The 284,172-nt window shown below is 43.4% G+C and overlaps 11 protein-coding genes, 1 long non-coding RNA gene and 1 other non-coding gene across 27 annotated transcripts; 8 read left to right on the top strand and 5 right to left on the bottom strand.

The window, feature by feature from the left end:
- Positions 1-14,128: 14,128 nt before the first annotated feature.
- Positions 14,129-23,149, bottom strand: SOD2 (superoxide dismutase 2). Its single transcript, XM_056342683.1, has 5 exons — positions 23,007-23,149; positions 21,674-21,876; positions 17,814-17,930; positions 15,914-16,093; positions 14,129-14,649 (listed from the first exon to the last, which is right to left on the bottom strand). Exons 1-5 carry the CDS (start codon positions 23,033-23,035, stop codon positions 14,504-14,506), a joined length of 675 nt encoding a protein of 224 aa, XP_056198658.1. The 5' UTR covers positions 23,036-23,149; the 3' UTR covers positions 14,129-14,503.
- Positions 23,150-26,167: 3,018 nt separating this feature from the next.
- WTAP (WT1 associated protein) lies at positions 26,168-54,610 on the bottom strand. 2 transcript variants are annotated; one of them, XM_056342680.1, is made up of 8 exons: positions 54,385-54,605; positions 50,548-50,585; positions 50,398-50,453; positions 42,621-42,679; positions 40,770-40,897; positions 34,201-34,379; positions 29,248-29,402; positions 26,168-27,390 (listed from the first exon to the last, which is right to left on the bottom strand). In XM_056342680.1, exons 2-8 carry the CDS (start codon positions 50,575-50,577, stop codon positions 26,807-26,809), a joined length of 1,191 nt encoding a protein of 396 aa, XP_056198655.1. In that variant the 5' UTR covers positions 50,578-50,585; positions 54,385-54,605; the 3' UTR covers positions 26,168-26,806. The 2 variants fall into 2 exon arrangements, with proteins under 2 accessions (XP_056198655.1, XP_056198656.1); XM_056342681.1 differs by lacking the exons at positions 26,168-27,390; positions 29,248-29,402 and adding an exon at positions 29,826-33,988 and having other exon boundaries at positions 54,385-54,610.
- Positions 54,611-63,127: 8,517 nt separating this feature from the next.
- Positions 63,128-71,561, top strand: ACAT2 (acetyl-CoA acetyltransferase 2). The gene is made up of 9 exons (XM_056342682.1): positions 63,128-63,278; positions 63,403-63,537; positions 64,675-64,856; positions 65,703-65,820; positions 66,587-66,730; positions 67,778-67,900; positions 68,607-68,761; positions 70,656-70,766; positions 71,320-71,561. The coding sequence occupies exons 1-9, from the start codon at positions 63,230-63,232 to the stop codon at positions 71,485-71,487; spliced, it is 1,185 nt and encodes a 394-aa protein (XP_056198657.1). The 5' UTR covers positions 63,128-63,229; the 3' UTR covers positions 71,488-71,561.
- Positions 71,562-71,725: 164 nt separating this feature from the next.
- TCP1 (t-complex 1) lies at positions 71,726-81,077 on the bottom strand. Its single transcript, XM_056342669.1, has 12 exons — positions 80,913-81,077; positions 79,311-79,396; positions 78,410-78,538; positions 77,729-77,826; positions 77,277-77,387; positions 76,496-76,677; positions 75,279-75,405; positions 74,767-74,942; positions 73,915-74,038; positions 72,724-72,916; positions 72,253-72,416; positions 71,726-72,021 (listed from the first exon to the last, which is right to left on the bottom strand). The coding sequence occupies exons 1-12, from the start codon at positions 80,983-80,985 to the stop codon at positions 71,808-71,810; spliced, it is 1,677 nt and encodes a 558-aa protein (XP_056198644.1). The 5' UTR covers positions 80,986-81,077; the 3' UTR covers positions 71,726-71,807.
- On the bottom strand, positions 79,926-80,061 carry LOC130152008 (small nucleolar RNA SNORA29). Its single transcript, XR_008822849.1, has one exon. It is a non-coding gene; the product is annotated as a small nucleolar RNA SNORA29 (small nucleolar RNA).
- Positions 81,078-81,329: 252 nt separating the features above from the next.
- MRPL18 (mitochondrial ribosomal protein L18) lies at positions 81,330-84,615 on the top strand. Its single transcript, XM_056342684.1, has 4 exons — positions 81,330-82,002; positions 82,756-82,912; positions 83,919-84,153; positions 84,415-84,615. The coding sequence occupies exons 1-4, from the start codon at positions 81,939-81,941 to the stop codon at positions 84,484-84,486; spliced, it is 528 nt and encodes a 175-aa protein (XP_056198659.1). The 5' UTR covers positions 81,330-81,938; the 3' UTR covers positions 84,487-84,615.
- Positions 84,616-84,763: 148 nt separating this feature from the next.
- On the top strand, positions 84,764-97,848 carry PNLDC1 (PARN like ribonuclease domain containing exonuclease 1). Of its 10 annotated transcripts, none has more exons than XM_056342673.1 (19): positions 84,764-85,594; positions 85,987-86,044; positions 86,163-86,236; positions 87,215-87,248; positions 87,372-87,495; positions 88,772-88,860; positions 89,156-89,244; positions 90,589-90,668; positions 91,678-91,815; positions 92,760-92,829; positions 93,068-93,153; positions 93,371-93,426; positions 94,385-94,452; positions 95,225-95,278; positions 95,494-95,536; positions 96,107-96,206; positions 96,654-96,829; positions 97,004-97,102; positions 97,671-97,848. In XM_056342673.1, exons 1-19 carry the CDS (start codon positions 85,519-85,521, stop codon positions 97,741-97,743), a joined length of 1,587 nt encoding a protein of 528 aa, XP_056198648.1. In that variant the 5' UTR covers positions 84,764-85,518; the 3' UTR covers positions 97,744-97,848. The 10 variants fall into 10 exon arrangements, 9 of the variants coding, with proteins under 9 accessions (XP_056198648.1, XP_056198646.1, XP_056198645.1 ...); XM_056342671.1 differs by having other exon boundaries at positions 89,144-89,244; positions 94,388-94,452; XM_056342670.1 differs by having other exon boundaries at positions 89,144-89,244.
- A 24,378-nt stretch (positions 97,849-122,226) lies between these two features.
- MAS1 (MAS1 proto-oncogene, G protein-coupled receptor) lies at positions 122,227-123,270 on the top strand. The gene has a single exon (XM_056344427.1). The coding sequence runs from the start codon at positions 122,243-122,245 to the stop codon at positions 123,230-123,232; it is 990 nt and encodes a 329-aa protein (XP_056200402.1). The 5' UTR covers positions 122,227-122,242; the 3' UTR covers positions 123,233-123,270.
- Positions 123,271-137,220: 13,950 nt separating this feature from the next.
- Positions 137,221-198,128, top strand: IGF2R (insulin like growth factor 2 receptor). Its single transcript, XM_056342556.1, has 48 exons — positions 137,221-137,449; positions 145,270-145,403; positions 151,358-151,482; positions 153,203-153,301; positions 153,705-153,834; positions 154,942-155,062; positions 156,898-157,012; positions 158,540-158,702; positions 158,855-159,035; positions 159,963-160,066; positions 160,528-160,692; positions 161,002-161,142; positions 161,483-161,629; positions 162,539-162,670; positions 164,175-164,322; positions 165,489-165,666; positions 166,245-166,360; positions 166,775-166,937; positions 168,465-168,644; positions 169,667-169,768; positions 170,495-170,596; positions 171,249-171,423; positions 172,776-172,943; positions 173,500-173,643; positions 174,355-174,533; positions 174,895-174,982; positions 176,462-176,668; positions 177,055-177,185; positions 177,857-177,954; positions 178,804-178,940; positions 179,568-179,758; positions 180,417-180,543; positions 180,914-181,036; positions 182,012-182,274; positions 183,955-184,167; positions 185,082-185,231; positions 186,326-186,487; positions 186,972-187,179; positions 187,578-187,724; positions 188,202-188,436; positions 189,421-189,557; positions 190,575-190,689; positions 191,614-191,760; positions 193,210-193,394; positions 193,894-194,080; positions 195,167-195,331; positions 195,927-195,996; positions 196,423-198,128. Exons 1-48 carry the CDS (start codon positions 137,298-137,300, stop codon positions 196,822-196,824), a joined length of 7,452 nt encoding a protein of 2,483 aa, XP_056198531.1. The 5' UTR covers positions 137,221-137,297; the 3' UTR covers positions 196,825-198,128.
- Positions 198,129-200,193: 2,065 nt separating this feature from the next.
- Positions 200,194-217,271, top strand: LOC130151019 (solute carrier family 22 member 2-like). Of its 4 annotated transcripts, XM_056342559.1 has the most exons (12): positions 200,194-200,511; positions 201,029-201,336; positions 203,185-203,288; positions 204,360-204,514; positions 206,403-206,571; positions 207,508-207,622; positions 207,735-207,841; positions 207,947-208,161; positions 208,596-208,704; positions 209,082-209,194; positions 210,260-210,359; positions 210,858-211,006. In XM_056342559.1, coding segments are annotated over exons 1-12 (1,563 nt in total). In that variant the 5' UTR covers positions 200,194-200,510; the 3' UTR covers positions 210,925-211,006. The 4 variants fall into 4 exon arrangements, with proteins under 4 accessions (XP_056198534.1, XP_056198533.1, XP_056198532.1 ...); XM_056342558.1 differs by lacking the exon at positions 210,858-211,006 and adding an exon at positions 215,617-217,271 and having other exon boundaries at positions 200,194-201,336; XM_056342557.1 differs by having other exon boundaries at positions 200,194-201,336.
- Positions 211,022-228,599, bottom strand: SLC22A2 (solute carrier family 22 member 2). Its single transcript, XM_056342561.1, has 11 exons — positions 228,189-228,599; positions 226,567-226,670; positions 223,110-223,264; positions 222,124-222,292; positions 221,176-221,290; positions 220,531-220,637; positions 220,157-220,371; positions 218,124-218,232; positions 217,266-217,378; positions 216,189-216,288; positions 211,022-214,788 (listed from the first exon to the last, which is right to left on the bottom strand). The coding sequence occupies exons 1-11, from the start codon at positions 228,597-228,599 to the stop codon at positions 214,722-214,724; spliced, it is 1,665 nt and encodes a 554-aa protein (XP_056198536.1). The 3' UTR covers positions 211,022-214,721.
- On the top strand, positions 220,220-223,115 carry LOC130151021 (uncharacterized). Its single transcript, XR_008822473.1, has 3 exons — positions 220,220-220,304; positions 221,929-222,242; positions 222,926-223,115. It is a non-coding gene; the product is annotated as an uncharacterized LOC130151021 (long non-coding RNA).
- A 21,890-nt stretch (positions 228,600-250,489) lies between the features above and the next one.
- On the top strand, positions 250,490-281,281 carry SLC22A3 (solute carrier family 22 member 3). 2 transcript variants are annotated; one of them, XM_056344738.1, is made up of 11 exons: positions 250,490-251,202; positions 263,573-263,676; positions 265,660-265,814; positions 267,252-267,417; positions 268,454-268,571; positions 274,670-274,767; positions 274,905-275,119; positions 278,235-278,343; positions 278,588-278,700; positions 280,180-280,279; positions 281,034-281,281. In XM_056344738.1, exons 1-11 carry the CDS (start codon positions 250,789-250,791, stop codon positions 281,089-281,091), a joined length of 1,650 nt encoding a protein of 549 aa, XP_056200713.1. In that variant the 5' UTR covers positions 250,490-250,788; the 3' UTR covers positions 281,092-281,281. The 2 variants fall into 2 exon arrangements, with proteins under 2 accessions (XP_056200713.1, XP_056200712.1); XM_056344737.1 differs by lacking the exon at positions 281,034-281,281 and having other exon boundaries at positions 280,180-281,027.
- Positions 281,282-284,172: the final 2,891 nt, after the last annotated feature.

The following is a 284,172-nucleotide window of genomic DNA, read 5'->3' as shown; positions in this document are numbered from 1 at the left end:
TAAGGGATTTAAATGCAACTGCATCCCAGAAAAGATGCCCCTGTGCTCCCCTGCCTCCCGGCAAGGGTCAGGGTTCTGAAGCAGCAATGGCAGCCTGGGGCTATGAACGCATGGGCACCTCGGGAGGATCCAACCAGTATCCCAGAGCCTGCCCTGCACCCAGGCAGGACACACGACCAAGGCAACATGTATGTCCTCCTGGGCTGCCAGACCTTGGCTGTCCTCAGAGTCAGCGGAGAGAGGCAGCCACGACTCCGGAGCAAGGCAGCTGTTGTAAGGCTTCTGAGCACAAGCCACAGTGCTAATTACAGCTGATCACCAGCACAGCAGAAACTGGGGGAGAAGGTAGCCTGAAAGGCTGTGGAATAAGTTGCATGGCCACATTTACGAGTGCTGATTTGATCCAGGAACGAAGGCAGTTCCTAGAACTGGGAATCTGAACTCCAGAACTGGGGATCTGCTGCAATAAAATTCTCCCAGGTCCCAGAAGGACCCACTCAGGACGGATCCTGCCTTTCACATCAGCCAGCACACTTCCCTGCTATGGACTCCTACGCAGTCATCAGCTGAAACAGCAGTGTCTGCAGCTTCCCCAACAGCCCAAAGAAAAGGCCTAGTTTAAAAATCCATCAAACACATGAGAAGGCTCCATCCTGAGTTCTTGTACAGCAGGCTAGTGCAAGTGAACACCCAGCACCATGCCCTGCAGTGGAAGGAGGGCAGTGTTCTGGTGCGATACGCTTCCCTTCCCAGCGTACTAGAGAAGAAACTCCGCGCTAGAGGGGAAAGAACATCTGCCAGGCCAGCCATCCTTCTGCAGCAGTGGAGCTTTTTCCTAGGCAATATGGTTGTTGCTTTATAGGGTCCACATTGGGGCTTTTCATGTCAACCATCACTGAAGTTACATCCTGATCCCAAAAAACTACTTTTGTACTCTTTCTAGTATATATGTTTCATAGGTAACAACATATCCTGCCTCAGCTTCTCTTAGCTTTACTTCATTTCTCTAAAAAAAACACAGCCTGAGATTCTCCACAGAGTTAATGGGATGCTGTGGTAAGGAAACAGGGATTAAGTATCACTCCCAGGTGCTTTTGCTCTCTGCACACAGTACTGGTGAAGGCAGGACAAGGAGAGCTAGAAGTATCAGGCTGATAACCATGCATATAAAGGGATGCTGGAAAAATGAAGCAGGTTCATAGATCAGCTACAAGAAAAATCTCATCTCATCTTGCAATTGATGACAGACCATATGGGAGATGCCTTTTGGCAGCTCAGTTAAATAAGGAAAGCATGGGAACGTGGAACTGGCTCGTGAACATCTTAATTTTTACTCTACAGAAAAATCCATCGCTCGCCACATACAATCTATCTTCTGATAGGCAGCCTGAGTCTTCTGCCTACATTAGTACTACAGGTCCTTAGTTTTCTGATGAGAGTTTCTATCCAAACTCCTCACTCGACTGGAAAAATATAAATTATATGTCAGTGTGATTCAGAGGAGGATTAGTTATTGCTTATTAGTTATCTCTCTAAAACAGAGACCATTTTTCTTTTTGAGGGTCTCTTGTATCATATGGGACTGGATGGCCTTGGAAAACCCGGTTGTTCCACACACTTTAGTGAAGAGGCTCAGACTAGCCACAGGCATCCTACTAATCTACAGAGCTACACACATTAGTAAGAGGGAGTGCAAGGATTTGATCGAAGCTCTCAACTTCTCATCAGGGAGAAAGACAGGAAGAGTAAAGCAAATGATGTGGAAATTGAAAAAGGAAAGAAAAATATATTACATTTACTGGCATTAAAAGACAAAGAGACACTGTGATCATCCATTTCATATAAATTCCTGCATAAGCCAGGCCATGACATGATTGATTACCTCCAAACAAATACATGGTTAGTTCCTCTACAGCTGTAATTAGAGGTATCTTCAGAAAAAAAGAGCATTTACTTGTACGCCAATATAGCAGTATTTTACCAGCATCACCCATGCACCTTTTGGGAACATATATGGACGTGAATTCTTGTGCAAAAATACTTTGGACATGGCCAATACATTCACTAGGGGACCTCAGAAGAATACGGGATGTCCCAGACCTCCTTATTAAAGACTGCTATTCAAACTTACTATAAGTCAACACCCCTCAGAGGAGGAACTGTCTCAGATTTTTCTACAAGCTCTCATTACCACAGTGATATTTATGGCTGTGCCTTAGGGGAGCAAGCAGGCAGCCTAGTCCACCCCATGCACAGCCAGTTGTCCCAGAGACCTATGTATTCAGAGGGTTCTTTTAATACAAATTTAATCTCAGGCCAAGGGATCAAGCAATGATCTTCTAGACACCACCACAGCCCCAGCAGTAATTGCTTGGACAGATTTTTATGCCACATTACATTTTGTAACCTTGATCTGTTAAATGGTACTGAAAGAACCTACAGCCCATTTGCTCGTAGCTGTTCTAATCCAGCATTATCAATCAGAGATTCGCAGACTGTCATCATGCTGGACAGGGTCCCCAAGGACTCTTTCAGCTCCCAAGAAAAAACACAAAAGACTTCTCCAGGTATTCAAGCTTTCTCCAAATACATACAAATCTGATGTGTTTTCAGAAAGCACCAGGAGCAGCAATATTTTTCCAGTCTCCGTTGCTTGTGTCCCTTCTGAAGGATATCAATGTCGTATCTCTTAAGGAAATTGCAGCTGAGATTTCCCAGAAGACTTGTAAAGAATGAAAACTTTATGTGCTGGGGAGGCAGGACAAGACCAGCAGTCAAGACCTCATGGACTTCTGCAGCTTTAGAGAAGTGTTGAGACTTGCTTGATATAGACTTCACTGAAACGCAGCCGATTTCTTACTCCGTGACATTGCTGGATATTAATACCACATGTGAACACTTTAACATAAATTGGAGATAATTGTATTTGTTCAGAATTTAGATGTCTGCATACTCACATCCCAAATTCACCTGTTTCCTGAACTCATTTTTTATCAAAGGTTTCGCCAGCATCAGGAAATTTTCACCTGAATCTGGGCCAGTTTAAGTTTTTAATTGCAATGCCTTGCTTGGATTAGTTCCAAACCAAATTAAGTTTATTAATCACTCATTGTAAATGGGATCCACACAAAGCTTGAAATTCAAAACCAAGTTCAGACAATAAAGGTGACATGCCAAGTCTGAAGAAAAAAATTCACCTGGCTCTCAGCAAAGAAAAATATTTTGAAAAGGAAAGATAACATACAAATCAATTATTTTAAAAGCAGAATATATATTTCAGGGCAATTTTCTCATTGTTTTCTATATAATGCCATTTTCCCAAAAGTACCACAATTATCTGCCAGCTGTATCAAATGCCACTTCCACTCTGCACTATGTTGCGATACTTCATCCTACTAGGAAGAACACAAGAAACTTCTACAGTCAGTTTTGTTTGCACTTTTGGCCACCTTGAATAATGGATGAAGGACAGTATTGTGAAATGCCTACGTGTCCCAGTAAACCAGAGCATCTCTTTGGTTAATGGAAAAGATTAATTTGATTTTTATGTGGTCACACTAAAAAGCACAATCCCAGTTAAAAGCGTATGACACAGGACAGAAAATAACCCACAGAAAGGTTAGAGGAGAGGGGTAGATCTGCCTAAGTTCCTACCAGAGGAATGCAAGGCTGGACTCCAACACGAATTAAAGAAGGTCACTTCAGTGTGACAGCTCTTGCTTTTTCCATGTATTTGAGCTGATAGCGTACCATGAACAACAGTAGGGAGTTCCTGGGGAAAAAGATGAAAAAGACTTTTTGTTTGAAACCTAATTTTTTAATTTGCATGATCTGCACGGTTTTAGAGGGCACAAGAAGCAGCCAGGGGTTACCGTTGTCTGTTCCCTTCTCTCTTTTGCCACATGGCAAAGAAAGTGACATAAAATGGATTATTTTGTTCCTACGGAAATAAATACCATCTCCTACTGGAAGTGCTCTTCCCTGCCTATGCGGATCATGTCTTAACAGACAGCTGTCTGCTAGATTCACCCAGCTGCCTGCTCTGCCCGAGTCATGGTGACTGTGCAGCTGCTATCAGGAAAGGTGGATATTTGAGTCTGGACTGTCTATACATCAGCCAATAAACCTCACAAACAGCTACAGGCTCTTCTGGGAGCATTTTCTTTGGTGAGAAGGAGCAACTCCTCTAGGACAGCAGAGGGTCTGTACATAAGTTAAAGCTGCTTAGTTTCATGTTAGTTCAAGTCGAGAGTGAAGGTTATTGTAGCAATAAGATATTGTTTGGTCTAGGTGGGACACGGCTTTTATTGGATGTATTTTTCTTAAAGATTAATGTTGGCAAGGCTGGGGCATTCTCAGTAATACTGGACTGCAAGCTGAGAACTTGACAGGTGAGGTCAATGGACATGACAGGTTGTTTTGGGTGGACGGTGGTGATACTACCTCCTGTGGGCAGCTTTTAATCTTCACAAAAAAATACTGTAACAGATGAACAACTGGCTTTCTACAAGCACAGGATTTTGGGGGTTGTTCTTTTTTCCAGCTACATCCTTTTTCTGATTCCTTGTTTTTTTCAGAAGAGTTTTACAAGTTTCTCACCATTGTCAAGAACAGCAAATGAGTACAAAAGACAAAACAGAGGCATGCTCTCCTCTCTCTACCCCTTCCACTGCATTTGTTTTTCTGCTCAAAATGAAGAATAAAACCTGATCATTGCTCCAAGAGAAGCTGAGGCTGCACTGCTTCAAAAAAGAATGTGATTATCCCAATTTTCAGCCTATAGTCTTTTTTTTTTTTTTTTTTTTTTTTGCTTTTTGCTAAGCAAACAAACAAAAAAATTAAAAACTGGTGCTGTAATTTTTCCCTTTTGATCTGTAGCCTTACAGGTAGTTTCTTCTTTTTCACTTATTTTTCATGATGCTAATTCCTACTTATTATATTTAATTTTGCCCTCTATTTAATTTTGTACTGTATTTAATTTTGTACTCATTAACATAACCCAAATGTCACTGCCAGCTGCCACCAAGACAGTCATTCTGACTTGAGATGAACAAATTCATTGCGAATTCCTTTAAAAAAAAAACACTCCACAGCCTAAATATCCATAGAAAATGAAGCCTAAATTTGACTGTGATGAAAAATCAGTAAATCAGAGTTCTTGTTTAGCTGCCGTTACATGTTCTCTGACTCAGTCTGCAAATTTATTTCATTCCTGTTCCCCTTTCAAGCCAACAGAAAATACTTTCATGGAGTTGGAAAATGCTTTGGGCAAGACTAGGGGAAGCAAATAACTTATTTACTGAATACAGAGTGTTGACTGATTCAAAATGTCTTGCCAATTAATCCAAAGTCACCAAAAGCTTGGAGCCAGAAAGAGGATGTGGGGCTCAGTTAGTGGAACAAGACCACGGCAAGGGCAGATGGCTCCCCTTGAGCAGTTGGGATGCAGCCTGCAGCATTTTTCAGAAATCCAGAGTCCCCCTTTTAGGTGAGCATCTCAGGCACTGGACGGGAGGGGCTCACCTCTGCCTGACCACCCCAGCTAATGAGCATTGCAGTAATTTTGGCTGCAGGAACTCAAAATTCATCACCTCCAAAATGCCCCTGGTACGGCAGACAGGGCACTCTGGTGTGAGATAACACATTCGGGTCCACTTCAGCAAAGGAAGAATTCAATGCTGCTCTCCTGCATGTTGGAGGAGTGTCCAAATTGCCCACCCAGAGAGCAGAGGCAAAGCTGCAGCGCGCGCCTCCTCCCTCTTTGCATGAACAGTGCTGTCATCCCACCCTTTTTCATTCATCCAGAAATAAATCAAGGGGGTAAGACACAAGGTCTCATTTCCTTGGCGGTGTGCATGTGTGTGCACATGAGGAGGAACAGACAGACACCAAAACATATTTTTGCTGAATTTCAGTTCAGAGGCTAACAGGAAGCCTTCATTTTTTATTACACAGTGCAGAACTAGCATTTTACCTTTATGATACACCTGGGTAACTGCAAGAGCAGTTCCAGCTTTTTAAGGGGAAGGCTTTAACAATGAAGCAACATGAGAACCATACACATACACCGCCACTTGGATTAACCGGCTACAGTTCCATGTAAACAAGGTCTAATGGTGGACACTTTCTATCCTTACAACACATCGTCAGCTTATACCCTGCCATGAAGGGCGAGTTCCTCTCCAGCGCTCAGTCGTAGCGGGGAATCAAAGCATGGAAACCACAGGAGCAGAGATTACACAGCCTCTCAAGTCTGGCAGCCAGATGTTGATTTGCAAGAGTGAGCGTAACCAGATGGTTTTTCTTCCATTTTTTCCTCTGAACACCCAGAAGTTAATAGAACGACACACACAGAGATAAACTCACTATCACATTTGCATATTTAGACACGTACACCTATTAGCCCCTTCAAAACTGTAATCTTTAAGGCTCCATAATGGGACAGCATGGTTAGTATTTCCAGGTATCAGGTCCAGCTCAGACTGTGCAAGAAGCTCCAAGCGAGGAACAGCCAGACGAGGACTTCTGCATACTGCTGCCTTGATGCCAGGACCAGCCTGGGGATGCAGTCCGCAGAAGCCCTCTGCAGCTGACTCCAAGCACACTCCTGGGTGCAGCACATGGCGACAGGTTCTCAGCTGGCCATGGAGAGCCTTGCTCTTTTCTACCCACGCAAAACCACCTGACAGTGAACTCTGGGATTTGGTGTAACAAAAGCAGCAGAAAGATCATTGCACTGTTGTGATGCACTGGCTGCTGATGCAAAGGGCTCAGGCAAAGGAAAGAGGGCTTTGATGGGATAGTCCTACACCTCAGCATGAGCTAGCTCCCTGGGTACTTCTCTGAGGCCACAGAAATGCGCTCCTTTCTAATGAAGCTGACATCACAGCTTACTGGAGAGAAATAAGCACAGGTCAGCCCAGAACCAGTAGATGCAGATGTTACTTTCAAGGACCAGTTTCAGGGCAGAACCCTCACCCACCAGCCCACACCTGTATCTGTCCCACAGTGTCTGTGCCAGACAGCCACATCTGGAACTAAAACATTTAGTTCCATTTAATATCCTGTGCTTTCTCCTATACAAAACATGGATTTGACATTCACACACACAATATGCATTACACAGTCCCACACCAGCTGGAGAGAATGCATTTAGGACAGCAATGTATATCAGCAGATAGACAACCACCACCACTTAACTGCTACGACTTATGTTTAAGATAAAACAAAATCCAGGAATAACTCCAGTTCCCAGCTAGATAATAGAGAAAAGCAGCAGTTCTGGCTCTGAACTGCTTTTAACTGACCTGGATCTCATGAAGGCAAAGGAAAAACTCCCAGTGGAGCTTTCAACCCTCAGACACGCCAATTCCAATTGATTGTTCCCATTTTATTTAGTTATACAAACAAGCACCAAGCCCTACACTTAAGCTCTCATAAATACATTCTTCCATCCCTAAAAAATCTAGGTGAGAGTTCTAGTTTTGTGATCTTATTCTTTCATAAGAAAAATAAATAAGCAGAAACTGATGAGCATTTCTTCCCTGTAAATACCAGTACAGCTTATTGTAATTAAACCCAAAGTCTTCTGAAATGGCCTGAAAGTCTTTAGAGGTGAGGGAGCCCAGATGGAAGAGAAGGGTAAACTCATTCTGACGCAAGTTTCCCTCAGCCTCTTGGGAAAGGAACTCAAACACTGAAATGACCCAAGAGTCAAGCTCTTCCTCTGGCAAGCTGGCCAGGTTTGTGTGCATCTTTTATGGGAGGAAGAAGTCAAAGACTGTCCAACGATGCTTCCTTTGAAAGTCTGCATTTCCCCTCCTCCCCACAGCCTCCTAACACAATCCTGCTTGAGGACTAACAGTGGCTGGAAATATCCCAGTGAAGCCTTTAGTCAGAAGACAGATGCATAGATACACAGAGAGACAGAGAGGGAGAGCTTCCTTAAATGCTGTGTTGGTGAGCCCAAAACGCTTTATTTGAAAAAGCTCTGTCTGAACGACCTTTGGAGAAGCCTGAGGCCTGAAGCCCATGACAGCTGCCCCAACAGACAAGAACATCAGCCTTCCCCAGCAGCTGTAGGGCCTTGGGAGCTTCTAGATTCCTGGAAATACTGAGAAGTTTTCAATTGTGGACAGTTTTGGCAACAGCCAATTTCAAAATTACTGCAAACTAGAAGCCCTTGCTTTTAGTTACCTCAGGACTGAATTTCTAGAGGCATAACTGGGGTTGCAGTATCACCCATTCCTGCCAAGTCCAAACACTAAAATAGTATTAATTGTAACAATTAGTAACAGTTCTCAGAATTGTGAGATTACCTTCAAATCACCACTTAAATTAACAGATGCTCTTTCTCCTTACCTTCTGGTTTGCAGATGTCTGATGTGCCGGTGATAATTTTTGTAATAATGGTGTAAAAACTTTTAACCCTGTCTTAAAAAACAAAGAAAAATTAAAATTTATATGCAGTAGTCTTCTGATAACTGCCAGTGTTGCAAAATTCATGGAATAAAATAGCTGAATTACCATGCTACTTGCTTCTAGATCTGACTTTTGAGAGCTACAGTTCTATGGCCAGCAGCATAAAGGACAAGCCCTTAAGATGCAGGCACTAGGGAGCAGCCATGGGAAGGAACACAGCTACAAGGAACACAAGAACCGCAGAGCTCGCTCTGAAGGAGGTGGCTCTCAATAAGGGACCTCACCAGAGGTAGGGAGAAGCCAAGGAAATAGAGACTTGGTTCCTCCCCAGAAAGACGGTGGCAAAAATAAGAAAGGACTAAGGGACTGTAGCCCAACTGAAGACACGTTTGGACTTTTCAAAGTTTTTACCTTCCCTAGCAGGGCAAAACTCTACCAGAGGAAGTCAGATCCTGGAAGCCCCCAACCTGTCTGCAAATACTTAGTGCAGTAACCAGCAACATTTACATGTTTCCCCAGAGTTTTGGAGAAATTAATACTTTCAGAAAACTCTCATTTTTTCTGCAAGTTTATGTGCAGCAGGAGCCCACAACTATGGGACTGCCAGTCATTTCACATAGCCCTAACACCAAGACTTCCCAAGTGCTGTACTGTAGGGAGTTCTCTGCATTCCAGGGATTTGCCATCAATCCAGACAGATCCTTAAAAACACCACAGTGGGACACATCCTTCAGAGAGCTGCTTCAGTCGTGTCACAAGGCTATGTGGGCCCACCACCAGCTCCTGCAGGTCCAGACAGCAGGTCTGCTGACTTGCCTCTGTGCTAATTTGTCTATCCAAATCTTCAGGTGGGAGGATCCAGTGAAAAGCTGGAGTTTCTTTGGAGCAGCGATAGCCCTATGAAGCAGCACAGGTGTAACTGTAAACATCCACCCCTCAGGTAGCCCGCTGCGTACTCTGCAGTCTTGGCTTAATAATAGCAGTAAGACAGACTTCATTCCCTGTGGTTAAATCTCCGGGCTCAAAAGACCGTTCAGGATGTCATGGACATCGTGCGCCCCTACCCAGATAATAGTTAGAGCCTGATGAGGCAGTGAGGTGGGAGCCCCAGAAGCATCTTCATTTTAATAAGCAGTACCTTCCTCTAGCCTCTGTCTGCCTGGCTCTAATTATACTAAGACCTGTATTTGATTGTACGTACTAAAATAAACGGTCTTCTCCACAGCAGCAGCATTACCTTCTCCACACATACTGCTCCCTGAGAAGTAGCTTCATTGACAGGGGTTACAGTGATGATTTAGAAAGCGGAAGCCCCAGCAGTTCCCCTTCTGTGCAGTGAGAACATACAAGCTGCTTCTTAACTTGCTTCTTGAAAATTCAGCTCGGAAGCCCTACTGACTACGGAGTAAAGTAGGTACACACTCCCACCTAGTGGGAAGGAAACACAGGGCTCTGGTTTTCTGGGGTGGCTTCAGCTCTGCAGTCAAACATACAGCCTACCACCGACCCCCAGAGCAGCCTGCCTTTTTGAATCAAAGGGGCAGCAGTAACAGCTGTGATGAAATCTGGGGGCATTACTTTTAATCATTAAGCAGAAAGCACTAAGGGAAAGGCAGGTTAAGCCTACTAAGTTACCAGTATTTTACCCGCTCAGTGTTAGACACGACTGCAAACACAACTCTTGCTTTACATTAGTGTAATGATTAACTTCCACAAGGTCAATGCAAGAGGCATGGAAAACGTTAGCAGAATGGCATAGCAACATTTTAAACTTATTTTGCTACACTAAAAATAATTAAATTATTGAATGCAGAACAAAGACAAGTCAGTGTCCTGTAGATAATGAGGTTTTAATACGTCTAGAAGAGCCTACCAGCTCACAAGCTGAGTCACTGACAGTATATTCTGGAGACAGTTTGAGGTTTACTGCTTTCTTAACACATGCTTTAGATAAAGGTGAAGTAAGTAATTTTGAGGTGGAAAGCAGAAGCTGGAGGGAAAAAAGCATCTTTGACCCCTTTCCATTTGACTGCTCAGTTAAGACATCAACCGACCACTCCTGTTTCAGCAGCAAAACAAAAGCACTGCCTGCTGGGCTTGCTGGGACCGGCCACAGCATCAGCCCCACGACCCACCACAGAGGGAGAGCAGAAATACTGCAAGAGCTCTGTTTGGCTGGCCTTAAATTAATCTTTTCTAGTACACAATGAGACACACATACTTTGCAATTCATATTATTCATATGCCTTTTCACAGGTCAGAAACGTGCACTTGCATTTCACAGCAGCATATTGCCCTTTGAGACAAGATTGCATCTGCTTCTGAAAAGTTCTGCCACTGAAATCTATTTGCGGTCTGCAAACCGAAGTCTCTTACATGCAGCAGCTTTGCCAGTTCTAAGTATTGCTTATGGGGTCACCCTGATGCACTTTGTTCTTCCAACCCATAATACATAGTTATTTCCAAGAGGATTTGGGTTGGGTACTGCACTTTATTCCTCTTTTGAAAATGATTCCAAGTTCTTGTTTTAACATAGCATGGCCTGCACACAAATTAACCGTGTATACATACACTGCAGCTTCACAAGCAACGCTGCTAAGCAAGCACTGACAAAAACTAGGCTCCAGGGGGCTGCCAGGATGCAATTCTGCAGCTCTTCTGCCTGGCCCAGGTCAAAGACTGATTCAGCTAGCACTTAAGTTAGAAAAATCATTGTTCCTGTCACACACAGCAAATCTGCAAGAAATTTCATGCTCATTGAGGAGAGACACTGCACAGCTCAGGTTGGAGACGTCTCACACACAGCTACTATTTTTACCATTAAGGTCAGGAAGCTCTAGGTAGAACAAACTGTGTTAGTAGCTCAGTTTTGAGTAACAGGTCTTAGACTTGTCTGTTCAAACAGGGCATTTGGGATGGGCTGTAACGATTTACCTTCCTGTTTCACAATTCATGGAGAGAGAGACCCACCTGCCCACTTCCACAGCAACTTCTGTAATGCAGTGTTACTAACAGAGATTAGCGAGAGGTTAAGCACTTTCACTGCCCAGAGCCGACAGCTTTGAGACCAGAGTTGTTAAATTACAGGCACGTACTCCAGCTCCTAGCGTTGGAAGACCCACTAGGACTTTTTCCAAATTTCACAGAAGTTTGGAGCTAAGACAGTTTAACCAAGCCCTTCCTTCAAATGAACCACACAACCAACCTTTGTCCTTTATAACTGTCCACCAGAACAAGCATTAAGTCATTTTAATTGCTTCAATGTTCCCACTATTTGCCTTCAACATGTAGTAAACTTCCACCTTCCTGTTCCACAGACATTCCTGTCTGCATACAGCTTTGGACCTTCTGTACTCAGACTTAAAAGACGGAACACGAGGCAGCAGGACCAGCTCACCAGCTGACTGTAAGCAGATGAGCAGAGCCGCCTCTTAACTTTGGTGCGCAGCAGAAACTGAGCCTTAACAGCATGTGCTGGGTGTCTCACTACTAGCTTTAAAGCCTCCGTACGTGGTGGTCCTGCTGGAGGAGCTCTCCATGGCTACCTCCTCACTGCCTGGAGTTAACTCAGGCTTCCTCCATAGCTTAAGCACTCCCTTCCAGAGCACCAGTGTATGGGCACATTTCCCTCTCCATTCTTTAAGAGGATGCAGCACCAAGAAGATGCCTGACATCAGCATTACAGCACTCACCAACAAAGCCCTGCCTCAGCATTCACTCATCATGAGGAGCACTCCACTAGGGTCTCCTGCTCTATGCTATATGGTACTTCATCGTATCATATAGTCTTGAATAAGGAAATGGGGAGGGCGTGGGGGGGGAGACTCCACCATTTCCTTCATCTTCAGGCAGACATCATGGTAAACACAACATGACGCCTCTGTACTTTGAAGGTACTTCCGGAAAGTAAGAAACAAAGGATTCTCTTAATACCCAAAGTGCCTGTTCCTCCTCTTAAAAAATGCCACTGCTTCACCCCTGCTCAATCCACCCTATCTGCAGGATTTCAGTCAGCTGAAGTCTGACAACTAAAACCTAATATTGGCCTTTAAGGCCAGATACTAACCCAACTTGCTTAAATTAAGCCTTATATCTACAGCTAGCTACACATGATTTACTAGTTATGGCAAATATTATTCCTTTCTCTCCTTAATAACTTTCAACAATAGTAATCAACTCTGTAACTAATATTAAGTCCTTAAGAAGGATTTGCCTCAATTATCTTGCAACAGGAATCTTGTGGGCTACATGATGTATTTTGCATTAATTTCAGCAATCTGAAGCGCTTAAAAGGAAACACACAAGGACAGAGGCTGGGAAGTTAGGAAGATGTGTTTCAAAATAGACTGATCACCCCTGTAAATTGAGTTGCCACCTAGGAAGTATAATTCTTTCTGCCAGAAGCTTCTATTACGGAAAAATCTATGTAATGCTAGAGTTTACTCATGGAGATCCCCGCTTCCTCTAGGAGGAAATGCTGAGCAAAGTTTGTGACACAGATCTCAGTCACCAGCTCTCCAGACTTACAGAGGATTTTGCAGACGGTAAGCTTTCTATTTTTTTAAATTTCAAAGCTGCCAGACTGATTACCAATACACTTATTTTAATTCATCACTGCTCTCGCACCCTCAGAGGCAAACGAAGGATATGAGCGATGATGATACAAGTCTTAAACAAGATTATGAAGCAATCCAGACTTAAGAAGAAGCTCAAAAGCTGCATATCCAAGATGAAAACTAGGCCTAGAGAAAAAGTATTACATAGTAAAAAAATAAGCACTTTAAATGTGAAATATGCCCCGTTTGCACAATTCACTTTCATTCACAACAGAGGTATCTCACCAGTCACAGCATTGGTTAATGACTAAAGACTGTTGTTGCGGTGGTGACAGTTTCTCTCCCTGCATCTGCTAATGAAAGGCATTTCTTTCTTTATAAACACTTCTCCCCTTAATCTTACTCAATACTTCAAAACAGCAGCCTAGCAGTACGGTAATGTAAGCCTATTCCTTGTTTCCCTGAGAATCCATCCTGAACTTAAAGGGGCATACAGAGTATTGCATTTAACCAGGGCGTGGAGAAAGCTCGAAGAAAACTTAAGCACAAGGTACAATGTATGTTCAGTAGCATCCTGAAACACTTGCAACAAAAACAGCAAAAACACCGAAGCACACCAACAATTTCTTGTATTTTTCAAGACCTTTTGGGCATGCTCCTTTATAGCAGACAGTACTTCGTTCCTGCCTCAAGCATTAAGTTTAATTTGTTAGAACTGCTTCAGGAACACAGCTATGCAGAGACATCTTATACCTGGCATATGCATATAATGTCTCTTAAAGGATTTTTTAGCATATATACTTCAACAGCTAGTATGAAACAAGTATCACATGCTGTCATTCGGTTCCTAATTTAGCCTGAGCCAGTGCTGTAACCTCTTGCCCGAGGTAACACTTCAAAAGCTAGTGCATCAGGCACTACAACTGAAGAAGATCTCACGTGAGAGATCCAGGAATGGGTAGGGATGACTGAAGACAGTCAATTCAGGCAGTCACAGCGACACCTATTTCCCCCCTTGCACCCATCTCTTTAATCTGTAAGAACCTCCATAGCCTGTAATACAACAAATTAAAAGAGGCATTTTTAAATCTTGACTTTTAAACCAACTAACTGGACCAGCTACTACAAAAAAATTAGTCTCCTGTACACAGTTATAGAAGATTCTTCTTTTGAGTTTTATTTGTTTATAGCAACGTTAGTACATGTTTCCACTTAGGTATTTTAGTGCAACAAGGAAAACCATGACCTCATTAAGTTTCAGCAAGGTGATCTATGTTTCTATATGCAATGGAAAAGATTAAAGTGCCTCTCCTCTGTTGCACAAGTTTAAAGCTTCAAAAATCTCAGTAAATACCTGTCACTGAACTAAACAAGCAGACACTTTGCTTGATTATGAAATACTTTTGTTGGATGAGCTATCTGTTTTCTGCAGTAGAGCAATTCATTTGTAAGCCACAGGCACTACTACAAGAGTGGTATCAGAGTACAACTGGTGACATTTTCATAGTCTGTGCAAGAATTTCACTCTATTTTTTGCAAGTTGCATATCTTGAAGATACATTCTCCCAGTTGATCACATTCCAGATGGCTTTCAAATAATCAGGTCGAACATTTTTATACTGAAGATAATAAGCATGTTCCCATACGTCAATTCCTAGCAAAGGAATGAGACCTGTAAAAATAAATACATAAATAAATAAATAAATTTTGTGAATCTATGAAAACATGCTTTACATGTATTGTACCCAATTTCTGAGTCTTTATCTACAGAAAGACAAAGAGCTCTCCAGCACATAGGTGCTTATTACAACATATTACAGAACTGTTTGCTCTCTCACACACATACATATATTGCATAAACTGAAAGAGCTAATTAACACCTATGAATATTCTAGAACTGCCTTGATGACATAACTGAAACCAGACAGCTGTTTTTGAAAGGTTTATATCACTTGCACAGCTCTGCAAGCATACACCATGAAGGAGTCTCTTGCAATGCCAGTTTGCTTCCAATATTTAATTAAAAGTTATTCATTAAGTGTCTAATTACCTTCCTTGCTTTTGTGCTAAAACATTCTTCTCACTGAATTATTAATGGCAAGTTTTCATGGGGTGGAGGGGTGAAATTTACCCCATTATGCTGCATGTCCCTATACTAAAATGATTCTTTTTCTTTCCGTACTCATAAGCAATACACAGGCTGCTGACAATACACAAAATTCCTTGCCATACTCTGAATTCTACAGAACATGTATCTGCCATGGGATCTGAACAAACATCCAGTGCAGGCAGGATTCTCATTGGCCATAACCTCTTTCCTCTGTGGAGGGCATGCAGCCTGCCATCATCACTTCCATGTCTCTCTAAGCAAGTGAAAGTATCTTCAAAAGCGATCACTGCCAGAATTACGCTGTTTGTCTAGCTGTAAGATTTACCCATATCCAAGACTGATTTAATTGACACTCATTACTCTTTACCAATACTAAGGAAGGAGGTTACAAGCCTTCCATTTTAAACCCCACACCTTCCCCTCTCCTGTTGCCTAGCCTACACTGACACAGAAAATCTAAAGGCAAGAGGCTTAATCTTCCTTGATACAGGGAGATGCTCCAGCTACTCAAAAATAATCCAAAGGAGACTAAGCTGAAACTACTGTCTAGAGACAGCGCTTTCACAATATGCCCCATCTATTTCCCCTTGGACTAGACAGACTTTAAACCCTACTGCTCTTCATAGATTTTAAGTCCTGCTTTAAAAATGTTGTTTTAAAAGCTGCAACTGTTTTTCACTTTTGCTAGTAGTGACATTCAGTTTTCCAGCTGTATTTATCCAGCAATTTCTTCTCAGCATTTGTCCACAAACCCCTTTTCAGATCTCACACGCTTGCTTATGAAATCTATGAAGAGAGAAGCAGAGGGGAAGGAAAGAAGCCTGACCTGTTGTTCCTTGCAAAGGGTCTTGATTTGCACAAGCTGCTATTTGTAGGCGCCCCTGCTCTTTGTTATAGCCAAGCCACCCCCAGCCTGATCCTTGAACACCAACTGATACAGCTGTCAGCTTCTCCTTGAAGTTTGCAAAGGAACCAAAGTCACGCTTGATGGCTTCCATCAATTCTCCTTTAAAAAAAGCAAAGATCACAGAACATCAGGTATTTAACATCTTTCAGTTTCCAGATATCACCTGGAAACAGAAGGAAAGAAAAGCAAAAACATTTAGGCTCTGTGGGAAAGAAGTGTCTAGACAAACAGCAGCTGCAACATGAATTAACAGTTCTGTCCCAACCTGCTTAAGAGGGCAAACAGACTGGAAAGAAATTAGCCCAGCAGTCAAACATGCTGTCCCCAAAGACACAGTCAAGGTGTTATCAACTGGACATCAGGACCTGTCATTCTTGCCTAAAGGGAACACCACAAAGGACGAGGAAAGAAGGTAAGGAGCTAATATGCGTATCTCAAAGGACAACACTAAGTGGCTGTGATTTCTTTGTCTTAGTACAAAGAAATACTTGGACATCTTTGATAGCAGTACAATGAACCTATACATAGTAAGAGGTATTTAATTACTTCCCTCAGATTTTAGATTTGTATCTACCACTACAGTTAGTCTATTTGATATGGATAAAGAGGTTCCGTGATTAGATTCCTTCTTTATTATTATATGTGCATGCTGTGGCAAAGGGAACAGAAACTAGAATTTTTTAGTGTAACAACGAATTGTCAAACTACTTCCTCTCCCCTACCCTAGCACACTTGTGCTTTTCCGGTATTTAAGAATTTGCTCAAAACCTGAAGGTGTTTACACTCCTTTCAAATTAGGTTCCTAATTAGCACATGTAAGAACACTTCATACAGTGCAATGATGGAGAATTCTTCATTCCTTCCACCTTCAGAGAGGGGGTCTTGAAAATGTCTTGGCAATAGCTCCAAGTGCATCTTAAGACAGGCTTTAGCAGGCTTCCTAGAGAAGCCCTGAACCATTCAGTTGAAACTGAAAGATGATGGTTTAGGTTTACTGACTTTCACAGAAACTGGGAAACAGAAGTCAAGGCTTTAAAGTGTCTTTTCTGAGAATGTCATCTGAAAACAAGTTCTATCAGAAATGTACTTATTTTAGAACTGCTTGTTGAAATTTCAGCTTTGAAGCTTCAAAACTTCATACTCTAGTCTTAACTAGATCATCTTCAGGCATCTTTGTACTTCCATGGTAGAGTTAAAAGTCACAAGCAGATGTCACCTATGAAGGCTGGAGTACAAAGCACCTGAAGCCCACCAATTTACAGCCAGACATATAAACCCCATTCAAAACCCCCCAAGTTTATCACAACAGCTTTTGTGAGATGTGTATTATAGGCCCTTTACCCTTAATTGCAGGTCACTTGCAGATAATCACTACTCTATCTTTCCAAAGGAAATTTCTTCCTTTAGGCTTTAACTGCTAAACTATCCCTACTCAAACTGGAGCATAAATCCAGCCACTAGGTTGGGCAGTCTGCAGCACATTTCCTCCCTTTCTGTGAACCATAAGCCAACTTAATTAGTAGAGCTTTGTACAACTATTTTCTCTTTTGAAGATGGAAAGGACAATATACAGCAACAGCCAAGTATTGTGCAGTGTACACATAATCAGCTTTAGAAATTAAGAATACTTAAACACAGGGCTAGCTTTTTATATTCTTGGCTTGCATTCAAAAACCCCTGAATTCCTCAGAATTGTCATACAGAAATGCAAATTAACAGTGGAAAAAATATTCTTTAGACTCTTTCAAAGGCAGAAACAATCATCAGTTCTACTGGTCAAGTAAAAGTGATGCAATAAAGTATTCTAACAAGCACCAACCTTTAGGCTCTCCTCCTCCGTTAGGAGAAAGGTTTGTCCAGAAGATGGTATGATTGATATGACCGCCTCCATTGAATTTCAGTGCAGGCTGAAGTGACACCTGAGCTGTGACATCACCTAAGGATGCCGAACATAAAAATGCGTAAATAAATAAAAACATCATCATCACCACAGCAGTTCCTAAGATGCCACTAGGCCTCCGTCAATCTCCAAAATCTTTCAAGTCTTACTAGCCTATAACATGTCTATGGAAAACATAAGGTTTGTGACTGTTATCCATATTTTAGACAATCATTGACAAACTACATTAAAGGTTTCTTTATCTTTGACCTTTTCTTACGCTGTAATGATATGTGATTTGCCAGCATCGTAACTATCATGGAAGCCACGCTACACATGTAAGATCTACTGCCATTCTGCAGCAGAATAATGCAACTAGTACAGCCAGAACACTGTAAGGACCCAACACTTGTAAATCGCTCAGTATCACCAACACAAGACAAGAACATCATTCATCCATTAGCTCACTGATTTGCAAACTAAGAATTTTTAAAACAACCCAATTTCCAGGGCAAACGGGTTGTGCTTGAGAGAAAGTTGATGAGTACAGTAAGCACATATGCAAACAAAATGTTCTTCTCCCTCCTGCTTTTTGTTTCATTTTGGGTTTTTTTGGAGGGAGATACTTACAGGAAGAGATAGCGACCCAGATCATTCTACCCCACGTGACAGAATCCTGCATCTGAACTAAAGATGAAACAGCCCTGTACTTCCCTCTCCACAAAATGTCATGTTCTTTATAGAATTCACTGGTGCCTTGCATCTCTAAATGGTGTTGCACCACTTCAACACAAGTGTTTTGAATGCTATTTTGGTTTTTAAAAGAATTGAAACATTTTGAAGGTTTTAAAATCTTTTTTTATCACTCCAGTAAGAAAATTAGTGGGGGCAGCTGTTTCCTCCACTCTCTCAGGAATGAGTGGTAGAAATCTTCCTATAGCAATAAACAAGTCATCTTAACACAGATGCAAAGGCAAGTCACAAAGCAGTAGCACACCTGTTAACTAAGGTTTTACTACAGGATTCCATCTTCTCAGCATCTCCTCGTACCTCTCACAAACTACAGATGGGTACAGGACTGGAAGAAAGCATCCAACGCAGTTAGTAAAACCACTATTTGCTGAATTCAGATATCAAGTTAAGGATGAGACACATCTCATACCCACTCAAATGGCATCTTTGGGACATTTTCCTTGAATTCTGCATGCCTTAATGACACTTTTAAGTTCATCCAGAGCATACAGCATATCACAAGTCAGAAATCCAAAAATAACCCAGACGTCTTTAACATCTTCATCCCTCTTTACTCCACCATTCCTTAGAGGAACCTATTCCACAGGACTACGAGGAACCAGAGACTGCATTTGACTACTGTCCTTAAAACACAGTATTTGTGGTGCTGTCTGATCACTCCAGCTCAACTCTGCACTCAAAAGACAAAGGTAACTTGCCCTTAAGTTACAGTGAATGTATCTTGGAATCTGTTTGTATACATAGCCCCTGGCCTTTGCTTCAGCTTACCACGCTCCTCAACACAGCCAGAGGACAGTTCAGTAAAGTAAAACTGGCAACTCAGAGGTGCTCAAAAGACTAGTCAGCTCAGTTTCTCAGTCTACTGAGAGTTATTTGTTTCTCTGTAAGAGCACTTTTCCTTTTTTTTTTTTAAGTAAAGCACCACAGGGCACATGACAGACAGAAAAGAGCAGGGAAAACTGTAGGCACAAGTTTTCACTGAAAGTAAGTTTCAAGCTTGTATGCTTCCATTAGCAAATCTTGCACATTTTGATGGACCAGTAACCAGAACCAGCTTATGCAGAAACAAAAGTCCTGTGCTGCACCCTATCACAAAGTACACACTTGTTTTCAAGTGAGCTGACAACGTAAGCCAACAGGACTCAACTGCAGACAGCTTTTGAGTTTTCTAAGCAGATACAGATAGGTGAAGAACTTGTTAAATATAATCTAAAGAGAAAAAGAAAACTTTACTTTCTATTGCTGAACAAAAGCTACTGACAAGGATCTGTTACCCAGAAGAGATACTAGACAGTCATCAGATGTGCTATGTAACACAACACTGGAATGCAGCACAGAAAGATTTCTGACCATGCTCAGTTTTAAGTATGGAAAAAGAACTACAACACTGCAAGAACGAAGTAGCATGCGTTCAGACTTTGCCCTTTCCTAAAGCCTGGTCTTAGAAGTTTTTCTAGTGAGGGTCAAAATACTACACAATAAACTGGGATACCAATTTGGGGGAAAAGAAAAAAAAAACACAACCAAAACCACAACCTGAAAAACAAACCAAATCAAAAGACACAAGTATCTCAAGTACGTGTTTGCTTTGGTGTGCATAACCACCACCAATACCTTACCCATTTGCAAAACAATGCCTGAAAATTCCTTAAGGAAAGATTTTTACAAACGGCAAGCAAAGAGATGGTATCAAAGGATAGTATGTTAAAAACATACCTCGAAGGATCCACAACACTTCAGATGTTTCTGCTTATCAGAAATGCTGCCTCCCTAGGGGCTGAAGCCTCGGTCATTAAACAGCATTAGTAACAGCAGCCACAGATACACTGTTTTCTTATAGTTCGGGTTCCCTCCTCAGTTGTGCTTGCACTAACCAAACTCCGGAATACAACTTTCCTGGATTCACCACTGGCAGGACAAAGCAGCCAATCCCAATTGCCTGATTCTTAATCAAACCTCATTAGTTCATTAATTTAGACTGCACAAGTTATTTTTAGGCTTACTCAGGCACTTGAAAATCTCTAAACTTGCATAAGTAACCAACAGTCTCTATTCAAGCACACAGGCAATTATCAAGGGATACAAGGTTCAAGTTAACCCAGATCTTGACAATTCTCACTCTCATCCAAGCCCAAGCAGTTAAATTACACTGTGAAGCAACCTGGCAAGACACAGAAGTGAGTCTATACAATAACCGTTTCTCAGAGGTAAAATGGCACTCTTTAGAAAAAGATCACCACAACAGAAAAAAAACCTCAAAAATATTCCATCTTAAAAAAAATATACACACTATTTCACACATTTTCATCAGTTGAACTGAAAGAAGACTTGAAAAGAAACATTTTATGAGTTTCGGTGTAGCCCTGCTCCAACAATTGTAAAGTTTTCCTGTAAGTCAGCACATCTCAAGATTCAATTTGAGATCTTAACAAAAAATTCCACGATGGCTTGCTGCATATTTTAGTATCTCACACTGGCACGAGACCTATGTGACCCCTTAAAATGACGCAGCGGTGTAACTGACACCCAAATTCAGATCTCTTCACTGGGTGTTGTACAGGTTAACTGCACATTTGTCCTGCTTCCATTTGTAGGTGACTAAGATTATTTCACAAATATCAGCTGAGTATCTGATGGTGCACAAATTTTACTTATGTTTGTTAGTAAACTTTCATTACAAAGTATTTGTGTAGTAAAATGACTGCAATTTCCTATTAACTCAGTCTTTGGTTCAAGTAAATATGGACTAAATCCACAGCAATCAATTAATTTTCTTCTAGTCTTACAGTATTACAGAGAACAGAATTCATGCTTTTTAGTTACATCTAGTTTCCAATTATCAGCACCACTGAAGCTTACAATAAAAGCTTGTTCCTAATAACATTTCACTTCATAAAAAAAGAAAAAGAAAAAAGAAAACAAGAAAGCTTGAATTACATAATCCAAAACTTATTTCCCCTGGAAAGAAGGGATTTTTTTTTTTCTTTTTCCTGTATCATCTATGTCAACAAGCTTTCATCTCACCTGTTGACTGCAGATATACAAACCTTTTGCCAGTGCTTCTTTGTATTTCTCCTCCGTAACATTCAGGTTGTTCACGTAGGTGGCATGATGTTTGCTGTGATGCAGCTGCATGATCTCCGCATTAATATGAGGTTCCAGAGCACCATAGTCATACGGCAAGTCAGGAAGAGTATGCTTTTGCCTAGAGACTAAGCATCCTAATGGTGCTATCAACTTGGCACTACTTCTAGAAGAGAAAAACAGGAGAAAGTAGTCTTATGTAGTACTTGGGCTTTACCACTGAAGCAGACAAACCATGACCGTTATGATCGGTTCTTTTAAGTGCACAGGGTAATAGCTTAGGTAAACAAGGCAAGCTTCCGTTTTTCTGGAGCTTAAAGCAAACACAGTCTGTAGCTTCACTGCAAAGATGAATTCACGTAAAGGTCACAGACACAGGGCTTTGCAAGGTAAAGCTGCCACTTCTCAAACCGACCCCCTCAAGCCGCTGCAGCCACACCCTTCCAAGCGTGCAGGTAAGGCAAAGATAGGAATTGAAACCCAGCAGTAACACGCTGACACGCAACGCTTCACCTGATCTTTATTAATTAAAAAGAGAAGCCAAGAAGCCCCTGAAGCATCCTTTCCTCACTGTCCACAAGGTCCCTATACTGGGAAATAACCGCAAAACCCCACACAGCCCCCGGGTTCCCAGGCCCGGCTCTCTCCAGCGCTAACAGCAGCACACCTGCTTCCCGGTCCCTACGGCGGGGGCAGGAAAACCGCGCGCTGCGTGGGGAGCGGGCAGCCACCACCTCCCACGCACAAAGACACACAGGCCGTCACCCTTCCCCGTTCGGACACCTCACGCTTGTCACGAGACATAACCACCACGATGAAAGGCGAACCGCTAGGCCAGGAGGGAGGTCGGCTCCCGAGGCCCCTTGTACAGTTCACTGGTGACCTTGGCACAAACCAGGGACAAACCAAGAGCAAAACCCTCGGGGCGCCGAAAAGCAGCCGTGCGGCGACCTTAGCCAGCAAAGAGGAGATCTGGCAGCACCTCGCCAGGCGACGAGAGCCCCTCGGCGCAGGCCGCCAGCAGCAGCCGGGCGGGTGTGCGGACAACGGCCAGCAGCCGCCCGGCCGCGCCGCTGCCCAGCTCCGCGGAGCAGCCGGCAGGAGCGCGACCTCCCTCCTCCCGAAATGGCGGGGCGCCCATGAGGTGTGCGGAGGGGACGACCCCACCACCATCACCTCCTTCTCCCCTCCCGCCCACCGCTCGGCGGCGGAGGGCGAGGGCGGTCCGGCCGCCGCCTCACGCTGCGGGGCTGCGACCGGCGCTACGCTCCCCCACCCCGGCGGCGCGGCGCTCACCTGCCCGCCGAGGCCAGGCGGCACAACATGGCGGCTGTCTCGCGGCCGGCTGCTATACCGACGGCGCAACCGCGTCTTCGCCCGCCCCCGGCAGCGCCCGCCCCAGCGGAGCCGGGGGCGGTGGCAGTGCGGGCGGCGCCGGGGGCGGGCACCTGAGGGGGCTGGCCTTCGCCGTGTGGCGGTTGACACAAGGCTGTAGTCACCCTATTTCTTTAAATTGAGAAAAACACCGTTTCTTTATCAGTCCGCGTAGCGCAGCATTATAAACCGAAGCCGTTATCCCAAAGCTCGGGCCCTCAGTGCCGCCGGGCGAGGCGAGGCAGCCGCCGCCGAGCGGCAAAGCGCCGGCCGGGAGCTGCGGCCTCTGGCGCGGCCGTGGGGCAGCGGAGGGGACACAGCGGCACGGAACGGCCCTTCGAAGGCCTGAAAACCTGCCCGACAGACAGGTGCCTGTCCGTGTTCAGCAGTGCTTACAAATACCTTTCAGCCATTTTCTCCGCTTTGTTTGTTCATCTGTGTTCCTTGCCTCAGTTCTGGGCACCTCTTGCTGCCCAACATCCGGTTCCCTCCCGGCAGCAATTCAGCAGCCCTTAGTGCTGCTGACAGTCCTTCATTCGGGCACCTCACCGATTATTTTAGCAGACGGGGTTACAGTTACTGCAAATGAGTTCAAAGACCTATTAAAAACCGGTTCTCCAGAAAGGTCAGTGAGGATAACTCTTCCCTCAGAGTTAGGAGGCACTCTGCAGACAAGACAAACATTAGGTAAAATTTTAGTTCTATGGAAATCATCTCTGCCCCCACAAAACCCACAGTCTTTTGGGTTTAGTCCCATTAAATAAACACATTCTAAGATCTTACAGAACCCACGTTTATCAGAATACAAAAACACAAGTTACAAAAATTCAGTGCAGGTTAGGTCTGAACAACCTTGCTGAAAATAAATTACCTTATCTTGGAAATTGCCAGAATATCCAACTGGAGAGATCCAGGCAGGGAATCTCAGCCCACCATGAGGCACAGGACAGCGGCATGTGTCCCTCCATCCCCCCGCTCCTTGACAGATCTGAGAAAGCCATGCTTCACCTACCAGCCACCAGCACCCTGGAAGTCTGAGCAGTGAAAGTAACTGCTTTATCAACAGATACGATAACAGGCGAGTTGTCTGAAATCAACAGGAGGTTTGGAAACAGAGTTCCCTGTGAATGCTGAAAATATGTACAGCAAGATTTAGACAGCATCTAATTTTAAGGAGTATATCAGTGATCAATAAAATGTCCTATTTTGTTAAAATGAACTAACTACTTTTGGCATTACTAAGTGTCGTAACAGCCACTGACAGCCAGGCAAGAACATCAGTATGTTTTAGCATTCCTGTATTCTTATACTGCAATTCACTAATGCTTTTTTTCCAGTAAGCATTGAAGCAAGTCATTATATGATGCACTTTTAACTGATGTGGTTGCTGGGTTGCTTTCATTAAAGAAAAAAAAAATCAACAACTACAGCTTGCTTATTTAGAAGATACCCTGTAAGCAGAGAATGACAACGGGAACAGCTTATCTTCCCTTACAATTATTTTCCTTCAACAAGTTAAGCTAATTTCTAAGTCTCAGGGTATAATTTGTATTTCTGGGTTTTTTTAGCTCTTTAGCTAAGCCTTAATGTTTTACTAATTTAAAAGTTAAGTACCACCTACTTAAGAAAATTAAAATTCATGTAAAGAATGGTTTTAAGGCATGAATGTCCTACAGTAACTAACAGTGTAAGTAGTAAGCTGTCACCACCCGAAAGCTATGCATTTTTTTAACCTTCACACAATTAACAGCAATTACTGTAACTCCAAAGATATTTTTCATCCTTCTAACTCATTACACTAGGTGAAAAGATGTCTACCGTTTTCTTGCCATGAGTTGGTTTCAGATTGAGATTCAAACCTCAATCACACATTTCCCCACAAGGTTTTTTACCTTCTATACTATCACATAAAGCCTTGTGATCTATTATCAACATTTTAAACTTCTTACAAATATATTCTACCATGTACAGGATCCAAGATGTCTATAGTGCTTATGTATGTACAATCAAGCCACATGATACTAAGACCAAAAATAAATCACCAGCACCTACAGATCTAGATCACCATCAGGGATTTTTGTAAACCAAATTACTTTGGGTGCCAGATGCTGGTACTGTTTTTTATAGATACTTGTCACTTCCTTTCCATGCATTCAAGTAATAACTGCTATTTTTCAGGCAATGCAAGCTGAAATAATATTAAGAACAACCAGGTATTGCCAATAGAATACGCACTTCCAGTGACAACTAAGTGGGTTTAATACATTTAAGTGAACCGCATGAAGCTGAAATAGCAGCCGCACATGGACTAGCACATCTCTACACAGATGACAGCAGCCAGTAGTATTTTAGTTACATCCATTTGTCTTGGACAATACTACTGCAGATGCTAATGCTCATATAATATGCCACTTAAAAGGTACCACAGAAACCCTTCTATAATCTAGGAATTTATTGTAACTGTGTAAATTTGAAACAAATTCAAAAGCTTCCCTTTGAACAGTGCTTAAAAGCAAGTGCTTTTTCATCTCCTTATGTTACCATCACTAAACACCTAGATAGAAAATAACCACCAGAAATTCAGGTTCCAAGAAATTCTTAACTCATCACTACTGAACAAAAAAGGTACACCTAAAGATAATTTTTTCATTCTCTGCACCTGTTTAGTCAGTTCCCTCAGGCAGGCATTTAAAAACAACAGAAGTAGTATCTGGTTTAAGAGGCTGAATTACTAACACCTTGATTTTTTTGTAGTTTAATTTGTATATCTACCTGCTGGATATGTCTAGAATTTTGGAGGTTTTAAAATCTTTATAAAAGCCAGTTTCCAACACTAACATCTACTTTTATTCCCAGCCCCACCAACCCCCACCCCCTTATCTGCCAATAAGGGCAAAACCTGTAGGATAAGCACTATTAGGCTGTCCTGAAATTAGTATGAGTACACACCTGTAACTTCAGGCATTTGGCATAAGCTGTATCATATACCATTGACACAGGAACAAATTCAATAAAAAACACAAGTACTGTAAATACACTGCATACAAATAAGCCATGTAAGCCAATGCAGAACAATGAGGAAATTACATTATTAAAAGTTTTTATTTAGGTTTGGTCAGTACAGGTAAGATAATATTGGAGTCACAGAGCAATATGCATAAACAGGATACAACAGTTCTTAAAAACTGAGTAACTATGCACACAATTCAAACATTCGGTCACCTAAGGAGAAAAATGCACAGATGTATGGTGGGAAAAACTGTAATTAACACTGAAACTACTACAGGACTTGTTCAGTAAGTCCATCTTTTAGTGATATAACTACTGTACTGGGCAAACTTGGCAGTCATAAACCCACGGCTATTATGACAAATCTTGAAGGTGGTGTAAGTATAACAGTATGAGTAAGAATGCCCTTACACAGCACAGGTTCTAGATATACACAGATTTGTACAGACATCATTTATGTTATACTTTATGGAAATAATTTCCATTTCAACTTCACATTAACTCATATAAAAATAACTTGAGCTACACAAACGTCCTTTTAGCAACATTCAACGTAATTAACTGTTAAAATTTCCAAAGTGGCAGAGGTATTGAAGCAAAAAGAAACCCACAAAAAGGCAAAATCGTGACAAGTATGCACTAATTTAAACAGCTTCTGGACAGTATCCTCTCCCAATTTAAATGACACTGTATAAAAATGTTGCAGAAAAATGTTACAAAACTGAACCCTGCACATTTACACTGGAGTCCAAACCATTCTGGACATGACGAGAACCCACAGTTCTGTTACCTTTCATGCTCACTGTTTTCTCCTCTTGAGGATCATGATTGGAGTCTGTGTCATTTGAGTGGTGAGTGAGAGAGTTTTCACTGCCAGTGGGAGAGTCTACACTTTCATACCCAGTACTGAGTTGATTTATGTAGCTACCACTTCCTCTACCAGTTCTATCTTCAGAGTGGTTGGACAGCTTATTACCATTCCCTGGAGAAGCCGGGAAGTCATCTTCCGTGCCGCTACCCTCCCTATAAAATCCAGGCCCAGACGTCCGCTGATGGGAGGAACTACCATTGCTTGGTCCGTTTGCCAGGCGGCTGCAGTCTTTACCCACAGCCTCTCCCTGGTCTGTAGGCTCTGAAGATGGAGTCCTGCTGGTACCCGGGTTGGAGGCCTGGGACTGCTGCTGCTGGTACTGCGCCAACTGCTGGCGAGTCTCCTTCAACTGCTGCTGAAGAACTAGAATGGTACTCTGCATACCCTCTACCTCCTCATCAAGCTGGATGATGAAGTCATTCAATTCTATATAAAGAAAACACATTTGTTGCAAATACTTAATAGCCCATATATAGCTTCAATCTCAGACAAAAAAGTTAAAATCCTGTAACAACATTTAATGCTGAATTTTGAAAGAGTTTTTCAGCCATCAGGTATGCAATGGTTTTGATACTCTGCCTCTGAAAGAGGAAATGCTTAACTGTCATCTATACACTTTTCATACTGCTACTCAAAAATACATGAGAAGAAATTAATTTCTGGGCAACAACGGAGGATATCTGGAAAACAGCTCAACTCCAGCAACTAGTATTTTGCAAGTACATCCTCATGTATCTACTTTTACTCAAGTATAAAACCTTTGCTGAAATACTGTAAGAGTGACCAAGAACCACATCTGTATATAACAGATCTGAATAATTATAAAAGACTGTACAGCAACAAAAAAAAAAATTTAGTCCTATCTCAAGTAAGATACTGTTCTTAATCCTGCATAACAACAGGACACTGAAAGACTTTTTATAAAAAAACCCTGTTAACTAATTCCACAGGGTATGTTAATACTTATGTACCAAGAAAAACAATGTTACAATTTAGACTGCATTTTGGAGCAAACCAAATCTGAACCAGGAACTGTGAAAGAAACAGACTCCCTTAGTTTTCAATTTAACTGCACACCATTGATATGGTGGACCAAACAAAATGCAAACTGCTTATTACTGTAAAAATTTGTAAAATTGAACTGTGTCTGCTGCTGTGTAAAAAAAACATCAGAAAACTGCTACTGCAGTATTATCATCTTTGTTCATACAGGGAAGCAGCAATAGGAGTTAAAGAACACATCTCAGTTCTGGAGCTTTCTTCACTATACTGCACTCAATAGCAGACATCTTTAAAGAATGTCCACGCTCGCTTCAGTCTAAATTTATCAAGTTCATAATTAAGTGCATTATCTTAAACAGTAGTTAAGAAGCAAAAGGGTAACTATTTCAACATGTCATTGCAGAAAATCTAATATTAAAGATTCCAGCTATTTCATACTGCTGTGTTCTCAAAAATATGACTGGGGGGGATCTATTCTTCAAAATACAGGGTATGTCAAGACTTAGATAATGCCAAATGAAATCTATGCTATCTTACAGACTTCACATGTAAAACAAAAACACATCCAGGTTTATGTAGTGTCTAAATAGCTCATGTCCCAAAACTTACTGTAATTATGAGATAACCTACTCTTAACATTAGAGTATAAATACCTACTGACTATGTAGGTCTCTCAACTGAAGATTTTTTAAATTTGCATTTTCCCCTCCACTTAAATTATGCAAGAGGTCAGAGTTTATAGGTAATCTCAATTTAGGTTTACAATGCTGTAAAATTTGGATTGTAAATACAATGATGACATTTTAGTTTATTCAAATTACCGAAGGGGGGAAAAAAAATATCTATTTTTCTGAAGCATTGTTAAAAAGTTGGTATTTTTAAAAATAATTCCAAAAGGAGTCAGTTAATAAGAAGCATTCTGCTCTCAGTGCGTGCTTAGCTTCATGCAACGTTAACAGCTTTCGTGTTACCAATTCTCCAATAACATGTGCAAACTAAACATTCTCTATTAAATAGCATGGCCTACCATACAAAGTCTGGCAATTTCACATTCAAACACTGCATTACTGGAACTGCAAATCCCACCAGTCCCCCAAAGATAAGGGTGGGTTTGTCTGTTTTAAGTTAAGACTACCAGTGATGGCTTACAATTGTCATATTTCACTCTGTATTGCCTTTTCTTTCATTCTGGCAAAGATGGTTTTACAGTATGTGTATTATCAGGAAATTAAACTAGCAGAAGTGCAAGGCAACTTCCATTTTCTTAAAAAAATCCCTTACCATCCTGACTGCTTTTAAGTTCCTCACTATATTTCTTCTGTAAAGCCAACTCTGCCTCAAGCTGTGCAATACGTCCTTGGGACAGCTGCCTTCCAAGCTCTTGATTCTCCTGGATAAGCATTCGACACTTCGCCATTAACTTTTTGCCTGTTTGGCTGCAAAGGAAAGAGCCATCTATCACAAAATGAATACAAAACCTTCAGTAATCTTCCTCAATCACAATTACAGACAAAAAGGAGATGCAATTTCTGCATGTCACAATTCACGAAACATTATGCCTCAACATAATTGTCATAGCAGAAAGTCTCCCTATAGTTACCACGTGCTGTTCCAATGTCAGTTGATCTTCTGTCGCTGTCCCATAAAGTGGAAGGAGGCAAGTTTTATTACTGCAAACACGAATAAGCATATTGTTCTTTTTCAGTACCAACATCTGGATTATCAGTATGCACAATCTTGCATGTGCTAATTCTCAGTGGAGTTAAGTATCTGATTAAAGATGTGCCCTGTAATTCAAAACATCAGGTACTGCATAAAAGTTACATGTGTAAACTAAATTATAAATAAAAACTTTCTTCATTTATTGTACTAGTAAAATTAATAATTTTTTGTTTGTTTTTTTGAAGAAGGAAGTTGCTTGGGGTAAGTATTAAATCCCATGTTCATTTTCATAGTGACATCCATTTTTAAGAGGCTTAGACATTCTTTTGAATGCTGTCCAGGTACTATTATTTAAAAAAAAATCAGATGTCTATTTTTCAACCCAATTTATGTATTGACAGTAACGTACAGTCTGTTTCACAATTCCTATGGTCAGCTTTCCTAAGCACATCTTGCATGGTGAGGAGAAAGTAAAAAGTAGTTAAAAATTGGCAGGAACTTAAAGAAGGAGTCTATTAATACACTTCCTTTAGAATTTCAAATCATGAGTAATGATCATTACGATGCCCAGTTTCTGAAAGAAATGGGAAACTGGCATGAAAAACTATTTTGAACTGACAAGATTTTCTTTACTAAATGAGTAGTATCACACATCTTTAATCTTCATGATAAATGTTGCATTGTAAATAAAGCATTATAGGAAGTAGTATGCAAATTAATATATAGGCAATACAGCTGACTCCATAAAAGAGAAAAATTAAAGTCCTTTAAGACCTTGGTCTGCCAAAGTCAGGATAGCAATAACAAAGTTCTCCTTTTAATAGGCTCAGCAACATAATGAAGCTGTCCTCTTTTCTACATAAGTGCAAACTATGCCAAAAAAAACCCAACTCAACAAACCCAAAAAACCCAACCCCAACTTGAACAGGTTTATTGTTAATTCAATGGCAGGACTTGCATTACTTCAAGACCAAGAAGGTCATTTAATTTTTTGTTTGCTTTTAAACAAGTGACAGACTGAAAGAAATTTTGAGGATTAAAAAAGTAGAACAGGAAATTTCTGCTTCATTTCACAGCCACAGTTCTCTCCTGCAACCAAAATACCCAACCAAAAGAATTTAAAATAGTAATTTTCTTATCAACTACCTTTTAAGCATTCAGGCCTTAGACAACTTTTATGTTCTGCCAATTCTGCCCCATTAAACATTTTCCGACTGACTTTCCCAACTCTTTCAGATGGGCTGCTCCAGAAGGAATCTGGCTGTGTAAAGTCCTGGGAGCCTGAAACTCTGCTAAAGGCAGCAACCCGTTTTCTTTCTTGATGTGATGTCCAATGCCAAGTCCTTGAAGTTTAAATTGTGCTGACCTAATACAGTCCAAGTCGCACACTTTAAGATGCAAGTTTCCTTAGAGATGTTCATTCTGTGTAAAGCAGGACCACTTTGGAGATAACCAATGTGACACATCCCAAAAGTTATTAGGCAGACATGCAATGATTTTTAGCCGTTTGCAAATTCCTGTTACTGTATTCATCACCACTACAAGTTGAAGAAGTTCACAAGAAGTGCTTAAGTCATTTAATGCTTTTCTCTTCACAAAACAACGTCAACTGTAGAGTTAGCCAGTACCAGTTACCTTGGAATTGGGACAATTTTAGAATCCCATTAATTTCTTCATGTCAATTCCTGCCAAAATGTAAAATACTTATTACCTGTATAGAAATTTGCATAGTTACCTATAATGCTGTTTCTTCCCATCAAATTTTTTTCCAGATGTTCTTAACTAGTATGGCACCAAGTAACCTCCCCTTGCAATTTACAAAAAAAAGACAAGACATGCAAGAATATAAAACTCAGTACTACTAAAATAACTCCTATTAGCTGTAAAACTAAGTTTGGCATCATTTTTTCAAATTTGCTTGAACATACCATGCAACAAAACCTGTAAGAATATAAGTGGTTAAGTTTCAGTGGACTAATGGTGTACTAGGCTTACTGCAAGTGAAATTTCTAATAGTTTCTAATGCAAGTGTATACTCCATGTTTAATGACTGTTGAAATGGCTTTGCATAGCCATTCTTTTGATTACATGCCCTTTTATTTCTCCCTCCAGGCGTCAGCAATGATTGTGCTGTACACCCTTACCTATGGTTAAGGCCCAGAGCTAAGATCACTTAGGGTTGCAGTTAACATGTTACCTTAAGAACACTAGTTAGGGACCTGAATAGGAGCATCATCTCTTTCAAAAACTAGGTCAGATGCTGTGAAATGAAAGTAGTTGCATACAAGGATGGACAATTAATACAATTAAGGGGGGAATGCAAAGAGAAGGAAAAATCCTATAAATACATGAATCATCATTTCTTTACCTTTCCAGAAAGGGAAGTCAATAAAATCTTATCCCAGTTAATGAAGACAGCCTCAATTATTTACCAGGAAGTTAACTCTAATTTTCTGTATTTCAGCTACTGCATGTATGAATTATAGTTTTAAGTTAGTGGTGTGAATGTGCATATGAAATACAGAAATCCCACAGCTACAGAAATAACAAAAGTTTCTTTCGATACTTTTTCTTGAAAGAAAGTGGTGAGTTACTTGTCTCTCCTCAGTTGTATACACCCATTTAGAGCCTGAGGACCAATCTGTATCTAAATGTATTAAATCACTTTCTGAACTCCAAGTTAAACAAGCAATCTGCATGGCATGCCTCTATCCGCATATTATAGTGAGCTTTACAAATAACTTGGTAACACATTAACAATTTATTAATGCAAGTCTTACCTCTGTTGTGATGCTAGATCATTAAAATCTTAAGATACTGCTATAGCAAAATCAAGCATTCCAGATGTATCACATTTAAATAGGTAAAGTTTTTCCTGTAGGTTTTTCTTTTGCTGTTAAGTCATTACTCATTAAAAAAAACAAACCTGCATAAGTACACTACTCTTCAATCCCATATTAATCATCTGAAGCACAAACAGTTAAGATACTTATTTAACTTGGAAGTAATGCCATCTTAATAGAAGTCATCAAAACAGTTAGAATACATCACCTTCTGTGATAGCTGGATGTCTTTTTTTTTAATTTAAAACTGAATTTTCTAGGATCAGACTGAGCCATAAAATGTTGCCCAACTGTTTTGAAAATCAAAACCTCAAATTACTAAATAGAACTCAATTCACTAAGGAAAAAAAACAAACACACAAACACTATACCAAATCTGCATTTCACTTTACACACCTCAGACATGCACTCCCAACTGTCCCGAATTGCTACTTTTACAAGTAACTTGGGACAACAAAACAGAGGCATCAATAGAGTAGCAAAGGCTCCTTTCACTGATTCCACCAAGGAAAATGCATGCATTTAAGGTTTTTTTGGTTTGTTAAAATACTGACTTTGTTTTCAGAGAACGAGACAATGCAGAAATAACAACCTGTTGAATTCTCGTTCATCCCAGGAGTTTCACAATACAACAGTATAACCAGTAGTGTTCCTTGAACTATATATTACAACTATTTCAAGGCACATTTTATATAGAAGTGCAATACAAAAAAAAACCCAGCTGTACAAAAGGAATAAAAACACCCCACCAACACTCAAAACAGTTGCCATCGTGTGCCTTCTGTATTAAGCATTTGAGATCAGTTCTTAGTATAAAAGATAAAAAAATTCTCATTTCTGCATGAAAACATGCAGTGAAATACTATCACAACCAGTTTTTCTTATACATGCTAGTTGTGATCAAATATATATTGCTTCCAACAGTTTTAAACCTGCAATTAGGTAGAACGTACATTTTCGTACAGCCCTAATTTTGAGGCATCCACAGTTATTACCAACCATCCAGAAAACAGTTCATTATTTAGCAACATTGACTTAAGGCTCCGTCAAAGTGCTATAGAGCCCACAGGCTAAACAGTCAAATGTGTACACTACCACTGTTGTGATATCAAATAGCACTCTCACGGCTATTCAAAACTGGTTAGCAAGTAAACTCTTTAACGCAAAATTCACCTCATCGAGTTTTGACCCAGGAGTTCAGTGAACAAGCAGGAAGTCCACAGTCTTATTGGCAAAACTGACTTACAGTCTCTAAGTCACTAGGCTCAAGGTTAAGAGCGAAGCATATTCCACTTCTACATTTTACGGGAATTTTACATGTTCAATTCATGATTTATAATCTCTAGGTTCTCTCTCCTCCAAACTGTCTGTAGACACAGTGTGCCACAGACTTAAGACTTCTGTTTCTCCCTCTATTTTCTTCAAATAGAACAATTTTGCAAGTGTCTACATGTTCTAGAAAAGATTTTTTTTCGAAGATGGCCATTTCTTCAGAATAGTCCGACGCTGTCAGGCCTCTGAAGCAAAGGGGGAGAAAAAAAGCTGAAACACAAGGTTCATCTGATAAGTTTTACATTAAGCATTACAAGCTGGACAGTATAAGAATGTGGCTTTTGCCTCAAAACGTCTGAGTCTTGGTGTGGAAACGAGTACTTGGCTGTCCCACCATAGCATTCTCGTAGTGGGACTGTCAGGGAAGTCTTGACTGGGGAGTATTTGTTTTGTTTACCTATCAGGCGTAAATTTCCAGGCACTCAGTTCATTTTGGGCTTGTTCCAGTTTGTCTTTAGTCTGTTCCAGTTCACCTTTCATTTTTAGGAAAAACAAGTTGATGGCTGGGTCCACCATTGTCGATCGCAGTTGGGCAACACTAGGCTGCTGGACTTGCTTGAGGTACTGAATCTGATTCTGCATAAAGTAAAAAAAAAAAAGACTGTTATTCCTACAACATAAAATTAAATTTTAAAGTCATTTAGATGAAAGTTATTCCAAAGATAACATCAAGGAAGTTTGCCTTATTTCAGTGTAACTTGAAAGAGGCAGGATAAAAAAATTATATCGCTTTTGCCCATCTGAACCCCATGAATGTGCATGTTCACCTAATCTCCGACCCCGCCACCCACCAAGCTTAAGCTTTCAAAGCCAGTTTTTTCCTCCCTTCTTTCTGCTTCAAATAATTCTCTATATGCGAGTTTACATTTGCTAAAGCAGTGACTGGAACATTAGAATGCTTCCTTTCTTTTTTACCTGCCTGCACTCTTTTGGAAAAAAAAAGTATATACAAAGTTATCTCCTTAAAACAGCCAATTCCCACATAACTTCAGTGAAAGTTATTATGAACATTACAGCTAATATTGACCAATAATATTTTTAAGCAGCTACTAGAAAGGTTTATTACAGACTTCTAAGGTTTTTTTGCAAACACAACAGTTATTTATGAGCAAAGTTGGCATACTTATTTTTTAAACAAAATAATTTAGAAATAGTAACATCCAAAAGATTTTGGTTCGATTTGATTCTTTTGAAGTAATTAAAACTCAAAAGATTTACAATTTTGTAATTTACTACCCAGAGGATTTACAATTCAGTTAAACTTTCAGGAGTAACTGAGAAGATTTCTTTTACATACAGCATTCATTAGTCAAAACTTGTACATATTTAAATAGGATTAACTTCTTTAAAGTTTCATGTATTTTTAACTCTTCACGACAATCTTAAAATGCACTAAACAGTACATGTTTAGAATCCAGCTAATCACTAGAAGCACATCAGCCCATTGTTATGCTCCCTGTATCATACACATTTCTTCATCAGCAAGAGGTGAACAAAATTACATGAGATGAAAAAAAGAAATATTAATTGAAAGTCAGTGGGTTTGCCTCCTGCTGCACACAGAATGTTACAACCAGACTTGATAGCAACAGTTTTACTAATGAATACTACAAGGCATCACCAGTAAAATGGAGGGAAAGAGAATCTCCCTCCACACTTGGGACAAGCAGCACAGTCAAAAGCACTGTCAGTTTAAAAAAAATTTGCTTTATATACAGTTATTGTGTTATGGGATCCTTACACAGCAATGGTGAAGAGAAAGTTTAAGTACAAACAATCTATTTACCTTAATGTGCAGTAGTGACTTCAGTCACTTCTTGACTGAGGACAACATGTTTTGATTTATGTATTGTTAAATAGCAACCACTCTTGGATTTTTATTTCAAGTAAGTGATTTCAAAGGTATTGAAATAACTGATATATTGCCACTGACTTCACATTAACTTGATACTGTCAAAATAAAAATATTTAGCTACTTAACGGAAATAACCATCACAGTAAGTTTTAAATAGATCAACTTGTGTCCAAAAGAAATCTAAAGGGAGTGAAGGACTGCATAAAAATATTTTCAAGAAATAACTCAAGAACCCACCAATAAACTTTACTTGGAAACAGAAAGTTCAAATTAAGATTATCTTAGTGTTTCTTGGATGGCACTTTACCCTCCCAGGTCCTTTGCCTCACTGAATGCACAAAATGTTGCTCTCACTGAGTAAGGATCTATTTAATTTATTGTTATTGATATACCTTTTCCATCCACTCAATTTTCTGACACTTGCACTACTGGAAGTATTTCAACAAGCTGTCGATTCTTTGTGAGGGCTAGTGCTAGTAGAGGGCAAAACAGCTAGTTTAACAGATGTCTGCAAACATACAGACACTCCAGCTGGCAACATATTCCAGAAATAATAATATGCTACAGCTACATGGTTCCCAACCTATTTTTAGACAGGCATCACTGAGGGGAAAAAAAGACCATGTTCCTTGTCTTACCTAGACCCAGCTCCCTCCTCCTCCTACTGCCAGCCTAAGAACTGTAAGATTCCTTGCTTCAGTAGCACAAAGAATTGCTGCCACCTGCTCCTTACTCATGCCAGAAATGCACTAAAACACTGAAGAGGACTCAGCTGATTCCGTCCGATGTCAATTATTTAAGTTTCATTTGGGTTATCTCTAGCTCACACTCTTAGACCAAGCAGAGAGCACTTGCATAGGCTCCATTCACTGACACCTCAACTGTCATTCCTAAAACAGTAGTGTAGAAAGAATTTACTTACGCTGAACAAACCTTGATCCTTCCCTCCCCAAACTTAAGACCATTTATTCCTCTGGTTTTTCCAACTCAAATTTTCTCCATCCCTCCACAAGTGATTTTTCCAGCTGCAACTCCAGAGTTTTCATCTGTCAGTCTTTTCATCCACCCAGACCTAGCAGCCTCCCCCACTATGACCCACTCACAAAGCAGGCAGAAGGGTTGAAAGGTATGAGCTTACTTCCTTATCCTATTAATCTTCCTGCTTAGCCAGTCCAAGTCTCCCATCCTTGCTCCCTCCCTCTGATAACACCCTGGTAAGTGTCTCCCTCTCATTGATATTCCAGGTGGCAAGGGGTGGGGAGCAGAAGAGTTTGCCTGTATACTCAGCTCTAGCCTCAAGTTGGTCTTGACTGAGAGCATAGTCAAGTCATGTCCATTGCCAGACCCCAGGACATGCCTGCTCTTAACACCTGAAATGCCTACTGGCTGTTCATATTCCCAGACACGAAAGCACACACTAGTTGGTATTTTTCAAAAGCCCCAGTGGACAAATAGGGATGAATTTTCACAAACAAAATAAAAACCATTGTATCAGCTTTCTCTCTGCTCTAACCCAAGGCAGGAAAACACTGAATACAGCATATCAGGCTGTGCAGGGTTTTGTTTGGGTGGATTTTTTTTTTCCTCAGACAATAACATTTTCAACCCCTCTGCTTCTCACATTCTCAGAAAGAGTTGTATTCTATCAGCTGAAGCTGTCCAAAGATACCCACAAAAAGTAGACTCCCTGATATGAATTTAACAAAACAGAACACAAGTACTAAACAGAAAATATAAGCAGTCTAAATAAGTACAACACATATCCTTCTTATAAGGAAGAAGGAGGAAGAAACTGCATAATGAAGAATAAACACTGCACCCTAAACCACAAGTTAAGAGCAATAACTACATAGGTACTACAGTACAACTGCACCCACAGGAGGCTTCCACTTTTTGTTATCTGGTCCACAGAAAACCTACTTGAATAGCAATTATTTCCAAATGCCTGTCTTTTATTGACCTATAGTAGCTGTGCAGTAGCTTGGAAGGGGGTTAGGGCCTTTCGCTAAAATAGCGGCAACTTCATCACCCCCTCTGCCAGAAATAAGGCTTTATGTAGCAACAGCAGCCAATACGTTATCTGCACTTCCCTAACAGCAGCAACATCCTTTAGGGGTTGTTCACGCTAGGGGGAAGGTACTTCTCGGCTGTCTGCTGACAACAGGGCACCTGAGGTATTGAACACGTAAACTTCCATCTAGCTATTTAGTTAGCCACCCTTAACTATGCAGAGTAAGTTTGCAACACCAACCACACTCTCAGTAAGCTGCTACCTCAAAGGAAACCCACATACTCTACCGCTAGACTCAGCACAGAGCATGACAGAAAATGGAGCTATGCACTACCACCTTGTTTCTTAAAATTGGTACTGAAATAGGATCAGGATACAGATTCTGCTACTGCTACTCTGACACACACACCTATATTTTCAAGACAGTGACTGGTGAGGTTTAGAAGCTGAAATAGTTTTGTTGTGGTTTATCTTTTAAAAAGAAGGGTACAAATTAAAACAGCAACTAAGATGAAGTCTATTGTGCCTTATTTTAAAATAGAGCTAGTATATTTCAGTGCGCAAGTCATTTTACACATTAGTAATCAGAAAACTCACTTTGTCAACTACTACCATTTGAACATGGTACAGTCTCTTTCATTTTTAATCCATTTAAAATTTGAATGTGACCTGAATATGATGGTAAGTATAAAACATACACGTCCCAAAAATACAGTAAGAGTAATATGAGCAGTAAGTGTTATAGGTAAATTTTCACCTGCAGTTGTCAAGAAACTTGGTATCATAGATGCTCAGCCTTTCTAAGATGTGACAGGAAACATTAAAGGCTTATATATAAAGTAGCTGTCACTGGTGTATTTTACATGTAAATATGGGTTATAAAAAACTACACTAAAAATAGTTATTGTATGGACTAAAAATTAGACACGTCAAATAACATACAGTGATTAGTTTTTGTTCATTTGTGAAACTACTTCACAACCTACAGCTTGGCTTTGCACCTTACCTAGCATGATTTATTTTGCTACTGTTATTTTACTAGAAGAAATGCTATCTAATAATACAAAGTCAATTAGTTCTTCAGAGCTTCTTGACACTATGTGCATTTAAACTTAAAAACACCTTAAGGTGCTAGTATCTCCATTACAGCTTTTAACCCCCTTCTTAAAGGATTCATCTTGCTACATCCACGCACTATGGAGGAGACTACATCCTTGATGTTATTCATGTGTCAATACCTGGAAAAATACAAGCCACCTGGGGCAGGGGGCTGTGGTGGCAGTATTTAGGTTTTGATTCTTGTTGGCAGGTTGTCTCCTCCTGTCACCCACCCACCCCCCACCCCCTTGAGGTACACTGAAATTAATAAAAGCTGTTCAAAAGCAATAAAAGATGTTCTGGAAAGCCTATGCATCACAACTATGAACATCTGTAACAAAGTGCAGCCAAAAATCCTGTAGCCTCCATGATCTTGTCAAAAAATTCATAGGCTTAAATACTTGGAAGTTTTTGTCTAACTCCCCATTTTAGAAATAGGAAGAAAGGTGACAATAGTACAAAAATTTGGTTTTGATGAACAACTTTTTTTAGTATTTGTTTCAGCTATATGTTCAGAAGTTCAAAAGGAAAAATAACCTCTTACTACTGCTGTTCCTCATAGCAGGATTTATCAGTAAAACTATCAAAGGCAGCAGGACCAATATAGTAATCTTACTACTAGGGAAGTGTTGTGGTATGGTAGGTACCAGAACAGATCTTCATTAGCACCCCAAGCTGCATTAGGAAGAGTGGCGCCAAAAGGTCAAAGGAGGTGATCCTTCACCTCCACTCAGCACTGGTGCAACCTCTGAAGTACTGGGCCCAGTTCTGGGCTTCCCAGTACAAGAGAGGCATGAACATATACTAGGGTGAGGCCAACTATGGGCCATGGAGATGATTAAGAGACTGGAGCATCTAACGTACAAGCAGGGGCTGAGCACGCTAGGGCTGTTCAGCCCAGAAAAGAGCAGGCTCAAGGGGATCTGATCAACGCACATGTACACCTGATGGGGGAAGTAAAGGTGGCAGAGCCCTTCTAAACTCAGCTTTCCTGTGATTCATTTTTTGCCACTGCAAAGTAAGCTTTACCCCCTCTTTTCTTCTCTTCCTGTTAGTGTTTAGTATGAACTAAAGTAATCTTATAGTCTTAAGAGCAGTGGAAATACTGCATGCAGATTTAAGTGTCACACTACTGTACCTGACAGCTCTGAAAACCTATAGGAAAAAAAGAAAGGAAAGCTTAAAGTGAGAGGAAAAGCTGCAATACTAGTTATTAGTTTTTCACAGAGCTTGTATTTTTTAATAAGATAAACTCTCAGGAGTATATTACAGAAACTAGCAATAAGAAGCTTTTTACAATCTTCTCTCAGGAACTGCCACATTAAAGCAGTAGGTGAAAGTTATGCTAAGAGGGTAATTCAAGAAAGATCAAAAGTCCAAAAGTGGTAAGACATAGCTTCGAGAAAGCAAAACTAAGCACAGAAAACCCACAGGAATGAAGGAGAGAAACAGCAACAAAAGAGGTATTCAGAACCAAGAACATGAGAAACCCTGAGAAGCAGATTTGCCAAATTTCAAAAGAACCTCCTCCAAAAGTCACTAGCTCTTTCCCTACCTAGCTAAATGGGTGCAGAAACTTACGAATACCTTGTTATCCAAATCCAATCTAAGTACCAGCCTACAACCTCCTAAATGAAACCCAGTAAACTCAGTCTTATCCTTTTTCAATTTGTTTCTGCATCCAATGACAGAAGTAACATTTTTTTGTAAATATGATGTCAATAAATACTATAAGCGAGCAATGGTTCATGCAAGAATTAGCTTGGTTCTGAAGCAATGTTCTTCCAAGCACAGTTGTTGCTGAAAATCAACTGAAATAACCAATACTAAAAAGGCAAGTAAGTAGTAAACTTTCACTGACTTTGTAAAAATCAAGTGCCCTGCCACCTCTTTATGCACAGAAAATGTGATGCTACACATATACAAAAAACACAGAACAAGAGTACTGGCTCAAAAGCCAATATTCCTTTAACAGTCTGAAAACACTTATCTAAATACTTACAGTACACTCTTGCATCTCCTGTTCCTTAGTTGCCAGCCTCATCACCAGAATGTTTTCTCTTCGGGCAGACTCTTGCTGTTGCTGTTTCAACTTCTCTTCAGATTCTCTCAATCCCGTCACATCATTAGCTAATACAAGTAGTAACACACAAGAAGCACATGTTTTACAGCATCTTCTCATGAAGATTTTTAAAAACAGCTAAAAGAATCTAAACCCCAAATTCATACACAGCAAGAGTCATAAATGAACATGACTATAACCATAAATATGAAAAATCAAAATACCTTTTAAGTATCAGAAAAGCTTGACAACAGTTGGTTTTAAATATATCTTTCTTTCTGATCCTTTCTCGAAGCTTACTAAACTTTTGAAAATGTTTCCATGTCCATATAGGAAGTAACTTTAAAATTGCTTGCTTAACTGCTATTACAACTTGCAGTCTGAAACTTGGGAAGTTGGAACTGTCCAAGGTGGGGGAAGAGGGAAGCCTACACTGGACTAGAAGTGATCCTCAGTCTGTAGAACAGTACTATTTGTGGTCAATCCTCAAACTGGTCTCAACACTCCATGAGTAAACAGCAAGACATTCAAGAACATCAGAAATAGTGGTTCAGCCTTAACTAGAATTTTTCTGACCTATGAACATTTAATGAAGTTTATATATATGAAAGATGAGAGAAGGCAGCACATCACATTTCTAAATTATTCACAGGAACACGTGCCGTCTGATACAAACAGTATCCATTCACTCTACTTGTCATGTACAAAAATACGGGAAGTTGGATTAAGATTTCTACTTCTTTTATTAATTACTTGAGAACAACTGGCTGTGAATGTAAGCTGAGAACATCACAAATTGCTTCAGAACAATTACTTTAAATAATTCTTTGCAGATAATTCAGTAACACTGATTACTACAGCCTGTTACTAGTTGCCAAAATTGAAAAACTGAGAATGTTGAAACAACTTGCTTCTTTATCTATGACAGGACAATTTGAAATTATAATGAAATCCAATGCTTACATTTGCTAATTTTAGTCTCTCCAAAACTCAAACTTTATGGGGTGGCTGTAGAAAAGGTGCATAACAAGAGAAAACAGAGGACATCCACTTGGACCAACAGAAGAACACCCCTTCAAACTCAGTGGTACTGAGTCTTTAAGAATTTAGATTGAAAAGGTAAGTGGAAAACAGGAAATAGTCCGTCTCTAGCTGCTAACACAATTTTTAAGAGTGACTTAGAATTAGCAATTTCACTTCCAGAATGTATTCAGCTTTTTCCATTTAAAAGTAGGATGGTTTTCTCATTCTCTTTTGAAAGACTGGAGTACAGACCAGGTTTTAAAGACCAAGACTGACAATCAAATAATTAATTTGCCTAATCAGATCAAACATTACTTGGGGACTCATTTTAGATCTTCATCTCTACAAACTACTCCGCTTCCTATGTGGTTTCCAATCCTGTGAGACTACTGAAGGCACATTTATGGAATATTTTGGTTAAGGATAACATTTCCTTTCTAATGGAAAAGTCCAGAAAATACACCTGTTTGTGGCATGACTTTTTAAGACTTCTTTTCCCCTAGCAGTCTGGGTATAGATGGTCCTACAGGTACAAAAATACACTTTTTAGATGCTGTGTTAGATCTGCAAGGGAAAAATCGGGGGCTAAGAAACTGGGAAAGGCTGAAAATTTACACTAGAAAAATCAGGGACGTTTTCTGACAACTAACTGATATACATATTATTAGCTCTTTATTTCTAATGGTTTTAGAAAGCAGACATTATTTGAACACTGCTTTATGTAAGCATTCAGGTAACTCGTACCATTTTGAAACTTGGTTAACTTACAATTAAGGTCTGTGTACTTGCCCTCCAGAGCTTGCACATATGCTTCATACTGTTTCCACCTATTGCAGAGAGGAAGAGAAAAACATTTTCTGAAGCTCAGTTTGTTACATCAGGTCACCTCATTCCTAGCTTTGACAGTATACTATCACACGATAATCAAGAAATGTCAAGAGGGAATTACACAACTGCATAAAAGCCAATTCCAGTTTTCAAAAAGGGGCTTTTAATCATGGAAATAAATACACTTTGCACCAAAAAAGGATAAAAAGGTAGCCATCTGTTAAAACACTTAAGATTGACATCTGAAAACTTACTGTAATATTTTGGACAAACAGTAGGATCAAACACTTATTACTTAGTTATTTGTGTAAAGTACCCAAGATATATCTCATTCTCAAAGCAGAACAATTAAAACAAAATTCTGCAACAGAAACCATGATACAAAGACAACATTAAGTCTGTTACCAAGTGAACAAGACAAGCAGGAATGCATTACAATACACTAGAATTGGCAGTCCAGGTTAAGTAGTTACACCAGCTCATTCAAATCAAGACTATACTCTGATTATATTCATCAATCAGAAGCCAACCAGTTTAATAACTCTTAGAAGGCATGTTATTTAGCTGCTCATCCACAGTCAGAAAACATCACACAAAAACAGCAATGCATTTGATACAAACCATCAAATCAGTAGCAAAGTCTGCAGTAAATATTAGCACCACATGCCTTATCAACAAAGTTCACTGGATGTTTTTGGTTTTTGTTTGGGTTTTGGTTGTTTTTTTGTTTTGGGTTTTTTTTTTTTTTGGGGGGGGGGGGGGGGGGGGGGGGTAGGTGGTGGTGTGTTTGTTTTTGAAGTAGTAATTTGCTCCTAACCACGTGTCTTCCCAATGGTGTAATTCTACATGAGACAAATTCATCTAACACCTTACCACTACGGAAGGGGAAGGTTTCTTTTCCCTCCTTCCAACTACCCCTTCTCCCTATCACTTGTTTAATTCTCCCTGTCACCTGTTTAAAGCCACTCAGCATAACTGCTATTTTAACTCCAACCTACACCACTATTCTCAAAACTATAAAATCTAGCTATAGATAATTTTTGACCATTTAGTGAATTCAATCAGCTTGTTAAAAGGTCTAAAAAGCATCAGATATGTAACAGCAAGTGAGATCGCATCACTGAGAAAAGCAAAACTAAGCACAAGATTTCTAGCAGCAACAAAATTTTGCATCTCTTCAGCTGAATGTGAAAACAGCGTGAGTTAACTCCCTTAAGCTCTGCAGAAGAGCCCAGTGTGTTGCTATTTTATGCTTAAACTTACCTCTCTGCTTAAAAAAGAATACTGTTAGAAACAAAAGTTTCACCTTTGACCACTAAAGTTCTGTAAATTCACGAGATTTCAATCCCACAAAACTGAAACAGTCTACTAAATAGCAAACCTGGAAATAACCTAATTTTTTTACATGAAATAATTATATGACATGAAAGAATTGGCCCTCAAATACAGCTGCAGAATTGACTGACTCCCAAGTTAAATCTCGCAGCCTGAAAACAGTCATTCTGTCAAAATCATGACCTATCCTCACCTACAACAACAGGAGCTATACAAAGAGCGAGTGAAACAAAGACCTGAAACACAAGTCGATGTGACAGACCACGGGGGGAGGGGGGGACCAAAAAAAAACAAACCATAGCCCATTGTCATCAAGAACATCAGAGAATACCTCTAAGTCACCTCTCGACAACTATGAATATTTAAGCAAGAACTGAATTTCTGGAAGAGAAAAGCCAAAGCACACTATACCATACCTTGGATTTTTCAAGTCACATGCCTGACAACTCTAGCAGAAACATGACTGTTCGGACATAATGTTTTGTCAAAATCCTGGTGAAGACTGTTGCTGTTCCATCTTCAAGCAAGTTATATTGGGTCTGGCTGAAATGGAGTTAATTTTCGCCACAGCAGCCCTTGTAGTGCTGTGCTTTGTATTTGTAGCACTGTGCTTTGTATTTGTAGCTAGAAAGGTGTTGCCAATACACCATTGTTCTGACTACTGCTGAGCAGTGGGGACATAGCATAAAGGCTGCCTCCCCAGTGTTCCCCCCTTTACCAGCAGGTTGGAAGTGGGCAAGATCTTAGGAAGGGATATAGCCAGGACAGCTGACCCAAAGCTATCAAAGAGACATTCCAATACCATATGATGCCATGCTCAGCAATAAAAGCTAGAAGGGCGGGGGGGGAGGCATTTGTTGCTGTGACATCTGTATTTCAGAGCAACCACTATACACACTGAAGCCTTACTTCCTGGGAAGTAGCTGGACATCACCTGCTGATGTAAAGTAGAGAATAAAACTTTTGTTTTCCTTCTGTTTCTGTGCAAGGCCTTTGCTTTATTAAACAGCCTTTACCTTGACCCACAAGGTTTTTTTCAATCTTATTTTCTCCCCTCCCCATTCTGCTGAGGAAGGGAGTGATAGAGCAGCTTGGTGGGCATCTAGCACCCAGCCAAGGTCAACCCACCACACAAGTTTACAAAATGGTACAGAATAAACTTGTGATCGTGACACTGACATCGTCAGAACTCTTCAACAATCAAGCCATCAGTTTTAAAACTTAAGTTAATGTGGTAGAAAAAGTTTTACTTTCACACACATGCACTGTCTCAATTTTGCTACAACTACAGATCTCAGAAGCAATTTTCTCTTCTAGCAATTGACCTGGTTTTCAGCTCACTTGAGACAAACCAGAAAGCTAGTAACAGAGAAAAAAACCAGTAGCAGCTTAGTTGAAGCAATTAGATTAAAAAAAATGATGGTTAAAACAACAGTCAAATAACCTAAAAGCATCAAAACAAGAAGTGAAATAATGAAGGCTTAGAATCATTCACATTAATGAAGCAGACCATTCTTATACATTACTTCGGCTCAGGAAAATCATCAAGTATACAGGCAGGCCCTCACTGAAAGGGGACTGGCTCCTTTTCAATCAAACTTGCAGTTGTGATTCTTCATCTGACCTGTACACATTTTTGTAGTGATCTCACTAATCCTGAGGACTAACATGTCAAAATATTTACCAAATATAACAATAAAGTTTCACAAGAACATTCATGAAACCAAGTTAAAGAAAAAAACCCTAAGATTTTTCTTTTTTATATATATACACACACACACTTGGACTAGTTTTAGGTATTTTAAGAAGTCTTGTGATGGCCCCGATAATATAGTTTTCGCTTCCGCATCTACTAACTGACTTGACTTTAAACACCTTTTACGATTTCGAAGTTCTTAGGTCTGCTAACTCTTCTTGTTCAGTGCCTTTAATAACGTATTCCTAAACACTCTTTCCAGCTTGCTTCACTATGATCATTTCCCCTTGTTTACAGTAGTAGCACAGGTCATTAACAGAGGGAATTCTATCTTTGAAAAGCTGAAGTTACAAGCTGTAGCTTCTGAAGTTACGCCAAAAGAAAAAGAAAATAAGGAACCACAACAGAATAAAGCATTTAAAAAAAAAACCAAAGACACTGAAGACCATTGACAGGGTGGGGTTTTTTTTAGTACTTCAACTCCAGACAATGTTAATTCTTACCTGTTTATTCCTTCTTCTCCATTTACTATACCTATACTGGTAGACAAGACCAGATGATACTATGAACATACAGCACAGGTGTAAAATTCTATTTCTAGGTCTCAAATGACTACATGAATGGTGCATGAGTCTGTAACACCATTCTCTAAATGAACAATTCTCACAGAAAATCTCGATTTACCTGTACAATTAAAGGGCAGTACTTCTAGATGCAGGACTTTGGTCTGAATCTCCATGCACAACAGTTCTGCTTCTATGCTTTTTCAGTAATATGGACTCTCTCCCAGATGCTGACACGCAAGGCTGAGGTAAGCCTGCACTGCCATTACATGAATCTCACATGCTAAGTTCTCACACAGAGCTTGAAAGAGGTGACAAGGACAGCAGGTTTGGGGAGTGTTGTAATGATGCCTTTGCTCAGTGATGAAATCTCAGCCATGCTATGTTGAAACTATACAGCAGAAGCTGAAGCTAATCTAGCAGTGGATGTAGTATCACCTAGAAATGCCAGCTACCAAGCACAACCCCAGTACAATCCAAGGATTCAGAGCTGCAAGTTAATGAAAAAAAGCAAGTATGATCTGAAGCCTTCATTAGGCCCTACTGCTATGAGGAAACTGTTAGAAAAAGTCAACTCACAGATGTCACTATATGCCACAGAGCAGGTCTTTATTTCCGATCCAGTTAGAAACTTTAACGAAAACTGTATCCAGAAATATTGTAATGCTCTGCATAAAAACACATAACTTCCCAAAAGACATCAGAACGTATTAAAGATCTCTGATAAATTATTAAAGTTTCCATATAAATAGCATTCCTAAAAATTATATGCTTCAAATACTTTCCAGCTAGCTAACTTTACAGGTTCTTCAGGGAAAAGATTTTTGCCCTTACACACATTCTAAAGTTCAATAAAAGAAACATGTTCTAGAAAACCAGTAGTGATGCAATCTCCAGATTCTAATTCTGACAATTTATTTTTTAAAAATATTTGTTACTAGCACATCTTCAACTACAGGAGGAAAGCATTCCCCTCTGGGAAACTTTTTTGCCTTGAAGATGATATATCCCTTCTACAGGGTTTCAATTACACATAATACCTGCATTAAACTCTTTTTCAACATGCATACATAAAACAACACTTACACTGATGTAGAAACCCAGTTTTCAGTTAAACTATTTAAGAATTTGCACATACTTCTTTAAATAAACCAATGATTTCTAGGAACTCACTGGCCAGACATTGTCTGAAGCCTTTCTTCCCAAGATCCAAGAAAGAGTTCGTCTCTTCCCACATGCAATGTTAAGAGATGCATTGGTTTAAGCAAATATGAGAGCTGCCTTGACCTCCTTGTCCCATATTGCCCCTTCCAGTACATCTGTAGCAGACTCCAGCAGCTCATCAGTGAACTTGAGTGAAAAAAAAAGACAAAGGGTAAAAGCCAGGTTTTTTTCTCTAGTAAGTTTGGTTTCCACTCAATATTGGCTTCTTGATCTGTTTAGTAGTTCACGACAGTAATCTGATGGCTAAACACTGAAAATCTGAAGAGCTTTACAAAAGTGTTACTTGGAAAGGCACTAAAGAACAGAGCTGTACACAGAACTAGGAAGACAGTCCTGAATCACAATTACATTCAACGGGTTCCTTACAGTCTCACAAGAACTGGAAGGTAAGCGAGATCATTATGTAAGTCAGTTAATTCCCTTCGTTCTCTGAAAATACTAAGCAGACTTCAAGACTCCATGGCTTCAAAATACCTCTATACATACCACTATTTTTCTTGGACCACTCATTTTTTATGCTAAGCTTTGGGGTTCACTTTTTCCAAGAATAAATAAGCACTTAAGAGAGTAGGGCACACACGGCATTGCACCTAAGCCATTCCAAAAGCAACTGAGGGTAAGTCCATGTAGTTTGAAGTCCAGCAACAGCAGTGTATTTCCTCAGAACTGCTTGTGCCAATCGAGGTGCTTCAGTTTTACAGACTAACCATTAGGCTAAATGATCAGGCAGCACTGATCAGATTTTTAGCTATGATCCACAGAACGCTTTGTTATCATGTTCCTGGCTCTTTCTTCACAGAAGCTCCTACACAGTCAAGCTAAGTAGCTACTGCATTAAAGTAAGGAGGGAAAAGATGAAGGAAATGAGTCCACAGCAACCTGTAATGACACAAGCAGAAATTCCCAAAAGGCTGGACTGCAAGGCTTCTTGTTGATCCTGCTCACATTTACTTAACAGAAATTAAAAGTAAGCAAACTTAAATTAGGTACTTCATGGAAAAGAACAGTGAAATTGGGACTCATGGCACAGGAACTGACAAGAAAGAATTAGTATTTTCTACAGATGTATTTTATCCATGCAATTGTACAGTGATGATTATGTATTACTTAAAACATCAAACGCAGATGACACGCTCCTATCTTAAGAAGAATTTGCCTCACCAATGCATGAACCAAAAAAAAATATGCATTCCAAATCTTAAGACAACCTGGCAGCAGTGAACACATGCTTTTCTATGGCTGGAAGTAATACAGATGTTTTTGATTCAAGTATGATACACATACAATAGTGTTATATTTTATTCCAACCTACAAATGAACCAGCTGTTAGTATAGTAATTGCTAGTTTTACATGAAATCACAATTAAAGGTGGACTTACTATAAATTCATTAAATATGCACCCCATTCAAACAAAAAAGTGTTTGTAAGGCTGCACACAAATAAAGTGGACATAGCCAAATCGTCATTTAACTTTCCACTTCTGGGTATAACGGACAGTTACTCTCCTTCAATCCATTCAAGTGGCCTCTGAGAGCAGAAGTTGCTTTGTCTACATTAAAAAGATGATTCAACAGCAACACAGCTGTCATTAGCAAATTCCCTCCTTTATCTTCATTAACACAATTTAGCTGCTGACACACTTTACCTCCTTGGGTGTATTCTATCACATTTTCACTTGAATATATGCTAAAAACTTATCTCTTCTATGGTAGCAACTGATCACAGTTGGAAGCCATTTTTTGTTCCAAGTGGCACAAAAATCTATGTTTTAGTACTTTGACAGGAATTTTATAGCTGGAAGTAAGGGCATAGCTTTACAGACTTAGTAGTTTACTCCTCCCAGGCATAAACTTCAGTATGGAAACTTCTATAAAAAGCTTCACAAGGCCTAAACCACTTAACACCAAAAACTTATTTTTTCCTCTGTTTAAATACATTCTCCTTTACTACCCAAAAGACTAGATACTCAGAGGAAGCCAGAAACCAGTTTTAAACATGGAACCAAACTATGTTGACTGCCCAGAAAGAACTGTCACACCAGGAGTACCTGGCAGGATAGTCTGCCCAGAAGAGGGAGCAGCTGATCATATATGTTAAGTGCTGCACTTTCATCCTGATGTTACCACACAATTTAGTCTTGGTTCTATTAAAAAGCAGTGTCTGACTTGACAGACCCTAATAATACGCATAACTTACAGCATACAAAAATTCAGGAGTTAAAGTTTACCAAAATGCAAACACTAGCAGCAGATAAACACAAGACCCACAGATACTTAGTTAGCCTCTTGTTTACAAATCAGGATTTTCAGGTATACAGAGACAAGCGGCTTAGGTCAGTTTCTTTAAGCAGGTGGTCTGCGCAACAGGATTGCAAGACTGCCTATTGTCTGTTCCATGGTGACACTTAGCTTGCTAAGAAGTGAAAAACATGGCCAGGCTCTTTTTTATGCAAGTTTCAGGTGATGAAAACTTCATTATAACATTTTACTGTTAATACCTCAATGCACTGAGAAAACAACTGTGCAGACTAAGAAAACCTATAACTTATTGTAGGAGTAAGGAGTTTACTTTTTTCTGATGCTTAAAAATAACATGCTACCTAGCAAGGAATGTAAGCAACCGTATCTTCTGAAGTTACAAGTGAAGAAAAAACACTCCTGCTCATGTATTACAAAACACTGTTCACAGTTTTGTCTCTTTGGAAAACCTGTTTCCCCCCAAACTATATGTAAAAATATTTGAGACAAGATGAGAGCTTTATAGAAAAGATGCATCACAAAAAAAGTAAAATACTTTTTCAGAGCAAGGACGCTCAAAACAATGGAAGAGGGAGGTCATGCATCTTCCACTGGAAGTTCACTAAAACACTGAGATGGAAAAACAGCTTTTTTACTTTACCTTAGGATAAGCTCGTCCCTAGGTAAAACCTTAAAATCTGCTTCACTAAGGCGAACCTATGGAGCAAAAGGAAAAGCACAACTTACCAAGCTGTCATGACTACTTGGTCGGGGGAGGGGGTGGTAAAGTTACAAGTAGTTTTAAACATACCTTCTTTGGGAGAGGTTCTTCATTCGTCATTGTGAACTCTGAAGAGGGAGGAAAAAAAAGAACAGGAGTTTTATTTAGTGCATCTACTAGTGTACAGGAAATACTGGACAATTCAGAAGCTTGTACTTCAAGTCTTTTTTATTTGCAATATTGGACCAAAATACTGGTTCCACACAGTGCAGAGCCAGAGTACAAAACAACATATGACAAGTTTACTGCTGTAATCTACATACAAAGGCAGATTATTTTTTCCTGAAAGTTAACCAAAACTTTTAGATGTCTAAAAAGCCTGTCAGTAATCTATTCTTCCTATTTAACTAAGCAAAACCACACAACTTTGTCCATTTATGTTTAGATCAAACTGACGTTCTTATGTATCTAAATCTATTTAACGTTGTATTTTACGAGGTAGAGAATCAGAGTCTGAGAAAAGCAATTTATACTACTACAGTATATCTTTGGCATAAAAGTAAAACATTTGTGAACATTACCACTAATGTTTGGGTTATGTTCAAAATAGTATGTTCTTCCTGTTTAGCAGATACTTAAAAGAAAGTGCTTGGAAGTATTAAGCAGTTATTTTAAAACCCTTGTAAATATTTTTAGGAAAAGATGTCAAACAAATGGCTTGAATACACTGTGAAATTCAGTTCCTCTTGTGTGCGTGCAGTGTAATAGGACTGCGTTGTGCTAGGTTAAGTATTCACACTTACTTGAGTTACAGGACATGCTTCACTACCTCAAAAGGATAATACACAGTATTTTCTCAAAAATATCAAGTTCACAAAAATTATAAGCATGTAAGCAATAATGAATGCAAGGTTTTCTACAGGTATGCACCTTTGCCTTACGCTTTCCAACAGAAAAGTTGCATGTAATACTAAGATTCTACAAGCTTGTAAAGCTGCTGTGATGCATGTATACCATGTGTCAACCAGTTATGAACACCTGGCTTTGCAAAAACAGTTATCTTAAGTAGCTAAAATAGTCTAAGTCTTTTTGAGAAAACAGAATATGTTATTTTCACAATTACACCCAACTAACTAACTTTTCCAAATCTTAAGACATTTGTCAATAAGACAAACAAATACACACCAAATTAAGCACAGGCCTTTTCAACCTACACTAACCACTGACAATACACAGCACTTTACCAAGCAAGGCCTTGTAATAAAAAACACCCCAAAACAACACCCCTTAAAAAAAAAACCACACTAAAAAACCCCACACCAAGTGCAGTACACAGATGAAAACTTCTAAGCCCTTCATAAAATATAAACTGACATTAGAACCCACAGAATAGTTTCCAAAAACATTAAGTAGAAGCATCTCACTGATGAATAGCTGCTCCTGTTCTTAGTCTTAGTAACAAACACGCACTTAAGTGCTTCCCCAGCCTAGGAAGTCCTCCCACATCCTCCACCTTCACCCTCACACACCAGAAGTTACTCAAGTATTTTGCTTGAGCTTCTGGATGCAGCTCCTTATTATGAGACTTTTACCAAAACCATACCTTAAATATTTTCAAGCGTTAAGAGGCTATCAATACAAACTGCTGGTGCCCAACTCAGTCACCCAAAATAACTTGATCACAGGGGGAATGCTTGTGAATACTGTGTTTAGGTTGCCTACTTCTCCTGCTATAGTTTTCCTAAATACTTTTATAATCTTCTAAACTCCTTTATCATTTCAAAGTAATCTTGAAGATCTTAGCAAGCTTTAAGTCCTTGACAGAGAGAAACATGCTTTTGAGATGTCCTCAAAACTACAGCTAACAGCTATTAACCTGTGCATTAATCTCGTGCAGATGATGTCAAGTCATTATTTTGCTTCTCAGAAAGGTACCAGAAGCATACAAATAGCAAAAAAGGTGAGTTTCCCCAAAGACTTGCCTTGTGAACCCTGCAGCAGCATACCACTACTACAAGCACTTGATTGCTGCCACAGTCACGACAAAGAAACCAAAAGCTGATGCTCCATCTAAGGGTATCCTCTTATCTCCAGACCTCACACCAGGTTTAAGCACCCAGTTCTCTACTGCAGCACCAGAGCTGGCTTCTCTAACAGCTACACCCAGCACACCAGCATTTACAAAGCCATCTCTTGCTTTCAGACAACAACACGAAAGTCCAAAAGACTGAGGTTACAGGCCACTGTGCTACAGAAGCTACTGTCTTACTACCACCTATTATCAGTTGTAGTGATAGAAACACACATTTAAAAAAAAAAAACATACACACTAGCTAAAAATATTCTACAAGTTACTTTGGAAAAGACAGGCTGATGACTTCTACAGATAAACACTCTCACTCATTTCTGTTCGCATTAAGTTCATTCACCTCACTACTCCCATGCAACAGCTTTTTTAACATCTAACAATTTCAACAAATGCTTAGAAATTTATGACCACTATGTATTTCCACCACTGCGCTCAGTGTTTTTCAGAAACATTAAGAGCATCAGGCTAACTACATCAGTTGTCACAATGATTTGCCTTAGCTCTATGTTCATCAAGAGATGAATCTGTATGCTACAGACAATAACACTACAACTGAAATGTTCATTCTTGGCACTTTATACAGTAACTTTTCAAGTACTGTACATCAAGAGGTGCTTTGCATCACTTGGCTCTACTCTAAAAAAAGAGGATCTCTCCTACTACACAGATCAGAAGTATTTTGCAACAACATGAAGTACTATTTTATGCAGAAAAAAAATCAACAGAAACAGCATTCCTGTATAACTGACTGGAACTAACATTTATATGCAATTTATATGATTAACAGCTTAATTGTACTATCTTAACTAAGCACTTTCATGATTTGGGGGAAAACTATGACTCCTGAACGCCAGTCCTTCATATCTGCTCCTGGCAACGAGCAATATAGAAATCCATACTTAAAGTAACATAGTCATGAGCACAGGAAGAATTTTTATGTAATCGCATCATGTTTTAGGCTTTCATGGCACTTTCAACACGAAGAGAGGTGAAAACGGGAAAGTGCGTTTTAATTTCGGGGACTCCAGTAGCCTGTACACCTTTTACTACAATGTTTAGAAAACGTGGGATTTCAGGATTACAAAAAACCTAGGATACAAAGTAATTAAATAACACCACGGATGCTGCTTTACTAGTTACGCTTAAAGTAACTGCCAGTTAGTTATTTTAACGATATGAAAAAGAGTTCCGTGAAGAAAACCCCGTCACAGACACCATGCTCCCGAAACATGAAAAAAAAAAGCTTCAAAACACCACTCCTGACCGGGCAGACCGCACGCTCGCCTCAGGCACGGCGCTCTGGGCCCCCCGCACACGGCGAGGCCCCCCCGCAGCCCCGCCCCCTGCGCGGAGACCCCGCCGGCGGCGGGCCAGGCGCAGCTGCAGCCGCTGACCAGCCGGCTCGCCGCAGGCGTTTGACAGACCCTGCTGCCGCCCCACCACCACCCCCCGCCCTCCTCAAGCCCAGGCACTGCCCGCCCAGGCGGGCCGCCCTCGCTCGGCTTCAACGAGGAATGAGAGAAACGCGTCTCCCGCGCCAGGGGGAGGCGGCGGCCGCCGTGCCCAGGCGTGGCGGCTGCCGAAGGCGAGGAGGAGGATCCCAGCCCAGCAGCCGGGCCGGGCTCGGGGCCTCGCACAAAATGGCTCTAAGTGCTTCCGCTCCTCCCCCCGCTGAGCCGAGGGATAAAGCCGCCACCGGGGTTTGGCGCCCCAGGGCCGCCAGCTGCCCGGTCCCTCCCGCGGGCCCCGCCGCCTCCCGCGCAGGAGAGGGCGGCGGTGCCGGGGGAGGCGGGCGGGGGGGCTCGGTGGCGGGGAGGAGCGCTCGCGCGGCCACTCACCTCCCGCCCGCGGTGCGGAGGCCTCGCTCTCCCAGCACGCTAGTTGCCTGGGCCGCGCCCGTCACATCGAGGGCGAAACGCCGCCACCTCTCGCGCCTGCCGCCACCTCTGCGCCCGCGACCAGCTCTACGGGGACCGCCGCTCCGGAGCCGGGGTCGCCACCGCGTCCCCCCGCCCGGGCTCCCTCGCGCGCTGCTCCCGCCCGCTCTTTATTTGCGGATTCTCTGCGCTACAAAATGGCGCCCAAGGAGGAAATGAGCGCCCGGCCGCCCCGCCCTCGCCCCGCCCCTCACGCTCGGGGCGGGGGGCTGCGCGCGCAGCCAGCGCGGGGCGGCGGGAGCCTCCGCAGCGCCGCGCGGAACGGGGAGCCCGGCAGCGGGCGGGGTGGCCTTAGCTCTGGCCCCGGCTCCGGCCCGCTTGTGGGGCCGCCTCTGGGGACACCGGCCCCGACCCGCCGGAAGGCGGTGCCGGGGCGCTGCCGCCGTGCTGAGGCGGCCGTTTCCTTGGGTTATTCGAACGCTGATTTAAAGCCTGTCAGTTAGGCAGGCCGCGGGCAGCGAGACGCGGGGCATGCCGGGGCGGGCGGAGGGATACGGGCGCAGCGCGGCCTCCTGCCGGCGGGCGGCGCCGCTGCTGCCGAGCGGGGCCGGGCCTGCGCGCCCCGCGAGGGCGGCCGGCGGGGAGCGGGGGGGGGGAGCAAGCGGCTTGGCGCCTTTTGGCAAGCTGAGGGGAAAGATGGCGTCTTTGGGAAGGAAAACGGCGCGTAGTGGTTAATAACGTGCAAGATGGGCGCCGAGTTCTGGGTGTGACGTGCAGGGCTTTCTGCCCGTCCGCCGGGCCGGGGCAGGCACCTTCCCGGCGGGGTGAAGCGAGCTCAGCCGGGTCGGTGCGAGTCAGCGACGTTAATCGACAGTGAATGAAAAGGGAGTTAAATTCTGGCTGCTTCCAAAGAAATCAGACTTCTTTTGCAGCATCTGGGAATCATAAAGCATACTGTTTGCCTTTACCTTGCAGCACTGAGCTGTAACTTCAAAACCAATTTTTTCTGTCCTACTATCCATGAGTTCTCAAGCAATGCTATTAGCACAAGTAAATACTTTCCCCTCGTGCCAGCATGGTCATAAAACTTCTGTAGGCTAAGTCAGTCCTGTCAGCTGGGTTGCACAGGTGTAACTGATTGTCACTCACTACATCAGTGTTGAAGATACTCCAGAAATCTCTTGATGACTTACTGGTAGCAGAAAGAATATAGTTGCTACAGAACAGATTCTGATGTACGTCTCCCCATATCCATCCGTATATATATATATGAATACAAAGATTCATCAGTGAGAACTTGAAATTTCATTTTGAAACCCATGCCACGCTACAACTTATTGACATAGTTACCCAAAAGTGGGTAAGGATCATGTTATTACTGACCACAAGGACAGAAGGCTTTCATTAAATCTTTCTAAGTCTTATCTCATTTTTAAACTGAAAAAGATGCTGCTGCAATTATTGTTTGGGGTTTCCTGCTCTGCTCCTGCCTCTGATTTCCTCCGCAAATACCCTGCAGGTATTTTTTAGAAGTCTTGAAGATCCTAATTAACAGATGAAGCCATCACAGGATGGGGCAGCATGGAAGAGGCACTGAAATACCGGAGTTGATCTTCAATATGAACACTAATGTAGAAAATTGACTCAATTTCCCAGTATGCAAATGTAAACATCACAACAGCAAAAATGCAGATAAGCCAAGGCAGACAAGAAACTGAAACTTTTTCCCTATAGAAGAGATGCAGAGATAGACTCAGAGTTGCTTCTATTCTGTGTATTGCTATTCTGTATATAAATTACCTAACATTTTCTGTATATCGGTGGCAATGGAAATACAAGATCTCCTAGTATTTGCTTGGAGTTTGGCTATTTTTTGCTATGTTCAGAAACCATGCCTCGCTTGTGTCTCTTTCAAAGTACAGATGAAGGCCTAGCTCAGATGCACTGTAAGGTGTGGGACCGTAAACCTTCCACCAGTGCCTGTTGTTTGTGTTCATGACTGTGTAGAAAACAGCCTTGCATTTTTTACCCCTTTCAGCACTTAGTTATTTTAAATGTATCTTTACAAGTGTAGATTACATTTGTGGGAAACGTGCTAGCTGAGCAAGAGGCAAGCAGCCGGAGACATCTAGAGATAAGTGGAACCAGTCTGAAGAGCTTTATATTCTGGCCTGCTTTCCTTCTGTCCATTCAAATTAACGTGTGTATTATCAGGCTACTTTTTTGTTTGAGAAAGTAAGAGCAGCAATTTGTTAACTAACCTGGTACCTTTGGGAAGAGGATATTTAACTGAAATAGTCTTTTATTCTGTTTGCACATTACCTAACTCAGTGAGAACTAACATGGGACTTTCTGGTGACACTGGAATAAACGTGTTGACACCTGCATTGGGTTGTGTTTACAGTGTGATAACTGGAGTAAATTTTCAAATAAGAGTTGCTAGCACAAGCACCAGCAGCATCATTTGTCCTCAGATGAGAGGGCACTTAACTGTCTGTCTGAGCACCAAAAAAAAAAAGCAAAATCCATACATTTGTTCATCAATAATGGTAAGATGAGGTGGGAAACATTATGAATGCACGGGCAGGACAGCTTGATGTAATTAAACACAAGAAATAAGTATGTTTAAGGCAAAATTAATCACAGCACTTTCATGAAGCATATTGTGTTGGTAGGTCTCCTGTTGGTTTAAGAAGTCATCAATTGCTGCAGACTCTCCTCTACGTTTGGCTTTAACCGGAAAGTAGATTATAGAATGAGCAAGGTGGCACTGGGGGAAAAACAGTTCTCCCGTTTGTTTTAAATCTGTTTCACATTGCCTCCCGGATTTAGGTTCCTTGACGGACAGTATGTCATTCATTAACTTAATTATCCATTAACTGGAAGGCTTGTAATTGTTTTTACCTGCTCGGTACTGGGTTTCTTCAGACGGGCGCCAGCTGGGACAACGCGAACACTGAGAGGCTTGGAACCTCGGAGGGGTGCTGTCTGTCCCCGTTTTGTTTGGCTCCTCTTTCCGTTCGCCGTCTATCGCGCCTTCGTGTCCCTCCCGTGTCCGTGTCCCCCCCCACCCCGGCGTGGCGTGGCGGCCGCGGGGGGGCGCTGCGGAGTCTCGGCGGGCGCCGCTCCCAGGCTGGGGGGCGGGCGGGGCGCCCGTGCTGGCGCGAAAGGCGCGTAGCGCGGTACCCCGGGGGTCGGGGCGCTGGGGAACGGGCAGTAAGTGGGGTAAAGCACTGTTTGGAGGCGGGGGAGTCTGCAGGACTGTTACGTAGGTTTCTTTGCGTTTTAAAGTACCTTGAAATACCGGGGCCTGCGGGCGGGCTGGCTCCCGCAGCGGTTGCCCTTGCGGGGGGCAGGCAGAGCGCGGTGAGGGCGCTGGGGCACCGCGGGGGGGCGCTGCGCTGTGGCGGGAGGGAGGCGGAAGGGCCTGGCAGGTAGCTGCCGGGTGAATGCCGCGGTAACGGAAAGACCCAGCCTGGCATCTGTGAACTCTTCCTCAGAATGCTGAGCTGTAAGCTCAATGCTTGTTTTATACCTGATAAGGTGTTTTTTATGGGTCTTTAGTGGAATTGTCACACACCTTTCTACCATTTTTAAAGCGCAATATAGTTAAACATCTTCAGAAGGCTCTTACAAGAACTTATCTTTTGATTACCAGTGATTTTTTTACAATTTAGTAGATAAGTAAGACTCCACAAAAGCATATAAAATCAGCAGTATGGTAACACAGAGCTCTGCAGAGCCAGTGTGGTTTGCAACTGGTTGTCTCCAAGATAGCAGCAGCTGCGGTGCCTGCACACACCCGTGAGGTGGGGAGTGCAACGAAGCAGAAGCGGTCAGGACTGTTGTTCCTGTTAGGGGCTGACCACACCAGTGAGTAAACTCCAGAGCTTCTCCTAAAGACATTCCTTGACTGATAATCAGTCAAGATACCATTACAGCTTCAGCTAAAAACAGTTTTAGGATGCTTGGTAAATACTGCAAGCTTGCATTTGAAGTACAGGTATGCATATAGTTGCAAAGGTTATAAACCCAGGTTTTTATTGTACCTTTTCTTTTTTTAAGCCCCAGAAAGGCTGTGGTTTTACTGTACCTTTTCGGTTTTTAAGCCCTAGAAAGGCCGTGGTGGTTTTAATAATGTGAAATTTTTTGTCTGAGGGGAAGACAGCATTTTTTTATTAAACACTGATTAGATTATGGGCTGTCCCTGACAAAAATAGATTCAAGGAAAACACAGATTGCTTTTAACACAGCCAAGAACATTTTTTGCCTATCATGAACTTGTTTGCCAAGGACTCAATCAGTCAGGTTGGAGTTTGAGGTTGAGGAATTTTAGAAAACATCAGTCTCATCCTCACTGGGAAACAAGTTTGTTCTTTGAGATACACCTTATGTGCTGGACCTACCCGTAGATAACTGAGTGTCAGGCCACTGGTAAGAAAACCTGGAAAAAGAATTAATTGTCTTTCTAGATGTGAGAAAGGGCCTTAAGGTCCTAAAGGTACTTTGCAAGCCTGAGTGCCCTGTATATCCTGGCACTATGTCACAGTACATGGAGAAAGGGAAAGGCTTCCTCAGATCTTTCCCAAGTGAAAAAGGCTCTGGTTTTCAGGAAATTAAGTTTGCTGTCAAGCTTCATTATTTTGATAGCTGATGAATTTTTATTATTTTTTTTAAGGAGAGAAAAAAAAGGATAACTTTGCTGTTGCTTTCTCAAAGAGCAAAAAGCTGGCTTTTTGCTTAGACCAGCCAAAGAACAATTTGTATTCTCTATGAGGAAGAGAAGTAATATCAGACACAGACAAAGCATAGAAGTCTTGTATCTAAAAGGTGAATGCCTCTTAAATGGCTTCAGATGAGAACTATGGGCCCCAAAAGTATCAGAAGATTATGAGGTGTCTTGCGCGATTACTGTGGCAAGGTTTGACTCCTGTCTTTGAAGGCGCTGTTTTTAATGGACACTGCTGCAAAAGTAGTTAGGTGTGTTCCCTGCTGCTGGCAAAGAATAAAAGCCAGAAGAGAAATAACAAAACCCGGGTTACTCGTATCACTACTAGTAACAAAGTCCCAAATCTTTGTCAATTATTTGACATTAAATTTATGTATTATAAGTATCCTATCCCACAGCAAAGGGCCAGTTCCATAAAATATGAAGATGGAATGCTTCTACTGTGAATTTATGTTTTGATCATTGGGACACACTGGCATTTGTTTATTTCATTGCTGTGAGTGTTCCCTCACAGGTGCAGATCAGCTGAACACCAATGAGGACGTGAGTAACAGCATATCTGCCTGAGTGACCCGAGGAGCACATCGGTTTTTTCTGGCTGTGCAATATGGAATGATGGCAATGTCAGCAGGGAAGGGGAGGAATCCCATGTGCATGTTTTTCTCTAAGGATCCCAACAAAGCAGATATTAGAACCATTATTTGTGTATAAGATTTTAAATACTAGAGGATTTCCTAGTACAGGAAAATTGTAAAACTGTGTTGGTTTTTTTAATTATAGTATGATTTTGTATCAAGTTTTATGAATCTGAAGTAATTGTAGTATTTTTTTTTTTGCCTGTAAAAGGCGCAGCTTAGTATTTGTCAAACTCACATCCCCAACAAAAGTATTCTTGTAAATACTCACTGACCAAGTGTCAGACTTATTTTGGTAGCAACACTTATCTCAGTGAAGACTGAATTTAGAAAAGCTTTTTTAGCAAAACAGTAAATGAGTGAATACTGAAATGCTCTAAATTTTAGCCTATTTCTAATAAAACTGAGCCACCATTACCAAATGAAAATGCCAAAATCCTTGCACTTTTAGTATTTCATATAATGCAGAAGTCCATTTCATTATGTTCATAGAAAGGTAATAAACAAACCTTGGGCAACATAGCCTTACTCTTTTACTGACAGCAAGTAAGCTTTCTGTCCTGAAGTGACGTCCTCATTTTTACTGACTTCATTTCCCAGAGCTTACATTTCCAAGAAATGTTAAGATGTACCAGCACAGGGCAGTAGTTTGCTGTTGAGTATTATGCTGCTCATTAACTACACTGAATTTAAGAACACAGCTGCCTAGTTAAGTTTAATAGGTTTTTTTTTCCTACATTTAACTAACTTAACTTTGATCTGTACCATACGTGTTTCATAATTATTTGCCTTTGTGCAATTGCTATGTTATTTTGTTCCTTTACGTGTCCCTTTTATCCATTTGGATCTCAATCCTGGACACCATCCAAGCAGAGTTAAATAGGGTACTGCAAGTCTGATAAAGATACCAAGATGAAACTCATTCACCTCTGTGTTTTAGGGTAGCCCAACATTGCAGCTTGGTCTGTCACTCGTGTTGAGTTGCAAAACCATCCTGCTGTTTGGGGCTGAGAGCAAAGGTGCAGCAGGTCAGCTCGTGGGGGCGGGCTGGCCTGAAGTCCCTAAGGCTGCTTCACAGTCAGTCTTTCTGTCTGTTACTGGGTTAAAGGTGAATTGTGCGGAAGGAAGGGGCTGAACTATTCAGTATTTATGATTATATTTGTAAAGTTTTAAATACAAGGGAATCCTGTCTGTAAGGCTTACTTCAGGTGTATTGTTGGTTTTGGACTTTGCACACCTGCTAACATTAACCTTAATCTGTGCTCATCCTACGTTACTGATTTTGTATTTGCATTGATGACCTTAATTGTCATCAGTCAAATATTACATTAAAAATCATGTCTTGGTATATGGTACAGTTGTTAAACTAGGTGACTTGGTGCTGCTTTCATACATCCCCATTACTCATTCTCGACTGATTTTTTAAAAGGTGAAGGGACTACATTCACTTATGTAGTGTTACTCAGGAACTGAACAATATTTTTCTAAATCAATCACTCTGTATTGCTTACAATCATATATTCCTGAGTTTTCCTTATATAGTAGAGCTACTAATTACTGATGAGTCTTTTGAAAAGACACCAATCATGTTTTTCCCATCCAGATTTAATCTGAGGGGTTTTTTTAGTGTTGTCAGCTGCCCTGAGTGCATAGCATCATTAAAGAAAAGCTGTCACCCATGCCTGTTGCCAATTAATGCATCCTTAGGGGGCTGGTAGATGGGTTCACTAAAGCATTTGGCTGTCCATGGGATTTTTGTCTGAGAGATTTCCTTTGCTGAAGACACCTGGGGGGATTCATCTCTTGCTAAAAGCTTAGAAGCCCCAAAGTAACTGAGGAAATCTTTTGATACATAGTTCCTTCATTTGGCTGCATTCTTTGGTCAGACTGCAATATCTGAAAGGAGAAATGTGTTTTGAGTGTTGGGAGTTATGCTGACCAGAGTGGTTTAACAGTGTTACTTGTGAAATTTTGGTGGTGGTTGGTTGGGTTTTTTCCCCCTGTGTAGTAACGCTGTAGCTTTTTACATTGTAAAAGCAAGAATAGTGGCTTCTGGGAGCCAGAGTAATCCAACTCAGGTATTGTAATGCTGTTGTTGCTACGTGTTTCCACACAGAGGGTTCAGATACATTTTATACATGCAAATTTAATACCACCAAGTTACAATTGGCCAACATGCAGTGTAATCACGGGTGTATTGCTGCAGCCACTGTCACGTATTCTTGTCAGTGACTGTCATCACATACTGTGTGCTTTTCTAGGACTTAATTTCTGTGTGTCCGTGTCCCAATCCTACTAAATTTTACTGCATGGATAGAATAATGTGTCTCACAGCTTTGTTGATACTCTAGCTAAGGTAAGAGTGACAGGCTGTTTTCTAACCATGTCCTTGGCCTTCAGCTGCAACTTATATGTGGTACTGGTACTTTGGCTGGCATGTCCATGAGGCTGAGTATCTTCTGCGAATGAGTCAGCGCAGGGCTCGGTACAGGAAGGAGTAAGGACTGAGTATCTAGGCTGTGAGAGACTCACACCCATATATCCATTGGTTTTTTAACTGCTGTTCCGTTCTTTGACTTAACGCTTTTGGGTCCTCCCTTCACTCTGTCCCTTCTTCCTACAAATGCCTTCCTACCGTCTCTCCCCACCCCACATCTCTGGGCTTCCCAGCTACGTTTCCCCGCAGAGGCATTCCTGCAGCCTGCCCTGCTGAGGGCTGCGGCCATCGCTGCCTCCTCGGAGCCTTCCAGCCTCCGCCTGCCGGGGCGGCTGCCCCGCGTCCCTCCCGGCTGCCCCGCGTCCCTCCCGGCTGCCCCGCGTCCCTCCCGGCTGCCCCGGCACCGGCCGCGCCCTGGGGCCGGGCGGCGGGAGCGGCGCCGGGGCCGGCGGCGTGGCGCCGCCTGCGCTGTGTGTGTGTATATAAATGTAACGCCAGGCTCCTGGTAAATTCGATTAAAAAAAGGACGTCTGGGCGGTTGTGATCTCTGGGTGTCGGTAACCACTGCTGGGCAGATCTAACGCCGATGAGCGTTTTTGTAGGGTTGGATTTAGGTTATTGCCGTGCTGCTCGCCTCGATCCCGTGAAATAAACGCGCTGCCCTTGGAGCCACGGTGTAATAACGGGGCGCTGATCCCGCACTGTATGTTGTACACAAGCAACCCCGGTACCAGCCGGGGTCCGCAAAAGGCGCCGACCGGGCCCGGGCCGGGGCGAGGGGCCGGGACCCGGCGGCCGGAGCCGCCCGCGCCGCCTTGGCGCCGCCTCCGGGGGCGGCCGGCTGGGGGCGCCCCGATGCCACCGCCCTCCCCGCTCCCCTGAGGGCCCCGGCCGCGAATCACCGGTGCGAGCCCCGGGCAGCGGCCCGCCTTGCCGGGCGAGGGGCGGGACCGGTGCCGACTCCGCTCCGGCCGCCGCTCCTCGCCGCTCCGCTCCGCCGCCGCCATGAGCGCGGACCCCGTCGTCTTCGTCGCCGCCGCCAGGACCGCCGTGGGTGAGAAGCAGGGCCGGGTGCCCGCGCCGAGCCCGGGTGGCGGATGTCCCCGCGGCCGGGCGGGCTGGGGCGGCGGGAGCCCCCCGGGCCGCGGCCGGTGCTGAGCGCTCTCCCTCTGTCCCAGGCTCCTTCAACGGCGGCCTGTCGGCGCTGCCGGCCCACGAGCTGGGCGCCGCCGCCATCCGGGAGGTGCTGCGGCGGGCCGGGCTGGCCCCCGGGGAGGTCTCGGAGGTGATCCTGGGGCAGGTCCTCACGGCAGGTAGGCGGCGGGGCCCGCGGCCGGGCGGTCTGGGCGGGCCGGGCGGGGGCCCCTCCTCGCCGCGGCGGCTGGGGTCGGCGCCGCCCGGAGCGTGGCTCCCGACAAAGGAGCTGAGCGGCGTCTCGGCCGCTTCCCGGAGCGCCCTGGGCGACGGAGCCATCGCTGGGAAAGCACGGGGGGGGGGGGCGCGCCTTGGGGTTTTTTGGAAGCCCCGCAGCCGCTGTGTCTGGCCGCAAGTTGGTTTCTTTCCTTTGTTGCAGCATCCTTCCCCCCGCCCCCCCCCCCCCCCCCCCCCCCCGGCGTCGGTCTCGCCCCGAGGGCAGCATCCTGCGGGACGGAGCTGCCGAGGCTGTGCGGGGCTGGCCGGCGCGGTCTGTGTGCGCTGGCTGGGAGGCAGATACTTTGATTGAATAAAAATGCGGCCGATAGGGAATTCTTTTGAACCGTCCCCTGCTTTTTCCAGGGAAATATTTCACCAGCAGAGTCATAAGGCAGGTTTGTTTATGAAGATGGAGGAATAAAATAAAGGAAATAAACGTTTTTATCTTACTTAAAGCTGATCCAGATTCTTCTGTATTTTTAGCTCGCTGGATGATGTGGTTTCCTTCTCTGTTTCTTTGCATACAAAGAGCTGGCATCACTTTGGCCCGGGGAGACGCAGATGAAGAATGTTTTCTTTGAATATTAGCACTCCTACTCCCTCCATCAGGATTACAACAAAGAATGGAAGCTTTCAGGACTGTACTTGCATAATTGTGCTTTTGATTTCCATAGGAACTGATAGGGAAAGTTGTGGGCTGCTGGTATGCAGAGGATGAGCTCTCATCTTACACATGTACAAGAGGCTAGCGCTAATTTGAAGTTGGTGTTTCATCTGACCTGCCATCAGAAGCAGAGCTGCAGATATAAAACTGTCAGTAGCAAGCCCCTGATCTTGCAGGGATTTTATTGATCAACAATATAAACGAGAGGTAACTGATCTCGTGTTTACTGATTACCACTGGGAACTTCTCTGTCTATCAACTGAAAACAGAGCAAGTTCTAAATTTTGGTGGATTTGGTGTACCCGTTATGAAAAGTGACAAGGCTGACATCTGTTTTTTAAGGACAAAGGTAAAATGTTGCCTGTTTCTGCAGGTGCTGGCCAGAACCCCGTCCGACAAGCGAGTGTTGCTGCAGGAATCCCTTATTCTGTCCCTGCCTGGAGCTGCCAGATGATCTGTGGGTCGGGCTTGAAAGCGGTATGTCTGGCTGCACAGTCCATACTGACTGGAGACTCCAACATCGTGGTTGCAGGAGGCATGGAAAGTATGAGCAAGGTAAAGCAAACGATGGTGCTCATTGCGCTGACTTACTGGGAGCACACATGTCAAGTGATGTTGAAATCCTGCATTTCAAGGCTAATGCTCTGGAGGCAGATTGAAAGAGTAGCTTTGGTTTCTGCACTTGGGAATTAATTTACACATACAACAATTGACTTCAAGTAGCTTTTTTTTTTTTAATTAAAAAAAATACCTGGTACTGTAGTTACTAAAAAGGTGCCATGCAAACACACCCCATGTTTAAAATCTGATTTTAATTTCCATCTAGCCCTGTTGTGTTGATGGATTTGCTTGTGACAGGTGGCAATAGATGGGTTTTTTCGGTGTTGCAAGAATGTCAAAGAAGGAATAACTGGAAATGTTATTGTTCACCAAGCAATTTTATTTCAAGGTGTCCATCCCAAGGTTGTATTGAGGAATTGTGCTGGGCCAGTGGTTGGATGCCTAAGGGGGTGGTCTCTGCTGCTGCGGCTCACTAGCTGCCCGTGCTGAGAGTGGTGGTGGTGTTTGCTGGCAGTGGAGTGCGATCGGGAACCACCTACAAGAAGACTGGCAGGATGGTGGACCCATGGCCGTATGGCCCCAAGGACAATTGATTCAATCTGTGGAGAGAACACATTGGCTGCTTGGTGATAGGCTGCTGTGGAAATGCGCAGGCCAAACAGACCCTGCCAGCTGGCAGGCTGGAGGGAGAGACAGAGCGTGCAGCCAGGGAGACCGCCGGGGTTTGAGATAGCTACCTGCAGCTGCGAGGCAGGGAGGGATCTGTCTCTTCAGCTGCCTGGCTGTATTACACACTGGAGATCTAAAACATCTAACTCCTTTCAAAATACCTTCTTGCAGGCTCCTCATGTCATTCACATGCGAGCCGGGGTGAAAATGGGAGAGGCTTCCTTGCAGGACACTATAATCCTTGATGGCCTTACAGATGCGTTTTATCAGTATCATATGGGTATCACAGGTCAGTTATGACAGTTCAGAAAACGAAATGGTTAACTGGGGAAGGGGAAGAATGCACTGACAGGGAGTTTCAGAAATGCAAATTTTCAAATAACGTGTTTCAAGTTGTTCTTAGGTTGTAGTCATGAAAAAGGAAGAAATTCCTGATATTGAAAGGCATTGAAGGCATTTTCTGCTTTGCTTGTAAAGCTACTGGTCTTTTTTTCCTGTCTGAGCTAATTTCGCTGTATCTCTTTTGCATCTGAGAAGTTTAATTTAATTCAGGAAAAATAAACGAAGCAAGCCCTGTTCTGAACTGGAGCATTCAGCAGGATGGATTTGTGGGGGGTGGGGTGGGGGAGTGTACTGTGGATACACATGGTTCTGCAACTTCAGGTTATTGCACCCTGGATGGGACAGTCAGCCAACTGCTCTTTCAGACCCTGCTTATGAAACAAGAGTAACTTCAGAACTGTTCCCTCATCTGAAGTAGCTGTAGAGAGACCTGAGCTTAATAATCTAGAGAAGACATAAACTAGAAAAGTTTGTTTGCATTTGTATTTAACTTGACAAAACATCTGGGAGGAGATTCCGCACAGAAATTTTCGCTCTTAAAAAAAACATTGCACAGAATCTTGAGCAAACAAAAATGAGGAAATCTGAATGAAAACTGTTCAACAAGCTTAGCTGCTTGCTACAGTAAACAATGGCTACCCTTGTGCTTAAAATTTTACAACTTAAAGTTTTAGCATTTCCTGATGGCAATTTGCATTTTGTTCCTATTTCAGCTGAAAATGTTGCCAGTCAGTGGCAAGTCAGCAGAGGTGAACAAGACCAGCTTGCTGTACAGTCACAAAACAGGGCAGAGGCAGCACAGAAAGCTGGCTATTTTACAAAAGAAATTGTTCCTGTTCTTGTACCTTCTAAAAAAGGTAGGTGTGAGTGGATAATGAAAACTGATTTTAAAGAAAAAAAATCTGTTTTCTACCATGTCTCCTACAATCAGTGGATAGTTTCCCACTTACACGGCCTTTTCTGTAAGCTGTTCTGTAAGCATGTAGCCTGTTGCTCTCTTTCTCAACTTTCGGTGGTTATTTTTTAAATAAGCGAGAAGTGATGCAAATATGGAATATCTAAATGTAGCTCTCGGCGAATATGCCTGTTGTGTTTTATTGGAGATGTAATGACTACCCACGCAAACCGTTGACTTAACATAGGCTCAGCTATGGTATCAAAATCGGTATTTTTCATTTTGTTAGACTCCTGCTGCACCAAACTTAAAACAGTCATGTTCATTGCTCACCTAGTAAAATACGTAGTAGAGTAACTAGGGTTACTAGGTAATTAACTAAGTCATATATATCAGGTATGCTTCTCTTCAAGTCTGCCAGGGATATAAACGGGCATGTTACGGTGCTTGAGCCAAAGGTCTCTTAGTAGAGCATGGGAGTTCCCTCAGCTCCATACGAGGTGGATGCAAAACCAAACAGAAATCAAGAATCAGTTGTTAAACATTTGCATGTAATAGACCCTGTAGGAAAAGTTCTGGCATTAGGCCAGTTACAAACTAAGGAAAGGCTTTCCTGATACCAGTTTAGATAATACTATTTAATGACGCTTGACTACACTTTGCGACAAGATTCCTACAAGTATCATTTGGAGGGTAGCCTTCTGTTTGGAAGAGAAGCTATTGGCTTAGGAACAGCGAGAATAAGATCTGCTTTTGTAGAACTAGCCAGTGTTTTAGTTGTTAGTATTTGTCTTGGAAAACCCAGCTGTCCGTCCTCCTAGAAGCAGCTGGAGGTTAGAGCTTTGTTAAACGGCACACAAGTTGGAAGCTGTCTCTGACGTAAGAATGGCCTGTTGGTTAGAAGGAGCATGGCATATGTTCCTGATGAGCCTGTTGTTTGTGCTGGCTTTCTGTTGAGGTGAGTGTGTGTGCGATTAGACCCTCCTGTGAGTATAATTCTGTTTTGCAGGTCCTATAGAAGTTAAAACAGATGAACACCCTCGACACGGGAGCAACTTGGAAACAATGGCAAAGTTAAAGCCCTGTTTCCTGACAGATGGAACTGGGACAGTAACAGCAGCTAATGCATCAGGTTGGTCCGTCTGGCTAAAACCGAAATGGAAAAGCAGCAGTGGCGCCTGGCAGGGTCTCTGCAAGGGGCTTGGCTGCCACATGGTCACTGCTGAATGGATTTTGCTGGACACGGCAGTGTGTTTGACAACATAAGTAGAACTCGAATAGAACTGTGGTGGAGGATCTTCTGTGTGTCTTTTGTTAGCTTGCTTTCTATGAAGCAATAGAAGTGTTTGGACAGTAACAGCAATATTTGATAGGCTGTTGATCAGAAACTACATCCTCTCTTTTTAAAACTAGCTGTCTGGTGGTTTCTAATACTGCAGGTTTGGACAAAGGAAAAGTCAACAATTCATGTTGGAAAATGTTACTCCTGTGGGACTAATGCTCCTGCCACAGGCAGCTTTGAAACTTCTTCCTTGGTCCTTACGCTGCCTCTTCCAAAGCCTACCGAATAAAGCTGATGTGCTCCTTTTTCAGAATGTGCCTCAGGTCTTCCACCTGCTGCTTTCCAAATAGGATCACAAATGTGTCACATGTACAGCAGTATAGATATGTTACCCGTTTTAAGTGTTTGTGGCAGGCAGACTTGGCTTGCAGTCATAAAAGATTTATGATTTTTGTGTTGTCTAGATTGTGAACTTACGCAAGTAGGAAAAGGTGGTACAGTAACAGCTGTAAAGCCCAACAAATACAAAAAACCAAAGTTGTTTGTCACTCCACAGGTATAAATGATGGAGCTGCAGCTGTAATTCTGATGAAGAAATCGGAAGCTGCTAGGAGAGGTCTTATGCCTCTGGCTCGGATTGTGTCTTGGGCTCAGACAGGTGTAGATCCATCTATAATGGGAGTGGGGCCCATTTCAGCAATAAAGCAAGCTGTAAGTAATTACCTATCTATGTATCTATTGTTTGAAAACCCTTCCTTGTAATCACTTTTCATTTTCTGGCCATGTCTTGGTTTTTCTATATTCTGAGTGAAAACGAGACTTGAAACAGTGGAGAGTATACAAGATTAAGATTTTTAGTGCTACCAGGCTAATGCCTACTCATTGGGGAAAAAAAAATAAATGTACAGGTGTATGAATGGAGTTCAGAGCACAAACTAGTCAGGTTTGTGGAAGGCCACCTGCACAACCTAGGAGGCTAAAGATCGCATTTAGTGGATGCGTATAGTAACCTAATTTGGGGATGATTTTGTCCTGACACAACGTGGTTCTGATGCTGTGTCTGGCCAGGTTACTTGTCAGATCACTGCCTGACTGTATTTGTAATAGCACAACAATGAGAGAAGGGCCAGTCAGTGCGTCTGCGTTAGCAAACGTGGTGATGCCCTTTGTGTTTTAGTTTGCCCTGTGAAAGGGTTGGAGCGTGCCAGCTGGATTCCTTGCAGATGAAACTAAACCAGATGCACTCCAGAACCGTGTCTGATGTGCTCAGACCATTACTGCACCCACTGATGCGCTCTGCGTTCAGCCCACGGGACAAGGTTCTCAAATGAAATGCCCTGAGCGGGCAGCCCCTACGGTACCATGCTGCTTGCCAGTATAGACGTAGCCCATGGCAACCCCAGCTGATTGTTAAAAGCTGAGCTATGAAATTGAGTATGAAAAGAGCTCTTACACAGCTGGTAAGGACAGATTTGCTTTATTTTAGTTTTATTTATACTCTGTAAAGGCCTTACTTTGTTCATCTCTGAAATGTCCTGGCAATGTAGAAGCCTGATTTGAACTCAGCAAAGCTCTGTGGCTTTTGACAAGAAAATCAGAACTGTAATGGAGAAGCTTTTTCGTACCAGATCTCAAACTGTTCTTTTAAACTGAGAATGCTATAAATGTATATACAATATACATTGCTAGTTTAAATTGTAGAACAGACACAAAATAATTTTATAGGTACTCTGCAAAAGGGTATACCACTTCTTAATGCAAACTTTGTAATGTGTGTTATCAAACCCTTCACACCCTCCGTATATTAATCTCTTCAGAATCTCATAGCAGTACTTCTTAGTGAGAGAATGACCAGACCATGCCTTTTACTATGTTAACACTAAACCTTATAGACTTCTCCCAGAAATGGAGTGGTTGCCATACTGTCTCTAGCGTATCTAGCAGGAAGAGCCCTCATCTTAAGACTATACTTGGAGATGCACCAGTCTGGCTAGCTGGTTGTGAAACATTGCTGCAGATGGTCCTGCTGGTAAAGTGTTGCTGTTAAAAAAAAAAAAAAGTGAATGGAAGTAACAATGTACAACATGCCTAAGCCTGTACCCGAGTAGGCAATTGCACCACAAGTTTCACAAGTAGAAAACATGAGCCAAGCCATCTCCCAGCATAGCCGCCTGTGAAAATCTTCAAGCAAAGACTGGACAAATGATGCTTGACACTAATGGTTACTTCACTATTTCCTGTGTAAAAATCTGTATTAGGCAGAGAATCTCTAATGGAGTTGAACTTATGTCCTGAAAAACTTGCTGTTAATCTGTTAAAACCTACTTTTGAAAACAATCCTTGTTCTATTAAAGATACCACACACTGCTTAACTCCCACAATTGCACCACCGCTGCGTGTGAAATTAGTTAAGTAACAGCAGCCAGCATTTTATAGCGCGTTGTGTTGCCTTTTGTCACCAACCCTGGCTATGAAAAAATGTTTCCCTCAACTTTTAGAAGTGGTAGCTTCAAATCAACCAATTTAAGTCTTACAAGAAGCTTCCTCTGCTGCTGAGGAAGACTTAAAAAGTAATAAAGCCTCTTAATTTTTTTTCTTTTTTCAGATTGACAAAGCTACCTGGACTCTGGAACAAGTTGACCTGTTTGAAATTAATGAAGCCTTTGCCTCGCTATCTGTTGCAATAGCAAAAGAACTGAAAGTAAATCCAGAAAAGGTAATGAATATATTTGAGGCCACAATTAGTTTGGCTCCTGAAATTCAAACTCGTTCCATTCTATGCATCTGGATTGTATCCCCAAGACATGAGAACAGTCAGTCCGCCCTTGCCGTCACTTAGCTGTAAGGAAAAAGGATGGGAACCCCAGCAGGCGTTCCCTTCACATGCTGTGCCGCAGGTAGAGTTTCCCAGCTGAACAGGCTGCAGCTTTATTACAGTGGATTTGTATGCAAATCTAGGTTCCTGTTTGAACATACTTATCATTAACTTCAGAATTTGAACTTGCTGCTGGAAGTGCATTTCCCACTGTATTCTTCCAGTGATGGCACAAAGTGTTGGTGTTACTCTCCCCTCCCCAAACCCATATTAATTATCTTCAATTTCAGAAATACTAATTATTAGCAGCTGTTGCATCCATGCTTGGTTTCTCCTGGAGATGGTCGTAGCAGTTTATTCACAATCACAGACCATATCCAGTGAAGCCATGCTGAAGCTAACCTGTTTGAACGGTTTCTTAACTTGGCCTTCTGTATTGGCTTTTTTCTTACAGATTAATATCCAAGGTGGGGCTATTGCTCTTGGCCACCCTCTTGGCGCCTCTGGTTGTCGCATCCTTGTCACTCTTCTACATGCACTGGAACGAACAGGTGGAAAACGTGGTGTTGCTGCTCTCTGTATAGGAGGAGGAATGGGAATAGCCATGTGCATTGAGAGATGAAAGTGACTGACTGAAGTAATAGCTGGTGTGAACTAGCTTTGAAACTGTTTACTAATAAACCTCTAATCATGGAACATGCGTTTGTTTTCTCTAAAATGAAATAATCTTAATCCATTACTTTTTGCCAGTTAATGGGTGGCTGCTGCAGGCACTCTAGTTGTTAACACAGGCCACAGCTAAAATTGTCAATGCCAAGGACCAACCCTCACCTTCAAAAATCAGTTTGTTCACAAGAAAATAGCAGCAGCATTCAACCACTTCTTTTATTAACATTTTAGTTACAAGAGTGAGAAGTTAGACAAACATAAATAAAACCTAAGTTATTCTTCAAGTGCGCCAGAGTGAACTGCATCCTCATAGCACCCTCTCTCTTCTTTAGTTTCAGGGTGCAGTTTAATGAGATCGTCAATCCGAAGAATAGTAATTGCAGCTTCTGTTGCAAACTTCAGGCTCTTAGTTTTGACCATGGTTGGTTCAAAGACACCAGCTTGCTTGTTATCACGAGGTTTTCCGTTGATCAAGTCAAGACCAATCCTGCAAAACAACAGTCAGATGGAGAGGTAGAAAAAGCAGAAGTACAGCTGGGAGTATGCGGCTTAACTACTACTAGGTGCCAGGGACACATACATAGGACTGAAGGGCAGAGGGAGAAAAGCGTGTTTTTTACTTTTTTCATGCAAATCATTGTTCAGTAAACTGGCAGAACAATTTTCCATCTAAGTCACCAACCCACTTTCGATACTCTTCCTCCAGACAGATACTTGCCATTTCAGATTTTTGCGATCCGGGTTAACTTGAGCCTCGTTGTGGAATGCTCTCAGCTTTGCAACAAGATCTGTCGCATCTTGAGCAGCATTTACTGCCAACGTATTTGGAATTATTAAGAGGGATCTTGCAAATTCTGCTATTGCAAGCTGTTCACGTGATCCCTAGAAAGAAGAAAATGTTTTTCAACTAACTGCTGCAGTAAAAGGAAAAAATACAGCCATGACCAAGAGTGTCAATAGCAGGCAGGGGTTTTCACATACAAAATCTGGTTTTATGTCAAAGAATCTAATTATCAAAGAAAGAGTAACTCATATCCCCCATTTTAAAGAAGTATCTTACATTCTATATGATGATGAGGTTTTCATGAACTGTAGAACCAAATTCTAGTAGAAGAAAATAAATACTTGAAAATACACATTATCCTTGTCTTAACACATACGCATTGTTACTTCTTCATGTAAGACTTACCATGCTGGTTGCATAATTTTCGAGATATATGGAAAGTGCTGCCTCTACAGCACCACCTCCTGGGACAACAGACTTGGATTCCAATACTCTTTTAACAACACAAAGAGCATCATGTATAGATCGTTCCATTTCATCACACATAAAGTCATTAGCTCCTCGTAAGATAATTGATGCTGAAGTACGAGCCTTTGTACTAGGGAATAAAAGGAATCTGATGTCAGCTGTGTTGAACAGAAAATAAAACTCTTCTTCCTAAGATTTTTTCTTCAATGTTTATACATACACACTGTAACTTAGTAAAACATTTTTGTTTCTAATATGCAAGACTCTAGTTTGAGTCTTAAGACTTAGAGAAAGCTAGCTGAAAAAATGACCAACAACATGTTTTCCCATCAAATAAGGGGAAAATGTAATTAGATATTAAGAAAGTTCTCTTCTACATAGCCATCAAGTGAGCAATTAACAACTGCCAACGTTACAGTGTAAGCAGGGATGTAAGTGCCATGGTCGGAGTACGTCATTCACACACAAACAAGACTACAGCAAGTTAAAAACTGAGATGGGATACTGTAGCAGTGGAAAACAATATTCAAGGTACGTTCCTGTTAAATTCATACTCAAATCTTCAGGTACTAGACAGCAGTGGCATACTAAAAACCTCAAGGGAAAATACCATGTGCATAGACAGTTAGTAATGGTTGCTCTTCTTACCCATTAAAACAAATAAACAAACCCCACAAAACCAAAACTCTTTTTTAACAACATGGTCCATTTCACACTACCAAGCAGATGACTGAGTGAATGAAACCAACACAAGTAAACCCTGTCTTCCTATATAAATGTCAGATTTAGCTTTGTAGCGCCTTTTTCAGATGACATTAACTCAGATGGTACCAATTTCCTGTTACTGTCTGTAAAGGGAAGCCAGTTTAGAAAAATCTGTTATAAACAGAATTTTAAGTCTATCTAGTAATCATACATTATGGCTGATGGAACAGCTCTCCAGCCCCAGCAGAAAAGATTAAATACTAATACTTTCACTTTTAATTTGCAGTGGACTTGTATACCCTTTCCCATGCATATAACTACTCATACCACTGAGACAGCATGAAAGTAAATAAAAGGGATTTTTTCTCAAACTTGGTAGAAAGCGTTCACAAAACTGAGTATTTTAAATAAAAGGATCCTTACTTCTTGATTAGAATCAGCTCATCATCACAGATTCTCTCTTGAATCACCTCTTCTGCCTGTCCCAGCATTAATGCCTCAAAACTCTCCTCACCTTCAAGGTTTGCAAGGGTTGAACATATGGTTGCTTTAACAAACAAAAAAGTGAAATTAACTTCAAAGTCCAGCACATCCTTCGCAGACTTCCCAGAACAGGCATACAGAAAGACAGACAGAAATTGAAAACAGAAATAAAAGCAGTGTAAGCAGAATTTTCTTAAATTCAACACCATTTCTAATTCTCAGGCAGCAATTCAGTATTCTGCTGTTTATAATCAATACTGTTCTTTCTGCTCAACTTTTACAACACTTACTTTTCCACAGCTAGTACAAGCTCCTGTGCGTTACCATTATGGAAGTGCTTTCTTGCAAATTTAAGAATTGACAGATGAAATCTGTATAGTACCAGAACTTTTCTCAACATATATTTCATGATTTAGAAGTTCTTCGTTTGTCTTGAGCTTTCTATACAAAGTACTTAACACAGCTGTCCAAACAGAAGCTTATGAATGTGTGTTTAATGAAGACTTCTAATACAGATTCTGTTCCAGGAGAGGACAGTTTTCCCAGTGCAAGACAGCATTTCCCCCTGCTAAATCTTCAGCAGTCAACTCTAATGGTAGTCATCTGCTTTGACAGAAGGCACGTAAAAGCAACAGTAAAGTTAAAACCTAAAAGCGACTCAGCTCTAGTCATCCTCTCTTTGCATGGCTTGCATGTTAAGAAACTGTATTTTGAAAAGTAGTTATTAATACCCTAACAAGGGGGAGGGGGGAAGAAAGGAGGAGACAGGTATTGATTTTTCTATATACACACCTCCAGATGCCTTGGCAATCCGCTTGAGGTCCTTTTTTACAACTCTTCGTACTGCCATGGCACCAGCATCAACAAAGTATTTTAGGCACATGTCATCAATACCTCCAGTGGTAAGAATAACATTGGCACCAGTGGCCAAAATCTTCTGGATCCTTTCTTTGGTAATATCTGACTCTCTGTGAGGATAAAGTCAAATAAAAATACATAAAAATGTATTTTAAACCCTGTAATCACATTCTGTCAACCCATTTCCTGAAATCTTAATGCAGAGCTCTGCAAGAGGGGACCACTGCACAAACATACTCTGATTTCTCAAAAACTGACTTAATACTAGTTCTGCTTCCAGAAGTGAAGACTTTTACCATTAATATTTGGTATTGTTGAGAAATATTAACATTTAAAACATCTTTACCTCTTGCGCTCAGGCAAAATTACATCGAGCCACCTCAACTGAAGAGACCAAAACAAGCCTCTGAAACCCCACTGTCTCAGTTACTCAAGGTTCCACACACCTCTGCCTTATCTGGTCCAGCTTCTCAGGGTCTGAGATAACAACCTGAACACCAAGCTTCATTTTTGCTTTCTGCAGGCTGAAGTCAAGGCATGCAATCTTTGCATTAACTATTCTCTTGGTCATACCTGAAAGCAAGAGAAAACAAGAAAAAAGATTTTGTAAAATAAAAAGAACATCGAGTTAGCATTAGAGATTTAAACTAATGTTACATTCATGTTTCAGATTTCTATTCAGTTTGCTTCTCCGGTTCTGCCCTAGTACAGAAAAATGCTAAAAAAAGACTTTCAAAGAGAGATTTTTTTTTTTTTTAATCTTTCCTGTAACCTCTGTGAGCTTTTTTACAGACCACATCCCCAAAATACGAATGACCCATCAGTCTTGCATCTTACAGGCTACCTAATCACAACACAGCTCCACTAAATGTAACAGTTCCCTACAAGCGCAACAATGGCTCTGCACAAACAAGGTGCTTACATTCCTCCCGAAACTGTTACCACGCTGATAATGAGCTAGGGAAACTACAGTAACTTGCCCATGCTCTGTGGATCACTGCTGGCTGGCAGATCCTAACCTAGAAACCACTGGGGAAGCAGTAAGGGTTTTTTATGTTCTTGTTTTAATTGTTCTGGAATTGAAAACCCACATGATTTGCAACTAATGATAGAACAATTACTCACTTTAAAAAAGCAATATGTAAATGGCTGTAACGGAAAGCAAGAAAGAATTTGTAAAACAGAGGATGTTACTTAATCCTTGCAAATAGTTAACAAGACATGGCCTTGGGAGAAGGAACAGACACCATAAATACCTCAAGTTAAGAAATAACAAGATAAACTCAAGGAGAACCAGATGGTTACTGAGATTGAACCGAAAATTATTTGAACTATGAATAAACTATCCTACTTAGCACACAAAAAGATCCACCCTTGAGCAAAGAAAGCCCCCTCCTCACAGAACATGCACAGTGAAAAGAACAATTGCTCAAAGTATATAAAATGTTTTACCATGTGTAAAGAGCTGTGTTAGCTTTGTGGATTTACCACCTAGCACCCACCTCTGCGTAGACATGAAGTAAATAAGTATCTCGACTGTGTGTGTGTATTGCTCTTGCACACCAGGTGAAGAACCCAGATTTTGGGGTAACAAGAACATACATGCAGAAAGACTAAGGACTGAGACCACACAAAAACTTTGTGGAACAGCATATGCTCTTACCCTGTGAGCCCACCACGCAGTTCAGAGCGTAACCGTTCACAAGTATGCTCTCTTTTTGGCTGCGGCCATGTGCCTTCAAAACATTAACCGAGTTGATTGGATACCGAGCTTGACCCTTCTGGTCTGTGTATTTAACTGCCAGTGCAGCATCCACCACCATATTAGCAAAGAAATCACCATCTCTAAAATGTTTTTTGTTAAGGTTAAAACTGAAGAAGAGAACTAGTATTATGCTTATGAAAAAGAAGTCAGTGACAGTACCCAAACTAAGAGTCAAAAACTGTTTCCAAAAATGAGCTCTAGGAAGGCATGGAAGTGCTACCTTTCTTCCCCATTTCATTAAAAGGAAGAGTAATTCTTAAAGCTGAACACTGGTATGAAAATTAGGACAGTCTAGTATGATAACTGCATTTTACTCACCTTTTGTCCCTTAACAAAAATACCTATCCTATGGTCAGCATGCATTCCAAAAGCTGAAAATGCAGGTTTTCCTGTGACTATGGACTAAAATGTAACCTTTCCTCTAGTTTCAGTCCCCAGGTAGTACTTCATTTCTGTAACATTCTTCCATTCACACAATTCCTTATCTAGTCTCACTAACGCATTATGTTTCCCCGTGCCAGATAATAACATCTGTGAAACGTTTTTCACACACCTGTATAAAAACAGCCTCAATACTATATCCCATTCATAAAAACTTCTGCAAAGATAACTAGCCTAGCTACTCAAGCTCTCCAATCAATCACGCGCACTTAACTAGCCTGATCAACTTAAAGGATACATTCCTATAATTTTAGAGGACATGGATGTTTTAGCAGCATTAATTAGGCACTCCCTGCCCAATTCATCTGTGTTAATAATAAGATTTTCATTGATGTAGCGAACTGCTTCCCTGTAAAGACAAATATTGGTAAAGATTTCCACCCTCACAAAACATAAAAATCTTACATTTTTCAGCCCCTCTAAATGTTACCTCAAAGAACCAGGGATGAAATCAATTAATCTTCTCAGACAGGAATGTGTCATTTTTATGTGATTATAGAAATACAACATTATTAAATAAATAAAAAAAAGCAAACCAACCAAAAAAGCTGACTCTCCCAAAATAAAACCATACCCAATTTGCACCAAGAAGTCTGTATTAATGTAGTCACAAATACAGAAATCAACAAAAAGCATGCAGTTATTGTACCTCAGAAAATGAAATGTACTTCAACTATATTAGTTTCTTACTTGCAAGCAAGTCGGTATCCACCAATAATGGAGGTAGGATGAATTTTCTGTTTCACTAGCTCATCTGCATTTTTCAGAAGTTCTGCAGCAATAATTACCTGTTTGAAATACAAACACTAAACACAAGTATTCCATACACAACCCCCCTACCTATTGTCATTAAGTGGAAAGCAGAATCATGGTTCTCCAATGCCTACTCAGTGGAAACAAGTACCTGCAATCTAGAATTACAAATAGTTTCTGACACCAGGTAAAAGCTACCTGATTCTACCCCCTAGCCCCTGCCCCACAGTGCCAGAAGTGTCAGGCAAGTTTTCAACACTCAGCATCCTTACTAGTCCTCACACTTTAATTTCTTACGGTAGTTAAAAATTAAGAACCTTAATTCAGAGTCTATCCTCAACCCTCAAGAAAGGAAAAAATAATGAAACCGCTGTAAGCAAATACCACTCCAAAGCACCAGCTGTCTATGGAAACTAGCATCATTCAAGAAAAACAAATATGGATTTGGTAACCTACTTAAAAAAACTGCCTATATTCAGTCAGCTTCAGTGTTTTTGTTTTTCACTCTGTATAACTGATCGACACCGCATCAAGATTTGTAACAGATAAATCAAAACGCGCACTGTGATAATGAAAAACTGACTTCTGCTACATCCACCTGCAAAACTTCCTACGTACCACTGAGGTTGTCCCATCACCAACTTCTTTGTCTTGCAGGTCTGCCAGCTCACAAAGAACTTTGGCAGCAGGATGCTCCACTTCCAGTAGTTTCAGAATGGTTGCACCATCATTAGTAATGGTCACGTCCTAATTTTCAGAAATCAAATGTTAATATGAATTATACTTCCATTATGTTTTAACTCTTGGGTTTCATAACATTCAAATAAATGAAAGTTAATTACTCTTTGCAAATGGCCATAAAGTAACTGTTTATACTAAAATGTTTACTATCTCTTTTTAACCAGGCGTCCCAGTCTAACAACGGAAATGTTATCAGTGCAAAATCTGCACTTTCTTTTTACCTGGAAAGTTTTTATGTTACAAAAACTCATCTAAGATGTTGCACATACTATATTAGTAGGAGTGCAATGACTACCCTCTAATACAGTATTTTATTACAGCAGCTTGTACAATGGCAAAGTTCCTTAATTTGCTTAAAATACTCCAAAATATGAAATACTGCTTTAAAATTGTTACAGGATTATTTGTAATATTTTTTTTTTGTATTTCTCCTAATGTGAAGACCAATATGTACCAGTCAACACCATGACAAGGCCCAACTTTAGTGGTGATATTGTGGGGATAACTGGATTTGACCAACACTTCTAAGTGGTGACAAGAACTTACGTGTAGTGAGGAGACAACTGTACCATGTGAACTACAGTACTAGACTAAACTTAAACGATGTAGCACACACTACCTGATGCTCAATTTTACCAGAGTTCTCCTCCTACCCCCTCTCAGAACCCTGGAAAAAACCAGCAATGTGGCACACTGGACCTATGAAACACACTAAGTGGAAGCACTTTTACACAATCATGTAAGTCTTCCTGACAGTTCTTGAAGAAAGCTTACTTACCCCAATATCATCCACCAACATCTTGTCCAGACCAACTGGCCCAAGAGAACTCTTCACAATATTGGCAATAGCAGATGCTGCAGTAACTGAATAAATGAAAGAAAAATTTAAGTTTTTAGGTTTACAAGAAAACGTGCCAAGAATCTGCATTTCAGAAACTTGAGATAGTGACCTAATCAAGATTAGGTTTCAGCCTAGCTAAACTAGTAATGGCTTGCTGCTACTAAAAAATACTATCTGTGCCAAACCTCACACGTCTCCCTCCAAGCTGGTTCAGCAAACTAATCTGGCAAAACCAACCAACAAGATTCATTTTCTGCTGGCATGGAGGACACTACAGTGGTCAGAACAGCAATAACAGCAGCTCAGCAACAGTTACAAGCACTGGTTCTTGTGGCAGCAGCCAAGTCATGCCATGAAATTTCACTCATTTACTCCTCAGTTCCAGGCAGATAAAAACCAATGGTATCACCACATACCAATCTGTAACACATCTTTTTGTCTTGATCAGATCTGCGACTGAAACAAAACGCTTATTCTCTAAGTCAAGAAAGTCAAAAGTGACCTTTTAGTCACTACTAAAATAACATGAAACCTCTAACACAGCGGTTTGTCCGAAGGATGTTCTGCCAATTTCATATAGGGAAAAGATACAGTCAACCTTTTCCTTCAGACCATGGCAAGTTTTTATTTATCCCACAAGCATAGCCACTTAATCTGGAAATTGAAAAAGTGGTAGTATAATGGGAATATTTACAACTCACACCTTCACACTGAATTTCAAACAATACAACCATTTCCTTTGCTTTGGAGAAGTAAAGAGCAGCTCTCTGACAGAAACAACAGTTGTATCAAAGGTCCCATTACCAAGCAGAATCTCAGGTGTAGATTAAAGTAATTCTCATTCTAAGTGTTCTGCCTAGAGTATCATCACAGATACACGACTCTCAGGACCATCAGGAAGCAAGACTTCAGCTTCCCCTTTGTCTACTCCGAAACTGAGAACAGTCTCGGAATTTGCAGCCTTCCCCTTTGATTCGGGATAAAATCCTGAGAAATGTGGAACGTCTTTGAAAACTACAGTCAAAAACACTCATTTTGAGGACGGTCTCCACTTTCAGCAGCAGTTTATTTCCCCGTGCTGTGTAGCTGTAAGCTTCCCCAGCCGCCCCTTCCCCACCGCGGTTCCTCGGCCAGTCTGCAGGCCTTGCCGGCTCACGCCTTACGAGCTCGGGAGGGAGGCGAGCCGGCATGCAGTCGGCAGCCGCCCCCCTCCCGGCGTACACTTCTACCAAGAAACTGTGAGGGACGCGGGATCGCTTCACAGCGGGGAGCGGCGCGGGACTGCGCGAGCCTCCCGTCTCCTCGCGGAGACTGCGGAGAGGGAGCAGTGCCACCCGCCCTCCCTCCGGCGGCAGCGGCCCTCTCAACGGCTCCTAACGGCCCAGAGCTGAGGGAAGCTGACGGCAGGGCGAGGCCCTGCCCAGGAGAGGCCTGAGGCATGTAAGCACATGGCAGCAGTAACAGTCGCGCCATGTTACCTCCTTCCTGCCCCTCCCCCCACCGCTGATCAAGCCCCTACCGGCAGTGCGCGGCCGTTACCGTTTTGCGTGCGGATCGTGTCGCCGCTGGTCCGCTCGCCGAAGACTGCCAGGGGCCCCTCCATCGCCGCCATCTTCCCACCCGGCCGCGGCGCTAAAAGGAGAACCGAGGCACAGCGCGGAGCCGCAGAACGGTCACGGCGCCGCAAGGAATGCTGGGTACCCCCCGGCGGGTGGGGGAGTGGAACCGCCCCGCGGGTGCGAGGGGCGGGATCACGCCCTGCCCGCCCAATCCGAGGGCGCGGTACGGCCCAGCCTCAAGCCGCGATTGGTGCGCGCGGCCGAACAATGGCGACACGCCGAGTGCGGGGCAGGGGCGCTTCCAGCAGGTTCTAGAAGGCAAGGCGCGCTTGCGCGCGCTCCTCTCCGGGGCGCGGCCGGCGCTGGGGCCTCACCTCGGCGGGGCTCGGCGCGCCGGCTCCCCGCAAAGCGGGCAAGGGTTGTAAAAGCTCAGAGTAACCCTGAAGCGGAGCTCAGCGGCCGCTGCTATGGGGTAGGCGACATCGCACGGCCTCCGGCGCCGCTTGTGCGTGATGCGGTAGCAGTAGATCTGCAGCCTGCAGCGCAAAAGCAGCAGCAGGTTTACTTTTAATAACGGTGGGCAGGTTTTTTTGTAGCCGCTCTGGTGTCTGCCCTGCGCGTTTGGCAGGCGCTGGGAGCGCACCTCCACGCCTTGCCCCGCGTAAGTCCGGGTCCTGGGCCACCCTCCCTCGTCCTTAGGCCCGTTCCAGGGCCGGTATCTCCTCGCGCCTTTTTTTCAAGGGGAAAAATTAAAATACGATCTCCGAGTCAGGGAAAAACGTTTCCTGCTTTATTCCGTCAGACATGACACAGGGACACGTTCCCACAGGCCGCACCTAGTGCGACGGTGGTCGGCGCTTCTGCGTGACATCATCAACTGAGGCCGGAAGTCGCCGGTGTCTGCTTCCGGGGACAGTGCCGGCTTCGCCAAAATGGCGGCGCCCTGGTGCGCCTGAGTGGAAGATAGGCGACTGTCGCTCGAGGCCGTGGCGGACGCCGGCTCCCCATGGCGCTGAGCAGCCGCACCTGCCTACTGCTGGTGGCCAGCAGGCTCCAGGCACGTGGAGCGGGTAAGGTCAGCCCCCTGCGGCTCACCATGCCTGCCTGTGCCGGCAACAGGGCTCCGAGTCCCCCGTGCTGGCGGCGGAGGGCCGTTCCCAGGGTGATCCGCAGGCTGGATGTCTCGATGGGGCTGCGTCGCCGTGCGCAAGTCCCGGCTTGTGCTGGGCTGCCCCTTGTAATGGGTGTTCGGGCTGCCGTGGGACGGGGTCGCTGCTGGAGGGTCTCCGGCCGGGGCGGGCGGTCTGGCGAGGAGGAGCCCTGCCCGTCGGTTTGGGGAGAGGCTCCCGGTGCTTCTCTGGACCGAGACGTTGTATAGCAGAGTGAGTTTGCAAACCTACCTGCAAATTCGTGTTTGTTAGGTTAATTAGTGACGATTAGCCTGACAGGGCCAAGGATTTTTACCTTCTTGTTTGGTAGTGCTGTTATTGGTTCTTTGTGTGCTGAACTTTTAATATTCTGTGAAGTCATAATCCTAGAAACTTTGTAGTCAGGTCTGAATTTATATTTTATGCATGAGTTTTGAACCAGTGTTAAAACTTTATGTACTTTTAATTTTTAGTTTAGAGTTCACCTTGTAGTTCTGTTATTCCATCTATTTAATGTTTAAAAAAAAGCGCTGATTTTGCCCTGCTGAGTTTTACAAGCTGTATCATTCTATGTCGTATTCATTCTACTGTGTGCACTACTTTATATTTTTTTTTAAGTCTGTGGGATCTTTTTTCCTGCTTTCCCCCAAAGTTTTTCTTTTGTGTCAACTACAGCCAGTCTCAAAATTGAGACCGAAGCGGACACAAGCGAAAATGAGGTTGTTGCCCCAGACTTTACTAACAGGAATCCTCGGAACTTGGAGCAGTTGGCCCTGGCTAGGAAGGAGCGTGGCTGGAAGACGACATGGCCAAAGCGTGAATTCTGGCATAGGTGAGTCAGAAGGTCACCAGCAGAAATTAAGACTCCAAATGAAAACAAACAAAACAAAACCAAACCCCAGAAAAACCACCAGGTGGAAATACTACAAAATATGCTTTTTGGGTTGCTGAATCAGTTGCCCCCTTAGTTGTTCTTATTCTAGGTATCTTTTGTGTTCAGAGAACAGTAGGCTAGCATCATGTTAAAGTTGGCATATGCGGTGAAGATCTTTCCATCTCCTGTTAAGGTAGCAGTAACATGGCTTAAGCAACTGCCATTTGACTTGGGATTCTCCTAGTCCTGTGCTGACCATGCATCATTGTTTTATTTGAGGCACTGTAATCATCTGTTGGGTGGGTGGGTGTGTATGTGGGTTTTGTGTTGGGCAGTTTGGTTTTTTTTTTTAATGCTGATTGCATTAAGTAGTTCTTAACTTGAGCATTCAAAATAATTTATTTTGAGGTGAGAAGTATGTCCAGTGTGTTCATACTTGGAAATCTGATATTGTCTCAGTACAGTAAGAAATAGTTGCTCCCAATACTTTAGTTGTGTGTTACGGCTTAAGAAGTCCTGCTTGATCACTTGCCGATCCTGACAAGTTAATTTGCCATGTAAGCACAAGCCTGTAAGAGACTGCGTAGCAAACTTGAAATTACATTTCTGCTGGAGCAGTTTCCTTGATCTGGGTAATAGATCACTGCAGCACGCCGTGCAGGTGTACAGTGCTTGGTTTGGAGTGCTGGCGTGAGTTGGTGTAGGACTGTGCACCTGAGTAACAAGTGAAAAGTTGCTCTTGGAATTTCGCTCTACTGAACTAATAATGAGTCCTATTTTATGTCCCAATAAGCAAAATCCTAGGTAATAAAAGCAATATTAAGAATTCATTATTACATTAATAGTTCTAGTACATTCAATTTCATGAAGTGAATCACTTAATGCCTTTTAGCATTTGTGTGTGTTCTCTCTTTGCATCTGGAAAAGACATCACAATCCCATGTTATTTCTTCCCTGCACCCAGATTACGGCTTGAGCGCACACAGCATTATGTAGAAGCCTTTGTTGAGCGCCCCAATGGGGATATTGTGGTATCTGCCTCTACCCGAGAGTGGGCCATAAAGAGACACCTATATAGTCCTAAGGGAGTAGCAGCATGCAAAAACCTTGGCCGCGTAATGGCGCAGCGGTGTTTGGAAGCAGGAATCAACTTTGTGAACTTCAAAGCTGTTATCCCCTGGGAGCGTCGCTGTGACTCGGCAAGTACCCATCTCCTTACACTTATTTGGCTCTTTGTTCCTTTTTAAGCATTAATTTTACTTCACCATTAATTTGCTTACGTGGCTTGACAATCCCTTCTTGCAATGCTCAAAAGGGTAGCTTTGACAAGCTGCGGTTCCTGGAATTATGCTTCAGTGAGACTGTTAACCTCTGCCCTTCCATGTAACATGTCCCTGTTGGTATTCTGGTGCCAATTGCTTTTTCTTTGTATTTATTTGTGTCTCTATCTTTTAAACAAGATTCAGGAATTTGAAAAAGCTATGGAGGAGGGTGGTGTCGTTCTGCGTGAGCCACGAAGAATCTATCGGTAAAATGGAGACTGTTGGGAAAACCTTCCATGGAACAACGATCACTTCTTTAGGTGCACGTAGCAGCACAGTGAAGGTTCAGAGCTGGAAAAAGTTGGAATGTGACGTCTTACAATAAAATGTTTGAATGGACGGGACTATGTCATATTCTTGATCCTAAAATTATCGACACCTTTAAGGCTAGAATAAACTGTTGCCATAGTTCAGCTGGACAGGTTAACAGAATTTACTTAAGAATTCAGGAATTTTAAAGTATGTTCTATTTTTCATACTTGATTTTGCATTTGTTCTAACCTGAACCCTGGAAATGCTTAGATACTTGATCCCTGTACACTGCCAGTCTAATTTAGCGAAATACAGTAATCATGTCAATGTTTAGAATCGTAATAAAGTTATGTGCTACATTTGGTAAAAAGATCAAACTCCCCCAACTCATCCCTGCAGCTTTCTCGCAGCCCCTTAGGTCTGAACTGCTTCAGCCCCACCCGTCTAGGAGGGAAGCAGCACAAATGCCAGCCGCAGGGGGTAAGAAGCCCCTTTCCCTTTGCGTGTCCCGCCGTGTGGCCGCCGGCCGGTGCCGCCAGCTCAGCTCCCCTCCCCTGCCCGGGGCCGGCGGCGCTCCCGGCGCGGCCCCTCTCAGCGGGGCCCGGGCTCCGGCTCGGCGCGCTCCTCTCCGCCAGCGGCTGAATCCGGAGCGTTCTTAAAAATCATCCTGGTGTTTTACTGCGTTTAATTTACCTAGCAGCTGGTGCCGTTTCGTAATGTTCAATGGCTCGGGGACGGCGTAGCTGCCCGAGCTTTACTGGCGAAGATGAGGCGGCGCGAGTGAGGGCCCCGCGCGGCGGCTCCCCGGCCTCGTACGCTTCCAGCCTCACCCTCCCGCCTTCAGTGCCCGGCGGCTGCCCCGTCCCCTCCCGCCCGGCTCAGCCTGCGCTTCCCATGGCTGCGGCCCGCCTGATTCCTTAAATCCGGGCGAGGGTCGCCCCGGCGGCGGTGTGCGCAGGCGCGCAGGGCCGGGGCAGCGCGGAGCCCGCCATGGAGATGGGGGCGGCCGCCTTCGAGCGGCGCCTGCCGCGTCTGCGGGGCCGCGTCCGCCGCGCCGCCTTCCTGGGTGAGCCGCGGCCGGGGGGCTCTCGGCTGGGTCCCCGCTGTCTGCGAGCCGCTTGGCGCAGGGCCAGGCTCCGGCGTGGCTGGCGCTGAGGCGTATTTGCGCAGATAATGGCGCTGGTGTGTACACGTAGGGCGAGCTCTGGGGCGCTGGGCGTTAAAGCGGGCAGCGGCGGTGGGGAGCGAGCCCTCTGCCGTGCTGGCCGCAGCGCAGTGAGCTGGGGGTCGTGGTGTCTGTTAACTATACACACTCTCATCTCAGTTGCCTTTTTTCTTGAGCTGTGGGTTTGACACAGGTTACGGCATAGAGAGGTGTTCTGGAGATTCTTGTTCTGATGCTGGCAAAGTACCTGCTTCGTATTTCATATTTTTTTTTGTTTCCTTTCCACGTCCCAGCCATTGATATGGAGTTTACTGGGTTATATTCAACTGCCACCCAAAATAACAAGCCCAGGTAAAAGCTGTTGGGCTGGAAATGTGAGGGGTACTTGTTGCTCTAGCTCTGGGAGAGCTGCCTGTGCATTTGCAAACCTCCTTGTTTCCATTCCCTCCAATTCTGGTTTTGTTCGTAGCCTGTTTGATTCCCCTGTGGAACTGTACTTGAAGGCCAGGCAGAGCATTCAGCGCTTCACTGTTACTCAGCTTGGTAAGTGCTGTTCTGACACAGAAAATAATCTCCCGAGGTCTTAGTGGGAGCTGCCCTTTTGCAAGCTGGCAGGCCCTGCAGGTGCTGGTGGTTTTAATTCACTTGTTAAAGAGACATTTGTTTGCTGTGGTAGGTTTTTTGGTTTTTTTTTATTTTCACTCTGATGTTTGAATTATATCAACTTTTCAGTACTTTAAATAATGTAGAGTCGGGTGGGCCATATACTTTTTACTGGTCTAAAGTTGTTCATATTTAAAGATGGCAGGTACTAATACAGGGCTTTTAAAACAGGATGCAAGCAAGAAGCAGGGGACAAGCTCCTAGTCAAAGCTGTGGCAGTTGGTGTAGTGTATGAGTAAGGGGACTGTTAGAAGAACATGAAGGCTAGTATTTCTGATATTCCTAAATAAAAAAAAAAATATCAGCTTAAGAAAGGGCCTGTGGTGGTAGAGGAGGGTTATTAACGGTTAAGAACCAGTTAGAGGTCAAGAAATCGGCTCCAAAACCGCTTAAAATATTGTTCAAAGACTTAGGCTATGTAAGATCTTAATGTGCTTTTTAGGGATTAATAGAAAAAAAAGAACCTAAGTGGTAAAAAACATGTTTCAGTCCTCTGTGGTGCCTAGCTCCTTCCAAACCCTTTTGTGGTGTAGTTGGACCCACAGACCTATGTATGCATAGTTGGAGATTTTCATCACCAACTCGCCTCTTCTCACCCAATGCTCAGTCTATTTGCTATTTTATCAGACTCTATTCCTTCTCCCACTTAACACTAAAAGCTTGTCCCTGTTTCACTTTCAGGGAGCAGGGGAGTGGCCTGGCAGTTGCTGTTAAGATTTGCATTGTGGTGTTAGTGAATGGAAAACATGTACTCCATTGGGGGGGGGGGGATCCCTACAGCCATTATCTAATTTTCACAGTATCTGTAGACATCTAGCTAAACATTGCCATTTCAACAGAGATTTCTCTCTCTTGCAGGGCTGGCAATATTCTCAAATGAAAATTCGAACAAGTAAGTTAAAAACCAGTTTTCTGTTATAATTAAGACAGTGCAGTTGAGATTTTATGCAGAATTCTCTTGCGAGGATTTATTTCTTACAATTACCTTCTAGACATATTTTTCTTTTCATTGTAGGTATGTGGTACATTCATACAACTTTTTTCTCTTTCCTTCAACATGGGGAGTTACGGATGTTGAATTTGCCCTCTCTGCATCTAGCATTCAGTTCCTGTCTCATTATGGCTTTGACTATAATAAGGTATGTAATCTTTCTGCCAGAAATCTAGAACAGAGGAAGTCTGTGCAATTACAGGAGAAATTAGGATTAATATCCCTAAATGCTACATTTCTGGGGTAAACAGCATCTCGCTAAAGTATGAACACATCATGTGGTTCATTATCAACAGGGAGAGTGAGTGCTGGTTTTTCTGAACTGCTGTAGAGGCAATAATCCCATGTACGTCAGCCATACAGATTTCTCCACCTCAAAAAAAGGAAACCTGTCTCTGGTGAGCCAAAGAGTTACTGAACAGACCCCAGTGGGCATTTTTACTAGCCATGAAGGTGGGGAAATCTCAGTTTACCTGCATCTTACATATTACCACATTTCCCATAAAATTCAGACTATGTCATCTCGTAAGAGCACTTCTAGCAATTTTTGGACAGGAAGCATCATGATGTTGATACTGGAGGAATTTTACCAGTGTGCTTAGCTGTAAATGTTGTAGCTATGTATCCACAATGTTGCCCAGCTGTACAAGTCTGTATTATGTAGTTTAGCTACTAGTAGAACACTGCATTGTATAGTTTACTAAGTAGATAAGAACCAGTCTGAAACCAAGATGTGACCCCAGAGTGCTGAAAGAGGGCCAGAAGAATGGAAGGTCATGAAAAGAATAAGAAGAGGAAGATGACAAAGAGGAGAATGAAGAACGGATAAAGATATTCCAAACAACCACTGGAGGACCCCTGACCCGTTAGGCCACACATGCGTAGTAAGAGTGTAGATATGATAAGTAGTTCTTGGAACTGTAATGAATATGCTAATCGTTTCTCCGAAATGTCATTAATGTGCGTAGATCGGCCATATAAAGATAAACAGTGAAGAGAGTCAGTATGCATGTTGGGCATGTCGTCCCCCATGCATCTGGTGCCAAAAATAAAGAACGCCTGCTGTCTAAAACTCCAAACTAAGAATTAGAGTTTTGTCTCTGACTTTTTGGTATCGGTATTTTGACCCTTGAAGTATCTCATTGAAGGAAAGGTAAAAGCAGAGCAAAAAAAATAATATTACAGTTGACAAAAATCCTTTTCTTTCCTCCATATCTAAACATGCTTCCTTTATGTAAGAATGCATCTTGGATTACCTACAGTTTATATTTTTGAAGAGGATATTCTGAGAATGAGGCACAGCAGCATCTTTGAAGTATATGCAGGTTTTGGACCTGGCTAACCTGCTGTTCTCTGATTTGCTGCAAGAAAGTCCAAGGGAGAGTAACCAGCCTAGCTTTTTTCCCCCCCCCCCCCCACCTCAGTTCCTCAAAGATGGAATCCCATACATGAATGAGGTACAGGAGAAGATCTTTAGCCAGCATCTCTTAGCGGGTAGCTGGAACATCAGCAGGTGAGCACTATTTAGAGAGGTGGGTCCTCAGTACTGACTGTGTTGACAGCTTACCTTCACTAGGATCGCGTTCTGTAGAAATATTAAAGCCTATTGGCCTGAATGTCTTGTCACCAGCATTTCCAGCACACTGTGGTCTCTCCAAAGGAAGACTGAGATCACAGGATGTAGTCTGGAGAATTGGGTGAATGTTGGGAAGTGATGCTTTTGCATTCCCACAGCAAAGTATATGGTAAAGAGCTCTTTCTCACGCTTTGCCTCTTTCCACCTGATCCTGCTTTAGTGTTGTGAACAGGGATGTGCTGAAGAAAGCTATTGATGAAGTGACCTGTTGGGTGGGTGCAGCAGAGGAAGAGGAGACTCTGATTCTGCAGGATCTGAGCGGTATGAAACGGGGTGCCTCCCTTGGGCATCTGTGGGCTCTGAGTGGCTTTATCACATCTCCTGAACCTCTGGGGCTGCTACTGTCCTTCGCTACCTCTTCTGTTAAACAGCTCTGTTGAGAGAGAACCTGTTGAGATGGGCACCTGTGCCCATCCTGCTCTTACAACTCTTTGCCCTGTCTCTGCCTCTGCTCCTGTCAGCATTCAGCTCTGGGCTCTGCCTTTCTGCTCCACTGGGGTGGTGAGTTTTCCTATAGTGAAGTGAATGTCTAGGTACTTGGACCATGCTTTTTGGTAACTGACTTCCATTTTGTGCTTCTTCTGAGCAGGAACTGAAGAATTTGTAGTTGTTCTGAATCAGGAAAACTTTTAAACTTGTTTTAAATCCTGGGTGGTCTGGTTTTTGTTTTTTTTTCTCCTTGGAGAAGTGAACAGCAGGTCTCCTTTCAGAGTTTGTTCTGTCTCATGTGGAGCATCAAGGAGTTATATATGCCAGTGCACTATAGAGCTGAGGGACAGGGAATTGTAGCAGAGAAAGAGTTTGTAGGTTTGCTCACAGAAACCAAATCTTGACACTCTAGATCAGGGAATAAAATACAGAAAAGGTTACGAAGGACAGAAAGTATTTAAGGTTTTGTCTGTTGGGTTTTTTTTTTTGCAGAGTGTGAAATACAGGGGTTGGAGAGTGTGCTGTGTTTTGTATCTGCTTTTTCAGCTGTAGTAGATATGATACTAATATTTTAATAGGGTCTGGCAATGGTGAGCACCTGTGACAAGACAGACTATTAAGTAAACAGTAAGACTAATTAAGGTGTCTTTTTTGAATGCTGTTCAGAAGGGGACTGGGCTAGTTCCTTATCATCTGTGGGGGGAAATGCATTTTTCCCTCTAATACATGCTTGGCTTCTGTGTGTGTTGCACCGAAACCTTCCAAAATCACAGATGGTCTTTTTTGTAATAGTAGTCTTCGTCCCTCTTCTTTTTCAGTTAGTCTTTTCCTTTCCTCTGTGTCCTTGCTAAAGCTTATTATTGCTGTGACCTTTTTTGTTGTTTGTTTTTTTTTTTGTTTTGTTTTGTTTTTGTTTCATTTGTTTGTAGTTTTTTTCTGGGAATGGGGTGGGGTGGTGTTTCTTGTTTGTTTGTGGGGATTTTGTTTGTTTGTTTGGGGTTTTTTTGCTGTCATCATGTACGGCAATGTACCAAGATCATACATTCAGGAGTATATGCTGTATGTACAGTGGGGGAGAAGCATCTGGTCAGTCCTGCCTAGAAAAATGTGGTTTCCTAAATAGGCTTGTCTGTACCTATGAAGTTTTTACTTTTCTTTTTTTCTCTTTTGTCTCAGGCTATCAGGTGTTTGAAGTTCAGCTGGTTCTGAGACAAGCTCTCCAAAATGTTTGGACACAACCTCTTGGAGACAAGAAGGTGAGATGGAGATGTGGACCTTTTGAAAAGAGGGTTTCTATCTAGACAGATAGGACTGGCATTCTTGCAGGGACCTTGAAATGTTGCTTTTGCTTTTAATGATAGGGTCCAGGAGGAGAAGACTGTGACAAAAGAATGTTCTGGGAACTGTTCATTATGGGATCCCAAGAAAAGAAATCCGGAAAACTCAGTAACTTTGGTTTCTGTTTGTCCTGTAGCCACAAAATACCTTGAGCTGGAAGTGCTTGTCCTTGGGGCACTTCTGGAGGGGACCCTCTCTGTGTCTCCAGACCTTGCTAGATCTCTCTTTCAATACCTCTACAAGAATGTACAGTTTGTAGCCTTTTTTTTGGTGTTTTTCCTTTGATGACTTTTGCCATGTAGTTGCTTTGAAGGCTTGTACTCTGTCTGTTCTGTGGCTAGCTGTTTTGCTATTGCTATTTTACATTTGGTGCAATTTTTTCTGAATTAAATCTATGGCTGTGGACTTCTCAAAATGTTGTATGAGTATGTTACCAGTCAGTTGCTTAAAGTAGATCATGGAGGTATTTTTTTTTTTCTTCATTGGTACTATTTTGGTCTGATAACCAGTGTCAACAGAGTGACAGATTTACTCAACCTTCTCATCTGAAGTGTAGCCTTTGGGGACTCGGTTTATGTGATTGCTGGCGGGTTTTCTGGTGCCATGAACTTACCAACTTACCATATTTGTATCAAGTTACATTGAATTATGTTTGTTTGTGCTCCAAAAAAGCCTGTGGTAGGAACTGTCCTCTTAAAAAAAGAAGCATTAATAAGACACCCTTATAGCAGGTCTCTTCTGTTACTGGAGCACTGGTCTCCATACGAAAGAGAAGTGAGACAGTCCTGTGCTCCCAGGGGGATGCACTATTTCTCCATCCTTCATAGCCTACAAGCTGAACTTGTCCTCAGCATTACTGAACCCCAGTAAGCAATGTACATACAACTAGCATGGGATGCTGAGATACCCAATAACTGTTCTTTTCAGGTAATGGTGAAAAAAGTGAGTCCACAGCATCGTTGGCTTCTGGAGAACTCTCCTTATGACTCCTGCCGGAAGGAGCTCATTCTCCTATCTGCCCGGGGCTTCACTAACCTCTTCCAGACACTTGTTAAAGCCAAGAAGGTAAAATACCTTATCCCTAATCCCATTTTAACTCTCTTCCTTATTCTGCTACACTGGATGTAGAGGGATGATAAAAGATAAAGTAGTAATTTGTATTAAACGACTCACCTCATTCGGTGTGACCATCCTGTCCGGTTGTCAGTAAAACCGAGATGAATACTTACGTTGCAGTCATGGTTAGGAAAAATGAGTGTTAAACATTTCATCTTCTTACTGACCAGGTCCCGCTCCCAAAGCATGCTCAGAATTACGGATCCAAACACTTGATTTCCCTGTGTTACTTTTCTATTACTGCTGCAATCCAAGTGCAGCCAGGGGAGAGGGAACCAGAACCCATTCTGCAATGTATTTCTTATTTCATTTGAGAAAATGCAGGAGTCTGCAATGTTAAAAATCCTTGTGTTACACAGCATGAATCACCATCTAAGGAAGCTGAGCAGATTCTTGCCTTTTGGGCAAGTTACTCTTTTTTTCCAGCATGTGACAGACCAGTTTATTGAACCCAGTGGACCATTGGTCTGATTATATGTGGGAATTCTTCTGTTCTGTATGCAGATGATTGAATGAATCTCAGCTTCAGAAGACTGTGTGATGTGCAGGCAAAGGCTGTCCCTGCCTTTGTGAGTGAGCTTATAAATGTGATCGCTGGAAGGTTTTTACCAGCGTTCAGTTGAACTATGAATCCACCTAGCTCCTTAGGTCCACTGAAAATAGAATGCTTCTGGAAAAAATACTCCACTCCGTGAATCCACAAGTCTTATTTTCTGAAAGCAGTAATCTTCCTGTGAGCCTTGCAGCCTGAATGACTGGGTGAGTGTGTGGATGCTGTCTGCCAGAGGAAAGGGTTATAGCTGTTGAGTGTGTTGAGCATGAGAGCTGGTTGTCTCTGAGCTTTCTTCAAAAATATGCTCCAATGGGCTGTTATGTTTGTATTTTTCCCATAGCCCCTGGTGGGACATAACATGCTTATGGACCTTATGCATCTTCATGACAAGTTCTACAAGCCCCTTCCAGGTAATGCTGTACATAGGTGCTGTCCCCAGGCTGCTGCCTTTGCAATGGGGATGCGGCAGTGGTCACTTGCCACCCACAGTGCTTGGCAAGCAGCAGTACTAGTTGCCTCTTCGGAGCTTTAACTGTTGGAGCAGTACGTTGTTGCTCTGGCTTCACCTCTCTTTTTTTACTCATTTGCAATACCATTGGCTTTCCCTCAGTTCTATGCTGTCTTTCTTCACATGTGTTTTGCTTTCAGAAAGCTATGAGGAGTTTAAAAGAAACATTCACAACCTGTTTCCTGTCCTCATAGACACCAAGACTGTAACAAAATCTGTCTGGAAGGTAAGATGTGAAGGTCTTTACATTTGGAGGTAATGCTTGTCTTTCGCCCAAAAGGGAGGATATCTTTCCTCAGTGCTCTGTGGTTACAGAACTGTGATTGTTGCCCTGAGACATTCTGATTTTAGTTCTCATTTAATGAATCGGCAGTACCAGCAGATGAGTTCACTTACCATGAGGTCTGTCTTGGTCGGTTTTCTAATACGTTCTTCTTTTACAGAAGCATCCATTTCCTCGAGTATCTAATCTTTTGGAGATATATTCAGTTTTGTGTAGGTAAGTGGTGGGATATAAAGCCTTCAACAATCCCTTTGTTTTCTTGGGAAAGATATTTCAAAGTCAGTTATTTCATGTATTCTGTACTTTCCCTCCTCCCAAATGTTTTTCAGCTGGTTTCTTGTTTTTCTAAATTTAAAAGCAAAAGATTTGCTCATCTGTCTTGTAAAGTAATTGTGAAATAAATTATTTGTTCTAAGTCGCTTTTCATATTGTACCACCGGTAGTTCATTTGTCATGAGTTTGGCTCGCAGACAGCCTTGACTCTGAAGTTGTATGTTGCTTATGTTGTGTTAGGAAATGAGTGAGTTTCAGGTCTCAGTGAAAATACACCCTAATTGCAAATGACAGCTCCCAAGAAATGGCTGCACTGAGCCCAAAGCAGTAACTAATTACGATGTTCAAACAGAGTGTGTGCCATGATGTGGTAGAAGAGTTCTCTTTTTTTTTTTGTTTGTTTGGTTGGTTGGTTGTTTTTTTTTGTTTTTGTGCTTCCCTTGTAGATAAATTGCTAAAAACAAACAAAGAAAAAACACCTCAGAATCCCAGTACTATATTTATAAGCACTAATTTTGTATCTCCTTCTTGGGAATAGAGGGATGAGGGGAAACTGGCAAAATTTTGCTTTTCTTAGCAAATTTGACATGAACGCAATTTCAGAACCATCTAGTCACCTCCTTTCCTTGGAGTTTTCCATTGATTTTTAGTTTGGCTGACACTTTTTGTATGCAGTTAGAGCAGATTTGCAGCTTAGAAGGTTTGACTAGGGGAAGAGACTGAGGAAGTATTTAGGAGTTAGTTTTCAAGTATCCTAGCCTTTTCATAGAATACTGCCGAAGTTCCTTTTAAAGTCTTCAGTAGCTTTTTCTGAAGTGAAGTCAGAGGTCACTAGAGAACAGTAACTTGTCTATAACGTACTGAGGAAAGGCAAAAATCTTATACACCCACTTGTCTTCAGCAGCAACCTGAATTCCAAAGATCCAGCATGCCCAGTGATAACTCCTGCAAGTGACTGCTCAAGATATGGTATGTTCGTAAGCAGATCTTCAAAGTCAGGTAGCTAAAAAGGGATTTGTTGTACCCTGTGGATATCCACATGCAAGGCATGAGTGAGTGCCAGTGGGTCTACTGAATTTGCACACATTTTTGTCCAGACCCAAAGCCTGGGCTCCCAAAATGTCATGTATTCTGCATGTCCCTGGTAGCTGCTGAGGGTAATGTAGGGCAGGTTTACATCATGTTGCTAAGTTGGGCTTGGAAGGGGCAAGGGGAGGTGGGAAGCAGCAGTCCTAGAATGGAAAGTAGTAGGAGCTTAAAGGCAGGGAGGTCCTGGAAAGTAGCAGAAGCTCAGTGGTTCATGTACAGGAGGTTGTGTTCAGTATGTGGTGTGATACTGGCTGCAAGGCAGACATTTCGTGGCTTCTCATGGCAGCAAGGTGTCCTGCAGTGCAGGGCCTGCTCTGTATTGAAATGGTTCCCATACCATCAATAACATATACAACACAGTTTTCTTTAGATCCTTATAAAAGCTACAGTTTTTTTAATGGTCATCTCACTAAGCTTTTCAGACATTCATGTAACTGCTGCCTTTGTGTTGGTATAATTTTAAAATGCGTGGCAGAAGCATAGACTTTGTTGGGTGTAAAGGTTTGAGGGCGAGGAAGGAGACGGCTGAGAGGGGACACACACCTCCAAAACACAACAGTGGATCTTATGAATGTTAGGATTCTGCAGTGGAGCAGTATACTCAGTGTGCTAAAGGTGTTCATTCCTTTTTGTTTTTGTTGGACACTTACAGCTGAGAAGAAATGTCCTCATGAGGCAGGCTATGATGCATTTCTCTGTGGTTCAGGTAAAATGCCTCTTAAACACTTCTTCAGAGTTTGTGTGGGGACTTGGCAATTCCTTTCCTCCTCCATAGCTCTATTTCATACTAAGACATACTTGTTACATACAGTCTGTTGCCCTTAGTAACTTAGCTGTACTTCAGTGAGTTTTTGCTTTCCATTCGTTTAGTTATCTTTCTTTAGCTTTGTTCTAATGCCACCTCATTATTCCTCCTTCTAGTTCTTCTGAAGTCGGCTCATTTGCTACTGTGCGGATACACAGAGTGAGTGATGTTTAAATGTTTGCTGAGAATTGCATTACATGGATGAGTTCTACAGAAAACTGTTTTCAGTTCACTCTGGCTGAATTTCTGCTTTGCAAGCTCGCCTTCCTTTTGAATAAGAGAAAGTCTTACTGGAAATGTCACTGTTCTAATTAGATTTTTATTTTATAATCTGAAAGTAGTAGCTTTATGTCAAAGCTGACATTTAAAAAATGGAATCAGGGGCCATGTGGTGGCTCAGAGATTGGGAAATGGCATTGTGACTCCTTTATCCTTGAACAATCTCTCAAGTTCAGTTCACTTGGGTAAGGGTCAAATAATTTCCCATTGGTTTCCTTTTTTGACATCCGTGTGATTCAGTGCCTTCAGTTAAGTTCCTAATAGGCAGCTGTTCAAATCCCTTCCCTTTGCTTGCAGCATTTCGACTTCTTTAGAAGATGCCAAGATATGAAATACCTATGTTGTCACTAGTTAAAGAGCTGCTTCAGGAGCTCTGTGCTCCATAGACACTGTGCAGCAGTGCAGTGCTGAAGAAACAAAACTTTGTTCCATTTTTGTTTTCTGATTTAGTGATGCAGTGGAGGTTGATTCTTCTTTCTCTCGATATCTCCCCGTGTTAGCAGAGTATCTGAACAAAGTGAACGTCATCCGAGGTGGTGTTGCTAGCATTGTGCGTATGCACTGCAGGTTTGTGACCAGGTTGTGGGGTGCATGGGACAGTAGCGTAGTTGATGGCTTTATTAGAGGACAAAAACCCAGCAGTGCCTGGGCCCACCTTGGCAGAAATTGTTGTCATACAAATGACACAATTGATCTTTCAAAATGATAAATGAGTTGAATTTCTGCTTTGTGAAATATATTCATATTGTTATCCTGTAAGATGGTGTTAGTTTACGTTGCTGTTTCTCTGATGGTTTATCCGTGGCAATCATGACCGTTTGCTTTTATGTATGATGTTTAGAAGAATCTTGGGACAAAAGAAAAATAATTTTACGCCAACAGCGATGTTGTCCAACTTGTCTTATTTTGGGTCGCATTTTGCATATTTTCTGATTATATTAGTAGTGCTTATATAGTATTTGTGAACTCGGATGTCTCCGTATTGTACACTTTACAGAATTTTTCTGGGGAAGATGCTCCCTGTCAGCGTCCGCCTCTCTTGGTTGTCCATGTCCGAGGCTGGTCAGGGCTGAATGAAAGGCAGATTCGCCAAGAGTTTAAAGCATTTTGTCACTTTGATGTGAGACGGCTTTCAAAGGACCAGTTCCTTCTTCTCTCCAATAAATTTAAGCAGTAAGTGACCGGAAAGTATTTCTTTTTTTGTCCCTTGATACTCTCTGATCGAAGTCTTCATCCCACCCCTTCCTCTGCTGTGACAACTCTTAGATGAAGAGATTCCTGTCCCGAGCTGTGGGGTGCTGTAAGCAGTGTGCAAGCCACGGCTCAGGACATCTGCTTTCATTACAGCGTCAGGCGCGTTCTGCGAGATGCTAACCATCCCCCTCGCCTGGGGGTATCCATCTACCGCCACTGGAGACACTCTCCGAGCATCAGCTGCCTGCTGCAGTGAGTTAAGGAGATCCCAGGAATGGGGGAGGGGGAGAGTGTGCCTTTCAGGGTGCCTGGCCCTGTCATGGCAGCAGTCTGCTGCTCTTTTGCAGTGTTCTTTTCTGCCAGCTCTTCAAGAGAAAAAGGGGTTCAGGAGGAGGTTCACTTGCCAGCTGCTGGGTGGCTACTTGTGAGCGTTCAGCCCTGGGCAACTGCAGTTTAATCTTGACCCAGGTTAACCGGGGAATGTTACCCTGTGGGTAACACAACACTGTGTATGTGCTACCGTAACAGAGGGTTATCTTAATGAACTGTAATGCTAGCTCTAATAAGCCTGAGGGGAGAGAGGCAGTGTCTCCCAGGTGTGGGATAGATGTTTTTTCTACAGCAGAGTTGAAAGCTCAGTAGTTAGGAGAGAATTCCAGATTCAAAGTACAACCCTTTTGTGAGGTGGTGACAGCGATGTTCATGAAGGGTGAATTTCTGGTCTGATAATGTTTGGGAAAGAATCTCACTGCTTAATAACAACAAAATTAAGCCCTAAATACAAGTAGCCTAACAGCATTTTATTATTCTTGCCCTTTAGAGTCTCTGGTATTGTGGCACTCTGGTCTCTCTTGGCCTTTGTACTCGGAGGAGCTCCCTGCTGTTCATTCTAAAGGACTGCCTTACAGATGAGGCGTGAGGAACGCAGACTTTTTTGTGTTTGTCTATGTTTTGTTTTGTTGTATTTTGCTCAATAAATATGTGGGGGCAAAAAGCTATGAAGAGTGTTTTTAATTCTTTTCTTGGAAATGTGTTTTTGAAGAGGATGTGTTCATTTCCAACCTGTGGTAGTTTGTAATCTGTTCAAAGCATAGTCCCCTCCCGAAGAGGGAGAGATGGTTCTTCTGATGCCTAATTTACTTTGATCCTCTGTTGGTTCTTCACAGCTATTCGTAACCCCAGTTTGTTCCCAGTGCTTGTGCTGCTGCATTAAACACATTTCTGATGAGGTTATGAAATGAAAGAGGTTATTTTTAGCTTCAATTGTAAAGCAGGTGAAATATCACTGTTTACCAAATGAAAATGGGCAGCACTGATGGAAGCAATTGCTTTTGGGGCACATGAAGGATTCTGGGGAATAGTGAATCATTTGCAGTGCTGTCAGTGTTGTTCAGTGGTACTTTCAGTGGCGGTGTAGGTGATAGGCAAGTGCAATTTATCAGCTTCCAGTTTGTTGAATATACACAGGTGAGCTGGCACACATTTATCTTTGCTTCTGGCGCACAGCATGTGAGAAGCCCTTTATCCATAAATATCATGAAACATGATCAGTTTCTGTGATACAGCTGGAGAATTTGTCAGTCCAGGGACTGTGGTCTTCAGAAATTTTTCTTATTAATTTCCTTCTCAAAAACAACCTGCTGATCTGTGGTTTCCAGATAATGGTCCCTGGATTTCATTAGGCAGACCTAGTTGGATGGGGCCCATGATCATCTGCTATATAGAATCTGCTGTTAATCAACTGTAAAGTGGGAGTTGCTGCAGGGGACCTTAAAGCAGCAGCACAGTATTGTGGTGTGCCTGAAGATCACGTGCTCTCTGCTGCTAATGGTTTGCTGCTGTGCTGCTCTTTAGAAGACAAGGGCTGTATATCTTCAGATGTGGCTCAAGTTCTGCACAGCTGGTGGGTTTTAGCCTTTGTTTCATAAGCCAGCTCCTAGCCAGACAAGTAACTGACTTCTTGATGACCTTTCTTTCTTTTTTTATTTTTGGTAACCCCTTCAAGTGATGGGGTTCTCTGTCGCAATGTTCCTTCAAATACCATTGTATCTCCCTCCCTATTTATTCTGTAATTTTTGTTATCTTTCAGCATCATTAGACACCCTTCTTGTGTCAAGGAGAGCACAGGCTCTGTGTGTTGTGTAGATTTGGGAAAACTTCAGCTGGGCGTTACGCTCATTTTCCCATAAAAACACTCTTCTTGGCTTATGATCTGAGAAACAATACTCTTGTTCTCTGGGGTCCAGATTCATCTAACTACTTAAATATGGGGAGGTGCAGACTCACTTGCATGTAATCTGTAGTCTGTGGATCATGCTGTTACCTGTGAGAAGCACAGCATTTTAAGGGAGCACGCACTTTGAAGGAACAAAGAAATTGTTTGTTCTGTCTTTAAATTTTGCTCCCTTCCTCCCATTTTCTTCTCCGGGTGGCACACTGACAAATAATGAATTAGCTTCCTGCAGCACTGTTTGCTCTCTTGGCTTACCCTCTAGAGAAACACACTTCCCTGTGGAAGAAAGCAGAGATCCTTTCACCCCTTTCTGAGAAATAGCCCACGGGTCTTCCCAGGGGACAGACATACCTTGTGTAGCGACGTTGTGTAATGAATCAAGAAACTTGGCTTTTCTGCATTACAGCTGGGAGAAATTGCAAATTAACCATTGCTGTGGATCCTACTAGATTTTCCTACTATAAATCAGAGAAGTTTACATGCAGAGCAAAGACATGAAGAAATGAGAGCGAGTCGAGTATATTCTGATCTCCCTCCTAGGGGAAAACTTACAGAAACAAGTTGCGTGTCTGTAATAACCTGGGGTCACTCGCTGCTCAGAGCCTTTTAAAGAGATCAATCGCATATGCTAGCAGTCAATTCCCATGAAATGGGTTAGCTGAGGGCTAGGCTAATGAATCAGAGCAGCAACTTTTAGCTGTGGGAACAGATTTACAAGCTTTTCTGAGCGGCTGTAGATCAAGACAAAATCTCCCTGAACATGCCGATCTGGCCAATCTGACCTCAGCTGTTGTTTTTGCTCCAGACCAGGGAACTGTTATTAATTGAAGTTGGAAGTATCAAAAGTAGTTCAGGTTATGCCTGTTCCCGCATGTCTTCTGCAAGGAGTTTGGGGGGTACTTTTGATTCTTGTGAAGCCAATTCAAGGGGGTGGAACCTGCCTTGTAACTCTGGCTCTGAAGAGGTGCATGTCAAAGTCACCGAGAGGCTCTGAGGGCTGGCGGCTCAGAAAATCCAGCCTGTCAGTCTAAGACGGTGACAAAACCACAGCAAAGGCCCCAGCTGCAGCTGTAGCACACCTGCTTCTCAGCCCTATGAGAAACTTGTACTTCTGCTGTAAGGCTTGAAAGGATAATTCCAACCCTCAATGAAAAAAGACGTTGAATTCAAGTTGTAAATATGCATATGGGAAGTATAGCCCTGCAAATGGAGCACTGCAGATCAGAACGTATTTCCAAGAACAATTTGATTTTTGAGACGTTGACTTTTTTTTTTCCCCACATGTTTCAGATTAAATATATGTTTCTTGAGGTAACAGCTCTACTCAGTAGGAAGCCTCTCAGGGTACCTCCCGTTGCTGAACTCCCAGAGTGGAAGTCTTGCAATAGAGGAGCTCAACATTGTCTCAGATTAAAAGAAATACTGTCAGACCAGACTGTTGCTGAGAAATTTTATTTTTGTCATTAATTTGGGGGAAAAAGAACCCACCCACCCCAACACATCAAACACCACTGTTCAATTATGCAAAATTGTCTCTGGATCCATACATGGAGAAGGCAAAACTTATCTCTAAATATTCCTTAAAACATCACTCTTACTGCTTGTGACTTCAGTGGTGACATACCAGGCACATGCTGGCACTGAAGGAGAGCAGGATTTACCTCTCTTAGAAGTCAAGATACTTTTTTTTTTTTTTTTATAGAAGAAATTTTTATATACTCATGTTTCCTGATGGTGTGAACCAAGGCTTCTTGATACTAAGCATTCAGTCAAAATACATCATACCTGAAAACCTCCGTGCATCTTGGAATGGTGGAGTTGCACACGTCTTGTTGGACAATTCAAGTGAAACAGCCTGGTGCCAGCATCGCTCACCCCCTGGGTTTGGGGTAGCCCAGCCACCGTTGGCTGTACTGCGGTGCCACAGCTGGGTCAGAACTTTATGTGCTGATGAAGCAACTGAGGAAATCTCTGTGTGCCTTAGATGGGAAAACCCTGCTGTACGACTGCTTTGTTCACAGATTTTTGTGGTGTTCTCCATATGCAGCAGTAGATCTGACTTTTATTTTCTGGTTTTAACTTGCTTTTTCCAACAGCACCTCTCTACTGCTTGCTGTAGTCTCCACCACTTGAGAACCCCCTGCAGAAGACTGATTGAGGGGTCAGCGCACAAAATGCTGTGGCAGTATTTCTTCCAGCATCCCTTATGCTTAAGGAACTGGGGTGATTACACCCTGTCTGACACAAAGGACCCTCAGAAGGGGAGCATTGTGTCAGCCAGGACTCCTCACTAAGGTGGATGTGTTAAGAAGATAACAGACTAGCAATGCTGGGGAGAGCACAGATCTGTCCCTTGGTTTGCCGGAGGAGCCCAAAAGCAATGGATTAGAGCTGTGCTGGAGGTGTGGCTTGTCTCGTGGTGGGGCTGGCTGATGACTGAGATGACTGGCTTGCAGATTTGCCGCTTGGGCTAGCCCATGCATCCCCAGGAGCGCTGGTGGAGGGCTACCCATGCAAACGTATGTAGGCACTGTGTGTTTTGTTGCAAAGGCTGTGGCTGAGCACCAGGGAGGGAAGTAAGCCGTCTCCAAGCCCCACCTGTGCCCCCGGAGACATGTGGAGTTCATGGGGCAGAAGACGGCTGAAGGTGGCTGCGGGACACAGGCTGGGGCAGGCAGAAAGGGGGGAGGAGGCTGAGCAAGGATGGAGACTGGAAGGAGAACATATGCAGGCAGAGGTAATGGGAAGGAAGATTTTCTTCTGGAGGTCCCTGAGGGGCTGTGAGTTTGTTGCAAGGCAGGAGGCCATGAAAAGCAGCGCAGAGCTGTAGTGCCAGGATGCACGGGGCATCCTGGAGGGAGAGTTTACACCCTGTGTCTCACCCAGCTCATCTATGCTTTTTCTTGCTGCAGAAACTGCCTTGTTCAAGTTTGTGGTTTTAACCAGATTTAACAAAACCAGCCCTTCAAGTATTGTGTGAGCACCCTTGGGGTCCTCTTCAGGGAAAGAGCATGGGGCAGCCCCAGCTTGGAGGAGTACCTGGGCTGGGGTTGCTTGGTTTTAAGCACAGGAACGGGATGCAGAAGCACTTCTGCCTGAGATTCAGACACCTGCCCTGCAGCTCGGGCAGGGGAACGAGACCCATACCTTTGGCATAGGGGGATATTCAAATGTGCCTTCCCCGTCAGCCTCCTAGTAAACAGGTGAGTTGTCAGATCCTCTTGCAACTCCTTCCCAGCTGGGTGAACATATAGAGATGAAGAGACAGATATTTCACCAAGGGCAAGATGGAGATGAGGCTCTTGTGCCCCCTCCTCCTCATGCAGGACAGCCAGGGGCCTCCTCCAGACACAGGACTGACTGACACTGGTTCTTCTGCTTCTGGGGCAAGCGTGCTGACCCATAGACCTATAAAGACCTTCTGCAATCAAGCTTTGAAAGAAAATAGCAACAGCAAGTCTGTTGGCAAAGAGCCTAATGCCAGTGCTGTTAGACTCACTTTTAAAATGCCTGTGAGGTAGAAATCTGCAAGAACTAACGGTTATGATGCAGGAGGAACACATGGTGTCCTGGCAGAAATACATTCTGTTAAAAAGAAAAAAATAGAAAAGTGCTCTATTTAAAACATGAAAATGGGTTATTCCACACCACCCAGGCACACACAAATTGAGGAAATCCTAAAGCAGTTCTAAGTCTGGACCTGGTCCAACCCACTGACACCTCTGGAGTTCACCTGCATTTCTAAGCAGTGGAAGAGTAATTGGCAATCCTAATTCTGTATTTTGAAGTAATACAAACTATTTTATTTGTCCCATAAAACTTGGCATTAGTGATTGGACAGAGCAGTGGCATGTTCTGAGCTTGCTCTGAGAGATGCTGTAGGAATTTCTCTTTTGCCTCCAGCTTTTGGTTACCAAAGGTCATGCTGTCTGTAATTTCTCATTGTTTAGCAAGCTGTTTGCTTACAAGTGCAGCCAGCGTAACCAAAACAGGCAGTTGTTCACTCACCCGCTGGAACTCATCTGTCCTGTGCATGAAACATGCACAACGGACTTTGCCATTCCTGCATAAACACGAGGCTCTGCAAACCCACAGGCTCCCACAGCTGCCTGCAGTGCTCAAAACTTGCCCCCTCCCTTGGGATGCGGGACTGAAGCAGCTTGATGTAATTGTTCCATAGGGCCGCTGGGTCATGGGAACCGATGCCACAGGAGACATGCTGGGCTCCTGGGCCTCCACTGTGGTCCTGCAGCCTCCAGCAGCTGAGCAGCTTCCAGGGGATGGGCTGGGGCTGGCTGCTCAGTGAGGGGTGTTTGGAGCCTGTCTGCAGCCAGAGGCATCCCTGTGGAGGGGGAGGATGCTATTGCTGCACAACTTGCATTGATGAATCAACTATATGTACCATAAGCACAAGAGAACAGCACGGCGATGGGGGAGAGAAATGCAACCGGAGCTCTTCCTAATCCCATATGCACCTGTCACTGTCTCTAGACTCCCAAATACTTGCATAGTGTGGCTGACACCTCCAGTTCCACACCCACTCCCTACACGTAGCTTCCTTTACCTGTGTGCCTCCGGTGGTGTTATTGCTGGAGGAGGCACCTGGAGGAACAAGTCATGCCTGCTGGTGGCTGCTGGCCCATGGGGCAGTCACATTGAGCAGGAGGCAGGGCTGCTGCTGCACAAAGTGCTGCTCCGTCCCCTTGCTGCAGGCGGTTCCCCAGGAGGATGTGCTTGCCTATCTGCTGTTTTTATTAGTATTTGTGCTAAAGCAGCGGTCCTGAACTCCTGGCACACATGCCAGGATTAGCAGCCTCACTGCTGGCAAGGTGGGAGTACAAGAGGACCCTGGTCCCACCTTTTCTTCCTGGTTGCTGGCCCCCCCAACAATCCCAGGGTCAGCAAGAGTAAGCGAGAGATGGGCTTTGCCTCTCCTCTGTGGGGAAGAAGGGCTGGGAGGAGAGGTTGGATTTGGAAAGGACGGGCAGGAATAGGTGGCTGGGAGCTGGCAGGTGTGAAAGGGTTTGCCTCTGCTGACCTGCAGGGTGAAACTGGGCTCCAGCCCAAGGCTGGAGATTTTGGCACCTTCACTGGCACATGACTTCCTCGTGGCTGAAGGTTACCATTTCTCTCAGGGTTTTGCATTCACCCTCTAGTCTGCCACATCAGCACAAAGTCCACCCAGCCCACCAGAGACAGGCAAGAGGGCTGGAGCAGCCGACCTGAGAGGCTGGTAACCCGCAGCAAGGGTCAGCATTTCTTGCCTGCCACTGTCCTCCAGCTCTGCAGTATAAACATGAATGCAACTTTCTTTGTAAGTATGGATTCCCCCTACCCCAACACTTTTTCTAGTGTGGGGATGGTACTCTGTTCCGTGTCCATGTCTCTTATCCTCAGGCAGCTGAACACAGCCACGGTTGCCGCGCTCTGCACCCAGCTCTCCACGGGTGCCAGAGCCGGCCCGGGCTGTGCCAGTGCCCCGGCATGGGCAGCCTGCCCGTCCCCAGCCCGCTGCGCTGGAGCTGGTTCCCCTGCCCTGACTTCTTCCATCGGGGGACTGGGAGGAAATTTCCCGGAATCACTCTGGCAGGGTCTCTGCCTGATTTTGATTTTCTTGTCAGGGGATGGGTGCCTACCCGGTAGGGTGGTCTGAATGTTTTTTGCTTCCTTCATTCCTTACCCATGCAATACCCAAGTGGCAGCTTCCCATCCTATAGCTGCTTGTGTTCCATTTTTTAAGATGTGAAATGCTCTGTCTCATTAAAGTTTTTAGGATTTAGTGCTTTTTTTCCAAGAAATCCCAAGTTCACCTATAAATGCAGTTTTCACCACAAAAACGGGGAAATTTTTGAAAAAAAAAAAAAAAAGAAGCAAGTTCACTTTAACTTTACAAAACTCGCTTTTCTTTGGAAAAATGTTTTGGTTTTGTCACACTGCGTGTATGACAACACTGCCTGCTGCTTGTTTCACCTCCCCTTCAGATCCACTTGTGCTGAAGACTGGTAAGTCTTCCTCTGCAATCTCATGTAGTGGCTCGCTGTCTTTATAGTCTTCACAAGTCTGAACTCATCCACCTTCAGTGTGCATCCTCTCAAGAGGGTCTTGTAATTCAACTCCTGAGTTTCCAGCCCATCCTGGCTCTGTTCCTGCTCTCACCATGCCCTCCCTGTCCCATCCTTTAAGGCTCTCTGAATGGCTTCTCCGAGTTTGATCTTCCCCTGTCCTCCCACACAGGAGACCGGGGGGTTTGCACTGCCGTTGGTGATGCTGAACGAAGCAGAAACATGTACATGAGCCGGAATGGCAGTGATGTAGGAAGCCTGCACCTCGTGGTGCCTGCAAGTCTGGCAGGCACAGCAAAGGTGAGGAATGCTGTGAGTGACAATGACGGTGAGGTCAAGTGTCATTTGGGGGCCCTTCTGTGGAGGCCTCTTTTGGACAGTGAAGAACAAGACCAAACTGGAGAGAAACATGAGGGGTAAAAACAAGGTAATTGATATAATCATCAATTAATACAAATTATCAATTAAAATATCAAATAATGACAGAAGTGAAGATAATTACTTCATTGCTGCTCCCAGAGCCCTTGGCAAGCAGAGCTTGTGAGTCCTTCATTTGATGACAACCCCTATGCCTCTGAGTAGGCAGGGCAGGCTCCGAAGTGGGGTGAGAGGGGCTCAGGCTGACTGCACCAGTGCTGGGGCAGGGGAGGGGGAAAGGACAGGACCCTCAGGCACCGTGCTGCACTGGCAGCTGCCAAAAGGAAGGGACCAGCATTGTACCCAGCAGAGAAAACGACACCCGGCACCAGGTCAGAATAGCTGAGAAGCTCCCCTGAAGCTGCAGGTGACTGCAGGTCCATTAGTGTTGGCGTGGAGATGACATCAACAATGGCCAGATTTAGGACACACACAGTAAATTTGCTCCTCTTCAGCCTGGAGCACAGCAACCAGAGGATGGTACCATTCCCACTCAATCCCAAAGTGGCAGTGGGAAGCACTCACCTGGCAAAGACTGCCTTCAGAAGTAACTTGCTGTCTTCTCAGCCCTTGGATTCAGACTCGTCAGGTTTTGCTGAGTCTGTAATGAGGGACAACACAGCGTTCGACTCTGTCATGCTGTAACCGAAAGCTGCTTCCTCTGTCAGCAAGCGGGGGATGTTGTGTCATCAGTTTTTGTTAGTGAAGCTGATGGAAAAGTATCATCTTCTTACCAAATAGTTCAAAATTTCATAGGTATTATAATTCAGAGAGATTGCAAACAACTGTTTGTCATGAGTCCAAGGTATTAGGAACAGAATAGTCTCCGAATGTTAAATTAAACAAATTACTTCACCAAAGGAGAAGTGGGTTTATCGAACACCTGAGAGTTGAAGCCAATACGCATTTTGTACTGCACATTCTATCACAGCTGACAGATTCTACTGACTGATTCCCAGTTCCCCATTACAGCAGGGTTACAAAGCTCTCAGCTCAGGCAGGAAAGGGGGAAGGTAAAAATAGTTTCTGGCAGAGAGAAAGCTGCTTGTTGGGGAGGACTTCTCCAAAGGTTAGAAATAAAATTCTGCAAGTTATGCAAATGTTCAAGCTGACAGTATTGAGCTGATGGCACAACAGAGATTCTCTTTTTGATAGCACTGTATGCAAAGAAATAACCAGGAATAAGACTCCCAAACTATGTGGCCCTACTGATCTTACTTTTGTGGATGAGTATTAGGAATCCAGAGCCCCAAAGCAATAAAGGATGCTTCTTCTCTTGTGATAAAGACCCAGCAAATGTGACCATGTTAGCAAATTAACTGTATTACAATGCACTTCATCAGCTACTAAGTACTTTTCATGGAAACCAGTCTGATAAAATCATAACTATCATCAAAGAAAGAAATCATCACAGCTAGATAAAGTCTTGTAACCAAAAAGGTTGTAATTTTTAGAGCACACAATGGCAATCAATGCATTGTGTTAATACATAAATATACACAAGTATATATACATAACTCACAGTATCATTTGATGTTGTGCCTTTTGCTGCCTGGTGTAGTTTGCTCATATTTTTATAGGTTTGGAAAAAAGTACCAAGCATCTTTTACCCCATTTATAGAATCCATGGAATGATTTAAGTTGGAAAAGACCTTAAGATTATTAAGTCCAACCATTAACCTAACACTGCCAAGTCCACCACTAAACCGTGTCCCTAAGTGCCACATCTACACAGCTTTTGAATACCCCCAGGGACAGTGACTCATCTGCTTCCCCGGGCAGCCTGTTCCAGTGCTTGACAACCCTTCCAGTGAAGAAATTTTTCCTAAACCTCCCCTGGCACAACTTGAGTACATTTCCTCTTGTCCCATCACTTGTCACTTGGGAGAAGAGACCAGCACCCACCTCCCTACAAGCTCCTTTCAGGTAGTTGTAGAAAGCGAAAAGGACTCCCCTCACCCTCCTTTTCTCCAGGCTAAAGACAACCCAAGTTCCCTCAGCTGCTCCTCTTTTATGGACTTTTTATGGTCCTATTTGTGGTTATAACAGCTGATAATGTTCAATGCTTTATGGGACTAGGGCCTACATCTTCTACAAGTCTGAATTTCATTCTAATTTCCCTCCAAGGATCTAACTGGGGGTGTAACACTGATCCCCCCAGCTCTGGTGTACTGATTTCGATCATTCACTACATCCAACAGCAAAGGGGAGAGGTGGTTGGTGCCATAGGCTTGTGGTCCTGAGGCCGTGTCTCCTTGCCTTGAGACACAGCCTCCATACATCTGTTGTGAGGAGGGGCTGGGTACTCAGCTCTGTCACCCTGACCTTCCCCAGCATGTCCTGGGTTATCTCCTGCCAACAAAGGCAAAGCACCACCTTACCAGTCTGCTTTAGAGAGCTAATAGGGAATGCCTAGGGGCATTTTAAAAGTACATAAAAAAAGAATACAACCCTACCACTGCTATTTAAAAATGAGACTATGAAAACTGAAAAAAAAAAAAAAAAGAAAAAAAAGAAAAAAAAAGAAAAAAAGAAAAAAAGAAAAAAAAAGAAAAAAACTTTGTTGGGGATGAAATCTTTATTCTGGTGCATTTGATCTCTGAGTTTTGAATGAAATGGCAAAAATTCTTCATGCTGTTTAAATACTTCTTTGTATACTCCATTAATTAAAAAGACCCAGAAAAATGTGAGTAGTAGATGGCATTGAATTAAAAGAACAAGCCAACCAGCATTACAATTCAAATTTTCTTTTCTTTCTTTTGTAAGCAAAGGAGGCCACGGGGCGTTAGCTAAAACTCTTGTTTTATGCTTACAGCACCCACACCTGCCATCCTCAAGCTGTCCTTGCTGGGGTAGAACATGAGCCTTGTGGCAGCCTCACATGGTTTTTCAGCTGCCTCGAAGGTGGAACTGCGGGCACGAGGGCATACACTTGCTATTGCAGCTGTTTAAGGCTGCTCTGGTCTCCAGGGAACAGCAGGAGATGGCCGCCTGCTTTCTCAGACAACTCTCCTGCTTGCAAGACTTGCAAAACAAAGCAAATGGGAGGCTGCAGGCTCCACTGGTCATACAGGAATGGAAAGTCCCAGACATACCCGTGAACTAGATTAAAGCTAAATAAGCAGACTTTATTAGTACTGTCACTGCAGGCACAGTGCTTGAATCCAGAATTCCCAAGAGCAGAACAGATGCAAAGAAGAATATACTGATATTTCTTTGCACTAAAGTGAAGTGAGATCATTAATGTGATGGAGCAAGTGGGAACAGAGAGCTACAAGGAAGCCCTTACTTTCCAAAGCCCAATTTCTTGTTACTATGTACATATATTAAAAAATCCCATATTTAAGTTGATCATACTCCTTCCTAAAAGTATTCAGGTTTTTCTGCCCCACTCTTATCCCAGCTTGTCCAAAACCTGTGGTCTTCTGATGACCAGACCCATTTTCATCCCAGATGCACTGTCATACCAGAGGTGATACAATCTCATCAAAGTCAAGGCACTCTGACACTTCTAGATAATGCCTGACGTAAGTAACCATGTCGCTTCCTAACTGGCAGAAAATGTGTTTCACAGGCAGTTTTCTTCAGTTTTTCAGAACAAAAATCTTAAGTCAAGATTCAAGGCAAGTTTCAGGCTGGGTCCCGTTTCAGGTCAAGCCAAGGGGTGGGCTTTGCTGGAGGTTTTGATGGGAGCTGCTGCAGTTATTAAAACATTTAAGATACATGCTTAAAAATAATGACTTTTATCTTGAATAATGCCAGCATGCTATTTTTTGCAGACAATGGGTAGTTGTGCATCTGAAGAATTGCACATGTTCAGTGGCAGCCACCATGCTTGTGACAAGAGGAACCCCAACTAATCCAGCCCATGACGTCTTCACCAAGCGGGTTAGTGATGTCCCATGGTCTGTAGATGAGGTGTGTGGGAGGAAGAGCAAAAGGCCAAGCCCAGGCAGGTCACTGCGTGCGCTCGGACAAGCTCCAGGGTTGACGTTGTAACCAGAGGGACAGAACAAATCCTCCCAAAAGGTAACATTTCCTCAATTCTCAGTGAATCTAAAGAGTTAAGATAAAAAAGAAGGTTTTCTTTTCTGCCTAAACTAGGAAAGTGAAGAAACTTCTGAAATTATTTGTTTCATGTGTATGTCTGTGCTCTGGAAGACCTGCACCAGAGACTTCATGTAAACTACTTGACAAAAATAAATCATCTGCCTGAGGTGGGTGCACATTGGAAGAGGGGGTGAAGGCAGCCTCCTGGAGCCAGAGGGTGATTTTGGAATGAGCAAGTAGAGAGTAGAGGAGTAGTGAGCTCTTATTGCTGGTGGTGTGACAGAAGGGCATGAAGCATGTTATGATTAGACTAAGTGTGGAGACCTGCTGGGTAGAAATGCAATGATGGGATGTCACAGAGAGACACTGAAGACGCGTGCTCTCCATACTAGTTTTACTTGTGCTTTGAGAGCTCTGTCTGCACTGAAGTAAAGGAAAAAGTCTCATGGTTTTTTTCCTTAGAGTTTTTTTTTTTCTTTCCATCATTTTCATTTTCCCAATCTCTCAAGTCTTGTCTGGCACTTCAAGTGGTCACAAGAAGTTAAATTCTCAAGGCAGAGCTGAAGAGCATGTAGGTGATGCAAGAAAGGGCAGAGAAAAAAAAAAAGTCAAGAATCAGGCATAAATGAAGAAGAGAGGAAATAAAAAAAAGCTGTGGACATCGGAGTAATTTGGAGGACAAAGGAGGCACAACAGTCATTTTAGCGCTGCTTATTCTGTTCCTTTTGCTTGGTCCAATTCAACACAGGGCTTAAAGTCTGAAGCCAATGCAGTGGCAGAAGTACTATTTTAAAGTCTGTTTATTTTCAATTCAGCTGTCAAACAGAAGATTTGGCAGCCCAGGCCTTTGCTTAGCCCCAGGAGGACATCTCTGGCTTCTACATCCATCGGATTGTGAAGTTATACAAGAGTAGAAGGGACCAGGGCAGAAGCCCAAAAAAGAAACGTTTCCCCTCCTTTCCCCAAAAGCATTTCCAAATCCTCATCTGAGAGAAACAGCTTGGCTTTGGAATATGAGAAAGAAATGACCCTAGAGGGGAGGGGCCACCTGTGCCTATTCCAGAAGGATTTTGATTCTTATGCAACGTTTTGTATGGAGATAAAGGCTTTTCAAAGCACAAACATGTAATTCACCTCATGGTGCTATAACAACCATGTCTAAGAGCGATACAAGGGACTCATCTGTTTGTGATGCAAGGGTATGTTTGAGGTACTCAAGAAACAATTAAAAATATGAGTATTGCCACTCTGGAAGATGGTGCCGGTTACTGCAGTCAGGGAATGCTCTCGGCTGTGAATTAGGGCAGAGAATGTATCTTCTCTTGCATCAACATAAAGGCCTGTTCTTGAAAGCCAGAGGATATAATTAGGCTTACTCAGTCACATGTTCCCACCAGGGAAGTCTGCTCCACCACTGACACAAGGGGATAAATGCTTGAAAAGCCTGCCCTTGTTTTGCCTGGCATGACATGCCTTCAGGAAACCTGCACCTACAGTTTAATGATCATCACGAGAAAGATTTGCGTTTGTAATTATGGGACAGACAGTGCCACCTGCTCAGCTGTTTCTTCCCAGCTGATGAAAACCTGAAGACTGAAGCATTTGAGGCTCGATTGAATAAAATGCCTGAACACAGGCTTGAATTTAGGTGATGTGATTTAAGTCGTGTGCTCACTCCACGCTGGATTGAGCTTGCCTTTCAGAAGAGAGCTAGTGGTTTGTATACCATGCAAAGCCTTTTTATTGAGAGGCTCCACCCTGGTCCCACCCTCAGGTATGCATACGAGCTTGCTTAAGTAGCTGAGAAGATGCAAGAAACCCCTGTAAAACTAGTTAGCAAGGATCAGGAAGCACCCTGTAGCCTGGGGCTCATTCCCTGTTGCTGGGCTCACAAATTCTGTACTTTAATTTAACTCTGCCAAAACAGGATTTGTGAAAGCACATGGAGACCGGAGACAGGCACAGGTGATAGGAACAAGGAATGCACGTTAACAGGTCCTGGCCAGCATCCTCCCATATTGCCTCCTTTATTACAGCACAGACATCAAACTGATGCCTGTGAATGATGACTGTCCTGGAGCTCCCCATCATGCACAGATCATTGCCAGCATATGGAGGCAGGAGAGGGCATGTGCCATGACCTCCCTCATCATCACTGTGCAGGGGCATGACTGCTGGTAGACCCTTTAGCACCAGGTTCAGAAATTCATTCATCTGCACGGTCCCTGGCACCCAGACAAGCTGTGGCGGTAGCAGGCAGGTTGGGCAGTGTACACCAAGGATGCCACGGCAGCTGTACACTGGTGCTGGACATCTGCACCTCATCTGCAGGGCCAACAGGGCACTGCTGGCCCAGAATGGTGGTGACCTGCTGGTGGCTGACTGCTTTGAGACCATTTCCTTGCTCTGTGCTTTTGAAGTTCTGCTCCTCCCCTGTTAATCCCAATATATCCTTTACTTGAAAAGGGGGGGTCAGCCTCTTACCCCTCCAGTGCCTGTTTCAGGACTCTGTCCCTGGAGTCACCTGGCAGCTCTGGAGGATGGCAGTCGATCTCTATGCGGTGTCAAAAGACAACTCTGATTTTGGTCTTCAGCCATCACGATGTCCCCAAAACTTTCCAGTGAAAGAAAGAGATAAAGTCTACCCAGTTATTTTGATAATGTCTTTACCTGCTTTTTTTCTTCTAATATGATTTCTACATCAAGTACATTCTAGTTTCTTACTGATTCTTCCTTCCCCATCCCTGCCCCCCAAAACAATGCCAGAAACTAAGCTTTTCTTCACCCCAGAGAGCAGTAAGTTTAATTTTGGCAAGATTTGTGTATGTGTATAAATATTATGCATGTTATATATTATACAGTCATCTGGAGTATTGGTGCATTCAGCCTGAGAAGGAGGTGTTGTCTAGCTCTGTGACTGACACCTGCTTACCTCCTTCCATCAATCCATCTTTGGAGAAGCACTAAGGAAATAGCTTTGCTGAGAATTCATCTCAGATCAGAGTCTGATTTCTTTGTACCACAGCAGAACAGTCCACGTGAGAACACAGGTGGAGAAGACTCAATCTGTGATGGGTATTAAGTGTGCCTTGAGTCATGCTTGTAAACTCTGCTCCTAAATGAGAATATGTATTCCTATCAGTGGGAGCGCAGGTGCATATAAACCGCAAGGCATTAAAAGATTAGGCCAAGAACTGGGAGGAAAAAATATAGGGCAATGAAGCAGAGAAACATGACAGATGATACAGAGCTGCCAACCTTCCAGCTTTTTAACCTAAGTGCCTTGTGAGCAGCTGAAGTGCAGTTAAGTGCTTCCTTGCCAGGGCTACAGCCCATGGTTTTTACTGGGACTGTGTCGGCTAGGGGGCTGGTGGTAACCTGAACATTTCTGTGCTACGCTGGCTCTTCTCTGCACAGCCAGCTCAGCCCCACTCCATCCCACCATGGTCATCCCACCATGACTGCCCACTGGGGACATGCCCTTAAGCCCTGCCTGCGGCTGGTTCCACTGTGGCCAGCAGCACCCATTGCATGGCCAAGAGGCACACAGAAATGCTGGTGTGTTGCTCATAGGGCAAGAAAAGTCCTGCATCCTTGGCATCGAAAGATAAAGGGAAAGCATGACATGGAAGAAGAAACATTCCTAGGAAATGTGTTCAGAGGAAATAGAGGCCCCGAGAGTCATTGGAGCATCTAAATCCTGAGGAAAATATTTTTTATTAAGAAAAGACTAAGACTTCAAGTTAGTCTTAATATATTTTAGCTGCTGGAAGTCCCTGTTAAGGGGAGGGAGAATGCAGTGGTGTCTTCAACCCCTCTACCTCAGAGGAAGAAGGAACCTGACATTTTGATGCAGGAAGAATAAGTGGAATTCCTAAAAAGCATAGAACTTCAGGTTCTTTATCTGCAGCTGCAATTCAGTTGGTTGCTCACAACCTAACTTATTTTGTGTTACCTCAACTCCGCAGAGCAAATGCTGTTACCAAGCCAACCTGTGAACAGAAGAGGACAAGTCAATACCATTTCTGGAAGCAAACTGTTGACACAGCCAATATAGATGGTCATGCTGAAACATTGGCAAGATGTGGCTATAAGTCCTCAAGAGCAGCCTTTGTTCCCATGTAGGGGCTGAGCTGTCACCTGGTTTACTGACACTGATTTCCATGGCTTTGTGATGACTTACCACAGCTGAGCATCTTGGCCCATTTCTGTCGCAGGTATAGAGGAGAAAGTTGGAAAAGTGGGAAAAATACAAAAACCAAGACCACTTGTTCTTACTATAATAGAATCAAACTTGCTTCCTATTGTGTGAGTGAAGCTGAAGCAGTAAGTGAATTCCTTACATTTTTAATATTTATATTACTGTGCTGGCTAAGCATCTCCCAGTGCTCCTGTATTTCTCCAATTTTGCAAAGGAGGAATTTTCATGAGGATGAGGAAGTCTGAGACTCAGTAAACACAGGCCTCATGATTTCTACCCTCAGAATCGTTTTGTACTCTTGCTACACTTCAAAATTATCCTTCTGCAGAAAATATAATGGCTTTTTTTCATATTTTAGGATTCTAAATCCTCTCCAGGTACATAAGAGACAGTTCAGCGTTTTCATTCAGTGACCTTCTGGCTTTATGTAGGAAACTTACTGCACAAGGTTGTTTTGCACTTGTATTCAAGCTAGATCACCTTGAAAAATACAAACTATCTGAGTCTGTATTTTGTCTTTGAAAACAGACTACTATTAGAAGCTGTTTAAAAATACTAGAAAAATTTTACTCAAAGGAAAAGGTTTGGCTACTTGGGATTCTTCATTTTAAGAATTCAACATCTGGGAAAAATCCTAAAGTAGAAAGAAGTATTTCTCTTCTGAAATGATGTTTTGATGCACTGTGCTCTGGTTCATCTCTGTCAGTCAGGCTCCCAGTTGGACGGCAAGAGAAAAGAGGATTGTATTACAAAGTCCTATTCCATGGTGCACTGTGGGAGGTTCAATCCAGCAAAGGAGAAATAAGACATGAGAAAACTGGACTACAGTTTCCCTGCAGAAGCACAACATGATATTCACAATGAAATTTTGATTTTAAAACACTGATTTAATCCATGGACTTCTAGATGACTTTTACAGTTCAGATGGAAAATCCTGTATTAAACCACAGCATCATATAGCAATACACAGCTCTTTCAGTCAGGTCACTACAAAGCTTTTATTGTTTACTGCTTATTATCTAATTACGTCCATACACAGTAGTTACATTTGCAAGCATGCCATTAGATGACTTTTAAAGATGTTGCCCTAAGGAGTCACAGACCTATCCTGTTTGAGTCCACAGAGTGCTCAGAAAAGGCTGTCAACAAAACCAATGCCATCTACCTTGATTTTTTGAACTACTGGTGCCTCCATACAGCAGTTATTATCCTTTTAAATAATTTCCGGTACAGGAGGTCCTCAGTACCGTAGCTATTTCTTTTGTGTGTAAAGGCAGAGTGCAGGGAGATAGGTGGACCACCAGACTTCAGCTAAAAAATCACGAGTGTTCAGTGAACCCAACCAAAAAGACTGAAATTTCACAGTAGCAAGCATCAAGCATTTTACTTAACCACCTATTCCTGCAGTGCAGAGAGCAAATAAAGAATAATGGCTAACTCCTATGATAGGTTGGAAATGCATGTAAATGACAAATACGTGATACAGAATAAAAATAAAAAGAGAGATGAAAGAAAGAAGACAGGCAGACTAGTACTATGAGGAGTAAAGATTATTTCAGGGTAATCTTTTTTACTAGGACAGGCACTTCACATAACTTAGCCTGACCAACAATTCTGTTTCAAGAAGGATTTGGACATCTGTTGATGGGAACCTCCAGAAACAATACAGGTTGAGGGGTGGAACACCATGGTACCAGACCCTTCTTTCACTATCTTTATTAGTAATACAAAATGTGTTAGTCTATATGAGGTAACTGGATATAGCCACACCATCTTATCTCAGCCTAAACAAAGCAAAAGCTAAGTTTACTGGCTACTTGGCACTCAAGCTTGTTCTTCCAGCCTTTTATCATGGAAAGCTCTGACTCATCTCTGTCATGTGTCATATTTCCTAATCCTGTAACTTCTGCTTTGCACAACTAAAGCTAAAATGGTCTAAACTGCCTATACTACTTAATCATACATGCCAAGTTACTACTTCCATTATTATCCTCTTCTCTCCCCAGAGGTTTCCTGTATTGTCTTACATACGTAAAATGAAATTGTAGAATGAAAATGCTGTTTCCTGTATTGCCTGACACTGCGTAGCCGCGGTGGCCCTAAAGTTTGGTTGCCGGTGGGGCTGCCGGCAGGCAGGTCCAGCGTGTTTTCTCTTCTGATGTGTGAGGCTGCTGGGTTTGGTGCTACCATTTGCACCACCAGTGACTGGCTCAGGAGGGAAATAAGGCTCAGAATGATTTTAGCAAGGGTAGATTTCTGCTGGGGACAGACCCCACTGTTCCCAAAGTAAAAGCTGCCATCTGCTCTGTGTGTTAGGACTGAAGGGTAGGTCAACAGACGGTTGGAGTGCTTCTGAAATCCAAGGACAGAGGAGACCTCCTCACGATCAGTGTGGCTGAGGACAGAAGCTGTCTGAATAAGCAAGGTTTTGCGCAGGACTCATGGTGATTTCTCAAGAAGAGGGAGATAGGGAACAAAACGTTGGTGAGGCTTTGCAGGGACCCCAACACTAATGGCCAAAGCCTCAGGTAGGTGAAGCGTAACCAAGGGTGGATCAGAGTACGGAAGGAAGTGAGGCCAGTTTGTGAAGAAAGACGACAGCTGCTCTGTACTTCATTAAGGCCCAGGTTCCCCATCTCCGTGGCTTGCTGGAAGGCAGGCAGGGAGCAAGAACACGCTTCCACTTGCAAAGGACACTTCTTCTAAACCAACAGATACAGAAATATGTTACAGAGATTCTTTGAGAGGTGAACACTTGTTGGTTTTAATAAAGGTATGTATTCTTTTCCTTGCCCAGGAATACCTTCTCCATTCATTTTTTAGAACTTTGAAGAGTTTATATGTTTTCCTTTCCTCCCCCAAAACCACAGAAAGATGGGCAATAGGAAACCTTGCTATTTTATATTAGTTTCTCCAAAGCTGACAGCATCACTGAGAGCTCCTTGCTTCCCAGTACTCTCCCTCTGTTCCCCACCCCTCTCTGATTTGACAAGCTCCCTGCGATTTTCCCCTGGCTGCTTCCTCACCATCACCGTGACAGGACACAGAGGTACAAGCTCAGACCCAGAGCACCACATGTGCTGCACCCAGACGGGTGAACGCAGCCACCTGGTATAGTATGAATGCATCTGTACATCTCCTGTACCCACACTGGCCCATCTCCCCTCTGGTTGTGGGGCTGCACAAGTGGAGCCAGCCTGGAGTTGTGCTCCCTGCCAGCAGCAGCATGCCCAGGTGGCACACACCTCCCCCTGGTCCTGCGGAGCCTTCTCCAGCGTGGCACAGCCCCGCCGTGCCGAGCCCTGGCATGTCACCCAGAGCTCTGCTGGCGGGAAAAAAGAAGGTGCGGCTCAAGTCAGGAGTGGGAACATCTCCAAATCCTCCCATGCTTCACGACAGTCAGCCCATGAAGTTACCTGTAAACAGATCCCCTAACCTGCCACCGGTCTGGGCAACATGGGAATGGGCCAGACATCTCACTTTGCTTCCAGAGATTTCCAGAGCCCTGCACACCATTTTTGGGCTAGTCTGAACCTAGCTTTCTATCCACTATTAACTACCTTCTGACCAGCCATTTCAGAGCAGAACCTAAAAAGCATGAATCATTAGAAAACATCTCTGACAAAGGATAGAAAAGTAATCTGAAAACAGCTGTACCAAACTGTTTTAGGGGCCGGTATGGTCCCAACAGCAGCTATAAGCTGCCCACCTCTCCCTAGCTGCCTTAGCCTTGCCTCAGATAAGGTTCTTTGCATGTTCTCAGAGTACACTGAGCTTTCAGGCCCTCTGCCGCAGGCCCTAAATCTACTTTCATAAACAACATGTGGCAGGTCTTAACCACCCAGAAAGAAGTATGATTAATTCACCTCTACCAGCCTGCCAAGATCTCTCAGCAGGGTTTCAGGATTAAGCTGTTCCACACTGTTCCCATAAAAACACAATCCTACAATTGCCATTAATTTTACAGGATTTTACTACTGGCCTTATAACAACTGAGCAGCCTCTAACCCCGATTCTGGACTTAGTCTTCTTAGTCTTTATCTTCTTTTTTCTTGAATCTTAACTCCTACCTTAACCTTACTTTTAACTGTGAGCAGATGACCCATGCTGGCCCCAAAACTAGCTGGTGACATGTATGTGCACCTTCTTCACAGAAGTCAACAATAAATCCAGTTCTCATGACTGTTGCCTACAAAACACAGTCCACCAATTCCTACCCTTAAGGGAACTGGGCATACACTAGGATCATGGCTGATACGAGTAGGACAAAAGCTGTACAGCAAGTTCTGTGGTGGGTTTTGGGTTTAGGGTGAGACCAGCTCTTCATTCTGCACTCCTCTGGAACCTAAGCCCAACTCCTAACCTTTGTTTGAGCTAAGTAATTATGGAACAACTTTTAGCTGGAAAGTGGTAATAACTGAATGACCATCAGGAAAAATTGCACTGCCTGAAAGTGCTGCCAAAGCTCATCCCTTAGGGGTTTTTGTTATGGGTCATGTAAGCATATAATTAGGAGCTCTGATTCACAGGCACATAAAGGCTCTGTTATAAACTGTCACCTGTATCAACCACATGAACCCCTCTAATTTGGTTTATAAAACCTAGGCTGTTGGGTTGTGTTTAATGAATGAATTGCGTGTTCTTTTCAGGTCGTCTTCTGCTTCCAGGAATTGAAGATATAAGAATATGAAATTATTCAAAGGTTCAAAGCAAAATGATAAAAAGGTAACGCTGAGCTTTGTACATACATGGTATTTGAAAGTGTTAGTACATTCAGTTTACATCCACTGCAAAGCTGCTCTGTCCCGCTAGGTTAGTATCTCAGAGAAAAGTTTTAGGATAAATTATCATTCATGTCACATCTTCCTGTATATTCAGATTAGATTGAAATTAACAGAGTAACTATATTTTCCATCACATCTTTATTGCCAATACTAATTTCTAGTCCCAAGACTTGCTGGGTTTCCATGCTTTGTTATTGTAGCCACCTTGTTCAATACCTGAATAGTTAAGCTGATTCAGAAATAGCATTCCATCTCTCGGCAGCATCTGATACAAACACTCCAACAGCTGCCAGGCAAGGGTCACCCTGTGCTATTCAACCTTCCTGTTAGTCCTGAAGTCACCGAGGATAAGTTTGTGAGCTATTTCCCTCAAGACCTGGTTTCATTCTGCTGCCCTGGCCACGTAGATGATGACTGCTGGTGCCCCAGGGACCAGTCATGAAGGAGGTGCTCTGTGTGTGTGACAGATATATCACAAACCACCTGTCCTGTGGAGACACAGAGGCCAGAGCATCCCTGATTTTGGATTGCATTCGTGCAGTAGGCTACGAACCCAGGTACCTGGTCAATCTTGAAATGTTAGCCTATTCCTACAATGACCCTTCTCATTACTCGTATGCATATTTCGTTTTATGGGAAAGGAACAGTTTTTTTTCTTTTTCAGAAGTAGCTTGAAACGTTTGGTCGCATAGCTGTTGAACGTAAGGTAGATTATGACTTAAGCCAACAAAAAGCAATCAGAAGTTGTTTTATTTCACTCTGGTTCTTTCCTAACTTTATTCTGACCCTCCCTTTGGGGTCATTTATTTTTCACATTAGTTAGTAGTTTTTCCCATTTGGGGATTTGGTAGTTTTAGTGAAACATCTAAAGGAGAAGACCAAGCAAACTCTCTCCTTTTTTGGCTAAGAATGTTTGTTCTGCTAATATCTGAATATAAAAACAACCTAATACTTGGGGCAAAAGCAGGGGACATCCTCAGGGGACCTTTCAAAGAGTTTATCTGCCCCTAGGCTTGTTTGAACTTTTCAGGGGAGACTGTTTAAATCTCAAGAATGGATTTTTTTTTTTTTTGGTAGAATAATCTCAAGATACAGTTTTTACCAAGAGGAATGGACGTATAAGACTAACACAAGGATGTGGCTGTTTTCTTTGCTCTGTGATTTGTTTCTTTCCATGTATTTTCTTCAGTCTGTGAATTAGTTTCCTTCCTTTTCTTTCTTTTTCTTTCTCTCTCCTTCCTTTTCTCTCTCTTTCTATCTTTTTTGTCTTTCATGCTCCCTCTCTGTCCCTCTCACTTTCTTGTTTTCTCATATTTAAAACATGTAAGACAAACTTACGAATCAACTTGTATTATTTTAGATGGCCTGTGGTGGCACAGTTCTAAATTGAGATTTTTCCTTCAGATCTTATCATCCCCAAATAGATTTCCTACTCACTTCACATTTGTTTGTTTAAACTGTCTCCTGGTATTGTGGCAGCTCAGGACAACTTTCCGTATACTGCCATTCAGTTCCCACAAGAGTTAACTCCCAGGCTTTCAGCTAGATGACTCGCCAGTTACTGAGTGATGCCATTTGAAGCACAGCCTCAGATGATGAGCCTGGGGCCCTTTATTTGGCATGCCTCAGCCATCTGGAGCAATGGGAGAGCTGCACACTTGTGTTTGAGGGAGTCATGGTCAGAGTCTCTATTTGCTCCCCCTCTCGCCAAAAGCAAATGGTTGGAGAAGGTAAACTTCAGCTTCTTCAAGGAAGTTCTTCAACAACTTCAGGGAAATCTGAACAGACCATGGATGTATCTGGAAGGAGAGGATCCTTTCCATTCTCATCTCTGAATGCTGCCATGTTGGAATGACCTTGGTAAGTCCAAAACTTTTTCCTCTTTGTTTTACTGTCCAGAGGTAAATACTCCATTGATACAGAGATACGGAACAAGAACTTTCTTGAGTCTTTTCATACTTTTGAGTCTTTTTTTCACACTTGAGTCTTTTAATTCTGTTTTTCCTTTCCTATTTGTTTTAACTCTTGAAGTAGATAGCTTCACCTCTCCTTTCCTTCTGTGAAGCTTTACTAACTACGCTTCCAGCAGCACTGTGTTTGAACACCTTTCTGCATTTTTTGCAGAACACTGCTTTTGGGAGGCTTGCCACTCATTCTGGTCACTACATTTACTTGTTGCGTTCACTCTCTCCCACTACCCACTTCTCTATCACATTTCCAGCTATGTTGTTTATTCCTTCTGACTGGGTCTTAGAGGGTGGCATGGTCAACATACAGGTGGGATCATCATTTTTGTGCAGGTTTAAATGCCAGTAAGCCCTGAGGCTTCCCGGGTTGTTTACTGAATGCTTTTTTTTTAGACTGTGATATCCTATCTTAAGAATCTGTTTTGAACCCAGGAAGCCCAAGGCTCATGAGTGAAAATATATGACTGGGGTGAATGGTTGTGTTTAAATAATCATTGCAAAAGTTGCTCCAGTAAAACTTCTTTACCTTGCATTTGACGTTCTTAATTGCTTGAGGAGCTGGGTAAATTCTCATTATGGCATGTTAATGAACAAGGCTGCTTATATGGATGAACCAAGTCAGCTGGACAAGCTTATTGTCAACAGTTGGTGCCCTGTTAACATCAGTAAATTGGCAAGGGTCCTGAATGTATCATCACAGGGGCAGCCGGGAAGTTAACAGGGAAGGGGGCATGAAATATTCATATGAAAATCAGCTGAAGCCAATGCTGCTAATTCTCTGTCATGAGATAAAAGGAGACATACAAAAGGAGAACTTGTTCCATGACTCAGAAAAACACCAGTTAAAACCATTACAACAATGGCAGGGAACCTTGACAATTACTTCTCCTTGTGATGGGTTGGATTCGTAATGTTTGCAGGATATTTGCAGTTGTGCTAAGTGTTCAGAGTGTATAAACATGGTTAAATTATGTTATGCTATGATAAATGACGCTTGAAGCTGGTAAAAAAAGACTGTCTCAAAACAGTGGCATTTTGCCTTGCCTTTACCTCTGTACTTGGAGGGAAAACAATGCTGAGCAACTACATATTATTTTTACTTACTTTATTAAAGCCCTTCCTGGAAAAGTGATGTTGGTATCATTTTTTTTTTTAAAAAAAAAACAATAAAAAAACCTCTTATGAGCCAAATTCACTTGAAAATACACATGTGTAACTTAAAATTAATGTCATTAGCTTCAACGGGAGCTGAATAGACCTGTCTGGGAACAATCTAGGGCTCTAACAAGAACCACCAATGCTATTTGTGAGCACTGTGTCATGAAAGTTTGCAGTGTGATGGAGACAATGCTTGTCCAAAAGCTCTTTCAGAGTATCTCTTTCGCTGTGGTTCAGCACCCATAAGCTGAACCCTAAGAGAAGAAAGCTCAGGATTTCTGCTAGCCTGATGAGCTTAGCAATGTTTAACATTGCCAAGAGTAGTTCCAACTGGGTTTCAGCTAGCATCAGTATATCCAGGCTGGTTTTCCTTTCGCTAAGGCTTTCAGCTATGACCAGAAACTGAGGGTCCACAGAACAGAAAGAAAAGGGGGAGGGGAGGAGCACAAAATGCTCACAGTATATTTTTATACATATTTACAGAAGGAAGAGCTGTGCTATCCAAACTTGAGCTTTCCCCATGGATGAGTCAAACATAACGTTTCATCCCAGCGAAGGCACAGAGAACATCTCAATGCACAGAAACATTTCTACACAGGAAAGGGTCTGGGAGATATTGACCCCACTTTGGGTAATTATGATCATCTCCTTCCTGGGTTTTTGTGAAAATGGAATTGTCCTCTGGTGCCTCTGCTTCCAGATCAAAAGAAACCCATTCACTGCGTACATCACACACCTGTCCATTGCCGATATCTCCTTACTGCTTTGTACCTTTGTTCTGTCAATTGAGTACATTGCTGGGTTTGGATTCGCATATGGTTTTTACTATTATATAACCACCACACTATCTATTGTCTTCCTTCTTGGATATAATACTGGTCTCTATCTCCTGACAGCCATAAGTATTGAGAGGTGTCTGTCTATTGTTTACCCCATCTGGTACCGATGCCACCGGTCACAGCACCAATCGGCAATTGTCTGTGCAATTCTGTGGACTCTGTCTTTTCTAATGACGGTAGCCGAATACTTAACATGCAAAGATGATTCAATGAAGGAACAATTCGACAATGGCAACCATTGCCAAGCACTGCTCATCTTCACATGGATCCTGACTTTCATGATCTTCATTCCTCTAATGATTCTGTCCAGCCTGATCTTGGTTATCAGGATTCATCGTAACTCCCTGAGACCTCATTCATCAAAGCTCTACATCATCATTGTGGCCACAGTCATTGTCTTCCTCATCTTTGCCATGCCTATGAGGCTGTTGTATCTTCTGAATTACCACCACTGGTCGTCTTTGCTCAGCCAGCAGAACCATGTCACCGTTGTTCTCTCCACAGTTAACAGTAGCATCAACCCCCTTGTTTACTTCTTCGTAGGAAGCAGCAAGAAGAAGAGGTTCAAGGAGAGCCTCAAAGTGGTTCTTAGTAGAGCACTTGCTGATGGGTTGCGGCCGAGAAGCCAGGAAGTTGGCATGAGTTTGGATATAGCTGAAACAATTTTCTAATTGGAATTATTTTCTAACAATTGGACTTGAAAGGTTTAGTAAACCACTGCAAAACTAAAAGTATTTGTCTTCCGTAGAATGTAAAAAGTAGTGGTGAAATGGTACTATTAACTTTGGTGGTTGAGCAATGGAAAAATATGGACTAGAATAAAGTTAACTTTTATATGTATTTTCTTAATTATTCAAACACATGCTACATCCTGATGTGACTATGTCAGTCAAAGATACCACAGTGGAAAAGAGACAGGCCAACAGAGAATACAAAAAAAGGACACTGAAATATGTTATAAATAGTGTGACATTTATACAAGCACTGAGCACCCATAAATGCTATTGAAGTCATCAGGGCCTGTGTGTATTTGCATTTTTAAAAGTCAAACCCCGTAAACACAGGATTTACGTTACATCCTGGGATTTAGTTTCAACTGTTTCCAGCTTGTTTAATTGCACAAAAGAGCTGCTCCCGGGGGGAAACAGAGGAAGAAATCCACGTATGAGAGTAAGTCCCCATACATACCCAAGAACATATGGTGTAGCTTTGGTCTAAGCAAGACGTTTAAGTATATATTAAATGGTCAAGTTCCTCTGTGGTTAAGTGGCTACTTCAGAGTCTGTTTTCAAAGTATATGTTGTGTAATTTCTAGCGACATCAGCATTTCTCTGAGTCCTTGGATAATTTGGTACCTGGCACACAGGAGTAGCTGGAAATATAGGGATGTGGTCAACTCACAAAGGGCTTTTGCTCTAATTCTGTTGGGGCTGGCTTATCCCCAAAATGTCTATGTTCCTGCAGGATTAGTTATTCAAAGACTCAATGAGAAAGTCAGTCCCAACACTTGCTGTCCCAGCCACTTAGTATTTAGTTGTTCTCTGGAGAATATATATTCCCTGTATGTTGTGTTTGTTTTATAACAATCAGTTTTGGATAAACAGAAAAAAAGAAAGGTGCTTCACACAGTGCACAACTAGGGCTACACCACAGCCACACTGTTCCAGCTGACTGCCCTCTTCTGTTGTACACAAGGGTATCAGGGCTGGTGTTTTGTAGAGTTTAATTCCCAGGGCCACTCACCCAGCTACAGTCAAGCTGCAGAGCACAGAAGAAAAAGGCAAGCAGAGGACGGGCCTATGTCAGATTTATCACATGGACAGAGAATATGGGGGGTCTGGGCAGTGAGAGAGCTGTGGCACTTTCAAAAGAGATGTCTGGGAGTTGCATTTGCTTCTGGTCCCTATGGAACTCCAGATTCAGCAGGAACTGAAACCTCCTGCCACAGGCAGAAGCAGCATCTTCAGCTTCCCGCCAAGTTTCCATTGGCACACTTAATAGCTAACTGGGGAAAGAAAAATACAACCTACCCCTCCTTTGTTGAAAGATTGCCAGTCCTAGAATAAGGAAGATGGTAGGTTAAGACTGAGGACTGGATGGGAATTCACATAGAGAAGAGATCTCAGAAGGATAAATATTCCTTCTATGCATGTGCTCCTTTCTCCTTACATTGAAGTGTTGCAGTATGTCATTGCAGAAAAGACTCAGGAAAAGGAAGAGGTTACCCTTATATCTTCCTAATTCCCTCACTCCATCAAAAACTGTATCTATGACAGCCCCTCTACTTGTCCCAGTTTTTGTATTTGAAACTCCAGTCCCAGGCAAGCCACCTCTATTGATTCAGGTGGGAGACGAGTGTAGTCTGCTTCTCTCTTAGGGCAGTTTCCTACGGTACTACTGGAACAACAAATCAGCAGAGCAGCTCCACGTTGCCGATGCTGAGTACAGGATATGGCAAGCAGGTCTGTAAGAGACCCTGGGAGGGTCATGGGGAATGAGCGTGTGTGATGTCCACGCACACGTGGCATTTGTGTGAATGCACCTGCTGGGGGCTGGTCGGGGAATTTTTCCACACTGATACATACCGTCAACTGGCAGATTAGGGTCGATCTAGCCCAGAAAAAAAAACTTTAGACTCTTCTCTAAAGCCATTCCCTACCCTTACCACATGGAGAACCAGAGAAAGGGGAAAGCTGCAGGAAACATGTTCAAAACATGCTTCCACTGTAACCACGCATGTAACCCAGTTCTCTCAAAGTGATTTGGTTGAATCAAGACATGTTACTTACAGTGCTTGAACATCCCCAGATTATTATGACAGGTTTGGGTTAAGGATCAGTATGCATGCGGCCAGGGTGGTAGATCTGAAGAGGCAATAATATGCAGCAGGGCGATTTGGATGTTCATGAGCTGAACAGGTGCTCTAGTGCTCTTAGCTTCTTACCCCTTTGCACTTGTGTCTGGCCATGTCCTCAAATGTTTCAGAATTTGGACAACTGTCCATAGATCAGTTCACAGAGCAGACAAAATTAACATTCAGCATGAGATGAACATCCAGAAGTCTGAGTAAGAATGAACAGCTAGCAGTTGAAAAATGATTAATGTTTCCCTGTCCACAGATAAAAATATCTTAGGGATGTTCTTTCTTCTTTATCACAGCACCTGATGACTCTTCTCTGTGCAGACAGGCTGCAGTACAAGGGGAACTGATAAGCACATTATGATTAAAAAAACAACAGGGAAAACGTGACACTTCATTTGTTGCACAACAAGAATGTAATTCTCCACCAGCTTACATCTTTAAAAATGATTTGCATCTGTGGGAGAGGGTGAAATAACCCTGTGGATCAGGTGGTGTTAATAAGCACTTTGCAGTAGTGCAGAACAGGAAAGATTGTCTTGTGGGTAATGTACTAGCCATGGAGTTTAGACACGTGGGTTCTGTTTTAATGCAGTCATGGCATCTAATTTTTCTGTCCCTCCATTTCCTGCCTATAAAATGAGGATTATATTATTTTGTTTCCAGTGTTGTGCCTTCACATTTACTCTACAGACACTTCAGAACAGCAGCTATGCCTTGATTGTCTCTTGTAATGTCCAGGGCAAAAAGGACTTAATTTTGCTGTGTAGTCAAGACAAGGAATATTCAGGGAAGAAATGCCCAGTATATTAGTTAGTTTATTAAAACTCTCTTTACCGCACTCCTGTTCTAACTGATACTAATGAATGTTGTGAGACATAAGAGTGTGGTCAGAAATGCAGAAAGTCACTTGCCTTGGCATAGCACAGAGGTTTTTTGCTGTTGTATCTACTCCCTGGGTGGAGAGGATGACATAGGGCAGGTTGCTATACACGTTCGGGCCCAAAACAATGCAGTGAGTTTGTGCGGCAGCTTTCCTCTGTAACTCAAGGACTTTGTAAATGATCCTTGTGACAGGGAGGGCAGACGGGTGAGGAAGAACATACTAGTCAGTTTACGTCTAGCCTGGAGCTCAGCCTGGGAAATCCTCAAAAGGAAGCTAAAATACTTGCTAGTTGTGCTGGTTGCTGACATAGAACCCCCTCTTGCTCCCTTTCCTAACATAAGAACAATCTACAAGTGCACAGGATTTCCTGATGTAATGCCTTGGGTCACTTCTGAGGGGAGGATAGGAGAGACAGTTCAATTGCAGGGTCTTCCAAAGAATCCTAGACAGATGTCCAGCAAGGTCCTAGGTAATTTCATCCTCCAGGAGCCTGGGATGCTTGGCTCTGTACGCACCTGGGAGAGCCTCCTTCCCAAGTCCTCCCACTCTGCCAGTCTCAGGGGGAGGGTGATCCACACACTGGGTTTTGTGAGCAGGGAGATTCAGTACAAGGGATCGCATATGACTCTTCGAGTTCCTCACATCCTGGATGCCTGAAGAGATGGTGCCTGGAGAGACTGTTTGAATCCTTAGTGACTTTCACCCTCAATATTCTGCAATCCTTTCCCTGCACTGCTTTTTTAACCTGCCAATACCCACAGCCCTTAGCTTGTTATGCTAGACGTAGACTATGTACTCCAGTCCTGGTGGTGGGGTGTACTGTCCTTTGGTACCCCCAGTGGGTATCTGGGTGAAACCTAGTTGGGTGCCCAGCTCTCCTTCCCCAGCAGAAAAGCCAGCTTCCCAGAAGAAATGCCAGCTGCTGCCTGCAGCTTTCAGTTACTCCTTTAGTTCAAGCGGTGGTATTCATAGCTTGCTGATGTTGCAGTGATGATATGAGTCAGAAGAGGGTATTCTCAGATAGTACCTAGGTCAAGGGAAAGCAGAAAATTGGTGTGAGCTTGCATGCAACTGCCATACTATGCTGCCTGGCATGTGTGTACTTTGCTGCTTCTCTTCCTAACTCCATGCAGAAATCACTTATTCAAATCCACTCCTTGGGACTTCTGGCTACCTACGCAACAGAAAGGCCAGTTTGCTTTCCATTTGGTTGCCCAGGTGCTTATGTGATGTCCACATGCAATTATTTTGCTTTTCCAGTTTACTCCTACAAACCTAAAAGATGAAGCACGAGGGTCCATATTCAAAGAAAAGTACTGAGGAGCAAAACTCTAAATTCAGAGAAGAGGTACTGAAATAAAGTAGCCTGCACAATTCTAATACTTCTGCCTTGCACATAATAATTCAATTTTTAATTATATTATTACAACCTATTTTTTTCCAAACTGGACTCTTGCCTCATTAAATACACAGACTGGACCTGCTGCAGGTAAAGTATTTCTAGAATCCTTTCCGTTGTTTCAGAAATATGGAGAGGAGAGGAAAGGAGAGGAAGTGGACATGGTAGTGTCCATCTGGCCCCAAATCCTATCCCCAGCAGTGGTCACAAGCAGATGCCTAGAGAGAAGAAGAAACAGGACAAACACATATCACACTTCTTTCTCATCCTCTCCAAGTTTCAACAGTTATCAGCTCAGAAACTTCCCAGTCTAGAAATCTTTTTATTTGGTAACTTTCAATGGACTTCTCTTCGATAAATACATCTGACCTCCACTGGAGGCCATAAAAGTTTTTTATGTCTACAACACTCTTTCACAGCTTAATTAAATGTTTCCTGAAAAATATCCTCCCTTAGGTAGTTTTAAGCTGCCACCACCTAGATCTTTTAATGCCCTTAATTCTTGTATTGGAAAAAACTCATGAACAAGAACAATCTATTCTGATCAACCTGTCTGTGCCACTTGGGATTAAACAGATTTCTCTTGTACCTCCCAAAAGCTATTTCCCCTTCAACTTCCTTCTTTAAAAATAAATCTCCATGCTTTTAAGAAGCTCCTTTATTGACACTGAGTACAATTGTCCATGATTTTGTCACTCCTGCAAGGATCTGGATATATTATAGAAGCTACAGTGCAGCAATGTTTTCACAGTGGCATTTGAACCAGGTCCTATATGCTACTTAGTCAAGTCAGGGGATGCTTTTCTCCTCACCAGCCCCTGCACCAGCCATGGAGAGTCACTGACTATCTGAAGCAGCTGCCTTGGCCCACACTTTGACATGACAGTCACTTTAGCGTGGGGTAGCCCCTGCCTTGCATTACTGCCCCATGCACTGCCTTCAGAGCATCTTTGACCTCCCTCAGCACCTTGGCTGGGCAGTTGGTGATGCAGAAAACAACAACAAAATTTTTTTCTTTTCCAACTGAAATGTTAGTCCATAGGTTTGAAATCTAGACTAACATGTTAATTTGTTACATTGTTACTAACACGTAAATTTGTTTTTTATCCCAATCTTTCTCCAATTTGCTGTTATTATTCTATGACTAACACTGTCTACTTATATTTCCTCTATAGTTTGTACCTTAGTATTTCATGGTCACCTTGAAGGTTTGTCCTCAGTGGTAGGAGAAATAAATTCTTACTTGGATTCTAGTATTCTAACACCACTAAGAAGCTAATTTTGGGGTTTGGGTTTGTTTTGTGTTTTTTTGTGGTTTTTTTTTTTTTTTTGGAGCTGCACACAAAGTGTCTCTGGAATAGCAGTTAACTTTAAGTATTGATCCCTTTAAGAATTTACTTTATGATAAATATGGGCCTTCACAGTTGGACAGTATAGCAAATAAATGGTAATTCTAATAATAAAAAGTAACAGATTGTTGAGGTAAAGAATAAATTAAAATATTTATAGAAGCAAGTATTTTTATGTACAAAGAGTCTACAAAGAGATGTAGAACTTTTAACAGCTATGTGCAGAAGATGGAGTGAACACCCTGGTGCCACTGTTCTATCTCAGAAGAAAAAAACATTTGCTTAAATGCATTGGAGGAGGGTGCTTTATGCTCTATGTTGTCTTTGGTCTACCTGGATTTATTTTTTGACTCAAAGAGTGACATATGTGTTTCAGATATAACTTTTAAATGTTATTTATAGGAAAAAAGTTCTCTTTATTACGCGTGAAGATTTTCAGATGAACACATACCCTAAGGTCACTGAAAATACTCAATTAAATAGTATAGCAAAGTGTAATTATTTTGGTGAAAATAAATATATACAACCAGTTATTTTTGTTTTGAGTAATTTTGATAATTTTTCCCCTGGGCAAGGCCTGGAAGGGACCTGCCCCTAGCCAAGGGACAGGCTGGGCCAGTCAGACCAGTGTTGGAGCAATGAACAATGTCTCTATTGCTAACCATGGCATGGCTGAGGTCCTCTGTAAATATAGCTCTGTTCGCTAACTATATTCTTTATTATCAGCTCTCTTTTGACTCATTTATCTGTTAGCATACATATTTTTGACCACAACACTGGCCTCTGTTTCTTAGGAGCCTTCAGTGTTGAGAAACTTTTATCTGTACTTTTCCCTGTCTGGGAAGGTCCCAAAGCATCATTCAGCCACTATGTGCCATCCTGTGGGTTCTTCCTTGCTTAACCCCTACAGCAGAAGACTTTAAGCCTACAGCACAGCTGTGTTAAGTCCTTAGGCAGTCACAGCAAAATACATGCCATGCATCTCTCATCTTTCTATCCATCCTGAGTTTCCTGCTGTGTACTCTGCTCATACTTCCCTCCAGTCTGATCCTTAGCATAAGACTTGTAAAATTCTGCAGAGACCGGATGCCTTCTACCCTGTCTACTCAGAGTTGCTGCAGCCATTACTTTCTTCTCTTGGTCATGTTCATGAGATTGTGTCCCTCCTGTAGCATTTGGATAACAAAACACTGCCAAGAGGATTGAACAAACTTTCAGTACCGCTGCCTATCATCAAACACAGTATCAGTCTCCTCATTATTGCTTTGTGTGAAGCGCCAAGCAGAAAAGATGCAGAAAATCCCTCCAAGTAGTTTTACTGAAGGCTTCAAAGACAAATAAGTGCTAGCACATCAGAAACCAGCAGCTCCGCCAACACCTGTTTGGGAGCCCATGCTCTGGGTCTGGAATGCACATTAGAACATTGTGAAGGTGAAAGTTAAGGCAAATAATACACAAAGAAAACTATTTTCTCTCTTGTGTGGCACAAACCTTCCGTCCTATTTTGGGACAGAACATACATGATATTTCCTACTACTACTTTATTTCAGCTGCTAAGGAAATAACTGTCATGAACTATCAGTATTTATCACTGGTAAATCTTCCATCACAGTTTTTATTCACTTCAGTAAGGGTGAACTGTAAGATTTTTCTTTCCCATGATAACATTTATTATACCTTTAAGTTTTGTGTCAGTACCTCAGAAAATGCCAGCAAACTCTTCAAGACAGTTGTCATTCCATGTCGATCTGACGCATATTTCTTAGCACATTCACATTCATATCTACATGTGTTCTGTCCATTTAACTCAGGTTCTGACTGAAAAAAGGTAAGGAAAATCCGGATTACTTCCACTGACTCAGGTGGAGATATTACCAACTCAAAACAGTGCAGTTTGGAGATATTTTTCCTGTCTTGTGATCTACATGGCAATCCATTATTATAATCTAATGTGAATCTTTAATTGAACCATTTATACAATATTGTTATTTGGCATTAATCCTGTAATGACTTAACCAGGCCTTCATATATACATTGCTATTGCTACTTAATTTTCTCTACCCTATCTTCTTCAGCAACTTGTGAATATAAAGCATACAGGGAAATGTGGTATCTATTATCAAAGAAACAGATTATTACTTTTCTTCTAAATGAGTTTATATGTAACCTTATCTCTTATTCTTCTACTTCAGATATCTTAAAATGGTTTACAGACATATGTAATGGAAGTAAAATGCATATGTAGAAGACATTTAATATTGATCTAAACATATTTATGAATGTGGCTACGAAAACAAAAGTGTATACATGAACAGAATATATAAATATATTCTAGCAAGACAGGGCGATAGCAGAATCAACTGAATAATGTATGCCACATATTTTAGCCCTCCACAAATAGCACATTATGCAAGAAATGTCTTGCATAGCTTCTTTCCCCTGAGATGAATATAAAGAAAGAAAAAGTAGATTGAGCCTTGATTCTTTAAACAAAACCAGTTTGGTCATTTCTCTGCTGTGTATGAAGTCTCTTAATATTTAAGTGTGATGGTGATGATGGCATTTTCATTTTAGTCTCCTTCAGTTACAAGGGAAAGAGAAGCCACACTACGCAGAGCCAGGAAAAAAGGAGAAATTTATCAGCTATCTTATGACAATCAAGATGCAACAGATGGCAACTTATTGCCATATATAGCACTAACAAATTAGGTGAAGTAACTACTGAATTAAAAAAAGAAAAGCATCTTATTGTCTCAGAATAAACATACAACATGGTGGAGCAGTAAGTCTTCCAGACGTAAGAAGTTTCATTTATTCACTTCAGCTCCACAAGAGACACCTGCAGGCTTTTGCCATGGCAAGTGGTCTTTATATATTTTGTACCAGCTTGCACTTCTTGCAGCAGAGGAACCACAACTGTTTTCAGCTATGGTAGGTGAGGGAGCATTATCACATCCTTTTGTGCTGAGCTGCAACTAACCATGAGGTAACCATGTTACAGATGAGGTCCCAGCTGCAGGAAAGGGAAACACTTAATCTCCAGAATTTAAAAAGTGATTGGAAAGATCAAGTCACTGGAGAGTAAAACATGATAGATTATCATATTTGGAAAGAGATGGTGATATTTTTGGAGTACATGGGTAACGACAACATATAGCAGCCTGGGAGCTTGCTGACAAATCTAAGTCAGGAGCAGAATAGAGGGAACTGTCAGAAAATAATTCTGAAATAACAAATACATTTGGAGACACTTTCATTTCCAAAGCCTGCCTTGCAAGTGGGGGCTGTGTTTAGTACCACCACACTTACATCTGCTGGTCTGACAGAATGCTCTCTGGGAACCTCGCAGTTTTGCGCTGTGTGCCCGTCTGGTATCGGCACAGGTCACAGAACCCCGAAGGATGGTGGCTAGCTCAGAGATGGCCACAAAGAGAAAAGCTTCTGGGAGAACAGACCGAAGTGTGAAGAGCAACACTGAAGTAGAAGTGCCCAGGACTGGGTAACAAGGTTTAAAACACTGAACAGTCTTTCACTCTACATTTACTGTCTTGGTAAGGTGCTTTGAGGTTAAATTGTTTGTGATAAATTTCTAGTAGGTGCTTCAAATGAAACAGGATTAGCAGAGAAATCAAATCATATTACTGTGACATAAAGAAGTTGTGCTAGTGAAATTTCATTGACTACCAATGAAAGTGCCATTGGTTTACTCTGGTGAAGTGATTTATATTTTACAGTTCTTGCTCTGCTTAGTGCAAGTCCACCGAGTAACCTACGCCCTAGCTGGTGAATCAGATCCTTCATCATTATAACACTGAGTTGTCACCCAAGCAAAAATAGCCAAGAGTCATATTTCTCAAAAGCTAGACCAAAGATGTGAAAAGAGACAGAGGAATACAAAAAAGCTGCTATAGACTTGCCTAGGCAATGACTCAAGAACGGCCTTGACGAGGGCCATCTCCTAAGCTACAGTACAGAACAGGGCCCTTTTTAGTGCATACACCACATACGGCATGTAAGGACCTTCCCAACAAGACAAAGATTTCAAATAAAGTCAACGTGTTTAGACCAAGTTGGTATCCTTTTACAGTTTCCTTGAACAATATCAGCTAGGTTAGGAAATGTCACTAATTATCTCTCTAACTGCATTGGGAAGCCTAAACCTAAGTCTGAGAAACAAGATCATCAGACATGGTTTTCCTCAACAGTCTGACTTTAATTTGTTATAAAGCAGGATGACTCATCATAACAAATCAGGAGGTAACCCTTATCAAGAGCTTGCCTTTGAGAACTGCTAGAGGGAAAGAAATACGGAACAGTATTAGTGGAGCAGAAAAGGAAGGAAAAGGAGTAGAAAGAATTAGAGAACTGATGGAAGACTGAATGAGCAGCAAAAAGAACAAGGAACATTCAGAAATAATGGAAATGGGTGCAAGATTAGGAAGACTAAAGTTTAGGTTTAGCAAGCAAGAAAAAGGGAAAGACGAGAGAACCAGCTCTGGATTCTGAAAGGGTTTTTGTTCCTGTTTTTTGAAAAGGCAAAGATCAGATACGAGTGTTAAGGGAACAGAACTGAGAGTAACAGTAGAAACAATCTGCCTCTCAGCCAGCCTGCACTGCACAGCTGCTACTGGCCACGTGAAGCAAGACTGTGAATCAGAAGAACATGAAATGATGTGACATTTGACGCCTGGCAAGTTGTAAGGAAGAATCCTAAAGGCCCAATATATTCATCACCTATTCATGATATGCTGCCTACTGAAAACCATTCATAACTTGGAAGTTTCAGCATGAGTTTCAGGTGTACTGGGATTTACTGCAACTTAACTAGCAGTCGTCATGCTGAGCCTCTGCTGAGGAAAAGGAAAAGGTAAGACTAGGAGATTTCATTTCAGAATATTTTAGCACTGTGCCATGCTAGCCAGTTAGCCGAGATGACACTATCATTAAACATGGGTGGTAAATATTTAAATTATTATTTATAAACGATACTCAGAATGAAACATTCCTGCCTACTTGCAGAACGTAGTTTAGGATACAAAGATGACTGACGCATAGCTCCCACCAATTTTTATTCCTGTAGATAGCTTTAAACATGGGAGAAATTCCATGGATCTTGAGAGAACCACTGGATCCCCCAGATTATAAAAGTTAAGGAAAATATACAGGAAATGGAAACAGTCACAGGATTGAAATCTGCAAACTTTTACTTTATAATTTTATTTTAAAGGTATTTGTATTTACAATGTATATTTCAGTATTTCTGCAGCTCCATGGCTACCCTTGCTGTGTTGCAACTTTGATTCATTGTTAGGTTGATGCACATGTATTAGTACTGCAGATGAAAGCAGAATTTCTGGGTTTTTTTCCTGTCCAACTGGGATTTTTTTCCTGACATTTCAATGTCTTTCTTTCTTGTTAGGTAGTTGTTCACATACTTTTCTCTGTATGCAAAGAAACTGCTCTGAAGTCTCTGAGCCTTGTGCAAATATAGGGGCCTACTCATAGAAAGCAGTATGCAGAATGAAGAATGTAAGGCGTATGAACTCCTTCATTCTTTTGTCAGTAAACCACTGAATTAGCTCTTATCAGATAACTGAAATTACCTGTTTCTGCACTGCCAGGCCCTGACATTGCAGATCTTTATACTCAATGTCAGCAAGGTGAGCAGACATGTTGTCTTTAGTGGAGTCACATGCTTAAATGTATACAAAATTTGTGTCAGGAATAAAGCTCTCTTTGCAGAAACTCAAGTAGATGATGGAATCAGAAGCTACAGTATGTCTGTCTGCACTGCTGTCTGCGGTGAACTTTCTGGTCATTACATTTTTAATTCAGCTTGGTAAGCAGAGACAGAATTTACCAGTAAGTCTTAGGTATTTGCACTGTTCTGTCTAGAGTGAGTGATGCTGGTACTGCCAGCAGATCAGTAAAGTTTAAGAGACATAAACGCAGAAATAATAGACTTGGTATTCCTTTTGTCTACTGCTTTTGTCTTCTTGTGAGCCTTTGAGTTCGTGCCATCAAGCTTATCTTTAAATTATACAGGCCGGAGTCTTAAAAGCAGACAACAGGGAACTTTGGGTAATCAGATTTTGAGCTTTAAGGAATCCACTGAAGGCTAAAAAAAAAAAAAAAAAAAAAGAGCAAGAGTTTGCAATAATCCATCATATAGTAATAGAAAACTGCCAAGGGTAACAGCACTTACCCAGTCCTTTTCATTAATTTTTTTTTAGGTTCTGAACAAAGATTGATTATTGTTTCATGTAACAACTCTCTTTCCAGCACAAAGATTGAAGGTCTTCCTCTCTTCGTCAGCTGAGAACATTGCTGTTAGGTTACGCTGTGATACCTCTAAAAGCTAAGTTGCCACTACAGGTTAACAGGCCAACAAATATGGTCCATTTCTTTACCCGCTTTCTCTTCCTGCTTTGCACTTGTAGCAGGATTCATTGCTTCACCAAGATGCTACAATTGCTAAACCAGCAGAAAACTATTCCTTTTTTTTTTCAGCAGGTGATTTTTTTCTGTTGGACCAATGAGTTGAATTTTGCTGAGCAGCTTTGCACAAGTACCAGCACATCTTGTGCAAGCATACAGGTAGAGGGGACTGGGGGCTGAAGCTGTGTGGCAGCTGGGAACAACTGTCTTGACTTGAGCTGTAACTTCTGGCTTCTCTGGTTGCATAAAATTTTGCAGGAACTAAAGCTGATCATACTGGGGGCCTCCTCCCCCTGCAGCACCAGCTGTGCCTTCCTCTCCCCCTTTGTGAGCTTGTGTCAGTGTTTGTGCAGTGAGCCAAGTAAGTCAGGCAACTAGTACAGCTTAAACTTACACAGAGCAATGAAAATAATGTTAGCTTTCAGCCAGACCAGCACCTTTAGCCAGCTGACTGCCCTGCTGCAGAACTAATGTTACTGAAACCAAGGCAAGTGGAATATGTAACTGACGGAAAGCAGGAGGAAAGGAGCAGATCACGGCAGCCTGGAATCAGGCTAAACTGCCATACAGGCAGATCTTCAGTGCTGTCTTACTCCTTTGGATGCTAGGGAACAGGGCAAGAAAAACAGAAACTATTTCAGTTGTAGGCTTTTTGTATTTCTTTCTGCAAATGACTTCTGTAAAGCATTCCTAGTTTGTGAACAGAATTTCTTCATACAAGCAACACAGCTGTTTAAAGAGCGTAATTTCTAGTTTTCTTTTATTCCCCCCGCTGTTACGCCTGCTCCTGCTCTCAAAGGTGCTTTTCTTAACTGCAGTTTCATAAAAATTACATGCCAAGCCCCACTTCTGAATCTTAAGCCCTGTGTAGTTAAAATTTCTTAAATCCCAGAAATAATCTATTATACAAACTCTGGGCCAGCTGGCTCTTCTCAGGAGCCTAGGAGGCAGAGGTGGCAGGACAGTATGTTCCACCTCCCCCTGACAAGGCCGCTGCCTTGCGAAAGCCCCTTCACGCCTTCAGTTTGAAACGGGGAGAATTTCCACACCGCGCCAGCCTTCCTGCCGTAGTAGGAATTCTATATATAGAATATATATAACGGCGTCCCTGTGATTGCCTCCTCGGTCTCCATCCCTAATGGCTTTAGTTTCCCGGTCGCTCCCAAGACTTCACAAGCGCATTTTGAGTAACTGAAACCCCGCACCGCACAGCGTGTCTCCCACTCGGCCACCACGGCACGGCCCACAGGGTGAACCGCTGCACACCCCGCGCCCCCCAAAGGGCTGCCCGCCGCCGGGCACAGCGCAAGGCCCCGAATCCCCTTCCCGGCAGCAGCCAGCGGGGCCCGACGCCGGCGTGCCCCGGGAGGAATGACCCGTCCCCGCAGCCGCCCGTGCGGCAGCTGAGGCGGGCAGCAGGGCTGAGGCAGGCGCGGGGGACGCTGAGGGAGGGCATCCTGCTTCCCGGGAGCGGGCAGCGGGGGCGCCGCAGGCTGCCGGCCCTCACGCACCCGCCCGCCTCACGGGCCGGGCCGCGGCGCAGCGCTGAGCCCGCGTAACGGGCGCGCCGGGCACGTGCGGGGCCGGGGGTGGGGTGCGGGGGTGGGGGGAGGCGGGAGGCTCCGCCCACCCCGCGGCAGCCGAGGGGGGCGCATCATGTGAGCGCCGCGCCCGCACATGACGGCGGTCACATGATCGGGAGGCGGGCGCGCGGTGGTCACATGACGTCTCGCTGGTCGCCGGCGTCGCCTGACGTCCCGGGGCAGCCGCGTCCGCCCGGCCCGGCCCGGCCCGGCCTGCGCCCATGGCACCCGCCGCTCCCCGGACGGCGCCTCCGCGGCCCCGCGCCGCCGCGCTCGGCCCGCTCCTCCTCGTCCTCCTGGCGCTGCCCCTGCGGCCGGGGGCAGGCGGCGGGGCCGCCGCGGCCCTCAGCGACTTTTACCGGGACCTGTGCAGGTGGGCGGCGGGGGGCGGCCGGTGGGACGGGGCGGCTGGCGAGGGGGCTCCCGCGGGGAGCGGCTGTAGCCGGCGGAGCGCGGGGGGTGGACGTCTCCCGGCGCCCGTGCTCGCCCCTGCCCTCCGCGGGGCCGCGTGCGAGCGAGCGGGGCGTGCGGGAGCCCAGCCCGGGGGCTCGGCGGGGCGAGCCCGGTGCTCGGGGCGGCCCGAGCGGGGCTGTTGGCCGCTTGGTCCGGCGTGGGTCGGGCCGAGGAGCGCTGCCGCCGGCGGCGGGGCGGGCGGCTGTTCGCGGGCTGAAGAGCGAGCCTGGTCCGCAGCGAGCGCGGCGCGGTGATGGGGGGGCCGTGGGGCTGCGGGAGCCGCTTCAGGGGGCGGCGGGCCGGGGGAGCCGGCGGCGCCCAGCTGCCCCCCCGGGGACCTCGTGGTGTGGGACTCTGTGGGCACAGCAGGTCCGCAGGTGAGAGGCTGCGGAGACTTGCTCTGTCGGAGTCGCCTGTGGTCAGGACTCCTGGGTTGTGCCACTGTGTCTGTTCTAGTGTGGAAACACCCAAAGTGGTTTGGAAGGGGCGTCACTTGGGAGTCGCCTTTTTGGTAAGGATGTCGCCAAATGCCGTTAAGTTACCTACAGGTGAGTTAAGAAGGCTTTGAGAAACGAGAAGTGCTATGTGGAAGTGGCACCATTCTTCATGGTTTGGCACGTTCTTGCTCTGATTCAGCCATGAACTGAGTCTGGCAACAGTGTCTTCCCAGTCTGTGACTTTAGCCAGAGGAGGCGGTACAGGAGTAGCCCCCTCAATCGAGGGCGCTGGGCAGGCACCGATATGACATGGTGGTTGTAGCGCTGAGGGCAGAGGCTGGGTCACTGGAAGGAATGGGCTTTCCTTGTGGTGGAATCTGGGGTATGATCCTCTTAAATAATGAAAAAGGGAAGAAGTAGGTTTGCTTGCAAAATAAACCCCTTAGAGTGGCAAAAATGACCTTGTGAGGTGACCACCCTAATTGTAGAATTGAGCCAGAGATGAGAAACTTGTGTGGCTCCTGGAAAGAATTTAACTCCTCTGACTCTAATGATTTTTTTTTTTTTTTTTTTTTTTTGTAAAAACCCTCCTGCCTTAACTGGTTTGATTGTCAAACAGTTCCCGTTTTGGGAATAGCATTAAATCCCGTCAATGTCTATCTTGGTATTGTTTGCAACTACAGGAGTATTTGGGAGTGCCATCGGGAGACTGTGCAGTCTCCTTTTGGATGCAAATGAATTCAGTTAGTTTTCCTTTATTACCAGCAAGCGAAAAATAATTTGTGAATAGATAGCACAATCAGCAGTTCTCCTTTTAAGATGGTCTGCTTCAAAAACGTGTACTTGCTATTGTGCCATTGTGGGAAAAACTGCTTTGAAGGGATTAGGCCTACTAATCTAAAATGGATAAAGGAAAAAAGGACTTGTAGTCTGACAGGTGGGAAGACCCCAGGGAGATTGGTGATGAAGTGTCATCTCAGGCACAGTTGTGGAAAAGCTACCAAGTGAGGGGTGATGCAGTTAGGTAATTCAGATGCACTGCTAGGTGGTGTCTGAGCCAAATGATACAACATGAGTATGCAGAACAAGTCCCTGACCAACCTATTTTTGCATTGCCTCAAAACAAGGTTTGAATTTCTTTTACAAGTGTTATGAAAGCAGTGTCCTGATTGTGTGGCTGGTGAAGCTGCAGCAGCTTCTGTCTGGTGTAGGAATGTCAAAAGATGGGCAAGGAGGGCAAATGTTGGGCATTAGAAAAGGTGCTGACTCTCCTCTGAAAGACTAGAATGATACCCAGGTTAGGAAAGCTGTCTTGCAGGAAGAGGGAAAGGTGTCAAAACAGTTTTGCGCAAGAACTGCGGCATGGGGCTACTTAAACTTGAGTTAGTGGTTTTCATTGCTTGTTTTGTGTACTGCTGCTGTACATAGTGCTGGTATGCTTGGACAGTCTGGGAGAAGAAGACAAGCTTTTGTTCTCTGAAACTTTTTCTAATGTCATGGATTGTAGTAACTGGTTTTGTCATGCTTTCTTCTTTGTTCCTTTGTACTCCGACAGCTGACTGTGCTGTTGTGTGACTTGCAATTGGAATTCTCTTTTTATCTTTTGTGTAGAGAGGTCTCCAGGATTGCTGCTCCTTGATTGTATGAGCACCTCGGAAAGGATACAGGGAACTGGCTGGATATAGGAAGCTACTAGCCAGTTTGGCCTATTGCCCTGTTTTTCTTTCTTCCCCATACATCTTTCATGTGACAACACAGGAGAAACAAATTCTGGAGTTAATTTTGTGAACTGTTCTTTAACTCAATCTACTTGAAAAACAAAAGAAAGCTAGACAATTTGGCTTCACCTTCCATGTAACATCAGGGAAGTTACTGTAAAACTTTCCTTCCCCTGTGAAAAAATGGCAGGAAATGTTTCAAGTGTGATGGTAGAGCAGCAAATTCCAGCTGCCTCCTCTGCATGCTCTTTTGCCTGATAATCTACCCTGGATGAGAGATGATTTGATGACAGGTAATGTTTTTGCCCCCTTGCAAGGGCAGGAGTTTGTGTATGAGTTCTATAACTTTTGGGCTTGTGAGTGGAAGGAAAACTCTGACTACTGTACATCACATAATTGCTATTATGAAGAATTTCCAACTTTGGTGGTATTAAGTTGACTTTACGTTTAATGTTATAGTTTTTAATAATGCAACTCCTACAGTTGACTGTATGTATGTACAGTTCTATTCATTCAAACACTGTCTCTTCAGCTGTTGTTGTGAAACCACAGTTGTGCTCTTGTGGGCCACTGGAAGCCCTGGCTTTAGTGTTCAGCTTAGCCTCGGTGAAGAAGCACGTGCTGAGTACAGACAGGTGACCTTTAGGTGAACTGCTCAGCTCTATTAAGTGCTTTGACATATTTAACTGGGAGATGTCATAAATAAGTAATTACTGGTCTTATTTGCATACGTGCGTGGTTGCTTCACATGCCTGGGAAGCTGCCATTATAATGGTTTGAATGTGATTTCTCAGCACATGGGCTTCCTTATAGCTCTTGCGCACTTGAACTTCAAAATGCTATCCTTTTTCTTAAGCAGTCTGTAAAATGATGTAGTAGGTGTGGTTTAGTGTAGCATGAAAGACCACATGTCTTTCAGATGGAGAAAGCTGAACAGCTTGTGGTGTAACTGTAAGGCTATTACACATGATGCATATGGAAGAACGCTTGCCTGAAGACATGCAGTGTTAGTGTTGCGTGATGGTTGGAAAAGGTGATGGAGCTAAGTATGAATAGGGGTGCATTAAAAAGCTCTTGAAGCATAGTGATAGCTCTGTACCATGTGCCATTCAAGCTCTCATTTTCTGTAAGGAGAGCTTGCTGTGTCGTAGAAGTTTCTTTACATATTTGTGCTAAAATGTTAGCCACACTTAATAGTTTAATCTCTGCAGTGTTCTGATAGCTGAGGAGTTGCTGGGTGCAAACTTGTGTGGATGAATAATCTCATATGGATTCCAACTCTGTGGTTGTAGGTTGCCTTGTGTCTGTGCCGAGTTGTGTGTGTAACACTCTTTAAGCAAAATGAGCCAGTTCGATGCAGTCCCCAGAGACCAAACTTGTGTTTCTTTGTCGGTACACTTTACAGCTGTTTGGAGCAGAGTGTGCTGCTCTTCCTGGCAGTTATCCCTTGGGTAAGAGCTTGAAAACCAAAAACCTGAATGTGGTTATGAGAATGGGAGCAATAGTCTTTCTGGTGCTCTGTTGCACTTGAAGTGGTTCAGTAGTCCTCAGACCTCAAAGCGGCTCTGGCGTGGGGATGCACGTGCTGTGACAGCCGTTAGCCACCTGCATCTTGTCTGACTTCGGTGCCTGCGCTACTGATTCACAAGGTAAAATATACTTGCTTTTTCCTTTCCTGTGTTATTTTTCTATGAGTTGCTCTTTGCTTTGTTAAAAAAAAATGCAGAGCACTCTTTTGATCTTACGACTTTCTGAAAAGTAGTTTAATTTTCTTTTTCATGCTGTTGCTTCGGTCTCTAAAAAACAAAGTTAGGTAGCTGGAAAGGCTGACCTGCAGGCAAGGTTATTCCCTGTCACTCGTTGGGACCTTGCTTGCACAACTGCTTTCAACAGTGGCCTGGGTTGGCGCTGCCTGCAGCAGTAGATCCTCCCTGCTTGCCTGCCTGCTGCTGGGGCAGGGCCAGCAACCGCTGCGAGCCAGACTAGGAGCTGGCCAGGCGCAGTCCCCTCTCCACACACATGCGCATGCACCTGTTGTTTTTGCCGAGTTAATTTTGAGAGAGGGCAATCCCTGTGTCCAGCTTGTGTCGGGCACTGGGGCCAGCAGCAGGAAGGGGAGGGGAGAGGAGGAGAGCCTTGCCCTCGGGGGATTTATGTGGGTGTATGTTTCAGGCGTTTAACTGTGGGATAGTCCACGGTTGGGTTTATCTGGAAACAGGGGTCATGTTGTGAGTTCAGTAAAAATAACTGTTTGACTGTTTTGATCAAGGCAGATGCTATGTTTGAGCTCAGATCTTGAACTGCAACAGAAGTGGCTGCTTGAATGGGGTCGTCTGCGAGGCAGCAGCTGTATTGAGCTCCCTGGATAGAGTGTGCATCACATCCCACCCCGTGACCAAGGCTCCTGCTTTTTAAAGCTGCTGGTATAACAGCTCCCTAAACTAGTTCAACTACATTGAATCTGGTATGGCTTAAGCCCTTCAGACAAGATAATTTTGGCTGGCCCTGGTGAGGGGATAATTACATGAGGCATCACTGCTGGTGGAGGTGAGTGCTGAGCAGCTGGAGGAAGCCAGTCTGCGTGGTGATGCCATAGTCAGGATGGGTGATGCCATTGCCAACAGACAATTTCTATTATGGGATGCAGTGGAGAGGTCAGCTTTTATCTTATTGGAAAGTGGAGCACAAGCAACTTGAAACTATTCCCAGGCACTGATTTAATGCCAAAAGTCTTACTTGTGAGAGAAACAATTCTTGCTTTTACTGTGAAATTGTATTTTGCATGTCTCTGAGAACAGATGCTTAAGGCTGCATCCAGCCTGCTGTTACTCCCTGCCTGCTCCTCCCACCCATTAGGAAGAAGAAAAAAAGTCCTGTGAACTTCCTTGAAAGTAATACTACTCTGAAACTGCATTAGATTTTCATTTTTGGGTGCCACCGAAGTTGTGGTTTGGAACATGATTAAATGTGGGATTTCTTATTTCCTTTCTGTGGACTGTTTTGAAGGACACCCCAGCCTTCCCTGTCCAGCAGCCTGTGAAAGGGCAGAGAGAAGGGCTGGCTCCAGTGACTGCTTTGCTTCGGTTCTGTAAGCTGCTAATCTTGTTTGTCTTTTCTGGTGTGTGGGTGAACTGACTTGAAGATGTTGATTTCCTCTGGTTCATAACATGGAAAGCAAACCCCTTAATCTCTCGGAGAGTGATAATTCCGGTGTGTGAAGGACTTGGATTCTCATTCAGTTCACAGACAGATTTTAACTTGCAAGTTCTCAAAAAAAGGATAAACAAACAAAACCTGTGCTGAAGAACACTGGCTTGATCAAAAATTTTGTACCTTAGTATTGAATGTTACCTTTTTGTTTTTCAAAACCAGTCAAAAAAGAGAGTACTGGAACCCTTGAGATTTTTCCTTGAAATGCTAACTTTCTGGGCCTTCGTTGTGAAGAAATTGTGTTTTGATTGAAATGCATTTTCTTCTGGAGGTAAAACTGGCTTTAGTTTTAATACCTTGAAGCTAGAGTCAGGTTCTTCTCTTTTTTTTTTTTTTTTGTCTTGTCAGGCTTTTCTCCTGTAGCTGAACTTTGGTTATTCTGTACTGTGGTTTAATTCTCATCATCATCCTGCATTGGGATTGTCTTTATCCACTTTAGAAATACAATAAAATAGCTCAGAGAACTAATCAGTATGATTGTAAAATGTCAGTTCTACCTGCTTATGAGGAAAGAATAACGTCAAGTGTTTGCCTAGGATTGAGACATAGTCCTTGAATCTGATGAAAAAATAATTCTGTCGGTGTTTTGGGTATGACTCAGTACCTGGTAAGTTATTTTTTGAGGCTGATATTATTATATTTGAGCCTTTATATCCTAATATAATTAGGATGTAAAGATTTCCTTTTTTTTTTTTTGTTTACAGAGAGAACTCTCTCATAGTTGTCCCTAACTTGTTCCAGCCATTAACAGACTGAAATTAATATGTCTGCTCTAGTACAGGGAAGCTAAGAACCCTGTAGCCAGTAATTAAATGGGGAAATATGTGGTATCTTAATGCTGGCTTTGATTAGCGATGGGATGCACTGGATTTGAGTAGAGTTCTCAGAGGATTCAAAATCTAGGGTAAAGTAGCTGAACTGCTGTTGCCCCTTCCTCACCCAAAAACTGGGCTGCAGAGTGGAACAGGAATGGATTTTCCTCCTGGTGGGGGTCTGGGGTATGATAACATCAAGTGGTACAGCACCTGTGAGTTGGGAATTAAGGCAAACAAACCTGGTGGGTGAAGCTACTGGTCAACTTCTAATTTCTTGAGAGCTGAGAGGGGGTAGCTGATCTCCCTCAGTGCATATAGTACTCATCTGTAGATTAAGAAACATACTTCTGTGGGTCAGATGTATTAAACCCTGTGTAAATAATAGGAATACCTTCGAAGTCACTGTGCCATCCTCAGTTTTCTGCTGTGCTATCTCTGTATTAAATCCTACTAAAGTTTCCACTTGGGATAGAAGGGAAGCTGGGTAATATCTTCTGTTGCAAAAATCAGTACTGTCCAGAGGATGCAGGCTGCTGCCAGCTCCAGAAGAGGTGGAGCTGAGCCAAGCTGACAGCACATGTTTACTGAGCCATGCCTTTTTAACAGAGCTTGGCCAGAGCGCCGTGCCAGTAAGCCAGGCTGTCTAAACAGCTCCTGACTCCCAGCTAGCTGACCTGGGTGCTGCCGTGTCATGTGGCTGACCACATCTCTCTGCAGTCTGAGTGCCTGCTATGAGGGAGGCAAATCCTTGCTCTGCCACTGAACTACGCTGCGTTTAACTTTTTTTTTTTTCTTCTGTTACTCTCATTTATTCCCCGTTTTGATTAACCAGAGCTTCAAGTTCATTTATCAGTTTTTAGACAACTAACTTTCTGAAATGCCTGTAGCTGGCTAGTGTGAACTTCCACAGTCTCTTGCGGATAGCTCTGCTTGCTTTCCAGCTTCTGACACACCTTTGAGAAACTGTCTTTTCAATATTCAGCTAGATATATGTAAAATGCATAGAGATGCAGCTAGGCCCTTATAAGCATTATTAGCATTTTGCAGTCTGAATGGTGCGAGAATCTCACCCCCAGTTTTGACCCTGGTTAGGTGGCTCTGCTGCTTGCATGCAGGATGAGACTGGCTGTTCTGTGCCACTCAGGCTTAGCACTTCTGCCACTGTCACTGGGTATTGCTGAAGTGCAGTAGTGTGCAGCCTGCCAAAGATGTTTGAGAAGTTTTGTCATCACGCTCCCAAGGAAAAAGGTTTACTGCCTGTGATATTCCCAGTCAGAGTGGCTTTCACAGAGGTTTGATGGGAAAGAATGGGTGGTTGGATGTTCAAGAAAGAGGAAAATGGACTTGATATACCCTCCTCTGTGATTAAATCTGTTTTGTTCTTGGCTGTGACAAAATAGCAATTATTTCTGGTATTTATGCATGTAGAACACAAATGTGAAACTCGAGTTAGTTGTGCTCTTAGCTTTATGACTTGGTTATTTCAGGGCCTAGTGTCTAGAGGACTGCAGTGCAGGCTATGAATACCAGCTGACAGATTTTTTTTTTTTCTCTTTTCAGTTATACATGGGAAGCAATTGATACAGACAAGCATGTGCTTTATAAAATAAACTTCTGTTATGGTGTTGAAGAGTGTGGAAGATCAAGTGCAGTCTGTGCAATTGACATCAATAAGAATACCTCTCTGTCTGTAGGTAAGTCAACAAGTGTCTTTCCTCGAAAGTAGTTCATGGTCACATTAATGGATAGTCTTATAACTATTGCAAACTTTGACATGTTAGGAAAGAATTTTTTTTTTCAGAACAGTGTTAAAACTCTTCTGTTGTAGGTTTACTGGAGGGATTTGGGAAAACATGAACTGATTGCAGATAATCACATCACAGGACAGTTAAACTTATGGTCTAGGTAACTAATCTAGTGTGAAACTATGCAAGGCTGTCTCAGGTAGAGATAAGTGCATCTACCTGTGACAGGATATGCACTGTGCACAGCCTTGTTTGGAGCTCGATACTGAACACAGGATAAAGCTTGAGCTATAGCTCTAAACTATGCTACAGTGTAGCCTGATGTAACATCATCTTTTTCTTTGGAGTCAGGTTACTTTATGTAATGCAGTCTTGGAGTATTGCTAAGAAAGGAAGACAATTACATGCAGTTCTTTGTTTTCAGTTACACTTGTAAAATCTGGTGGCTGCTTCAGTAGTTCAGATGTCCTTGGTATTCTGAGAAGGGGTAGACTTCAGTATGCTGATCTAAATATGAAACTGGCATATTCCTATACACATGCTTGCACGTGATTTCATCAGTTAGAAGCACCTTGTGCTCTGAACAGTATTTGTGTGCTTATTTTAATGGATGCTTGTCACTTGCAAGGTTGCTTCTGTGCTTCAGCTGATGAAACAATAATATATAAATACTGATGAAGAGGTTTTCTGATAGTTGACTGTTACTTCTCATAAAATAAAGCAATAGCTTTCTGAAAAGTAATCTCTCTTCACACTGTCTCTTAGTATCTGTAGATCTGAAGTCTGAATTTAACGTGCTAGCCAATCTTGCCTTCCATTGGCACACAACTCTTATGAGAAGCTATGAGTCTTCAGTAAAAGTGTTTTAGCTTGAACTGCTGGAAGATGGTGAGGAGAAAAATGATTCTCATCTGTAGGCAGTTGCACAGCAGCTAGTCAGCCTCCATTCTCCCTGCCCTTGTGCACTAACTGTAGAGTTACTTTGGTTTCAGGCTGTGTCAATCAGTGTTTTACAGACAAACTGCTAGTGTTGTGACCTAGGCTTATAAAATCACTGGGTGCATGAATAAAAGTGTATTTCAGTTTGTGGCTGCATGTGTGGTGGGGGGTGTGTGTGTGTGTGTGTCTTTTTTTATGTAGGGCATTATATCCAAGCTCCAGAGTCTTCTGGGTTGACTGATTAAATTTCATTGGAGTTCAAACTGCAATTGCATGTAGTAGTATCTTCTACTCTGAGGAGCATGACATCTCAGACCACTTGATGCTGTTAAATGTTTTTCATTCCTAAAATGTACAGCAAGAATTTTGTTTCCTGCTGATGTGAGTCTCAAGTCATATGCAGTTGAGGCTTCAGTTGTCTGTGGATTAGAAAAGGAATGGGCACCTGAGCATTTGTTTTAACATGCTCTTTTTGAGGGAGGCTGGAATGTGGCAAGTTGAGTGAGCTTGAGGAAACCTGTTCTCCCTAAGGAAGTGTGAGACCCAGAGGCTTGTGTAGGTTTTGTTCCATGCTTCTTGTGGAAACAAGGGAGAATGGAGCTAGGTAATGACTATGAGCAGTATCAAATATACCGCTGTGTGCAAACCTTGAGTGTCTCATTGCCTGACTGCTACTGGCTGGAAGATTTTGCAACAGTCAGAACTTGGTCTTGCAGAGGCTGTTGGAACTGACTCCCAAGGGTTAAGCCACAAATCCTGTTCAATTAAGTTGTCTTTTAACCACCCTGCAATAAAATAAAGAAATCGGAGCAGTGCAGTTAACATCGACATTGAATTTTGCTTTGTTTTATTGGACAAATTGTCACAGGTTTTGTTCTTGTTCATGGTTAGTCTGAGACTTAAGTGATGCCTGCCATGCTTCATTGTACTGCCTGTAGTTGCACTGGAGCTTCAGCGCCATCACATGGAGCTGGCGTCATGCTAATGGATTATCAAGCTTCTTGTGTCAAAAAAAACCCCAACCCCAAACAAACCACTCTTAACGAGAAAAGAAGACTCTTTGATCCAGGTCTAGGCAGGTGTCAACTCCCAGTGTAGATTCTAGTTACCTAAAATTGCTAAGCTGCATACTGGCCTTCAAGCAGTCCAGCTGATGTGAGATTGCTTACATGCCACAGCTGAGTGCAGCTGAAGGGCTTTGATTTGGGGGAAGAAGAAGGTCAATTTGTTAGCTGATTATAACTTTGCTAAGTTATAAGCTTTCTTCAGATTCGGGCTCAATCAGATCTCCTCTTCATTCCTCCAGAAAAAAATTGTCATTGCAAACAATAATACTGTTTTTAAACATTGGCTATGAAAGGGGTGACAGCTGTGGGGCTGGTTCTGTTTGTTGCTCCCAGCTTTGATAGGTGATAAGGCCCCATGCTCTGACAGTAGTTGGCCTTTATCCAAAGGAAGCCTTGTGGCTAACATAAACAGTGTGTCAGTGTGACATGCCAGGGTTGGTATTGAGACCCCAAAGGCCTCTCCTAGAAAAAGCTTTTCAGCTTTATTAATTGACCATAGATGTTTTCAAGGTGTAGGAAAATGCTTAGTTCTTGAATGTCAGTGAGGGTGGAAATGATGTGGCCCTTATTTAACTTAGTGTGACACCTAGTGACTCGTGTGCCATTTAGCTGGACTACTACTAAAATTAAAAGTGGAAATATTACTGTAACTTTTTATTAACCTGAGTGGTGAAATGCAGACTTTGTCCAGCTGCAGTAGAAGGACTGGTCATGAAATGACAGCTACCACCTAAATGACCCTTTCTTCTTGGATGTCTTCCATGGTTGCCTTTCTCCTTCCAAACAGCTGAACAGATGAAGGAGTCAATGAGCAAAAGGTGTTGTGGACAGTATCTTTGATACTGATTTAGCACAACTGTGTAATAAGAAGCTGTACTAGCTGATTTGTAGTGTGCTACTTTGTGGAAGAGCACATATCTAAAGTCATGAAAACATGAGTGATCACTGAAGAGGGAGCTTGATGTTAAGTTAAAGGTGGTTGCAGAACTGGTGCTCTGGAAGGAAGCTTGTTGGAAGCTGATGATGTGAAGGGATGGTTCATGAGATTACTTGCTCTGTGAGCAGGGATGGGACAAGTCATGTGCCACTGAAGAGATTCTTGCTAAAACTTCTAGCAAGTTCCCAAACTAGTTCTAAGCATGCAAGGGGTAAGAGAGCATGCATATTGGCCTGTAGTAAACAAGATGTACTGGTTTAACTTGATTTTTTTTTTTTGGATATCACTTTAACAGAGGAAGTAGATTCACAAGTGCCTTTAGTGCGGTGTAGTGTGTTCTTAGGGCTGAGAGAAAGCTAATGTTTACAGAGCACTAAGTTAAGTCCTCAGATGGTGCTGCCATAAGTTCTCTGCTAAGTTAGGGCTTATAACTGTATGCATTTATAACTGGAGAGTTTTTAATCGTGTGTGCATATTGTTACTATACACAGCTCTTGACTAGAAAGTTGTGTTGGCTTCCTTCTGCTAATCTAGGGAAGGAAAGAGGATGCTTTGCCAGCATCTTCTAAGCAATGAAGTGCTAAGTAGCACTCTTTCTCTCAAAGTAGCTCTTAGGTTTAAGAGAGCTGCGTGGCACCTTTACCAGTATCAGTGCTGAAAGTCTTAAAATGTGAACACAGCTTTTTGATACCAGGAGTGTTAGGAAATATAAATGGCAGAAACCACTGACAGCCTCTAGGTGCCTGGAAGGTGACACTGAACTGCAGCAGTGGTAGCATGCTTCCCTGTTGCAGGTTCTCAGCCTGGCACATATCCTGTGCACAGGTGTGTATCTGCAGCGTTAATCTATGGTGCCATTCTTCTGTGCTGACACGTCTCCGCCCTTACCTTCCCTTGAGAAGGCAGAGGATTATTGAATGGTCTGTAATACTTGTTGCCCTGGTTTTACTGGGGATGCTGTGAATGGCTGCTTAGGTATGAGAATTTTAACATGCATTCCTATAGTGCAGTTAGTGTGAGCATATGCAGCATGAATAGAAGAGCCCTGAGCTACTGAGGGGATGCTACGTGGGTTAGCATCAAGTTTCCATTCTGACTGCCACTGTTTCAGCTTTACCTGCACGTTCGGTGGCTATAGTTGTTTCTGTCTGCTGTTCAACAGAATATTTGAGGTTCTTGTACCCTCTTCCTGCCCAGTTTGCTTACTTCTACTCCTTTTGCTTTCAAGACTATATTACTTGGGTGTAGCGTAGTTTTGCTTGCCTTGAGTGAGGAGATAACAGGCTGGGCAAAGTTCCAACAAGTGTGTTTTTAAGATGAAACAAGATTTGGCCTATGTGCAAAGCAGCTATCTGCAATGGTTACAGATTTGACTTCCTTTTTCCCTAGTGTATATGTCAACAAAAATGAAAAGGGGGAAGCTGATCAATACTTGCATTTTATAGCAGTCCCTATAGTTCAATACCAACTCTTTGCAGAATTAAAATCTACCTATTAAAAATGGGCAGGCTGGAGTCAGCATGCTGGATCTAAAAGGATTTTGTGTCTAATGTGAACTAGAATAGGTTTGAGCAGGAGTGTTTCAGTGGCCTGAGCTGGTGCTCATCATGACTTGAAATGTGCTCCACCTTTCCCCTTCGTGTCAGGTGCTGGGGAGGAGAGGGATGTGCAGCAATGCAGCACTGACCCCAGCCTTCACGCAGCACATGAGCTGTGCTAAAGGGGACTGGAGATGCAGGGAGATGTGCGCTGAGGCAAGTGGGTCTGCGTTAGGTTTGTCTGCAGGCAGCACCAGTACAGTGACTGTGCCCAGGCACCAGTGGGTTCTTCATTAAGTAGACTTGCAGTCAGCGGTGTGTGCATGCAGCCCAGAAAGCCAGCTGTGTCCTGGGCCACAGCAAAAGCAGTGTGGCCAGCAGGTCAAGGGAAGTGATTCTGCCCCTCTGTTCTGCTCTGCAACCCCACCTGGAGTACTGCATCCAGCTCTGGAGCCCCCAGCATAGGAAAGACATGGATCTGTTGGAACAGGTCCAGAGAACGGCCGTGAAGATGATCAGAGGGTTGGAACATTCCTCCTATGAGGACAGGCTGAGAGAGTTGTGGCTGTTTAGCTTAGGAGAAGAAAGGCTCCAGGGAGATCTTATAATGGCCTTTCAAGACTTCAAGGGGATTATAAGAAAGATGAGGAACAGATTTTTTTTTTTTAATTTTTTTAGCAGGACCTGTAGCGACAGGACAAGGAATAATGGTTTTAAACTAAAGGAGGGTAGATTTGGACTAGATGTAAGGAATTTTTTTGTTATGATGAGGGTGGTGAAACATTGGAACAGATTGCCCAGGGAGATTTTAGATGCCCCATCCCTGGAAGTGTTCAAAGCCAGGCTGAACGGGGCTCTGAGCAACCTGGTTTCATTGAAGATGGCCCTGTTCATTGCAGAGGGGTTGAACTAGATGACTTTTGAAAGTCCCTTCCAAGCTAAACCATTCTTTGATAGATTCTCCCTCATAATTGTGCTGACGCTGTTTGTATAAATGGTATAAAGGCTGAGAAGCTGATAAACAGAAGCCAGTGGGAAGAAAGTGTGAATTACGGTACTTGAAACTTGGTAACAGTTTTCTGACAGTCTTTTAGCCCTTGTTCCTAAGGCAGTGATTACTTTGTAGTGGCAGCTGCTGTTGGCCTTCTTAACATTCAAAGTGTTTGCTAAAAACCTTTGAGAAAGAAGTGTGATTAGAGATGTCAAACACTATCTTAACTTGGATCTAGTCTTCCAAATAGCAAGAACCACAAGGAAGGTCTTCAGTTGTACTCTGTTCAGAGACTGTCTTCAAGTGGGCTGGTATGTCTTGTGCTGCTCAGTGCTTGAAATCGGAGCCTGTCTGTTGAGCTTGTGTGGAAGTGCTATATTATAATCACATCTTTTTTTCTTTTTTTTTTTTTTTAATTCTCTAAATCCTAGGTGACTTAAACTTACAAAAAGTTTCTAAAACTCTTTTGGAACTCAACACTACTTATAACTGCTTCCAGCAAGGCAGCCATCACAAAATTCAAAGCAGCATTAACTTCCTGTGTGGGAAAACACTGGTAAGTGTAAACCATGTGTTCTTACCTTCAATGGAAATGGCATGTTCTTCTAATTTGCTTTTTAAGGAGACTTGGTGTACTTATGGATGTATCGATTACTGAGCTTCATAGCTTAAGGAAGAGCCAGTTATGTTTGAATACCAAGTTAAAGTCATGATCTACTGTGGCTTTCCAAATTTTGTCCCAGTAGAAAATAATTGCAGATCTGCAGCTTAGCTCTGGTCATGGGCTCTCCTGGGTCTTTAATGTTTTTACAGGGATTGCACTGTAGTATTTTTAATAGTGTAACGTGGAGGAGTGAGTCAACAATGAGAGCTATTGTTTAAATGTTGGCTGTGTCCAAGCTGTGGACCTGGTGTGGCAGTTTAATAGAACAGCACTGAAGAAAATAATTGACCTCTATCATGGGTCAGCAGAGCTGACAACAGTAAGCATTAGGTTTTGTCTGCACATTGTTGAACCGACAGTGCTTATGTGTCTAGCTGGGCTTCTGGAGAAATTGTGAGAATCTGCTTAAAATGTGCATGGAGATCCCCCAAAAATTCCTAGGGGCGTGTGTATATGCAGTTCTCTTCCATGTGCTTTTGGAGTTATACCTTCCCCACACTTAACTGATAGCACAGCTTGGTGTTCTCTACAGACTGTAATCAGTTTACATATTTATATATTGGAGGTAAGTACTTACTAGTGCTGATGTTGGCACTGATGATGCTGTTGCACACGCCCTCTTGGAAGTCCAGCTGATTTAAACAAAGTGCCAGGGCAGCAGAGATTTAAATGCTTTCTGTTCTGTTTTGGCAGATGACTCCTTAAGTTAAAAATTATTGCTCAGCTCCAGCTATAACACCGATCATAACAATCTTCAAACTTCTAGTTAGTGTAGTTCTAACACCCATCCTTCATGTGACCTAGTAAAAGAATTTTGTAATAGTGTCTGGAACAACTTGTTTCTAACGCTTCTATGGTGGGCTTAAACAGGGAGGAAAGCACTTCAGCATATTTAAAGTGATTCTAGCTGAGGTAATGGAGGGAGAATGGAAAAATCTGATTGTCTTTCTCTGAGCAGAGACATTCAGTTGAGCATCCAGCCCTGAACCATGGTAAAATCCCCATCTTGAAAGACATACAAATGTGTATAACATAAGCCTATAAAAAGAAGTAGCTGAGGTCAGAGGCATTCCTTCTGTGTAGCACAAGATTGCTAATCAGTCCTTTGTAGGGTGAAAGACAGGGAACTGATAAACCATGCATTGTCTTGCTGTTCACCTATTTATACACATTTGAGTTGATGTTTTTCTTTTTAGTAACTAGATGGCAGTCCTGGGCTAACAGTTGGACTTGATCTCAAAGGTCTTTTCCAACCTAAATGATTCTATACCTCTGTGACTGGTGCTTCTGCCAATATCAATTGGCATAGTGAGCGCCTCTAAAGGATGTACTACAACTACTGCATATTAGGATTGGCAGATGTTAATTTGACAACTGGTGCATATGCAGACTGAGAAGGATTTGGCACCCTGCATCTTCCAGAGTTTACCAACAAAGCTGTTGAATGACAAACTTGCTGTTAACAAGTGCTATTGAGAAACTATTCCCTTGTTCTGTGACATGCTGTATCCTGTTTTTCTTAATCTCTTGAATGAACTTCTTTCTGTCTACAGATGTAAAATAAAACTGAAGTCTGTTTTTCAAAGAACTATTTTTTTCCCCTTTTAAATAGGGAACCCCTGAATTTGTAACGGCAACAGAGTGTGTGCATTATTTTGAATGGAGGACCTTTGTGGCTTGCAAGAAAAACTCATTTAAACCTGTGAAAGAGGTAATCTATGTACTATCCGTGCAGAGCTTTTCACACATCTAGCAATTTTATTCATAACAACCTGCTCCCACCTCAAAATGAATGCCGCCAACATCCATAAACTTAACTTTTTCATAGACATACAAAGCATCTGTTGAAGTTGGTGGAGCTGAGAATTTTAAAAACTCTTTAACCTTTCTTGCGATCTGTATGGTTATTTATAGGAAAACTCTTCTAAAAGCTGGAGCACACAGTCTTAACTTTGGATGCCTAATTTTAGTCAGTGTGTCTAGCTTTAAGTATTTGAGCTTCTAGAAGTAAAAACCTTTTCCACATAATTAACTTGGCTTTATAGATGCCTGTTCGTAACTTCTCCCTACTTGTGTGGCATGGATTGCATGTAATTTTTTTGTTGCTGTTCTAGGTCCCTTGCTATGTGTTTGATGAAGACTTGAAGAAACATGACTTGAATCCTCTCATCCAAGTTTCAGGACACTATTTGGTGGATGATTCTGATGATGATTCCTTGTTCATAAACATCTGCAGGGACTTAGGTGTGAACACTTGTTTGTGGCACCTGTCAGTATATGAGTTTCTAGTAGTGTGGTACTTTTCCAGTGCCTCAGTTGAGGTTGTTCTATGACCAAAGATCAGGATTTTGGGACTTGCACTATTATTTCAAGCTGCCTTTAATGATTTGAAGGCTGCTTTCTGTGAAGCCAAGCCTTTCTGTCCAACTATTGAGGTGTTTAGAGATACACCCCTTCTGGAATGGCAAGTATTATTAGAAAAGTTGACTTAAACTGGACTGAGTGGAAGAGCTCATCTTGTGTTGTAGCTGCTTCTGGTTGCTGCCAAATAGGACCAGGATGGTTCATAGCACTTCATACGCTCTAATTTATTACTTTGGGCTTCAGTTCAGATCGTTGCTTAGTTCCAAGTGAATGTCATGAGGTACATCTGAAATAGTGTTTCTAGGTGCTTGGTTAAGTAATGGTGCACTGCTAGCACTTTGTGTCATTTGGGAGCTATATATGTAAGGAATTAAACCAGCAAAATCACTCATCTGAAACTTGCTGAAAAGGCTAGTTTAGATGTATACTCCCACTGTGGTTTTTACTCTGCAGTTAAACATATGTTTTGTGCCCCTGTTAAGGGTTTAATACTTACTAGTTTTAATGCCAGGTCTGTTCTTTTAAAAATCCTGCTAGTCTGAAACTTTTTGTTGACAGCTCTGAATAAGGCGGTTTGTAAGAAACAAAGGAGGGGAAAAAACTTCCCTATAATCGGGGTTACCCATTACTCGGTATCGTTTTGATGATATGGAAAAAAAATCCCAAACAAACAACTTGCCACACTTCTAGAAGTTCTCAAAGCCCTAAGCATCCAACAGCTGTACTAGCAACTGGTAACTAGCTGCAGCTACTTTGTCGGGGGGTGTGAATTTGCTGTCCAGAAGCAGAGCAGCATTATGTATCACAAAGGTTTCAGGTTTTCACTTGTCAGTTTCACATTTTAATGTAACCAGTTTTAAATGTATTTTTAGAAGAGGGTAGAGCAATGAATGGTAAGTAAGCCCACAGATAAAATGGCAAGATACTTCAGGCAGTGCAGGGCTTAGACGCTGAGTCCTATATTCTATCTTTTGTATTCTATAACAGGAAATTCGGGTGGAGAGACCAGAAGCTGCCCTGCTGGCAGTGCTGCTTGCTTGTTACGTGAAGGTCAGGCGTATGATGTTGGCCGTCCACAGGAGCAGCTGAAACTTCATGACAAAGACAGGTATGTAATTATTGTGGTCATACTTATGTGAACGCTTCTCAGTCATCTGGGCTGAAAGAAGCAGTCAGTACCAAATAAATCTTCTAAAACTTAACATCAGTACCACTTCAAATTTGAAGCATTGGCAGAAAAAATTTCTTCACATACTGGTGTGGCAGAGTCTTTCAGGCGTCCTGTTGTACTGTTTATAGAATTGCAAAAACTCTCAGAAGTGAGAGATGATTGCTGCTTTCTGCCCACAAGCAGAAGAGTAAGATTTGACCCCATCTGCCTCTTGGCTGAGGGCCCACAGGGTAAATGCTCTTGGCACTCTGTGGGTTTACGCACTGTATTTGGCTCACTGCCAGAAGTACTTTAAAAGTTGAGAATAGGGCCAGATGTTGCCCTTCTGGTTTTTTGCGTTAATGAATTTTTAGTAGAAAAATAGATAAACAGTGCAAGACTTACTGTTCCTGGTGGTGGCAGAGATGGAACTAGAAGAAACTGTTTCCTTGATGCTGCCTCTCTTCTGCTTGCTGCCTTTTATGTTGGAAGTGTAGCTTGAAAGAGAAGAAAAACCCCAAACAAATGAAAAAAAAATGCACAAAAAACCACCCAAACAATTCAGTATGGCTCAGGGGACTTACTTAACATGCTGATCTTTCTGAGCTTCAGGTCATCTGAGCCTGCTTACCATGTCTGTAGGGTCAATAGTACCCTGTTGACTTCGCAGTACTCTTTATCTCAGATGCAAGCTGAAAAAACCAAGCAGAATAAACCAGTTTAATAACAGGGAGGCCAAAGGTTCTGGCCTGTCAGTGATAAGGTTGAAGGCTGGGTTTTTTTTAATTTACAAGGGAAGTTTAGTTCTTCACTGAAGGACTTTTATCCCAGCATGAAACAAGTGGTGAGGTGTTTTGTACCAAGGCAGAACCTTACATCTGAGGAAGCATGTTCTCACACTGAAGTGCAACTAGTACTCTATAAAAAGTGCTTGGCAAGAAAGTTGTATCTTACTACTGCTAGGGTTGAAGAGCTCTTCATTGCTCGATGAAAATTCATTGTTATGTGTTCAGTCAGACTACAGTGGCCTGAGAAGGGAGTAAGTCAGTTGTATACCTGTGTCCTCAGGTGTAGAGAGGCCAGTTAGAGGTGTGACTAAACTGAAGCCAGACTGTCACCCCTTTGTGAGCTGTTAGCTTTTGCCTGTTAGACTGCATAGGACAGTAATGCTTAGTTGGGAAGCCAGATGAGGGAACCAGGCAATCCACCCAAGTCATGTTGCCATTTATCTCTCCCTGTCAGGTAGTTGCCATGTTTCATTCTCCTGCCTGCCGCCTCTGATCTGTCCCAGTTGCCTTGCTCCTGTTCAATTTGCTAATGAGATAATCTTGCTCTTAATCCTGGGGGCAGAATGGGAAGAGATTATACATACAGAGGTGGTGAGGTATAGGAATGCAGTTAAACGTGAGTGGTTATTACTTAAAAAAGATGCAAGAGTGTTTATTGCATCTGCTTTCCAGCTGTTTGAGAGCAAAGCTGAGAATGTTCTTATGACTGCCAGCCAACTTTTTTCTACAATACTGGTTACAGGGTATTCAGCATAGTCTTAACTGGGTTGCAAGAGGATGCTGTATTAAGTGATTTTGCTGGGTCTGTTTTAATCTTTATTACGGTTAACTGTAAGATTAGAAGAATTTAAGGCCTCCATGGAAGCTGCTTTTAAGAGCAGGGCTACTTTGGTATATTCTGTGTGGGTGTCTAGCAAAGAGTAGATGTTCTTTCAAGAATATCCTTCTTCTGTACAGTGCTCAGTGTCTTAATTGAATTTTTGGTTTGCTGTTTTCTGTTTCTAGGCTGGTACTGAGTTATGAGAGAACATATAGTGATGAAGAAAAGCCAGACTTCTGCCTAGGCCATAACCCAGCAGTGACGATCACTTTTGTTTGTCCATCAAAGAGGGGAGAAGAGGTAACTTTGCTGCTTCAGTTTGTGTTAAATGGTTGGTCTCTAACTTTTGTGTGCAGCATTTTTCATTTTTATTCAGGGCTGAAGAGAAACAGAAATCCTCTTGGTTCTCAGCTTGTGAAGTGTGAGATCCTAAATATACTCTTCAAAAAGTCCTATAGAACTTAAGAGATAAACAGGAACTTGAATAAAATTTCCCCAGGGGTGTGTTTTTTCATGTCTTGGTGAATTTGGTTGTCCTTTTCTGGGTTCAAAGCTTTCCTCTGAGAATACGACTGATTTAGTGTAGTGTTATCCTTGGCACAGGGCTTTGCTTGCTAATGACCATTCTTCCATCATCAGTCTGGCTGGGCATGCTTATAGTTGCTAACTTGTTTCTTTACTAACCTGGCCTTCCTCAGGAAAAAGAAAATAATAGCTAGCAAGGGCTGTTGCATGGTAAGTGTCACTTCTTACTAAGCAGGCTTCTGAACTACTTTCAAGGTAAAATCTTTAGTATTAGGCAGCAACTCAGGTTTTGCAGGACACAAGTTTTAGCCTAGCTTCAGTGCAGTATGATGATTGCTTTGATGTGATGCTGGGTAATCTCAGCAACCCACACTCTTTGAATTGGGCCAAAGCAGCTATTGCTAGTGCTCTGTAACTTTAAACTGTAGTGCTTCTGGTTGCAGGTTAGCGAAGGGGGAGCTCTTGTCTGACTAATTTTTGGTTTAATGTTTTTTCCCTCATCTGACCTAGAAAGGTACCCGAAATCACCCTCATTGCTGCAGAAAAAAGCCATAGACCTTTCTCCTACTGTCACTTTGTAATACCTTGCTGCAGCTACGCACCCTTGTAGTATGAGTAGTATTGCTAGTGTTACTTGTGCCTGTAATTTATCTGATACTTACCCATGTATCTGCCTGTTTTGTTGGATGGCAGAAATACAGATCTATGAAACAAAGTGGGTTTCTAAAGGTTTTGCTTTAAAGTGAGGAAAAGCAAGACTACCTCTTCTCCGAGAAGTGCAAAAATATTTCACTACAGAAACAACATCTGACAGAAGTGTTGGCTAAAGAATTCTCAAATGTCTTTCAGTCTTGATTTGGACTGAGGGAATCAAAGTTGCTAAAACACCAGTGTCTAAAAGGCTGCTTTACCTTCAGAGAACACTTGATCTCTGCTCCCCTCTTCGAGGACTCCTCTGAGGCAAAATCAATCCAAGCTGTACTTAGCAATTTGGGCTCACATATCTTTGCTTTTGTCAACGTGTTAAGGAAAAGTGCTTTTTAAAGCACTGTTACTTCTGCTGTCCTGCTAATGCCTGGTACCTTATCGCTCCTTAGAAATCTAATAGTTTGATGCATCATTATTAGGAGCTGTTTTATTTCTTCTTGACACCTGTTTCTGAGAGGCTAGGGACAATGTTTCCACCTCTTAAGCAATTTACAGGTGATGCTAGTCATTACTGATCCTAAAGGAATTGCTTTAAGAATTATATTTCAAATAACTCTCTACTTGCAATTTAAATTCTGTTTGCTTCTATATCAGAGTGCAGGTCCCAAACTCACAGCTAAAACAAATTGCCGGTATGAAATTGAATGGGTTACTGAGTATGCCTGTCACAGGGATTACCTGGAGAGTAAAAGCTGTCTTCTGACTAATGAGCAACATGATATCTCTATTGATTTAAGTCCACTTACTCAGCTTGCAGGTAAGCTTACTATTTTTCATTTGTTTGTGATGTTACTAGCCAGTTTTCCAGTTCCATGTTCAGAGACAGGAAAAATGTCCTCTGTAGATTTTTGGGTTTTTACATCTGTTTTGCTCTGTGTTAGAAAACTTTTTCTTTTATTATTCATTCAGATTATGTCACACCATATCTAGCCAAAGATGATAAAGAGGAATATTACTATTACTTGAACATATGTGGGAAAACCACTGCAGGTAACTGCAGGGACAGCACGGGATATACTTCAGCTTGCCAAGTAAAATCTTCAAATAACCAGCAAAAAGTGGCAGGACGATTTGAGAACCAAACCCTAAGGTGTGTAAAGGCTCTTTAGCTATGGTAACTGATCTGACTGATCTTTGTTTCCTACTTCGATGCCCTTATTTGTCATGTAAGCAATATTTGATATAAAATTTTTTTTTAGCATGCATATATGTATATGCAAGCGTGTGTGTGTGTGTATATATATATATGCAAGCATATATATAGCAAGTATTTTCACTAAGTTTTTTATGTATAGACTTCTAACGGTATACCAAGCTGGCATTAGCAAATGCAGGAGCAGATGAGGTTGGTAGAGGCCATTGCCTAGGCAGGGGAGAGGCTTTCAACCAGCTTTGGTATCAGAATTGCAGATTGTGCTGTGCTGCTTCTTGCTGTCCTTGAGTTTTACATGCTAATTGGCATCAGGATCAGATGTTTTAGAAGCTGTCTTCAGCATCTCACCTTCCTTTGCAAGAGCTTGTATTAATCGTATCTAAGACTACTGAGGTCCAGGATTTTGTGGTTGATTTTTTTTTTTTTTTTAATTGAGAACTTCAGGGTTCTCAAGTGGCATATGGGATAATAGTTTGCATGAAATTGCAAAGCAGTGATTATTCACCTAGATATGACCTTCTGTTCTGTTTGTAAGCACATGACAGACTTGTTGGAGTGTTTTTCCAGGAAGTAGGACTTCCTCCACCTGCAAAAAAAGTCATGCAATAAACTAATGGGAACAGATATTCCACCACACCTAGAGTAGCTTTAGAGCATTCTTTAAACTCTATACAAATTCATGAAAAGTAACCAGAAAAATCAGTGGATGTGAGCCTTTGTTGCAGTAAAAATGTCAATATTAATGTTGAACAAGCATTTGTTTCCCTTTGTGAGAGACAATAAACAAACAAGATTGTGGCTTCTGTTATGTGAAAAACACTGTCTGATCACATGGTTTTTTTCTCAAACTGACTTTTTACTCAGATACTCCGATGGGGATCTCACTTTAATTTATCCAAATGGGGATGCGTGTAGTTCTGGCTTTCAGAGAATGACTGTCATAAACTTTGAGTGCAATGAAACAGCAGGTGAGTTTAAGAAGCTGTGATGACTGCTCAGGGTTTGATGTCTGTGCTTGCTAGCAGACCTTATGTTCGAAGGACTGCCTGCTTTGAGCCACAGCTAACACAAGGAATAAATATTGTCAGAGTAAGCACTACTTTTTAGGGCTGGCAGAATTGTTTTGCACTGTGTAGTAGCACTGCTAATCTAAATTTACACTAACGATCAAGAATACTGAGGTATGGAAGAGCCTTGTTTCTTTGCCAACTGTAAAATACCCCACCCAAGCAATGCACACCCCCCCACCCCCCACCCCTCTCCCCCAAATGACAAACTCACACACGCAAAAACCAACCCACAAATGTAAGTCCTGTGCAGCAAAAGGATTTTTGTGTTCCTTGCTCATTGCAAGTCCTCAAGTCTCCTTGCTGTTCTCACATTGCCCTACTGGAAACCTAACATCTGTTTATCCATCTTCAATGTTAAGGTAATGACGGTAGAGGAACTCCAGTGTTTACTGGTGAAGTGGACTGCACCTATTTTTTCACTTGGGATACAAAATATGCATGTGTTAATGAGAAAGAAGATCTCCTTTGCAGAGTTGCTGATAAGAGAAAACACTATGACTTGTCACCTCTGGTCCGCGGTTCAGGTATGGCAATGAAAACTAGCTTTCGGTTACTTTTGTCCTGAGTTTACATGCCTTGTCTAGTGCAATTCTTTAGTTGAACATTAATAACTTTTTGCTTTTCTTAGTTAATTTCTGGGGTACTGTGTTCACTTCCCTTGTCCCAACAGGAGTGAGTGCCTTATGAAAGTATCTATATCCATGACTGCCTTGGTTACTGGGATTTTAAGTGTTTTTAAATGTTGGTCTTTTTGTGATAAAAGGCATTTTGGCTTGAAGAGGCTAGAAAAGTTAAGCCAGATGACTTGTTCTTGACAACCCCTTGTATTTCAGAGTTAGCCCAGAATTGGGAAGCTGTGGACAGTAGCTTTTCGGAGGTAGGGAGGAAGCGTTATTACATCAATGTCTGCCATAAGGTGTGGAAGAGAGGAGGAGCTTCCAGCTGCCCAGATGCTGCTGCTGTTTGCTCTGTAGGTGAGTGTGTGTGTTATTTTGGTTTTTTTTTTTAAGACTCTGAAGGCTTGGTACTTCCTTTGCAAATGGAGTTAGCTACCCTGAGTGCTTTCAGTTGTTTGAGGAAACAGAAATTAGGACCACATCTCTCTTGTGCTTCCAAAGACCCAAGAAGAAATGATGCAAGTAGCCTTTTATAACTAAAAAACTCCAGGCTTTCTAGCATGGTTTTGGAGAGGTATTAACAAGCTCCTGATGCTATGCTTTCTTAAAACGTCTCATCTGGCTAGTTAGTAGTATCTTAGTGTAAAGTACACTTCTTTCCAGGGAAACAAAAGTGATGTATTTACTGTCTTTACAGATAAACAAAACAGGAGTAAGAATCTTGGAACATTTGTATCTTCTCCTAAAAAGGTTGGAGAAAATATTCAACTTACCTATTCAAATGGAGACAGCTGTGGTGGTAACAAAAAAATCAAAACTATCATCACTCTAGTGTGCAGACCAGGTGAGAATATCCATACTCTGATCTCTGATCTGATTAAAAACTAGAGGTCACTTGAAATGCCCAGACATGAATGCTAAATATTAGCGTGTGCCTTTGTCTTTCATTTCCTTCTGTGCAAAAGATGAAGCATTGTGGTTTATTTACTAGGATGATAACAGTGTACTCACAGGTATTTAGTTCTGTTCACCTGGTATACAAGTACCCTTTAAAGAACTTTGAATAAGTGTCTTGAACTAAGATTCTCAGAAATATCACAGAAGTATGTTCAAGCATTTAAAACTCTACAAATACCTGGAAGCTATACAAAGCACTTTCTTTCCCTAGATTGTCTTGATGGGAAAGACTGGTTCTGAACTGAGATCAGACATTTTAGTCTTCTCTTCCAATAAGCATGTTTTGTGTCTACACTCCTTGCAGTTTATGAAAAGCAGAAGCATTTGCAGAAGTTGTTCATGTTATTCATCTCTGTATAACAGCCCACTAGTTTAACTGTGTCCCAGGGAAATAGATAACCTGTATTCCTCTGCCTGAGGAAGCTGAATCCTTCAAGTGTGCTGGCTATTAGGATCTGGTTATGCATTACTTCCTAATAAAGCTGTTGCTTTGTAGCAGAACACCAGGTAGTGTGTCAAAGCAAACATTTTTTTTGAAGAGTGTGATAGTACTCAGGGACAGACTGAGCAGTGCATTTTCGCTTCTGGGCTAAGCTTTTGTTCGTGGGAGGAGGATGCAAAGAGTTTGTGCAAGGAATTTTTTGTTCTATTTAGTCCTCATTTTAGAGGAGAGGTTGTTTAACAGTTAATCTGGGTTTGCTGTTGGGGAGGAGTTAGTGTTCCTAGGCTTAAATTCCTAGATCTTTTTGGCAGCCTGACTCTCTGTATGTGTAACATCTTCCTCTTGTGATACCAGGCGATCTAGAAAGTGCTCCAATCTTGATGTCTGAGAGTGTGTGTTTATATACATTTGATTGGTATACCGCTGCTGCGTGTGTCCTGTCTAAAACTGAAGGAGATAACTGCCAAGTCTCTGATCCTCAGGCAGGTATGTATTTACATTGAGCAGATAGATGGAAAGGTTGTGAGGGATAGAAATTGTCACAACAGTGAGTGTCATGTGAAGGGAGGGGGGGAGATTTCCCCAACCCTGGGTGTCTGATCTGTCTGTCAGCACCCCAGGAAAGCAGAGACCCTTGTGCCAGACCAGTCTGTCAGCGTCCCGTTACAGGGACCCTTCACTGAACAGTCCCGCTGGGTCGGAGGGCAACTCGACTGCCTTGTTCAGGGAAACACCCCAGCTGCATCAGGGGGACCCTCAGCGGGTCCTCCCGCTTTACCTGAATGTGTTACCCACTGCTGGCAGCTGCTAGCGCCCACAAAGGGCTAATGGTAACAGGTTACGGAATAACACTCTTTATCAATATAAAATCATGACAAATTAAGGTTAGTGATCACCGGTGACAGGGACTGTCTGCAAAAACAAGTTTGAAGTGGTATATAACCAAAACATTGATCACTAACAACAGCTGGTGTGAGTTAGTCATTTAGCACTTGACCAAGCTCTTACCCAGCAGGTGTCCCTGTGGGGGAGCAGACAGGTTCAGCCCGTGGACTGATCCCAGCAGTTACGACGGAGTCTTCCCTGACTTCTCCCCTCATTCATTCATTCACTTGTTACACTTTACTCTCAGGTGGAGCTTGAGTGACTCTAGTCAAACATTCTTTTATTATTGATTGGTGTAAATTTCTCTTGCTTTCATTTAAAGACATAGTTAATAAGGAACAGAAAGCGCATGCTTGTGAGGGGTGGTTGTGCCTTGGAGGTGGGTAACTTTGGGATGGAGGTGTGCGTTCATATTATAATGAGATAATTCTTAGATGCTCATTATAATTTTGACACAGTTGTTGGCTCAGCATCGGACATCTTCCCATTTGACAGCTGTTGTGCAGCATATCGGCTGTGTGGTCCCATCAAGTTCCCAATCCTGCAGGGAGCACAGCAGAGCCTGGCCATGGGGGTCTCTGCTGCTCCTCTAGGGTAGCAGGTTGTGCTGCCCAGGGAACCCTGGTGGAGCAGATTGTGTGCGTGCCAACTGCCCTGGAAGTGGCAATTGTATTTTACCCTAAAAAGGTTGTTATAATGCTACAACTTCTGTTAGGTCCCAGTTCCCCCCTCCAAGCCATTTTCCCAGGCTGAGTCCTTTTGATACATAAGAACAAAGCAAATTCAGTCTAAGTCTAAGCACCCGCAACATTCTAGCACAGCAGTTTTAAGCACGTGGGCATGGAAGATCAGAACAGCACAAGCTTAATATTCCTCTAGTGTCTGTGGAGGAAGATAGGTGTGACGTGTATTTTACTGTAGTAAATCTCTCCGTATAAGAAAACATACTTTAGTGTGTCCATATTGTTTCTGTAACAATAATTACATGGAAGGAGACTTACTGGGGGGATGGGGGAGTGAGCTAGCTGTGTGACTGGTAGAATCAAAACCTGTGAGAGATGGCAGGGAAAAATTGAACTGATAAAGCTTACTCCTTCTCGTTTAGGCTTCTCTTTTGATTTATCACCTTTGGCCAAGCAAAATGGGCACTATATAGTTAATACTAGTGAATACTTGTTTTACATAAACATCTGTGGCAGTGTGCCGGAGGAGTTGTGTCACACAAAATCAGCAGCATGCCAGGTAACACAAAGGTGGGTAACTCTAGTTCTGTTGTCTGTAGTAGATCACCTCTTGTTGCATGATGTGTTGTTTGTGGGCAACAGTGAACAGTTTGCTTGTAAAGTAATTATTGCGCTGCTTGTAATAAATTCATATAATTTGCATGCAAAATATTATTTGGTAGTGCTGTAACTATGCTGCCAGCTGTTTCAAGTAAAGTGCACACATGTAATCTTGCTTACAGCTAGCTTTTGAGATTGAATGTGTCCATTGCTCCCCCTTATGTTTCCCATTAACTGCTGCAGCTGTAGTAAGCCAACTTAGTTTGTATTCAGGGTCAGCTGGATTCCAAGAGCTGGCCAAAGAAGCAGTGCAGCACTTGGCATGAGTAGTGGCTGCCTTATGCAGAGGTGGAGCTCAGAGCTTGCGTGTTGCTCTGTATTTCTGTTACTAATACAGCGCAGGCACAGTCCCGGTGTGTACTGCTACTCAGACAGCATCATCGCTGTTGTGTTCTACAAGCGATGCCTGAGGTAATATCTGTACATCCCAGGTTCCAGGTCAGTGTGGTGCCAGAGGTGTGGTACAGTGCAAACACATGCAGCTGTACTGGAGTTGGCTCTGAGTTACTCTCCCGCCAAGGGGAGTTCACTGCAGACACTAAGAATGTTTGTTAGGGGAAGGTGGTCAGGCTAGGTCTGACAGAGCCAGTGTTAAATTAAAGAAACCCTGCTAAACCAAAGCTGCTCCTGAACTAAGAGCGTGTGAAGGAGGCTTTTTTCCCTGAGAAAGAAGACTTGCTGTTGTGCAGTGCTAGGTCTTAGCAGTCCACACGTACTTGCATGGAGCCAGTTTGAGCCCAGCATTAGCGCGTCTGCAGTTTGAATTCTCTGGAGAATGAGAACTCTGTATTTCTGTTGCTCTTCTAGAGAAAGGAGTGTTAAAGTTTTCTAGATAGCGAAGCAAGGTACAATGTTCCCTTCCAAAGAAGGACATCTGTTCATGTTTTAAGTTTCCTTTTGACAGCATTCTTTTCATCCTAGCTCACTTATGTCTAGTCAACCTTATTTAATTCTTTTGTCATATTATAGTGTCTTCTATAAACTTACCTGTGTGCTTACTACTTGTAAGACTTCTTTTAAAGATAAAATTAATTTTGCATTCTGCCCAGTCTCAAAGTCCACTTTTTCTTTTCTAGTAAGGATCAGTTTTGGAGTCTTGGACTGCCCAGTTCCAAACTTTCATATTACAATGGTCTGATTCAGTTGACCTACAAAAATGGTACAGCATACAACGATGAGAAGAAAACACAGCGATCTACACTTATAACTTTCCTGTGTGACCATCAGGCTGGAGTAGGTCAGCCTGAGTATCAGGTAAGAAGTTCTATATGAAGAAGGGAAGGATTTCCATCCCCAAACCCTGACAATAATTGCTGCTAGGGTAGTGCAAGCTGAGGCTCATGAGGAGAAATATTCACTATCTATAAAGCAGACTGAGAGAAGTAGTTATTACTCTTGGGATATATGCCTCTTGTTGCACCCTTATGGCTTGTCTTGACCACTGAACAGTAAGATGTCCACCTGGATCCAGGTTCTTACTTCACTCTTCTCTAGTCTCTGGGGCATGTAATTACCAGTGCTCTTGATAATTTTGTATTGCTAGCTGAAAAAAACCAAACTTGCTGAGAAGTAACAGGTGGTAGGACTGTGTGTCCTGCAACACAGCAGACATCAGTTACGTTGCTCTGGTTCTGTTATTTTTGGAAAGAGTATTTTTTGGTGGCACAGCAAATGACAAGATCTTCAACAAAATAAACCTACACAAATCAATCTGAGAAGATATATCCCAAACCCAAGGGGAAATAACAAGCTTAACATATAAAGGAGTAGTTGTGAGTCACAAAGTATTTAGTGTGGAAGGCCTCACTGACCTATTCTGCTGTTTTCTATAGACAGAAGATAACTACACCTACAACTTTAGGTGGTACACTGAACATGCTTGTCCCGAAATGCCACTAGAATGCATTGTGACTGATCCCAACACCATGGACCAATATGACTTGTCAAGGTAGGAGAGTAACATATACACCATTACATGGCTATTCTACTTCAGTGTTCTGGCTGATTGCTTAGCACTGGAAGAGGTTGGCTTCCTGTGTAGGCAGCACTAGAAACTTCATCAGTTGTGACAAACCTACCTGCAAATACCTTGAAATGGGGACAGTATTTCCCTCTAGTATATGGACTTGCCTTCGAAGGTGTAAGCTGACTTTTTGGGATGGTTTTGCTTAATAACATATTACTCTGACAATTGGTGTTCTGCTTCCTAGGAGCATTCATTTTAATTGTAACGCTTAAAAATGAGGAGGAAAAGTTATTTTGAAATGTCTTACTCATCTTGTTGTTGAGACTGACAGAGAAAGCTATTGAGAATCTAAGCTTAGAACACATGTTCTTCATAGAACTTTCTCTTCCTGCTCAGCTTAGCAAAATCTGAGAAGAGAGGTGAAAACTGGTATGCCATGGATAATTCAAGACCAAGTGAGCGCAAGAAGTACTACATAAATGTCTGTCGACCACTAATCGCTGTCCCAGGATGCGACCGGCAAGCCTCTGTCTGTCAGATGGAATATCGGCATGATCGTGTGAGTAGCCTTTCCATCCGAGCTTGGAGCTGGTTTGCCAAATGAGTGAGGTTTAGGGGTATACGAGATAAGCATGTGAATTCTGGCTTCTTTGTGCAAAATGGTATTCTTGTGTATCCGTAATGTTGGCATAGTCATTGCAGAATGGTAGACCTCCTGTCTGTCCCTTCAAAGACTAAAGTTTTAATTTTTACAAGTATACCAATGTTGCATTTGATATGCATGATTCTTTGTCATAGGTTGCAGAGGCAGGCAAACTGCATCCCTTCCATGTAAACTGCTGTGGTGTCACAGACTGCTAGCATTACTTTAGGAACAGGCTGCTCTCCTGGATATTCTGTCTTCTTCTGGCTTGTTTTAGATGGAACTGTGGAAAAAATATATTTGAAATGTTTGTCATCACCCTCTGAGCTCTCTTTGACTTTGAGTAGATTATGCAGATGTTGCCAAGCTGTTTAAAAAAAAAAAAAAAAAAAAAAATGGTTGTGGATTTCTATATTTCCCTGAAGTATAACAACTTTATCTTGGGACTGTTTGTGCTGACAGACAGGATGGACACTTTGCCCAGGGGCTGGCTTCAGTGCTACTCAAAGCTGTAGGGAAAGCTGAACTAGAGGCTTACCAACCTAATTCCTTCTGTAAAATGGAGAAGACACTTTATCTCCATACTGTTGGAGAGTATGTCTTGAGTGACTGAATCCGTACATTGTGGCACTTGAGCTAAATATTACTAGTTCCTTGTGCTTGCATTAGTCCTTGTTGTGTAGGGGTGCTTACTTGACATGTGGAGGCACGTTAGAGCTTCGTTACTTCATTGCTGAAGACACTGGGATAAAAAGTGAGCACACTAGGTCAGCCTAAATGCAGAGGAGTTTTGAAAAGAAAAACCAACAAAACAGTGGAAGTCTTTGTGGACAGAGTTATTCTGGAAGTGTATTCTTTTTGCGGTTGCTGACTTACAGTTTCTTAAAAATAGGAGACATCAGTTACCTTGCAGAAGTGAAGATTGATTTGGACCTTATTAGTAGCACCTACTGTTGTTCTAATGCTCAGTTTCTGCTAGTCCTTTTTAGGCTTTGCTAAGTGTGGCAGATCCCTAAGGGCATTCTTAGAATTGACTGGAGGCTTCCACATACTGTGTTTTAGAGCTGTACAAATTTAATCCTACTTACTGTGCATGAGGTGTAGGCCTTCCTGAATTCCTAAGCTGTGTAGCCAGTGAGATGAGGATGACTGTTGTGAGGCACTTACAGGCACCTTATTGTACTAAAAATAAAAACAAAACAGAACAAATAAATGCAAAAAACCACCTCCACACCTGCTTGTGGAGCTTGTCTGTTGAATATGTGAAATTTAAGTACAGAACGGGTGAAAAATGCAGGGGGATCTCTACACCTTTATCTTCAAAACACTTAAGATAACCTTCTGTATACAAGATTGTTGTGGTAGCTGTTTTCTCCTTTTTGACCATATCTGTAACTCCTCACTTGAGTTTAGAATTACTGACATGCTTTTTGTTATTTATAGGTTTCTTACTCCGAAGTCACCTCTATTAGTAATCTTGGTGTTGCCAGCAAAGAACTGGTAGTTGAAAGACCTGGACACGTTTTTCTAACCTATGCAAATGGCTCTGTGTGTATTGATGCTGACGGAAAGAAAACTACTTATGCCACCACCATTCACTTCATCTGTTCCAGGGGCACTCTTGTAAGTACAATTGATCTTTCAGATGTTGCTTCATCGTAGTAGATTTTCCATCATATAATGTGAAGCTACATGAAAACGTATAGGGTGTAGCAGATTCATGAAAAGGGAGACTTCTTGAGGACTAAATAGAAATGTAAAACCAAAGCTGACTTAGATGCTACAGAAGTGCATGTCTCAGACTATTGTATCATAAGCTAGAACTAGTTAAAAACTAACAGCCTCAGTGAACAGTTGATATTTCAAACTAGTATAATTAGCATGAAAAATACATGGGGACTTAAGATGGAGGAATTGTACGTGCAAACATTGCAGATCTTCTTAAGAGGATTAATATTGTAAAGTGTATCTTCAGGCTTAGATTCTGCATCCTTTGGAGTTCCTAAAGCTTTTCTGATACAACTCCACATCCTGAAGTTTAGGCCAGCTTCAGTCTAACTATCCCCTCAATCTAGACTTGGTCTTGCTGGTTTGTGAATCTGCAGGTCTGTGAATCTCCTCACTCACATGATCATCAGCCCAAGAGGTATGGTGAAACTCTGTGACTTGGAGCAGTTACGAACTGCTTTTCTTTTGCCTGAAAACACTGAAATGAAGTGTGTATAATTAATACTCGTGTTGTTACTTCAGCTAACAGAGTTTAGTGTTGCTTTATTTTTACTTTTTGTAATAGTGGACTATACATTATACCCCAAAGCTCTTCAAAGCACAGACTGAGGCAAGGTCTGGTTATTCATGTCTAAATTCAAATATTAGATTAAATTAAATTGAATCTAATCTGAATATTTGGATGTCAAGTTCAGTTATTTGCTGAAGCTTAATGAGATGCCAAATGTTTAGCTAGACAAAGTTTTCAGTGGTGACTGTCAAAATAAATAGGGGAGATGGAAGCAGGATGGGAATTGTGTGCATTTGTAGTGAAGTCTTTTAGAAGAACCTGACACTTCCTCATAAAGTGGAATCTCAAAACACGAGGTGGTGTTGACTGTTACACTTACTCTGGTCTCTCTGCAATCTGTTTCCAGAGTAGCAGCCCACGGTTTATAGCTATTCAGGAATGTGTGGCCACGTTCTTATGGGAAACTGAGGCTGCTTGTCCAATCAAGGAAACAAAAGATGATTCTCAGGTGAGAAATGGGAACATAATTGCATTCATAGTCACAACATACTATTTTTTTTTTTCCTAGCATTTCTGGTTGCAGTGTTTAAATGACTTTTGGAATAAACTTAGTTACAGTGAAGTCTGAAGTTACTGCGATGGAGTCTTATGCTACTTTATTGCTTTCTTGAAGTGTTCTTAAAATGAGTAACTTCTGACTAAAGTATTCAAGTGTTGTCGCTTGAGGACAACTTATTTGCTGTAGCACTGTTTCATTCCCTTAGGTGGCTGCTAGTAAAACTGAGTTTATATGTAAGGATTTATATTGATATATTGTCCTTGTTTGTATTCAGATCATCAAATAAGGCTTCCCCCCTACCCCAGGCTACTCAGTTGTTTCTACTTTACAGGTCCCAACATAAATACGTTAGTGTGGAAACAACCCTCAGATAGTTTCCTTGCTCTTAGCTAACCTGACAGATGTCATCTGTTAAATTGCACTTTGATATGTTATGTGACTGTGATATGTTGTTATGTGGCTGATGTCAACGGACAGCTGTGCAAAAGAATTGAATTAAGTGTTGCTACTGCCAGAGTTGTATTCTGGTGGTTCAAATTAAGTTGCTGAGTGGTACACAGGCTAGGAATATGTGTAAATCGCTACTTTGGCTCTTTAAGCAAGTTAAAGGTAAAACTTAAACAGAAGAAATGCAGAAAGAGAAAATAATGCTGTTGTAATATTACTTTTTCCCAGTCCTGCTCTGTGCGAGATCCAGACACTGGCTTTCTGTTCAATCTGCAGCCGTTAGCTTCTGAAAAAGGCTATATGGCTACTGGCATTGGGAAGAAGTTCTTGGTAAGGATTCAGACTGTACAATCTGTTGCTTAAGGATGCTGCTGTTAAATTTTTACAGTTTTACTTAGTGAGTGAGTGAAGCTTTGACTCAGTCCTCTTATGAAACTTTAGTTGGCAGTGAAGTACTGTGCTTGAGGGGAGGAATGGAAGGTAACTTGACTCATCTCAGATGATCTTAAAAGCATCGAACTTCTGGTTCTTAGCAAACACAAGGTAGCTACACTTTCGAGTCTATACATCATTTTCCAGTTATGGACTCTGTTTCGTAATACCAGTTTGCCTGCTGGTGCTGAAGTGGCCTGAAAGGGATTTAATCTGTCCGTATCAGTGTTCTTAATGTGATCTGCATGTATCAGTAGTCCTAGGGTATCCATAGATCCTACCATAGTGGGTTTTTTAGTCTAAAAATAAACTTGCTAAACAACATCCTGCACTACTACTGGGGAGAACTTGTGGATCCTCTAAGCTGAACACTGAGAATACTGTTCTTGTGTTATAGTTGGTTGGCTTGCAGTTTAGAAATGGCAGACATTTCATGCTGTTTGAAATAGTTCTTGGCAAGTGACTTTACTGATGTTGAAAAGGCTATGTGGACCTAATTTTTCTGGTGCAGTTAATATTGTGTGCACCCACATGTTTTCAAAACTTCTAGCTAAACATTTGTGGACCCATGCCAGATTGCGGTAAGATCAATGGCAAAACAGCTGCTGGATGTGAAGCAGAAAATCTGACATCGGTGAGGCTGGTGGAGTTGGACAAAACCCTGTATCTATCTGGTGAAGGGTTTCTAACTCTTACTTACAGAGGTCCTCTTCGAGTACAATCAGGTGAGTTCAGCATCCATCTCCAAGACACATTTCCTAATGTTCTATAAAATTCCTGTGAATGGTCATCATTTTTTCCTTTGTTCATGTGCTAAAACCTGCTGGTCTTGCTGTTAGCCACTTAAAGAAGCTAGTTCATATGAAAAATTTAGGAAAAAATCAAATCATGCGGAATGGTAATGGCTCAGCTTTCAGAAATAGATGTGCATTTCAGAACTCCTGGAAAGAGACCAATACAAAACAGGATTTTTTTTCTTACAGAGTAGATGAAAAATACTGCTCCTTGCATGGAGAAATAGGTAGCCAAATTAGGACATGAGTCAGAATTCATTTTGCTTGTTTTCCTAAGTGAAGTCATTGCTTTAAGCTTCAGTTTCATGAATAATGCTCTCTAAAGTTTTCATATCTGAAAGATCGCTTTTCAGTTAGCTTATACTCTCCTATATGGAATTTCTTAAGTGCTCTATTACTTCCTGTACACCTATTTCATGAATTTAAGTCTGTTTTGCAGGTAAGGTTACTGAAAAGTGTGTGTCTAGCTTTTGGTTTTCACGTGCCCTCCAACTGTACTGAAATTGAGTTTTCATCGAAAGGCATATGCCACTTTAACAGCAAAAGAATTTTAGGAAGACCGAATTTTGAATTCGGGAACCTCAGATGCTCCTACATGTTCGTCCTTTGTAAAAATTGCTATGGTGATATCTCTTATTTTCCCAGTTGTGATGTTTTTGTACCTAATATCCAACGGGAAGCAAGTGATTGAGCTGTCATGTATTTTGCTTTAAGAGCTTCTACCATTTTGATAACACTGCTAACCATTTTGATGACAAGTTTTACTCCCCCCCCCCCCCCCCCCCCCCCCCCCCCCCAGTAATTCTACCATTTCTTGTGGGCTGTGGAAAGCAGGTCTAAACAGAATGTAACACGCTGCTTACATAATGTCAGTATTTGTTCAGCAGTCATTAACACTGAACTTACAAACAGCCAAAACTTTGGTATGTGTGATGTAATTTAGAGGTTGTTGGTACAGCTGACTTCATGTTTTATAGGTTTTCTGTTTCTTTAAGTATGTGAAAGACCTAGCAAACATAGTTCAGTGAAGGTAATTATAGTTGTGAAATGTGTCGATGTTCTCGTCTGTCATTTGGAGAGAGAATTGTGGCTGCTAGGCAATTTAGCACAGGTCTCTAAAGAAGGCTTGTGTATTTATGGTTAAAAGACCCATAAATGATAAGGTAGTGTTTTCCTTGAAGCAATAATAAGAAACTGCTAGAAAATTTTAGTCAAATACTAGCTTGAACTTTTAAATTCAAATATTCCTGAGGGAACCATCAGCAAAGTGTTTGTTTTTACAGGAACATCAGACACGTTTACGGTGACTTTCATTTGTAATGATTCATATCCTGGAGAGCTTAAGTTTGTGCGTGAAGAGATAAACAGTGTGCTGAACATCCATGATACTTTTTTTGAGTTTCACACAGCTCTAGCCTGTGCTCCCGCTCCTGTGGACTGCCAGGTTACGGGTAGGTCCCTGGAATATGGGTGGGCTCTGTCCAACAAATATTGGAAGGATTAACTAGTAGCAAACTTCTGTGGAGAAGGGCTTTAAGAATACCTGTTGTGAAGACATTTGTAAAAATTGAAGTTTTCATAGAAGTTGTAAAGAGGGAGAGGAGTTGTTTGAAGCAGGCTTAAGTTACAAAGACAGTCAAGAAGCTAATATGCAACACAGTGGTATACACAAGGGCGTTGATAATTACTTTGAAAACGTTTAATCCTTTTCATGACTGGGTGCTGCTTCAGCCCAACTCTGAAGAAAATGAGTCACTTCAGTATTGGCCTCTGGAAAAGTGCACCTGTAAATTGTGGAGTAGTTACCTGTGGGAATTCAAATGTAGTGATTTTTTTTTTTTTTTATGGCAACAGTACCTTCTTTCAATGGACATCTAATGTAATTCTGAAAATTACTTTGAATTATGTATGTTCGTCTGTGAAACTTGTACCATTTCAAACCCAATATTGCTACAAGTATCTAATAGGTTGTCTTTCAGTTTACTGTGTGTACCACATATCTTTCAGATGCTGCTGGCAATGAGTATGACTTAAGTGACTTGAGCAAAGAAGGTGAGCCATGGGTTGCTATAGACACTTCAAAGGAAGCAAAGAAGCGAACATTTTTCTTGAATGTCTGCAAGCCTTTGCCCTATGTGCCTGGATGCCCTGGTAAGCCAAGTGGCAAACATTTCTTAACTTGTGACTTCTGATGCAAGACCTTATATGCAGAATGAAATCCTTGGTTATTTTAGTAGGATGCCTTGAATCCTGCCTATTCAGTCACTTAAAGTGCATAGACCTGGGTGAGATATGTCAAGGGTATAATAGGCCTTCTTAAACTGAGAGCAGGACTCCTGCATTGAGATGTGTGGGAAAGCATTTGGGAAAAATGCATTGAGGGCTTTATTTGCCAGTAACCTTGATTTTATTTGTGTGGTGTTTGTTGTTTGGTTTGGTGTTTGTTTGTTTGTTTTTTAAGAAGAAAGGAAAGCTAAATGTTGTTGAAGCCTCTTAACTGAATGAGGGCAGAATGAGAAGCTTATGCTATGTCTTGCTGCACTTCTAGCCAGTTTGATTTATTTTACCTGTTGTGGTAGTCTTCTATCAAGTCTGTGGGAGCAGATAAGTTAGTGCATTTTTACAGATTTTGGTGAACACAGGACAGTAACTTGTTCTGTTCCTCAAAGGCTTTAGGCACACAATGTCTCTTAACTGTACTTATGAAAACACTTACGTTGTGTTCTGCTTCATGAGTTTGAGAGTGTCTGCTTTAGTTCTCAAAACTCTCTTAAAGCTACTCCACTCTGTTGTTTTACAATGAAGTTAACTATAGTTGTCAAAGCTTTGAACTAAAATACAGGCTTTTTCTTTTTCCTGTAGGTGGTGCCATAGGATCTTGTGTGAAATACACTGATAAAAGCAGGAACCTTGGAGTCATTCAGATAAACCCACAGGCTGCTACTGATGGGTCATTGAGCATTATCTACTTGAATGGTGACACGTGCAAAGATAAGCAGCGTTATTCTACACGTATAATCTTCCAGTGCGATCAAACAATGGTAATTTTCTGTGCCACTTGCTGTTAATGAAGATTTTAGAGCTTGAGCTTAGTATAACAAAATAGACAGTGTTTATTCCTCTTGGAATGGGGAAGCTGGTTCTAAACCAAATATCTTGTGTACAGGCTTTTCTCTTGTCTCTCCTTACAACTGTTTTCTGGAGTCTGTGGAACACAACAGTTACCTTGATTGTGGAATCCTTTGAGCCACCAAAAGCAGCTCTTTGCTGAAAATAAGTACTGAAATTTGCTAATAGAGATCTTAGACTGTGCAACTGCAATAAAAAAGGATTCTGCATGTACCTTTTGAGACTTGCAAAGCAATCATTGGTAAGCCTCCTTCATATGGCTGTTTTCTGTAGGGATCACCAGTGCTTGAGCAAGAAGGTGACTGTGAGTTTGTATTTGTTTGGAGAACCTTGGCAGCATGTCCTCTTCACAAAGCAGAAGGTAAGTGTAATTACTTGAGCTTTAAAATATCAAACAAATCTGTACAAGTAGTGAACGCTTAGTGAAGCTATGTTTGTTTCTTACTCTATGAATCTTCCTGTAAAAGGCCCTGGCTTGTGGAGGGATGTCTCTTTTGAGCTTTAAGTCAACTAAGAGTCACATCTAACGTTTAAAGTACAATTTAGGGTGACAGGCAATTGTACTTACCTATCTAGGGAAAAAAAAGTAACAATGCTGTCTTGGACAAATCATGGTACTAACTTGTTAAATCACAGGCAGACTTGCCAGTGTCTTTTAAATCTGAAAGCGTCAGGTTCCATGAGAATATGATTGATCCTATGCCTGGCACGTCATTCCCTGTCCCCCACTGAAGACTGGAAGCTATGCTGTAAACGTGACCCTTGTTAGACAATACGGGAGAGACCAGTGGGAGGTGTATCAGAGTTTACAGTTGACTGTGGCACATGCAAGAAGGAATCACAGGTTCCACATCTGGTACTTGGTTGGCTTTTAGCTGGGAAGCTGAGTGTGCAGGTATCTTCTCTGCCCTTGCGGGCTTTGTTTTGCAACTTCTGGATAACATGTTATAAAACATCCAGACTTCCTGTCAAGCATCTGTTGCAACAGTCCTAGACACTATTGAAACTGCCAGTGACCTCATGTGGCATAAGAGGAGTGTTTACAAGCTACTGCCCTGCAGCACACAATGGCCGTGCAGGAGCTGGTGACAAGAGTTGTGGTTTTCAAGGGAGGCAGACTGCCTTGTTTTTAACTTGGTACCAACTTGTTGGGTGATTGAGGGGAGCATAATAACCATGTGATACAATCTGATGGCTTTTTAAAAGCTTCAGAATATGGAGCAATGTGTCACTTTAAAACTGAGGACTTGATCAGCAGCAAAGTTACTGATGTGTATTAGCTGATTAGACTAATGACACTAGAATCTTCCCAAACCTTTTCTGTGTCTTGTCAGACCCATAAGCTGTAGCTAAATTTCCTATGATTGATTATTTCCTAACTTGGCAAACTTAACAGCTGTTAAAAGAAGATAGAAGACTGACATCTAGGACAACTTTTGCTTTGGCCTTGTGACCTTGCTGTTCTTTCCAGATCATTAAGCAAGCGTTGGACTTAGTGTCTCTAGTTCTGTACTTAATCTTCAGCATGGCTGAAGGAAGAACCTGTGAGGCCACTCTGAGGTAGTTTTTGAACTACAGTGTGACTTTTGCATCTTTCTTTAGTGGTAGTTACAACAGAAATGTTCCATTTGTAGCTTAGTCTTGTAGTTCTAGATAATTGGTGACTTCCTGAAATGAGCTGCTTAGCTGGACTAAAATGGTTCTTAAGCGTTACTGCCCTAAAGCGCCAGATACTCATCTTTGGCCTTGTTTGTGCCAGTAGGCCTTAGCTGTCCTAAGTGTATTTGATGTAGCTCATTGATATTAAGTTGTATTTTAAATTCTTAACTTTTCTTTAAAGGAGAGGATTGCCAGGTGAAAGATCCAAGGTACGGTCATGTCTATAACCTGAAACCACTTTCCAATAAAGACATAAAAGTGAGTACAGATGAGTATGACTACTACTTCAGAGTTTGTGGAGAAATAACAGAACCTTGCAAAACAGAGGCTCACACTGTGTCATCATGTCAAGTAAAGAAGACGGACTATACTTTCAGAAAAGTAGCAGGTATAGCACTTGATCAAAAGGAACTTAGAGAATGGGAAGATTAACCGGGGTGTAACTGAAGCCACTATGTGATACAAAAGGGGTTCTTGCTAACCTTGTACATTTTATGGGAGAAAGCACCCTAGCACTTCTGCTTCATGTGCAAGTAAAATGTCATGTGTATAGCTATCTTGACACACAATTAGGAATGTGCTCAACCCCTTACTGTACTGGAATAGCAGTCATGCAATAACTAGGTCACAAAGTTTAGAGGAAAGCTGAAGTCTTTCTATCAATACTTGGTTGTGCATGTTACTGCTGTCTGTGAAACCCTGTTGCTAGAGGCATTGCTGCAGTCATGTATTTACTGGATTAGCTGTTTACTTGTCTCATTTCTTTGCTTCTAGGCTTACTTACAGAAAAACTGACTTTCAAAAATGGTTTAATAATGATTAATTACACCAATGGAGAAAAATGTCATAAAATATATGAACGATCAACTGCCATATTGTTCTATTGTGACAAGACTACATCTGAGGTTAGTTTCAAAACATACACTTCCTGTATGTAATGTGTGGAAATGTAAGGTGAAAAACCTGAACTAGCTTCCTTCAAGGACTTACAGATTATGCAGGAGATTGAAGGATTTTGTGAGGTAATAAAAAATGAGGAATGTTTTGGATTTCCTGTTTATGGAAGGTACCTTTGTTATGCCCCAGGAAAGTCAGGGCATGTTTTTCCTTTAAGGGGTGCCTGCTATTAGCAAAGATATTGGGGATGTGGGGAAGAGACATTCTCCCAGAAATAACACCCTTTCCTTTGTAAGAAATGAAAGGTAGGAGGAAAGCAGGTATTATTACATGGCCAGACCAAAATAGCTGGTTACCTGCTTCTAGTATTACCCTCTCTATACTTGCACTTGCTTTCCTGTTCTTAAACAATGGTGTCTAGAGTTACTTTTTCTCTTCCCCTTATTTCATGAAGGACGCAGAAGCTTCTGATGGGCTGCCCTTTTATCAGAAGTGTGCATATGGATAAACTTGGGTTTGGGAGAAGCCATGCTTTCAGCTGGTCAGAGGCATAGTGTGGCTCTTAAGATTATATGTAAACACAGGTTCCTGGATCTTCTTGAAGCAAGGCTGAGATATTTTGGTAGCTTCAACGTGTCTAAATGAGAAAGTGAATTCCTTTTGTATTGTGTTCTTTCAGCCTGTATTTTTGAAGGAAACTCCAGATTGTACCTACATGTTTGAATGGCATACTCAGTACGCTTGCCCACCTGTTAAATCTACGGAGTGCTCCTACAAGTAAGTTGTTTCCACAAACTTAAAATGGAGCTGTATGATGATAGAAACACGTACAGCCTTATTGCAACTCAGTGTGATATTACCACTTTAGCTATTGTGTTTTGACTTGGTCACTAACCAGCTAATGTAGCGTTCAATGCAAATGTCATGTGTTTTAAGTAACTTCTGCAATTTATACTTCCTAAAACTAATTTCACTGAAGAAAAAGACTTTGTTGGAGCTTCTTCTGGGAAATAAGCTTAGTATCAAAGTGAACTGTTGGGTGTGCTGTTATTGATGGTTGAACTCTGAGTATGTTAGGTTGTTACAAGTGTCTAGTTATTATTTAACTATAGCTAATTTAAACAAGAATACAACTGCTGTCTGTTTGGAACTTCCACCGAACAAAGCTCTAGGAAAAATCTCATCTACTTCTGTCACAACAAAGTATTAGCTCATTAAGATTTGTTAAGTGGTGTCAAATGTGGCTAATAATTGGCCCAGAGTTTTAATGTCTGGCATCACGATAGGTTTCTACCCTACGGTAGAACAATCCACTGTAACTATGCATTTGTGCTTGCCATGCGCTGAAAGCTGGTGTGCTTCAATGAAAACTCAGAATTACCCTTGCGCTGGCTGAGGGCTGTGTGCACGTGGATGGTTAATGTGGGCATGGCTAGGGCACTGATGCCTCTACTCAATTTGAGGTTTGTAGGGATCAGTGAGTCTGGTGCAGATTTCTTTTCCAGCATGATACTCTGCTCAGAGGTACTAGGCTGAGAGTATTGTAGTAACTTAAGAATTGTAAGTTACAATGTTTGATTTTTGTTTTTTTTAAATGCCTCTTAATTTGAATCCTTTGTCTTACAGGGATGATGAAGGAAACTTCTATGACTTCTCATCTCTGACACGGCATAGAGAGAACTGGGAGGCAATAGCTCTATCTACTTCTTCACAGAAATACTATATTAATGTCTGCAAGCCCTTAGTACCATATGGTGCTGCACGTAAGAGCAAAATAAAATATATTCTCACTGTAGTTAGGGGAGGCAAGTAATAACGTTCTATTGTTCAGAGTGAAAAAATCACAAAGCAAAGTGTGTAGAGACAGTGGTGTAATTTCAGCACTAGAGGGAAGGGTGGATTATGGGCCTGATTTCCATCTGCTTGACTAATGAGATTCACTAGCAATTCTTATCTTCTCTTGATAACTTCAGTACTGTAGCTCTTCCATCCTTATCCAAAGTCTGCTATAGCTCTTAAAGATTATTTTAACCTTTTGGTGCAAGATGTTAACTTCAGAATTTTCTCTATGGCATCTTAACAACTGACTCTACATTTTGTCCAGTGGAAGACCAGGTAACAGACTCTGGCCTTCCACTCCGTGTAGCAGTCTGCTTCCCCCGTAGCTGCTGCCACCGCTTTCTGCATGAGCTTGAGCGAAGTGAGGCAGTTGCTGCTACTTGTGATTTTGGGGGGAGAAGAAACCCCACCCCAATGAGTATGGTTGGGACAGTGGCTTGGAGATAGATCAGCCACTACATACCTGAAAGTAGAGCAGTGGAGTTTTAGTCCAAGGAAGTAAGCCTGAACAACGTTAGGAGTAATAATGCTGTTTTTGTTCATCTGCATAGGTTCCTGTCCTTCTGATGCTGCTGCCTCCCTCATGGAGGGTACAAAATGTACAAGTCTCGGGGAAGTGGCTGATGGTCCCTGGTGGGAAAATGGCATTTCTATTCTGAAATACATTAATGGGGAGCAGTGTCCAGATAAAATTCGCAAGAAAACAACAATATTGCGCCTCAAGTGTGATGAAAGCAAAATTGTAAGTAGGCCCCTTCTGGTGGGGTTCTATGTTTTCATGAGTCATTCATACCACTGTATGTGTATGGGAAATGGTGGGCAGTTCTTATCCGTTCCCTTTTTATCTGTAGTTGGATGGGAGCCAGCCTTGTAAGCAGGTTTGTGAGTATTTGAACTTCAAATGCTGAGCAATTTTTAAGAGATCTTTTTGTACACTCTGCTAGCACAAATTTTATCATCTATAATAGCTTCAGATTGCCTGTTTGTGTCTTGAAGATGATGTAGGTTGGGAAGTGTTTCAGGTAGTAAATAATACTATCTATGTAGTTCCTAACTCTTGCACACCTGTATGCCTTGCCGTTAAGTACTCTTCCCTTTGGTGAGATGTCTTACCCTCACTTTTTGCGTTTTCTGTTGCCCAGCTAGGCTGCCTTTAGCTCTCCTCTCATCAATTCTTTTGTTCCTGATAATGGTTCTGTACTGTTGTCTATTTGAAATACTCACAGTTAAATACTCTGTCCCATGGATAATTCATTGGACTGTTAATTCATTGGTCTGTTAAGTCCTAGGACTGGCATTCAAATTGAGCTCAGCTGCAGGCTTCAGGGGTAATTCCATGGCGTGAAATCTTAGACACATCTCTAAAGAGTGATAGTCTTTCTCCACTGTTCCTTGTTTAGGAATCGAAGCCAGAACTTATAATGGCCATTGAGGATTGTGAATATACCTTCTTATGGTTCACCGCTGCTGCATGTCCTCTTAAAAGCAATGTGCAAAATGACTGTCGGGTAACCAATCCTGCAACAGGTGAGGAGGTGGCCTCAGGATTTTGTATCTGGAAGAAGCCTCTGGAAACAGCACTACTGTGTTTGTGTTCTTGAGGGACTTTATTAGAAAAGGGCAGTGTTGACACGTACTCTGGAGAGTGACCAACAAGCTTATTGGTGGGTAGAAATATCTTGTAAGGTGCTGCAATATCACTTGGAACAAATAGTCTATAGTTCTGAAACTAGTTTTGCCTCCGTTAATATGAATTAGTAACTGTTTGCCTTTCTAAGCTAGCAGGCAAGTAGAAGCTGCTTGGCCTTCCTACTAAGTTACTGAAAGCTTTTAAAGAAAGAAATGTCTTGATTTTGAATCTCAAAAAAGATTAAATTATTCCCTGATCTGCCTACAGGTCACCTCTTTGATTTGACATCACTAAAGCGAGAGTCTGGTTATACCATCAAAGATTCGCACAACAGAAAAATTCAGTTGAATGTTTGTGCTGACGCTAAAAGTTCATGTGCTAATGGAGCTGGTAAGAATCTTATCCCCTCTGATACTATAATCACTGACTGACTGTGTAGGGTACCCAAAGCAAGTATTTATGCTGAAGTTACAGTAAAATGAGAGGGGCACGAAGGAATGAAGAGAGCAGCTCTGTGGCTGAATTGGTCATGAAAAGATCCTGAAACTGTTCTAGAGAATGAAGCAATGTATTCCTATCAAACTCCATTTCTAAACTTAGGTGGGCTCACTGCCAGTCCAACCCCTTTAGGTCTGAATGGGTAGATACTATTTTGGACATAAGGGCAGGAGTGTAGACACTTCTACTGCACCTTTTGACCGTTGTGAAAAGGAAGACGTTAGGAGATTCCAGCTAGTGAGCTGAGCACAAGAATTGCTTTGTGCTGATGTACTGCTGTATTGCATCTGCACTGAGCCTTGTGTCTGTACTTCAAACCCTTGCCAATCTTCTTTCTGGTTTTCTGTTCTGTTTTGGATGCTTCTGAAACATCAGTAGAAATCAACTTCTATTTCAAGCTGCTTAGTAGCAGGTTGAATTGCTAACTGTTCTGTCAAACTGAATATTATCTTAAATGCTAATGCATGAGTAGCATTTTAAATGCTAAAATAGGAGTATCACTTGTGAATTGGTTGATTTGGTTTTTAAGAGGCATCTTAATAAAATTTTATCTGGCTGTTATTTTGTGCTAATCTCTTGGCTTTCAGAGAAGTGATAACCAGACACTGTGCTCTGTGGTTGCTTAAATGTGTATAAATGCAGTACTTCCTGCTGGTTAATGAAGTATTAAAGACAATGTTTGGTCTTTGTTTCAGTGCAGTTCATCTCAGATTAATGGTAACCTCTGGATGGTGTGAAACAGCCTACCTTTCGTAGGAAAATTAGTCATGCTAAAACCTTAAGTTTCCTGCTGTTCATGTTGTAAGGTGCAATTTTGAAGGACAGTTGCATCAGATCTGTTTTGTTTATTTTTCTTTTTTCCTTTAGCTGTCTGCATCACTGGTGGTCCAAAACCAATTAATGCTGGAAAACAGAGTAAAACTTTAACTTATGAAGATCAAGTGTTAAAGCTTGTCTATAAAGATGGAGATCCTTGCCCTGCAGACCCTGAACTGAAGCACAAAAGCTATTTTAGCTTTGTGTGCAAGTCTGATGTCGGCGATGACAGCCAGCCTGTTTTTCTGTCTTTTGATGAGCAGACGTGCACTAGTTACTTCTCTTGGCATACTTCCTTGGCTTGTGAGGAAGAGGTAAGAATTACTTTTATGGCAAACACTTGTGGGACTGAATTTCTGGGTGATTAAGCTAATAGCAGTATATGTTTTTAAATCCTTGAGGGAAAGGTCTCTTTCTGTAGCACAGAACCCAAGTTCATACAGAAGTTCTCAAATACTTAGTGACTTTTCCAGCAGGGTTGAAGAATATTTGGCAAACTTCTGGACTGCATGCATGGTGAACCAAGTTAAAATTTTAACACTTCAGAATAACCCCGCTGTGGAACCTACTTAGCTGCTTTTCTGTACAGCTCAAATGGAAGCTACAGGGCATCTTCTTGGCAACTGATGGTTAAAGATCCACCAATGTAACAGGCCAATAGAGCTTAGGCTGAGTTGAGGGTGAGGATGGATAGCATCTCTGTGCATGGAGGTAGTCTTTGTTTCTGAGCAAGTGACTAGAGGCCAGGCAAGTGTATGATCAGTTTGCTTAGTGCAAAAATTGGTAAACCTCAATAGCATGAATTTAGGGTCTGCCTCTGCTGTATAACACATGCTGTAATAATGTGATTTGGTCAGCTGTGGATGAATTGGTGTTCCAGATAATACTTGGAGCTAGTCTTACTTCAGTTAATTTTAGCTAGTTAAATTGTTACCGGTAATGGATGCACTGAGTAAAAAATAAGCAATAAGAATAGAAAGCTAAATGAGCTGTAAGGTGAATTCAGATTTTTTTTTTCTTAACACCTGAAATGTTATCTTTTGTTAATCTGCCTAATCATTCTTTTTGTTGCCTTGATTACTTCTATTGTGACCGTCATTCTCTGTGACAAGTTGGGTTTTTTCTCCTTATCGCTGTCTCAATACTACCACAGTTCTTGCTTCAGTTTAGGAAAAGCATTTTCCAGCTTTCCTTTTCCTGGTAAGAACTGTCATGTCTCCCCTCCTTCTTTTGTAAGAGTTGTGCTACACATGGTTCTAGTTTCTTCTTCAGTAGTATGTACCATGCTGCAGTAAAATCAGCAGTGCCTAAAAACATTGTGTTTCCTAGCCTGTTCGTTCTGTTCAGTGATCATTTGTGCATTTCTGATCACTTTTCACAGTGCATCCACAGTGACCGTAGCTATTTCAGGTGATGGCTAGGTAGGAATGATGAATATTTATCCTGAAATTAAACAGTGATTTTGTTATTTGCTCCTTATCTAATATCTAAACAAGAATAGGATTCCCAGGTTCCACATAGGCTGTCAGTAAGCTTAGGCACTTTTAAGAATGTGAGAAATAAGTTCTGAGGAAATCCAGTGCTCAAGACATCAGCTTGCAATACAATAACTACATTGTTATAACCAAGCTTGTTTACTGGAGGTGGTCCAGTGGTGTGTGGGAGATGCGGAGAGGAAGAAACTGTAGGATCTACTGATCTTAGGAAGACATAGTTGACTGTATGTTGGAGTATGCGTGCCAGAGCTTTACGTCTTAGTATTGTTCTGATAAGGACTCCATTCCATAGGAATGTTTAAACAATTGAGGTTTTTCGTATACATCTTGTAGGAGCTTAGTATCTGTAGACAAATCAAATTTGTAACAAATGCTGCTTTACACAATCAAGTCTGAAACGTTATATGCAGTCACACTTCTGGTCCTCTGAAGGACAGGGTGTTTGTCACTAAATCAAAGCAAGTAATAATAAGAGCAATAAAACACGCTTTGTTGTAGGTGAAGTGCTCAGTATTGAATGGCAGTTCCATTATTGACCTGTCTCCTCTGATCCATCGCACTGGGTATTACGAGGCATTTGTGGATGAAGATACAACGGATGTTTCTCCAGACTTCTACATCAACATTTGTGAGCCTCTCAATCCTATCAAGGATGTTGGTTGCCCACCTGGAGCAGCTGTTTGCATGGTTCCTGTTAATGAAGCACCAATAGTAAGTACTGCGCCTGGAATCACTGAAACATGCATTCTCCTGCTAGTTTAAAACAGTATCCCAGCACAGACACCTGATCTGAACCAGAGATTTGACAATGGGTTAACGAAATGGAATACAAAATCAAAATCTACCCTGCAAAATTACCTTTCGTTGCTTTTTGCTATGAAGTATATTCCTATCCTGAACCCTAGGGTTTTTTTGGGTGCTAGAAGGTTCCATACAGTGACAAATATGAAAAATTACTACAGATAATTTTTGTCATGTAGTGCTGTGTGCCAAATATGGAGACTGGGAAGCAGAATGGCTCTTAGTTTGCCATTCTGTGGCACAGGAAAGGCGTGATTGATCCCATGATAGCCTGTTACAATACGAAGCAGGATATGTCCTGGCATGCTCTACAATGAATTTAGTAGTTCCATGTAAAAACTTGACAGCTGCATGAATAGCAAGCCTGTAGCAGAATATTGGTTAACTTGTCTGTGTTATTACTTTGAGAGATGGAGGCTCTTTACCTTTTGAGACCATCTTTATGAGCTGTAGGAGATACACAAAATAAAAAGTTGAGATTGTCTTCCATGAACTTCGACGTTGATCTAGGTACCTTACTTCATTGCTAATACTACACTATTTTTAAGTGATATGTTGGTATTTTGGCACAGTGATTTAAAGAAAAATCTACCTGTAAGATGCAGAACCTCCTTAGCTTTTGTCAAGCTTAATGGAAGATGTTTTAAGTTGTTCAACTTGCATTTTGTTAGGATTGAAATGGAAAAATTGTTTGAGTATAGAATGCAGTTTTCAAAAGAGCTTCCATATAAACCAGACAGAGGAATCTGAATTGATCTGAATCTCTGGGCTGATCTGAAATCTAGGTATGTCCTATGTCTCAATACATATTTTTGCTTGTGTAGGATATTGGTCGTATTACTGAACCTCCCAAGTTAAATGAGGCAGTGAATGAAGTTTACATCACTTACAACAGCACTACTCCTTGTCGGATAAACAACAAATTGAACTATACTTCTCTTATTGTATTTCACTGCAGCCAAGGAACTAGTCTGGTAAGGCATCTATTAAACTTACATTGATATTGGAGTGCAGTGGGAAATAGGTAGTAACCAACGTTAGCTTTGTTTAAAATTAAACCAAGGATTTCTTTCTAGCATGTAAGGATGGAAGTGTTTAAACAACTTAGTATTTGTATTCTTAACTACTTGAATACGTAGCACTTAAATACTTAGTATTTGTGTTCCTCACCAGGCAAAATTTCATAGAGTGCATGAACTTTAGGCTTGAGAGTAGCAGGTTCTGATGGTTTCAAGGATCAGATTCCACTAAAGTAATGTCGCGATAACTTATTTCTGGCATTAAACTTAATGCTGTATTGCACGTTGTCTAGGTCCAAAAACTTGTACTTGTACCACAAGCTAACACAAGAACCAGTGTAACTGTTCGTAAAGCTAGTACTGGGAAATATTTCTGCTATGTTGTAACCCTTTCCATAATCATACAAGGCTTTAAAAATTTGCTTTCAGATACTTAGGTTTTTATTTTCTGTTGATACCTGAATACTAAAATGAAGTTGCATGGTGTGTGAATCTAAAACCTCTTGAAATTTTTGAATGCTTTAGCAAACTGTAGAGAAGCACTTGAATATGTGTGACAAACTAGAGCCTGTTGAAAATACTCAGGGGAACCATTTTCCATCAACTTGGGGCATAAGCTGAAACTCTAGACAGCTCTAAATATTATACAGGCCATACTAATTTTTTTCAAAATATGACAAAGGCAACGGCATTCTTTCTAAACCTTAACTCAGTGAACTTTCTTAATGTTTTCTACCATGGAGAAACTCAACTCTCTCACAGTTCTGTTGCTGCTTGCAACTGAGTTAAACATCAAAATCTTGACCCTAATTAATAAGAAAGTTTGTGTACTTACTGCTTTGATAGCTTTCTGGAGCTAGGTAGAAAGTACTTGTAGCTTTTTTTTTGGTACTGGTTGTAATATGAAGGCATGGTGTTCGTCCTAGTCAGTAAAGCCTAGCCTTGGTAATAACTGAGGTAACTTGGTGGTGGTGGTGGTAGTAGTCCAGAAAGAACAAAAAACTCCAAAAATTAAACCTAATGTATCTTGCTGTTGTCTTTGGTAACAGGGTAAGCCAAAGATGATAAGGAAACTTGACTGCAGTTTTGTGTTTGAGTGGGAAACCCCAGTTGTGTGTCCTGATAAAGTTAAAACTTTAGGCTGCTCTGTGACTGATGAACAGCTACACTATACTTTTAACCTGACCAGCCTTTCTGGAAGATCATTTGAGGTAATGCCTTTTGGTGGTGTGATTTTTTTTTTTTTTTTTTTTCCCCCCCCCCCCCCGTCTTTTTTGGTAATTGCCCCTTGCTATCAACATTTTAAAACTGAAGCGGAGGAAACTGAAGCTTGTCTGGCCTCTGACAGGGGGAGTAGTAATAGAGGGAAAACACTGGGGTTTTAATGTTTTTGAGAGGGAAATTCATGGATATACTGATAGGGAAAGGAAGGAGAAATCTTCACCCGTGGCAGAATCCTGAATGTGAAGACAAGTCTGCTGAACAGACTGCGTCCTTGGCCCTGTTGGGTGTATTTTGTCTGCAGTTTTGCCATATTAAGGAAGGCCAGACTTGCAATTAGTTACTTTCTTTTTCTCCTGCATTATGCAAGTACTGCATGAGACTTGGTTTATAAAGCACTTGGCTGGTTCTTTGTAAGCATTGAGTGTAGGCTCTGAGGCAGCCTTGTTGTGATGGTTCTGGATGTCCACACAGGTATTTTCTGGATCCAACAGTTACCACATTGGTGTGTGCAGCAAGGCAGCAGACTTGCCTCAGGGAAAATGTAAAGATGGGGCAGTGTGTCTGACATCTGAAAGTGGTGCAGCATCTTTTGGAGACATAAAGGAAATGAAAATGGACTATAGCCACCAGGATGAGACTGTCATCTTGCAGTATACAGGTGGTGATCGGTGCCCTCCAGGTAAGACTGAAGCAGATCTCCTCTTTATGTAAGACCTTGTCAGTTTTACCTTTAAAGTATGAGGTTTTGTTGTGATAGGAGGGAAGCAACATATGGATTTTACATATGTTAATAGAAACTTGTAGTTCTGTTAAATCACAGGCACTGTGCTAATCTGCAACATCAACGTGTATCTCCTAGAGGATAGAGTGCAACTCTTCTGTAGGGATGATGGTAGCTAATTGTACACTAGGTTGTCCTAGGTTTCTGATTGGGTTTAGACTCAATGTTTCAGTGTTCCTGTTGTCTGCCTATGACTCTTCCTCAGTATTGAAGTACAGGCTTTGGGTATGGTCCTGAATATGGATATGCCTGCTATTCTACTGCATGTTATTAAGAGGATGTACTTTCCTTCTCAGTGACTGAAAAGGGAGAGCTTTGTGTGTTCCCCTTCAAGTACAAAGGGAAGACGTATGAGCAATGTATTACAGACGAAAAGAATAGGCCGTGGTGTGCTACAACTGGAGACTACCAAGGAGATGGAAAGTGGGGATTTTGTGGTAACGGTAAGAACTTCTTATACTTCATGTGCAAGGATCTGAGGTAACACAGGGCGTGAGCCATTTTCAGGCTGGCCCAAAGACCTCTGGTGCAGTAAAATGGAAGTAAAGGGATAGGAGTGGGCAAAACAAGGAGCCTGTGGAACAAACCTGACTTTACTTGAGTGAGCGATTAAAATACTTTTGAAATAAAAAGTTCATGCCTTTACATAGTGAGTGGTTGAGTGGTTAAGTCGTAAGTGATGACTTTGCTTTGATGGAGATCAGTTGTTTTGCAAGGAACACTACTGTCTAAAAAGCATGAAAACTAGGTAAAGCACTTATGCCTCTTTGCTGTTTGAAATGATACCTGATTAAAACTTTTGTTGATACTGCAAAATTGCTACACTAAAATCCATGGGTGTCTGAAAGCCTCTTGCGAAGTGTGTGGTGTTGTTTGTTTTTTGTTTTTTTTTTTTTTTTTTACAACCTTCCCCCTTATAGCAACTGCAAGAAGGGAATCTACCATTATCTTCACATGTGATGAAAATGCTGGTGTTGGGAGACCGTACCTTCTCAGTGAGACACTTGGCTGTGCTGTGACATTTGAATGGAAGACTCAGGCTGTTTGTCCTCCCAAAAAGATGGAGTGCAAGTTTGTCCAAAAACACAGAACTTATGATTTGAGAATGCTTTCTTCCCTGACAGGATCTTGGATATTTTTCCACAATGGGAACTCGTGAGTAATGAGCAACTCTAAGGGAGCAGCTTGCTAATCAATACAGTTGCAGTTGTAATGTGGCGTAGTACTTTGGTCCCTGTTCAGAGTCTGTTTAAATTGCTGACAGTGTCTTAAAAACTGTTGATGCTTAACACTGTATAGACAAAAAAGGAACCCATTTTATCTGAAGAGGATGAATAATTACTGTCTTCATCCTTACCCCTTCCCTCTGTTGGTAACCCTTTTAAAGGATGAATAAGTCTAAGCTCAAAGCTTTTAAAAGATTTTCTATTTAAACTGCTGTATCAACAAAATAATTTTGTAGTTTAAATGCAATTGTTTAAATTCTTGATTATGATGAACAAAAATCTTAATGACTTAATTATAATTTTTTGACTAAAGAGTGTAACTTCTTGTCTAAAGTTTAAGTAGGGTGCTTTTCCTTCCATTTCTCTAAGTAACAACTTAGAGGAAGATATGAATGGCAGGAAGTAATCAACCTCTCTAGCATTCCCCCTCCAGTTAGAAAATGGAAATGAACTGGTAAGGGTGAGAGCATCTAATTGTAAACTTATCATAAACTGTGGGGTTATAAAACTGTTTTATTTGCCACCTTGCTACTCATTCCTCTGTTTTAATAAAACTTAGCTGGTATAGCTCCAAAAAGATGCTAAATTTAGGGTAGTACTGTAACCTTTATAGCTGAAAAGAATTCTGGGCATTTCTTGACTTCGTTCCAATTTCTAGTTTTGACCTAGGTCAAACATAACCAGTGAACTAATCTGGTGAATGATCAATTTTTTGCACAGTCATTTACTTGAAAATGATGGTTAGAAATAATCCACTGAATCTTAGTACATGCTTTATTCTGTCAGCTAATTTGAGTATTTAATTTCTTTCAACATGGATAGCTTTCCAGGAGGATTCTGAAGTTTGTATCTCACTGTTTCAGTTCAGCCTAAATTAATTGTAAAGAAGTCTTGTCTACCCTGTTGTCTATAGGTACTATGTGAATCTCTGTCAGAGGGTACATGAGGGACCCACAGGCTGCCCTGAAAGAGCCAGTATTTGCAGGAAAAGCAATAATGGAGATGTTCAAGTTCTTGGACTTGTTCATACGCAGAAGCTGAATGTGACAGGTAGTTACTTTTATTCCTGTAGAGAGCTAGAAATCGTTAAATCTTACGACCTAGCTGTAGTGGTTCTTAAATTATGGTGAAGCCTTTATTTTGAAATATATTTACCAGTGAATCTTTTGTCTAAAAACAAAACCAGTAAATGCTACTACTCACTTAAAAGAAGGAGTGTTTAAGCCATGTGCAAACACTGAAGCAAATAAACGGTGTTGTTATTAAAGCTGTAAGAAATGAATTGACCATCTGAACATGAAGAACCACTTTTCTACAGTGAGGGTGACCAAGGAGGTTGTAGAGTGTCTCTTACTTTGGAGATATTCAAAAGCTGTCTGGACATGTTCCTGGGCAGCTGGCTCCAGGTGGCCCAGCTTGAGCAAGGGGTTTGGACCAGATGACCTCTGGAAGTTCCTTTCAACCTCAACCAGTCAGTTATTCTGTAACTGTGGGAAGGGGAATTTTTTTTTTTGTTCATCCTGTTTTGAAAGACTTGTTCTGTGTCCACTAACTTCTTCAATTAAAGCAGCTCGTGAAAGATGACTAATTAGCCTCACTCTTAAGAAAAGGAATAAAAAAATAAATCTCAACCTTACTGAAGTTTTCAGTTTAAAGAATATTTTTCAAATTGCTGCTGAGTTTGTGAAATTGAGGGAAATTTTCCATCCAGCTACAAAAACAGTGGAATGTATTACATGTGTCCATTGCTTAATTTAATTTATAAATGGATATCTTCATTTACTCTTATACTCTTATGTTTATGACATGTTAAATGTAAACATTTCTTATGGCCATACTGATTACCTGAACATGTGGTACAATGTAAATACAGAGGTCTGAGAAATGATTTTTAAAATCATCAGAATGAAGGCCCTCAGATTACTGAAGTGCTGTAAGTGATATATGGCCTGTGCAGGGGAGAAAAGTCCTAGAAATTAATCTAAAGTAATGAAGTCTGGAGAATGAGCAAAGGGGGTTTCTGACAGCTGCTTACAAAAACTTTGTGTGACCATTTTTCTCTTCTAGGTGATACAGTGTATATTAGTTATTCCAGTGGGCAGGAATGTAGGAAAAACAAGAAAGTAACAACAATTATAGAACTGAAGTGTGCAAAAACAGTTGGCATGCCCATGCTGCAGAGGTGAGTAACAAATTAACATACCACTGATCTTCATGGCTTATTCCTTTGTACCTCTATAGTAAACTGTAAGTCTCAGGACAGTGACTGTCTGTTTTGTTGTACAGTCCCTAAAATAATCCTTGGCCTGTACTTTTATGACATGAATCTTAGAGTTACTACACCTGTTCACTTCCATAAGCAGTTATATTCTGTATCATCTTAAAATTTCTGGGCAAAAATGTAGGCATTCTACTTCCAAATTAGATCTGACAATGGCTGGGATGCTGTTGTTTTTGAGGTCAGCTTTACTACAGCCACTCTTTGCTCAAAATCTGTTTAGTACAGAACACTTACTGTAGATAAACCATGTTTTAGTAGCTCAGTCACTTATTGTTGCCTCAATACAAATAAGTTAACTAGAAACTGCCTAAAATAAGGTGTATATGCATGATCACAAATACTAAGAAAGCTTGATGGCTTTTTGCCGAGTCTTGATTTGGTTAGCTCTATGTTGTTTGCAGAATTGGGAAACTGAGCGAGATGCTCTGGATGAGTCAAAGAACTAGGTAGCAAGATCTGACTAGCTTATACTCGTTGTCTTAAATAACGTGTAGCACGTTAAACCTTCCAAGAGCAGCCTGACAATGGTTGTTAGCTAAAATATTTCAATAAACCCCTCTGATACATTGTGTGGCTGCTGGAACTCTTGAAGTAGAAAGTTCAAGTGTAGCCAGGTCTTTTTAAGTCTTGGAACTGTGGAAAATTGCAGTGCAATTCTTCAAGTAGCTTTTTTTGATTGCTACTTGACTATTTTAGCTTATGCTCAGCACCATGCTTTGGCAGGACATTCTCACACATGGGTTAGCAGCTGTGTGTCTTCCCTTTGTCAAAGTACTAAACACTTGTTACTGTTTCCTGGAATCATCAGTTATGTCTGTTCGGTAGGATTGATGAAGAAAACTGTGCTTACTACATCACTTGGGACACACGTGCAGCTTGTGCTGTGAAGCAGCAGGAGGTGGAGGTGGTGAATGGAACAGTTATTAATCCTGCAACTGGGAAAAACTTCTCTTTAGGGGATGTTTATTACAAGTAAGTAAAAAAAAAAACCCAAACAACCACAAACAAAACAAAACACCTCAAAACAACAAAACCCCAGCAACAACCAAAAACCACAACACCTTAATCCTGTAGAAAACTGTACTGCAAAAAAGAGCTTGGTGTGAATATTCTGTGTTGCCTTAATGGTTATTAACTGTCAAGTGGAAATAGCACTGAATTCACCTTGTATGGATGGCTGACTTAAAGGATGGATAATAGTGCAGCTCACGTCTGGGCTTATAGCTGTGAGCATGTCCAGGTATACTCATGGCTAGTCTAAAGCCTGCACATAATCACCTTGATGTTAGATTTCTCTGTTGTGTATTGTTGCTTTCTTCCAAGGCATGTAGACATTAGTTCAGTGTCAGAGAACTTGATTTTTTAGATTTGTTTTGTTTCACCTAGAGTACTCCTTGGCTTTTTACATAGCACCTTTTTTCCTGCTCAGATGACCCATATGGAAGTAGGAAGCTGTACTTCAAAAGCCTTAGAAGTGAGGAAGGACAGCTCTGGAGGAATGGTGAAGCATGAATGAACCCAGGAGAGGCAGGGGAAGACCAGCAGTTACACTGACTGTACTACACATTGCACATAACTCTGTTCCAGACTCTCATACTAACTATGATATTTAATGTCAATGCTAGTGTTATGGAAGGCAACTCCCCGTACTAGTGTTATGGGAAGAATAAACTGCTGGAAGGGCACAAACCATTAGTGTGCATGACTGGAGTAACTGAGCAAAAGTGTTGTGCATAAACGTGCTGTGCAAACGTGGTGATAGCATTACAAGCATAGAGAAAAAGCAAAAGTCAAACAGGCCTGAATGAAGGAGGAGAGAAAGTCAGGACAATATTAAAAACTTGGTGTAATGTGCGATTAAAGATTAATTGTATTTGAGGAAGTTCAGCCTTTGAGCAGGTGGCTAGAACAAATAGCTGTGAATCTTAGAGCATTCGTGCTCTGACAGGCAATGTGAAAAAATACAATTGTAAATAGTACTTAAGTGACACAGCAGAACTAGTTACCTTTTAGAGAAGACAGCTAAGCTATGCTATTTATCATAGCTATAGAGCAATGTGTTTTTATTGTCAGCAGGCTAACTTGCGTATGGGCTGCTGAATCATGCTTTTTTGTCTCCATTTTATCTTAATCCTTTGGAGGTATTTACGTATTCATACACCCATTGAGGGCAGTGTAACTGGAAAAAATTGGGGTTTGTGCATTCTTAGGAAGATTATTTGTGCTAAAATATAATTCTCATTCCTAATGTTCAGGGAGGAGGTCTGTCCTGCATCTCTTCTGGTTGCTGAATCAGTCACTTCGGCTTGCTCTGGAATCAGCCAGTGGTAGCAGCTATCACTGTTGCCAGCCTTATGTCTCGGGAGTAACCTAAATCTGTGAGTTCAGACTTAAGAATGGACCTGCCCTCTGTTTCTTCAGGTTGTACACAGCTTCTGGGGACATACGGACAAATGGCGATAAATATGTATATGAAATTCAACTTTCTGGTATAAGAAACTCAAGTTTCCCAGAATGCTCTGGAGCGAACATCTGCCAGGTTAAAACTAATGAACGTCGTTTTCGGAGAATTGGTTCTGCCAGAAAAGCTAAATATTATGTGGAGGGTAAGTACTTGCTCACTAGCCAGAGTTGCTTAGATACTCTGTGTGAATTGTTTCATCAAAAAATGGTTCTTGTTTCACATCACTGGTGCTAATCCCTTTCTGTAAAGGTATCCAGAGTCTGTCTAGCAGAACTTAGATTGCTTTTTTCTTACTGTGTAAGCTCAGTTGCAAATACGGCCCTAATAGGGTTTGGGCTTGACACTTGTTGAAAGACTTTGGTAGAAATGATGCAAGATAGAAGACTTGGTCTCCTGTTTTTCTCTGTGCTTGTTCCGCATAAGCAGTGATTGCCTTTATCTAGCTGCTTTTTCTTGTGAAGAGCTTAACCCACTGTTCCATAGCAACTGATGGGGTCAGCTATATAAAAGTATGAGCTCACCTGTTGATACTGCAAGGTATAAGCTATTACTGCAGAATAAATATGTAACTTTGCAGGGTCTAGCGTTAATAGACTGTTCTCAAGGAAGTAGTAAGCTATAAGGTTTTCTTCTCATTGTAGATGATGACTTGGATGTCATATTTTCATCAGACTCCAGATGTGGTAAAGATACATCGAAGTTTGTGTCTTCAACCATTTTCTTCCACTGCAGTCCACAAGTAAAGGAAGGCATCCCTGAATTCCTTCATGAGACAGCAGATTGCCAGTATTTATTTACCTGGTACACGTCTGCTGTGTGTCCATTAATGTAAGTAGCTAACTACTTTCTGAAAGCAGCTGTTGTCAGCACTTCTTAGCTAAAGGCTTTTTCGTATTTGTTCATCACAATGGTTCTGAAAAAAGGAAAAGCTAAAAAAGCAGTACTTATGGATAGATGGAATTGGTGTTTATGTGTAATGTTTGGCACGTGACCACTAAATTAAAGCTTGCCAAGTTGATCTGGGCCTAAAACTGCTTGTTTACATGGAAAATGTAGAGGCACGGTGTAGAAGTAGGCTTTCACTATGTAAAACCTTACTGTAGCTGAGTGAACATGCTGTTTCATGTTACTGAGAGGAGTAACCAGTTTTTTGGTAAGTTTGTTGTCCTTGCCTGACTGTCTGGAAGAATTTAAAACCATGGCAAAGACTGGCCGTCCCTTCTGTCTGCCCACTTCTTTAGGCTGGAGTGAAAATTGTTACAGATCTTAGAGGAATAATGAGGTATTTCTGCAATTAATTATTAACTGCTTATTCTACAGATCAAAAAAGGAGTAATGAGGTGACAGTATTAAAAGCCAGGTGACTATCTAGGTGCTTACTGGCATTCTTGACATGTAGGCAGCCTCACTGCAAAGAATGGAGTGACTAGTTCTAGGCTTGTTCACTTTCTGGCTGCTAGCTTGAAAACACAGGGAAACTGTTTATTCTGGTTTAAACAGGCAATTGAGGGAATTTGGTCTGTGTAGTGCCATAGTCAGCTGGAAGGTAAATAAGCGTTGTAGCTTTTGCAGCTTGCTCAAGTGCAGGTTTGGTTCTAAAATAGCAGCTCTGTGTGGATAGCTGCTGATGTGTAAGCTCTAGAGTGCCTAATTATGCACTTCAGTCATGACTGTCATCGGTTCTATGCACGGCTTGAAAGCATACCAGAATGTAGGGACAATGCATACATTTCTATTTTTTTAAGTTATTTTTACGTAAAATAAAATCCCCCATACTCAGTTCTTTACAGCTGTAAGGTAGGAATGACAGGATGGTGTGGTGTTTATTTTGTTGAATCTGCTGTTCCTAGTCAAGTTTGATGCAACCAGTCAACAGATCTTACTCTTCCTTTTCTTCCTGATGTATGTTATTAGATCAACCAATGATCCAGGAAGCGACGAGCGCCAGACTGATCAGGAGGCCCAAGTACATAAAGGCCTCTCAAGGAGAAGTCAGGCTGTTGGTGCTGTGCTGAGTGTCCTCCTGGTTATCCTCACTGCATGCCTAATAATCCTGCTGTTCTACAAAAAAGAGAGAAGGTAAGAAATGATCGGGAGGCTTTAGAAGTTTCTTTAGTAGGACTTTGTTTCCTCAGTGAATGGGAGGTAGTAAACTGTAGAGTCTTAAGTTCTGTTTTTCAGTTAGCAGCATCAGTTGTCAAACCACCTGGTTTGTTCGTTTGTTTAATTCCCCATTACTGTCTGAAGGCCCATGTAAAGAGGGCTGGAGTACTGCATGACTGCTAATTTGGGAGGATTAAACAATGTGACAGTATTGTTGGTGTTTGATATCTCTCTCTTTTCGTGGTGTTGAGCTGGAACCATACAACAGCAGTGAGGAACAGGTGCAAGTCTCGCTGATTCTCTGCTTTCCAGACAGGTTTGGTTTTCACTTAGACACAGGGACCCAAGGTGTTTCAGAACAGTAATTCTGAGGCTGTGGTAAGGGGAAAGAAAGATGTACATGGTCATGGACTGAGTTTCATTGGCGGTTCGGGATCAAGAGTCACTGTGCAATAGCTTGCAGCTTGCTTGGTGAAATGCTTTATGTTGATGGTAGAAATCCAGTGAAGAGAAGTGAGGGCTAATAAGGGGGATGCAGTCTTCCTAATGTAGCATTCTTCCCTTTCTTTAGGGAAATCGTAATAAACAAAATAACGAACTGCTGCAGAAGAACATCTGGTGTCTCCTACAAATACACAAAGGTAATACAGTGGAAAAAATTGAAGGTTTTGTTTCTTGCCAAGTTTTCTTAATATGAAGCTTTAATTTCTTGATAAAGAACCCCCCTTAATTCTTAGTTCCTTCAGTGCATGGAAAGCATACTGTATGGCTTCAGGAAAGCCACATAGCTGAGATTTACATTTATATTGTGAAATGGGAAAGGAAGATAGAGTTGAAGAAATGAAGAACAGTCCCTAAATAGCCAAATAACAAGTACAGGAAGAGAAAAAGTCTCTTTCAGACATAGTGAAAAACAATAGTAGCAGCATGCTATTGCAGTATTTCTGTCTTATGACTGAGTTGAACCCAAGGCCAGGTGTGGTGTGGGGTCTGACAGCTGGGGAGAGCAGCGTGTGGCAGAGTCTAGAGGGGTATATGCAGCATATTTATCTCTGTTTTCCTCACAGATAAACAGTGAAGAAGAAGCTAATGAGAATGAAACAGAGTGGCTTATGGAGGAAATCGCAGCACCGAATCAAAGAACAGCAAAAGGAGGGCAGGAGAATGGTCACATTACTACCAAGTCTGTTACATCTGAAGCCTTTACCTCTCTCCATGTAGATGACCTGGACAGTGAGGATGAAGTATTAACTATTCCAGATGTAAAGATTCAGACAGGAAGAGGACTAGACAAAAGCAAACACCCACAAAAGAAGCCACCCAGTCTTGGCAGTGATAAGAAAGCTTATTTGCTGAATGGGGGAAAGGAAAGGAAAGCAAAAGACAAGCCAGGCCAGCAGCAGGCACAGAACTCTACAAATACAGTATCGTTTCATGATGATAGTGATGAGGACTTGTTGAATGTTTAATAACCCTTCTCGTGCCTAATCAAATATATATAGAGAGAATTATATATAACGGGACAACATTTCCAACCAAATATGAGGACTTCAGCCTGAAAGATTTTTCTGAATTTTGCCTTTAACAAGAAACCATTGAAAAGGGAAGAAAAGAAAGATTTCTTGGTTGTTTACAATGATCTGTTCGGTAATGACTGGATTTCTAACATCCAGTTGGCTGAGTTATGTTGACTCTCTCTAGCCAGGACACTTTTTTTCTTTCTTTCTTTCTTTCTTTTTTTTTTTTTTTTTTTAAGGCTCAGATGCTAAATGCTTGCTTAAAAAAAAAAAGAGAAACCTTTGAAAGGAACGGATTTAACGGATTTAAGGCTTAATGAATCCCCTGGCTCCTGAGACTCAAGTTATCTGACTACTAGCATTTTAACTCCTTGTATTTATTGATCCTCACTACTCAGGTTTGCTTAATAGCAACACGTTCTTCCTGCCGGCAGGGTACTCTATGGGTTCATTTCTCATCGTAAGACAAGGAAAAATATAACTTGCGTGTGTTGGGATGATTTGATGTAAATTTTGGAACTGGTCTAATTTATCCTGTAAATTTGAATATCCATTCTAATTTAAACAGATCATTGGTTCAAAGGTATTGACTGAAAGGTACATTTCTATGTAGCTTTAGCCTGAAATGGTTGCTGTTCTTTGCATGATATTTTTTTTTGGTACTGGTCATATGACTGACTTCATCAGTATTTGCCTAAGCAGCTGACAAGCACCCAAAGATTTTTTTTTCTAAATTATGGCTGGACTAGGCCAACTGCATGAGAACCAGAGTTTTCAAGGACATAGAGGTAGAATTCCTGTAATACAGTCTGCGCTGCCCAGTTTGTCATCACCAAGAAAAGCCCAACAATTAGAGGAGCTTTAGTCAGCACAATGCGCCTCTCTGGTATTAATTACAAGAAAAAAAATTTTGGGCCAATGTGTCCTGATAGCCTAAGTGCTAGCTCTTATGGTATGGTCATGGCCATGGTCATTGATTTGAAATGTTGCTGGCAATGAATGCAAGTCAAATTTTCTCTAGCAGTCTTCTGCAGGTATTTCCTAAATTAAATTATGGGCGATGATGGGATTTCAAAGCATCATACAAGTCAGAATTTTTTTGAAACTTTTTCATTATTCTTTTTGGCTGGCTTGCTCAGTTTCAACAATGGTTTCTTTTTATAAAAACTCCATTTTGAATCAAAATAGTGTAATATAAAGTATTCAGCAATTTCAATAAAAGATATGAAGTGGGTATTCCAAATCCCACATCGCAAGTCTGGAATCTTTCTTACACTAGTCTGTAATGCTTCTCTTCAGTCTGGTGATACCGTGTTTTTTTGTGGTAGCCAATATCTTAATTGCATCATTGAAAATGAGAATCAGTGTTTACAAACATCAGAATATATAGGTAAGCCACAGTGGTGTATTCTTTTATTTTATCAGATTTGGGTTTTTTTCGTTGTGCATTGTTACCTGTGAAGCTGTAAATCAGTTTGGCTAAAGCTGCATCTTGTCATACTTAAAGAAGCATTTTTGTATTTAGCATTAGGTTAACGGGGGAATGAGAGGCTTGACAGTGTATTTTTAGTACTGTCTGTTACCATTGCAGCAGTTCTCTCGATGGATCTTGAAAAAACCTCCTCCCCTTCCCCAAGTCTTCAAGGCTGGCATCCTGGAGTTGTTTGGTCCATGAACTACTGCGTGAAATGACTTTCCACGTATAAATGTGTAATGCCTCCTGGTCTCTTCGTTGTGACTGTGCCTAACGAGGCTTAGGGAGAACAGAGGTACTCTGCCGGGGTGCTTCTGGGAGTGATATCGATGATGTATTTCTAATATGCAGCTGACAGCAGCAACTTCAGTGCCTGGTCTTGGAACTGTTGCTCTCTTGTATCTAGGATTAGTAGGCAGGCTGACTGAGTAGTAGTCTTACCTTGTTCAGAGCTGGATGCGTGACTTGCTTCACCAGACTATTTTTCTAGTAGAATGCCCTGCTTAACCATAGGGTGGGGAGTGTTAGAAGAATAGTTGGGACCAGACAAGTATGTAAAAATGACTGGGCCAAGAGCAGAAACCCTGCCAGTCATCAGCATGACACCCTGGGAGGTGTGTCCCTAAGATACCTCCCACATGGCACAGTGCCACCCAACCCCTGTCTGGACTGCGGAGAGGGTGGTGGGAGATCAGGAAAAAAGGTCCAATATGGATCTGACTTCTTCAGTTCATGTGGAACTTAGGCACACCATTGTCAACTGTTTAAAAAAAACAAAACACTAGGGGGGAAAAAATGGTGAGGTGTTTGGGTGTATTTTTAAGACACAGCCTAATGGCTTTAAGGACAAGGTGTAATGGTTTTAAACTAAAAGAAGGTAATTTAGATGATAGATTAGGAAGAAATTCTTTACTGTGAGGGTGGTGAGGCACTGGAACAGGTTGCCCAGAGAAGCTGTGGATGCCCCATCCCTGGAATTGTTCAGGGCCAGGTGGATGGGGCTCTGAGCAACCTGGTCTAGTGGGAGGTGTCCTGTCCATGGCACGGGGGATGGAACTAGATGATCTTTAAGGTCCCTTCCAACCCAAACCGTTCTGTGATTCACCTGCTCCCAGACAGGCTTTGATGCCCGTTTCCTTGGCCTCAGCTGACTGCACACAGCCTCCTGCTGAGGGAGGCTGTGGGGGTTAGCTGTGAGTGTGGGGGCTGCGGTGCACTCGTGTGTCCCTGTCCCCCTTTCTAGCTCCGTTTGGAGCTCCTGCAGCCATGGGGGTGAAAGTCTGGTGTGGGCTGGTGCTATGCTGGGCTTGCGGTAGCACAGCTGTAAGTGGCTGCAGGAGAGATGTTCTTGTTACCTTGCTGTAGCTGTCCCTGATGGAGAAGAGGAGGAGGTGGCACATCTGTGTGATGCAGGGAATGATCTTAGCGCGCTGCTCCACAAAGCAGCTTTCACAGCTGGTTAGGCCACTGTTGCTCTGATGTTCTCTGGGCAGTGAGACCAGATGAAGAACTGGTTCTGTTTCTGTCCCCAGGCCAGAATGGCCTCCTCAGCTGGTTTATTCTTTCAAGTGTATTTAGAGGTCTTAACAATTTTTGTGGATTGTTGCCTAAACTGTTCAAGTTGCTCTCCAGACCATTTTGCATTTTTTCCCCCATCTTTAAAATGTTACCTTCAGATGCATTTTTTTTTTCTGGTAGAAGCAGCTGTTGTCATTAAGAGATGTTGGAGTAGCTGGTATCTAGCCATAAGCAGCACAAGGTACCATTGGAGTCTGATGGAACTGGATTTATTTGGGGTGCCCCACAATGAAATCTACCTGAAGCCTTACAGGGCTTCTATGGTAAGAAATGCAGCTGATTTGGCCGTAAGTATTGTATATTACGGCTTCATACAGCTATCAATACAGCTACGCCCAGTGCGTAATTCCTTACTGAATGCTTTTTTTTCCATTGTGTCACTGCAAAAGTACGATCAGGTGAAAATTGTGTTCCTTGATATAGGTGAGGAGAGGTTTTCCTTGGAGGTGGAAGGAGTGTGGAGAGTAAGGAGCGAGACACATGATATTGGAGCTTGCAGAAAAGCTGTTCCTTTACTGTTACATGGCTCAACACACAGATGCTTTTATTTCACAGTGTACTTAGTGATTCTTCGTAGAGCCTGGTTAGTGAGCCTTATTCACATGTGGTGCTCAGCAACTGCTACACTAGACTTGTATGTTGGTGGAATTTTCCATCTACACTTGCTCCTTAAAATGCCTCTTTTGAGGCTGCCTTGCCTAATAAAAACCCCAAAACAAACAACTGAAGTTCTGTGGTTGGTAGGGGCTTTTCTGGTGAAAAGGAACATATATGCACTCTGATTAGGGGTTAAATGCAAATTCTCCCTGGGTGAATTAAGGTCTGATTTCAAATGAAAACTAAAAAATAAAGCTTGCAACATGTAGTTTAATAATTTATGGAGTTAGTCTTGACTTTTGGTCAAATGTCTTTGTCACTTACATTTGGTTGGCAGCAAAGCTATTTATCAGTGCTGCAGAGAAGGACCTAGATGAGGTTTTTGAGGGGGGTTTGATGCCAAAATGCCAACCTTAGATGACATTTTAGAGAATGTTGGAGAATTTGACAGGTTCCAGAAGCAAACCTTCTTTGTCCTGTGTTTGCTTTCTGCTGCCTTCACCCCAGTGTATGTGGGTGTCGTCTTCTTTGGGTTCATCCCGGAGCATCGCTGCTTCAGCCCCGGGGTGGCCGAGCTGAGCCAGCGCTGTGGCTGGAGCCTGGAGGAGCAGCTGAATCACACGGTTCCCGAGTGGGGCGGCCACGGGGGCGACTTCAGCAGCCGCTGCAGGAGGTACGAGGTGGACTGGAACACGACTGGCATCAGCTGCACTGACCCCCTCGGCAGCCTCGTGGGCAACCGGAGCACCGTCCCCCTCGGTCCCTGCCGGGACGGCTGGGTCTATGACTCCCCAGGGACCTCCCTCGTGACCGAGGTAAAACAAATGCCCCCTTTCCCGTGTTGTGGGAGAGGGTTGATGTAGGCTTGGCTATGTTAGAGACACCTGCTTACCTGGAGGAGGAATCCTTTCTCACTGTGAACTCATGCCGGGTGCTTTACAAGTTGTCTTCCCTCGGTCCTTGCTGTGAAGCGTTGCCTTGGCTGCTCGGGAGGCTTATATCTCTAGCTGGGGAGCAAAGCATATTTCAGCAAATAAATTCCCAGGCAGATAAAGTCCAGTTCTGAATGAAACTCCCTGCTGGTGAGAGGTCTGATTGGTGGAAATGTGTAAACAGCCCTGGTGAGGGAGCAGCAGCTCATGGCGCTGCAAACAAACCTGGCTGATCCCTGAGCAGGGACCTCCTGGGATCCACGCCCAGGCGTGAAGGTCTTGGTTTCTTTCCTTTTTCCTTTTCTTTCCTTTTTTTTTTTTTTTTTTAAATGAAGAAACTACTTTTAAAGTTGGTTTCAAATATCGTTGAATGGCAGTGGGGGGGGGGGGGGGGGAAGGTTATCACTTGCCACAATTAAACAGCTTAAGTCATGAATAAACTGTGGAAAAGCTGATGACTGTTTTATGTTCTCAGAAGCTGCTTGAATAAACTGAAAATGGTACTTAAGCTACTCAGAGTACTTCAGTGTTTCAGGTGCTTTAACTTTTAAAAATAAATTGGTATCTGGGATGACAAACTTGATTTCATCATAGAAAGTTCCAACAAATTTTGAGAGATAAGTGGAAGTCAGGATTCTTTCCCCCATATACCTAATGCAGTATTTCCCCCATATATGTATGTATATAATGCAAATACAGGAGTAGGTAAATTCTGTGCTCTAGCAACTTCAGAATTTATAGTCTTGTTAGAGGTTGGAGCTAGATTTTAGGTGGTGTACTGTGTGTACTTCTTTCAGCAAGGTGTGGACGGTGTGGTATTAAAGTGAGGAAGTGAGACGCCTCAAGTGAGGGTGACCCAGGACTTCTACAAAGGAGCAGTGCAGCAGGCACATCTCACTGCCAAAGGCTCAAGCAGATGCTGTGGACCAGGTGCCCCCACCATGACTTCTTGAGACTGTGGGAAGCTGAAAGCTTGCAGTCTGTGTGGGTTTGTGCAGTCACACTCCCACATCAGTCACCTTCTCTTTTCTTCTTAAGGGGCTGCGAGGGCAGTCCCATGGGATGCTTTCTTCACAGGATAACCAGAAACGAGCAAATATATGTGGGTACCCATGTGGTATAAAGCTTGGACTTGGATACAAAATATGTGGTCTCCAGACATATGAAGCTGTAGGACGATTTAGGGCAAAAGACCAGAGCAGGGAGAAAATGCCGTGGCCTCTGGGGCAGATGTAGAAACCTCCTCCCACCCTCCTTCAGGGAGCCAGTGCTCCACAGGACGTGGGGCAAGGCAGGCTTTTGCAAGCATCTGGGATACCTTTAGTGAAGGCATCACCCTTAGTTGTGAGGGGTCTGCAAGGGTATGAGGCAACCAGAACTGTTTAGACAGGTTCACCATCAGCCACAAAAAAAGCTGTTTGAAAAGCCTGGGTTGATCATCAGGTCCGTGCTGGTTTGGTCGACAAGACCTAACACAAATTAGGGTCCTCACATTGGCAGGTAATAATTTAATGACGAGATAAGACATGCATGGAAAATAACAGTAAACTGTTCAACAGCTGGATCCCATTTTTAATGTTGGGCACTTACGTCAGTAGGATTTCTGGGTGCTGATAAAAGAGGTGTTGACCAGAAACAAGTCTCCTTCGTTTCAGTTAGAGATTTAAACTTGTGGCTGTGAGCCAGCTCCTCATTTCACATTTCTGTTTCTACCTGTGGTTGATCCTTTAGTTTAACCTGGTGTGTGAGGACTCCTGGAAGCTGGACCTCTTTCAGTCTGCTGTGAATGCTGGGTTTTTTATTGGCTCCATAAACATTGGCTACATAGCAGACAGGTACGTGTGGGCTGACAGTAAAACCCTTTGACCTCGCTTATCGGTGTTGAGCAGCTAAGCCTAGATAAAGGCAGAGGAAGGTTGTGCAACTGCTACTACCTCTGCTCTTCTCAAAATAAGGTCAACCCCTGGATGTCCTGGTATGTCATGGTATGAAGAGCAAGTACTCTGCCTCTCAGGTCATACCTAGTGCTCTGTGCAAATATCCCGCTCCGTGCGTCCTGCAGAGCCCGTGAGGACAATTTCAGGACCGTATACCCCAAACTCCCTACCATGCCACACCAGAGCCCTGGGGTGTTAACCGAAGCCAGGAGATGCTGGTTTGGAGCCCCTCTTGATCTGTCACGCTCCATGTGGCTGCAGCTTGGAGACATCTTGCTTCCTTTGGAGAAACTTTGAAATAGTAGACACGGTGATTGCCAAATGGGTACAGCAGCAGTCACTGTGAAAAAGCAGGAATCCCTGTGTCCTGCCACGTTCAGAGGCAGCCACCCTAGCGCAGGTGGCTGGGGTTAAAAAGAAAGAAATGCCAGTATTTTAAGGCCCTTTTCCCTCCTGGTTCACCTCCTGCCTAGTTAGTACAGTGAAGTGCAGCCCACTCACAACAAGATCCATACATATGAGATTTTTGGTGATTAAGATTGTGGTACATAAATTTGTTATAAATCTGGTGCACGTAGATGTATCAGAATCACAATAACATGTACTTGGTTTTCACCCCCATTATAAAAAAGCAGATTACTAAGCCACCTGTTCTGAAATTCAGGGATAACAGTCACAGTCCAAATATATGTATATGTGGCGCTATGGTTCTTTAACTTGGGAAATTTTAATTTTTCCTGAAAGTCTTTGTGGAATTGCAGAGCAACTGGCACAGTAATTTTTCATTGGATGGAAAAGCAGATATGTGAGTAATGGGCTGAGAATAAAAGTCAGTATGTATCTATTCCATGTACAGCAAAGTTGGATTTTTTTTTTTTCCCCAAAAGGTGCACAAAGCTCTTAGTAGTTTAAGACACCTGTGTGTTCATGACTGGTGGTTTGCTTTACATGTATTATCTTCCAATTCAGGTTTGGCCGTAAATTTTGCCTCTTAAATACAATTCTTGCAAACATTGTCTGTGGAATTCTTCTTGTCTTCGTGCCCACCTACCTGTGGATAGTCATCCTCCGGTTCTTGCAAGGGCTGGTCAGCAAGGGCTGCTGGACTGCAGGCTACATCCTGGGTGAGTTCAGACCTTTTCCCAGGAGCAAAACTGGTTTTGAAGTTACTAGTTTCAGAAGATGAAAACAAAAAAACCCACCAAAGTACCAAACCCCTCAACAAAAGCCCCTACCCCATGGTATTTTATCAAGGAGTTTTCTCCCTCTTTGACTTCTCAGGACTGTTTCAAGCACTGTGCTTAGGGAGAAGCAACAGTAGCCGTCCAAGCTCAGGCAAGCGGCAGTACATTAGGGCTGTTACCTCCAGACTGGCTCTCCCCTTTGTGGATCTGGGCCCTGGGCTGCTCTCCCTCCCCTTGGGCACCGGCTGGGGAAGCCGATGGCTCCGGGGCAGATTGCGGCCGCTCCAGCACCTCGTGCTGGTCCTGGCAGGCGGTGAAGTCTGGCTCCGGGACAGCAGGGCTGGGGTGGCTCAGGATCACTTTCTGGTGCGTGGTGGAGCTGCCTGGGGCTTCTCTGGTGTGGAGCTCAGGCTCTGGTCAAAAATAGCCAAGATCAAGCGATCACCAAAGCAGCAAATTATTTTAAACGCTACCCAACAGAACCTTATCTGGATTAGGGTGTCAGGTGGCTCTGCCACATGGCGCTGGATAATCCACTTCATTGCGATAATGGTAAAAATGTAAATTGTTAACACCCTAAACTTCTGTTAAGTCTTTTAGCAGGGACATCTTGCTAATGCAGTTACCCAGATGTCTGATACAAATAAAATCAGCACACGTAGCCCACAGTCCAGACCATTTTCTGCCAAGACATGATTGTTCCTTCCTGTGCATGTTCTAGATGCTTGCTTGGCCTCTTAAATCTCTGCCTAGCACAAAAAAGATCTTCATCATCTCTTCTGGGGAAACTTCCTGCCATTTTAGAGCACAAAATCCCCTTCAGGACATTGACTTGCCCTATGCTGATACTTTCCCTCATTTGCACCTTGTTACTTCTGGATTCTCCTTGAAACTCTCTCATGAGAGAGGTGTCATGCAGAATCAGCCCCAAAGCCCCTTGAAATTTTATCCTCTCCCTAAGGGTGCCAATACTGCCTGCCCAGGGAAGGGTATAAGGACAGAGCAGCCTTGTTACCACACTTTTCCTGGGGCGCTTACCTACCCTTCAGCTGCTTTTGGCTCAGTCCTGTTGAGCCTGAGGAGGTGCCCTTGCCCCTGTGTGGTGTTTGGCCCTGCAGTATTAGCTAATCTGTGGCTCCAAAATGCAGCACTTTCTTCAGCTGCTAAATAACTGCTTTCCATTCTTTTTTAAATCAGTTTGCTTTCTTCAAATCACAGAACTGGATGCAAAATTTTGAGTGTGCTTGTGCCTGTCTGCTGGAATAATTGCTTTTAGCTCTGCATCAACAAGACTTAACCTGTGGGTCTATCCTGTGATGTGCAGTTGCGAAGTGCAGATGAGCCATGGTGCTGTCCTGACCAGCAAGCTCGATGCCATCCTGTGGTACAGGCGTTTCTCATACGCTTGGAGCCAGATGCAGGCTGAAAGGCTGCACTTAGAAAACAAAATATTCTGCTTTGTTATTGGGTTGGAGACATCATGTTAGATTTTTATGACAAAACCCATCTGTGCACTTTGAGGAATGTTTGATTTACTCAGAGGTTTCCATGACAGGGGACAGTACTGGATGCCTTAGGCCACTGCAAGAGCAGGAGCAGTTTTTTCTCCTCTGCTGGAGCCTGGGGGACCAAAAAGCAAACCTTCCTCTGCAAGCACCAGTGGATTTTGTCTGGAGGCTTCATGCCAGGAAGCCCAGGGATTAGCAAGACTGTTTCTTCAGGGTGTTAGCGCAGTGTTGGTCTTCCAGCCTCCCTGCAGAGCAAGTTACTCCTGTGCTGCGCAGTCGTGGCTGAGCTGTCATTCACCTGTCTCTGTGCATGTTTGCAGTGACAGAAGTTGTCGGTCCGAAGTACCGGAGGACAGTAGGCATCCTTTACCAGACGGCCTTCTCCGTTGGGCTCCTGGTCTTTGATGCCATCGCTTACGCCATCCCCCACTGGCGGTGGCTGCAGCTCACCGTCACCTTGCCGAGCTGCTTCTTCCTGCTCTACTACTGGTAAACAGGCTTTCCTTGTACCTCTGCCTACGACCCCAAAACCACTCTCCTGCTTCCTGAAGCTTGATACTGAGGGAGATCTGGCACTGCTTTTTGGTTGTGCACACCTTTTACAAGGTTCACAGCAAAAAGGAGAGGGAAATAAGACCCCTCAGCGACTGAGAGTTCATTGCATCTTAGCCTGTGCACCACCCCTGACTTGTGTTTAAAAGACGGACTACTTTGAAAAACACTTGGGAAGAGTGGTTTAATAACATCTATTATCTTTGTTAAGCATTTCATAAAGGAAAATAAATGCCTTGACATAATTTAGCAGATCCTACACTGAAAAGATGGTTATTGAGAGATTGTTGAATGCTAACGTAACTGTAACAGGTTGTTTACGTGTTCAAAAAAAGTTGCAGATTTTTCTGGTCTGTGGGTTCACCTTTATTTTAGATTTACTCCTCTCTTTTTGATTGATGTTTTTCAGTTGGAAGGCTTCCTGTTTTGGAAATTGTCTGCATAGGTTGAGAGGTTAGGAATAGTACAAAGACTTGTTTTCCTTTTGCCGTATTTGTGCATTGGTAAGCGAGCTCTAGCTTGTTTACTTCTTGTTAACCTGTGATGGCACAACTGGAAAACGGCTCCCTAAGAAGGAGACAGTTTGTGGTAAATGGGCTGAATAAAATGATAGCAATACTCCTGTTCAAAACTCTTCCCTGATTTACCTTTAGTAGATTCATGTCGGACTAAAGCTACTACCACAACTGCTCCTCTTCCCATTTCAGCGGTGGGATACGCTGCTTTTCCTGATGGAGGGAAGAGCACACAAATCAACGAACCCAACTCCCCACCTGCCTCTATTCAACCAAAGCACTCTCTGCAGTGTCTATACGTGGGAGCACTATGGGGGCCTTATGTTTTGGTATATGATAACATCCACTTGTGTTGCAGGTGCCTCCCAGAGTCTCCCAGGTGGCTGATATCTCAAGGAAAAAATGACAAAGCTATGAAAATTATCAGTGATATGGCTAAAAAAAATCAGAAAAAAATGCCTTCCCATTTTGAGGTGAGCTCAGGGTTTGGCTATACATGTAAGTAAGCATCATGACAGTCCCTTCTATCGGTTCCTCACAGCAGAAACTTACTGTACTCTGTACTTTGTACGGGCTCTTCTGCAGGACATTAATTTTGAAGAGGAAGATGGTGGAAAGCAGAGTCCCTCATTCATTGACCTCGTTAGGACGCCACAGATGAGAAAAAACACATTCATTTTGATGTACAACTGGTAAGAAGATGATATTGCAGAGCTGTTTTTGAAGCTCTGGCTTTGAAGGTGCCAGCAGGACACAGACCTCTGTTCTCTAACAAAGCTGGGATGCTCTTCACCTAGGTTCACAAGCTCCGTCCTCTACCAGGGGCTCATCATGCACATGGGAATAGCTGCTGGGAACATGTATCTGGACTTCCTCTATTCTGCACTTGTTGAATTCCCAGCCGCCTTCATCATCATCGTCACCATTGACCGAGTCGGGCGGCGCTACCCCTGGGCTGTGGCAAACCTGGTGGCTGGGGCTGCCTGCCTTGTCACAGCCCTGATCCCAGAGGGTGAGTCTCCTGCCCTAAGCCATGTGGTGGCTTCCCACCCTGGCATTGCCCCCTGGGAACAGCACCCACCTCTCCATCCCTTTCCTGAGGCCCCAGCCCCGAAGGTTCACAAACCCACACCTGCTGTCGGGTGCTGCCCTGTGACCTTCAGCAGTGCTCCTCGTGCTGCAGAAGTGAAATGAGGTTGATTTGTAGCACTGCTAATAATAAATCTCAAAGCACCTGGGTTCTCTGTGCTGCTTTGGGAAGGTCCCTGTGCCACAGATCTTGAGGTGCTGACTGTTCCCACCCCCTCATTCACACAGGTGAAACAAAGCCACTTAAAAACATCAAGTGACATGGGATCAGAAGTCCCTCTAAAATAACACTGGTGTATTCACACCTGCTAAATTGCTGGGATGCTTTTAAATGTGTTGAATGCATTTTCTCTGCAGACATACATTGGCTAAAAGTGATTGCTGCTTGCATCGGGAGAATGGGAATCACAATGGCTTTTGAAATGGTTTGCTTTGTAAACACTGAACTGTATCCAACATACATCAGGTAGGTGCATCCTTCTCCCCATGGGCGTTTGGCCTGGGAACAAATAGCGGAGGCCAATGGGTGTGTTACACGTTATGCTAAATTAAGTTATCCTCAAATGCTTCAGAGCTACAGGAGTACTGCTGAACATGAAGTAGGTGAAGCACAATTAAAATGCTTTAAAAAGGTACCTTAACACGGAGAGCAAATATACTTTAAGGCAAGTGAAAAACTCATGGACTGAACTAAAGGGAAAAGTGGAGAAAACCAGGGTGGATGAGGCATCTGAAGTCCCACGTAGTGCTTGGATTTGTCCTGTACAAGGGTCAGAGCTGTGACCTGCCCTCTTTCATCTCTAGTACTCTGACGCTGATGTGATCCCTTTGCTGTTGAACCAGGAACCTAGGGGTGATGGTCTGTTCCTCCTTGTGTGATGTTGGTGGAGTCATCGTCCCATTCATTGTCTACAGACTGGTGGAAATCTGGCATGATCTGCCACTGATAGTCTTCAGTAAGTGCCACCTTCCCGCCTTGTGGGCCACTCCTGGGGTGCAGCAGAGGGGGGCAAGTTTCAAAGGAAGGGAAAAGCCACTGAGGCAGTTGCCCCAAGTTCAGCAGAAGCCCCTTGCTGTCTCTGCAAGGTACAGCCTTCAGTTTATAACAACCTGGAGCTTGCTTATGCATTCGTGTCTCCTTTGCCCTTGCACTTTTTATTTTCCCTTGCATTTGAAAGGAAGTCAGAGGTGAATACAGGTTTGGCAGGTGGCAAAGGGCTGAGAAACATTTTGATGCGATTAGTATTTGATGGATTCAAATCTGATGAATTACTGCTCTTCTGAGAGGCATATTGTCTCAGTCCAGGAGCCAAAACTTAGATTTTCATGTAATTGCCTATTTAATGGAGTACAAGCGTGGCTGTTACACTTCAGCTTTTCTGACAGTCTGTTAACTGGCTATTCTCCAGCTGTTTGGAAAGAGGTTGGCAAATAAATGCAAGACAAGTGTTTGCAGACTAGGGACCTGAACTCTCAGGTCAGGGTCTGCAAAACTTTTCTGAATCTTTAGATCAACACGCTACTTGGAAAAATGTCTTGAATGGCAATGCACAGTTTTTGACAGACAGGACATTTAGGAGGGTGCTTAGCAGTTTTAAAATATAGACACCAAACATGTACAAAGTGGGTAAAAGCAATCATCAGTGGAGAAGTTAATCACACTGTGTAGGAGATAATACATCCTGTATGTATTTTCTAATCTTATGTGAACAGCAGAAAAAGTGAATGCGTTTCCTGGCATACTCCCACTAGAGAGGGTTCTTTCCTCTATAAAGGAGGGACTGTCTGTCCAGTCTGAGACGCCCCAGTTCAGTGCATAACACAACTGAACTTGGCTCATTGCTGTCTCCACGTGGCAGCCACATCCTCCAGGGATGGCACGACTGTTTTGCACACAGAGCCTTAATGCACACGTCTTGCATGAAGAACAAAATAAAATGCCATTTACAAGTCCTTTGTGTCAGGCAGTAGGAAGCGGGGTGTGTGCTAACAAGCTCTTTGCGCATCTGTTCAATTTGAAGCTGTTCTTGGTTTGTTTGCGGGTGGATTGGTGCTGCTTCTACCTGAAACTAAAGGAAGAGTTTTGCCCGAGACTGTTGAAGATGTTGAAAACTTCCATGGGTGAGTCAGGATGCTGAACTCTTAGCAGCTTTCACTTGAAATTGTGCAAAATCCCTGCCCAGAGCTCCCTAGGGAAGCCCAGGGGTTATCTGGCTGCCCCCTATGTTTCCAAGAAGTTGCTAGTGAATTCTCAGATTCTAGGTGGAGAGATTTTGGACCCTTACTGCTTGTCTACCTAGGCATCTGAAAACAAGCAGCATAGGTCTTTACTGGCCTGTGAATAACTTTACTAGTCTCTCAAACCTGCTGCAACACTCTTATAAATGTTATTTGTGCTTAAAAAACCCTAACAGTGGGACAGACAAAATGCAGTCTTGATAGCAGCTACTCATGAGGTGAGTGAAGCACCAGTATCTGCTAGGGAACCAGAGCAAACTTACAGAATTAGGTGCCCGTTTTCTTTGGGGCAGAGGCAGAGCAAGTGAAGAACTTGAACCTAGGTGCTCACTGGACGCCTTTTGCTCCTGGCTTGCTGCTCATGTCTTGTTATTCTTGCAGGCAAAGTGCTCCAAAGGCCAAAAAAATCTATCTCCATGTCCAAACATCAGAAGTAGCACATGACTGAAGAGGGCGTAATTCTTCCTGGACAGTCAACTTTAGGGCACTTAGCATGGAAAGGCAAACTGGAATAAATGCTCTCTCAAAAGGCTTGTCTTTTTTTTTTTTTTTTGTCTGCCTTTCCATTATTTACAATGTTTAGGGTTTTCTGATGGGATTGTCCCTATTCCTGCATAGCTGCTTCCCTCTCTGTCCACAGTAAGATAAATTTTCATACCAGCTGTGTATACCTCAACATGGTGACAAATGTCAACTTGGGGATGGTGGGTTCCGTTGCAACATAACTTTATAAGCCGCCATGAAGTCTGACTTTGTTTTGTCTTCTGAAGGGGCAGCAGAATATAACAGATCTACCTCTGTCATGGAACCAGGGCATGTACATGCACCAGCGTGCAGAATATTATTATAAAGTATGTGTTGAGACTCCAGTTGGGAATGACAGCTGCCAGGGGAGGGACTGAGAGTCCACCAGAGTCCTGCTCTACTGGAGGCTGAAGACAAAGCTGTATCTCTAAGTGTTTGGGGGGAGCAGCCCTGCAGGGTTCCCCCTTTGGACTGGGCTGGGCTGGGCTCAGGCTTGGGGACCTGCAGGACTCTGACCAGGGTTTTGGCCAGCGATCCAGTGCCTCAGGGAGAATTAGGGACAACACTGGGTCTTCCAGGGAATATCCAGCACCTTTCACAAATCTCCTAGTCCATCCCATTGAGCAAACATAACAGGCTCGTGTTTGCAGAGGAGAACAGGCACAATGGTACTGTGGCTCCCCTTCACTGTCTGTGTTGCTGGTCCCAGGCACTGCTGCACAACGCTGGTTTCAAAAAGGATGCTATAAGCAGGGCACAGGATAATGCTGCCCTTTAATGATCATCTGCAGTGAGAGATCTCCCAGCTGAGCAAAGCATTGCTGGACACAGACAGGGTGAAGTTCCCCAAGGATTGCTTCCCAGTGTGGCAGTATGGTGACCTTGCCCTTGCTTTCAACTGGCCTGAGCCAGTTAATGTTCAGTGTTGCTGCGAGGGCCTCAAAAGCAGGGAAGCATGTTGTCCAGTCAAGCAGGGCCATGATGAGGTTGCTCTGACAAGAGTAGTGACAGATCGGGAATGATGTGACTTTGGCCCAGGCAGTTGCAAAAGTGTTGCTTTGGGGTCAGAGGGGAACAAGCTGGTCCTGAGATGGGCAGGAGGGACAGTGGGGATGTAATTACATGTCCTGTGGGGCTGGCATCCTGCTGTGGCTGCAGAGATGTCTCTGCTCTGCAACAAAAGAAATCTGTCAGAACAGCTGTCTTTATTATAGTGCATTGATTTGAAAATTGTTGAAAGCTCTGCAGAAAGAAAATGAGGGAGGCGGCGAGAAGTCAAGCACAGCAAATACTGGGCTGGATAAATGAGTAACTACAGAAGGAGCTACAGACAGGGCAGGCTCTGGTGTGCCTTTGCTTCTCAGTCACCTACAAGTTATAATGGCGTTTGCTTCTGGTGGCACTTTAGTGAGCACAAGGGCAAATGTACTTCAGTTTCCTTGCTGGTGACCTTGTCCATTCAGGGGTTGCTGCTTGGAGTTGGGAAGTCAATGAAACATCTCAGATATGGTCCAACTGCACGTGGTTGCTCTCAAAATGCAGAAAGCCTTTTGTCTTGGGCATGCCGTAGGAGTGGATCTCCTCTGGGGTGTGAGACGAGTTCAAGTCCTGCTGTAGATAAAACAACAGTTTGCCAGATTCTCTTCCCCTTAATAGCAGCTGAAGCTTGTCTGCTCCTGGGGCTGCTGGAGCTAACCAGCTCAGGGGCAGGGCTGTCCCTGGAGCTTGGGAAGGAGCATTTCAGTGCCTGACCATTGTCTGGCTCAGGGAACCCAGGGAGCACCTGGACTGGGCCGTGCCCAGGTTAATGAAAGCGTCACTGGCCTTTTAAGAAGATCCTGTTCCTCACCCAGCTACTTAGAACTGGACTGTGTAAGGACTGTGCCTGAAGAGAATATAAAATCTCCATGTTTGAGGGTACCCACCAACCTTCAATAACCAGGTTTTGGAAAGCATTGCTCCATTACTTTTACAAAGTTTCTGGTGTTCTCCCTGGCATCATCTGATGGACAGACTGGCTGCAGTTGTGGTGCAGGGCAGCACCTTCTAAGCACTGTTTTTGTCCCCTGCCCTCAGCACCGATATACAACCACCACCACCACCTGAACATAGTTGTTATTTGGAGACTCCAGTGTTAATTTTGTGCCATCAAATGTGTCCAAAGCCTCTGTGATGTATCAGAAGGTTGTTAAAGCTTCTTGTCTGCAAGCTGTAATCTTAACATGGTTGTTTTATCAAGGTGTTCTTGTGTGCATGTGTTCAAGAATTGCTGGAAAATCACACCCTACAGGCCAGTGCAAAGTTCATGTGGTTTCCAGTTCTCCTGTTTATCATATGATCAAAAGATGCATGTGCTAGCTTTTATTTGCAACTTGCTCCAATCCCATCCCTACTGTATGGCACTGTGTGATCCTACATTCTGTAAATGTTTTAAAATATGAAGAAATAGGGCCTTTTCCCAGAACTGGAACTGGTCAGGAGACAAACCCAAATCCAGAGAATATACACAAGTTGATGAATATTGCGTGAATCACATTTTAAATGCTTTCCAAGGGCTGTGCAGATGACCACTCAACCTTCAAAAGCTCTAGAGCAGTGAATTTCATGTTATCGAGGGAGATCTACTTAAAAATCCATATCCTATTTTGGCTCATCTTTCCCCCTTGTGTCAGCCCTTACCCCTTACAGCTGTTTTGGAGTTGACCATGTAAAAAAACAAACTCATGGCATCAGTAAGCCCACTGCATGTACACAAACATGGGTATGCTTTAATATGCAGGGCATAGTGTCCTGTTAGTGTTCGTGCTGCTCCTGGTGGGTGGCCGTGGTGCTGCTTTGTCCCCCTGTCCTGTTACTGATCCTTAACAAAATCGTAGTTGCACACAGCCCCCCCACCTCCATGTCCTGAGGCTTCGCTGCCTCCAACTCCTCTTCACCCTCCTTTTTGCTTTCCAGCTTGCCAAATATGCAGCCAAATTCTGAGATGCCAAAGCTTAAAAGCCAGTCTGGTCTTAGAAGTGCTTCTTTTTCATACTTATTTCTCTGGAAGAGGAGGAGCAAACAGGGAGGGCAGAGGGGCTTGCGGGTGCCCAGGGCTCCTGAAGTTGGCTCTGCAGCAGCAGTGCTCGCTGCCGGGCAGCAGGAGCTGTCTCACGAATCTGATCTGCTGGGCATCAGGAGTCATAGACCGACTGACAGAACCCAGATTTTAAGGGGTCTAAGGGGGAATTTTGGCAGTTAATTCACTACTGCCTACATGCTTGCTTTCATGCAGAACCAGTTGTAGCTTGGAGGAGGTGGGTTGGGCTCAGGAGCGCACTCCTGCTTGCTGCAGAGATGAGCTGTGAGTGAGCAGCCTGACGAGAATTTTAGTTCTACAACAAGCAGCAGAAAGTGTTCCTTCATGATTTTCCCAATCAAGCCGTACAAGTCATTGCTGCCAGATGCCCTGGATTGCCAGAAGTATGAATGTGTTCAGAAGGCAAAGAGAAAAATTTGTGGAAGGATGGTCCACAGGGGACTGAAGCAGAAATGTGGGCAGATGACCTCTGGCTCAGGAAGTCCCTGAGCCGCAGACTGCTGGCAGCTGGGAGTGCAGTGGGGACAAGGTCACCACGTTGGTCTGGCTCATCCACTGCATCTGGGGCTGAGGGCTGGGCTTGCTATGGCTGCTTCTGCCTCCCTGCCCCAACAGAGGCAGATTTGTGGCAAAATGGGTCCTTACTTGGGGACAGGTTCTGAATTCAGAATATGAAGATAAATCATTTTTTCTTTGCTTCTCTCTTGCCTGCAGAAGGAAAGGAGAAAAGGCAGATGATGCTCCTGGTGGATAACAGCATGGTACACCAAATAATCCATGTGCTTACATTCACTGAAGACTAGGTTTAACGGGCATCTCATCACTGGCAATTTTTCAGATGAGGTTAGGTTATTTTGAAGAGCAGCAGAATAAGGAGCAAATTGGAGACTTCCAGTGGCCTCGTTGCAGCTGTGCTGCTGTCTGGAAACTCTATCACAACAGCAGTGTTACTAACTTCAGCTCCGACACTTCCTGCTGTAAAAACTGTTATTTGAAGTGGTTGCTAAAGTAACATCTGGGGGTGTAGTTACATGTATGGACTTCCTAATTGTTCCTAGGGGCAAGCTCTCCTTGTTTTACCCTGTGCTATGTTGCCATCTCTTTCTGGCCAGGCTGCGTCCTTTTCCTCCCACACCTCATTTTTTACCAGGACAAGTGTTTTCTGGCTCCGCATCAGCTTCAGTAAATCTGAGCAGCCCCTTCAGTGCCTGTGGAGCTCTGCCCTCACCCCAGAAGCTGCTCCAGCAGGTGTGAGTCATGCCAGAAGGAGAAAGCACTGAAACTACAGGACATTCCCTGCTTTGCTCCCCAGATTTAAAACCAGACCTCAGCCAGCTTTGTCCCTGTTGGGTGTGAGCATCTCTGGGGATGGTCCCCTCACTGGCACAGCTGCATATGGGAGGTGAGACGGGGTGGTGAGCACCCCCAGGCACACGCAGGGTGCAGCTGTTGGCCACAGATGCTTAGATGGGACTGCTAAGTTTTCGGGAGGATGGCATGACCAAGGTTTGTGTTTCCTGGCTTTACTTCCCACAGGTATGACAGGCAGCTCAAGTAGGGTTTCCACGCCGCCAACCTGCTCGCTCTTCCCTGGGGAGCCGTGCCTTCACCCATCTGCCTCACCTTCCCTGAGCACGTAGGATGGCTGAATGAGCTGCTGAAAGCCTCATGAAAGAACATGCCAGGATGTTCTCCTGATTGAAAGCTGCCTTCAGCCGCTGGCAGTGGCTGGCCATGGCAGGGATGACACATTTCCTCATGCTGACGGACGCCTCTCAAGGCAGACTGGCTGTGTGTGCTGCCTAAGGAGCGACTGAAGCCCAGATCGATGCTTTTCAGATGGCCCATGAAACCATCCTCCACACTTTCTCTTACTGTTTGGCTCCCACTAAGGTGTTAGTGGATTCCTGTCAGATCACACAGGAGAGCCCAGAGCCTGATATTGCTCCTGGAGGTCTTACCCACCAGCCATCCACTGTATATGTCTACAACAAAACCCAACAGGTTCTCAGAGATGTATAATAAATGTTGGGGTTTTTTTTAGCAGATTTTGCAGATGTAAAGTGGAGTTGCTCTGCTCTGCAGAAGGATACTTAATGCTACCATACCTGTGCAGATTTTCAGCATCTTCAATGGTCTCAGGCAGAGTCTTTCCCTTCGTCTCAGGTAGGAGCAAAACCAAACAGCCATCGATTAAAGCAATCACAGCTGCCAACACAGAGCAAGGCTCAGGATCACAAAGGCAATGCAATGGTCATACCTGAGTTTAATTCCAAGTCACTAATTCCCAGTGAGACACAGCTGCCTCGATGATTGAATAAGGACTCCTCAAAGTGGTAATAACTCTTGGCTTTTCATCTACACGATTCTCATTTTTCAGAGTAATTGCTGACAATTCTGAGGTGCATCTGAGGCCTGGCAAGCAATCCTGGGCCCTAGACTCAAGGGTGGTCTGGCTCCCTTGCTTTGTGCACGCAATGCAAAGGATACAGGTTTTGGCTCTGGTTGCCTAGCTGTCATGGGATCGGGGTGATGCTAGCTAGCTGTCATCCCCACTTTTGGCTGGATTAGGACATACGCAACAGGTTGCTACCAGCCCACCTGGCCAGTTTCACCTTCTGACTAGTTTTGGATCCTCCTATGACCATGCTCAGGGCAGACGGTGCATGCAGGCACAGCGATTTGAACCCGTGCAGCACCAGACATTCAAGGCAGCCTTTTATTTTAGGATAGCAGCCTTAACAGGCTGTTCTGCTGCTTTGCCATCCTAAATTGCCATGGGATCCTCGACACACTGGGCCCCCTGAGGTGCCAGCAAGAGGTGGAGAGTGACTTTTGTGTAGGGAGACAAGAGGCCATCCTGCTCGCACTGCAGGTCCTGTGACCACACTGTGGATGAGAGCAGCAGAACCCAAAGACATTCCTGCCTTGGGAAGAGCTCCGCAGGAGGAAGACAAAGCTTGAAAGAGCTGTCCCGAAACCATGGGATCCCCTTCACTGCAGATAGGGCTAAGGGGTGACCTTGCTCCAACTTCCAGATGAAACAGACCTACCAAGATTCACCTTACATGTGTGTGCACATGTATATACAGCTCTCCACATTTCTTTTTTTAAAGGTGGGAAATAGATCACAAAACTCACGCATCTAGGCTGTGGCCAGCCGACCTGTCTTGCAGCTCTCTTACCAAAGATGACCAGGGGCAGTTCGTGCCAGAGCTCTGCTAGCCTGTACACAAGGAAGGGTGTTACTATCCCACCGAGGTCGCACATGGATGAGCAGACGAGGACTCCCAGGTTCCTGCAAAGCACATGCACACATGCGCACACACATGTACGCACGTGTGCACACACGTCACTGACTACGCCTGGGAGTGCCTCGTCCAGCTCTGCACCCCAGTGCCACGGCAGGATGCACAAAAGGTTTGCCCAGCCCTGCTGCCAGGGTGAGTGGGTCAGCGCCCTGTCCAAGTGAATTTGCAGCTGGTGGGAGGAGGGATGTGCTGTGGGTCTCAGGGAGGAGAAGACAGGTAACCTCCTGGGGCTTAGGAAGGTGCTTAGAAAGGCCTGGCCCCCATCGTGGTGAACACAGTCAAAAGAGAGCACAGGTAGAGCATTCTCCCATGGAGAAATATGACAAGGTGAAATGGGTGAGGAAAGGAGCAAGTTAGATGAGACAAGACATGAAGACTAGCCCTGTATTGGAGCAGAGGTGTGAATGAGCATTTGACTTCTCCTGGTTCACTGAACTGCACTGGAAGGGAAGCCTGGAGGATGTTTGGGAAGGTTTCTCACACATCCCCTCAGAAACCTCCTGCCTCAGTGCTGGGCTCAGAAGCAGGGAAGGGGGCGAGTTTCTGCTGTACCACCCAGCAGCTCTCCTCCACCTTTGCAAGGTGTGTTTTATACACGCGAACTCTTTTTGCAGGTCAGTGCACGAGCCACAGGCTCCTCAGCTGCATCCACAGCCTTGAGCTGGCCTCTTGCAGTCTTTCCCAGAGAAACACCCCGTGCTTTTACCAGCCAACAGAAGATGGTGCACTTACCTGAGAAATGTTGGATACAGCTCAGGATTTACCAAGCAAATAATTTCATAGCACATGGTAATTCCCATCCTGCCCAAGCAAGCTGCTGTCATTTTAAGCCAATAAAGAGCTGTAATGACATTGTGCTCGTTAAGGTTGGAATACAAAACTGCGGGTTTTTTTCTGCTCTTGACATAAAGCAGCATTAAATATTTAATTTAAGGAAACAGTAAGTTTGCTATCATGAAAGCTCAAGTGGACAGTACATGATGATGTTCTATTTCACTCAATAAAGAATTTATAATGCAATTGTCTTGTGACTCAGTCAAATAACCAAGACTTGACTTTGCTAGTTTTCTGTCACAGAGAGAAGTCAATGATACAAAGTAGTTTGGGTTATCCAGTGCATTAACCAAAAGTTTACACAAGACACCATTTCTTGCTTGCAATAAAACTAAAGAGGGCAACTGTATTGTTTGGTAGTTGAAGTCTGCTACCAGCAAGATACTCCATACTTTTGCACAGAGGCTTCCGATTGCTTTCAGGCTGGGACAAGTTTGTTTTGCTTCCCTGTCTCTCAGTGTGTGCTTTACAATTGCTTTCACACCTGGGGCTATAGCTGTCAGCTGCAAATAAATGAATATCCCAGCCCTGAAGCCAGAATCAGTCTAAGATACCTGTGTGCCACATGGGCTTGTAGACCCCAAACTGACCCTGGATGGTGGCTTCAGATGTTTCAACTATTAGCATACTTGGAGCATGGAGTTTCTCCCTCATTTAGCAGCTGAGGGATGCATCAAGCCCAGGGCAGTATTTTACTGGCCCATAGCTGCTGGCAAGCCCTGCCAACAAAGCGCCTCCAGAGCTGAGACGCCAGGCACTGCTGCCTGTGGTTTGCAGCAATTGCAGCTGTAGGTGCCTGGGCCGGTCCCTGCCTCCCTGCTGGGGCTCTGCTCACCCCATCACCCCCGCAGGGCCTGCCTGGGTGTAAAACAAGCCTGTTCTGCAGGGTCAGACTTGGGGCTATGGGCTTTGAAGGTGGCTCAGCTCAGGGCTGGTGGTGCTGCCGTGGGCAAGCAAGCCGGGAAGGCTGGGGTCTCTGCTGGTGGCTGCTGCTGCCAAGCCTGCTGGCATGGCTGAGCCAGGCTGGCAGCAGCATCCTCACTGGCCATACCTGTCCCTGGGGCAAGGTGCTCACCCGGGCACTGCCGCTCCCTTTGCCCTGGCACAGGCAGCAGCTGTGGGGCCACAGGACTCCCCCCCTGGGCTCCCCCAGCAAAGCCCAGCGTAGTCCTTGCATAGCCCCTGCACTCCCCAGTTGCCCATTAAAATAAGTTTCCATTGTCTGGACACCTTGGGTTTTTTCCCTATGACATTTTTCCATAACATTTTGTGGCTTTGTCCTTTGTCCTTGTCCCACATGACTGACAGCTGTTTGGCACTTCTATGTGTGTAGTTCCAGTCTAGCTGTATGCCATAAAGAAAAAGGTAAGATGTTTCATTCAGTGGCCCTTAAGGGACACATTGCTTTGAGACTGTGGCCTTGGAGTGAACCCTTAGATAAACAAAAGCAAAGTTTCTGTCACTGTGGTTGCTCAACAACCTACATTCATGCCAGCAGCACTGTGGATGGCAGAAAGCACTTACTGTACCCATATGGTGTTTAAGTGTATGTGTGCGCCCATACATTTTTCCTTTTTAGAAACAGAAAACATGGGAGTTTTGGGTGAAAACGCTGAAGTGTGCATTCAGATCCAAATTTTAGGCCAGACAAAAACTGGGGACTTAACACAGCATGCTTCATGATCTAGCACATGCAGACCTGCCATCTAATTTGATGCCATTTCAGAAATTTAGTTCACCCCATTTCTCCAGCCTCTCGTTAACTGGTATAAACGCTGATGGTGGGACGTAAATTAGCTTTTATGGTTTTGCCTTCATTGGAACACAGTACTGACATGGGCCAGGTTAGCAGGCATTGTTTTCTATTTTCCAGGGCAATAACCAAGAGACAGGGAGAGAATTCATTGACGGAGGAGGTTTGCGTGACTCACTGTCTGGGACTAACGCTGTGCTGAGGCAAGCACCACCTGCCATCACATTTGCCACAGTCCAGGGGTAGCGATGGCCAACACGATCCAGTGTTAGCATGAGGATGAAGGCAGCTGGGAACTCGACGAGAGCAGAATAGAGGAAATCCAGGTACATGTTCCCAGCGGCTATTCCCATGTGCATGATGAGCCCCTGGTAGAGGACGGAGCTTGTGAACCTGGGTAGAGAACAGGATGTGAATGAAGTCAAACCCTTTGTTTTATGCAAAGAGCTGAGATTTGCAGTTGGTTAGGAGCAAAACAGGCTTACATCATTGTTGACGATTTAGGGCACCAAATCACACACCTCCATTTGGGCTGCAAAAGCCTTCCCTTACCAACTGTACATCAAAATAAACGTGTGTTTTCTGATCTGAGGTGTCCTGACCAGGTCTAGAAATGAAGGTTTTGGCTTTTCTCCATCTTCATCTTCGGAGCTGAGATTCTGGGAGCACAAGCGACAGAACAAGAGATTACAGTAGGCAGGGGAGAGGGTGGGAAGCACTACAATGAATATTTTCTTCCGGATTAATGGGAGGATGGGGGTTTTCATTTGCCAGTTAAGTGACTGGGGGCAAAATAGCTTCTCCAGAGTGTTTTGAGAAAAGGAAGCGTGAAAATTTATATAACCAGTCTTCATATCTGTGTAGCCATGTGTATGAGGCTATTGCATGGTATGGAGCAGCATGTAACAAATAATGAGTAAAGGTGTTCTGGGATTTTTAGTCATAAGATTTGGTGAGTTTATTTTTGATTGATACTTAAAGGAAGAGTTTTTCTTGTCTTCTGGCTGGTTTTGCGAGCCTCTTTTCCCAAATACGCTCTGTGAGGGTTCTAGGCAGTCAAACTGAAGAAAACTCACTTGCCTTTGCTTTAGGGAACTGCAGTGCTTTTTGTCACCAAGCTGCTCCCTACTCTAAACACAAAACAGTCCTAAATCCAAAACATTGTTTGCACACATGCAGCAAATGCAGTGCAGTCACCTGGAAAGAGAGAGGTAACTTCTTCTTATTTCCCTTGGCGATGTGTTTAATAACTTCCATAGCTTTGTCATTTTGCTTTTGAGCTATTAGCCACCTGGGAGACTCGGGCAGACACCTGCAACACATATAAGCATGACAGCTACAGGGAAAGAAAATGTATGTCAGTGGTACACAGAAAATGAAAACAGAATCGAGTTTCTCAGGCTAGGATCCTAAGGTGTACTGAATATCCATGGGTTGTACAGAACTCAGTGGTAGCTGTGGCTGTCAGTGATTGTACTCGGATTTGTGCTCCACTTGAGTGACAACGCAGCCTGATTTTTAATATATATATATATATATATATATTTAAGGCTAAACCCAGTTTATTATAGTTTGGAAATATTACTCTGATAAAATTCTTTTGACATGTTTTAGAAATGACTAATAATCTGTGGGTATAAAGAAGAACAGCTGTAAACCTGATCTTCCATGTTAAAAATAACCTTTCATAAAAAGACCAAAGGAAAAAACCCTCCCAAATCTGTTCCCTGATGTAGTTATAGAATTTTCTAGGGAGCATTTTTACTCATTTTTTTTATAAATAGTCAACAAAAGCCTGTTGATTGCATTAAAAAACCCAAACAAATTTAATCGATGATTAGAAAAACTCACTTCTCACAGCAGCTCACATACTGTTCAAGAAATAATGACTTCTTATTTTTTAATGGGTGGCAAGGACTCTAAACACAGAAGCATTGCAATGTGTTGCAGGTAATCTTGCTCTTAGGTGATTCAGACTAAACCCATGGGCAAGAAAAATGCCAGATCTCATCTGATGTTGTCTTGGAAATCCTACATGTAGCACTATGGCCAATCCCTACAGAGAAGCTTCAGCTCTCAGCTTCAATCCCCTGGTTTTGTCGATGTGGCTTGGTGTTGCTGGGAGCTGTAGGAGCGGGCACTTACCAATAATAGAGCAAGAAGAAGAAATTGGGCAGTGTGACTGTGAGCTGGAGCCACCTCCAGTGTGGAAGCGCGTAAGCCAGGGCGGTGAGGATGAGGAGTCCCAGCGTGAAGGCAAGCTGGTAAGTGATGCCCGCTGCCCTCCGGTAGTTTGGGCCAACAAATTCTGCAACTGCAAAGGTCAGTTGTATGAGCAAAAATAAATTGGTTTGGAGAGCTGGGGGAATGTAACTCCTGCCAGCTAAAACCACATGGAGCCTCTGTGCTTATCTGTGCCCTTGCGTCACGGCGTGCAGGTGTGGGTTTAGATAGGAAAGTGGAGCAGTTTTGGGTCCCTGGTGTAAATTACAGGGCAAGTCCCCACCCTTCCTCTTCCACTGGTCAGCTGGAGACTTTACCCTTGCCTTCAAGGGTGTCAGGCCCCCACCCATCGATGAGAGCCAAAGGGTGCTTTCTTCTTCCGACTCCTAGCTAAGAACTAAAATGGGAAAATAAAATAGACAGCTGGAATTTGCTTGCCTCCATCTCCCTCCTCCCTTACGGCTTGGGAACAGAGCCTCCCTGCCCTCCAAGCACCTGAAACAGCACAGCAAAAACTGTTTTGGCACCCAAGCTGTCAAACACAAGTGTTAGCCCTCATCTCCTGCTTGCTGCCTTTCCTGGAAAAGCATTATACATCTTCGTAGTGCTTTCAGTTAGTTCTTGTCTCTAGACCTTTTCCTTCATTTTGGCACACGCTTCTCCAGGTATGAACATTCCCTAGTTTTCAGAGCTGCCTCCTAATTATTCCCTTTATGTTTACAAGCAGGCGCAAGCTTGCGTCTTAAACACCTGGATTCAAGTAAAGAGGTGCTGTTTGGCAGTAAATAGCAGTGTCCCTGCTATTGTTACATGCAATTCCTTAAAAATTGGATGGCACCAGTGGGGGTCAGCCCTGCTGCTAGACAGGGGGTTCCTCCCCCCCAAATGTAATTGCAAGCTGCCGTAACTGAGGACGTAGCCGGTCAGCCAGCCCGCCTTGCTGACGAGCCCCTGTACCAGGCGGAAGATCACTGCCCAGCTGTAGCTGGGTGCAAAGGCCATCAGAACCCCTGAGACCGCGCTGATGAAGACTGTGACCAGGAGGCAGAGCTTGCGGCCAAACCTGCAGAGGGAGAGCAGAAAAGAGAAGAAAGAGGCTCAGCTGCTGGCAGGGCATGGTGGCAGAGCAAAGGGTTTGAAGAGGCTGGAGGTGGTCCCTGTCACCTTATTCTGTTTGTTTTGAGTAGGAGTCTGTACCTGCTCTTCCCTTTGCAACATTTTTCAACTCAATGGAAGCCCAGGGGACTCTCCTGTCCTGTTTTCAGGTTATTGTTCACTTCTGGATAATGACTTAGCTGATGAGTTCAAGAAATGCTCTGATATGGCTCTTCAGCCTATCTGTCAAAGCTTTCATAGCTTTTTAGTGGGGACCTTGTTCAATAACTGTGATCTTTACCTATTTTCTCATTAATCTTGGCTGACTATTGAGCTCTTGAAGAGGGTTTTGTACATCCCTGTTATTTGTCATTCCTTGTATCACCGTGACTCACTGATGGAAATAAATTGTTTCCAAAAGAAACAAGCTTACTGGAATGCTGGAAAGGCATTTGTTTTCTATCTGACAGAGATAAATATTGTTAGAAGTATGATTTATAAAAACCATTAAACTAGTGGATGTCCACTAACAAAAATAGCATGATAATAAATGCCAGCCAAAATAAATGTCTTCTGTTCTCCACAATAACATCAGCAGATCCCATCGCTCAAACTTTCCTTCTGTCAGGACCCTGACATACAGATGTTTTTGACTTGTCTTGAAGTCCAGCTCAAGAGAGCCTTGTCAGACCACGAGCAGAGTCCTCTCCAGCAAAGGTCCTTTCCCAGTGCCCCAGCTCTGAATGGGAGAGGTGCAATGCTGCATGTTAGCACTGACCCCGGGAGCTCCCTAGGGGCACAGGACTGCCAATTTCCAAGACAGCTATGGCCCTTGAATGTCAAAGTCAGCATCTGGATGTGTGCCCCGAGACCAATCAAGTAGATGAGTAGGTCTAATCCCTCAGAGAGAAGCACATTTGCAAAGCTTATGAAACCTTCCCTGAAGCACCTGAAACGTTTTCAGGAGGTGTCCTGACTACAGCAGTTTGCAGCAATCTCATGCACAGGAAAACCAGCACTCCAGCTGCACTCAGGCTGTCTGACAAGAAGAAGATGAGTATCTCGAATCCAGGAAACACAAAATTCATGAGGATTTTCCCCAGTCCCTCTCCTAAATTTGAGGGCTCTTTGTTTGTTTTTGCCCTAAGAATAACACTTGCTCGGTATGGGATTTTGTATCGCTCTTGAGTGCTTGCAGCGGAGGGACCATGGTGAACTGGGGCAGGACAGCAGTGAGCAGAGCAGTAGAAAAACCCCTCGACACTATGACATGCATGTGCTTTATCTTAGCAGCAATGATATCCTACTCCCTCATGTCTTTTCATACTTTTGCTTGATAATAAGCCATGGTAAAAAGATCCTTCAGTATTTTGACACAGAGAGCATTTCAGATATAAATGACTGAGGGTTTGGGAGCTCCAGTTTCTATTGGTTCGCACAGCCATACACTGCCAAGAAATGCCTTTGCTAGGGAACATGATTGCTTAATCCACCTCTGTGCTGAAGAGGTGATCTGAAGAGTGGCACCTCTGCTGGTCGCGGGATCTGCTTACTGCTGCTCCATGTCCTGTCATGCCTGGATGAGCAGCTGCTACATATCCCCTCCTTTGCTTCCATCAGCTGTGCATTGTTATCTGAGTGTCAGTTCTGGGAAAAAGGATGGAATGCTTTCTAGTTCACTAGATGATTGGCCAGAAGACAGGAATTTGGATTTAAGGGAAAGAGAGGATGGTGTGTGTGTGTGTGTGACATACATTTCCAAGATGAAAAAGAAACCAAGATCCTTCCAAATGTATGTGAAGAAAAGCAAAAATTGGTGTAAGTGTGTCAACCTTTGTCTTTCGAATCAGACAGGGGACTCCAGCCCCATACTGAAGACTGGATGTAGGATCTTTGCAGTACTCCTGTAGTCATTTGATATCTTTCACCCAAGAGAACCTTATGCCAAAGCTGTAGCTACACACAAGATGTGACCAGGATGAGTTACTGTGATAAATCAGTATCTTCTGATGTAAAATCCATTTAAGCAGAACACCTGAAATAAACATGATCTGGTTCACTGGTAGGAAGGTAATGGTTTACTGAGGACTGGAAAGTGGTCTGTCCAATCTGTGCAAAGGTGACCTTCTTCACAAGCAGGTTTGTCCACACGGAGGGACAGGCTGGCATTAGCTAGGACCCTGGTAGCTACTTACGTGTACACAAAGGTGGTGTACACGACCTAACTGATGATGTGTTTGCCCGCAATGAAACATGGGAGCAGGGACCAGCAGGACAATCACAGACCCATCCTTATTTTGTGACACTACAAAACTACTATGAGGGACAGCTGTGCCCCTTCCCATAGACCTTCCCCCTTGGAGGAGGGGGAAAGTTAAAAGAAGGGAATGGTGGCAGTATCTGTCCAACAGAGATGATTCTGGGGCCTGATCAGCACGGGAGGAAAAGGCTATTGCTCATTGTGCTCTCTGATGTCCTGAGAATACAGAAAAAAAAGACATTCCTCCAAGACAGACTGACTCTACAGAAGGATTCTTCATCCTGTGTTACCCTCATCCCTTTAAATTCCAGTCTCAGATCTCTTGTAATTTTACTGTAATTTCATAAACATGCCCAGGAAGATCACCTACAAAGCATTAAATTTGTTTAGAGTCTAACCTAAAAATAACACTACTGGGCAGATACATGGCACAATGACACTTGTGGTGGAAAAGAGGAGATGAGGGACAACAAGGTCTAGAACTGGCTACATAGAGAGCCAACTAGAAAAAGGGAAACCAAAGAAAATTTCAGAAGGAGCAACTTCTATTTCTGTATCTGAGAAAAACTATTCTATTTTGAAACTGATTTATGGCCATCTGGATGCTGTTAAAATTAATGTGAAACAAATTTATCACAAAGATGGGCAAACAGCTTGCATGTGAGTTAAAGTTTCATCTTAAACTTTGAGCTCACATTGCGGTTTGCCACTGTGAACAAACCCAAAATCTCTTCATCCGTGAATATACAAATTCCCCATGCAGCCACTGAGAAGCTATGAAAGTGGAGAAACACTATGGCATTTCCATGGATTCTTGGGTCACAACAGTCTTTGAAAGCAGGGGCTTAGTAACCACTGTCCACCCCCTTTGTAAGTGACACATGGGCCTTTTTAATCAAGTTTTAGTTGCATTCATTTCCCCTTTGAATCATGGAAGTTATTCAGTGACATGCATAAAGCAGATAACCAGAGAAAACGGTTCATCTCACACCCGTCTACATACTGCTTACCTGTCTGCTAGGTAGCCAATGCTCACGGAACCAATAAAAAACCCGGCGTTCACACATGACTGGAAAAGGTCCAGCTTCCAGGAGTCCTCACACACCAGGTTAAACTGCAAGGGCAACCACAGGAACATTCAATGCAAACCATGGCTGTTCAAGGAGGAAGGAAACCAATGACACACAACTAGAAAACAGGCTCCAGAAAAGAACCCCCTTAATCTCTTAAACTGACATCTGCAATACATCTTGCCCAAAACACTTGTCCAAAACTTGTGGAAAAGTTACACCCTGGAAAATGATTGCACAATGACACATGAGAAGAGTGAGAAAGGGAGAAAAACTCTGAACAAACAAATTAAGGCGTTGAGAATAATCTCACCCTCTCCTCCCCATCCATCTGCCTGAAATTTGGAGGACACTTGGAGCATGGTTTCCTTCCTGGATGCCAAAGCCTCCAACCATGTATCACCTCGCTGCACAAAAGCATCGCCAGGCATGAGAGGTGTCGGGGCTGCCATGAGCCTTGCTGGAGGGGAGCCAAGAGCTGGCTGTCCCACTCCTCATTAGCACTGGCAAAACACCCAGGGCTTGGTTGACTTTTCTCTGCAGTGAGCTGGTACTCTGTGACTTGCTTTTGATTTACAATTAACAGGTCACCAACCTGAACCCAGCTAGAGGAGGAGGGCAAACTGGCGTTAACTTCTCTGCTGCTGGAAATATTCATTCATGTGTAACGAGACTTCAGCCCAGAAGGAAGCATGAATGTCCTTGGCTGCTTATTTCATCTTTTTCTAACCTGGACAAGTTCGCTGGGGCCATACCAAACAGCTCAAATCCATTTCCCTGGCTTCCCTGATGTAGAGGACAGCTGGGAGTGCTCTTCTCTGCCCTAACCCATCTATCCCAAGGGAAAGTGGGAAGGAGTTGCTTTGTAACAGTGATGATAGTGAAGCAAAGGAATATGAATACTTTGCCCAAGGAAGCTGTGAAGCATCCAGCATCAGAGTTTTTTAAGAACAGGTTACAGAAACATCTGCTAGGCATGGTTTAGCTATAGTTATTAGAGATTTGGGACAGTAGAAGTAGAAGAGATCTCTCTTGAGGTTCCTTCCTATGCTTCAGGTCTCTACATGGCTGTTAGTAATGGTTTGTGCAGTTTTTCACTTTCTAAATTATCTGGTTTAGATACTGTAAGTTGGAAGAAAAGAACGCTGCTGCTGCTGCTGCTGACTCATTATCTGACAACTGCAGCCCCATCCTCTGCTTCTTGTTCATTGTAAGTGAGTTTCTGTGTGGATTATCACCCAAATGTGCAGTTCCTTGGTTTGGTCTGTGGAGTCCTACCCTCAGCTTGGTGACTGAAACACGGAATTATGAGAATAGCTGTTGTCTGATTGATGACAAGCTTGCAGCATTAGCTTCCCAAGAAAAGCAATCATTTCCCATTATTTCTCCATATGAATCTTTGCTCTAAGTCCCTAGTAAGTCATGATATTCACAATTTATTAGCAGTGAGGTTCAGACTGCGCACCAAAAGAAAACTTTGCTTACTTAGCATACTAACCCAACAACTTCTAGTTCCCAGCTGTGCAGGCAAGAGTGATTTTGCTGGATGAGCTGTGTCTTACCTCTGTCACGAGAGTGGTCCCTGGGGAGTCATAGACCCAGCCGTCCCGGCAGGGACCGAGGGGGACGGTGCTCCGGTTGCCCACGAGGCTGCCGAGGGGGTCAGTGCAGCTGATGCCAGTTGCGTTCCAGTCCACCTCGTACCTCCTGCAGCGGCTGCTGAAGTCGCCCCCGTGGCCGCCCCACTCGGGAACCGTGTGATTCAGCTGCTCCTCCAGGCTCCAGCCACAGCGCTGGCTCAGCTCGGCCACCCTGAGGCTGCGGCAATGGTGCTCAGGGGTGAACCCCAGGAAAAAAATCCCCACATAAATGGGAGCAAAGGTAGCAGAGAGCAGGCATACAACAAAGAGAGTTTGTTTCTGAAAGAAGTCAAATTCTCCGATCTGCTCTAAAATGTCATCCAGGGTTGGCATCTTTGTACGTTGCAACTCATTAAAATATCTAACTCAGCTGCTTTCCAGGGCTTTGCCCTTCACTGCATGCTTAAATAACAGCTGAAGTGTGTGCTCAGAACTCACAAATAAATAATTAATTACCTTTGTCAATTGTCAAGCCATGCATCACAACCTTTGTTTCTAAAATGTCATTTCTAACCATACTTGGGCTCTCCTGTTTTGGCCTCCATTGTGATTAAGTTTTGTATATGACACCCTTGAAATACCAGAGCTGATGTCTTAGATTATGGCCATCTCAGTCTGTCACCGAAAGCCTGCCAGTGCACAGTATGGGCTAGGTGCTAATTCCTTTGTTTGCTCTTTTCAGAGGCCATACATATTACAAAAGCAATGTTGTCCTCTCCCTCATATATATGCAACTGAAGAACCTCATACTCAGACATGATTGCATGGTACTTTGAGGGTGTAGAAGATGACCCAGAGAAGACACAACAGGGCAGATTTCTTTTAGGCACCTAACAGCTAAGGAAGAGTGTTATGCCCCAAATAGGAAGCAGACCGGCCACTGCAGTATGAGTTGGCACTTCTGAATCGGAGGTGCCCAGACCAAACTTGCAGGGGTTCATACTTGGCTGCCCCACACCTGAGGAGCTGGGAGTGGCCCTGAGACCCACCAGCAGCTCTCGCGTGCCCACCCTGCCCTCTGCCTCCTGCCCTGCACCCTGGGAAGGCAGTGGGCAGAGGCTGCTGTAACCCACAGCCCCATCTCACGAATACTTTACAGCTATTTAGTGTGAATTTCTTGGACAATGCTAATGTGTAAATGTGTGCTTAAGCAAGGAGACATCCTCAGCCTCTTTTACCGAGGGGGATGATTTATGTTGTGTTCCCATAGCTGCAGTTGCATAAGGTTCTTTCATGTTGTTCCCCATTTGCCTGCCCTGTAAACAATTAGCTTGTGTCAACTAATGTAAGCGATGATGGAGGCCTGGATGAGGTTTAGCGCAGCTGAACATCAGAAGTGTGGACCTGGACAAAAAACATCTATGGGCAAAGATTTCTGCCTGCAAATTTTTTGCAGACATGTTTTTTTACCCTTCTTTCTAGGTCAGACTGTAATGACTTTGTAGCTTGTTTAGCGCTTCTGAAGAGGATCCCTGAGCAGGCTGCTCTCATCGAGTTAATTCCCCCCCTGAGGAGCACTTGGTGACCTCGATGAGTTTTATGAAACACAAAACTAAACAATGAACCTTGGAGGAAAACAGAGGTGATAAGTAACATGATGTTTTAAAGGGCTATTAATAACAAGCCCTGTTGAGTTACAACAACGTGCATGCCTAGGAACTGTCATGCATCACAAATGGGACTGCTACTTTGCAATAAATGTCTTTCACAACTAAGAAAAGACCAGACCTTTGACCATTCACAGTTAAACTGTTTACCTATCTCCGTTCAGGTCTGTTTTACACCAGAAGCAGGGAATGGACTATTCTCCCTGTTAATGCTCAAGGAGTTAACTGCACTAGCAGCTTTTAAACCGTGCACCCGCCTGCACGCAGGCTACTCAGAGGAGCACATATTCGATGCATTTGTTAGCAGCTAAAACCTGGGTCAGCCAGAACTTAGCCATATGCAACAAGAAGTGCATCAAGCATCCTGGAAATATACTTAATCACCCTTTCTTGGTTCTGCCTGGAGTAGTTTCACACTGGGGAGAGCCAGAAGAAAGACTGATACGAGTTTTGTGTTCGTATGCCCATTATGCCAGCAGAAGGTTCTATCTCTGCTTTTGAGGCAGATTGATGTTATTTCTTCTGGAAAACCTCTAGTGTCGCTTGAATATTCTCTTGCATTGCCAGTAAACACAGTATTGTCCTACAGTGGGAGCGACCACTGACTAGCTTCACAAATTGCATGGTGTCTAGAGGTTTTTGTTATTGATATCTGAGCTGCCTGAGGATATCCTGACTCCCTCCTGTGTACAGCAACATCAGTCTCAGGGGAACAGAATGGTCCACCCCACCAACATAAAGGCATGTGACTCTTGTCACCTGGACACACCTGATTGCATTTGTGTGATCTCTTGATGATGTTTTGCAGCAGTTTTTTTTCCGTTTCACTGGGGACAGAGCAGGGAGTGAGCATGCATGTGGTCCTGCTGGTGGATCTGCACACATGTGAATGCAGGCAGCATGACAGCTTGCCAGGGTGACATCTGTACAAAGAAACTAAACATGGCTGTGTATGGGCTCAAGCACTATCCCATATCCACACACATAAAGGTTTAACCTTTACCACCCTTCCTAGTACTGTTTTGCCCGATAACTGTTAGCACAGTCCTCACAACACCCAGACAGCTTTGGAATGGTGATGCTGGATGGGCTGTTTCTGGTAGGCAGGAGGGAAAAGATCGCCTTGACTGGGGATGGTATATACAGATGTAAGCCATGTCATACCCCATGCCTCCAGCATTAAAAAACTGGGACTGCCTATTTTATTTACTAGCACAGATGCAGCACAACATCAATCAGCATATAATGTGTAAGGCAGCTAGAATAGCAATGCAAAAAAAGCCGGAGCAACTCTGTTAGCAGAGGGCATCTGTACCTCCAGCAGAAGACCCATGTTGCCCTGCAGTGGCAGGTTCGTGAAACAGTGTCAGCTCTGACAGGTTTACTGCGTATAATCAGTAATCCCTTCAGTTTGCAGCAGTGGAGCATTACCATGCCTGCTTTAAAAGCTGTCAGCCTTCCAAAAGCTGGGGTGAGTAGTCCTGTACTCTGACCTTCCTGAGCTTTAGATGTATGCTTACCGAGATGGGTGAAATGAGAACAAAGTGACACCGAAAACACTGCTGTAAAAAAGTTACAGATAAAAGACAGATCTAATCCATCCATAAAAACAACGCATACTAATAATAATAGTATATATAACTCTTGGCTGTCAAACAATAGCCTTTATTCAAAGATATGAAAACATCTTCTCAGGAAATCACTCCTGAAGACCTAGAAACTGAGACAGAGAGATCCAACAGGCTAGCTCTTCAGAGATACAGGTTTTCAGGTCTTTAAGAGTTTAGGCTAAAATGATTTACTAGAGTTGCCTCAGACAGATGTTTCCAAGTAGGTGCCTCCTGAAGTGTTCTCCTACAAGCCTTCTTGCATGAATAGACATCTGCGTTGACTCCCTTCTAGTGAGTCATTCTTTCATCCATGCCATTCAGTAATGATTTTGGTTAAGTGCTTACCTAGGTGTAGAGGAATTACAGAGGAATGAAGGCAGGCTAATTAACATTGATAATATCCAGCTGTGGGCTTCCTTCAGGGACAGTGGGTTGGCTGATGTGGATAAGGTGCAGCTGTGGCTGGTTCTGTTAAGTAGTTAAATAGCTCTAAGAGGTATAGAAAAGGAGCAGCTAATGATGAGAGGCCTGGGGGAAGCAGAGGGAGCACCCTGGATGTAGGAGAGACAAGGAGAGGCCTTGGGAGAAGAAGGAGGCCTGGATGAGGAGAGGCTGGCTGGAAGAGGAGCCTGGAGAAGAAGAATCCAGATGCAACGGGGACAAGAAGCAGGGTGGACTGGCCTGAAGAGGATGAAGAAACAGCACGGACAGTAGATGAACTTTTGAAACCTTGTGGAGGTTGGTGGCCATGCTGGGGCAAGGCATGGGAACTACTTATTGGAGTTAACCTGGTATGGGATGGTAAAAGCCTTGTTGCAGCCAACGAGTTTTGTTAGTGTTGCAACACCTATGTATGTGGACCTTGTCATAGCTCTGTTTTCTGTGGGTGTAACAGAAGCATAGATGTTTAACAGGGAGCTTTGAGCATGGTGCTGTCTCCCACAATCATGAACGGGCCATACTAGGTCCAGAGGAATATGATGGGAAATCACTGGAAGCACTGAAGAAACAAGGAGGTGCACTGCCTGTGTATTGGGGTGCATGTACATGTGGTGGGCTGAGCCAGTCCAATTTCTTGGTGTGAAGGTCCCACTCCCCATCCCCTTTCCTACAGCCTGTTCTGGCACTTGTTGGTCCTCTACTCCATAAACTGAGTCAACTCACTAAACAGGCAGCGGCTGATCCTAACAATTACCTGGGTAGACTTATCCTGCAGTAGTGAGTTGCAGGGTCTCAGTGAAGGGATAAGGAAGAATCAGCACAAAGGAAGGGGCAGGACCACATGGCTGGGGGAGGGAGGCTGGAAAGGAGGGGGAAGAGGCAGGATGTCCCCCTTGTGGTGATGGGGTAGACCAGATACCTTGCAGATTTTGGTAGGGTTTCACCTGGGCTAATGCCATCCATGTAAAAGCTGAGCATCTGGACTGATCTAGTTGTCTACAGCTGTCCAGGCCAGTCCGATCAATGGGAACGAACATGTATCTCCAGATATATAACCACATATCCAGCAGCAGCCTACAGTGGTGACTGATAGCAAATCTGTGCACCCAGAGCTGTTCAGAGCAGCTGGAGCAACCTGCTCCAGTTAATCTGGACAAGGTGTTGACACATGGGGACATTTCTGACAAATTGATCGGAGCATAAAGTGCAGAGCTTGCAATGGAGCTGACTGCAGGTGGCCAGACAACACCTGATCTCATGTGAATCCTGCCAGGGGGAAAGGTGCCTGTCAAAAATGTCTAAGGAAACCTGGACTGCCAAAGGGTCTGTGATCCACTGGTGCTTTATGTCATGGGATCTCAGCTCTTCAGATCAGCACTGAGGGCTCGATATCTAAGAGCTGACTATAGAGGGAGCCTACACACCTTGTTTTCAGGCTGCTCAAGTTGCATCAAACAACATGTGTTTGCACTTGATACTTATTTGCATCATGAGAACATATTTTATAACCAAGAGAAACAAAGTGTACTTTATGGTTGGCTCACATACTACAACTAAGATTATAATCATACTGTATTTGGCAAAACCCTCCTATTTTTGATTATTTGTGTCTAGAGCCAAAACTCACAGATTGAGCTCATTTCCTCATTGAACACTAATTACCAGCTTAGTATTGTGCAACCTAGGAATACCTCCCTCAATGACGAAGACAGTTCAGTGCACAGTCCTCACGCCTCAGCTTTTGCTGTGGCATAGAGCATGACGTGTTGCTGGAGTTTGTTCTCTGAACGTTTCATTTCTGCAGTCATGAGTGGCCTTTTGCCTCCCTCTTGCCAAGGGTGGGAGCCCTGCTGAGCAGCTACGCCACTGGCGTTTGGGTCCATGAGCTGCTTGGGCTGGTACAAGGGATGCTCATGCTGCTGAGGGAAAGGTTATCGGCCCTGGGGCAGCATGGCTTGTTGTGAGCCTGTGACATGGTCCGTGGGGACCTGCTGCTTTGCTCTGACTTTCCAAGGAGAGGGCAAGGTCACCCTGCAATGTGCTTGGGGTTTGTGCAGCTGCTCTTATCAAAGGGGGTAGTGGTAACAGGTTACCAAGGGCAGCAAAGGCATCCAGGCAGCCCTGTAACTACTGGCACAGAGCCTGGAGGCTGTGCTAGGCACTTCAGGAAAAACACAGAGGCTTTTTTAAATGCTGATCAGAGATTTTTCCCAAGCCCACCCACTCATCCAGTTCACAAAAGTCCTCCCAGAACTGTCTGGTGGGGGTGACTATATTCACCAGCAGTCAAGGCTGGCCCTGGCCAGACCAGCCTTCCCAGCTGTGGGGCAGCACAGCACCAGTGCAGCACAGGCTGTCTGCAGTCATCTGCATATCTCACCCCAGCCTACTGTCACAGCCACCATTGTGACAGGGAAGCACGTGGGTCCCAGGGCTTCAGCCTCCTGGTGAGCAGCCATACATGACTGGAAAGAACAAGCCCCATCCCCAAAGGACTTGCTGTCTCGGTCTTAGGTTTATTATTTCTCTTGTGTAATTGAACTGCTGACACCTGCTCTAAGGCTAGCAGAACACAACATGAGTGTCCTGGTTTTGGCTGGAACAGAGTTAATCTTCTTCCTAGTAGCTGATACAGTGCTGTGTTTCAGATTTAGTAGGAGAATAATTATAACATACTGATGTTGCTGAGTAGTGCTTATCTCTTCCCTCTTATCCAAGGCATGAAACAGCTCCCACTCCTGCAGGGCTGCTGGCTCAAAAAGAGCATCTATACACAAGAAAGAAGGGGTCACTGTGTTTAAATACATAGTTAATTGCAAGCATTTAATTTTGCAGTAAGGTTTTTGGAGTGTGACTGCTTAATTAATTCCTAGATTGAACATATTAATCACATCCTGCTGTGCTCAGACAGGGTATCACAGCTGTACAGCATGGCATGATGTGAGGCATGGAGCCACCCCTGGCACTTCACCCCAGCTGAGAGCAGGGGCAAAAGTGGTGGCAGGGGGTGAGGCTGCCCTGCCTGCAGGGATCAGAGCAGGGGATGTCCCTTCCCACCTCTGTGGGGCTCTGTTCCCAGTGCTGTTGCCCTGGGCAGCCTGGGAGGATAGCAAAGGTGACAAGGGAGCAGCAACATCACACCACTACTTCCAGTGTCAGGGGGTCCCAGATCACAGCTTTCTGAAGCTCTGCCCTGGCCCATGCCTTTCTCCACCTCTACATGGCGTGGACAGCACCTACCCAGTGGGGTCCCACAGGGAGGGGGAGAAGGGGGTGTTTCTCTGAGGGATGGGTGGCTGTGTGGAGGAGAGGGTGACCCTCTGTCTCATCAGACAAGTCTGCATTGGGGCAAAGTGTACTGATCCTGGGAAGGAGGATAGGAACAGGAGGGCATGGAGAGAGACTGATCTTGTCCTTCAAGACCAGTTGGTCCTCTTTGAAGACCCCAAGCTCACCTCTCTGTTCTGTCTCAACCTGTGGCAGACCCTCTTGACTCCTCCTGCAGCTTCTCTCCTTGGCCTGATCCCTGCTGAAATCCCATATGATCCTTGAGACAGCAAAATACCGTTACCTGCAGTGCTGGGCTGTCTCAAGCCAGCCTCAACAGAATAAAAAGTGGTGTAGCATTGAGACCTGATTTTCTGACCGCCCTGCTCCTTGTGCATTGCTATGTAGCTGTTAAATTTGCTGGCATGAATGTGGTCTGACAAGAGACAGGTAATTACAGAATCTTCCGCCTACACCATGCCAGAAGACTTCAGCTCCAGTATCATTATGCAGATTTTTCTTGGATTTTCTTTATAGTCCTCAGTTAAAACACCATTTTAGCACTTCTGTGAAGTGAGTACACACACCTGTCTCCTCTGGTGTGGTTATAAATTGTTTTTCATATGACAGAAGGCCTGGAATCAGACACACAGCACTTACTAAAAAGACCAGTGAAGCAGTTAAAACTGACCTAGAAAAATGGTAACTGGGGATCAATCCGTGCAACAGATTTAGTGAAAGACTTCTTGCCTCTGAGCTTGAGTGTATTTTTTCCAGATGCAAAAGGAATTCAAATATATTCTGCAAGCTTGAATCTCTGGGGGCTTAGATATCACATGCACACAGCTCTGATGTAGTTTGTCAATGTTTGTTTACACAATTGTTATTAGCCCTGATATTTATGCTTCTAAAAGGGCTTTCTGCTCAGTGGGGGATGAAGCTATTGCTTCTGTTCAAATTGCTTGCAAAACCAGCCCTTTTGTAGCTGAGAAACGGCACATTTGTTTGTGTTCAGGTCTGCTGCCTCTGGCACCATGCAGGTGCAAGCAACGTGGTGGCTCAGTGAAGGAGGAGGTATCCAACACTACTTGTCATGGTATGTGCTCTTAAGCCTTCCCTTCTGGAAAAAGCTGAGCGCTTCTGCTCTTATTTCCATATTTTAGCTTGTGTTGTAAGTTTTTGAGTTTTGGTGTCTTGTAATTTCGTTTTATGAACATTTGGGCATCTGTCTATGCTTCTGGGAGATAGTGAAACCTATTGATTGCACAAATGCAGTTGCAGGTCTCAAGGATAAAGCAAGCTGTCAAGGAACAATGGCAAGAAGGCATCAGTAGTTTTAAGTCCAAAGGGAACATACAGACCCCACATTCATGGACAAACAGATGGCCTTTGGGAGAGAACTGAGGCTGAACACTACGGACCCATCATGAATGCAGTCAGCTCTGCCTCACTTTACTCCCAGGACTGCTGAAATTTCAGTGGAACTAACTAAACTAAAAGAGGCTGGCCAGAGAAGTAAGGGGAGTCAGATCTGAGGGCAAGGAAACTAGCTAGCAGGCAAGGTTGAAGCCAAACATAGACCATGTGGAATAGGACTTCAGAAACAGAGACAAATGTTTTCTGGTGGAGTCTTCCCCTGAAGCAGCTGATTGTCCTGCTGTGCTGCCCAGCAGGCTTCCATGCTCCACTCACTGCTGCAGTAGTTGCCTTGATAACTGCCTCCAGTGTAAGAAATGAGGCGGTTAGTGGGTAGGTATTGGTGCTGGAAGAAGCAACGAGACAGTGATGGTCACCATGAGATGTCTGGGGCAAAGGTAGGTGAGAAGTTGCCCACATGCTTTGGTGAGATCATGTTGTTACCCTTCAGCATCCATAGGGTTGGTCACCTCTTGAACAAGCAACTTTTGAAGTGAGATAACCACGGGCAAGCTTAGCCACTTTACAGATTAGGGAGTGGGTGGAATGAAACTGTTGGACCTGGCACTTTGTACAGATGAACCATAAATCCAGTGCAGGGACACTGTCAGGCTGGAGTGGGCTCACTCTCAAGCTGGGAGGAACTGCCGAAGTGAAGGGGATTCCCTGCGGAAAAGCCATTCTCAGTTGTCTGAAACTAAGGCATTGAGTCAAGCATGTTAATTAAATGGCTGCGGAAGCTCAGCCTGTAAGTCAAATAAAGATAGAAACAAGGACAAAGTTCAGGAAGCATTTACAGAAAGAGCCACAATTTCAAGTATGGGAACAGCAGTGTGTGTGTGCCTGTGTGTGTGTGTCTCTCAGCTGTGCAAACAGTGCTTGTCCCACTCAGTTTCCTGAGACTGAGGTGGCAGAGCTGGCAGCACGGGCAGTTTTACAGCGAACTGAGTGACCTTGTAAAATGTATGCCCTGGCTCTCCTATGGAGCAAGTTGCCCATTCAGTGCAACAGGTTCCCTTCTGAATTATTGGGCTGCTCCCATAAATACATGATTAAGTGGACAGACCACAAAGCCGTGCCCAATGCAAAACAAATCTGACAGTTTCCAAGCAGGGAAAAATACACTGCAGACTCCCAAACTCTTGACCTTATCGAGAACATCTTGTAACACTTGTGTGTGCTGTTAGATAATTACAGGTGGCAACTGTTAAAGAGAAAAGCTTTTAAGTCAGTCAGATGATTGCATGCAAGAACTTTGTTTAAACTTCTGTCTGTGCTGTGGTTATCTCGGGGTTTCCAAGCACAGTGAACTCATGAAATAATAATCTTAAAAAAATAGCCTCTCTATCGGCTACATAAAACTACCACATAGCAAGTGAGAAGTTGAAAAATGTCTGACAAGTTTCAAAAGCTCCAAAGACATGAGCTGAGGTTTTCTAAGCAGATGCTGGGAGTGATCAGTGATGCAGGCTGAGTCCAAGGGCACAGGAGCACCACACCCCCGTGTGTGGAGGTGGTGGCAGTATTAGTTCTGCACTAACAGCCACTGAAGCCGATATTTAGCATTTCTAATATGTACCTGAGCATGACAGCCAGTGGACAAGCAGTTGTGCTTCTCCTCACTCCTGTGACCACTTGTCCTGGGGAAGAGACCTCCCTGCTCCAATGGCATGGCAGCTGTCAAGAGCCTGCACCCAGGTGGTACCCACAGCACTGCAGTGGCAGCCAGTGATGCAGACCTCTGCTCTCATCCTCACAGCTGTATGTGACTGCGGAGTGTGATGTGGTGAATGTTTTGCTATTGGAAAGATGTGACTGATCCAGCTGAGCTGGCCCCCATGTGTGCAGGAACCCCCCGGGGCTTTCCGGCTGTCCCTGTATGTCCTCATTTTGCTCCTTGATCCTGGGGTCACACTGCCTTTGTGTTGTGTCCCCATTCAAACTCAGCGCAGTGCCTTGCATTCCTACTTCTGCAAACAATTCTCATGATCAAGTTTTTCTAGCTAGGGACCTTCGCCTCAGGCAGTGACTTGCATCAAGTCTTGCACACAGTCACCTCGGCTGCCCGTTGAGAGCAGTCTGTGCCACCTTGCCATGACCTGCCCTGGCCGCCACCTGCTGCCGCTGCTAGCCAGTGATGTGGCATCACTGAACCTCAGGGAGCTTTGGCCAAATGCATGCACACACATGTATACACGTACACAGAGTGTTAGTTTATTCCTCTGAGAAAAATAAGTGGTAAAGGGAAACCCACTTTTACCAGGAAAGCATCAGCTGCGTGCCTGACCTCAGCCACCATGTCACCATAGCAGCAGACAGTAAGATGCTGAATGCTGCCTGTGACGGCAGCTTCCCTGAGGTCATTTTTCCCTGCACAAGAGGCCACCTTCTTCTGAAATACTGCCTGCTGGAGTGACCCTGTGGACACTCATGTCTTTGGTGAACGCTTTTTCTACCCTGAGGTCATGGCTTGGCACCACAATGCTGACAGACAGAGCTGTCCCCAGAGAGGACTGGAGGACAAGGATGTCTCCTGCCTCCTTAGCCCACCAAGAAGCCCTTCTCCTTTTCTGTCCTTTGGTGAGGTTCTACCCCAGACCCTTCTCTGCTGGAAGCCTTCAGAGGTGGCTTCAAACCTCACTCAGCTTCTCTATAGTTACCCTGTGGCTGAAAAGCAGGGAAAAGGATCCCTAGGGAACCAGCATGAGCTGTGTTGGTGAGGCTGGAGATCTCTGTGGCTGTTATGGCTTTGGGGAAGGTGCCTCTGACCTCACCCACTTGAGTGGAAGCGATGCCAAATCCAGAGCCAGGCATGGCCAGTGGTCTGCAGTGGTCACCACCTTCTTCCCTGGCTCCTGACTGGTTCCAGCTCTTCCATGTTTCCTCAAGGCCAGCAGAGCTGTGGAGCCACCACATTTAGTCGGCAGCTTTCCCATGGGGACCTGGCCCTGTACAGTAATTGTGCTGGCTAACCTGTTCCACCTCCTGTCCCTCTGTGCCTGCTTTGCACATCTTTCCATTTGTCCAGCTCACATGAGTTTACAGTGTTTTAAATAGATCTTTGCTCCACAAGCTGCTCATTGCTCTCAGCGAGGCATCCAGTGACCAAACCTGCCCACAAGCAGGGAGAGGGGCAGAGGCAGCAGCAAATACCAGCCTGGAATGAGAAGAAACCAAGGAGAGCTGGTGAAGGTGAGCAAAGCCAGCCAGCCACCCTGCACCACAGCAAACGAGCGGCAGACAATGCCATTCTCCTCCCAAGCTCTTTCCCATTAGCGTCTTCATCCCTACTGAAACAGACTGCCTCGTTTGCTGTTAACCCACTCCCCCAGCTTTACAGTGGTACCTGGTACCTGTGGTGTGACAGCGTACACTGTAGCCTCCATATTTTCTACTTGGGTCAGCTAGTCCTTTAAGCTACTGCCTCCCTTTCTCTGTATACTTAATTCTTCCCTATTCTGCCATTTCTCATGTCATTGCCTTATAATTTCTCATGCAGTTATTTTATTTGTGTAGGTACAGGTGAGAGCTGGCCTTTTGCAAGCACACCCCAACAGAGCAAGCTAGCCGTGACAGCCTGCAGGTGAGCACAGGTTGGTCTAGCCCAGGTATTGTCAACGTATCTATGGGCACGGTGGGCACGAGTGCATGCAACTCACAGGATAACTTAGGTATATGGCACTACTGTAGTTTTTTGTGCATGCACACACACACACACACATGGTATTTTCTGACAAAAACATAAGAAAGCAGAGGTGAAGTTAGAGGAATCCAGCTTGCCTTTGTTTCCCAGCAGCAGTGAGGGGAATGGCTTAGCACAGGTAGTGTAGGCTGCTGTTGCTTGGATCTTTGCAGTGAAAAAGAGTGACAGAATCATCACATACTGGTTGAGGTTATAAGGCATCTTTAAAGGTCATCTGGTCCACACTCCCCCTGTTCAAGCAGGGTCACCTACAACAGGTTGCCCAGGACCATGTCCAGGCAGCTTTTGAATATCTCCAAGGATGGGGACTCCACAGACTCTCTTGGTCACCCTCATAGTAAAAAAGTGTCTCTTGATGTTCAAAGGGAATCTCCTGTGTTTCAGCTTGTGCCCATTGCCTCTTAAAACATCCTTCTTAAGAACGTGCTTTAATCCACTCCTGACAAAAAATTCTGCAGCCACTGTATGCAGAAGGCTGGACATGGCCAGAGTCACTGAATTGCTAAAAACCTCGGCACAGTGTGAATGAACAGTGATCACAGCTGGGACTGTGGCTGCAAGGTCCGAGGCCTCCTTATGTTAGTCCAAAGGCCAGTGTTTCCCCTGGGCTGATGGTTTTATGCAACAGGAGGAGTGACTTCTTATATTGTGCATAATGTTTTCCAAGTTTATTCTCCAGGAGAAGACTGGACTTCCCTGAAAGGTTAATCCTCAGAGAAGGGAAAATTGAGGTGGAGCGGAATAGAACAAGAACAAAGCATGATGTGATGGGAAAACCAAGGGAAAAAAACTTCCCTGAATATAGAAAAATCAGTGAAGGATTATCTGGGAAGACCATAGATTTCCAGAAAATAAACAAGGGACTTCCTTGTTGAAAGCTGATATATAGCATATAGCTGGCACCATCCCTCTGAGCAAAAGCTGCTACCAGGAAAAATGTGATTGAGGTATTTCTGTTACTTTAGAATACATGGCGATTTTAATCATGCTGCTGAAAGGAAGGGAGGGAGTTTTCCCCATATTAGTTGTGCTAAGGCTCCTCTGGTACAAAATTGTCAGCCATTCCTTTGGAAAATGATGGTAAAGTGGAAGGAGGTTGGTGAAGATGCCTTTAAACCCTCGCTAAGCTGGCATGAGGGCTGGGAGAGTGACAGCCAGGACCTGCAAAGCATGAGGCGTGACAGACATCCTTCCTGGGGTGCACATGCTGCTCCAATGTGTGCACCAGCTTGCACCCCTGCTCTGCCAGCCTGGGATGGGTGGGCAGTGGGGCTGGGCTGGGCTCTGCTCCCCCTTGCCCCTGTGGAAGGTGGTGAGGCCCACAGCACTGCTGGAGATGAGGAGAGGATGAGGTCCATGCCGTGCCTGCTGGCTATGCGGGAGCGTACATGTCTGCTTGGCTCCACTGGCCCAGGCGCCGCTTGTTGTTGAACACAGCACTGGAGGGGGGGAGCAGCTTGAGGGGTCGGGATGGTGCCAGCAGCCTGCTGGTGCATATATGGCAATGATATGGTAACGTTGCTGTTTTCATTTATTAAACAAACCCGAAGTAAATCCCTTTTGCTTTTCTTCAGCTATCATTTTACTAAAAATATCATATGAACTAATCCTCTAAATAACCTTTTCATAAAGATCATCTTTGGATTAGTCTCCTAAATGTAAGTTCAAGGAGCTGGGAGCTGTTTCAGTAACCGCTTCTTTACTGAAACTGGTCCATTCCCTGTCTCCTCATCTCAGCGTGGAGGAGCAGATAGGTGGGACTGGAAGAAGCCCTGGAGAACTGATGGTGCCCCCAAGGAAGGCCATCCACCATGACAGTAGGTGGCACTGCCCCAGATTTTCCAAGACCTCCCCAGTTCCCCACTCTACTGCAGCTGGCCAGCATGGAGTTGGCAGAGGGGAGCTGTGGTCCCATCGCTTGTCTGGGGTTGATAATGTCCCTCCATCATTCAGTAGCTCCAGTTCTTGGCTACTGTGTGGCTACAAAGGCTGAGTAAAGGGTTGCACACCTTCTGCTGAGACTGGCTGCCAAGGGGAGCAACCTCACGATAGGAAGAACGGTCTTTTTACAGACGATGCCTTCCAGTTCCTGGTGCCCAGGGCTTTCTACCTGCCACCATACTTTGCACCACGGTGACGCTGCCAGGGTGCACCTCTGAGTTTCTTGCTCACTGCACTCCCATTACATAGAATCCTCTGTTAAGGTATGGGTTTGGTCTGTAGACCCTGACAACTGAAAGCTCAGCCTAGAAGTACAGCAACCAGCTCAGGGACTCCCATTGCCATCTGCACTATTTTGCCTTCCCAAGATGCAGCTATTAGACTTTCCATCCAATCACCGAAGGTTTGTTTCCTGGGAAAATGAGTACAAACCATGCAACCTTTTTAGCCACACTCAGCGTGAATTGGCCTTTGTTTCAGCTCATCTGGTTACTCAGGATTTTGGGATCTCAGACCAATGTAAACAATTCCTTGATTTTCAAATGTTTCTTGCATTATTTTTGCTTTGCATCTCCGGATCAGATATTTACATTTTTTGTGTTTTTTTCTTAAATACACTCAGGAACATTTACGAGGGAAAGGAAAATATAACAAATCCTGTGTAATAAATATACTGACATTTAAAAGCAAATAAGCATTAGAACAACTGAAAATAATGAGCAGTGGAAGTACCCTGTGCTGTGATAGGTCCACATATCCAAAATGCCCATTTTAAGTAGCGTGCTAGGTGCTGGATCGTGAACAGTGAGCATGTATGCCCAGCTAAGCGGCCTGATGAAAGATGCCTGGTCCCTCTTCCTATTAATAAAACATGCTAATCAAGCAAGAGGTGAGAACCCAGCTGTAAAGAATTCTTTTGGGCTGGTATTGTGCAGTTAGGACAAAGGACACAATGTTATAGCAGAGATAAACTACAAAAACAGAGTCAACTATAAATAGATTGTGACCACTAAGAGCTTCCAAAAACAACTACAGGGAGATTAGAGAAAGGCGCTGAGGAATTACTAGTTCCCATCCGTCCTTCCAGGATGACTCAAACTTTTGCTGGTGCATTAGGAGTGCTCTGGGTCTCTGCTGCTGCTCTGAATTTACCCCGCTCCTCCAGCTCTTTTTATTTTCTGCAGAGATGTATCTCAGTTCTTTTTCAGTGGCGGTAAAACAGGAATTTGCTGAGAATAAATAATTTTTCACATAAATATGAAATGTATATTAATTCTTCCATGTGGAGTATGATCAGCTAGCTATTTAAGCTCATGGGGTATTTTAAACATGAATTGTCTTCTTACCAAGTCATGCTGCTTCTACCCAAAACTGTCCATAAGATGGACAGTGGTGGCCTAGGGGAATTGCTCTATTTTCTTCTCATAGATATGAATGGTAGCATTTTTGTTCCACTGACCACTTAGTGGGCTTCTAAATTCCTGAGAGTTCTCAGCAATAAAAACTATGCAATAGAAAGGCCACAAAAAAAGTTTGTTGGGAATATTTGATATAATAGCAAACTGAGAAAGAGTATGAAAGCAGGTAAAAATGTCTAATGTTAGAAACTTTGCAATGGTTTTTGTGGCGGTTTTTTTGGTCTTTTTTTTTTCTTTTTCTTTTTTAAATGAAAGTCCCACTTCAGAAGCTGCTAGGGAAGCAGACAGCTGGCGAGCAACACCCCCAGGAGTCTTCATTGCACTGGCACCATCCTTGTTACAGTTTAAAAGTTTCATCTTTATTCTCACAAAATGAGGATCGAAACTTTCATGCAAAGCCCTTTCCTTAGTCTTCAGAAATGTTTGCTTCCAAACAACGGCACCTTAGTCACAAGGGAGGGGTATGCAACCATGAGAAATCACAAACAAAACCGGTGTGATTTCCCCTGTCTTCCCAGCAGGACCTGAGGCAGGTGCTGCTGATAGAGAAAGCAAGCTTGTCATTCACAGCTGTCTGATAACATGGGGGGGGGGGATTTTTCGTTTTATCAGGCTTTTACACTCAATTTGGAAATATCTCATTTGTTCCATTGTGTAAAATAACCTTTGGTGAACTCAGCTTGTCTTATCTCATGGCCAAAATGCTCGGTTATTCTAAGTCATTAGCAAGGGTCCTGACAAACGTGCTGTGGGATTATGGCACATCTATCTGGACAGGAAGGCAGAGCCCTGTGCAGCCTCTCCACTGGCCTCCAGAGTGACCGGGTGAAGAGGAAAAGGATGAGGGAAGCCACATATAGACTATAAAAATGTGTGTGCAGGGACCCCTTTTCCTCTGGCTTCCCTTCCTTCAGCTGGCCTTGGAGAGGCTGATGAGCCTTTTCAGTTCCTTGGCCTGTCTCAAATACTGAGCTGAAATCCTGATGAGCAGGTGTTCCCAGATGTGCTTGGAGAGCCACAGGTTTCTGCTGCCTTCCCTAACTAGGATTAAAGTCACTGGGGAAAAGACACAGGCTATCTGCAGGCACCCAAATGTGTGGCACCTGATCTTCTCCAACATGCAAAGAGGAACTGTGTGCAAGTGCCACGGTGGTGAAACAGCACTGGATTTGGGTAAGAAAACACAGACACACCAGGATCCCATTTGCTTTCTGGCAGAGGATGCTCTGCACCCAGAAAGAACCCGTGCAAGGAGAGGTGTGGGGCAGCAGGGAGGGATGAGCCTGCAGGAGCCGTGGGGGCTGTGAGCCACTGGACTTTGTGTGCCCCCTGCTCTCTGCATTGGGGCAGCAGGAGGAAAAGCTGAGGGTGTGGAAATGTACATGGGCTGTAGGTGGAGGATGGCTTCCTCCCCTACTGTGAGGTTTTTAGCTACCTGTGCTCAGAACAACAGAGACATGGGCTGTCTCTGGTGTGGTGACTATGGATCTGGATTGTTTTCTTTTTTTCCTCTCCTGTGAAGAGAGAAACAGAAGCCTCTTTGCTCCTGTTTTTCTTTCCCTTTCACTCTCCATTCCCCCCCATTGCCTGGATTTTCCCTTCTCTCCCTATGCCCTCATTTTCCTCTGCTGTTTCAGCTGCTGTCCTAGCGATGAGTACAGATCCCCCTGGTTGTTGTACTCTACAGTTCCTAGAACTACATTTGTTTATATTTGTTCTTGGAACCAAGATGGTAAAAATAGTCTAAAGGCCATGGAAATAGTGAGGGAGGGGAGTATAATGCATTGTGCATTGCTTTCATGGATAGCCAAAAGGTGGAAACCCTGTTGATAGGAATTGACTTTTCCCATGTCTCAAAGTTAGCCTGCAGCTCACTAAGTTGATCTGGAGGCCTGGGAAAGGATATACTTCATTGAGTAGAGTTGCCACCTTTTGGAAGGAAAAAGAGGAAATTTGGAAGAAGAAGAAAGGGGAGATAAAAGAAGAAGATGAAAGTGAGTGGTGGGAGGAGGAGGAAAGATTAATAAAGTGGGGGGAAAAAAGCAACAGCAACAAAAACCAAAACACAAGAACTGTCAGAGAAGAAGCTGCCTGTGATTTAGTGTCCTGACTTGGAATTGTAATTGCACCATGTGTGGGAGAGGGACCTTAAACATACCTAATTGCCCCACAAAGAGGTCTCGCTCTGATCTTGAAAAATCCACTACTTATTTAATTTCCCAAACTGAGCTCCTTTCCAGCCTGCCTTCTCAACGAGAGATGTTGTAACAAGGTGAGCCCTATGAACAGGTGGTATTTCTGGGGCTAGTGTCAGGCTTCTGCACTCCAGCGTGGACGAGCATTGGCTTTGCACAGGAGAGCTAAACCCTCAGGATGCAGCTGGAAGATGCATGAAAGGTGCAGTGAGTGGTGAAGAATGATGAAGGGCTCTGCCATCTTTTGCTGTGAACCAAGCTTTGTCGTTAAGAACTGCACAACGTACTTTGAGCTGCTACTGCCTGGTTCCTTGTGGCAGTCTTTGCTGTGGGGTCACCAGTTATCAGAGGTACAGATAATCCCCAAATGCAGGGATGTGGTGATCCCTGCCACTTCTCCTGGCACGGAGAGCTGAAGAAAAGGCTGATGTAGGCAGTCTCTTGGCCCTAGGATGGTGTGATGGATGGTGTGTTGCTGACTGGTTTGTACCCTTGCTGCTTAGAGCTATCTAGTCTACAGCAGATTTGGCTGGGGGACAAATATTTGGTGCAGTAAGAAGTTGCATCAACCAGCGAGGCAATAGGTGGGTGACAGTGGGGTGATTGCCTCCCAAGCTTATTCACAGGCCCTTTTTGTTTAGCAAGAGGCATGTGTCTGTAGGGGCCCATAAATCTAGGTCGTGGTTTTCTGCATAACTTTATTACAGAAGCAGTACTGTTATGTAGGATGATGTTCTCAGGTGTCTGCAAACTGGCAGATGTCACTGCCCCACTGCTTATAGTGTCCCAAAGAAGGGCTCTGAGATTTAAGTGTTTGCCTGAAGCACTGGAAAAGGTTATCCCAGGGTGTTGCAGTAAAGTAACTTTCCAGGATTCAGTCAGAGTAGCTATTGATCCAGAAGTCTCATGCTGTCACCCAGGCATGGAGAAACGGTGGTGCAGTGCCGCGAGTGTACAGGGAATGTATGTGCCTTCCCCTCTAGACTACATAGTTTTCATTCTGTTTCTGAAATAGTTGTGACATTTAGGCTTCTAAACAGAACTCCAACTGAGGATGCTCGTGATTGTAATTTAGTTGTACTTCTATACCTCTTTCTCCTCTGATCCCCTTTCATCACCACTTCTGTCTCTGCTCTTTCCCTGGCTTGCTGCCTTCCAGCTCTCCCCGCTCCCTCTTTCTGTTCTCTTCTCTGCATCTATTTTTACCACTTCTGCCTTCCTCATCAGTCAACATCTTCCCTTGCTTCTTTTTCAGTATCAAACAGCATAATTTTTTACCGTATGTATAGGATAAAATGTTTAAAATGATGGTTTGACCCTGAGATCTGTCCTCAAAGATCTAAAGCCATTCTTTCAAGAGGTTAGTTACAGGCTTTGTATACAAACCCATCATCTTGCTGTCCTTAGATGGGTTCAGCTCTTGCAGCACACAGGAAAACCTCGGGCAAACTGGGAATTGCTTGCTGTAAATGCACTAATGCACCCGTCACTGGGATATTTTAGATTTGTTTAACAAACCGGAGTCTTGCAGCACACTGATATGGTGGCAAGTATTGAAAAGCCATTTTTGGACAGAGAAATGAAAACAGGGGTGAACACTGAGGAACCAAGGTTGCTTTGACATCACCTATGCCAGACAGTTGAACTGACTTTACTGAATGAATCTTCACCTGTATCACCAGTAGTGTAACTGCAGGGAGTGTTAGAAAGACTCCCAGACGTCCACTGCCGTGACATTAGTGCTGATCTCTCTTTGCTGCTCAGTTTTCTGGCTTCTGGTCTGGCAGCCTGCAATGCATATGCTGTGCATGACAAGAGCATAATGGATGAGGTGTGTGAAATTCTGACAACCAGCTACTAGACCTCGCTTTCTTTTGGGAAAGAAAGTAGCTCCAGAAGCAATGTTGCAATAGTGGACTGGATGCTCACTCAAACCAAGTCTGGTCTAGCTCCTCTGATTAGATAAGAGGTGGCATAATTGCACCAATGGGTTTCTGAAACAGGTAAAATGCTGAGCACAGTTACATTGCTACATGGTTGACAGGGGACTAACCCTTATGATTCAGAATGAAGCAAATACCCAACAGGGATAAAAGCAACATTTTTTATTGGGGTAAGGCTTGAGGAGGAGTACAGGTGTAATACACCCTTGAGGAGAACTGTGAGAGCAGTGCATGGACTGATTATCTGGCTCTGGCCCCATTTGTTTGTCTTTGTGGTGGCCTCTACAGGGACAACCTCCTCCCCAGTCACTGGAAGCTGTCAGGATAAACCATCTCACCTTTGACATCTGTGGGAAAATGGCTTGGGAGGGGGGAAATTAAGAGAAAACTGGGACCTAACAGAAGTTGTAGCATTATAACAACCTTTTTAGGATAAAATACAATTGCCACTTCCAGGGCAGTTGGCACGCACACAATCTGCTCCACCAGGGTTCCCTGGGCAGCACAACCTGCTACCCTAGAGGAGCAGCAGAGACCCCCACGGCCAGGCTCTGCTGTGCTCCCTGCAGGATTGGGAACTTGATGGGACCACACAGCCGATATGCTGCACAGCAGCTGTCAAATGGGAAGATGTCCGATGCTGAGCCAACAACTGTGTCAAAGTAATTCTTAGATGCTCATTATAATCTCATTATAATATGAACGCACACCTCCATCCCAAAGTTACCCACCTCCAAGGCACAACCACCCCTCACAAGCATGCGCTTTCTGTTCCTTATTAACTATGTCTTTAAATGAAAGCAAGAGAAATTTACACCAATCAATAATAAAAGAATGTTTGACTAGAGTCACTCAAGCTCCACCTGAGAGTAAAGTGTAACAAGTGAATGAATGAATGAGGGGAGAAGTCAGGGAAGACTCCGTCGTAACTGCTGGGATCAGTCCACGGGCTGAACCTGTCTGCTCCCCCACAGGGACACCTGCTGGGTAAGAGCTTGGTCAAGTGCTAAATGACTAACTCACACCAGCTGTTGTTAGTGATCAATGTTTTGGTTATATACCACTTCAAACTTGTTTTTGCAGACAGTCCCTGTCACCGGTGATCACTAAACTTAATTTGTCATGATTTTATATTGATAAAGAGTGTTATTCCGTAACCTGTTACCGTTAGCCCTTTGTGGGCGCTAGCAGCTGCCAGCGGTGGGTAACACATTCAGGTAAAGCGGGAGGACCCGCTGAGGGTCCCCCTGATGCAGCTGGGGTGTTTCCCTGAACAAGGCAGTCGAGTTGCCCTCCGACCCAGCGGGACTGTTCAGTGAAGGGTCCCTGTAACGGGACGCTGACAGACTGGTCAGGCACAAGGGTCTCTGCTTTCCTGGGGTGCTGACAGACAGATCAGACACCTGGGGTTGAGGAAATCTTCCCCCCACTTTTCCTGTGACAACATCTCAGCCTGACACCCCAGTTAGCTCTGTTGAGGTAAAAGAGCTTCTCTTGTTTGAAACCAGCCATCAGACAGTGCCCTGTCTCCTCAGGCACAGACCTAAACCCAAAGGTGATGTGTTCATGGCTTCTAAGGTTGATTACTGCAAAACAGCATAACCAGGAGTCAACAAAATTCCCTCAAAAGCATCTTCTGATACAAGTAGAGCAGTGCATCTTTGAATGCGATGAATGAACGAAAGAAACCCGCGTCTTTGCCTAGCTCACACCACAGCATCAATTCTCATCTCTGTTACAAAATCCATTTCAGATAGTCTCTGTAGTAATCAAAGCCTTACTTGGTCTGGATCTAACTGTTCTAGAAACTGTATGTCGCTTCAAAACTTGTAGACACCCATAGGCAAAGCTGCAGGTAACCAAAGACAAGGGATTATAGAAGAAATTTTTGATATGTGCTGTCCCTAGGCTCACAATGGAAAAAAGTGGCCATGGACCTCATGATCCTGACCAAAGTGCAAAACACCTGCCGATACATGTCTGATTTGACTCAGAGTTCTGCACGAGATACGCCCATGTGCACACAAAATGTGCCCCAGTCTTGGCTCCCTCTTCCCTTCTCTCCCCACTCAAACAGCTGAACAGAAAAGTGTAATAACTTGTTTTCTATTCATTTTTGAGGATGAAAACCTGTTTTTTTATCCTTTCAATATGTGGAAGATTTTGTGAAATTAAGATCAACAGGGTCGCATAAAAGCCTTCTTGAACAGGTGGATCCAACTTAAAAAAAAATAAAAGCCCTGGATTTTGGACTGGTGCAGTTTGTGAGCCTCACCTTACACTACAGAAAGGAAAGCCTCTTGCAAAGTAAATCTGTACAGATGGTGAAGCAGCACTTTGGAGAAGTAATTAAACATTGCCACAGTATTCTTTTCTATTTGCTGATAGAAAGACTTTATAGCTCTCTCTGAAGCAACTTTCTTCCTGCCCCTGCCATCCTGCAGAGAGGCTGAATTACTCACTGCTGCTTTTTGCAACAGCTTCTGTGTCTTTCCCATTTAACTCTGCTTTATCCTTGCACCTATTAATTTATTGTAGCTGCAGTGGGAGCTGGCATTTGTGGCTTGCCTGCCCTGAAGTAGTTAATTGGTTTTATTACATAATCTGGCTAACATTCGTGATGAATAGGAAATGCACGCCCCTCCTCTCCTACAATATGTTTGTGCACTTTAAATTGCACTCCTCCCCGGCTGTGTGTAAGCCCCGCGCCACTTGACATGCCCTGAGTCTCCGCATGTGTGCTTGGGTGCACGCTCGCATGCCTGCCTGCAGCTTTGCCCCGTTCTGGGTCTGCTCATGCTACCGGTGGCATTGCACACCCGCGTGTCCCTGTGCATGTGTGTGTGCGTGCACACGAGAAGAGAGGAGCGAGCAGAGGCAAGGCAGTCACATTTCTAGGAAGTGCTGGCATTCGATGTGAAGTGTGAAAGCAAACTCTGCCATCTCTTGGACTGCTGCAAGTGGACAGACCGCCTCACATAATGCCATCTTTTGATGAGGTTTTGAAAGAAGCTGGAGAATTTGGAAGATTTCAAAAGAGGGTCTTTTTCCTCCTTTGCCAGACAGGCATAACTTTTTCTTTCCTGTTCGCCAGCGTGGTTTTCCTTGGGCAGGCACCAGATGACTACTGGTGCAGGATCCCTGGGGCAGCTGAATTAAGTGAACGGTGTGGCTGGACACTGGAAGAGGAACAAAACTTCACGGTACTTCCCCTGCGCCTGGGGAACAGGTCCTCCAGCGGGGAGTGCGAGAGGCTGGATGTTGTGTGGGATGCCTCCATCAGCTGTGCCAGCCCGCTCGCTGGCTATGGCAATCACAGCACAGGCAACCTGCCACTCACCTTGTGCCACGAAAACTGGATGTATAAACAGCCCCACTCATCGATTGTCAGCGAGGTAAGGAAAATCCCCATCCTTTAATCAGTGGTTTCTGTCCTGGTGTGGGATTGCAGCAGTAAAATGGGATTGCTGCTGCAAGGGTTGTTGTTTTGGTGGCTGGTTTTCCTCTCCAGATTTGCTTTGTTCCAAGTCACAAGCAAATTGAGACAATGAGTGTGATCAAGTGTCAGTGTCAAGCTTTTAGGGAAAGGTGAGCTGATCTGAAGGGTGGCTTTCCAAAGCTAAACACTCCAACAGAGGTTGCTCTGTCACTAGAGGAATGTCAGATTAAAATAAAGAGATAGGTGGTTGCAGCTGAGGCTTCTGGTGCTCAGTTTTGGGCCAGCAACTTTGGTGGTGTAAACTCCAAGTGTACCTGACCGATACCACTTGATGATCTGGATCACTGTGCGTTATCTGTTCTCTGTATTTCCAGTACTGAACATTTCAGTCTTCAAGTACTAAAAAACAACTGGTAGCAGACTGCCCTTCTGAGATCTGGCAGGAGTCAGCAGAAATGATTGTGCTTACTAAAGAAAAAAAAAGACCAAAAGACACGTTTTTGCCCAAAGCTATCATTCAACTTTTCCTGAAATGTCAATGTCAGAGAACCACAGACTATTGTAAGTGCTGGCAAGTGTAGGGGCTTTCTAACGACACTGTGAAAGGCCATTTAAGATGCTTTCCTAGGAGATCCTCTGTGTAATTTTTAATCATCCCATGGATGTGTTGTGGTCTGGCTCCAGCATACAGTCTGCACACTAGGGGTGTGTATTTTAAGGTCATCCTGATGGTAACTGTCACTGACACAGCGATGACAAACATAAAGTGTTCTTAGAGGGGCTGGCTAGGAAAATGTCAAGGTGCAGTGCAAAATATGTCAGCACAGCCATGGGCTCTGTCTCCTGCCTGTCTCCTGAGCCTCCTGCTGTGTTTTTTAACTGGGTGCTTGCAGTGGAGCTGTGCCCTCCAAAACATGGAGCAGGCAAAGCCCTGAGCAAACACTGTACTGGAAAGCAGTGCCTATCCCAACTGTTCAATTCATCATCCTTCCCCCATCCAGCTGGGACCCCTGGATCTGCTTGCAGGCTTCAGGCTCTTCTGGGCAGCAGCTTTGTGCCCTGAGCTCCACATCTGACCTGAGCAACTTTAGCCAGGATCTGTGCTCAGGCCAGCGCCTGGCTGGCCCTAGAGGAGAAGTTCAGAACGGGCTTTTGTGTGCGACTCCCGAAGCCAAGGCTGCTTGGAGGGCCGCAGGTGGCATGCAGGGAGCTGGCGCCAAACCTTGGCATGACGTATCTCTGATCATGCTGGCAGTGGCAGCCCAGGCGGTGGGGGCAGGAGGATGAATGCTGCCCCGGAGCCACAGCTGGCTCTGGAGTGAACCGTGGCGGATGGCCACGGTGGGAAGTTCATGCTACTGCCTCTGAGGGTCCTCTGCTGGGGGACTGTGAGGGTTTAGGTCATGGTGTACTTTACCAGGGCAGTCTGTGCTAGCTGTTCCCCTCAGAGCCTAAAAATAAAAATATAGAGATTCCTTTTCTTTTGTTGTTCCCTTTTTTCCCCTTCAGCCTCGCTGTAGGTGAAAGCATGTACGTTGTGCTCATAAGTTTGTGCTCAGAGTCCGTTTATGGCAGCAGGTTGTGTATCTGGCAAAGGCACTGTGACTTTTCAGCAGCGCTGAGCCACTGGGTACAGCTATGAGAGAATGAAAACAGTGTTTGTTTTGCAGCAATAAATGGGAGTAAAAGGTTCAATGTTCTCCATCAAATGCTTTGTCTATCTGTACCTTCTTCCTTTCTTCTCCTAGGGACCCCCTCCAGGGCCAGGGGAGGGAGAAGGGATGAAGGGATGCTTGGGGAAGCTCTCCCCACCTGTGGTCCCAAAGGTGCACATTGGGAAAACCAGGGAGTAACACCCTGCAAGTAGCAACAGGCTGGGACTGTCTGTCCCCTGTGCTCGGGCAGCAAGTCCCATCATCAGTGTCACTGCAGCTCCTAGAGGGACTCTTGCTGGCTGGGTTACCTTGACAGGAGGGTCCCGGGCTGTGACCTATGGCACTTGTGTCCTGTTCCCAGTTTTTCAGTATTTGCCAGATGAAACACATCCTACCAAGCTCGGTTTCTTCATCTAAAAAGGAAGCTTGTGGCCTGCATGTCCTGGCTCAATTGCTTTGGATCAGCTATTAAAAGGAGCTTGATATCTTATTAATACATAATATGTCCAGCAAAGACAACTTAAATCACAGATTTTATTTATTTTCTTTTCATTCCTCTGAGGCTCTAAGAGATCACGGCTCAACTTAAACAAGATTTGTGCTCTGTTTAATCAGCTCACCAAAGACATCTTTTCTCATATGTCTACTTGTAAATGCTTGCTTTTGTCCACATGTTCAGAAATGTATCTGTTTCTTTCAACTGTCTTAAGAATTCTGGGACCTTATATGTGGCTGAATCAACAGTGGAAGTGACCAGGGAGACAAAGTTATAAGGATGAGTTACATGACAGTCTGAAGGACCTGTGTTCAAGCAGAAAGAGAGAGAAGTGGGAAAAAAAAAATCAGGATACTGAAGGAGTTCTTCCAGGCCTACAGCAAGCACAGATCTGGTGTGGATTTGCAGCCTGGCAGGGGAGGCAGAGGGCAAATGCAGGCACGTAAAGCCTTCACTGGGAAAAGATGTCGTATCCCAGAGCAGGTCTGGCAGCCAAATCACAGGTTGTTGCAACCAGTTCTGAGCACCCTGAAGAAGCTAAATCATATGTCTGGAAGGGCTGATTTATGAGGAGTTGTGAAATGAATGGTATTGGCGTACCCGACTTCATTGCTCTAATTTGTGCATGGCTGGAGCATGTTGCTCACTGGCCAGTCTCCCATCTTAGATAGCTATCTTCTGCAAAGACACTCACAGTAACATCAGCAGAATGAAGGAGAGGAAAAAGGGGCAATGTGAACTGATGGAAAGCACTCTCTGCTTTGTAAGCAGTACCTGGTATGCCTGCTGCATCATCTGCTGCTGCGGGACTCAGTGCTGGGCTACAGTGGGGTGCTGGGACAACATACCAGGGCTTTCATCCTTCAGCATCGAGGAAAAGAGCAAAATCTGTTAAGAAATCATCACAGGAGCAACACACAGCAAAGCCAGTTAGCTTGGTCTAGTGACAGGCAAAAGAGCAGTGCTAAAGACTCCCTTTTAAAATCTTTTGCTGTCTAACAGGTTCTGAGAGGAGGTCCCTACTTCTGCAGTGACATGCCTAAGGATCTCTGTGATCCATTGATTTAGGTCAGGCTTTTCCTTGAAGGCAACCCAGATCAGAGTTGTCCACTGGTGCTGCACACATTGCCCAGCACTGCAGTGCCTGAATTAGAGTCAGCAAACCAGAGCTGGGATGATGTAAAGGTTTGGAGGCATCAGCAAAATCCTCGGCTATGTGTAAAACTTGGCAGCCACCCCTCCGACGCAATGGTGTCGCAGGTGGTGGCTCTGCTCAGGGGACCTTGACCCAGAGCAATCCCCTCTCGTTCAGTTTTGCGCAGCGCTTGGTGAAACTGGAAGACGCGGCTGTGTGCGTCAGTGGTGGGATGGGAATGCAGTTGCTACTCAGATTTTCCTTGGGGAGGGAGGCTGGTGGGGGCAATTATTGTGCTAAATCCATTCCTGGCTGGTGCCAGCTGATGCTGTCTGAAATGATGCTGGTCGTAGCAGGTGGCTGGCACTGCTCGGAAGGGAAGGCTGGCAACAGCAGCACCTTTGACAGGGGGAGGAGGGCAGGAAAGGATGGGGTTTCTGTGCAGCGGATGGAGAAGGAGGAAGAGCAGGGGTGCTGGGGGGCTGCAGTGGACCAGGGGTGCCACAGCCTCATACTCTGGCCCCAGGGTTTGGAAGGGAGCCCAGGTCACCCCCTGCCCTCTGTAACACTTGAAGTGGGAAGCATGTTGCCTTCCACGTCCTTCCAGCTGAGCCTTGTGAGGGACACACGTACCCAGGATATACGGAAGTCAGTAAATCTAATTGCCCCAGGAAACTGCTGAAGAGTGAGTCACTGACCTTTAATACTGCTGGGCTTTGGCACTGTGTACTTTCGTCCCAGTGGAGAAAGTCTAGAACACTGCGAAAGGGCGGCTGGTGGCAGTTTGCACAGCGATAGCCATTTTATCCAGACATTTTTGGCGGTCGTGACTCCTAGAGGCATGTGCATGATTTACAACCATGTCTGCAGGTTGAATGGCCTTCGGTGGTGGTGGATGAAAGGAAAAGTGAAGTCTCATGGTCATCAGCAGCTGCAGCTACAGCACAGCTGGCATACTTTAGGCTTATTAGCAGCCTTTGTTGGCAGGACTTCAGCAGAAGGGACCCATTCCAATATGCCTTGTCTGCAGCAAGTCTTCACGCTGTAGATGATGTCATTTCAAGACCTGGCAACAATTTATTGCTGAAGTGTGAGGTCTGAGGTGGACGTACGATCATCTGAACAGATCCTATTGCACCTGCTGGGAATAAATCTTACTTCTCTGCTTGCCAGCTGTCTCAGAAAATAAGTCAGCCAGCATTTGCAGAGAAACCGTAAGCAGAGCAATAATGTTTGTCTCATAGTTTTTACAGTCCTTCAGAGCAGGAGATAACATGGCAGTCAAGCTCAGGGTGGAAAAAGCACGGCTGGTCCTTTCACTATCCTCCTCCAAGGCAATAAAGAACACAATTCAAAGTGTTGATCTAGTGTGATTACTGTCATTGACTTGGCAGTACCCTCTCTTATTTCCACTGTCATGGTGGGATTAATATGAAGTAGTGGAGGGAAAGGGAAAAAGGGCAGACAGGGAGCAGAGGTGGGATTAATATGAAGTAGTGGAGGGAAAGGGAAAAAGGGCAGACGGGGAGCAGAGGGAGCAGCAATTGCTGAATTTCTTATGCAGCTCTAATACAATTCCCCCCATACAAGAGGGGCTGGAGCAGTTCCTCGCATGGGTTACACCAGTTCGGATACGTTTCTGTCACTGCCATCAAGCCAGCTGCTGATACTGGCTGAGGGCTTTGGTTCTTCTTGGTGTTTTTAGGACAACTGCTGTTTTCCCCCCATTAGAAGACGGTAAGTTTCTCTGCCTCCCTCTTGCTTGGGACATGGATAGACAGATGAAAGAAGGACAGAACAGGTTTTCTGTCCTAGGAGTCTGGGTGATCTGAGTGGCAGGGATGCGAAGGTACCAGCTGAGCCTGGGACCATACACAGGAGACAAACCTCCAAAGCTTTCAAAGATGTTCCTCAGGCCTTGATCCACAGTGCCCTAGGGGCAGGATGAGGGCTGGTTCCAGTTGACCTGTGAAATGCTTAGCTTGAAACAAGACATGGAGACACACAGTCTCCTTGGTTAGTCCCTTAGCACTCTGACAGAAGCTCTGACAGAAAGAAAAATAAAAGGTAATTTCTCTCTTTCCACTGCATGTGCTTGCAGGGAGCTTCACTGCAGTAAGGGTGTGTGAAAGAGAGTAGTTTGACAGCCCAGATGGCAAGAGAGATGGAGAAAAGCTGTCCAGTAACAGACAAGGAATGTGTAGCAATAATCTGTATCTCCCCAGGTTTCCTTAAACCATGACTTTTGCCCTAAGCCGTTTGTCACTGGGAGAGAAAGGGTAAAGCAGGCTTTGTTTGGCCACTGGTGGGAATGCCACTTAAACCATGTGTGTGGGCTCTCACTACGCTGCTGTAAATGGGCTGAGGAATCACTGTAGATCTCTATCGACCAAGGAGTTTCATCCATCATTTTGAAGTTTAATCGTAACAGGCGGTAAAGTGCTTCCAAACTCCTACTCAAAGTTGCTACATTTTGAGGAGCTTTTAATGGCATGTTGTTATTTGAAGCAATGTATTTCTACAGGGATAGGTGTGCAGAAGTGTTTTGGGACTTGCTCAGTGCATAAAGGCCTCTCAAGTACCAGGAATTACAAGTTTGCAGTTAGTCTGCATGTCAAAATAAAATGGAAAATGTTTGCCTTCTGCCAAAGCTATGAAGAAATGAGAGGCTGCCACAGCCCCCGTGCTTCCCAGTCATTAGTCACGTATGAGCGTTTCTTCTGGTCCTATATCTGCCAGTTCCCACTCCATTCTATAGCGATTACTCCACTAATGAGCTACAGGGAACCAGTGCAAAACCTTTTCCTTCTCCCAGAGATATTTCACTCAGGTGGTTTGCTGCTGATTTAGAGGTGGGCAAAATGCACCAGCACAGTTCCCTCCAGCCACATCACTGCTACTGTAAATCTGCATTGGGATTTCACATCGGTGCTCAAGCCTCCAGTGGGTAGGAAAACATTTATCACAGGGATTTATTTCCAAGCAGGAGCGTACAACTGCCTGTACTGCAAAGCTGTCAGGGTGAAAGGGACTGATATTTTCCTGTTAAGGACACTACAGAGGGGGATATCCTGAAGGAGCTAGTTCCTGCTGTTGGTCTCTGTTGGCAGCACCTCACTTCTGCTCAGTATGGCAGCTCATTGCCAAGGCTAGGAGGAAAGGAATGCAAATGTGGATTGTTCACCGATTTGGGCAGCGCAACCTTTTTTAGTTAGCTCCCTAAATGGAAGGAGGCTGTATTCAGGCACACAACGCTTTTTGTCATACAGTGGATAGCAATCGTGCAGGCGAATGTGGCACTGAATGCAGAGATGAGTTGCAGGGTTGTGCTGGGTGCAGGCACTCGTGCAGTGCGGGGCTTAGCTGGGAGTATGGTGATGCTGAGGAAGAGGATGTGCCCTTAGCTGGAGCTGGCCACTTGATGACTGCAATGAGGAGCCGGCTAGCTAGGTTTTAACAGGGTTTAGGTGTAGCCAGCACTATACAGGTCAACAAATAGGCTTAAGAGCAGGGGCAAAAGACCCTAAGGTTTTCCTTTCCTTTTCCGTATCCTTCCCCCTACACTGCAGTAAATGTTTTAGTAATGAAGTTTCAAGTCTGTGGAGGAAAAAGGACTGAACACAGGACACGGTGACATTCCCTTTCTGCTGTGTTGTCCTGGGTGAGCTTATTCAACTGAAAGCAGAAATGTTTACTTCAAGGCATAGACATGCACTGCAAGGACAGTCTTTGTGGACAGAGACACCTGCAAATGCACAAAAGAGGACAGGATGGTAAGCTTTCCTTACTCTAACATCTCCCAAATGTTTCTCCTGAATATGTCCCAAATTTTGCAGCAGCAGAGGCATGCTATTGCAGCTGTAGAGGTGGCACTTCTGAAGGGAAACCTCAGCTAGGTCCCACCTTGCTGAGGGCTGTGTGATGCTCAGCAATGAGACACTAGCCCCACATCTCTTCTGCAGCTTATTTTCAATTAATGTGAGTTATAGCTCTTCTTCCCTGGAGATGCCAAACTGAACTGTTCAGAAAAGAAACAAAGAAAATGAAAGTCAGACAGCTGTGGTCTAGACAGACAGAGAGCCCTAGAGATTTTGATTCTCAGTGTTACCAATTTTGGAAACGGAGTGGGATCAGGGAGGGTAGTCTGTGATATTTAAGGACCATGCTGGGATTTTTTTGGTCTGTTACGAGAAGAGCTTGTACTTTCAGGGAATGGGATCTCCTGTTACTCACAATGGGAGATGATTACTGGCAGGGTTAGCTCTTCTGCTCCTTGACGCCACTGGATATTGTATGGAAGTGCTCTTGGCTGATGAGCTCCTCACAACATGGACCGCATCTTCTGGGCATAGGAGTAGCCTGTGTGGTAGGAGTGTAAATAGCCCATGCATGGATGGGCATATGACTGTTCAGAAACAGAGAGAAGGTACCACTCCTCTCCCATTTGTGGAGGCTGCTAGCAAGGGACATGGGAGATGTTTTGGGCAAGTGTAATATAGAAGGACTACTGACTAACTGGAGACAGGCTAAAATACTGGGTGAACACAGATGCTTTTCCTCCAAGTGATGCAGATGGGGATAACTATCAGGCACAATCAACCCATGTCACAGCTGAAGTGGTGATGTGAGCCTGCCAGGCAATTTGGATCAAAAAGAGATCTCTACAGGGTGTGCAATTCTCTTTTAAAGGCTACATTCCCCTCTAAAGGTTATGTTTGTAAACGAAAAGCGAGACATTAGCGAAGTGATGAGTTAAAAGCTACATGCTATGTCTAGCAAACAAAAAAGCTCTGAGAATGCTTATTTGTACCAAAGGTCATTTAAATACTTAGAAAATAATAAAGCACTGGATTAATTTAGGAGAGTACAGTTAGTGTATTGTCACTGATCTCTTCAGAAAGAGCTCATCGTTTCTTAGAAGTTTTCTGTATTTTATTTCCCAGAATATTTTAAATAGTTGACACTATTGTTAGCCAAGAGCTAGTTTCAGCTGCCACCTAAATCACTGAAATTGCTGTTCAGATGAAAGAGTCCTCTCCTGTAAAGATATTTCCTCCTCTCTCTTTCAGGCATATGTTTATTCTCCTGCCCTCTTTTGTGACAGCTTATTCATTGCCTGTTTATAGTAGAAAGGGATCAAATTATTTAAACAGTAAATATACCCTTTGAAAAGGATCAAAAGTATAAACCCTGAAGGCCAGTGCCTGCAGCAGATGCTGGGACTGTTCCCTCCTGGCAGCTCTGTGCAGGCTGGCTGCTTGTCTGGGCATGGCTTCAGCGCTGCCCGGCACAGCCACCACCCACCACCCTGGGAGCTGAGCTCCTCAGACACCTTTTTAGCTTTGTAGCTTTCCTTCTGCCTTTCCCGGTGCCATTCCTGGGAGAAAGACTCTGCGGTGTGCTGAGGCTGCTGGGCCGGTACCATCCTGTGGCCAGGTAGGAATCATGCCTCTCCTCCCTGGGGGCAGCCACCTGCCCGGCACTGCCACCGTCGGTGCTCCCTTTGCCACTAATTGGGCTCCCGGGATAGCCTCCTGGGTCTTGGGAAACCTGGTGTGTCAGCTCAGGGAGAGCTGTAATCCCAAAGGAGTTTATAGAGATCTGGGGCCTGGTCTCTGAAACTGACAATTGAAATCAGGGGAGAGTGGATTTTAAGTGATCTACAATGTTCTTATTTACGCATCTTGGTCTGTGTAAGCATCATCTCATTTTGACATTGCTTAAACAGCTTTGTTATTACATGCACTTTTCAATTTTGTTCTCACACTAATTAATTACTCTTCCTGGTGAGGCAATAATGCTCTTATTCCCTTCTCCACTCTCTCCTCAGCAGTTTTGTCTTCCAAGGGGGAGTCCTCTGTCATAACCAGCTTCTTCAGGAGCAGTCACAAATGTTGGAGGATGGTTTGCTTTCTGACTCGGGCAATTTTGTGAAAGGCTTTTAAACCTGATCCTGTGTGAAGCCCTCCCTGGTGATTTATCAATCAGCCTGATACTTCTGTCCAAGGTTTTGATCTTTCAAGGAGCCATGCCACTTGTGAGGTGCTGAGCGATCTTAACCTTCACTGGGAGACAACTCACTCTGCAGACCACAGGATCAGGTCTCTCAGATTCTTGGGAACTGCTAGGAGAGAGGTGTGAGGGCCCCTCTGCCTCTCTGGGGAGCGGTGCTCCCAGGGTGACTCCACAAGCATCTGCTGGAAGCAGAAAATAATGGTGCGAAGGTTCATGTTGAACAGCCTTCAGAGCTGGATGCAGGTTGTAGCTGAGCTCTGTCACACTCCATCACTGTAAATGGCTGGGAAAAACCAGTGCATCACAGCCAGCTCTAAAGCCACGAGTAGGAAATGACATGAAATAACAGAGCATTTGGTAAAACAGCCCACGGCATTGGGCTTTTATCTCTCCCTTGAGCTGCCACCTGCACAGCAGAGTGTAAGGTCTCTCCGGCTGCCACTGCTCTGACCAAAAACCCACGGGGAAGAGTGCAGCTATGTGGTGAGACAGGCAAGGAAAGTGGAGACCTGTGCTGTGGTTTGGGGTCCTGAAACAGCTGTTGCTGCGTGGTGCAAAGCTCAGCTGAGCGGGCGACATTCAGCACCTGAATGTCTCACCTGCACCTGAAATTCAGCCCAAGCTGGCTAGAGGACCTGCTGACCAGGCAACGTATATACCTCTCCATGCATATACAAGTCCAGCAGCTGTCCAGATGGTCCCCCTGGTGCATACAGGGCAGTTCTAGCATGTCCAGCATGGGCCCTGGGTAGAGGATATGCATCAGGTGTGTCCTGTGAGGTATCTAGCTGAATACAGCTCTGCTAAGTCAGAGAGGTTTCTGTGAGCTCATGTGAAGCAACTTTCTGCTTGCCCTCTCTGCCTGTCTTTTCAAATGATTATTTCCTTTTCTGTTACACTTCAGCTGCACACTTTTGAAGCCAATGTTTTCTTTTAGCTGGTTTTTAGCCCTCTTGTAAACTGTATTACCCTGTATAGGTGGCTGCAGATGCTCCTCTGAGAACCCCAGCATCCGCCATTGGCACAGTCAATGGCATTGCCTTCTAAAATCTTATTTTATGGTCATTGCCATGAAAAAACTCTCTGCTTTCCAAAGCTGCGTCTTTTGATACTATTTGCCAGAGCTGTCATAGTTTAAAGAAGTGAGAGGTTAAGCAGCGTTTGAAGTCTGAAAGAGCTGCTCTATGTTCAGGCTATTTTAGGAAAGCATTGCAGTAGCCCTTGAGTGTGGCAGCTGAGAGCAGGTTTTATTCCTCTCGGAGGAAGCTGAGGCTTCTGCAGCTTTTGCTTATGATTCACAGAAATGGAAGCCAGATGCTGATGGCCTGACTTGGCTGAAAGGTGGCCAGTCAGGTTCCTCAGAGTAATGAGGCTGATATCAAAACCGTCTGTTGTGTTGGGACCTATGAGGTTACTTGCCAAGTTTTTCTTCACAGTTCTGAGAACTACAGTTCTTAGTCACAAAATTCCCAGACCTGCAACTTCAAGAAAAAGAAAAAGCCACAAAAAACCCCAAATCCTGGACTTGCAGTAAAATCATTGTAACTAACAATGATTCTGCTGTAGCTACTGTCAGTGACAGTACTAATAGTGCATTTAGAATCAAAACTGAGGAGTTTCATTTTAAAAAGTGAAGAATAGCTCATGGGAATGAGTGTGAATGGCACTAATGTGTGGTGTTCAGAATATTAAAAGAAATGGTTTCTTATTTAGGTACATAAAAGAATGTTTAAGAGTATTACTTTAGATTTTTGGGTCCAGATTCAGGATCAGTGAAATCCAAGTCTGAGTGCCCTCTGAATCTCCTGCATAGGCACTTCTGAAAGCCCAGGCCCAGGCAATAGTTGTTGGGTATTACAGCCTGCGAATGGGCTAAGATGGGGCTCAGGCTCACGGCGCTGAATTTCAGAGTCTGCAGAATTGTGAGGGGCAGAAAGGCTGTTAATCTTCTCTCTAACCCACCCTGTGGCCACTGCATCTAAGCATGATGTTTGAGCACTGGTATTGTGGTACATATGTGGTGAGCACAAACGTGGCACACTGTGTACACTTCAGCAACCAGCATCTTGTTAGCAATGAAATGATTTCTTACAGCTCATACCTGAAAGCAAAAGGGTCTCTCTAGGGTAAACGGTGGCAGCTGCTGTTGTCTGTGGCTTCCCCTGGTCCTGAAGCTGCATTGTTCCTAAGGCTACCCCAGGTATGGATCAAAACCTCCCGATTCCCACAAGGTCTGCAGAGCTTGGCAGGCAGGGGCTGGTATCTCTTTATTCTCAAAGAACCTCTAAAGCAATTTCCAATGATATTCTGTCTGGATAACCACTTTATTTTTAGTGTCATTTGAGTTTTAATTCCTAGTCTCTTTGTCTTCCTTCCTCTCACCTACTTCCCTCTTCCCTTCACCCCTGCCCAACCCCATCCCCATCCCCATTAATGAATCCTTCTGATATGCCCAATGTAACACCGTGTTGGGGATGTATTGCTACTGCAGTATAAAGAATAGAAAAGTCTGGGAAAGCTACACTAAGAAAATACATATTCAATGTGTCTGAAATTGTTCTGAGATGTGTTTTCTGTTTCCCCAGCGACCACATGTTTTTGCTTTTATGTAGAAGGCACTAAGAAAAATAATTAAATCATTTACATAAACTGATGTTTTCATTGGCTATAGCTGTGCACCCTTATTCTGCACTAAACAAAGTCATGGCTTTGCCTTGGCAACATATTTAACAGCGTTGTGTTTGGTTTGCAAAAGAGCTATTTGCTTTTCATATCTGGACAACTGATGTATGAAACACACAGCATCCTCTTGGCAAGAGGGAGCTCTCCCTCTATCTTTACCGCAGCTTGAAGAGGGCTTGCTGTGGCTGTGCTTCCCTGGCCCACCGGTGCTTGCTGTTGAACAAGCATATTTGAACTTCCCCTTCCCCCTCCTGACTAGCTTTACGCAGTTTCTATGATGTTTCACCCTGAGGATGATGAATCACTCACCTGAGGTGTTTGTGCCTCTCCCTTGTTCCCACAGTACAACCTTGTGTGCGGCAGCGCCTGGATGCTGGACCTCTCACAGGCTATCCTCAATCTGGGGTTTCTGGCTGGCGCGTTCACCCTGGGCTACGCTGCAGACAGGTACTGTACAAGCACTGCTGTCCTTCGATCTGTTTGGAGGTGAAATCACTTGTAGTGTCACCTGCAATAAACATGTGTCAACACTTTGGAGGTTTAATTCATTTTGGATAAACTTCCCCAGCCTGGGTTAACACATTCCAGCCAAATGTGATCTTCACTTCCTTTTGGGCTGGAAACGTCATGCGATCGTACTTATTGATCCTGTTTGGGCTGTGAAATATCATAGAAAGATCTTTTCTTGCGGTTTCCGATGTTTTCTGTGTGCATCTGGACCCAGGAAGGGCAGAAGGGCACAGAAATGAAAAGGAAGCGTTCAGAGGAGTTTTCTGGACTGGCATTTACTGACAGATGTTTAATAGATGCCATTGATGAAGAAAGCAGCCACCTGAGGAGAGAGGGAAGGGACTCAGCATGGTAACTCTCTCCATTCACAGGCTGGACTCGTACACTTACCACCGAAGTCATAGCCCCCTGCAGCCAGTCCTCAGCCCTTGCTAGGGCTGGATGAATATCAAGGAAAAAATGTGGGTGATACTCAGACTTGAGCAGCTGACCCACCCCAGAGCAGGGTGTCCTGCAAGCCCTACCTTGCTCTTAGGGTAAAAGAGGGAGCCTGGTGTGTGTTTTGTGCTGACAGCTAACAGTAGTCAACCTCTGTGTTGGCTGAGAGCAACACTGATAATTTCAATGGCAGAGCATATTTTTTTTAGTTCATAAAGTCCTTTCTTTCTGCCTGTTTTATTTTCCTTTGGTGTCCGTAATATTAGTAATAATAACTTAAATATGATTTCTTTTTAGGCAGGAATACTTACAGAATTATCTGGAATGTTATCTCAGATAATGAATTTTGAACTAGCAAACAAAAGTACTTTCAAGGAAAACTCCATCTTTCCAAGGGATATAGTAATAATGGAAAAAGTAAGGTGGAAAAAATGCCATGGCACTGGCTAACTTAAGATGTCTCTGCTCAGTGTCTGGCTGGGCGGTTGTGATACTAGCACCTTAAGACTGGTAAGAGTAGAGATATTACAGCTAATCATTAAAATAAAATTATATGTCTAGGAGTACTTGCGTATTAAGCAGAATTTAACTCCTGTACACTGTGAATGTTGTACACTGATAGCACTGGGGGAATGTGCTGCAGCCAGACCTTTGCACTCTTGCCTTGTTGACAGCACTCGAAAGAATGGACCTAGTTGAAAATACCCTGATTCTTGTCCTGTATAAATTCTTCCCATCAAACCTTCTGAACAAAATGAACAAACAAATATTCTCTCAAATACTCTTTAAGATAAACAGCTACATCAGTTTTCACAGTTTCTTCTTAAAACAGCAACAATAACAATGAGAAAGAGATCAACATGGAAATTCTAGTTGTGATCCAAGGACACGGTTGCCATGAAACTACAGGGAGATTTTGTTGGGTTTGTTTTTTTGAATTACAGCTTACCTTGGGCACACCTATTAATAATGACATTGTTTGCTGGAAAATGAGACTCATAATATGATAGGCAGACTTTGAAAACAAGTGGTCTAAACCTAAACAAAACACTGGAAAATCACATAAAGTATTTAAAGAAGAAATTACTTTCACAGATCTGGCTGTAATTGCTATTAGGAGACAAATTTGTGAAAACAGAAATCCCCTTGAAATAAGTTGCCCTTTTCAGCTGGATCAAAAAACTGAATTGTAACATATGAGCCATAGTTTAGATACAAACCGACAAAAATAGTTTCCAAAATAAAAGGGGGCCTGGTGATGACATCACCAGTTTTAAAATTAGTGACATAAAAGTAATGATAACCACTGCAGGCAAAATTGTTCCATATCCATATTCAACACTGTGAAGATTCAGGCAGCCTTCCTTTGGAACAAGGATGGTCAAAAGGGCACTTTCAGATCTAGCATTAAAACGAGATGCCAGAAAAAAATGTATCTTTGTGTCTTTTCATGATTTTCACTTTCTTTTCCTTTTGCAACAGATATGGCAGAATCCTAATCTACCTGCTCTCCTGTCTCGGGGTTGGGATATGTGGTATCATAGTGGCATTCGCACCAAACTTTACTGTATTTTTGATCTTCCGTTTTCTCCAAGGCGTGTTTGGCAAGGGAACCTGGATGACATGCTACGTGATTGGTGAGAGCTGTTATCTTCTTTCTTTTCTGGTTAGGAAAAGTGAGGGAATTTTGGAGGACAAGGAGTCGTAGCTACATCTGCTCTTGATAATATTTTTTCTTGGAAAGAAAGCACTGGCCCTGGGGTCAGCAGACAATGATTAACCCAAGTCCATCCTACTTAATGCATTTGCCTTCCAAGACAAGGTGCCTGCATGCAAATTGTAATCTGTCATCATCCATAGGCTGGGCACATGCCAGAACAAAATATTTGGGGAAGCAGTCATGGGCCTTTGTCCAGATCATGCTAGAGATCTTTCTAGAAGCTAAACAGTACAGTGTTTCCTTACCTGACAATGTCTGCTAATTGACTGGTACAGAGATGGCCTCTGAGAATAGCAGCAAGTGTAAACACTTTCTGATATTCACTGCTAATACAGGATGGAAATGGGCAGCAGTGTACATGCCTCCCTGACCTCATAGGATCCCATGGAAAAGAGCGAGCCAGAAGTAATGCATGAGGACAGACTATCAAGAGTGACAGAACTGTCCAAGCTCTTCTTTTGTACCCATCACTGTGGTACTCGAACATGCCTGTGAGCAGCTGGCCACAGGCGATTCAGTAGCAATGCAACACTTTCTGTTGATGTTATTTAAGGACTTTTATGGCTGTCTAATCTATGGACTCCAATGGGGAGGGATTAACATAAATAATTCAGAGGTGAAGGTGTGGAATATGTATATATAAAGGTTTTCTGATTACACAGAAGATCACCAAGAAAATCAAAATCTACAGAGCAAGCTCCAGATAAACTGGATACACAAACAGGGACATGGTTAATTTTGGCAGAGTCTGAACATCTTCCACAGATGCTCAGAGGAGTTAACTGCTTTTCCTCACTGGGACAACAGATGTTTGGATGGCTGCTCCTCATTCTTTAGCTGGGAGGCTTTGCTCAGTGCTGGGCTAGACACCAGGGTCTGCATTAGCAGTATTTCCTGAAAAGGGAAAGGGATGGAAAACTTTTTTTATAAATAGCATCAAAACAGCAGGGATCCAGACTCTTTGATAGGTTATAGTCATGGCCCAGCAATGAAATGCCTCGCATAGCAAACTCACTTTTCATGAGAAAAGAGTATTGTTGTGGCATCTTGAATGACTGCCAGGTTCAGAAAGGGAAATTCTTCTTCAGAGCATGAAATAGCAAGACATTGAGAAAACCATCCTAGTAGGTGTCACCTCTAGCTGAAGAATAGTGGGTGAATTGATGAGGAGGTGTCACCTGTGCTTGCCCTCTACAGTCTCGGTGACAATTTTACAGTGCTGAAGGCAAGATGCTGGTCTAGGCAGACTTGTGACCTGATACAGTACTATCCTTCCTTATGCTCCACCACTAATATTCTTATTTCAAGTTAGACTTGTTTCTGTGTTGTTTATTTTGTCTTTCTCTCTGCTCAGTGACAGAGATCGTTGGTTCTGACCAGCGGATTGTTGGGATTGTGATTCAGATATTCTTCACCCTGGGAATTATGATTCTCCCTGGAATTGCGTACTTGGTTCCCACCTGGCAGGGGATCCAGCTGGCCATTTCACTGCCCAACTTCCTCTTTCTGCTCTACTACTGGTAACGTCACAGTCATTGTTTTTGTCATTATTGCTATTGCTATTCAAGCACCTTGAGACCCCTTCTGTGGTCCCAAGTCTCCAGTGTACAAGATGATGTAGCTTAGGAAAAAGATATTTGCATATTGTTGATTTTGGCATTTTAAATTCTTTTTAGTGAATCTCAGACCTACATTACTTTTACTGCCCAGGCTTTCCCTCTCTTGTCAGCCACAGCTGGCGCTTCATAGAACCCTGCTCTATTCCCATTTAGCCTGTGGCTCTTTACCTGGTTGACTTCACCAAAGTCTGCTTTTTCCATCAGCCATGGGACCTCACCTATACCTCTAATTATGTACTCAGTTCAAGCCTGAGCTTGCCCTACAGCTTCCATGAACTGGGCAGTACAGCTAATGAGTAAGCAGAGCACTATGGCACAGTGAACATCTGTCCCAGTGGAGTGCCTCCGTCCTGTGGGCTGGATCCAAAGAAACTAATCCACAGCCCTTCTTCCTGTATATTGTTTTCTTCAACATTGCCTATTATGAGCTTTTAAACTGTGAATCATGTTAATCCTAGGCCAGCAGAAAGTGAAACACCAGTCGGTAAAATTGCTTTGTGTTTGGTTTATACAATAGATACACATTCAGGTGGGTGTGTGTCTATCTTACAGTGATACAGCTAGAAGTTTCCTGATTTGCCTGTACTTGATGCTACATGTGTTTAGTGTTGACTTTCGTTGTTCTTTGCTGTTCTAAAGGCACCTTCTTTGCTTTGGTTATTGTATTTTGACATCCATTGTGCAAACACAATAGTTACATTTCTTATTTTTCAGCTTTGCGGAGTGCTGATGTAGTTTATTTTCTTCTTTCTTGCCCACAAGGGTCAGATATTTTACAGGAAACTGACTGGAGAAGCAGTCCACAGAAGAATTTCTGTATCCCAAAGACTGAAAAATCAGTATGTTGTGTATTAACACAGGCAAAAGGCAAAGGACTTTGTTTTACTTCTGATGTTAAAGGGCAAACCCTCTACTTATGACTTTTGTGTTCTTACAGGGTGGTTCCTGAATCTCCACGTTGGCTCCTGACACGCAAAAAGGGAGAGAAGGCATTAAAAATCATGCACAGCATTGCAAAACACAATGGGAAATATCTCTCACCACATTACTCAGAGGTAATGTCATCTGTTTGAGCTAGAGGTTTTTTTCTAATCTTTCTTAATCTTTTGAAGGTTCACTTGTGTTAAAATGCATTCTCTTTATCTGATGGGCAACGCTCTTGAGGTGTCACACCAGGACAAGACTGTCAGTCCCATATCTACTTTGTTAATAGCAAGAAGGTAAAAGTGAACTGGCTGGAAAGACATGGGCTGAAAAACGAAGTTTGCAAAGCAATGAATCAGATCTTTCATTTGCAACGCTCCTACTTTAAAAACTTGTGGGAAATATCAGAAACTAGCCTGAGGGCCAATGGTATTTCACAGCAGCTGCTATTTTAGCTGATAGAGTGAGCAGAGACAGAAGGATCCACTTTGCTGGCTCCTTTGCTAGAACTTGTTTTATAACTCAAAGAGAAGATGATGTAGAAAATCGGAATTTAAATATAAATCTGCTTCCATCCCAATAAGGGGAGAACATGTCCCAAACTTCAAAACAGGGGAAGCACTGTCTGAGATCAGTATTTACAAAATTGGACAATACATGATAGAATAATAGTCCTTCGACAAGTGGTTTTGACTGAACCAAAAGGGCTGACGTTGTGTCATTGCAACATTTGCCTGTTCTGCATTGGGTAGCAATGCCTGGCTCTCAGACATGTTTACTGTGGCATTGGCCTTATGGTTCACTGACGACAACAGATGTGGACAAGGTTCCTGTTCTGTAACAAACCAGGTCTGGAACCCCAATGCTAGCAATAGTAGTGTTAGAAGTCATTATCTGAACTAAGGAAAAAAGCTATAAATTGTTAGCACACAGCTAACACAGCCCAGAGGTGGCATACTGGATACACTACAAGTATTTCAGGAAGGTGAGAGTTTATTGAAAAGAAATGACCTACATAAAATGTCTGTCTGTCAGTACACAGTAGTATTTTTTGTGCCTACATACAGACATATGTATATACATGAATTTTTATGCATATACAAAATGACCATGTGTGACTTTTACCTAACTTTTCACTGAGACTAAAGACAAAGACTTTGGAACGACAACTTTTGGAGGAGACTTATGTGTCCTATCCTGTCAGGAAGGAACATCATGATGCGTCTGCTTTGTGACAGGTAGTTGGCAACCTGGGGTCCCAACAGCTTGGTATCTTACCTAGGTCTTCCCCATTGCTCTTCTTAAGCAAGGGAGAACCTGAGAATTTAGCCCAGTTAATCCCAGAAAAGTGGGGTTACTTCACCAAAATCCTAGATGATAATTGTGGATGAAACCCAAGTAGTAATTGTGGGAACTCTTCTGAAACATCAGATAGCTGTTCCCAAATCCAGAGGATTTTATTTACGTGGTGAGAAACGGCCTCCATAAATCAACCAGCCTAAGCAGCTCTACTTATTCAGGACCATTCCTGCTATAAATACAGACCTTGCACGAAAGTGCACGCAGGAAGAGCTATGTGGCAACAGAAAGAGTATAGAAATGGCCAGTTATTTTATACCAGTATGCAATTATCTTTCCACTTCATTAAGTACATGTTAATGACAGTTCTGGCAAGGTAAAGTTCACACAACAGGTTCCACAGAGAAGCTGGGCCCTAACCTATAGTATGCTTCCTAGCCTCTGGGATAATGATTCTGTAAAGTCAAAACTGGAGCTATTAGCAGAGATGATTATGCTGAAACATACATTTCCACAGCCAGCTGCTTTATTCATAAGCAGCAAGTTCAAGTGTCATAATGTCGCTATAATGGTATTTCTATAACTTTATGTTCCTCAAGGGAGCATGCAAATGTTAATGATGGGGAGGGAGGGATGTCAGGGAAAAAAGTTATATATAACTTCCTTGGCAGGATATACCAAATGAAACTGTTGCACATTAGTGAAGCAACATGACAGAAGGAAATTTGATGAGCAGTAACAAGCTAGGCCAGCAATTAGTGAACCATTTTTCTGATGGATGCCAAGGCTGTGATACCAGCCAAGATCAGGAAATTACCCTCAGCTGTCCCACGAAGCAGAATGAGCTTTGTTTATTTAACATCTTTGTCAATAACATGGGCAGTGGGATTGAGTGCACCCTCAACAAGTTTTCTGATGACACCAAGCTGTGTGGTACGGTCAACACGTTGGAAGGAAGGGATGCCTTCCAGAGAGACTGACAGACTTGAGAGGTGGGCCCATCCGAACCTCCTGAAGTTCAATAAGGCCAGATACAAGGTCCTGCATGTGGGTTTGGGCAATCCCAAACACAAATAGAGACTGGGTGGAGAACAGATTGAGATCAGCTCTAAGAAGGACTTTGGGGGGTGGTTGACTAGAAGCTGCATGTGACCGGCAATGTGCATTTGCAGCCCAGAAAGCCAACCATATCCTGGTTTGAATCAAAAAGTGTGACCAGCAGGTCGAGGGACGTGATTGTTCCCCTCTACTCCTCTCATGTGTCCCCATCTGGAATACTGCTTTCAGCAAAGATCTGGGGCCCCAAGCATGAGAAGGACATGGACCTGTTGGAATGAGTTCAGAGGAGGGCCATAAAGATGATTAGAGGGCTGGGGCACCTCTCCTATGAAGACAGGCTGAGAGATCTGGGGTTCAGCCTTGAGAAGAGAAGACTCCAGGGAGACCTAACGGGGGCCTATGAAAGAGGGACTTTTTACAAGGGCACATAGTGATAGGACAAGAGGGAATGGTTTTAAACTGAAGGAGACTAGGTTTAGATTAGATATAAGGAAGAAATTCTGCCCTATGAGGGTAATGAGACACTGGAACAGGCTGCCCAGAGAAGCTGTGGATGCCCCATCCCTGGAAGTGTTCAAGGCCAGGTTGGATGGGGCTCTGAGCAACCTGGTCCAATGGAAGGTGTCCCTGCCTGTGGCAGGGGGGCTGGAACTAGATGACCTTTAAAGTCCCTTCCAAGACAAACCATTTCATGTATCTATGATTCTATGGATTATTGTCCTTGGCTGGGACATACGCACCAGTGAGATTCACCCATCCTGGTCAGCATTACCTAGTGCCAAGTGTGGCCCAAGATACGTAGCAGGAAGGTTGCGCTGCTGCAGGTCTCCCTCCACATTCAGCCCTGCATTCCTACACCCACTTCCCCTCTTTAAACATTAGCATTTTCAAAGCGTTATGCCAGAATGGAGATGTGTGTCTTTCCCTGTTTTTTGTTTTAAGTTAATTTATTTTTTGTCGGAAGTGTCCCTGCTCATGACCCCAAGCCACTCGCAGCTGCAGCAGATTAACCTCCACACATGTAGATTTGTGCTGGATCTGTTCCTTGGGCCTTTTTAATATACAATGTGTGTCATCCTTGGTGCTGTGCCCAGAGGAAAGACAGCATCTACAGGAAGCACATTAGCTGTGAATCAAGTGTGTTTCTCACGTTAACTCACATCAGACTTCTCTTTCATGAAACAACGGAATTTCAGGTAAAGCGCTGTGGATGTGGAGGATCAGGGAGAAGTGAGAGGCATCATCCATCAGTGCATTTTGGCTAAGATTTTCCAATACATCTGTCAAAATTCCATTAGCCAAGTCCCTTACATGGCTCTGGATGTAGTAGCGTTGCATTTTTATTGGCATGCAGAAAATACAGATGACCTCTGTATAATATTTGCTTCTTTTGCTTTGTGAGTTATGACACTGGTACAGTTCAGCTCTACCCAGAACTCATTAAATTAATTGTAAATTATGAATTCTTTTTTTCCAGTTGCTCATAATTTTACTAGCATGTTTTTTTTATCAAGCTAATTCTTCAATTCTCGGTCTCTGTCCGAAAGCAGAATGGGCTGTAACCAGCTGAGTGAGAGCTGCTTCTTGAGAAAGTTGTGGACGAAAACCCCCTCTCCCTTTATACACACACACACACGCACACACGCACGCACAAACACACACACACTACAGACGTATCTAGACATATATATTTCTAGTATATGTTAACTTACATACATATGTATTATATACATGCATGAATGTACTATCCTGTGCAGAATTAAGCATGTACAGAACTATATGTCTGTGCTATGAGGAATCTTTAAAAATTATTGCCAAAAAAACAATATGTAATTTTTCTGGGACATACAAATGTCAGGAACCTGGTTGTAAAACTTCTTCCAGAGTTTTCAGATAGCACATCTTTGTAAACATGGTTCCTGTCATTGGACTCCTGACTGCACTGATGTGAATAGCAAAGCTCCCCTTGACTTCAAAAGAACAAAAAGAGGACTTTTTCCCTACAAAGATCTGACTTTCCACAGTGATATTTTTTTTTTCTTCATCCATTAAAAAATGCTTAGTGTTGCTTTGGGTTATTATGCCTTTATTAAGACAAAAAATATATCGTAGCACCTGTGCTGAATTTATCTTTAGTCCTTTGGAAAACTAAAACTGTATTTGCACAAAGTCACAACTGATGGCTGGCAGCCTGCTTTTATAAACACAGTTGTGGCAGCTTTATAACTGTAATATGAGGAACTCCAAGAGCAGTGCAGAAACCCAGCAACCTCCGCCTGCCCCACAAAGGGCTCTGGCATGCAGCAGAAGTAGCAGTGCTTTGAAGAAAACTTCTGGCTCTGGTTACAGAAGAAAAGCAAAAGGGAGTGGAAAGGACATTCAAACAAATGTGAGGTTTCTCTGTCCACTTAAGAAGTTTTGTGCCACTCAGTTACGAAGAAGTCATGTGTAAATACACCCAGCCAAATCTCACTGAAAAACATCTGTGCTACTTAGGATACAAAAAAGAAATACAGGGCGAAAGCTTTGGATTGAGCTGACGAGACCCTTGGGCCATGCCTTTGGCTTCACTCGTCTTCGCACCATGGATCTCCACGTTCTCATATGCTTCCCGGTCCTTTCACCCATGTCTTCCCACCAGCCAGGGTTGTTTCCTTTGGCTCCTGTGCCTGCGTGGGCAGCGGGTGCTGTGGTGGTAGAGAGGGATTTACTCCTCTCTCTGGTCTCTTAGTCCTTCTTTCAGGAGGAGGGCCATAACTGAGAGTCAAAGCAGCCAGGCTGCCCAAAATCCTCCCAAAAAGGATGCAGCAGGTTTTAACTCCATGTTTCCCACAGCTGCTTTGAGAACTGATGGCAATCCCAGATGCAGCTGCCTGTTCATGGGCAGTCTCATGGTTTTTCCCTGCCTAAAACCACCTCTGTCATCTCTTCCTCATCTTCCTCACCCATGAAATGAACATAGGAACAAAAGGGCTGCCACCTGGCTTGGACATCATGGTTACAAATGACCTCCATTAATGTCCCTAATCCCTTTTTGGCCCTGCTAATATTCTGGCCTCACAGTATCCTATAGCAATGAACTCCAATGCGTAAACACAGACTGTGTGAAATCTTGCCATTTTCTGTGATTGTTCAACCTTCCAGCTGATGATTTCATCAAGTGCCCCATTGTGACTGTGTTGGAGGAAGCTGTGAACAGATTTACCATACTTTGTAGGCAGTATGAGGACCATGAATTCATACTTTGCAGGATTTTTTTCTTCCAGGATAAAATCCATGTTCAGCACAGTGCTTGTGTATTTTAAGACCCTCTGAATTCCACCCATTGAATGTTTTGTAGCACGAAGTGCCTTCACAGATCTGTTCTTTCTCTCACTCCTCTTTTCTTCCTGCTGTCCAGCTGTGCCACCAGCCATGTTCCCAAGCCCATTGCTTGCTGCTCACCCCCTCTCTCCTTGCTTCCCTCAGCCCATCACTTTGCGCTTCCTGCCATGGTCCCCTCCTCTGTCACCTCTGGCAGAAGGAAGCTATGGTCCCAGTGACCCTGACGTGACAATGACCACATATTGCCTTCCAAGAAATTCCCGGTCAACAGCAAGGAAATAATTTTTCCATTCTCAGGTCAAGACTGAGGACTTTCTTTTTCATCTTTGCACAATCACCATGAAGAAAAGCCCACAGCCATGTCCAGTCACAAGCTGTGTCCTGTATCTGCACCCTGCTCGGGAGTGCAGCAAGCTGGCGGGCGCATCAGCACCTTTGCTTGCTCGCTGGACTGGAATATTGCTGAGCACTGTGTTTGCATAGAAACTCTGCCCCAGTGCCTGCCTGAGCCCCACCAGCTGACTCTGCTGCTCACTTTTCTCCTCAGATCACCGTTAGCAGTGAGGAGGTCAGCAACCCCTCCTTTCTTGACCTGGTGAGGACTCCGCGCATGAGGAGGAACACACTCATCCTGATGTATGCCTGGTGAGTGCCCACATCAGTCCAGCTTGGTACGAGGACAGTGGGTTTTGAAGAAAAATTCCCTTGTGACTTTTAGGGTTTTTCCAGCTGCCGACAGCCATTTGTTTGCCTCTCAACAACTTTTTCCCTTTGCTGTTTAGGTTCACAAGTGCCCTGATCTACCAAGGGCTTGTCATGCGCCTAGGAATTGTGGGAGGAAACCTCTACCTAGACTTCTTCATCTCAGGAGCTGTGGAGCTGCCAGCTGCTCTCCTCATTTTAGTGACAATTGATCGCATTGGCCGGCGCCTTCCCTTTGCAATAAGCAACATCGTGGCAGGAATTGCATGCCTCATTACTGCCTTCTTGCCAGAAGGTAATTCCCGTCCCAGCACCAAGCTCTTTAGGTCAACGACTTCTCTCTGACACACCTTAAGCAAGGACAGCAGGCCACGCAAAACTGGAGATAAAAGCAAAAAGTGTCTGGTGATGCAAGCAGCACCGCAGTCAGGGAACAACATACCTTATTTGTTTATAGATTTCCCTGGAATATGCAATGGCTGTATCTTTGCTGAATGGTGAGCAACAGCTGGGTGTAGTCTTAGAAAAAAAAAATGTATTATGGCCCCGTACAGTTTTTTGAAGGCAAATGCAAGGGAAGAGTATACAAAGATAAAGGGAAAATACATTCCCTGACGTGGAAGACACTTAGTGATGTAAGCAATAAGTGATTTAGCTGAGGAAGCTTGGCAGTCTTCCCATTTGCAAATAAAGCAATGCAAACCCCAACATGATGCAGGGGCTGTGACAGACAACATGATTATTGCCCTGCCCTCACCCTCCCAAGAATTTGGATAATGTTAAGGGGTTGGAGGAAAGATACGGCTTTTGATTAAGTCATTTTTATCTGGTTTCAAGAACAACTACAAGGTCTGATACTGCACAAATCTTCCCAGAACTTCTGCCTTTTCTTTAAATAGTTTTTCCTCCTGTGCATTTTCTTTGATCCGTGGGGAAGCATTTGGACGTGCTCGGAAGTGGATGCTACTATATCAGCATGCTTTGCCTTAGTGTAGCTGGGGACTGGACGCTGAATGGACATTAGAGAGGCTTATTCCTCCCCAGGGACGTTACTGTCAAAGTAAGGGACAGTCCTGGCCAGCCTTAGAGGTTTTAATTCCTGAAGTTATACTGTGGGGCAACTGTTCTCCTAGAGAAGAGCCACGAGAAGCTATTTCGAGAGTATGATGTCCCCATGAAAACCGGCAGGTTTGTCGTGAGTGCAAAATGAAATCCTTCAAAGAGGTGTGGTTTTCATCTCTGTCTCAGTTAAGCTGCCCTTAAGGGGACTCCTCAAAAGGCAGTTAAAATTAATACTGTATGCTTAATTAGCTTTATTGCTTTAACAGAAGCAGAAGTGATGGGGAAGGGAAAAGGAAGATCAGTTCTGTTCCTGGTGCTGGCACTGGTGGCTGTGTGATTGTGCCCTGGTATACCATGTTGTCACTTGTTTGCATTCATCATTTTGACCACTGAAACCTGTGAAGACAGACTAGGCTGTCCTGGTGGATTTTCCCCAGGTCCTCACATCTGTGTGCCTTTCAGAAGAGCCACCACACAGCCAGTGGATGCCGTCTGCCCTGTGCTCCGGTGGCAGCTCCCTTGACACAAGGCACATCAATTCAGGCACAGAGGGCCTGGTCACCATGTCACCTGCTGACTTTGATAGCATCATTTTCCACCTGTTAAAAAAGTATGACGGTCCCACTGGGACGGCAGGGACTGAGGAATGTTAATTGCCTGGAGCTAGGGCTGTTGCAGAAAGAGGAAGCGAAGAACAGCTCAGTGGAATTACTCCTGCAGGACACCTGCCTCCAGTTCCTTCATGTATTTCTGGGCACACCATCAGCTGAGCGTGGTGTAGCAGGTCTGTGGTTAGAGCAGGAGCATCATGTGGGGCTGGTATGGCCTGAGTGAGGGGAGAAAGCGGTAGCCTGGAGCCAGCAGGATGCTGCCACCAGCCTGTTTTCAGTAGTGCCAAAGTGCTGAGGGGACTCTGCCCAGGCAAGGAGACGACAGCCTGGGGATTAAGATAATCGCAGATGGGACACCTGAGGTCCAAGTCCTGCTTTCAAAAGAAGTCTGTTTATACAGATGGGAAAAGCTGCACCAGCAGCTTTGTGAGATCTCCATCCATGCTGGGGTGCTTACACAGTTTGAGTCTCCTGGCAGAGGGAGGAGGCACATGGACGTCACCCTCACCTTGGGGACTTGATGGACTGAAGGGGTGCCAAGGAGACAATGTGGATTTGTTTTGTTCTTTCCAGCCTTTTCTTTTCTTACAAGTGTTTGAAAACAGACCTTTTCAGGGCAAAGGCAGTGTCTCACAACATGAGGTGAAATTTGGTGGGGGTTTGTTTGGTTGTTTTGGAAGGGAAATAACCCCAAGTGTGACATTTTTGGCTCAGAGCAAACCGAAATGTTTTCTTGTTCTTCCTATTGAAGTTTTGAGAAAACAGTCACTGCCAGAGGCCTCTCCAGTGGCAGAGTTCCCCTTCATGCCGAGTCCAGGGTCATTATTTCACTCGCCTCCCTGTCTGCCTGGTCATGACCTAAACCATACAGGAGACTGTCCTCTCCCAAGGGCATTGCAGACGCGCTTATTGCATTCCTCGTGATGCTCCTCCAAAGGCCACTGGCTCTCCAGAGAGGGCACTCAGACTGCTGGCATGGCTCTGCTCTGCAGTGCAGATGTGACCATTCCACCTCCTGCTGATGTATAAGGGCTTCCTACCAGTCATGTCAGGTATCAACAAACACCAGGGAGGGGAAGGGGGAGGATGGCCAGGAGTAGCATTATTAGGAGTATGTCTAATGTGCAATGGCTAGACAAATTATGAAGTGTAGTTGGCTTGCACTAGGGAGAATTATTTTAATGTAGTATCCCTGGAGGTATTTAAAAGACATGTAGATGTGGCACTTAGGGACACGGTTTAGTGGTGGACTTGGCAATGCTAGGTTTGTGGTTGGGCTTGACGATCTTAAAAGTCTTTTTCAACCTAAATCATTCTGTGGTTCTATGCACCTTTAGAGGTATCTTCTTTGTTGTCAGAAGGCTTTGGGAGGTGACCTACCAGTGTTTCTTACAGCATAACTTCCCTATAGAAATAAATACTCCTTTCCAGAGCTCAATTTGGTTATAGTCATGGAAGCTTATAACATTCGTTCTCCCATCCATGCTGTTATGCTCCACCAGCATCTTGAATCAACCATCTAGAAGTGATTTCTGATTCTCCAAAGCAGCCTTGCATGATTCTGGAAAGCAATAATTGCCAGTATAGATTGATATCTACAGCAGTGGCCTTTCAGTCTGATTTTCACTGATCCAGTGTTTCTGTGATGTAGCTTCTGCTGACAGGGCCTGGGGCTCTCAGAAATGCTCTGCTGGTGCACCAAAACATGCTTCACTGGGGTTTCTTTTGAATGAACAGATATTCCATGGCTCAAAACGACAGTTGCCACACTGGGAAGACTGGGCATCACAATGGCTTTTGAAATCGTCTATCTTGTGAACACTGAATTGTACCCTACAACACTCAGGTACATCAAAAGCTCCCAGGCATCTTTCACCTTTTCCCTCTCCTTTTCCCCATTCCCTATTTCAACGTTGTTTAGTAAAACTTGGTTTTGTCCAGAATTTCTTAACCGAATAGCCACTGCTCAATGTGGATGGCATATACTGATGAGATAATTTTGGAGCTAAGTCTACATTCTGCTCCTCAAACTGCTGGTTCATCAATTTGGCAGCACCTCTTAAATATCTGGCACTATTTTTCTTTTGCAGAAACTTTGGTGTCTCCCTGTGCTCAAGTTTGTGTGACCTAGGTGGGATCATAGCCCCATTCCTGCTTTTCCGGTTAGCAGCCATTTGGTTGGAGCTACCTCTAATTATTTTCAGTAAGATTTGATCTAAAATATACTGTTGGTTTAAATATCCTTCTCCTAATAGGGCTTTTCTTTTGGAGCAACAGTGTACTGTGTGGCCTCGTCTACCCCTCAGAGCAGCCCCTCTCAACCTTCATGCCCAGAGCTGAATGGCAAAGGGGTGAAATGTGGGTGATTTCATGGCACGCGAAGAGCTCAAGTCTGCTTGGGTAACTTGGTTGAAGAAGCATAAAAGAAACTATGTGAGGTGCTTTAAGACTGAGAAACCTTACAGCTAAATTCTATAATTGCAGAGAAGTAAGCTTAGTCTCCCAAGAGTAGAGGTTAATGTCCTTTAAAAAATACTTGGTTTAGGTTTTTTGGTAGTTAACAGTTATGACTATGGATGTTGTATTAACCATAACTTTGTATTCCTGTTGAACTCTTTTCCTCAGTTGCGTTTTGGAAAAAATGAGCCCTGCAGAGTAATTCTGTGGGGAAAAAAAAAATTATTTCCAACAAAGAAATGGGATTCTGTGGCTAAACCAGACTTCCAGGAGATACATATTACTGAGAGAAAAGCAAAAGGGGTAGGGCAGAATAAGGAAATTTGTGCTATGACAACTTCAGCTGAAAACAAAATGGAAAGACAAAAGACATTTTAAAAGATTACCATTATTCCAAGACATATATATATATCTCTATAAGTATGGTGTTCACATTATTTAATTCTAAAATTCTGCTGCTGCTGAAGGACATATGAATTCCCCTTGTGAGTACACAGCTACAAAATCAGAGAGGATCAGAGAGGACTGTCAACAGTCAGGCAACATTCTAGTTTTTGCTCCAGCCCTTCTATTTTGTACTTCTTACAGTATTTAATAGATATTATATATAATAAATATATAATATATAATTAATTATTAAAATTAATTAGTTATTAATATTGCATTATTATTTCTATGCAGGAAATTATTCTAAAATAACCACTCATGATGAACTATTTCAGACTGGCTCTGTAGATACAGAAAATGCTCTTTCCCAAGGATGAATTTTTATTCTGAATCACATAATCTGCTTTGGCCATGGATACACAAAGATGGTATTTCAGGAAAATCTCAATGGTCTCAAGAAACACAGATGCATCTACATGATCCAGCCCCTTGAACGAAAGCAGATTTATTTTATGTGAGAAACACCATCCTGTTTCCAGTGCAGTTTGTATGCACTTGCCCATGTGAACTTGCCTCAGGTTTTTTACTTCTAAGATCTCCTTTTTGGGGCAATTCAGGCTGCAAATGAACTGCTAGCCCTCAAGTTTTTTTGTAATAGGTTAAATTGATGTAGCATAAAGGTGCTTGATAAGAGTAGGGTAATCACAAGTAGCTGTTTTACTTCAAAAATCTCACTTCTACCTTTATCTAAATAAACTGTCCTCAGTGGATAAGCCCTGCAAATAAGAAAATGAACAATTTTCTTGTCACTTTCATAACTCTTCAATGTCTATTGCAGGTATTCTTGCAGTTGTCTGTGGGCTCCTGGTCTTGCTTTTACCAGAGACAAAAGGCATCTCTTTACCAGAGACAGTGGAGGATGTGGAACAGCTTTCAAGGTATGATATGTATTTTATTGCTTCTACTTGGGTGGGGTTTCCTGGGGGCTTTCTCCTCCAACTTTATCAACTGTCATAAATTATTGATGTTTTCCAAGTGTCAAAGTAAATTCCCTAGTCAGGTTGATATTATGAGCAGGTAGTATTTTCCTCAGTAGAAATGTGAACTTTTCAGTACCACTAAGGCAGATTGTTAAAAAGAAGTGTGGAGATAGAATCTGTACTTTTCTCATAAAGACATGAAGTCGTCCTATGCACCTCTAGAAGCAGAATGTAATAGAATGCCAGGGAGATATTGCAAAGTATAGCCTGCAACTCTGCTCAAAAAAACCAGGCATTACTTAAATCAAAGCATCCTGTGAGGAAGGGCCCTTCATCATGGGAGCACTCTCACCATTTGTGAAGTTATTGAAAAATCACACACAAGGTGAATTTATAGCTGAAAAGTTGTAGGTGCCCAGCTTTCCCACCCCTGGCACACACAAGCCAGACTCTTCACTGCACTGCAGGTGTGCACGGAACAGTTACACCTTGGCTAAATTTCTTGAGGAGCTAGCACTATACATTAATGTTTCGAGCATTGTATGGATATGACATGAACAACTTTTGCCTGTTTCAATGTACAAACTAAAGAAAGAGGAATATTCCTATGCAGAAGGTAAATGTTCCAGTACTGCAGCTTGGACTACAACTTGGACTACATCCTTTCTTGTTTCTTTCACCCTTATACCCCTCTCCCCTTCTGTTTCTTCAGCCATTTTGGTATATGTGGCAAGAAACGGAAACACCGGGACACCAACTCTTATATTTGACCTGTGAAGGACAGCACTGAACAAAGAACTGTGTTCCCATACTGGGAATTTGTTCTTTACATGCCACCACTTCAAAATTTGCTGCAAAGGATGGATTAAACTCCATGTTCTTCTTCTAAGCACAAGGACGTTTAAAATAAGCAGTGTATTTTTCTATAAATATGGAATAAATTCTTTTTTTTTTTTTTTTTCTGAGTGTGCTGTTTGAAGGATGGGAGCACTCTGTGGTTTTTGGTAGACAACAGAACAACTTTAAAAAGATGCACTATCCAGCTCAGTGACCTTTTATTTATTTCTTTATCTGAGCCATTTGTTTATTTCTATTATTAGCATATACCTTTGGGTGGTTTGAAACAGTACTGTTTGTTTAAGATTTGGATGACTTTGAGGAAGAAAGAATTAGTATTTCAACCTATTCTCTTTTGCCTCTGGAGAATCTGGACAAATAGGTCTGATGGCTCAGAAAGGAGAGTGCTGATCAGGGCAGCTCTTTCTCTGGTTGGGAGGGATGGGAATCAGAGGCATGCATCAGGAGACCCTTGCCCTGGTCTGATCCTCCCTCCCAGTGAGCCCCTGCCACAAAACCCCCGCTTCCCCCCTGTTCAGGGGCTTTCTGAAGTGTGGAGCAGCCCACCTCCTCTCCTTCCCAGGGCTTTATCCCAGTCTGTCACATCCTACACTCAGGGCATTAGCTCTGCAGGGCAGGTTGTCCTGCTGCCCATTACTGCCTCCCCTCAGACACAGCTGGGGCTCATGTGACACCCTATTGTCCTGTCCCCTGGCCAGAGACCCCCATATCTCCAAGGGAAGGGCTTCTGCCTGCTCTCCCCTGTTGGCTGCTTTTCCAACCCACTTTTTCAAGAGCATGCTGATTTTTCCCCTTCTAAAACAAGCCCTCTGCCCATCCCTGCAAACCAAATTCCCTCACCCTGGCCACTGCCAAGGTTACCTGCCATTTCTGTCTTCTGTCCATTATTATTTGTCATCTTTCCGTCATGGAAATAAATTATTTGGGTTGTTGTCAGGGATGTCAACTGCCTTGGGAAGATGGGCAGGGGTGAGATGAGCTTTGGTTATGAAGGAAAGCGTTAACTGGTCCTGGTTGTTTGAAAATGAAATGTAGCAGAATAGCTTGAATCTGTGGCTCTGCAAGCAGACAGAAGGGACAGCCTGCCCTCCCTGTGAGCTGTATGACCTTCTTCATCAAGCACTGGGTCCTGGCCACTGACAGGTAAACAATACACTCCTTACAGTGAAGGACTTGAAAAGGTGTTCAGAAGGTATGTTCTATTACCAACAAAGAATTAAAAAAAAAAAAAAAGACAGACAATGAGGTCTTGTAAAGGGCCTTATAAGCTCAGAAAATAACATATTTGGCACAAGCAAACGTAGGACTGAGTTTTGAAGTGCTACGAGTAGTGCTAACAAATAAGTAGTGCTGACATTCCAGCCAGTGCAGCTGAATGGCTGCTGCTCCAGTCTCACCATCTTAGAAGCAGATGTAGGCAGGTGCCTGCAGAGGGGGATTTCCTATGATGAGGAGTATGCTATGCATATCAACAGTTCCCAGCTCTCCCTGCCTTTTCCCAGCAACTGCCTATATCACCAGCCCTGCTGGAGGAAAGCAGGACCTTCAGTGATAATCTCGGTCTAACGTTTGTGTACTTGGAGCTGTTGGCGATAAAGGGCTGTCTTTCAAGGCTGTTTCTAACTTCTTCTGAGGCACAGTTAAAGGTCAACGGGCTGCTTAGCAAAAGTCAGCAGTGATTGAAAGATATGAAACCAAATTAGTATCTCAATAATATATCTGGCTAATTGGCAATATTTGGAAGACAACCCCAAACTGGATCTACTGCTGCAGGGAGAAAACTTAACCCTACACCAATGCGGTCTTCTACAGATCTCTGAAGATGGCACCCCATGCCTGGCTGGCAGAGACCAGCCCTGACCTGGAAGCCGTGGGCTTGCAGTGGCCAAGTGCCACGGCTCAGAGCAGGGGGGGAGTGCAGGCGCCTGGCCACAGAATCAGCCCTGCCTTCCTCACAGCCAGCCAGCCCACCGCAGGCACTGCCTTTGGAGAGCCAGGGCGAGGCCGTCAGGTGCAATGCTGTATAAGCTGAGCCTCCCTCTTCCTTTTAATGTTTTTCCTTTGTGAATTTAATTTTTTTTTAAATTGGTGTCTTAAACACTACAGAAGTCTGAAAAGGACTGTAGAGATCATTTAAAGCTGTGACTTTCCAAAGAAATGTCAGTATTATTTGCCAGCTGCTGCTGTTTGTGGACAGCTAAAACGTGCTGAGAAGTGAAAGACATGAACACTTGCTTCTGGCCTTTCAGACTGCTTTGTTTTGCATAGCATCATGTGTTGCTCAGAAGAGAATATAAATGAAATATTTCAATATGTAAAATGGCTAGGAGAAGAAGTGTCAGAAGTTTGGATGTATTTATTTTACAAAAATTCATTTTGTAAAGGACAGCTGGAAAAAGCCTGGGTATGTTTTGACTTCTAACATGATAGTACTTAACACCTTCAGGTAGAGTTTGTATTTGGTAACGGCTCCTGTGCTAACTCTTACCCCTGACAGGGGGATTTTGTAAGACAGAAAATCCTCCCATCCCCGTGAGACTTTGGGTTACCTCATGAAGGTGATGTGGGTAGTAACTTGTATGACCAGCTGTTCGGTGACAGTGGGGTTACACCACTGTGAGTGAGAGAGGACAAATGAGGTGGTGGAAGCAAAGGCAGAGCTTCAGCGAAGGAGAACCCTTTTTGGGGAGAAACCAGCTGCACGGAGGTACACACATGTGGTCAGGCAGAGCTCTAGACAGGTTGTTCGTTTAAAAAAAGTTATTCTGAATTCATATGTGCCTTCAAACCACTTAACTCATTGAGTCTTATAGGAAAATCCTGCAAACTTCTCAGGAGGCAAAGCAGTGTTCTCTTAAACTGCATGAGCTGACACTAGAAAGACTGTTGTGACTCAGATCATTCAATGAGAGGCACCTCAAGGAGGGACCAAACACTGTCAGCTATAGTTGTCTTGCATGTGTTATACTTCAAAGGCTCAGTGAGAGATGTGA

The sequence above is a fragment of the Falco biarmicus genome, chromosome 6 (genome assembly GCF_023638135.1).
Source record: "Falco biarmicus isolate bFalBia1 chromosome 6, bFalBia1.pri, whole genome shotgun sequence".
In the NCBI taxonomy this organism is placed as follows: domain Eukaryota; kingdom Metazoa; phylum Chordata; class Aves; order Falconiformes; family Falconidae; genus Falco; species Falco biarmicus.
The sequence above is the reverse complement of the archived record's forward strand: the minus strand, read 5'-3'. Positions and strand labels throughout refer to the sequence as shown.

Coding starts and splice junctions, on each gene's coding strand:
- SOD2 (XM_056342683.1), bottom strand. CDS start 23,035: ATGTTGTGCCGCCTGGCCTCGGCGGGCAG. Junction 21,877..23,006: donor CGCCTGGCCTCGGCGGGCAG/GTGAGCGCCGCG, acceptor TTTCTCTTCTAG/AAGTAGTGCCAAGTTGATAG. Junction 14,650..15,913: donor CCCTTTGCAAGGAACAACAG/GTCAGGCTTCTT, acceptor TTATTTTTACAG/GTCTCATTCCTTTGCTAGGA.
- WTAP (XM_056342680.1), bottom strand. CDS start 50,577: ATGACGAATGAAGAACCTCTCCCAAAGAAG. Junction 42,680..50,397: donor AGGGACGAGCTTATCCTAAG/GTAAAGTAAAAA, acceptor TCTCTGCAATAG/GTGGAAACAGTATGAAGCAT. Junction 29,403..34,200: donor TGGAAATTTACGCCTGATAG/GTAAACAAAACA, acceptor TTTCCTTTGCAG/CCAAACAGGCAAAAAGTTAA.
- ACAT2 (XM_056342682.1), top strand. CDS start 63,230: ATGAGCGCGGACCCCGTCGTCTTCGTCGCCGCCGCCAGGACCGCCGTG. Junction 63,279..63,402: donor CGCCGCCAGGACCGCCGTGG/GTGAGAAGCAGG, acceptor CCTCTGTCCCAG/GCTCCTTCAACGGCGGCCTG. Junction 63,538..64,674: donor GGGGCAGGTCCTCACGGCAG/GTAGGCGGCGGG, acceptor CTGTTTCTGCAG/GTGCTGGCCAGAACCCCGTC.
- TCP1 (XM_056342669.1), bottom strand. CDS start 80,985: ATGGCGGCGATGGAGGGGCCCCTGGCAGTCTTCGGCGAGCGGACCAGC. Junction 78,539..79,310: donor TGTTGGTGGATGATATTGGG/GTAAGTAAGCTT, acceptor TCTGAAAATTAG/GACGTGACCATTACTAATGA. Junction 74,039..74,766: donor GATTGCCAAGGCATCTGGAG/GTGTGTATATAG, acceptor TGTTTGTTAAAG/CAACCATATGTTCAACCCTT.
- MRPL18 (XM_056342684.1), top strand. CDS start 81,939: ATGGCGCTGAGCAGCCGCACCTGCCTACTGCTGGTGGCCAGCAGGCTC. Junction 82,003..82,755: donor GCTCCAGGCACGTGGAGCGG/GTAAGGTCAGCC, acceptor TGTCAACTACAG/CCAGTCTCAAAATTGAGACC. Junction 82,913..83,918: donor AAGCGTGAATTCTGGCATAG/GTGAGTCAGAAG, acceptor CCCTGCACCCAG/ATTACGGCTTGAGCGCACAC.
- PNLDC1 (XM_056342670.1), top strand. CDS start 85,519: ATGGAGATGGGGGCGGCCGCCTTCGAGCGGCGCCTGCCGCGTCTGCGG. Junction 87,249..87,371: donor TCAAATGAAAATTCGAACAA/GTAAGTTAAAAA, acceptor TTTTCATTGTAG/GTATGTGGTACATTCATACA. Junction 95,279..95,493: donor TGCATTTCTCTGTGGTTCAG/GTAAAATGCCTC, acceptor TCCTCCTTCTAG/TTCTTCTGAAGTCGGCTCAT.
- MAS1 (XM_056344427.1), top strand. CDS start 122,243: ATGGATGAGTCAAACATAACGTTTCATCCCAGCGAAGGCACAGAGAAC.
- IGF2R (XM_056342556.1), top strand. CDS start 137,298: ATGGCACCCGCCGCTCCCCGGACGGCGCCTCCGCGGCCCCGCGCCGCC. Junction 153,835..154,941: donor AAACATCTGCAGGGACTTAG/GTGTGAACACTT, acceptor ATTCTATAACAG/GAAATTCGGGTGGAGAGACC. Junction 155,063..156,897: donor AAACTTCATGACAAAGACAG/GTATGTAATTAT, acceptor TTCTGTTTCTAG/GCTGGTACTGAGTTATGAGA.
- LOC130151019 (XM_056342557.1), top strand. CDS start 200,926: ATGCCAACCTTAGATGACATTTTAGAGAATGTTGGAGAATTTGACAGG. Junction 201,337..203,184: donor GGACCTCCCTCGTGACCGAG/GTAAAACAAATG, acceptor TTGATCCTTTAG/TTTAACCTGGTGTGTGAGGA. Junction 208,162..208,595: donor CACAGCCCTGATCCCAGAGG/GTGAGTCTCCTG, acceptor TTTTCTCTGCAG/ACATACATTGGCTAAAAGTG.
- SLC22A2 (XM_056342561.1), bottom strand. CDS start 228,599: ATGCCAACCCTGGATGACATTTTAGAGCAGATCGGAGAATTTGACTTC. Junction 226,671..228,188: donor GGACCACTCTCGTGACAGAG/GTAAGACACAGC, acceptor TTGCCCTTGCAG/TTTAACCTGGTGTGTGAGGA. Junction 221,291..222,123: donor TTCTTCTTGCTCTATTATTG/GTAAGTGCCCGC, acceptor TATGTGTTGCAG/GTGTCTGCCCGAGTCTCCCA.
- SLC22A3 (XM_056344737.1), top strand. CDS start 250,789: ATGCCATCTTTTGATGAGGTTTTGAAAGAAGCTGGAGAATTTGGAAGA. Junction 263,677..265,659: donor CTGGGCTACGCTGCAGACAG/GTACTGTACAAG, acceptor CTTTTGCAACAG/ATATGGCAGAATCCTAATCT. Junction 265,815..267,251: donor GATGACATGCTACGTGATTG/GTGAGAGCTGTT, acceptor CTCTCTGCTCAG/TGACAGAGATCGTTGGTTCT.